This window comes from Pinus tabuliformis, chromosome 4_2 (assembly GCF_031772625.1).
Source record: "Pinus tabuliformis cultivar Carrire ecotype Pingquan chromosome 4_2, CPIR1, whole genome shotgun sequence".
NCBI classification, from domain to species: domain Eukaryota; kingdom Viridiplantae; phylum Streptophyta; class Pinopsida; order Pinales; family Pinaceae; genus Pinus; species Pinus tabuliformis.
In genome coordinates, this window is record NC_142304.1 from 1,063,346,121 (window position 1) to 1,063,634,478 (window position 288,358).

Consider the following 288,358-nt stretch of genomic DNA (forward strand, 5'->3'; position numbering starts at 1 on the left):
GGTCTGCTTTCAAGATGGGCAACTGTTTTTATTAGGAATGAGAAGAAAGGAGTCGATTACACAGTGATTTAGTCAGACTGAACTTACACATAGGCAATTCTGACCTCTGTCATTAGATAGCCCTCTAAACCAACTTTCCAACGCTGCTTACAGTCTCCAAAACCGACCCCGAATGCTCCCTAAACATTGAAAACAAAATCGCCTATGTCCTCCAGAATCTGCATACAAAAGTTGAAAACCACTCTCTTTTTTCTCCATGGACAAAACTGCCTATTATAGGCCTGTGGATACATTGAAACCACCTCAGGCTCAAATAGGCATGAATTTGATGACTTGAAGGTTTGCCATTATGTCATAAAGACACCTAGGCTTTATTGCAAGGTCCTCGCATTAGTTTAGAACAAAAACTAACTACAAAACCCACTTTGCACCATATTTTAGCCTGAAACTGTTAGCGGCTAGCTAACTGGGTGGAGCATGTTGATAGCGCATGTGAACAGATGGATAACCCTGCGGTTATGGCTCCATTGATTCAGGTGACTGCCCCGCTGACTACACAGTCTACTGTCATGTGTTCACACGCCCGCAGTTAGGGCTCTGGCAGTTCCAGTGCTGCGGTTAATGAAACCTCTGACAGCTTGTTCACCGTAGCGGTTCGTCTGCCCATTCACATGGCGTAGTTTTGACTTGCGGTTACGGTTATGTTACACCGCCTGACCGCGATTTTAATACACAGTTAACCTCTGCCTGACCGTTTAACTCTTGTTCACATGTCCTCTCCACTGCGATCTCCAAACACGTGGTTAAGAGTGTTTATTTGAATTTGCAATGTTTTTTTCATTGTAATGAATAGGCCGAGAGCTATTAGGTTAGGGTTTTAGTTTATAAAACTTAGGTTTTAGCTTAGGTAATGTATTTTTTAATACATATTTGTATTATATGATGATAGGTTTAAGGTTATAGCATGGATTTAGCATAAGTTTAGACTTTGCTTAGGGTTAGGTTGATTAGGATTTAGGTTTTAGTCTTTTAGTGTCCAAAATTACACTTTGACATAACCCTTATACATTTTGTCACAAAGAGAAATTAATCACTACATGATATCCATGAACCAAAACATTGAATCGACACTAGTAGACGATCATATCAACTCTTTGCCACGATAACACCCATGTCGACACCAATCCCGCAAAGATGAACAACAAAACACATGTCGTCGACCAAGTCCTGGGGAACTTTCAATGAAATCATGTCGACAAGCAGGTACAACCCATATCAACTGAACGCCATGAACACTATGAACATTACCTGAACAACATGATCCCTAACCAACACTGTCAATCCGTCGAAGCTGAACTGAAGCGACGACGACACTGAACATTGATGACGACACTTAAAACCTATTCAATTGAATCAAAGGAATCCTCCAGGATCACCTGCTCTCCAAGCATGTGTTGGTGGCCGTGCACATCAACTTATCGAGGTATGTGTTCAGCTCCAGTCCGACATTCTTCTCTTCTTTGCCTTGGTGAGTGTGCCGAATGGGTGGGATCGCATGCGTGCGCACAATGACATGCATGTTGTTGCATTCCCTTGCATGCGATCAACAACACTGCTCACCTTGTTTGCTCTGTGCCAGCTATTGGGATGGATCTATAACTTGTATGGGCACAGTTTCATCCATGAGTGCATGTTGCGCCCCTTCCTGTACCTGTTCCTGCTACAACTCATTCTCTTGTCTACGGAGCTTTTGTTCTTCCTTGAGTTGCTGCTTCAGCACATGCAACTCCTTCTCTGTTCCATTCTATCCTTCACGTGATCTTCATGTCACGATGTCACCTCATAGGCTAAGTCTCCAAAGTTTCTTTCATCACAAGTGGATTTGCTTGAGCTTGCAACTTCGTTCCCCCTCTGTGCTGTCAACAAACTTCCTCTTGGCATTTTTGCATCTGGTATGCTGCCTTTAGCTGTTGTTGATGGTGCTTCTTGCTATGAAACTGTTGTTGTCATATCTTGATGTCCTTGTCTACGAACAACTCGATGTCTTCGTGGGTAGGCAAGTTCATAGACACTTGATCGACTGCATCCCCAAGTGTGCTCTGAACGGTGTCTTCAACTCTGCTATCCTGGAAACCATTGTACTTGTGCTACTGAGAGACCGATGAACACCTGTGGTACCTGGAGACATGGTAACACTAATGGTAAGCAATTTGACTGTCGAAAAACAAAACGAACTTGAGAACTGACTTGCAACATACCTGTGTGGCTGATCATGAAGGTTGCACAATTTCCACATCGAGATCGGGAGATTGACTGCAAAAACTGTGCAAGGCACAGTCTAGGCTGTCAGTAAGCTAACTGACTGCTAGAACTACGCAATGCACAGTCTAGACTAGCCTGCTGAGGATTGAAATTGCACAATGCACAATTTCAGTCAGCAATGACATGCAACCAGCAAACTACATTGTGCAGTTTCTGGGGCCAACAGGACACTGCCCCCAAGAATTACGTAATGCATGCCTGGAGGTCAGTGCTTGGATAGACTTGCACAATTTCTGGAGGGACGGCAAAGCCTTCGCTTCCGAAAATGCATAGTGCTAGCCGAGCAAGGCACGGTCCGGGCCAAGGCAGCCTAGTCCGACCAACGGGCGACTGAAAACATGAGAAGTGTGAATGCATGATGAGATTAGTGCAAACAAGAGTGAATGATCATTCATGAAAACAACAAGCACAAGATTCATAAAATAAGAAAGCATGCATGTGTGTGAAGCGAGTCACCGCAACAGCGACTATTTGTGCAAAATAGTGTCATGCATGCAACAACAATGAGATGCGAACGAAAACTGAAACGATGCTTCTACAAGCTAACATGCATCGAAACGACAGCAAGCACTCACTGAAATCAAGAAGACAACAATCACACAAGGCGAAACACAAAAAGCGACAGAAATGCAACACAAGACATGGAAGGCGAGCTTACCCCAAAACAGTTGAGCTGAATGTGCTGACGACTCCTAGATGCAATGTGGGATGTTAGAGTTGCAAGGTCGATGTGAGGAATGAGATATGTAGCATCCAATTCATGAGTTTTGATAAAATCGAAGATGTGACGCACATGCCACAAATCTAGGAAGAGCGACACTTGGTGGGAGGTTCTGAAATGATCCTTTCATGCAACCTCCAATTGCTAAAAGTAGATCCCTGAATCAAGGGATGCCTTTGCATGCTGCCTTGGGAGAAGCCATGCATGCAAATCAGTTTTTCCCAGTCCCGGGGGAACCGGTCAACTCAACTGCACATGCAACAGTTTGCTCAGCTGGGAGGAAACAATGCACATTTCTGGGAGGGAGCTGGGCTGGTTGTCCAGATGGATTGTGCAATTTCTAGGCAGAGCAGTTAATTGTTGCCAAGAATTGCACAATTTCTGGCTGAGTAGTCTTGTTGGGAGGAATTGCGAAATTTTACTGGTGAACAGTGACAAGAAGATTTGCGCAATTCTGGAGCCCAACAGGCTACTAGACATAATTGCACAATTTCTGGAGGGAATTTTGGTTCCCCTCCAGAATTGCGCTATTTATTGAGGGAGTTTCTCAACCTGCAGTTGGACCAAGTCTAGTGAAACAGCCTATGAGGGGGATGCAACAAGTTTTGATGGACAGGCTGTCATTCTGCAAGAAAATAGCTGAAACTTGTGCACTTGACAAGGCAAGACATGCTGCTATGAAAGGTTGGTAGGGAGGCTCCAAAACGAAGCTAAGTAAAAATTTTGGAGGGTGGTTGTAACCACTACAACACTTGGCGACACACTGGTATAACTCCAACTCTCTGAATGGACCTTGTTTGTGAAAAGCAAGTCTAACACCTTCGGAAGTATTGTTTAGTTCTCTGTTAATCTTGGTTTCGACACTTGCTTGATTGTAAGATGTAGAATCTGCCAAGATCTGGACGATTGACACACATTCCAAGCCATATAAACACAATGTTTTCGATTATGGTTGAGGGGTATATTGGTGCACAAGTAGTATAGTCGTCAGAGTCTTAGTTTCATCTTTGGTGTTGCTCCACTACCAACAGGCCTGGACAGTACCCCAGTGGAGTCACGCATGAACACAAGCATTGCTCCGCTGCCAACGAGCCTGGTCAGTACCCTAGTGGAGTTACTTGCATCATATCTCTGCACAAGAAGCCTTTCTCTTCATTTGCCTTATTCATTTTTTTCATTTTTTCATTTTTTCATAATTGTGCATAACACTTATTCATTTCAAAGGCGAAAGAAGGATCCTGACTTATTGAGAGCAGAAGAGGTTGTTCCTTCAGAGAAGTAGTTTATTATATACCTCTGACATGCCTGTTAAGGTTTTCCCCTCACCTTACTCTACTTGACTGAGCTGACAAGGGTTAACCCAAAAACAATCGACTAGAGTAGGTGACACTAGTTAGCGTGCAAGCGTTGTGTTTTCACCAAGGTTCATTTCGAACAATACATATTTTCCATCGATGTATCATGGACTAAAAGTAACAAGTTCTTCATACAGAGGCAAGATGACAGATAACCAAGTAGTGATAGCTGCACAAGGCCTCTTGTACTTTACCCAAATTGTTTCAAGAGTCATGCATGGTTTCATGTGAAACTAACCTATGAACGAAAACAATCAAACAAGCAACAAAGCAAAGCAGAAGTAGAAGTAAATGCACAAGCAAAGTGAGTAAGAAAACAAGCAAGCAAACAAACAAGCAAACAAAGCAAGAAAGCAAACAAGCATGCAAGCAAGAAAACTGAAAGCAAACACTACTCCTACTCCTAAGATAATGGTGCATGGGCTTGATCACGTGAAGTGATATTTCCAATGCAGCCACCAGTGCATTGGTTGACCCATGTTGGTGAAGGCTTGGTCCGCAAGCAACCCAGTTGTGCGAACCAGCAAATGTGAAAGATACAATAGTGAAAACAAACACACTCTGAGCTTATAAGCATCCACAGAACAAAAATGAGTGAAAGCACATGACATGCACTCTGTGGACTTGCCATGGTGCTATGCTACACTGTGTGCAAATGTTGAGTGTATGCATTTCCTTGACCGTGACATGCAAGCAAACGTGAGAAAGGTAGACCACTTACGTTGCACAAGTGTGCTTGCTATGTAAGATTCCTCCAATGCATGAGCGATAGGATCGTGTAGTTTGAGTGGAGGAAGTGAAATCTGAGTGTTGGATTATTCTTCAGTGCATACAGATGAGTGATGAGGAGCCTTACGTGTTTGAACAATTTCTTGATCGGAAGTGATACCAACCTCAAGACAGCGAGGGCCTGACATAACCATCCGATTAGGCTGAAGTGCCTCAACAGTCTGGGGGGTTTCAACTTCATCGATAGATAGATCATCGTAGACCAACGGCTTAGAAGGATTAACAACAAATGAACCAACGTCATGATCAAATGATGAGGTATAGAGATCACGAAAGCCAAGATTAGAATACTCAAGATGTAGGTCGACATCCTTATGATTTGATGAATCACACAGAGGGGTAGATGAGAAGAAAGGATGTTCACCCTCTGCATTTTTTGGAAAAAGCAGATGAAAGATCAAGTGGATTTTCAATGAATGATTTGTCCTCTCTGTTGTCGGATGATAGTTTGACATCTAGTGTGTACTGCGAATGATCAACAATGGGTACATCTGTGGGTGGAGATGCGCATGAAAAATCAGAGATGGTAGGATCATCAAGGGTGTCAAGAAGAACTAGAGGAGGTACGAACAAACAGGGATGGTCCCCTCCTACCGGTGGATGTTCAAGATCCCTGTCATGCTCTTCATGAATGTCAACACATGTTGGTTGTGCAAAACCAACTCTGTCAATAGATCGATCCTTGTTCAAAACAAGTTTGGAGTCCGAAATGGAAGAACACAAGACAGTGTCATTCGGAGGATCATCAGAATACGAAGACGGAGGTTGAGGTACAAAATACATGTGACGAGGTATGGGACTCACAACCAAGTATGTGTGAAAATCAGAAGGATCGATGTCGAGAGGACGTGACGGTTCAAAAAATGTGTGTTCATGCTCTCCCACATCACTCTGTGATGGTGGAGCTGTTTGATGAGGGGACAACAGACAATCACTTGTGACAGCGACGGTGTTTGTCTGTGATTGTGCAACTCCATCACTGAAGTATGCTAAGCGGGGTTTGAGCTTGAACTTCTTCTTGGGATGGGTAGATTTCTTAAGACAATACTCAAATCTTCCTAAAGATTGGGAAATTTCATCTGGCTCATCGGAGCTTGAAACTACAGATCACGAATCTCTTGCGTTATAACGCCCTGAATACCTTTGCAAGGTGTTTTACAGTTCAACTAAGAGAAAACAAATATTTTTTTCTTCTCTCAGAAATTGTTGCTAATGTGCTCTCCCTCACTCTTTGTAACCTCACTTTGATACCAATTTGTAGGAAAGACATAGGAGAGGAAATACAAATTGGACACACAAAACAACATGAGATGCTGCTCTTCTTCTATTGATTGCACAAAAACTTGATTAATTACAATGAACCTGGTGAGAGGTATTTATACTTTTTGGACTAGCTACTCGCCCAAAATAATTCAACATGCACGCACACTATAAATTCGATTTTTCCCAAAATAAAACTTAACTCGAACTCACTTGGCTTGACTCAGTTAACCGACTCTCTTAAATTTACCCAACTCTAGAATACGGGGTTAATTACAATATCTAACAACAATAACACGCCTTTCGTCCACAAGCAGTAGAAACAGGGGAAGACAAGGTCGTTGAAAAAATGTTCGAAACAATGTGGTCTTCATCCCTTACATGCTTTGGCTTATCTGTGAAGATCCATCACAATTGTGTCACACTGGTGCAACGACTCAGAGAAGAAGGGTGACAATCGTTTAAGAAACCATTAAACTATTTAAGAAATTGCTCTACTTATGTCCACCCAACACCTGCAACCATGATCAAAGGGTGAATATTGATTTCATCGTCTAATACCAAAATCAATGGGTCAGTAAGCTATATAAGAGTGGTATTGTAGGGGAGTTCTTCCCAGAGGAACGCTTTACTGTGTAAAAATAATAAAATTTAATCCGTTATATTTTAATTTTGTTTTTATTACTAAAATTACGAACAATATTTTAGATAAAAGAAAATCATAATACTATGGGCTAATACCATGGTTTATCAATACCATGGCCATCTAGGCTTTTGATTATTATGTTATGGATCTAAGCTTTTAATTACTCTGTTACAATCCATCGGTAAATACCATACTATGGGCTAATATCACAGCTTATCAATACCTCATGCAAAAAAAACATAATTTATTTCACAATCAAAATATTTTATTATTTTAATTTAATTTAATGACATTTTTTAATTAAATCTGAAAGCAAAAAGGCTATAATTACTTTTGAGATATATATAAACCCTCCATCCCTCCATCCTTACGACTACTAAAAATATTCTCATAGAGATTAAATCGAGGTTTTAATAAAATTAAAAAATATAATACTTTTATATATACATGTGAAATTTATATAATATAAATAATATTATAAAGAACCTGGATAGATGCATCTAAACCAAGGATCTAAGCGAAGAGAGAAAGAAAAGTGACTAATGATAGAGGAAAGATATTCCATGATTCTTTTAATTTTTTTATTATTGTATTTTATTTGTAATGATTAATCCAAAATATAGGTTTAATACTTTACAACCAATTATGTTTTTTTTTTTTTTTAATTTAGATACTTTCTTAAATGCAAGTACAATGATATCATATTTAAGAGAGAGATAAAGAGAGGGGGGGAGTAGAGTGGGGGAGAGAGAGATAGAGGTGGGAAAGAAAGGAAGGAAGAGAGAGAGGAGGAGGGGGCAGAGAGAAGGAAAGAGGGAGGGAAAGAGAGAGATGGATTTGGAGGGGGGAAGAGAGGGAGGGAAGAAAAAAGACGTTGAGAGATAGAGGGAATGACAAGGGAGAGATGAAGACAGAATGAGGGAGAGAGGAGACGAGGGAAGAGAGAGAAAAGGAGACGATAGAGATAGGGAAAGAAGGGGAAGAGAGAGAGAGAGGGTGACATAGATATGGAGGGGCGGAGAGAGAAGGAGAGAGGGAGGGAGATAGTGACATAGTTGGAGGGTGGAGAGAGTGTGTGTGATGGAGGGGGAGAGAGGGAGGTGGGAGAGAAAGGGAGAAGGAGAGAGGGAGGGAGATAGTGACATAGTTGGAGGGTGGAGAGAGTGTGTGTGATGGAGGGGGAGAGAGGGAGGTGGGAGAGAAAGGGAGGGAGAGGGAGGTGGGAGAGAAAGGGAGGGAGAGGGAGAGAGGGGGAGAGAGATATGGATTTGGAGGGGGTGAGAGAGGGAGGGAAGAAGAAAGACATAGAGAGAGAAATGTGGAGAGGGAGAGGGAGTGATAAGGGAGAGATGTAGAGACAGTGAGGGAGAGAGGAGAGTGAGAGGGAAGAGAGAGAGAGAAGGATAAAGAGAAGGAGAGAAGGGGAAGAGAGAAAGAGAAGGGGAAAAGGATGGAAAGAGATATAGATAGATATGGAGAGAGAGTGTGTATGTTTTGGGATAATAAGGAGAGACAAGCGAGATAGAGATATAGATGCGGGGGGGAGAGGGAAGAAGAGAGAGGCAGGGAGAGGGAGGGATGAAAAGAGATATATGTGGAGAGAGAAATGGAAGAGAGAGAGGGGGAAGAGAGAGAGGGATAGGAAGAGGGAGAGATAGATAGATAAATATATAGATAGATAGATACGGAGAGAGAGTGTGTATGTTTGCAGGTTGAAATAGAGAGATAAAGGAGGAGAGATAGAGGGAGGTAGAGATATAGATGGAGGGGACAAGAGGGAAGAAGAGAGAGATAAAGAGAGGGAGAGAGAGAGAGTAATGTGTTTAGGGGGTGAGATAGAGAGATAAACAAGGAGAGATGGAGGGAGGTATATATATAGATCACATGGAAGATGAGAGAGATAGAGAGAGGGAGGGAGAGGTGGATAGAGAGAAATGGGGGAGAGACGAAGGGGGATAGGGTGGGAGATAGACACACATATATGGAAGTTAGAGAGAGAGCGAAGAAGAAAGAGACACATAAAGACAAATACATATATAGAAGTTTGATCTAGAAATTCATGAATATTTGGGTTTTCACTAAAAATAGATGTATTGTTTAGTGCAGTTGTTGATCTCTAATCCTATTTGATTTCTTGCACTATATGCATTGATTTCAATGTAGATGTTGATTTATATTCCTATTTGATAGCTTGCACTAGATGCATTAAGTTTAGTGTAGATTTTGATTTCTACTTCTATTTGATTGATTGCATTGGTTTTAGTGTAGATATTGGTTTCTAATCATGTTTGATTGTTTGCATTAGATGCATTGATTTCAGTATAGATGTTGATTTCTAATCCTATTTTATCATTTGCATTAGATGCATTGGTTTCCGTGTATATGTTGATTTATGATTTGATGCAATTAAATATATGATGTACATTGATTTCAAAGCAATTAGATTACTAAGTGCATTGACTCCTATGTTACATTAATTCAACCATAAATATAATACTTTGATTTTCATCCTAAATAAAATGTTCACTTACATGAAATACTTTCTTCCTGAAACTGTAAACTATTTGTAGTTGGCTTCTTTCTTATTTATTCCCATTTTCTGTTATTTAACATTGTTAATCACTTTGCATTCAAACGGCTTTGGAGAAAGATACTATTAATATTGAAGAGCAAGAGAGACAAGGTATTATGTTTACTATAGTAGATCAAGTTATATGTTTGAATGGTCTATGATTTCAACTGTCCTTTTCATATGATTGATATGCTTAAGATGGAAAAACTAATAGGTGTAACAATAAGAATAGTAGAATAAATAGTTTGAGATTGATCACAATGAGGATTGTTTATAATTGACTACATTCTTATTATTCATATTCTCTATCATTCAAAATTTTACATTGTCACTTTGCATTCAAAAATTTTATTTCATCATTTTTCATTATTCAAGTTACTAAGAGTCTCTCTCATCTCAACAAACAGAGGTAACTAAGAAAATTTAAAATTAAATTGACCAAATTAATCTGAGACATATTTATCATATTTAAAATAATTAGAATAATTAAATGTTCAACAAATATTGTATGACTGCGCATGAATCTATTAAGCGTCGAGAGGGATCAAATCTCTCGAGGTGAAATCCTTTCTTCAAGTTTTGCACTAAAGAAAGAGGTTTGCATCTCGAGAGATTTGATCCCTCTCGGTGCTTGATAGATCTGGGGTTAAGATAGATCTAGGTTGGTTTAGATAAGTGGATCTCAACATTTTAGTTTTGGATTTTTTTTCTTGAATAATTCTTTAATTTTTAAATTAAAGCATATAAATATTGCAAATTACAAAATTTTAATTCAATGTCAATAATAATGATACTAATTTAATTTATTGTAGTATTTTGTATCATTTAATAATTTGGAAGAGAAATATTTAAAATATTTAATAGTTATGAAATAATTTAATAATAAATTATAGAAATGTATTATACATATTTTAAAAAATAATATATTATTTATATAAGTTAAATATTTCTTTAGCCCTAAGGGATAGCTCAATTAGTCGACACCTCATTGCTAAGTACGTTGCCTATTGGGAGGTCACGAGGTCAAATCTCCTTGATGTCTTTGGGTTTAGGCCCGATATGTTTTGATGGATTGGTGTGGATAACTGTTACTGCCCATGTATTAGGCTGCTTTTGACAGTGTGGATTACTATTATTGCGCGTAGACGTATTAGGTTGCCTTTGCTGGATCAATGTGGATTACTATTACTGCATTGGTGTGGATTACTGTTACTGCCCGTGGACGTATTAGGTTGCCTTTGATGGATCGGTGTGGATACTGTCTTTGATGGACTAGTGTGGATTACTGCCTTTGATGGATTGGTGTGGATTATGTTACTGCCCGTGGATGTATTAGGTTGCCTTTCATGGATCGTGTGGATTACTGCCTTTGATGGATTGGTGTGGATTACTGCCCTTGGACGTAGCGGTGTGGATCACTCTTACTACCCATGGATATATTAGGATGCCTTTGATGGATCAGTGTGGATTACTGCCTTTGATGGATCGGTGTGGATCACTGCCTTTGATGGATTGGTGTGGATTACTGTTACTACTCGTGGATGTAGCAGTGTGGATTACTGTTACTACTCGTGGATGTAGCGGTGTGGATTACTGTTACTACCCGTGGACAGATTAGGCTGCCTTTGATGGATCAGTGTGGATTATTGCCTTTGATGGATTGGTGTGGATCACTGCCTTTGATGGATTGGTGTGGATTATTGCCCGTGGACATAGCGGTGTGGATTACTATTACTGCTCGTGGATGTATTAGGTTGCCTTTGATGGATCAGTGTGGATTACTGCCTTTGATGGATTGGTGTGGATTACTGCCCATGGACGTAGCGATGTGGATTACTGTTACTGCCCGTGGACGTAGTGGTGTGGATCACTGCTATTGCTTGTGGACGTATTACGCTGCCTTTGATGGATTGGTGTGGATCACTGCCCATGGACGTAGCGGTCATTCAGTGACAAGGTATTTATTAAAGATTTAAATATTTTCCTATATATAGTATTGTAGGCAACTATTCTGGTTTGAAAATTCATATGTATAAAATGTGGGCGAATATTAACATCATCCAATTAACCATATATATGTAAAAAATGGGTGATTTTTTAACCAAGATTTGGCCATTACAAAAAAGTTAAATATTTATTTTTTAAAATTCGCTTTATTAAATTTATCTTTATTAAAATAATTTATAATAAAATATTAACTAATATAACTATATAAATTAATTTGTTGATAAATGTCTATAGACATCAATACATAATAAATATTAAAACACTTACTTCATAATACATCTCACATTGTCAAAAATTAAATATATATATATATATATATATAAATTAACTAAATTATAATTTTATTTTCAACAAAAATTCACTTTAATAAAACTGTAAAATAAATCTTGAAAATACATACCAATACAAATTTATAACTTATAATTATACAATAGCTCCAAATTACTACTAAAACACATGGTATCAAACTGTAATATAACAACAATTTGGAATAATTGCAGTGAATATAACTTAAGTTCAAAGATGCCGCATAAATATATAAAGTGAAACATAATTTTGAACTTCAAAAATATGATTTTAAAGATTATTGATTAAAAGTAACAAGCGAGACGTATTTTGAAGTGTAAGATACGTCTCTTGAAGTGTAAGAAGTCCTATTAATATGAAAGCACGATACTTTTCTTATTTTTAATTTTTTTATCCAAGTGCGGTGGGCTGTCACAAAAATTAGCGTCATGGAGGACTTCAACATTTTACAATATTTCTTCCCTGTGTTACGCTCAATTTTCTATCCGAGGATTTTAGTATTTTAATATATTTTAGTCATGAGGCCCTGTGACTACTAATTTCCACATGTAAAGTCGTATTTAAAAATTAGCCCACCCAAATTTTAACACAATATTTCTCCATATCTGAACTCTAGGATTTGAGTATTTTACAATATTTTAAAGTCGTATTTAAAAATTAGCCTACAGAAAAATTTGCATAATCTTTCTCCATCTCCCTCTGTAAACTGTAAAGTTGAGAAGTACGTTTAAACCGGCCTTATGACTATTAAGTTCATAGGTATTATTATTATTATGACTTTTATCGCTGTGCTATTTTCTAATGAGCTTCTAAGTGTTCTATCACGAAATTAGCGCTTCTCATGTGTGACGCTTGAATTTCTATCATTATCCGCACCTCAGGGAGGCTACCGTTAATTTCATTGAATAAAAGTAAAAGACGAGAGAGTGGTTTTCGAGTAATTTATCGAAGTGCGATATTTTATTAATATACCAATGTGCATTTCTTCAGTTGTGGAAAATTAGCGTCTCGCAGGACTTTAGGGTTTTTAATATTTGTTCCGTTTGAATTTCTATATTTATCAGCGCGCAATGCATTTAGAGTTCAAAGATTAATTAATTAATTCCTATAAATAGACGAAGAAACTGAAAACATTCCCATTCCTTTGAGAGCAGTAGAAGATGCAGATCTGTAACGTTCCCATTCCCATTCTTTTCCTCTTTTCTTTTTTCATTCTCTTTCTCTGTCCACCCACCCTTCAATTGTCAGACCACCGGCATGCTCATCACGGCAATGCTTCCGATGAAGAGGCTCTCCTTGCATTTCTCTCTGCAATCACCTACGATCCATGGCAATCGTTAGCCGCTACGTGGAAACGCAATGTTTCCTTCTGCGAGTGGACAGGTGTCATATGCAGTCGCCACAGACAGAGAGTGGTTTCACTCAATGTTTCATCTATGGAATTGCAAGGTACAATCTCTCCTCTTCTCGGCAATCTTTCCTTTCTTAGGATTCTCGACCTTAGCAATAACACTTTTCATGGTCACATTCCCTATCAATTGGGAAATTTGTTTCGCTTAAAGAACCTTTACCTGTTTCTGAATCAACTCCAAGGTTCTATTCCGCCCACTCTTGGTCGCTGTCATGGTTTACGGGCCATCTCTATGGGCGGGAACAATCTCATAGGGAACATTCCCTCCGAACTAGTATGCGGTCTTCCCAAGTTACGATTCTTAAACTTACGAGAAAGCAATCTGACGGGTAGAATCCCCACCTGCTCGGGAAACATATCAACAGCCTTCACGGAAGTGTACTCTCCCGGGAGCGTACCTTCCGAATTGGTTATAGTTCTGTATGGGAACCACCTCTCAGGACAAATCCCTTCTTCCTTTTCTAACTTCACCAATCTTGGAATATTGGATATCGGTACTAACCAGTTGACTGGTCACATTCCCGTGGAGTTGTGTCGCAAGAGCATGCGGTTGCAGGAACTCTATCTGGGAATTAATCAGTTGAGTGGTACCATTCCTGCATCCCTCTCCAATTGTACTAACCTTGAGGAGCTCGACTTAAATAGTAATCAGCTCGGCGGAATGGTGCCAATCGAGTTGGGTAAGTTGACGCAGCTCCAAGCACTCCTCTTAGGTGGCAATCAACTGGTGAGCAGCAGCACTACAGACTTGCCCATTCTTACTGCGCTTACCAACTGTTCTACCCTACAGCTCCTAGATTTAGGCCATAATTATCTCACGGGACGTTTGCCCTTTTCAATAGGCTACCTCTCTAGAGAAATGCACATCCTAGCCTTGGGACATAACGGATTAATGGCGGAAATACCTCCACAGATTGGTAACCTAACTAATTTAACATATCTGTCTTTACAGGGTAATTCTTTCACTGGGGCAATCCCAGATACAATAAAAAACCTTCAAAACTTGGAAAGGTTATTTATGGGAAGCAACCATTTACAAAGAAACATTCCAATAGAAATTGGGCAACTTAAAAAGCTAGGGCTTTTGGATCTCCAAAGCAATAATTTGTTAGGAAGAATTCCTGATTCTATAGCTAACCTTCAGCAACTAAGGTATTTATATCTTAGTATGAATAGGTTATCAGGGAAAATACCAGAAAATCTAGGGAAATGTGTGAACTTATTACTGCTAGACCTTTCATACAACAAGCTTAATGGGGAGATACCTCCATCCGTTGCAAGTCTTGCAAATTTAGCTTTCTATTTCAACCTTTCAAACAATTTATTAGAGGGTCACTTGCCTTTGGAACTAAGTAAGATGACTATGCTTCAAGCTATAGATATTTCTGCAAATCGGCTAACTGGTTATATTCCAAGTGGGCTTGGAAATTGCAAAGAATTACAATACCTAAATCTTTCTTGCAATGCACTTGAAGGTCTAATCCCAATCTCACTCGGTGAACTTCTAAGTCTTCAAAATATAGATTTATCTTCCAACAATTTGTCAGGTGGAATACCCGCATCATTGGCAAATCTCAAAATGCTCAGCCAATTGAATTTCTCTTTCAACAACTTCTCAGGAGAGGTCCCGAAAGGTGGAGTTTTCAAAAATCTTAATGCCACGGCATTTATGGGAAATCCGGGTCTCTGTGGACCTTGGGTAAATTTGTCATTGTGCTCTACTCACAAGCATAAAAGTATTTCTCATCTGAGAAAAGTTGTCATACCTGTTGTTGCAGTTGCAGTTACTATTGTATTGTGTTTAGTTATAGGAATCTTGTGTAGACTAAATCACAAGAAGAATATTCCTATTAATGTTGGGGCATCCTTAAATGTGGGGCATCGAAGAATTTCTTATGGAGAGCTCATCATTGCAACAGATGGATTTAGCGATGCCAACTTGTTAGGAGTGGGTACTTTTGGGAAAGTGTACAAAGGGGTTTTGAATGATGGGACACTGGTTGCCATCAAGCTTCTCAATTTGGAAAGGGAAGGGGCTCACAAGAATTTCAAAAAGGAGTGCAAAGTTTTGAGTAGAGTCAGGCATCGGAATTTGATTAGAGTCATAACCTCATATTCAGACCTCCAAATGAAAGCTTTGATATTTCCATTTATGCCAAATGGAAGCTTAGAAAAGTGGTTATATCCTAATGGTGAAGTAGAAAGTGGTTTGACATTGATTCAAAGGTTGAATATAGCAATAGACATTGCCCAAGGTATGGTATATCTCCATCACCATTGTTTCATGCAAGTGATCCATTGTGATTTGAAACCAAACAATGTGCTTCTTGGTGAAGATTTGACAGCATATGTAATAGACTTCGGGATTGCAACCATATATTTTGCAAATAATGAGGATTCAACTTTCACTTCTACACTTGCACTTAAGGGATCAGTGGGCTACATTCCTCCAGGTATTATTTGAACTAGATGGCATTTTAGACAATATTATGAGTTTCATATTTTTATTAAATATTTTGAACTATAAACCTTATGACGAGAATGTTTGAATGCAGAATATGGATTGGGTGGGCATATCACAACAAAAGGTGATGTTTATAGCTTTGGAATATTGTTATTGGAGATGCTCACTGGAAAGAAGCCTATTGACAACATGTTTGTGCAAGGAATGAACTTACAGAAATGGGTGGGTAACCATTTTCCAAATCAACTAGGGGAAGTGGTGGACAAGACTTTATTGAGAGGGGCTAGTACAAGCAATCAAGCAGATAAAGATCTTAGCTGCCTCAATCAATCCTTAAGCATGGGTTTGCTTTGCACAAGAGATTCTCCTGAAGGACGACCTACTATGATGGAAATTGTGGGCACACTCCAATCCATTAGAGACAATTTTCAAGGCATTGGTGGCATTCCAAAACTGCAATCAGATTTCACATGTTTGTTGGGTGATACAAGTACAACTCACAACAACAATGCTAGTGGAAGCCAAAGCTCTTCTACATTCTAGAGTATTGTAAGAAAGCAGTGACTATGTCGCTAGACTATATAATAATTTGAGTCCATTGTTATTAGCTGCATGTAGTGTGAGTTTTATTTTCCTTTTTATTGTTGCAAAACTAGTCTTATTCCCCTCTCCTTTTCTATGCATGTCTATTGTTGAGCACATGTAAGTGTAAATATAAAATTATGTATGCTATGAAGGACAAACTCTCAAGTTTTTCTTATATCATTATGGAAAATGTCAATTCTGTTCTGAATACTTTAGTCTCACCCAACGGAAAATAGCAAGCATACCCATTGAATGTATCGACATCTCCTTTTAAAAAGGGAGAAAATCTTTGTTTTTAATATCCTCTTAAATTTTGATCCCAAGGAACGATAAAGTTGAAAACAACATCTGCATCTATTTTATTTTTTTAGAAAGTGCTTCCCTTAAATTCAAGAGAAGCATTACAATTTTACAAAAAAAAAATGGCCTTGAGGAGATAATCACTGAACATAAACATTTTCTTGGGTTAAGTTTCCCCAACAGGTTGTACTCCTCCATAAAAATTACCCAGGCTTGCACTTGACCCTAACTGCTTATTCATGACTCCATGGAAATTAAATCCTGGTGTGTGGCCTGAGATTGACATGCCAGTGTCTTCACCACTGAAGCATTATATCTCCACTAGAATATCTGCATCTAATTACTGAATAAAGTTGTAAGGCATGCTTAGTATCATGTAGGCATTCAAACATTTGCATGTCTCTTTATCTATTACCTGGTTCATCCAGGATTTTCGTTACCCCGCAAGGATGCCAGTTTGATCAAAAGTAAAACCAAGACCCACTTTTTATCAGTGATCTAAGCACCCCAAATATATAGCCTTGTTCTGAAATTTCGTAATAGCTGAAATGAAGTATTGAACTTTGAATTTCGTGCGGCTTTTATCTTAGTTTTAAATTTCAGTCTATGATGTGATTCAGCTTTGTTTCAAAAGCTTTCATTATTATTTAAAGACATGTAACCTTTTGCTATTATTAAAAATAAAAACATTAGGATTTTTTCCCTTCTAGTTTTCAGGTCACTGTATTTCCTGTAGTTTTCATACTTTGAGGAAACTTACTAACTTCCTAAAAAGGAGTAGACATGATAATTGTGTAACTTTATCTGCCAAACCTGCATATCATTTATTTTTTGCAACTGGAATATTCGTCCGATTTATGTTTGCATTAAACATCTCGTATACTTCGGTGAATTGGATCATATATTTAGTCTTTACTATTTTATAGCCCCTTTGCGGTTTTACATTGTAGAAGACTAATGGGTTTGCGGTTTTACATTGTAGAAGACTGATGGGTTTGCTGTCATGAGATTTCTTGCCTTACGCTGACGAATTCAACTCTACAATTTTATGGCAAAGCACGGGCACTGAAAACTTATTAGAAGGAAAACAAGTAATACACAGCACCTTCTTGAATGAACAAAAAAAACAAATACTCTAAATACAGTCAAATCAATGCCTAAGATGTTGATTCTTTGCCACAAAAGACCACCCATCTTATTTATAAGCATACAAACTATCACTTTAAACAGCAGCACTAACCTCCCTGGAATAACAAATAAATCGAGCCTGAATTAGAATGAAGTGCGTGCTTGTGAGGTGATGATATGCAATGCCTGTCGATGCAATTCTCAATCTGATTTAGATAGTTCATTCATCCTTTAGTGCAGCTGGGTTGAGACTGTTTTCGCGGGATTTAGACTTACAAATTTTAACATGCACCATTCAACAACTGTTGATAACTCTGGAAATCTGCGAGTATGATTGTAGATCTGAACATGTACAAAGTATTTCTATATGAGTGCTCGACTTAGGTGATCTTTATCTATATAATTGAGTCTAACTAATGCAGGGAATTTAAGATATTTTTTTCCCTTCGAAAAATTTCAATAATATCCCAAACAAAACTGAAGATTAAGTATGCCTAATGCCTAATATACTCTCAAGGCAATGCATGTTTAAAGACAAATTTTGTGGAATAGGTGACACAACTAAGCCTTTAAATCAGCTCCCAAAAACGAGATACAAACACAAACTTTATCCACAATTAAGCAACCTCAGAAATACTGATTTCTGAAAATAAATACTGGAAATAAATGTTGCTTTGGCCATCTTTGCCTTCCGCGAAATGCCCTATTTGACCAAGTTAAAAGTGGATTCATTTCAATGGAAGAATATATTCTTCAACCTGATTTGAACTTGCATATTGGTGGCCTCTCGGAATAACAATCACCTTGCCTAAGAATGGAATCTTAGGCTAATAGTAATGCCTAGAAGTGGACATTATTAGAAATAATAAGTGAATAAATGGCTAGATTTACACAATGGTGAGAGCTACTAAAAATAGCAATCCCTCTAAATAGTCGTGTATGTCAGAAATAGGAATGCGTGTCGCTTGAGTATTTGGCACTTACATGCTGAAAACACTTCATGCACACACCAAAATCTCTTCCTTTTGTATGTTGAATAATCACTTGCATAGGAACTTGCATGCTGAAAACACTTCATCAAAAATGTTGAATAATCACATGTACTCAAATTGAACTGGAACCGGTTGTTAGAAAAATTTAGGAAATTTAATTTTTGCGGAGGGGCAGAAAGCTATGATTCTCGCGAATCTACTTTTGCGCAGCTACTTTTGCATACGGCAAAGCTATTTTACAGATTTGGATTTCGCCCATCACGAAGATATTTCACAGACTTTATGAATAATATTCACTCAGAGAAAAAATAACAAAGTAGGTTTGGAGCAACACACTAAAACTTAGTATTTAGCTCTTAAACATGAAAATATATTTACATGAGACTGATGCTCATTCACCAAGTAAAAACTATTGATTTACATTCACGCGGAATAACACACAGTAAAACACAGTAATTGTTGTTTTCACGCGCCCACCAAAATTTGCTCCATCATTGGGCTCTTTTTCTCTCTTACCCTCTTCCTCTCTTACTGTCTAACCTATCAAAATGAATTTTACATTCATATTTAACTTAACATACAATTTTACATTTAATTCATCACAGAGAAAAAATAATTAATATGATATTGTTGTTGAGTGTGATCAAAATCGCCCAGGTATTTCTGGAGTGTGGGCAATAGTCGCTGAATGAATGCTTGCCCATATCTATCTACCAAAGTACATTAACTGCGTTAAATTCCTTTGCTAAGTTTCGGAATGGTTTAACTGCGTTAAATTCCTTTGCTAAGTTTCGGAATGGTTCACGCCTGACTTCAGTCCTTCCATCTTCAAACAGAGACACAACCTGCAAAAATACTTCTAACAGGTATCGCTGCTGTCAGGCTATTTATTGTGGTGGTTGGGATTATTATTTCCAACACTCCCCCTTAATCACAATTGTCGTCGTTGACAATTCCCAAACAGTTTCTGAGATAAACAAAACTTTCACCTGCCAATGCCTTTGTGAAAATATCAGCGAATTATTCTTGTGACCTGCAGTGCTACAGAATTTCATCATTGTTAATCAACTCTCTAATAAAATGATATTTAGCATCAATATGCTCGGTCCTTTTGTGGAAGACAAAATTCTTTGACAATGCAATCGCTGAGGTGTTGTCACAGAAAATAGTAGTAGCTCCATCTTGGTCATGACGAAGATCCCTCACCATCTTTCTCATCCAAACATACCTGTCATTAATAATTAGTAATTATCCAGTGCAATACATGGGCATTCAATCTAAATCGTTACTTATGAATAACCGGTTAGGTGATCTAACTATTCAGAATTGTTTCAATCTGTTGGATGAGAAGACTCATGTAAATTTATGTTTTGCATTGGTTCAAGTTAACATCGCTGAAAAACATCTAAGATGAAAGGGAAAAAATATTTCATCTTTCCACCTAGTTACAAGCTTCAATATCCAGTGGCTATATGTGATCCTTACTGCACGATTATACTAATTATAATCTGGTCCCAATTTAAACATCAGAAAATTCCAGGCACCATAAAGAGCCAAATATTGGTCCCAAGGCTTTTCCCTTGTTCCTTACTGCAACAGAGAAAAGTGGATCTTGGTTTCTTGTTGGGTCACTTGTTTGTAAGATTTGTTTCATTTAACATAAAAATGTTAAGCAATTTGAGAGCATTAGGCTTAACCGAAGCAAGAACTGGAAGGACAAATTGAGGCAATTTTGTTGCTGGCCTCATGTACCAGTGCATGTTAAAATTGGAAACATTTATTGTATCAATCGTCGTTTCTTTCATACTAAAGGTCTTACACCATTCAAGGATTTCTTTTCTATTTTTTATTTTGGCTTTCTCAACTTGTGTAGCTCTCATACCTTTGTAGTTCCTCTTATTAATTTTGGAGTTGCAATAGGCATTCTCAATTTTGTCCTCTACTACAGTCCTGTTGACTGCATTTTAGGTCATTAGCGGACGTAAGGGAAGTTTCGTATTCAAATTAGAAACAGTTATTCTATCATTTGTTGCTTCTTTCGTGTGGACAGATTTAGAGTTTGACAGCTTATAGCATTGATAGGAGAAGTTTTTACTTTGTTCAAGTCATGCTTTTGTACCATTTGCATGTTGTAGGTATCACAAGTATATCAAACAATGAAAATCACAACCATTTTAAGGATGATATCATTTTCTGATTTTTCTATTGTAGAGAGGTTTAGTGTGGATGTTATGAAGTACAATTTCTTACAGCTGAAGATTGACCATTGTATAGTTTGGTAGTCAGGTGAAGAATTTTGTTTTCTGGTTTTCATTGTTTTCAATACAAAATTAAGTGTTAGGCCCCTATACTACTAGTGTAACCCCTTATTGTTACTATCGTCCCCCATAGAAGCCCACTATTGTTATTATTGTGCCCTTACATTATTATTGTTATGTCGGCTCTGATTATATTATTACCCCTTAGACTCCTATATATGGAAAGGAGGTCTTGTCATTTGTATCATCCAAGAATTGTTCATTTGTGTAATGTAAAGGAAGTTGCCCCCTCGAAGAGGCTGAATTCTAAGGCGTTCAAATATCTTTTCTATGTTTTTGTGAGCTGGTTTCATAACATTTGGTATCAAAGCTTTGAATTCTAGGGTTTCGCTGCTCCAAATAGGTCATCGTGGCATTTGCACTATAACTTTTTTTCTGCGACGTTTAAGAGGCTAAAAAAAAACCCATTTGGGCCGAATGCGTTATGAACCTCGGGTCCGAATTTCAGAACTTTTTGCGTTATATTTACGGAGATATGATCTAAGGAAGTTGGCTTTTTTGCAGACTCCCGAATTTCATTCCAAACAGGTGACCTGGGGAAAATTGTCATAACTTTTGTTTTGAACATCAGATTGAAATTTCGTAAGAAGTTACAGAAAGAGGACGGACTGTAGTTTCCTGTGTATACTTTTCAGATACTAAGGGCAAAACAGTGACATGTGGCACTTCATACAAGTTCGCTCTTCTGGAAAGGTCTATAATCAGGTCATCTTGGGAGATTGTGCATAACTCTGTCTTGGAGAATCTAAATTCGATCAGACTGGTGGCATTGGAAAGAGGACATAGAGGGACACTGCAAGTCGTGATTTCAGAACTGGAAGATATGAAATTACAGAGTTACAGTCGTTTCAAGATCGAGCTCCTAAAATCAAGAAAAAGCGAGATGAGGAAGTTTGATGGTAAGGATCCGGTAAATTGGATACTACAGATGGAGAAATATTTTGATCTACATGGTGTACCACTGTTACAAAAGGTATGTATTGCATCTAATTATTTAGAACCAAATCAATTTTTATGGTATAAAGGGCTTTGTTCTCGTAAACCACTTGTCACGTGGTCAATTTTCACGGAGGAAATGATAGCACATTATGAGGATACAAAGAGAAACACCTTCTTTAGCCAATTGATAAATCTCAAACAAAAGTGTTCAATGGAAGAGCACATTAAGGACTTTCAAAAATTGAATATAAGGAAAAATGATATTCCAGAAAAGCAAAGGATTGATGTCTCCATAGGGACTTTAAAGGATAACATTCAACATGAGGTTTGTCTTTGGGATCCTGATTCATTGGAGAAGGCATTCAGGTTGGCCAAAAAAGTGGAAAGAAAAATTATGGAAACAATGAATTCTAAACCTCACAACTATAAACATGGAAGTGGTGTTTCTCCTAAGTTTCCACAACCTACAAGGGTGATACCACAACAATTGGAAGAAAAAAGAGAAAAAGGGATTTGTTACAATTGTGATAGAAAATGCACTAAAGGTCATAAGTGTGCTGAGAAGAAATTATTTTACATAGATTATGAAGAGGAGGAAGAAAATGATCAAGAAACATCAAAAGAAGAGGATATACACCAGGAGCCAACCCCAGAGAAAGAAGAAATGAATCCGACCATATCTTGTAAAGCATTGGAAAGAATTACCACTCTTCAAACTCTCAAGATAGAAGGACATATCAAGAAGAAAAAGGTTCAAGAAGTGAAAGATCACATCGAGAAAAAAGAAATGAATCCAACCATATCTTGTAATGCATTGGCCGGAATTACGACTCTTCAAACTATCAAGAAGAAAAATGTTCAAGAAGTGAAAGATCACATCGAGCATCAAGAAATGAATCCGACCATATCTTGTAAAGCATTGGAAGAAATTACCATTCCTAAAACTCTAAAGATAGAAGGACATATCAAGAAGAAAAAGGTTCAAGCAGTGAAATATTACATCGAGCATCAACAACAAGTTCTCCAACTTTTAAAGGATAACGCCACTTTGGTGCAAAATCGAATGAAACAATAGGGAGATCAACATCGCAATGAAAAATGTTTTGATGTAGGCAATTGGGTATTTTTACGGCTATATCTCAAGCAAGCTATTTATGAGAAGGAAATGTCGGCAATACTACATGCACTTAAGAAATGGCGACCTTACCCAATGGGAAGATATTTCAAGGTAAAAATGGATCATGATAGTCTTAAATACTTTTTAGAACAAATATTATCTTTAGAAGAACATAAAAAATGGGTCACAAATATGTTTGGTTATGACTTTGACATCATCTATAGAAAAGGGAAGCAAAATTTTGTTGCAGATGCACTCTCAAGAAAGGATGAGGATGTGGAAGCATTGTTTTGTGCTATTTCTATTATCCAACCAAATTGGATAAACGAAGTAAGGGATGAATAGAAGAAGGACGAAGAAGTGTGGCCACTCATTCAAAAGTTGCAGAAGATCCCAGTTCAAACAATATTGTCAGAACTTGAAGAGGAAGGAAAAATCATATTGGAACCTAGAGTAGTCACAGAAACAAGAACCTGACGGCTACAAAATCGATCAATTTTAGAGTATCTCATCAAGTGGAAGAACTTACCTGCTGAAGATTCCACATGGGAGGACAAGAATTTTATACAGAAGCATCAAGAACTACTCAAGCGTTGAGGACAACACTTTTTGAAGGAGAGCGGCATGTTAGGCCCCTATACTACTAGTGTAACCCCTTATTGCTACTATTGTGCCCCATAGAAGCCCACTATTGTTATTATTGTGCCTTTACATTATTATTGTTATGTCGGCTTTGATTATATTATTACCCCTTAGACTTTTATATATGGAAAGGAGGTATTTTCATTTGTATCATCCAAGAATTGTTCATTTGTGTAATGTAAAGGAGGTTGCCCCCTCGAAGAGGCTGAATTCTAAGGCGTTCAAATATCTTTTCTATCTTTTTGTGAGCTGGTTTCATAACATTAAGCCTTGGCTAATTTTGAGGATGTTACTACTATGCATGGAGTAGTATTTTTGAGTGCGAGGATGTTATAAGCTATATGGGGATTTATTTGTGCAGCACGTTGAATCAGACGAGATTCAGAATCATTTAGCCATTCTTATGAAGTGTGCTTAAACAAGGCTAGAAGATAAACTTGAAGATGCCTCAAGTTTAACATACAAAAAAGGGCATATCGATGAAGGAGATGGAGGCGGATTTGCTCCAAACATTCAGGTTCTTCTTCATTGATGTTAAGCATGAAATGTATGGTATTTTCCTTATATAATAGTAATTGTATTAAATAAAGTTTTATTGCAATACAGGTGAATAAAGGCCTAACATTATTGAAGATTGCAATTACTGGCAAGGTCAACATCTTTTTACATTTTCATCTTTTCCCCTATGGACCTTTTATTAGTGACAATGCTGAGATTAGTTACCTATAAAATGTCAAAACTCATAAAATGTTATATGAATTGCCATGTTGTTATTGGCATAGATGTTGCAGCTAGGTAGCACAAGTACTGCGTGTAACAACAGTCGTAAGGTCAAAGTTCTTTTACATTGTAGTCTGTTGTAAGGGGTACAGTGGTAAGGTTAAAGTTCTTCTACATTGTAGTCTGTTGTAAGGGGAAGTGGTTGTATAACTGAGCCTTCAAATAATTTGAGTTCATTGTCATTAGTTTCATGTAATTTCAGCCTCATTTCCTTCTCTTTCTCTAAATGACCTATTTATTTGAGGCTTATTCCCTTCTTCCCTGCACATCTCCATTGTTAGGTGCGAGTGTAAAAAAATAAAGTTACATGTGCTACGAAAAATGTCTTGGAAATGTTTCTTCAATTATATCCCCTATCAGGAAAACTCCAGAAATATAAATCTTATAATGTTTACCAATTAAATGCACTATAATTCGGTTTTATTTTTGTCATTTAGGCTATATAAATAATATTAAAAGATTTGCATTTGTTTTACAAGATTAAAGAACAAGTCAATGATTTTTGTTTCTATTGTTATTCATGTAGTTATAAGTTCAAATAAAGAAAAAAAACATGTAGACAAAGATGATTGTTTCCCAACTTTATATGCTACAAGATCAATTAATATATGACACAACTACCTTATTAAAAAATTCATTCCCTTCTTCCCTGCAACATTTCCATTGTTGGGTGCGAGTGTAAAAAAATAAAGTTACATGAGCTATGAAGAATTTCTGGGAAATGTTTCTTCAATTATAAAATCCCCTATCATTACATGAGGAAAACTTCATATAAATAAATCTTATAATGTCTACCACTTAAATGCACTATAATTTGGTTTTATTTGTGTCATTTAGGCTATATAAATATATTAAAAGTATTGTATTTGTTTTACAAGATTAAAGAACAAGTCAACGATTTTTGTTTCTGTAGCTATTTATGTAGTTATAAGTTCAAATAAAGAGAAAGAACATGTAGACAAAGATGATTGTTTCTATACTTTATATGCTACAAGATCAATTAGTATATGACACAACTACTTTATTCAAAAATTCATTAAGAATTACACTAAACATCTAACTTTCATAGATCTATAAAGAATTGGGTTTGACACCTTACTTTCTTATAGAGTTACTAGGTAAAATTGAGTAGCACAATTATAATAATGTGTTGAAGAAAATTGAGTAGCACAATTATAATAATTTGTTGAATATTTAAACTGACTATATCTTAATATTTTTTTTAACAAAAAATGCACTTTCTATTCCACTGTAAAATGGAAAGCGCATTCTTTACGTGCTCAAAATATGATATAAAGTTAAGGTAGGTGTAGGTGGAGACTCTTCTTGCAAGAGAAAACTTACAAATTAATGTACACATAATTTTTGGCCCCTTAAAAATTAATTCTCAATCCAACTCTTTTTGTCCTCCTTTTAACCTCTTGCCACCTCTTGAAGAAGAGACCACCATAACTAACTATAAGTCAAGATATGATTGGTAAAGATGACTAAAGGGAACTAATTCGTTATTTAAGAGAAGTATATCAATTTTGTGAGTTCTCTTTGGTCCACCTTAAGGGGCTTCAAGTACAGTTACCTCCTATGAGGAGCTAAGCCTAGCATCCATGTTTTATGTTCTACCCCTAGAGGGAGGACTAGGTTCCCTAATCAATACTTGTGGCTATTTATTTTCCTCATTCTAATCATCATCATTACCAAACATTGTTTGCTCTTGAAAATCTAGATTTTTTGGTTTTGATTTAGTGCCTTTTTACCTAGAAGGATGATCTTGTGTATGAGGGCAAGGATCATGTAAATGTCATATCAATTGAGATATCTAACACTAAAATGTTATGTTTTCATAATCCAATACTTGAGTCCATTTAATTTTGAGAATCATTTTTCTTGGAAGACCCTTACTAAGGTGAGGTCTATCTCAACACATATGTGAGAGCATGTGCACAATCCTGCTATAGCTATGTCAAGATTTGATTCTATGTAGGTGTCCAAAGTATTCCCAATTATCAAAAACTTATAAATATTGTAAATGTAATGGAAAATTGAGATGGCAAACCCAAACTGATATTTTGAGTAACTTAAATAGAGTCTAAGTCATAGGGTTCGCCAAACTTGAACCTTCAACTTTGGAATTTGCAAACCTTTTTTTTTAAGTTTGTTGAGCTTCGACAAACCTCAAAGTTGAACCTACGTTAAACTAATTTGAACTAGAACATGTTGTTGAACTTGAACCGGAAGATGAATTTAATGATAAAAAAATAAGATTTGACTTGAGGTTTGAATTAGGGTTTTTACTTTCCCCCAAAAAAATAAAAGATGGTGGACTTATCGGGCATGCAAATTGGTTACAATTCTAGTTTGACTACCCTCCATTCCATTTCTGTTAAATTTATCCTTGAACCTAGCACTAAAAAATTTATTAACCTAACAGATTGCAGATCTACTGAATCAATCAATGAATAAGTTTTTAACACAAGGAGTGGAAACAAAAATTACACAACCAATCTCAATCACAAGTGACACAAATTTTTCCCAATACATAGTTCTTCATTAAATATGAACTTCGATTCTCATCATGAGATAATGGGCCAACTAAGAAAATTACATATACAAAATGTGTTGGATATGATCTCACAGATCAAACCCTATATTTGTCCTTGATCTCCTTGGACGATTTGGATCTCCAATGCTACACTTATGCCTCCGTCAGACCCAAACACTAGAATGGAAGTCTTTATCCACTCCCCACTGAGATGCCTCTCTTAATGTCTTGTGATGTTTTATGGTGAATCTTTCTCTTCTCCTTAGCCTTGTTTTTGTAACTTTACATTGAGCTAAATCTCTAACCCTAATCTCTAAAGTGATTAACAATCTAGATTATATTTCACCTCACTTGACATCAATGGTTGAGATTAAAACATAAACACTAAAGTAATCTACTTTACTTTTCCTAAGTCTCTTTAGCTTAATTATCCAACACAATAATTATGTGCTTTTTCTAATTATCTAACATTTGAGTGTCTTATGGTGATGGGTGAATTTTTCATGTCTACACACTCAGGCTTGTGCAGAAGTACTTTCCCGAGCTACAACATTAAAAATTTCTCCATCATAACTACTGTGCTTCCCTCCCTTTGTAACCTGTGAGTTTGACCTTTGTAACCTCTAACCTCAGGTAATTGTGTGTACCCTTAACACTATATAGTGTAAACTAAACCCTCTGCGCATCCACCATTTAGACTTTGGTGTCACCCTCGCTCAACCCTAGTCTCACTACACCTTCTCACTCATATTTCGATTCCCTTTCCATGACACAACTTTGGTTCAATGGGGATGTGTGGCGTAGGATTATAGCCTAGAGCCTTGCTCAAACCCACTCAACCCTCACTATTGTAGCCTAGAGACTTGCATGTAGAATGTAAGTGGAGCAAATTCAATTTTAATACTATAGTTGAGAGTTATATATATATAATTAATGATGATTAGAATGGTGGGAGGGCCATGGCTTAAAAACAATCTTGGTGACTTTAAATGAGGGGGCATGATCTTTTGATCGTGCCCATTCCACATTACTACATATTAATTTTATACTTAACATTATCTTCCTCTTGAAAAAAATGCTTTGTCCTCAAAGCATAGGTAATGAAAGGAGTTGTTGACGGAAAGATTTGGTCTTCCAAGAGGCTTCTTCTTCTGGTAGCTTCTTCCACTTGATCAGGGATTCTTTTCCCTGGTGGTGATGATTCATTTTGGTTCTAAAATGATCTTCCCTTCATCATCTAATGTCAAAAGTGTTGTCTGTGTTGCTTGGTGTTTTCCAAGTGCCTTTTTAAAGTAAGATATATGGAAGACATTGTAAACATGACTTTTATCAGGAAGGCTTAAGTTGTTGCTACTTGGCTGATCTTTTTGTTAATCTGGTACTATCCATAGAAATTTGGTGCCAACTTGTCTTTTCCCTTTTGTTTTAAGGACAATTTCTTATAGGGGTGAACTTTAACAAGTACCCATTCTCCAAACTCAAATTCTCTATATGTTCTATTTCAGACAACCTACTACTTCATACAATTTCTTGCAATATTTAGATTTCCCTTTCTTGCTTGGAAGACTTTTTAGGTTTCTTCTAACTGATCTTTAACTGCTGGAAATTTTGTTTCGATAATGGAAAATTCCTTCCATTTAGGAAGCTCATAATCATACAGATCTTGAAATGGGGTTATTTTCGCTGAAGTGTGATAAGTGGAATTATATCATGGTGGGGTGTAACCATTGAGCCCGCTTATTTTGTTTGTTTGTTGCATAACAACGAAAGTAAGTTTCTAAACATTTATTGGCAAATTCTATTTGATCATTTGTTTGACGATGATATGTTGAACTCATGTTGAGGTATGTTTTGATATGTTTGACAAATTTCTTCCATAAGTTCCCCTTAAATTTGGCATCTCTATCACTAATAATGACCTTGGGAAACCCATGTAGTTTATATGCATTCTTGCAAAATATCTTAACGATTTGTTTTGCTAATTCTAATCTATTCATTCCTATGAAGTGTGCATACGTGGTGATTCTATTGACTACTATGAGGATTTTGTCTCATCCATCCGACATGGGTAACCCTTCGATAAAGTCCATCAATATTTCTTCCCACTTTTCGTTCGGAATATTTAAGGGATGGAGCAGTCCAGGGGTCATTGATCTGATACCTTTACTTCTTTGATGTATTCTATATTTCCTGTAAAAGAGCATTAAAAACCACATATGCATACACTTTAAAGAAGAGGAAAAATAAAGGCAACCATCAAGATAAAGAACACAAAGAGCCTGATAACAGATTTCGTCCAGTGTGGACTACGTCTCTGGGCCTTGCTTCAATAGTGAGGAGGTCTCTTCATTAATCTGAGCTAAAATCAAATGATTATATGGAAAAATACATTTTATACCTCCATATTTGGGGATGGCCTGAAAATGGGTTGTTCAGATCATAAAATAGACCGCACCATCATATTCTTGGTGAAAAATTGTGAAATTTGAGTATAAACACAACTCCTTTTTTACACTCACACTTTTGGACCTCTTGGGAATCTTTTAGATTCCTATGAGCATCAAAGAATATTTCCTATGTTAGGGTTTCACCCGTGGAACCTGTGTCGCAGGGTTCTGCCATCGTGGTTCCATTATGCTTGGTTCCTCTACATGTTGTTCTGTTCTACGAGTTCCACCTCCTGCCCATTGTTCTGCTCGTCTTTCCCTCTTGACATCATGCAAATGTCATGGTTATATAATATTTGGGTGGCAAAGGTTTTAAAGCTCGCACCTTGGGCGGTTTGGTTGACAGATCTGTGTTGGGCAATTGGTAATGGGTGGTTCCAGGTTCGAAACCCGTCGCTCCATTTTTATGTGGCAGTTTGTAACCAACCATAGGGTTAGTTGGGGTTGGTAGCTTTCCACCCTTATATATAATGTTGAGTTAATGGTTAATTAAGGGAATTGTTAACTTAACTAATTTAACACAGTTCTCTTTAGCTGCTAATTCTTTCACCGGGGCAATCCTAGTTACACTAAGAAATCTTCAAAACTTGGAAACGTTATTTATGGGAGAAAACAATTTACAAGGAAATATTCCAATGGAAATTGGGCAACTTAAAAATTTAGGGCTTTTGGACCTCCAAAGCAATAATCTGTTAGGAAGAATTCCTGATTCTATAGCTAACCTTCAGCAACTAAGGTATTTATATCTTGGTAGGAATAGGTTAACAGGTAAAATACCAGAAAATTTAGGAAAATGTGTGAACTTGTTAAAGCTAGACCTTTCATACAATAGGCTTAGTGGGGAGATACCTCCAACAGTTGCAAGTCTTGCTAATTTAGCTTTCTATTTCAACCTTTCAAACAATTTATTAGAGGGTCACTTGCCTTTGGAACTAAGCAAGATGACTATGCTTCAAGCTATAGATATTTCTACAAATTGGCTAACTGGTTATATTCCAAGTGGGCTTGGAAGTTGCAAAGAATTACAATACCTAAATCTTTCTTGCAATGCACTTGAAGGTCTAATCCCAATCTCACTCGATGAACTTCTAAGTCTTCAAGGCATAGATTTATCCTCCAACAATTTGTCAGGTGGAATACCCGCATCATTGGTAAATCTCAAAATGCTCAGCCAATTGAATTTCTCTTTTAACAACTTGTCAGGAGAGGTCCCAAAAGGTGGAGTTTTCAAAAATCTTAATGCCATAGCATTTATGGGAAACCCCAGTCTCTGTGGACCTTGGGTAAATTTGTCATTGTGCTCTACTCATAAGCACAAAAGTTTTTCTCATATGAGAAAAGTTGGCATATCTATTGTTGCAATTGTAGTCACTATTGTATTGTGTTTAGTTATAGAAATCTTGTGTAGACCATATCACAAGAGGAATATTCCTATAGAGGTTGGGGCATCCTTAAATGTGGGGCACCCAAGAATTTCCTATGGAGAGCTCATCACTGCAACAGATGGATTTAGCAATGCCAACTTGTTAGGAGTGGGTACTTTTGGGAAAGTGTACAAAGGGGTTTTGAATGATGGGACACTCGTTGCCATCAAGCTTCTCAATTTGGAAAGGGAAGGGGCTCACAAAAGTTTCAAAAAGGAGTGCAAAGTTTTGAGTAGAGTCAGGCATCGGAATTTGATTAGAGTCATAACCTCATATTCAGACCTCCAAATGAAAGCTTTGATATTTCCATTTATGTCAAATGGAAGCTTAGAAAAGTGGTTATATCCTAATGGTGAAGTAGAAAGTGGTTTGACATTGATTCAAAGGTTGAATATAGCAATAGACATTGCCCAAGGCATGGTGTATCTCCATCACCATTGTTTCATGCAAGTGATCCATTGTGATTTGAAACCAAACAATGTGCTTCTTGGTGAAGATTTGACAGCATATGTAATAGACTTTGGGATTGCAACCATATATTTTGCAAATAATGAGGATTCAACTTTCACTTCTACACTTGCACTTAAGGGATCAGTGGGCTACATTCCTCCAGGTATTATTTGAACTAGATGGCATTTTAGACAATATTATGAGTTTCATATTTTTATTAAATATATTGAACTATAAACCTTATGACGAGAATGTTTGAATGCAGAATATGGATTGGGTGGGCATATCACAACAAAAGGTGATGTTTATAGCTTTGGAATATTGTTATTGGATATGTTCACTAGAAAGAAGCCTATTGACAACATGTTTGTGCAAGGAATGAACTTACAGAAATGGGTGGGTAACCATTTTCCAAATCAACTAGGGGAAGTGGTGGACAAGAGTTTATTGAGAGGGGCTAGTACAAGCACTCAAGCAGATAAAGATCTTAGCTGCCTCAATCAATCCTTAAGCATTGGTTTGCTTTGCACAAGAGATTCCCCTGAAGGACGACCTACTATGATGGACATTGTGGGAACACTTGAATCCATTAGAGACACTTTTCAAAGCATTGGTGGCATTCCAAAACTGCAATCAGATTTCACATGTTTGTTGGGTGATGCAAGTACAACTCACAACAACAATGCTAGCGGAGGCCAAAGCTCTTCTACATTCTAGAGTGTTGTAAGAGAGCAGTGACTCTAGACTATATAATAATTTGAGTCCATTGTCATTCGCTGCATGTAGTGTGAGTTTTATTTTCCTCTTTATTGTTGCAAAACTAGTTTTATTCCCCTGGGCACATGTGGGTGTAAATTTATAGTTACATTATCCATCCCTTGTTAACTTGTCTCTGCTTGCCTTTGGGCACATGTGGGTGTGAATATATAGTTACATTATCCATCCCTTGTTAACTTGTCTCTGCTTGCCTTTGGCTGAGGCATGAAACATTGGGAATTGACATCCTGAGTGAAGAAGGTCTTGTCTTGGAATCTAATGACCAATCTTCTTCTTTTCAAGGAAAAACTATTAAAGTATCAAAAGTATTTTATCATGCCAATTATTTGACTAAGAACCATACTAACGTGTATGTTTCCTATGTGGGTGATACAACTATGTGTATATTGCCTTTGTATCCTACTTAAAATTGTTGATTTCTCTAATTTAAAATTTTTGAATTTTCTTATCATACCGACCTGATAAAAGAGTCAATATCCTTGTCTCATTTGAGCCAGACAATTTACAACTTAAAAGAAATACACAACTTCTTCCATGTCAACACATTTGTTCTTCCATGTCTTTACATTCACCAGTAGACTCTGGTCATGTCATATTTTGTTCTTTAGTATAAAGCTATTACATAATATCTTAGTTAAATTACCAAGACAATTTATTTTGTTCTTTAGTTTAAAATATTAAATAATATCTTAGTTAAATTAAGAAGGCAATTTCTGTTTCCTTCTACCCAGTGCCTATTGATGTACTTTAGTCCTCTGTAATTTTTAAGACCTATTTGATTACTCTCTTAGCACTACAGCACTACTAATTTCAAAAGCACCACTAATTCTATTGATGTACTCTAGTATTCTGTAATTTTTAAGACCTATTTGATCACTCTCTTTCCGCTAAAGTACTATTTTCAAAAGCACTAATTAAAATGTTTTATAATTATATAAATTCAACGTCAGACCGTTTACAGCAAAGACAATTATCCAGTTTTCTGCATGAATGAGGATGCCCTTCCTTCTGTTGTTCTAAGTTACAGTACATTATTTAAGAAGAACGTTCACCATCTCAAGCTGGAATAAATTTCTCCACGAATGAAGAACGTTCACCATCTCAAGCTGGAATAAGTTTCTCCACGAATTCTGTAGCTCAGTTTAAAAAAATTACTAGGCTGTTTCTTTTGTAGGTTCTAAATTAAATTGAAAATTCTTTGCATCTCTTTATTTATTAACTGGTTCATCCAAGATTTTCGCTACCCCAAAAGATACCAGTTTCATCAACAGTTAAACCATGACTTCACTTTATATCAGTAGTCTAAGCACTCCAAATATATAGACTTGTTCCGAAATTTCATGATCGCTGAAATGATGCACTGAACTCTGAATTTTGTGTGGCTTTTATCTTAATTTGTATTGAAATGGATGTGATTTGGCTTTGTTTCAAAAGCTCTATTATTTCAGAGCATGTAACGTTTCGGTACTGTTTAAGTATCACTGTATTTCCTGTAGCTTCCATACTTTGAGGAAACTTACCAACTTCCTAAAAAGGAGTAGACATGGTAGTTTTGTAATTTTATCTCCCAAACCTGTTGGCAGTGGGAGCATATCATTTATTTTTTGCCACTGGAACATCCCTCTGATTTATGTTTGCATATACATCACATATACTATTAGTAATGAATTGGATTGATATATAGCCTTCACTATTGGTTTTAGATGGTAGAAAACTGACAGGTTTGCTGTCCTGAGATTTATTGTTGTTTAGTGAAAAATTCAACTCTGCAATTTTCTGGCAATGGCATGGGGGCATGGATCTTTTTGGAAGGAAAACACGCATCACACATAAGATGCCGATTCTTTCCCATTCACCATTCTAATGTATAACCATTCTTTCCCATTCACCATTCTAATGTATAACCATACAACCTATCACTTTAAACAGAAACACCGATCTCCGCGGAATAACAAATGAATCAAATGTTGGACGTTGGTAACTAATTATATAAACATGTGTAAAAATTGTTTTAGTTATTTTCATACTTAAACAACAGTGATAAATACCAGAAGTATTGTAATTATAGAAAATCATTCTTGATCAAATAAATAATCTAATCCCTTAGCCTCAAGGTTTTACCCATAGTTACCGAATTCGGATTCAGATTCGAATACGATACGATAAAAATTTGTTGGGAATTTTCTGCTAAATTCCAAAACAAAATAATGAATAGAGAACAATGCTCTCTTTTGCACAGGGAAGCTAAAAATTTGTTTAGAGACAGAGTTTTCACACACCAAAAAAAAACTTTTCATTCATATATCAGCCTGACTGTTACAAAAGATTCTTCTTCTTAACAGAGAGATTACACCAGACACTGCTTCAGATGCAGTGCCAAAACTTTCACTATCTCTCATAAAAAAAATTACTTTCACTATCTCTCATAAAAAAAATTACTCTGTCACTTTAGAAAATTTTACACTGTTGTGTGTAAAATTTCTTTACATTCACTGCTGTAAAAACAATCTTCAACTACAGAAAATTACATTTACTGCTGTGTAAAAAAAAACTTTTCACTTCTTACCTTTTGCACTACTGTGAGTATTACATTTCATCACTTCAACAAAAAAATGAGCCAAGATATCTTCTACAAAAAAAACACATTCACGTTGCTGCGCTTCTGAGTATTTCATTTCACATACATCACCACCAGAAAATTACATTCGATATTCTCAAATCAACCTGCTATAAAATTCCTCTTTTCAATCGCTGCTGCGAGTTTTACATAACATTTCATACTGCTGTATGTATTTTTTTTATATATGCCGCGAACAACAACACATAACAAAAAATACTATATCCTATGCCATACTCCCGTGAATTAAACAAATAATAAAATTAAAAACATTTACCTACAATCTACGAACATGAGTAAATACCATTAATTACTTCACTGAAACAAATGACGGTCAAACCCAAAACTTCACGCAAGGTTCATTTGCTGCAGGCCTGTACGCAGTTTTGGTCTCAATCAATGGTGGACAACCTTCCTTTCAATGGGACGGTTATCGCTTGATCAAACCACATGACCTTTACGCTCCGATCAAAAAAATGGTTTTCAAAAAATGTTGTGGATACGCGTCAGCACAGGGTTTTATCGCGTCCCCTGCAGAGAATACCACCGCTTGCTGAAAAGTGGTGCGATGGAGTTTGGTGGTTTTCAGCTGCATGACAGTTGAAATTAGATTTCAACACTCCCCTTTAATTTCAACTGCTGGGTTATCAGTCATACCCAAACACTTCCTCAAAAATTCAAAACTTTTCTGCCCCAAAGGCTTGGTCAAAATGTCAGCAACCTGCTCCTAAGTTCTACAATGTTCTAAGACAATTTCTCCACTGTTTACAAATTCCCTGATGTAGTGAAACTTTGTGTCAATGTGTTTCGTTCTCTTGTGAAACACCGAATTCTTGGATAATGCAATAGCTGGGCTATTGTCACAAAAAATCACTGTTCCTTTTGTTTTCTCTTGGCATAAGCTCCTCAACATCCTTCTCATCCAAACTGCTTGACATGCTGCTGTTGTAGCTGCCACATATTCTATCTCTGTTGTAGACAACGCTACAATAGGCTGTTTTTTAGAAGCCCATGAAATGGCTCCTGAACCCATGTGAAAAACATAACCGGATGTGCTTTTCCGATCATCTACACTTCCAGCCTAATTACCATCAGTGTATCCAATTAAATCTGAACATTTTGAAGTAATATATAAAATACCAAACCTTTTAGTACCTTTAACATACCTCAGAATTCTTTTTGCTGCCTGCCAATGTGCTTCTTTTGGCCTCTCCATGAATCTGGAAATTAAACTAACAACAAACATTATATCCGGCCTAGTTGCAGTCAAATACATGAGGCTGCCAACTATGCTCTTGTACAAGCTAGAATCAAAATCCTTGTTGTTGTCCTCTTTGCTGAGTTTTAATCCCATCACTGTGGGAGTGATTGCTGTCTTGCTCTCCTGCATATTGAATCTTTCCAACACTTCATTAACATATTTTGCTTGTGAGATAAAAATCCCATTTCCACTTTGTTCTACTTCTATTCCTAAAAAGTATCTCAGCAAACTCATGTCAGTCATTTCAAATTCTTCTTTCATGACTGTTTTGATATTTTCAATAAGATAATCATCATTATTTGTAAAAATAACATCATCAACATATAACACAACAATTAGTAATTTACCATCCTTTTCTTTGATGTAGAGGATGGGTTCTCCCTCACACTTTTGAAGTCCATTTTCCAGTAAATAGGAATCTATCCTACTGTACCATGCTCTTGGTGCTTGCTTCAGCCCATAAAGAGCTTTCTTCAATCTGCACACTTTGTGTTCTTGCCCTTTCTTTTCATAGCCTAGAGGTTCTTCAATGTAGACCTCTTCCTTTAACACTCCATTCAGGAATGCTGACTTCACATCCATTTGGCAAACTTTCCACTTGTTTTGTGTTGTTATGAACAACACTGGTCTCACGGTTTTCATTCTTGCAACCAGTGCAAAAGTTTCTTCATAGTCTCTCCCATACTGCTGCTTATATCCTTTCACAACCAGTCTTGCCTTGTGTCTTTCTATTTTGCCTTCAGCATTACTCTTGGTCTTGTAAACCCATTTAACTCCAATGACTTCCTTTCCTTTTGGTAGTTCAACTAAATCCCATGTCTTGTTTCTTTCTATGGCATTAATCTCCTCATCTATAGCTTCTATCCATTTCTTATCCTTAATTGCTTCTTCGAAATGAATAGGGTCATCAACATGACAATATAATGCAAACAAAGAATTCATACCTTCATTTGTTGCCTCTTGTTCATAAATATCACTTAAATTTCTGAACTTCTTACCTCTTTCATTTGGTGTACAAGTGCTTGAATAAGCATTTGAATTTCCTCCTTGTGGTGTGTTTGTAGAAGCACTTTCATTTCTCCTCAAGGGTGTCCCTTGCTGTCCTTGTGTTGGTGCTGCTGGTTGGGGATGTATTTCAGCCATCTCCTCATCATTTTCATCATGTGACAAAGAGGTTTTAACAATCACTGTTTTCTCTATGCTTCCATCCCAAGCTTCCTCCTCAATGAACTGAACATCTCTACTCACAATGAGCTTCTTGGTGGATGGGTTATACAACCTGTAAGATTTGGATTCCTCACTGTATCCAATGAATATACATTTCTCCCCTTTGTTGTCCAATTTCTTCCTTAGCTGATCTGGATTGTGTGCATAAGCCATGCATCCAAAACTTTCATGTGGGTGACTCCTTGCTTTCTCCCACTACATGCTTCTTCTGGCACTCTGTTCATCAACGATTTTGTAGGGCATCTATTCAAAATATACGTTGCACAATGTACAGCTTCAGCCCAATAATCATTTGGCAAATGCTTTGCCTTTAACATACTCCTCGCCATATCCATGATTGTCCTATTCTTCCTTTCGGCAACTCCATTTTGCTGCGGGGTGTACCTAGCTGTAAACTGCTTATGAATTCCATTTTCTCTACAAAAACGTAGAAATTCCTTGGAGATATACTCACCTCCTCTATCAGTTCTCAGAACTTTGATATGCAGCCCGCTTTGGTTTTCCACAAGTGCCTTGAAATTGCAAAATCTTTCAAACACTTCACTTTTGTTCTTCAAGAAATAAACCCAAGTTTTTCTAGTAAAATCATCAATGAATGTTAGTATATAGTGGCTTCCTGCAAGTGATGGTGTTTGCATCGGTCCACATAAATCTGAGTGGAAAATTTCTAAGGGTGCTTTTGCCCTTATGCTTTTCCCTGATGGAAAACTTTCTCTGTGTTGTTTCCCCAAGATGCAACCTTCACAAAGGCTGTCTGGTTTCTCTATCAATGGCAATCCTCTTACCATTCCTTTTCTACTCAACAAATTAAGACCTCCAAAGTTCAGATGTCCAAATCTCAAGTGCCACAACCAATTTTCATCCTTTGGTTCACTTTGGAAAGCCTCTTGAGTCACTGATGCTATTACTTCTTTATTTTTCAAATATGCCTTCATCTTGAGAGGGAACATCCTGTTCCTTGTCATCTTTACTTCAGCAATACATTGTTTGTTGGGTGCTCTATCCATGATGGTGCATACATCATTCACAAAGAAAACATTATAACCCTTTTGAACAAGCTGTCCAATACTTAAGAGATTACATTTCATTCCAGGAACATAATAAACATCTGCTATGGTTTTCTTTTCACCTTTCTTTGTTAAGACATTTACCTCTCCTTTTCCCATAACAGAAACTTTACTATCAGTCCCAAGTGTGACTTGTGACTTCACACTCTGATCTAACTTAGAAAACAGGGCTATGTTCCCTGTCATATGGTTACTGCAACCGGAGTCTAGAAACCACATATCATCACTCTTTGTTTCAGCCATATTACAAGCTAACAACAAATTATCTTGGCTGATATTTTCTTTAGTGAAATTTGCACTAGATCTATTATTCATATCATGCTGCTTCTTCCTACATTCATTTGCATAATGCCCATATTTTTTACAATAATAACATTGGATATTGGATTTTTCATACCTTTGTCCTTGAGCATGATGTTGTCCACTTTGTTGACTGCTGCCTTGGCCTTGGTTCTGATTTGGATTGCTGCCTCTTCCTTGAGCATTCGCTGGACTGTTTCTTCCACCTCTGTTTTGGCTTCTGCCTCTTCCTCTCTTGTTTCCTCTGCCTTGACCTCTTCCTCTTCCAAAGGACATCTGGGTCTTGAAGGCATGCTCTAGAGATGAGTTTTCATTCCTACTCAATCTCTGCTCATGTGTTATCAGTGATGCATGTAGTTCATCAACTGTGAAGCTTGTGAGATCCTTTGTCTCTTCTATGGTGGTGACAATCACATTGAACTTTGAGGTTAGGACCCTCAACAGTTTCTCCACAATCCTCCTTTCTTGAAGAATTTCTCCATGAGACCTCATTTGTGTGACTAGACCAATCACTTGTGTGAAGAATGAGTCAATATTGTCTGACTCCTTCATGCAAAGATTCTCAAAATCTCTCCTCAGCAACTGTAGTTTTGTTGTCTTCACTTTCACCATGCCTTGATAGGTTGTCTTGAGGGTTTGCCATGCTTCTTTGGATGTCTTGGTTGCTGCTATCCTTGGAAACACACTCTCATGCACTGCTTGATACAAAAATACGAGGGCTTTTGAGTCCTTCTTCTTATAGCTCTTCAACAGATCCTTCTCTGTCTGAGTTAATCTATTAAACTCATTTTCATCTGCTGGTTCTTCAAATCCATCTTCAACAAATTCCCATAAGTCTTGGGAAGCAAACAAAGCTTTCATAGTTACTGCCCAATAGTCATAGTTTTTTCCATTAAACTTGGGAGCTGAGTATTAAAGATACCCATGCTAGTGCTGGTGCTAGAGCTAGCCATTCTTGCACTCTTCAAAATACTTGACTGTGTATTTTAAAAATCACTGACTGTTCTCAACAGCAACACACAAAGAAAAACTTGAGAAATACCTTTGAATCTTTCTTGACTGAGTCTTCACTCTGCTGGAGAAGTTGTTGCAGCTAGAAACCTTCATTCAGCTTCTTTGACACCTTCAAAGAGCTTGGACAAGCTCTGATACCAAAGTTGGGAATTTTCTGCTAAATTCCAAAACAAAATAATGAACAGAGAATAATGCTCTGTTTTTCACAGGGAAGCTAAAAATTTGTTTCCAAATAACAGAGTTTTCACACACCAAAAAAAAAACTTTTCATTCATATATCAGTCTGATTGTTACAAAAGATTCTTCCTCTTAACAGAGAGATTACACCAGATGCTGTTTCAGATGCAGTTCCAAAACTTTCACTGTCTCTCATAAAAAAAAATTACTCTGTCACTTTAGAAAATTTTACACTGCTGTGTGTAAAATTTCTTTACATTCACTGCTGTAAAAACAATCTTCAACTACAGAAAATTACATTCACTGCTGTGTAAAAAAAAAAATTTCACTTCTTACCTTTTGCACTGCTGTGCGTATTACATTTTATCACTTCAACAAAAAAATGAGCCAAGATATCTTCTACAAAAAAAAACACATTCACGCTCCTGCGCTTCTGAGTATTTCATTTCACATACATCACCACCAGAAAACTACATTCGATATTCTCAAATCAACCTGCTGTAAAATTCCTCTTTTCATTCGCTACTGCGAGTTTTACATAACATTTCATACTGCTGTATGTACTTTTTTTATATATGCCGCGAACAACAGCACATAACAAAAAATACTATATCCTATGCCATACTCCCGTGACTTAAACAAATAATAAAATTAAAAACATTTACCTAAAATCTACGAACAGGAGTAAATACCATTAATTACTTCACTGAAACAAACGGCGGTCAAACCCAAAACTTCACGCAAGGTTCATTTGCTGTAGGCCTGTACGCAGTTTTGGTCTCAATCAACGATGGACAACCTTCCTTTCAATCGGACGGTTATCGCTTGATCAAACCACACGACCTTTACGCTCTGATGAAAAAATGGTTTTCAAAAAAAGTTGTGGACACGCGTCAGCACAGGGTTTTATCGGGTCCCCTCTGGAGAATACCACCGCTTGCTGAAAAGCGGTGCGATGGAGTCTGATGGTTTTCGGCGGCAAGACAGTTGAAACTAGATTTCAACAAAATTCGGATGAGAAATTTTCAATTCGGAAAAAAATTCGAAAGTATATATCTTAAACATTTGAAATTTAAATAATTTTTAATAATTTTAATCAATATAAACAATTTTAAAATTACTGTTTACTTAACAAAATGACAACCACACTTGTCTTATTTCCAAAATCTCTCTTTTCAAAATTCAAAATTCCCTCTTACTTTCAAATCTGATCTAAAATCTTTTTATAATTAATATTTATTTAAAAATTAAATATTCAAAACTCAAAACTATCTCTTTAATTTCAAATTTCATCTAAAATCTTTTATAATTAATACATATTTATAAATAAAATATTCAAAACTTACTTTTATAATATTTAAAAAATCAATTAATTATTATAAAATTACTCTTCAATTAATTATTTCTTTCCTAGTTCTGTTTTCTATTATTTCTTTACTTGTTATCTCAGTGTTTTAAACTCTGTCAGACAACACTGAAACTTAAAACTAAGAAATTTTCTCACTCTGGTGACTTTTCCATTTCTTACATGTAACCCTACCATTATATTTTCAAGATTTAACTCAAATTATTTATTTCCTTGTTTTCTCAGCTTTTTAATCTCTTTGAAACCACACTAAATTTTAAAACTCAGCTTTTTAATCTCTTTCAAACCACACTAAATTTTAAAACTCAGAATTTTTCTCAATTCGGCAACCTTTCCATTTCTTACTTGCGATTTAGCAACTATCTATTTTGTGCTCAGGGATCGTTGCACTTACTATTCTCAAACATAAATTAATAAATCCCTGCAATAAACTACATGAACCAAATATAAGCGAAGCTACATGAACCGAATCGAATTTTGACCGAGTTATTCAATGTACGAATCAAATTCCCGAATTTCCGTATTTTTTTCTTTGATACGGACGAACTTGGTAGCTATGGTTTTACCACGTAAAATCTTGTATTTTACTTATGTGTTTGCATTCATTTTCATTTGCGTGTTTTTTAATTAACTACTCAATCCAACATTTGGAATCAGAGCAATCTATTGAGTGAGCAGGATCTGGGCTGCCTTAAGAAATGAAGTCGTCGAAGAGCAGCATAGTCAGCGAGAGCTGCTATTGAAAACTGCCGCGGAAAGGTTGACGAGGTGAGAGTTTTTTAGAGGAGCCGGATAATTTTTTTTTTAAAGAGGAGCCGCTGAGTTTTTTTAAAGAGGAGTCCGCTAAGTTTTTTAAAGAGATAGCCTTTGTGGAGAGGAGTAATTGACGCCGAGAGAGGAGCCGTTGACTGAGCGCTGACTGAGTTTTTTTAAAGAGATAGTAGCTGTCAAGAGGAGTAACTGCTGCTGTCGAGAGGAGCTGCTGAGCAGAGGTTTTTTTAAGAGGAAGCCGCCTTATTTTCTTGAAGATAGCTGTTGTCGAGCGTTTCAGCCACTGGTCCTGCCTGACAGAGCAGATATTTTGAGCCCGCGAAGCCGTACGTTGTCCTTGCACGTTGGAGGAACACTGTCTAGGGCTTCAACGGCTATTGGTCCTGTCCAGAACTGGTGAAGAGGCCACTGCTGCTGCGTGAAGAGGTTTTCTGAAGAAAAAAAATCACTGAAAAGGAATCTGGGTATTGTGCAAAAAAAAATAAAAAATTCTAGAAATTATTTGGTGCGAGTTCAGAAAATTAGTGAAAATTTCTCCAGAAAACTGTAGTGTTTTTCTTCTTTTGAATAAAATAATTGTCTAGATTCTCATTATATTAAAATATATATATATTGGGAAATCTTTTCTTTGGGAAAAGGGACATAATTTTTTTCTTTTAAGTAACAAAATTCAATTTTTTAAGGAAAGAAAAAGGGAAACAGAAGTAACTAGGAAACTCTACTTGCAAAACCAAAACCCTAGGAGGAAAGGAATAACAAAAATGACCAATGCAAAGTTCGAGGTGGAGAAATTCCCCTACAAGAACAATTTTTCCTTATGGAAACTGAAAGTTAGGGATTCACTGGTGCACAAGGGTTGCACAAAGCTTTGGACAGGGAAAATAAGAAACCTGTTAGCATGACATATTTAGACTACGAGGACTTCGATGCTCAAGCTCTTAATACCATCAAGTTATTCCTGGCGGATGAAGTTCTCTTCAACATTGTTGAAAAGAGTACAATTGCATGTTTATGGGAAAAAATGGAAAAGCTATAGATGAAAAAATCGTTAACCAATAGAATTTATTTGAAAGAACAATTGTACAGTCTTCGGATGAAGGAGGGTACAAAAGTTGCAAAAAATTTAAATGTTTTTAATACATTTATATGGCAATTATCAAATATGGAAGTTAAAATTCAGGAAAAAGACAAGGCTATAACCTTCTTGTGTTCTTTTCCCGAGTCGTGGGACCACTTCGTAACTTCAATCAATTTGAGCACTGTTGATTCTTTCAAATTTGAATCAGTTGTGGGAGCTCTCCTATCTAAAGAAGTACGGAGGAAATCTAGTACTGAAACAGCTGCACTAGAAGCCAATGATAGCCAGAGGACGGTCAAAGGAAGGAGGAGAAAAAACAAGGGGATCTTACAGATCAAAGTCAAAGAGAAAGAAGTGTAAGGCGAAATGTTGGTACTGCAATAAAATTGGACATCTCAAGAAACACTGTTGGAAACGGAGAGAGTCTGATGACCCAAAGAAGGAAGCAAATCAGGTTGATTTAGGTATGATAGAGGAAGTTTTATCTACTGAAGAATTATGTATGATAGATGAAACTTTACCTGTATGTAATGTTTCTCATGATTTTGAAAGTACGCTGTTAGACTCTGGTGCTTCTCATCACATGTGTCCACACAGAAATTGGTTTACTTCATATGAAGTTGTAAATGGTAGTTCTGTGTTTATGGGTAATAATGTATCATGTCAGAGTGTTGGGATGGTAAATATCAGGATTAAAATGTATGATAACACAGTTAGAACATTAACTAGTGTTGGACATGTACCTGAATTGAAGAAAAAATTAATTTCTTTGGGAGTGTTGGATTCAGATGGTTATAAGTTTACAGGTTAGAATGGAGTGTTGAAAGTCTCAAAAGGCGCCCTAGTTGTTATGAAAGCAGAAAAGGTCGGAAATCTTTATAGACTCAAAGGAAGTACTCAAGTCAGTGAAACATCGATTCTGTCAGAGAAAGAAGAAGAAGGTACTCGCTTATGGCATCAACGATTGGGTCACATGAGCGAGAAAGGTCTTCAGGTACTGATGAATCATAAATTACTTCTTGATTTGAAATCCTTGAAGTTGGATTTCTGTAAACATTGTGTGTATGGAAAACAGTGTAAACAGAGGTTTAAAGCTAGAAGTCATAATAGTAAAGAAATTTTGGACTATATTCATTATGATCTGTGGGGACCATCTCCTGTTCTATCATATGGAGGTGTTGTATATTTTTTAACGTTTATTGATGATTTCTCCTGTAAAGTTTGGGTCTTTATGTTGAAAAAGAACGCTGATGTTTTCAATATCTTTAAATAATTTAAATCAATGGTAGAAAAAAGATCAAGGAAATCAATTAAATGTCTAAGAACTCACAATGGTGGTGAATTTACTTCTCTAGAATTTGAACAATACTGTAAGGATGAAGGAATTGTTAGACACAAAACTGTTGTTTATACTCCTCGGAAAAATGGTGTTGCTGAACGTATGAATCAGACTCTTATGGAAAGAGCCCGAAGCATGATTAACGACGCTAACCTACAAAAGGAGTTGTTGGCAGAAGTAGTATCCACTGCTTGTTATTTGGTTAACAGATCACCTTCAGTAACAAATAATTGTAAAATCCCGGAAGAAGTTTGGTTAGGTCATTCTTGTGATTATTCACATTTAAGGATATTTGGTTGTGATGCCTATGCTCTTATTCCTAAAAATCAACGATCAAAATTATATCCAAAATCGAAATGTTAAGTTTTTGTTGGGTATGGCTATGCGATGAAAGGATACAGGTTGTGGGATCCTACATCGCGGAAGATAGTCATTAGTAGAGATGTAACATTTGATGAATCTTCTCTTTTAAAATCAAATGTTGAAAGAACTGAACAGGAACAGGTATCGCCAAATCAACAAATTCAATTGGAGTCTAGACCTTTTTTGAAAGTCGAAGGGAAGGAGAGACTTATTGAGGAAAAGGTGTTGAAGATACAAAGGAAACTGTTGAAGTTTTTGAACCAGTTCAGCGACCAGTCACTCTAAGAAGGTCTATAAGGGAAATAAAAAATCCCAAAAGGTATGAAGATTATGCTTCTTCTTTTGCTTTGATTACTGAAGATGGGGAACCTTCTTGTTATCAGGAAGCAGTAGATGATATGGAGAGTGAAAAAATGGAAAACAACAATACTTGGGATCTTGTAGAACTTCCTAAAGGGAGAAGTGTTCTTGGATGCAAATGGGTTTTCAAATTGAAACGAAAAGTTGATGGAAGTATCGAAAGGTATAAGGCGAGGCTGGTAACAAAAGGGTATTCTCAGGTTGAAGGTATTGAATTTCTTGAGATTTTTTTCACCAGTTGTAAAACTTGTTTCTATTCGTACTATGTTGGCACTAATTGCATTACTTAACCTTGATTTAGAATAGTTAGATGTTAAAACAAATTTTCTACATGGTGATTTGGATGAAGAGATATATATGGAACAGCCATAAGGTTTTGTACAAGATCGCAACAGAAGATTAGTTTACAAGCTCAGAAAATCATTGTATGGCCCGAGGCAGTCTCGCAGGCAATGGTACAAGAAGTTTGACTCCTTCATGGTGAGCCAAAACTTTATTAGAAATGAGTATGATCATTGTATATACTTCAAAAGTTTCACTGGTATATTCATTATCTTAGTTTTGTATGTTGACGATATGCTTATTGCAAGCAAAAGCATGGATGAGATCAACAGGTTAAAGGCTCAACTCCCAAGGACGTTTGGTATGAAGGATCTTGGAGCAGCAAAACATATCTTGGGCATGGAGATACATAGAGACAGGAAAAATGGTAAGTTTTGGTTATCACAACAGAAGTATGTGGAAAGAGTATTTGAAAAGTTCGGTATGATCAATGTGAAACCTATTAATGTTCCATTAGCTTCTCACTTTAAGTTTTCTTCGGTTTTGAGTCCTAGAACTAATGAAGAAAAGAAATGTATGTCTCGCATACCGTATGAAAATGCTATAGGAAAATTAATGTATGCGATGGTATCTACAAGACTTGACATTTCATATGCAGTTGGAGTTGTTAGTAGGTTCATGGAAAATCTAGGTGAAGAACATTGGCGAGTAGTGAAATGGGTGCTTCGGTATTTAAGAGGCACAAGTGATCATTGCATCATCTTTAATGGTAGTGAAGGATCAGTCTGTAGATATGTGGATGATGATTATGCAGGTGATTTGGACAAAAGGAGATCTACTACAGGTTATGTCTTTACTCTTGCAGGTGGAGCAATTAGTTGGATGTCAAATCTTCAAGAAACAGTTGCATTTTCCACTATCGAAACAGAATATATAGTTGCTTTAGATGCCAGTAAAGAAGCAATCTGGTTAAAGGGTCTACTTGATGATATTGGAAGAACGCAGGAGAGAGTGAATGTACTCTGTGACAGTTAGTGTGTTATTCACTTGGCTACGAATCCAACTTATCACAGCAAGACCAAGCACATTGATGTAAGGTATCATTTTCTGAGACATGTGATCAATGGCGGAAAAGTAGCTCTCAAGAAGGTCCATACACGGGAGAATTGTACAGGCATATTCACGAAGCCAATTACAATAGAGAAGATGCAATTGTGTTTAGCTTCTCTTGGCTCGCAGAAGAGATGATGAATGGGCATGGGCAAGGGATTAAGAAAATTGTTGTCAAGGTGGAGTTTGTTGGAAGTTGAGAACTAATTATGTAAATATGTGTAAAAATTGTATTAGTTATTGCCAAGTTAGTTTTATACCGAAACAACAGTTATGTAACAGAGGAGGCTTTTACAAAACTGATGAATGCTTGAACTATTATAATCATGGAGAATCATTCTTGATAAAATAAAGAATCCAATCCCGTGCCCCATGGATGTTTCCTTGACACACTGTCAAGGTTTTACCACGTAAAATATTGTGTTTTACTTTTGTGTTTGTTTTCAGTTTCATTTCTGCCTTGTTTAATTAACTACTCAATCCAACATCAACCCTGATATTATCTAATTATAATTATCCAAATGAAGTGTGTGCTTTTTGGGTGATGATATTCAACTCCTATCCATGCAAGCTCATTTATCCTTCATCCAAACTCAATCTGATTTAGATACTTCATTCATCTTTTGATGCAGCACATGCACATGAGTTGAGACTGTTTTCATTGAATTTAGCCTTCTAAAACTGCAACATGCAGCATTTAACCACTCTTGATAACTCTGGAAATCGCCAAGTATGATAGTAAACCTAAACACACACGTACATAGTATTTTTCTAGTGAATGCCCAATTTAGTGACCCTTATCTATTAAAAAATCCATAAAAATTGAGTCTAATTAATGTAGGGAAATTAAGAAAAAAATTTCCTCTAAAAATTTCAATAATATCCAAAATAAAACAGATGATTAAGCATGCCTAAAATAGTCTCAAAGCAATGCATGTTTAAAGACAAAATTGGATGAGAAGACTCATATAAATTTATGTTTTGCAGTGGTTCAAGTTAACATAGCTGAAAAACATCTAAGATGACTATAGGAAAACAATATTTCATCTTTCCACCTTGTGACAAGAATCAATATCCAATGGTTGTATGTGATCCATACAGCACAATTATGCTACTTATAATATGGACATAGAGGCTACCTATTACCTTCAGATTTTTGGGTTTGGGTTGAAGAAACATCAGAAAATTTCAGGCACCATAAATAACTAAATATTGGTCTCAAGGCTTTTCCCTAGTTCCTAATTGAAATGGAGGAAAGTGGATCTTGTGTTCTTGTTTGGTCACTTGTTTGTAAGATTTGTTTCATTTAACAGAAAAATGCTTAAGCAATTTGAAAATATTAGGCTCGATAGAAGCAAGAAATAGAAGGCAGAATAGAGGCAATTGAGTTGTTGCCATTTTGTGCCAGTTCATGTTAAAATTGGAAACATTTATTGTATCAATTGCTTTCTATTTCATAGTAAAGGTCTTACACCATTCAAGGATTTCATTTTTATTTTTTTTATGGCTTTCTAAAGCTATGTAGCTCTCATACTTTTGTAGTTCCTTTTATTAATTTTGGAGTCCTCCATGCCCTATAAGTTCATTGTTGGAAGAAGACATTCGACAGTGATAGTGGGAATCCATCCGACCCTAAGTGTGTCTTCACCAAGCAACACATGAAGACATTAGTGGGAAGAAAGTCCCAAAAGAGTTGAGGAGCAGTGGTGCGTAGTTGAGATATGTTCACAAACATAGTTGTGAACAACTCGACAAGGGTCTCGATCTGTTGAAGGACTAACGATCAATGAGAGCGCAGGTGGAGCAAAGTTTAATGGCCTAATGGAGTTGGTTCATTGATAGAGGCCGATTGGAGTTGTCGTAGATCGAGAGCTGAAGGAATGGGCATGTGTGTTCAGGCTATGACCGAGAGGAGCGGAGAGAGTGCGCTACATCAACCAGATGGTCAAAGTATCGTGTTCAGGGTAGATTAGTGGTTGTCACTACATACACCAAACCCTATTTGCTTGTATATTGTATCGATGGATGTATAAGAGACATTATCCTTGGTATAAGAGCCCTAGACTGTTGTATTATCAATTTGATTAATATAACAAAGTTGGGTTATTGTAAAAATTTGTCTTTATTTTGTGCACTAGTAGATTTATTGTTGTATATTATTCTGTTGTGCAAAGTAGTCTTGTTGTGATACTTGGATTGGTAGCATCAATGATTGTAAGATTCTAACCTAGATGCCAATATCATGGAAAAACAACATGGTATTAGAGCTACTTTGAAGGTTTAGTGAATCAGAGTTTGCACAACAAAGTAGCTCAGAGGAAGTTAAGATTGTCTAGATCATGGAGCAAAGGGTTCAATTGAAGACATATAGATGTGGTATTAACTGGCTTGGAAGTGAGATTGTTTGGGAGTTCTGGTGCATTGGTGGTGACCCTGGTGAAAAACAATTTGTTGTTGGAAAGATTGCTCATCATGGACTCCCTATGACTTTTCATGGATGGTTGGGACAACTCAAGGATTTCTTTGGCATGGATAAGATCAATGTGTTCGAATTTCTTCATGTGATGGACTAGATGTTGGCAGGGTAGTTTCTTCATAAAATTGTGTTGTTGCATATCCAAAAAGGGAGGGATGTGCACAAGTTGTATTTGATGCAGGAGGATGAGTGCTTGTAGGATTGGCTTGCGGTGATGATGGCCTATGTTTGACCGCAACGTAGACTAACCTTGTAGGACATGAGATCAATGACAGGTTGAGCTAGTGTCCCAGTAGAGATTATGTAGATTAAGAGGGATTCTAACTTTAGAGGGAGTAGCCCTATGGAAGTCTTGAGGTCGTCAGGTTCAGATGAGATAAGGCAGAGCCACTACCAAGTTTACAGGGTTCATTCTAGAGAGTATGTTGCAGTGATGGGCACAAAATGGGCTAGTGTTATCGGTGATGATGTTGATGGAGACTTCCTAGTGTTGGAAGTACCCCCCTCGCTAAGAGGGAGTGTTGAGATTTGTAGCTTGGGAGGTACTCCAAACCCTAGGCTAGTGGGTTTTAGAGGAATTGGCACACAAAAGTGACTTGTGGGCCAAGAACCCAAGCTTGTGGACTTTGCACCCAAGCATGTAGGTGTGAAACCATGATCAAGATTGATGGTTTGACCGATGGAGATTATAGAGGACCTATAAAGGAACTAGGGGCACGAAAATCATCCAAATCAAAGGTCTAAAAGCCGAGTTATGAATTTTTGAAGATTATGTGTTGGCTTGTGGAAAACGTTTAAGGTTGGTTGGACTTTAGGAAATCCCTAAAAGAGGCTAGACATTGCCACATGAGAAGATATAAAAAGGGATTAGGAGGAGCCTCATTCGGTCATCCAATAAGGGCATCTTTCCCTAATGTGAAGACTTAAATAATAACGTTGAGTTCCTTGAGGTATCTGTAGCTTAGGAGAGGAGAAATTTTAGTTTGGGATGTGTTTGGGTCTATTTTGGGGTTGTGGTTTTCAGGTGAAGGTAGTGAAGAAGAGGAGACTAGGTCGAGTTGGTGGAGGGTTGTTCTAGGCACAAACATCAACAGTAATTTTCTTGATTGTAAGCCACATACTTCTGTGTGAACATAGGTGGGAAGAAGGCCTATTTAGGGAGGTTGAGTACCCTTCTAAGCTCCCAAAACAGGGCCACAATTGTCTCCAGCTAGAGCATAGGAAGGAGGAGGCTTGTAGGTGGGAGGAAGTATGGTTTTATGTAGGGATAGATGCCCTAACCAAGGTCGAGTTCCTTCCTTAGTGAGTTCAACACATATTCCAAGAGGTTTTGAAGGGAAAATTTGCTCATATTCAAGGGAATCAAAAGAGTAGATTTTAGATGTCTTCAAGGAGGAAAGGTGTAGGTTGGAGGTCCTAGAAGAGGACAATTTTTGGACACTGTTAGTAGCCAAGAGGAAGGATAATCATAGTGCTTACATGCCTTATCTAGTGAGTAGATGCTACAATAGAGAGTTATGTATTGTTGATGTTTGGTTTGTTTTGAACTAGAGACTTGTGGTCTGATAGAGGGTAGCATGAAAGTGGCAAAAAATGAGCCCTTAGTGCAGTCACCTAAGAAGGACTTTAGGCCTGCTAGAAGTGGTAGAATTGGAGTAGACTAAAGAATAACTTGTGGAGATAAATTGTAGAGTATTGTAGAGGCTTTATTCAAGCCCCAAAGGAATAAGTATTTTGAAGGACTAAGGGGTTGTTAGAAGTGACAGAAGAAGAGTTCAAATATTTGATCAACCAGGAGTAGTTTGTAGCCCTAGACTTTCCTTGTGGAGAAGGACATCTACAATTGAAGTTGGGTAGTTTTCCATGTCCTAAGTTCATTGTATGAGAAGTACATTCGAAAGTGATAGTGGGAAGCCCTCTTACCCTAATTGTATATTCATTAAGCAACACAACAAGGCACTAGTGGGAAGAAAGTCCCGAAATAATTGAGTAGCAGTAGTGGGTAGTTGAGAGATGTTCATAAACATAATTGTGAACAACTCGATAGGAGTATTTATGTGTTGATGCGTTGAAGTAATAACAGTCGATGAGAGAGCAGGTGTAGCTAAGTTCAGTGGCCTAATGTAGTTGGTTCATTGATAGAGACATATTGGAGTTGCATATTGGGCACCGAAGGACTAGGGAAGTGTGTTCAGGGTACAATCGAGAGGAGTTGAGAGAGTGTGCTACATCAACTAGATGGTCAGAGTATCTTGTTCAGGGTAGACAGACACCAAACCCTAGTTATTTGTATCTTGTATTAGTTGATGTATGAGGGCCATTATCCTTTGTATGGGATCCCTAGACTATTGTATTATCAATTTGATTAATACAACAAAGTTGGGCAATTGTAAATATTTGTAAAAAGTTGTCTATATTTTGTGCACTAGTAAATTTATTGTTGTATAATATTCTATTGTGCAAAGTAGTCATGTTGTGATACTTGGATTGGTAGCATCGGTGATTGTAAGATTCTAACCTAGACTCCAGTATTGTGGAAAAACAACAGTCCCCCTTCCTGTACATTATTATAGTCGATTCTTTAAGCAAGACACTTGCTTATGAGCACATCATTGAGTGTATTCTTGGTCAAAGTTTCACTCCTTCAATCAAAATCTCAAATCATGCTCAATTCACAGAGGAAACCATCTTGCTTTGCAATGCCTTAGTGACTATAACAAGGTGATTTAAAGAAGTTTTGGATAATTTTCTTCCCACCTTTGTGTGAAAATTCCTAAACTAAAACCCCTATTGCAGCAAACTGATGTTACTTCTCCTACCCTACTGGGTGGGGAATTTGCATTATAGTCTTGACCCTATCTAGGTCTACCTTGATTCCACTTTTAGCAATGATGTGTCCTAGGATGTTACCTTCTAACACTGCAAAGACAATATTCTTGGGATTCAAGAATATCCCGTATTTACAACATTTCTCAAAAATATTCCCCAGATGGCGCAGGTGGTCTAACCTCCGTTTGGAAAATATTGTTACATCATCAAGGTAGACCACTATGTTCTGTCCAATAAGTTCGTGAAAGGTGATGTCCATCGCATGTTGAAATGTTCCACTGACATTAACTAGCCCAAATGACATTCCTTGAAATGCGAACGTGCCCCACTTCGTCCGGAATGTAGTTTTTAGTTTGTCAAGCCTTGCTACCAAAACCTGATTGTATCCCGAGAATCCATCGAGCAAAGAAAAAAATTCGGCCCCTGATATTATTTGCAGTATTTTCTCCATGGACGGCATGGGGTCATTACCCTTGTCTGAGGCCCCATTGAGATTACGGAAATGTGCACAGGAGGATCTCCCTGAAATTCTGTCTCACAGGGACCAAGTTTGATACACACATTGAATGTCTCACCTTGTAGATGATCCAAGCATCTAGCAGTTTCCTCAACTCCTTCGGTATGAGGGGCTTAAGCATTGGGTGAAATTTCCTCTGTTTTTTCTGAAATGGCTTGGCCCCTTCCTTGTTTGGTATCACATGCTAGATGATTTGCTTGTCATAAGTCTTGAGTTCATCGTATGTCCACGTGAAGACATCATGGTACTGCTTAAATAAGTGGATGAAGGCTTGCCACTCTTTTGGTGTGCAGCAAGTACCAGGATTGACATATTTCGGATATTTCTTAATTCCCAAGTTGATTTTCTCATGCGACAATGGGGTCTTGGCATTAATAGGTCCGTTGAAGTGGTTCTACATATCATACAACTTTTCAAGTGATACCATACCCTTAGGGATGAGGTTGCCTTTACTTGCATTGGATGCATCCTGTAGTGTTTTTTCGTGCTTGTCCTTGTCGATCACTACATCTTTGAATACGTTAGAGTTCACCATAAAGTACAGTGTATATTGGTAATCATAAAAAATGTGTAAGTTAGTTATATTATTTGGGACAGATGGTTTATAAAAAATTTCATTAGAAAATTCATCCCTTAAAGGTAACATCCTAGCAGTAGTGTTTTCCAAGGCATCTGCAGGTGCATTACTTGTTCTTGGTACAAAAATAATATTGAAATCTTGGAAGTGAGATATGAGTCGCCATACCTCTTGTTGATAACTCTTAATATGAGGTGACACACAATGTATATCATTACATACCTAACGCACTGCGATTTTGGAGTCATCTACCACTTTTAGAACAAGAATGTTGTGGTTAATGGCTTTCTGTAAGCCCAAGATGAGTGCTTGATACTCTACAGTGTTATTTGTGCACTCGAATTACAAGCGACTAGAGATCAAGTGTTTTCTTTGCAGCGGGTCTATTAAAACGCAACAAGCTCCAGAGCCCTCCTGTGTCTTGGATCCATCAAAGTACATTGTCCACATATCATATGTATAGGGATTGCTCACTACACTAGTACTACTTCTACTGCTACTAACTGTACAAAGTTCATTATCTCTAGTTGGACATGGAGGGATATCCAACTGTGTTTCTGGTGGAACTGGAGATGGCTCTATAAGATAGCACGCCAACTGTGTTTCTAGAAAATAATTTCCAAATAGAAGTTCTGCGAAAGCCATTGGCTCGTTATGCCCATTCAAGGGAGTCAATGTGTGCTTCATGTATCTCTCTGACTGTACCCAGATCTGATTGTTCCTGCCTTTGTATGGAAGCCATAAGTGTGACTAGTTGGTGGCAAAGTATCCTTGAAGCTTCCTTGACCAGTCTCTGCTCAATAACACTCCATATGCTTCTCGAATGTCCACAATCATTATGTTGATACATTGGTGAACTCGTTTGTCAAATGATAACTGGATGATGACATCCATGAGCTCTGTCCAGTTGGATAAAATATGAATCTGTCATGTCCCATTTAGCATTGATCTTCTTGGCCACAGATAGTGGCATGACATTCACCGATGCACCGGAATCAACTAAGCGATTGTGTACACTGAAGTTGAATATTTCGATTGTTAACAAGAACGGTGGTCATAGTGTGTTTGCATCCATCGTGAGTTCATTAAGTACAGATGCGAGAGGTTCATGAGACTTACCAGATCCCTTGTCCGAAGAGGTAGCATTGCCGGTATAGGTTTGTCCAAGTGCTCGTAGAAGGATGTCTCGTTGGCCTGTGATCTTTGTAAGTTCAAACAGGGAGATGTTTGTACGAACCTTCTTCACATCCTCTACAATGTTATAATCTACAACAGGAAGACTGATCGAGGTATCCGGGGATAAAAATAGGTTTTTGGTCTCCGAAGATATGGTTTTGTCCTTACTTCTGTGGGAAACACTTTTCGTTGGACTTGCTTTGAGTGTTCTGCGTTGAGATAGCCGGAGGGTTGATTTTTCTTAGCAATGTTTCTTTGAATTTCTGTTTTGACACCTCAATCATAGTGGTCAACTGTTGACTTCTAAAGTTGTATCGGTTTCTCTGTTTTTGGGATGGACCATCACTCGGAGGCTGCTTATCGACAGTGCTTTGTTGGGCTACAAGAACGCAATGATACATATTCATTGCATGCCCAATTCTTGGAGCTTCATCAGCTACAACTTCTTCCTTCTCTTCATTGGGCTCAGCTTGTTCCTAAACCATGACCGAGTCAACAAATTGCGCAACCATTCTGCTCATGAGTTGGTTCCACTGTGGGCATGTCTTCTCCGAATGATGCTAATTATGAAATGTGCAATACGAATCCTTGCCAATCTTCTCAATATTCAGAACCACATTGGAACTCTATGCATATTTTGTCAGCTGATTGTTGCTACTGCAGGAAGCTAAATTCCTTTTGGAGAGAAACTTGGGAGGCTTGTCGGTCATGGTAGACTTGCTTTTCCTTTGTTTGATTCCAGCGATTTCAGTGATCAGGGACTTCACGAGACGAATCAGGCTTTCAAGGTCATTCAGTTCTTTTTCCTTAGCCTTTCTCATGGAGGCATGAGACCTCTTAGTCTTTTCCTTGGAGCCTTTTTTGGTTCATCATCTATGATGACTCCAATAACATGAAAATCCTTCTCAAAGGAAATAATCTCTTTGTATGTTTTTGTCAATCTATGTTTCACAATTCGTTTTACAAACTGTGCAATACTTGTTGGCAAGGAAGAGGTGTAGTAGTCTATGGTGATGGAGTCATGAGGTTTCGTGTCATCTGAAAATTTGTTTAAGATGCGATTAAACCTATGTTTGAAATTTTTAACATTTTCCTTCTGCTCCATCTTAAGACTACCCAAATCCTTTAATAACATGGCAGGGGTCTTGTCTTCAACAAATTTTCAAGAAATATCCTTTTTGAATGCCGTCCAATTCTTGATGGAGTTTGGAGGAAGGTTGTGATACCATACAACTGCTCTACCATCCAAGGTTCATGGGAAAAGTTTGCATGCAACGTCATCGTAACGTACCTCAAGTGTTTATAGATGTAGGTAAAATTTGTCCAAGTGATCTTTAGCCTTCACTGTCTTTTCAGGGTCATATTTTGTCAAGAGCTTCTTCGCGTGCCTCAACATCTTGTGCATGACACCTAGAAGTTCCATTGGGCCCTCACTCATCCAATCCAGATTTTTCTTTGCCATGTCTTCTTCTTCATTGTCCTCCTCTTCCTCTTCGAATATGATGGTTCCTCCTGCTCTTCTTCCTTTTCTTCTTCTCCCCCTGTCCCGCCAAAAGTTGAACCCGAGAGTAAGGAGTTACCTCCTTCTCCGACTTGAAAGAGTGGAGGCTCTTCTTCCCTTTCCACAACATCTGCTAGTTCTTCAAGAGTGGCGAGGACCGCTTCTTCGATATACGAGACCACTACTCCTGTGGAGGTGGTGTTGTTATTCTTTTGAGAATATGGAACACTGATTACTCCTGGAATCAATCCAAAAACTTTTTTAAACTGACGGGTGATGGGGTGGACAACCCGAAGCTAATGATATGGAATTTCACATTCAGGCCTGGGCGGTAAAGAGTTGCCAACTTCAGAATAATGAGTAGGGGAGACAGAGTGAGCGTTACTTCCTTGACTAGAAGATAGATGAGTGGGTTCGGTGGGACAATCAGCCATAAAATGCCGACTTTCCTCCTTCTAGCACCATAAATGTTGACGGTATTGGACCTGCCAACGTTCAGTGGATCTCCCCAATATGAAGTCCCAATTAGACCTCACACCGTTTGATGTAGGAGTCTCATCTGGTATAAAGGCCTAGTTGCCAAATCCTTAAATATTTTCCTTGGCTCTAGCTACCAACACAAGAGAGTGATGCAATGGTATCTTCGAAAAGCAAGGTGAGTGTGCAACACAAATGTGTCTAGGTTCTTTTAGCACAAAAGGGGGGGGGGGGGGGGGGGGGGGGGGGGAGAAAAGTGGGCCTCTAAGTAAGAGGTAATAGTACCACCTAGAAAGAGACACACATGAACCAAAAGGACCTTCGAACATCTAGCAGAATAGTCCACAGCGGATGCGACATTCGTCACAACCAACAAATAAGGGACGATCCATCTAACATCCAATGGAATAATCCACAACGGATGTGATGGTCATTACAACTGATAAGCAATGAAAGATCTATTTAGTATAATATGGAATAGTCCTCATGGATGGGACAACAATAGCATCCATTACATCACATTCTCAACAAGATAAGCACTAAGATAACCGAAATATTTCAACTATCTTAGTACATGTGAAAGAAAACATGAAATACAAACATCCACAAAATACTCTTATAAACATTAATAAGTAATGCATGAAGAATGTGTTGGCCTTAAAAGGCTTCTATTATTAAGAAAAATTTCCAAGACACATATTTACATTGTACATCACTGGCCTTCGTAATGAGACATTGGAGCCACGCCTTGCTCCTCAAAGAACTAGTTGGTCTCTCTAATGCCTTACGAGAGGAGCCAAGGTGAAAAATCCATTTTTCATACAATGAGGGGTATATATAACCAAAGGGGTGATGCTTTCCCTTTGTGACTCTTTGACTACCCTCATAATTGTTCAACTTCCTATAAATTTTCAAGTTACATGACTCTTCATACTCATGTGTGTCCTTTCGAATTCCACTTTACAATACATTTGATTTACAATATACATGGCCCACAATAATGATGTGGCATTTGAAAATTCATGAAATGACTTGACATGACACTGTTGACGTGGAATGACTTGATGATGTGGCAATGTTATTATTGAGTGTTAAATGCTAAATGTGTTCTTGGATATGCTTTTTGTTCTCTTCCGCATTTCTTAGTGATGTGGGGTCTCCAATGATCTTTGGTCTTGAAATATGGTTGCAAACTTGTGTCCCTTTCATTACTCTTGGTAGGTCCACTTGCCCGTTCATCTACAAGTGAGTCTTAAGGCATGCTTCCCTCCTTCTTTTCCTTCCTCATCATCTCGCCATGACTTGATAGTGTACTTGTTCATGCAATTAACTCATGACAAGACAACGTCAATCCAAAAACTCCCTAGTCTAATATGATGCATTATTATCCATGAAATGAGCTCGGGACAAGTGACAGGCTGGGAGAGAGGGCCCAATAACTGCGCATTGCGCAGTTCCATGTGACAGGGAGAGAGATTGATCACTGAGACTGCATTAAGCACAACTCGGGCTTGACTGAGGAAATTTTCACCACAATCCCCACTGGGGAAAAAAATACGTAGTGGCCACTAAGGGTCAGGATTGTGCAGTTCAAGCAAGAATTGGTTGACGTAGGATGAGGCCCTGAGAGGTTAGTTCTGCACAGTTTTGAGAGACAAGGGGGACTGGGCAGTAGAGAGGCCTGGAGGACAAATCTGTGTAGTTCTCGAGGGCAGTGCGATTTCGCTGAAGGAAGGGAATTAGAGGACACATCTGTGCAGTTCTGGAGGCCAAGGCAAGTTGGGATCTCTGCACATTGTAGGGTTCTAATAGGCAAGGGAAAATCTTGAAGATTGAAAGTGTGAAGTGTGCAATTCAAGGCAGACTGGGAGGCACAATTGCGCAATTCTGGGGGTCAAGGAAGGTTTTTGGGCTCTAGGATTGCATAGTAAAACAGTCATAGAAGACAATGATTCTGCACTGCGCAATTCCAAGTAGCAAGGTCACATCAATGAAGGTTAAGACTGCGTAGTGCGCAGCTTAGTCGGGGCCCGATGAAGCTGAGTTTCCCAGTCGGGAATATTTTCCGAAAATGGCTAAGTGTGGGAGGAAGATAGACTAATGATAAACTTGAACTGTGGTCACACACTTAGCATACTTCGACAACACAACAACATAGACCACCAGAGCAACAAACAAAGAAACCTTTGTGTGACTATCTCATGAAAAGAAGCGACAAGTGCAACACTTGAGAGAGACTTTAGGATGACCGTGACGACACTTATGCAAAAGTGCTCAAGGCTTTGTGTATGAATGCAACATGTGTTTACATCACTACGAAAACTCATATATACAAATACCAACCTTCGAACCACCAGAAAAGGTTCTCAAACATCACATAACTATACAACATGCCAAAATATGATAATTAATCCAACAAGCAAAAAGGCTCAAAGAACTTGGGTAAAGCTCGTGAAATGAGCTTAGGTGTTTGAAAAAATCTAGGGAAAGACCAAGGAAGGCTCCGAAATTTGAGTGCAAGCCAAAATTTTGGAGGGTATTGCAATAGCTACAACAGTTTCTATGGAGGGGAAGGATAAGCGAAAAGGGGGAAAAGATAAAAATATGGCAGCCACAACACACCATTGCAAATATCCTAGTAGCCACTACAACATTGATGGCCATACAAAGGAGAAGTGATGGAAGTTGCATCTAGAGCTAAACCCGTAGAACAAGAAGAAAGATAATAAGAAGAAGAATCTTGTGGCCAAATATTTGAGAAACCAAGTTGAAAGCGACTTAGACATAGATGAGAAGATCGTTTGTATGTCAGTACAGAAGGAGGTGAATCTAAGTAGCCTTCAGCAACAGGAAGAGAAATAAATGACCAAACTCTTCCATATAAAGATACAGGTCAAGAAAACAAAGGTTAATTCTCTGTTTGACTTAGGATCGTAGGAAAATCTCATTACAACAGAGTTGGTCAAGAAGTTGGGGTTGGAAGTTCATGATCATCCAAACCCATATCCACTGGGATGGGTAAATAAGGATGTAGAGCTAAATGTAACAAAACAATGTAAAATTAAATTTGCTAGCAGTGTTGATTTTATTGATGAAGTAGATCTAGATGTGGTTCCACTTGATATATGTGGAGTCATGTTTGGAAGTCCATACATGTACATTCATGATGAAATGTTCACGAGGAGAGCCAACTAGTACCGACTCGTTAAGGATGGAAAATCATTCATCATCAACGCACATAAAGGAAAGTTGAAAATTTCATTAGTAATTCCCAACTAAGCAAAGAAATTGATTAGCTCCAGCAAGAAGTTTGTTTTATTATTTTTAAGAGAAATTTAGTCTGTAGAGGAGCCAATAAGAGGCAAGGCATCCCTGAAGGGTTGTAGGAAGAAACAAAAAAATAATTGAAGGAGTTGTTAAAGGCATATAGGGATGTGTTCTGAGATCCTAATTGGTTACCACCTAAGAGAGAAGTGGAGCAGGAAATCCAGATATTGTCAGATTCCCCATTGCCAAATATTGGGTTGTACAGATAGTTTGTTATAGAAGCAAGTAAGGTGAAGAAACAGTTGCAACAATTCCTGGAACGGGGTGTCATTTGACCAAGTACATCACCATGCAGGTCACCCATCATCATTGTGCTAAAAAAATATGGGACTTGGAGGATGTGTAGATTAAAGGGTGTTGAAAAAAATCACGCTCAAGAATAGATACCCCCTACCTAGGATAGATGATCTATTTAATCAGCTGTAGCAAGAAAAATACTTCACCAAGTTGAACTTGAAGTCTGGATATCACCAAGTTTCAGTTAAAGAAGAATATACCTAGAAGGTTGCATTCAAAACCAAGAAAGGTTTGTATGAGTGGTTGATTTTTCCATTTGGCCTATGTAATGAACCAGATACATTTATGAATTAATGAATGATGTATAATGTACTGCTAGCAAATCTCAAGAAGTGTGAGTTTGCACAAATGTCTTTACTTTATTTGGGGTATGTGATCGGTGGAGGAGAACTAAATATAGATCCTTCCAAGATGGAGGCCATCATGAAATGGTCGGTACCTACTAATTTTTTTCAGGTCAGGAGTTTCATTGGGGAAGAAAAGTACCTGAGGAAATTCATAGCCTCATTTTCAGCGGTAGTAGCACCGCTCCATGTCATAAAAAGTGGCAAGAGTTTCCAGTGGGGAAAAGGTCAAGAAAAGGATTTCGAGGGGCAAAGAATAAGACCAATCAAGCACCAATTCTGGCATTACAAAACTTGCAGCAACCCTTTGAAGTGGAGACATATGCGAGTGGGTATGCTATGGGAGCTGTCTTGATGCAGGGAGGAAGGCTTGTATGCTACCTTTATGAAGTATATCATGGGGAAGTTCTTAACTACCCTACCTACGACAAGGAGCTCTATGCCATGGTGCAAGCTGTGAAGAAGTGGAAGCACTATCTGATGGGAAAGGAGATTGTAATCCACATATGTCACCAGTAGTTAGAGTACTTGGAGGACCAGAGTAAGCTACTGTTAGAAACCTTTGAGCACTATTGGGAAGGAGGATAAATCAGTAGTGTGACTTGTACACAATTTTTACTGATTTAAACTTCAATAGCTGAATCACACATATGTTAGTATCAACTCGTTAAACATGTGCATCGCATAAGCATAACTAAAAACCATAAGCATCAATATCAATAATAAATAATACACACAGTCACATCATCACACATAAGACACAAGATTTCTAGTGGAAACCCTTCTGGGAGGAAAACCACCCTTGTTGTTGTTGCTCCACTCTGAATTTGTATTATGTCAAGTAATGGTATTTTACACAGCTAGTTGATTCCCATCAACATGGAGATTTGACCTCATATACAAAATTCCAACATCAATTGGCTAGGAGACTCGATTTTATTGATCATCATGGAAGACTATGTTCTCACATAGATCTATGGACTACTATCTGCTAAAAGACACCACAATCAATCGATCATCAACCAACTATGAGTGGACTATCCAACTACCATTGGATTGAAAAATTGTTCCTTTTTTTGAAGCTTTGATATCCCTCCTTCTCCCTCATGAAGTCATTACTCCTCTACACTATGCAAACCTCCTTTCATCTATTTTCAAACTCAATCCAAGACTCACTGCTCAATAATAATTCAACTCTGAAAACATGCTCTCAGCAATAATCTATCATCATCAAATCAAATATAAATACCACAAGAAGTATGCTCTCCAACCTAGCAAAATAGTGGCCATAATAAAACTAATACAACCATATATCAAACCCTCACATTAGATTATAACTGCTACATACTACAATTAGCAACATACAACACAATGGCTATGCACCAAATGTAATAAAATCTCCTGCAAAAACAAGTGTGAGAGTCACCAACAAAAGATATCCCAGCAACATGTAAATACTCTCCAAACGATGTCTACTACAATAGCTTTAAATTTGATCTGAATAGTGATGCACCACTTCATATATATACTCCATAAAATGCCACTATTCTCACTCACTGAAGCATCTATTATCTCAAATAGTTATGAAGCATACGCATGTTGGGTTGTTTTATATTCTTTCCACAACTAGCCTATGTAGTTAACCGGGGGGTTAGAGGGGGAGCGAAGCCCCCCTTCGTTGTGTCGATTGTGCAGGGGGGGAGCGATGAGGGAAGCCCCCCTTGTCCAGGGGGTTTGAGGGCAGCGGGTAGCCCCCCTCTACGAGGTCCGGGGCAGTGCATCGGGGAATTTTTTTTGGACCCTATATTAGGTTGGGCGAACCTACCTATGGTTTTGTGCATGGTTTTCGCACATGGTTTTGGATGCGATGGTTTTCAGTCCATGGTTTTGGATGCAATGGTTTTTGGCCCATGGTATTGGATGCTTCAGCATATATAAATATGCATTGTAACATTGAAAGCAACATAATGAAAAATCAAGCTGGTAGTCCCGTTTTGGGAGCTAGGGGAAAACCTCTGTGTATATGTGTTTTATGTGTTATGCTTTTGCATTGTTTATTTTCTGTGTTTTAGAATTCGTATGCAGGTAATTTATGTACGAGGTTAAAACCTACATTTGGTATCAGAGCTATTTTGGCTTCAATGGGATGCCTTTGTTGCTGAGGGGTTTCACTCGCGCCTGTGGTAGACCCTGTTTAGTGGGATATCTACGGGATCGATTTTGGTGGTGAAAGAAGATGGGGAGCAGTGGAAAGATAGAGATCGAGAAATTTAATAGTCAAAGTTTTGAGTTGTGGAAACTCAAGATGGAGGATCTGTTGGTGGATAAATATCAGTGGATCGCCGTAGATCTGGGTACTAAACCAATGGGAGTGTCCTATGAAGAATGGAAGAAGTTGGATTGGAAGGAAAAGAGCACAATACTATTGTGTGTCTCAGATTCAGTATTGCTGAATGTATTAGGGGAAGCTACGACTAAGGCTTTGTGGGATAAGTTAGGGATTTTGTAACAATCTAAGTCTCTAGTGAATAAACCGTTCCTATGGAAAAAGTTGTACAACCTGAGGATGAAAGATGGAGACTCGGTGACAGAGAATCTGAACGCATTTAATACTCTGGTAAATCAGTTATTATCTATTGATATTAAAATTTCAGATGAAGATAAGTGCATCAATTTGTTGTGTTCTCTACGAGATTGGTGGGATAGTCTGGTTATTGCAATAGGTAGCAATGCAACTGCCTTGTAGTTTGATGAAATAGTCTCATCCTTACTGACGGAGGAGATGAGACGGAAAAATATGGAGAGCCAGAATGGTGATGCCTTGTCTATACGAGAACGGTCCTAGAACATAAACAAAAATAAGTCATCGAGTGGGAGATCTAAATCTAGAGGGAGATCTAAATCTCCAAGAAAACCTGTAAAGGTGGTGTGCTAGAAATGCGGAAAGGAAGGGCACTACAAAAGGGACTGTAAATCTAAAGCTCCTGACAAAGGAAATGGATTTGATGATGCTCCTTCTTCAAAGGCGAAAACCACCTCAGATGAAGGTGGGGATGTGTACTTGTCTTCTTCAAGTACACATGTAGATCATGAGGCATGGTTGATTGACTCAGTTGCATCCTTTCACTTCACTCCCCATAGAGAGTGGTTCTGCGAGTATGAGAAATATGATGGTGGTGATGTATTCTTAGGGAATGATAGGAAGGCTAGAATCATTGGACGTGTAAAAGTAAAGTTGAAGTTCCAAGGTGGAAGGGTTAGAACACTTCTGGGTGTTCTGCATATTCTTGCATTGGCCAGAAATCCTATTTTTGTAAGCAAGTTGGATGATGCAGGTGTAAAAACAGTGTTCGAGAAAGATACCTGCAAGATGGTTCGGGGAGCACTGGTATTGATGTGGGGAGTTTGGATTGGAACTTTGTACAAGTTGCAAGGTAGCACTATTGTTGATGGGTGCAACAACTCTGTGGTTCCTAAAATTGGAGCAGAAAATCTAGTGGTCTCTGGAGAAAATACCATGCTATGGCATCAAAGGCTTGGACATATTGGAGAGAAGGGCTTTCAAATACTTCATGGTAAACTTATGGTAGAAGGTATGACTAATAGCTCTCTGGATTTTGATTTCTGTGAAAATTGTGTATATGAGAAGCATAATCGGGTGAGTTTCCCTTCTGGTTGTAAGATGGCAAAACAAATATTAGAGCTTATGCACAGTGATGTGTTTGGACTTGTGAAGGTTCCATCACTGGGTAAGTCTGTGTACTATGTATCATTTATAGATGACTTTTCAAAGTATACATGGATATATTTCCTCAAGAAGAAACCTTAGTCTTTGAAAGGTATAAAGAATTTAAGGCTCTGGTGGAAAATCAGACAAAGAAGAAGATAAAGGTGTTGAGGACAGATAACAGTGGAGAGTTTTACAGCAAGGAATTTGAAGAATTCTGTAAGAAGTGTGGTATAGCACGACAGAAGACTACTCCATACACACTTGAGCAAAATGGAGTTGCAAAAGGAATGAACAAGACGTCGATGGAAAGGGAAAGAAGCATGCTCAATGGTGCTAGGTTAGGACATGAATTTTGGGCAGAGGCGGTGGAAACAACATGTTACCTGGTCAATAGATCACCTTCATCAGTGTGTTAGAGTCAGTCTTTGCAGCCTTCCACCAACGATCAAATATGCTCTTACAAAGTGGTCTTGGGGTGTCAAAGTCAAATTTTGTCATTTCAATAACTCTTCAAGTAAAATTTGGCCACTAGGTACTAGGTCTAGGATTGTTTTCACTCCTTCCAAAGTTTTTTAAGTGTCAATCCATGTCACCATTCGACTAAGTGTATCATCATTCAAAGAGTTTTCATCATTATTTCAAGTTCCAATGGGTCATTTTACACCTTGTTTGTGCTTCAGTGGTGCTTAGGTAAGGCTCATTTCCCTCTCCTAGGGTTTTGAAGGTAATTTTTCTTGGATGGTCAAATAATCAACAAAAATTGTATCCTGATGCTCATACACTTTCTCCTATCCTTAATATACCTTCTTAAACACTTCCCATCACTGATATCCCTCAAATTCATCATTTTCCCACAAACCCTAGCCTATTGCTACAATTTGACACTTTTCTAGGTTAGGCCTATGTTTTTCCCTTTTGGAACCCTTCCCCTCACTCAATCCTTGAAATTCCACTTTCCCCTACTTCCTAACATCCCTCCCTACTTCCCAAAATTTTCTCAAGGATTTAGAAGCCCCTCATCCCCTTCATTTCCCTTCATTTCTACAAATCCCATGTTCCACATATTGGGATATTCAAATGATGTTTATGAGAAATAGAAGATAAATTGACCAAAGTGAGAGAGGTTTTTGTCCATCATTGACCCAAGACGAAAAACCTCCTTCAGTTTTTACACAAGTCTCATTGTTTGGGAGAAATGTTCAAACATCATTTGCCTTAGGAGAATTAATGCACTTCTGGAGAGACCTTGGGAAAATCAATATTTGTCCTAGCTGGGATGACCAAATGACTTGCTTGATGAGTCAAATGATAACTAGACATAGAGAGATTTCCAATGAGCTATCATGAGCTCAATTTGGAGTTGAGGAAGACCTCCTAAAGTTGACTGAAACAACGCTCTGCATTTTGGCAACCTCATTCTTCACATTTTGACTAGTCTTGGGAGATTGAGCTTTTGATAGGAAAAATGAGCTTCAAATTGAAAAATTAAAGATGTTCTGGAAATGATACTCAATAAGATTTCCAACACGTTATCCCACACCCAATTTGGACACCGGGAAGGCCTCCAAAAGTGGCCTGCAAAAAGGCACTGCGCTTGTGGGTGAAGGCGCTACGCATAGGGCAGTGAGCTTCAAAATCGCCTCAGACACCAAAATTTCACAATTTTTTTTGCAATTTCCTCTTCTACATGTAATTTTCCCTACTCCACTTGATGTTTAGCTTGCACAATGATTGTTTTAGACATTTCCTTCACACTTAGTATGAAACCCTAGTTTTCCCTTATAAAACCCAAACTGGTTTGTTTTCCCCGTGACCTATCACTAGAACTAAAATCATTTTTATATACTCTCTCTCCCCTCATTTATATTCCCTCGTATATCCCTCATTTTATAAATCCTCTCCCTCACTCTCATGATTCATGCTTTACCCATAAGTGTATAAATCCACCGAAAACTCATCCCTACAAACCCTACAAACCCTAAAGCATCCCATTCATTCTCATCTTCATTGTTTGAGATTGTGAAACTAAAAAGCTGGTTAACATGGATAGAGGAGATTATGATTATTATGAGGAGAATACAACAAGTGACAATTCAACAGAGAGAAACAGGCAGCATAGAAAACCTCATAAGGGAGGCAAGATCACAAGAGAAGATCTAACTAACCTAAGAGAACTACAAGCCTCTCCATTGACAGTTTCATGTTTTAGACACCTTGAATGTTATGAATTTTGTGAACTAGTGGAGAGAGTCCAATTTCACCATGAACTGGCTAGACTTTTTGTAGCCCACCTGCACAACAATGAAGTGACTCTTGTTGGGGTGACTTTCACAGTGTCACCATCAATCATTTTAGAGGCCACCAGGATTCCTAATGTTGGTGAGAAATGGTATAAGGCTCAGGACCTTGATGAGCATTATTATGAGCCTTACATTAAACCTCAGCACAGAAGTCAGGTGAAGAGGCTTTTCCCTTTCAAATTTCTGGAGAACAGGTATGTCCCCTTGATGAGGGTCATCATCAAATATTTCACTTGTGAGGGAAGATTTTCCAGGTTGTACACTTACCATATCAGGCTCCTCATGCACTTTACAAGGGTAAAAATGTTGAACCTCCCATACTTTTTGTTTAGAAACATTGATAAGATGGCTTACCTTGTGCAGAAGAAGCCATACCCTCAGTAGATGAACAACATCTATCACTACTCCTTGATCAAGATTATTGTTCTTCACCATCTCAGTCTCCTCAACATCCCTTGGGAGAATTTTATTGCTCATGACATGTTTAGGGGACCCCAAATTCCTCCATCCATGGTTCAAGAAATAGGTGGGCCTTCTAGTCATGTGGAAACAGGAGAAGAAACCAAGGAGACAAAAATTGTTGAGGTGCCAGTATACTTGACATATCAAAGAGGTACAAGGAAATTGTTTGCAGCTGCTAGGCAAGTGTTTGCTTCACAGGATGTGGAAGGGACCTTGCCTTCTTCATCAGCCCATAGGCAAATGCTATCTCCACAGGATGTGGAAGGGGCTTTTCCTTCTTCATCAACACAACAGGTACAGGTACAACAACTAAACAAAGGGAAGGAAAAGGTGCAGGAAGAAGACTTGGATGATGAGCAAGAAAGAGAGTTTGAGTTGGAAGAACATGATGAGCTTGAACAAGTTGACACTGAGATTATTGATTTAGAAGCTCAGGAGAGGGAAACTATCAAAGACATCATCATTCAGGAGAAGGAAGCTCAAATACAAGCCTTGATAGACAACCTAGAGAGAGCCAAGTTTGTCATCACATGCTTAGAGCAGGAGAACAAACAATTGAGTGACAAACAAGTCCTCATGGAGCTAGAAGTACTAAAAGCAAAGAGACAAAGTGACAAAGAGGCTCATGTCACTTTGACTCCTATCGAGCAAGAAATTGAAAAGGATAGGGAGACTTGGCTTGAAAGAGTCAATCTACATCTTGAGGAGCTGATTAAGAAGGCCAACAGGGATAACAAAATGCTTAGACACATGGCATATCACTACATGACCCATAATAAGATTTGCAATATGAGAATAAAAAAGATGAAGGCTAGGTTAAGGAGGGCTTTAGAAGGAAAAAAGGAGGAGGATAGACTTAAGATGTTGGCTGAAGCCTCCTTAGCTAATAAAAACACTTGATGGTGGTGCTTCATACCAATTTTGGGCACTTTTTAAGAAAAATTTTTCATTTTTGAATTTTTGAAATTCAATACACAGAAAAATTGCCCAGAAGTGCAGCGCCACTACCGGTGCGCTTTTTCTAGGGGCACCCAATGGACAAATGGCTTGCATTTTTAGATTTAGGGCATTGAGGACATGCACCCTAGCAATTTTCAGAATTTTTGGAGCAAAACTAGTCCACTAGAAGGTCCAAAAACACTCCAAAATTGACCTTTCTGCCAGTTTTTGGACACACAAAAGTAGCCTTGGGAGAATCAACTTTTGAGGGGTCAAATGAGCTCCAAACGCAAAAATTCTAGGTGTTTTGGAAAGTAGACTTGAATACCTTTCCAATGAGCTATCCTAGGCTCAATTGTGATGATGGAAAGACCTCAAAAAGTGGCACTACGCGTAGGACCAGTGGCATTGCGCATAGGGCAATTTGGCTCAGGATGCTTATTTTGCCAATTTTCAAATATTTTCATGATTTCTCTCTCATGGTGGATGATTCACTGATGTAATTAATGTCATGGCTTGTAAATATGATGGTAAAACACTTGTAGATGGTAGATTCATTAGATTAAAAGGGGTTTTGAGGGTAATGAATCAGTTTCCCCTCTTTTAGAGGCAAGAGGTTTGATTGCCTAGATTCCAGTTCCTTGATTAGAAATGGTTGAAACAACTCATTTTCTCATGCTTTCGACCCCTGATGGATAAGATGAATGATTTGGATGTCTTTATCATGTATTTTCTTGGTCATTTGTAAGGGTTGGATTCAGCTGGATGCTCATGTACTGAATATACATCATCTTGTAGCAGTTTGGCAGGAAACTAAATAAAGTTGCAGCTATTTCTATGGGATCCATGTGGTATGGCCTTTAGCATGAGTTTATTCTTCTATTATTATGTTTTCGTGTTTTTCATGTATGTCTCTCTCATGTAGTTGCTTCTAATTGTATGTTTTCAAGTCAGATAGGTGGAATCCATTAAGTTTTGATGTTCTGCCTTGGGAAAACACCAATATTTTATGTATTTTCTGTTGTTTAAGAAGGATTCATGACCTTCTCATGCCCTTCTTAGCTCCTCACCAGTCTAGCACTTCACCTCATCAAGCCTAAGGTGTTAAAGCTTATGCCTACCTTGCCCCATAGAACACCCTACAATTCTGAGTTAGTTTCCCAGACTTAAATTTCCCAGCTCCTCCTGATCTGGAAAAACACCAACAAAACCTATCAAAACCTTTGAGCTATTATACCTAGCATGAAATATTGTTCCTGATCTATTCATCTTGACTGAGATCCTTACGGAGAGAGCCCTCTCCCGGTCTGGTAGGGCTAGCTACCAGGCTAAGCTTGGTTTGTGGTTACCCTGGAATTGCTTCCCTTCAGCCTGAGGTCAATCCAAGTGATAACACATCGTTGGAGGATAAGACTCCACAAGAGGTATGGACTGGTAAGAAAACCTCTCTTTCATATCTGAGGGTATTTGGATGTGATGCATATGTACATGTTCCAAAGGAGAAAAGAACCAAGTTGGATAGTAAATCTAAAAAGTGTATCTTTATTGGGTATAAGGATGGTTTAAAGGGTTATAAGCTTTGGAACTTAGTAACAAGAAAGGTTTTGTACAACCGAGATGTGGTGTTCAGAGAGGTGAAAGATGTTATTAAACACGAAATCCCATCAAAAGAACCCGAGAAGATAGAGTTTGAGCTAAAGCAGGAAGAATCAGATTCTACAACATAAGAGGAATCAGAAGATGAAGAGCCACAAACTCCGATTGTGAGAAGATTAGTTCGAGAAAGAAGGCAGCCAGAAAGGTATAGTCCATCTACTTTCTGTTCAAATTTTTCTTTATCTATTACTGATAATGATCCCAGAATTGTGAAGGAAGTAGTAGATTTAGAGGATGAAAAGCTCTAGAAAGAGGCCATGGTTGATGAAATGGCATCTTTGCACAAAAATGAGGCTTGGGATTTGGTGGAGTTGTCGGCTGGAAGGAAACCCATTGGCAGCAAATGGGTGTTCAAGAAGAAGACAAATGCAGAAGGAAAGGTGGAGAAATACAAAGTTCGGTTAGTAGCAAAAGGTTATTCCCAGGTGCTGGGAATTGATTTTGGTGATATTTTTTCTCCTGTTGCCAAGGTAGCTTCTATTATATTACTTTTATTTGTTGTTGCTGCTTTTGATTTTGAGGTAGAACAGATGGATGTGAAGACATCATTTCTTCACGGGAATCTGGAAGAGGAGATCTACATGAAACAACCTGAAGGTTTTGTGGTGAAGGGTAAGAAAGAACTAGTATGCAAGTTAAAGAAGTATCTGTATGGGTTAAAACAGTCACCAAGGATGTGGTATCAGAAATTTGATACATTTATACGGGGACTTGGATTCACCAAAAGCAACACAGATCACTGTGTGTATTTTAAATTAATTGGTGACCATGTTATTTATCTGGTCTTTTATGTGGATGATATGTTGTTGGTTGGAAATGACAAAGAAATTAGTGTTTATCCTCCAAGAATTTGATTTAGTGTTTATTACTGTCAAATCTAAGAAATCGTTGGTCTTTGCTAAGTTGATTTTCTCCCTTCCCTCCGCTTCTCTCCCTGATGGTGCCTATGAGCAGCTCCAAGATGAGACTCTTTTCTTAAGTGGAACTCTCGACCCCTGGTATGGTGATATCATTGTATATCTCTAGACATCCACATTCCGGTATTTGTTGACCAAGGATGATGGTCGACGCATTCGACATCAATCTCAACCTTACCGTATCATTGGAGATACTTTATACCACATCGGTGTCGATTCCATTCTTCGCCGATGTCTCACTCTCGAGGAGGCTGAGAGAGTCTTGAATGATTGTCATTCTGGTGCATGTGGCGGTCACCTGTCTGGATATGCTACTGCTCAAAAAATCCTTCATGCTAGTCATTTTTGGCTCTCTATCTTCAAGGATTGCATCCTTGTCATTCGCAAGTGCCATGAGTGCCAAATTTATCAGTGTAAGATGTGAACCCCACCCATTTACCTCCACCCCATTGTTACTGTCGATCCTTTTTCCAAATGGGGCATCGACTATATGACTTGTAACCCTCGTTTGGTTGGGGGGAATGGGTATATTATCATTGATGTGGACTATTTCACCAAATGGGCCTAAGTCATGCCTACATACTCTGCAGACGGTAAAATGACGGCTCAATTTCTATTCAATCACGTTATTTCCAGGTTTGGAGTGCCTCGGGCCATTGTCACCGACCATGGCTCCCATTTCCTAGATTACATGATGGCTAGGATGACTCCTATGTTGGGCTTGCACCACGATGGCTCAACCCCATACTACCCTCAGGCCAATGGCTAAGTTGAAGTTTTGAACAAAGTTTTGGTCACAATGCTTAAGTGCACCATTGGGATGCACAAGTCAAATTGGCATCTCATGCTCTTTTTAGCTCTATGGGCTTACCAAACGTCGACCATGGACACAACTGGATTCACACCATTCCACCTAGTCTACGGTCTGGAAGCAACTTTACCGACTTAGTGTGAAATTCCACCCCTCAAGCTGGTTGTCGAACTTCTCCCCAAGACCTCACCTCAGGAAGAGCGTCTCTTGTACATAGAATGACTTGATTAGACTCGTCGTCTTGCTGCTTTGGTCATCGAAGCAGAAAAATAGGTCAAATCACATTTTGATCAATCTGTCTCTCCTCGACATTTTTCTAAGGGCGATTTGTTTCTTCTATATGATCAGGATAATGATAAGCTAGGGGAAGGAAAGTTTGAACCCATGTGGCATGGGCCCTACATTATTAAATGTGTGTTACAGAAAGGGGCCTATGAGCTCATTGACTATGAGGGAAATCCCTTAGAAAAGCCCTAAAATGGGCTTTATCTCAAAATGTACTATGCTTAGGTCATCTTGCATGGTTAATTTTGTACAATAGTGTGCTATTGATTTTTGTATGGTGTGGTTTGGTGTGTTATTTCGCAAGAAGCTTTCCTACTTATTATGTTTTTCCTACTTTGTAGATGTCATTGTCTCCTCACATTGGTTTCACCGATGGTGCTTGCCATAGTACGCGAAATCTATCATCCATAGCATGGGCCATTTATGACCCCCATGGTGAGTTGATTCATCTTCAAGGTATTTTTTTAGGTCAAACAAATAATAACATCACTGAGTATAGTGAAATTATCGAATTATTGTCAGAAGCTATCACTCTTGGCATCTGGCAATTGGTTGTCAACCTTGATTCACAGCTTGTCGTCCTTTAACTCAACGAGCAATATTCTGTCAGAAAACCTCAGATATTGAGAATGTATCTATGTATATATAGACACATGAATACACTAACAGATGCATTAACTAATTATGTGCTGGATAGACATTTGTGAAACATGTAGAAACTCAAAAAACAAAAACATTTGTACCATAGTAAGAAAGGAAGTACAACATATATATATATGTGTGTGTGTGTCAGTAATGTTTGTCATACAAAAAAACCCCAAAAAATAATATGTGTGTTAAAAATACATCGGTGGTTTGTGGGCCTCAAAAATGTGGAATGATAGACCTATGCACTAAACAACATGATGGTCATGATAGCATGTCACTACTTGAGCCAGCAGTCTGCGAATATGATCTAGCACTCCCACCATATGCCTCTGGTACTGGTGTGGGACATCACCCTTCCGGGCATACTCTAGGATCCCATGGGTCAAACCCTTGAGATTCCACGCAATCTCCTCCTCGTTTTCACTTCCCTCCTGATAAGGAGCGACATCGAACTACCGAGCAACGCACCTGGAAATTGGGGAAATCCCGGCAAGGCATTCTGGTCCAACATCTGCATTCATAAAATCAAACTGTCACGAACACATATATCTCAAAAACAATAAAAAAACATAAAAAAAAATAAAAATTGTTTGTTTTTTACCACCATCATCAAAATCCTCCCCCTCTGGGAGCGACATATCTGGATCTCTGCATATTTTGGTACCATTGTAAGGCCAATCCTCGACTACGATCAGTTGTCGTTGTAGCCACAAGAAAAAGGCAGGCTTATAGGACATCTGTTGGCCCCGGTAACCTTGGGCATCAAATCACTCCAACGGACCATCCATGGGTCTCGTGGCATCGGCATTTCCACCTCAGTCAACTGGTATTGGAACAATGGAATCCGCTCGAGGAAGAAGGTCACTATCACAAACCCAAAGCAAAAATGCTTCAGGTTTCCCGCCTTAGCTTTCGATAGTTGGCGGTTCATGTTGACTTTCATAGCTTCCACCCAGTTAAAGATAGTGGGCGTCGTGCAATTGATAGCATAATGAAACTTTGAATTTTTGGTCTCATGCGGTGCTTGGGACCCAGCCACTCTATTGATGGTCAACAGTAACACTCTCAACACAAGATCCAAAACAATCATAATCTCGATCTTGCCAATTTTTTATTTGAGAGCTTCTCAGAAATGTTTGGTAAGTAGCATGGTCACACTTTCCCCAATCGGCCTCGCCCCATATAGATTTACCAGTTCCCCTCTCTAGGAGATACCTATTATGAAATAAATGTCTGAAGTTTCCAACTCCAACTCTTGGTCATCAATGATGAAAATTTCTTGATTCATGTCCCAGAGACTGATGAGGTACTGTAGCAACTTGGGTTGAGCCCGTAGACCTGGTGTAAGAAATAATTTGACAAGCCCACAGTTCCTCAAAGAATCCAAGTGATTTGGGTCAACTATTGCTTTACTGTCAATATCCTCATGCTCGCATTCCTTCCAATCCACTATTTTTCACAATTTGTTTTTCCCGCAAAAACCATATAATCAAGTCAATGATCATCTTTAGCCAGAAAAATTTGGATTCAAACGGTTGAATTGAGAAAAAAATATGAAAATTATTTTCTCACGGCGCCGACATGACTGTTTTAAAAACAGTGGCGCCGATGGCAGGGATGGTAGTCTTAGCAACCCCTGATCGGCACGATTTCGTGCCTAGAAATCGCACCAACTGAGGGAGAAAAAGTTTTGCCAAAACCTCCTCATGAAATCCAAAAACTAGATAAAAGTAGGTAAAATAAGTATTAAAATGGAGCTTAAGATCTTGGCTCTTACCTGCAACTAGTGGCTCGGCGAATGACGTCCCGGATCTCTCGCAATCTACTCCGAAGAAATTAGGGCACAAGTGGGTCAAAAGCTCTTCACACAAAGGTAAAATGGTGAATGGTAAAAAATAATTACTTTTTCCTCATTTTATTCATTTTTTTCATGAAAAATTAGGGTTTTTGAGTATTCTTGATCTATTTTTCCTTATAACTGGATGATGCATTTACCTTTTTTGTGCATTGACAGGTGACGGGTTACCAATGATGGTACTAGTGTTGTGTTTCAGATCTTTTCTCGACTCGTAAAACTCAAACGAAAAGAGTACTGACTATTTTTCCCTTTTTTACCCGTAAAAGAGAATAAAACTGGGGGTCTAATTTCAAGCTCTTTTCCTACTCTTTATACACGAAAATATTGTCGAGCTTGGGTTGGGATGCACTATTTACAAAAAAGATACTCCTTGACTAAAATGGTCAAGTGGTTCTCTCAAGTATCGTTTTCTAACTTTTCGGGCTCGAGAGACACAAATGTACGAAAAGGGACCATGTGGAGTTTTCTTTTCCGTGTCTTTTTCAAACTCTCTAAACATGAAAAATATACCGAGTGACCCCTCTGTCAGACTTGTTAAAACATTAAATGACATTGGATTCATCGCCATGACGAATGTGAGCTTCTCCTTCCTAGGGCTCATTAAACTTACTAGGTCAGATTCGTCTGAAGGATGAACTTACAGTGCAAGCATATGATATCCCCTTTAAGCTTGCGATAAAAGGTAATTGGGATACCTGCCAGAAATGGTGGGGGAAGATTTAGGAATTTTATCAGTCATGTCGGAAACTCACTCTTGAACTTGACACTTTCTGCTTCGTCTTGGGTTGGGATATCCTTTTTTTCATTTGACCTTCCTAGGGTTGGGTTGCTCATTTTTGCTTTCCATTTGATCTCTACCCTGTCATCATGACCATCGATCCTATGGATCCAACAGCTACCAAACTCCAGAATCATGTTGCTGATATGTTCAAGAGTCAACCCTTCTACAGTTACACTTACTCCTGATTCTTTGTATCATCTGAAATCATTTGCATCCCTTTGTATCGTGTCGATGATGCAGGATACATCATGGCCCTCCTTCATCATGGTCGCTTCCTGTAGACTTTAGCTCATTATCCAGGAAGCTGGCTGAGAGAGTCCCTTCCAGTACCTTTGAGATTACATGCCCTAATGGAAAGTTCTTCGCACTCAATGACAAGTTCACATCATCAAATTTTGATAGGGTGATTTCATGGGTGTTCGACATCAGTTCCTTTATTCACATTCCGTGAACTGTGCTGCCAGTACCTTGAGAGCCATTTTTATTATTGGTGTTTTTTCTCGCGCTTATTAATGATTCACAACATTGATGGTAATCAAGTGACTTCCTAGCATGTTTGACTTCAACACATTCATTCACATGTTAGGATTTTTACTTTGATCGGGTCATTTGGAGCGTAAGACCCTTAGCTAAGATTAGACAAGTCCATGTTGTGAGGTGATGTGACATGGTCATGTTTATATACATGTCTCTTTCAGATGGATGGTTGCGACCATACCATGACTTGTTATATCTGATCCTTCTAATTATTGGATGGCTGCAACCATACCTTGGTTTCGTTATGATCCTTTCTACTGGATGGTTGCACCCATGCCTTGGCTCCATTCACATGATCATTCTCTAGATGGCTGCATCCATACCATGATTCATGTATCATTATTTAGAATTTTCAGTGATGTATATGTATCTATGCTTTCTTGCAATTTTATTGATGATGGACTCCAGTTCCCTGCTTCCACTTGTAAAGCATTTCACCCCTCACTCTAGTTCGGCCTTCATGCTTTAGGGGTGATCCGAATCAGATCCTTAAACACTCTTACAAGTTTTCTGAACTCTGTAAAGCTCATGACAAAGTTTCAAAAGCCTTATGAATGTCGAGCTTATCAGAAATAACCTCTAAACAATGGCAATTTGTGATCAACACGGAGCAACAAGGACCCTCGGTCAAAATGCATAGATTGTTGGCCCATGGTAACCGCGCGCTGGCGCAAATTGACAAATGGGATGTCAAATCCAAAAACAGAGGCAGTTTCTGATACGCGATTAGTGCTAATTGCGTATTGCAGGGCATCCCCCTCAGTGAAGGAAAGCCCCTAAATGCTCGGTCTAGAGGAAAGCGTAAAACCGTACGGAATTTGTCGATTCCGTCAGAGGAGGACCCCGCACTAACACCCGTAGGATATCGGAAGGGCCTCAAGTGGCAAGCGAGTTTGACTGAGTCCTGCCTGATGCCATACAACGGGTGACACACGTCCGGCGTATGAGAGAGAAAATCGCTCACATCGGACGGGTAAAAGGCATGCTACTAACCCGCCCGAGATGGACGAAGACCGTATGATCTGGAGGCTCCAGATCAACGATAGAGAAACAATTCGATGGATGACTGGATTCGACAGGGAAATAGGCTGAGGCAGATAAGATTTGAGTTCCAGCATGACCGATGAGTTGGCAGAGGAATCAGTTTCACGGGAAATGTTGGAGCAACGGAAATAATGACCGTTCAAAGAGAACTGACACTCAGTTCATGGGGAAACAGGTGGCCACGTCTTTGTGAAGCTTTATGCAGTGATGATGACGCAGAGTAGGGGAATTCCAATGGACAGAGGCAGGAGATCTAGATAGCCGGGAAGCGGAAACAAATAGTCAGAGAGTGGATTGGCTTTAAGCCACGAACTGAGAGAGAGTAAGACAAGCAGAGGGAAGAGAGGAAGCAGAAAGTCGAGAGGCCAAGAGAGAAGTGAATTGCAGAGAATAGAGAAAATCTGAGCTGACCTGCAGAGCGAAGGAAACATCGAGCCAGACAGAGACAGAGAGAGTTCGAGAGTCTGTGAACTCCAGAGAAGGCTTGAGAGGTTCAAGAAACTCTTCTATATACCTGTTAGGTATTGAGTAGTAGATCAGACTCATACCACTGAGACCAGTGAGGTTGAGCATCAGTAAGCAGAGTCTGTGTACTCTAGAGACTTGGGGAATCCGAGTACAATCCTACTGATCATCATCTGTTGAGTGAGACTCAAATTTAGCTCACTGTTGTAAAAACTCTGCTTTCTTTTAAGACACAATAGAAAGGCCACCACTAAAGGCTGGACCAGGAGACGTAGCCCAGGAGGATTGGGTGAACTCCTTATTAAACTTGTTGTGTTTATGTGTTTGCTTATTGTGTTTCTCTTACTGCTTTAGTTTCTGTGTATTTCATAATCTTATCGATCCATTACATAAGATAACATAGGCACACCCCAACACATGAGTCTGTAATACCTTCATTAATTAACTGAGATCATTCACGGGTGATTTCAGATCAAGTGGTATCAGAGCTATAGGTTGTTGAGGTTAGACAAGCTTGTGCTGGAATTTTATTGTTGAATGCTAACTAGGTGAAAGCTTAAATTAGGAGAAGAAGAGTTGGTTGAAGCTAACCCTGAAATTGGAAGAGTCTATCCTAAGAAGAAAATGTCAGAAGAAAGTCCCTTGGGATCAGACCCCCAGTTCATAGATAGTTTCCTGGCCATGAGGTCCATGGTAGAGGAAATGTATAGGGAGTTTAAGAAAGGTAGAGATGTAGATTCATCACACTCCAAAGATAAAGGGGAAGAAGAATCTCTCCTCCATGACAACTCTAAAGGAAAAGGGAAAGAGGAAAACTTTCTCACACCTCCTAATAGCCTGAAAACAAGAAGAGGACATCTTTGATTAAATTAGATGTTAAATTTGATTTGCCTATCTATGATGGAGAGTTAAATGCAGAGGAGCTGGACAATTGGATTATACAAATTGATATGTATTGCAGGGTGCATAATATTGACTTGGACAAAAGTAAGATTCAGCTGGCCAGGCTACGCCTTGGAGGAACTACCTTGGTATGGTGGGAAGGTCGAACACAAGCTGACATGAAGAAACATGGTAAAATTGTATATGTCTGGAGTGAATTTGTTTCCGCAATTAAAAAGCAATTCTATCCACTAGCTTATATGCAACAAGCCATGATGAGCTGGCAAACTCTTCGACAATTGAAAGGGAAAAGTGTACAAGGGTATAATAAAGAATTTATGAAAAGAGCATTGATTCTAGGCATTTATCTAGACTCACCTGAAACTCTGCTGAAGTATATAGGTGGTCTACACAGTTATTTAAGACATACCATTCTCATGTTTAACCCTACTAGCATAGATGAGATCTCTGTTTAAGCTACCCATTTAGAGGCTAGAGGTAAGAATGTGGTCCCAGAAGTTGGGGGATCATCCAAACCCACGACAAGCAAGAACAAGGAGAAAAGAAAACAGAAATGGAAAGAGAGGAAGACTAATGTTGTACAAAAGACAAAGTCTTCATGCACTCACTGTAAAAAGGATGGGCATGATGATGAACACTGCTGGATTTTGCATCCGGAGTTGAGACCTAAGAAGTTCCAGGGCAAGAAGAAGAAGACTGCTACAATTATTCAAAGAGATTTTGGGTCAGAATCAGGAGATGAAACAACCATTGTAGCCACTGGTATAAAAGGTAAAAATTCTTAAGCATCTACTAGTAATTCTGCACAATCTACTAATAATGAAGAAAATGAGAGGAAAAGACATGAGATTTTTCATATTCGAGTTATTTCCAAGCATCAAAAGATTGATACTTTGTTTGATAGTGGCTCACAAGTAAATTTAATTTCTGAAGCAATTGTAAAGAAGTTGGGATTACTAACTACACCTCATAAGAAGCCATATCCATTAGGTTGGTTATGTGATAAAGCACAACTACAAGTGACTAGACAATGCAAACTTAATTCTTCGTTTGGGTCAACATTTGTAGATGAGGTTGAGTTAGATATAGTTCCTTTGGATATATGTGGAATTGTTTTAGGAAGTCCTTACTTGTATGATAGGAAAGAAATTTTCTATAGAGCAGAAAACAAGTATCAACTCATTAAAGATGGAATCGAATATATTGTAAGAGCTCACAAACTCAAAAATAATTATACAGTCATAAACTCAAGGTAGATGAAAAGAATTGAAAATTCATGCAAGAGATTTTTACTGATGGTTGTAAAGGAAAAGAAACCTGATAAAACCAAAATATTTGAGGGCTATAATGCTAAACAGCAGGCTGATTTAGAAAAAGTTGTTTCAAAATATGATATACTATTCCAAGAACCTAAAAGTCTGCCACCCCAAAAGGAAATAGTACATTGCATTAATTTGCAGCAAGACGCTCCATTGCTTAACATCAGAATGTATAGGTTGTCCGCTTTAGAGAATGCAGAAATCAAGAAGCAAGTACAGGAGCTACTCAAGAAAGGGTTTATAAGACCTAGCACATCACCATGTGGGTCTCCAATTGTCTTGGTGAGAAAGAAAGATGGCTCATGGAGAATGTGCGTTGATTACCGAGCATTGAATAAGATAACAATAAAAAATCATTATCCCCTTCCTCGAATAGATGATCTACTGGATTAGTTGAAAGAAGCTGTTTATTTTTCTAAGTTGGACTTGCATAGTGGCTATCATCAAGTTAGAGTTGTAGAGAAATATGCATGGAAGATTGCTTTCAAAACAAAGCAGCGATTGTATGAGTGGCTGGTTAAGCCTTTTGGCTTAACTAATGCTCCTGCTACTTTCATGAGAGTAATGAATGATGTACTCAGACTATTCATCGATGATTTTGTAATTGTATATTTGGATGACATTCTTATATTTAGTAAAACATGGGAGGAACATTTAAAGCATGTCAAGCAGACTCTAGATGTTTTAAAAAGAGAAAAACTTTAAACAATGTAAACTTTGAAACAGGAACTATAAACTCAAAACAGGAACTCTGGCCAAAAAACCCCGAAAGAACATAAAAAACAGTGCTAAAAACAAAAAGTGTCTATATTGGAACGATGTTTTTTTTTTAGGCTCAATTCTGAACATGTTTTAAAAATGGCAGTGAAAACGAAATTTTCGTGCAAAATATAGCTTGGAAACGAAAAAGTGATGATACTGGAATGATGATTTTTTTTAGGGTCAATCTTCAAAATTTTAAAAAAATGCTACTAAAACCAAATTTTTATGTGCCAAACAAAGTTGTTTATGAGGAAACAAAACACACTAATTTTTTTGGTAGAATATCATTTTTCTTTCCTAAGTATAAATTCAACATGTTCTCAACCATAACATGCTAGATACAAAAGAAATTGAAATTTTTTCAACTATAAAATTTGAAAAACATGACATTATGAACAAATTACATCACTAAATGAATTCAAAAGTCATTATTTGTATATTGAATAAAACATACATTATATCTCTAATTTAATGTTGCATTGTAGATATTTTAAACAATAAAAATTATCATAATTAAGACATATAATCCAACAACATAAAAATGCCTCATAACTTCTCATTTAACACCATATGGAAATCAAAAATTTTATTTCAAGATATGATGCATACATCAATTATATAAACTGTCTTAAACAATTATTCAAAATCACTCATATTTTCTTGCACACCATCAGAATTCACATCTTCAGATGAGTGATTGGATGCTGACGAAGATGTTCCATATTCTTCTCTTTCATCAACTAGTGCCCCATCTGATTCCACATGCATGCCCACCATTTTAGGTTTCAAAATTCTTCTAGATCTATGACTGGTTTCATCAGACTCCCATCTCAACACTGTTCCTTCTGGTCACAACCTTTTCAGAATCTCTATCATATTGAAGCAAAGAGTTCCTCTCTTCGTTAAATTGAAGTCATAAAAAAGTATGTCAACATCCTCCAATTTTAATATGTCTGTGCGGTGGCGATTTATATTTGTACCCTTTCTTTTTCTCTTTCCGCCATTATTTTTGTCAACTACCATCTCCAGCTTATACACACGATTGAATGGGTGTGTATTTGTGGCATACCAATGTACTTCAACACTTGTAACATCCTCATTTTCTGTAAAGACTTTTATAACTTTAGCAACTCAGAATGGATAGCCATTTGGATCTCCATCTGCTAGCACTACGATCATGCAACCCTCCTTAATATCCTATACTGAACCCCTGTAAAGGTCTTCCATGGCTTCACGTTGTGCACGAGATCATCTGGAACCAATATACATCTCTCTTTCCTCTTCCTGTGAAGAATTAATAATACCTTGAGATTGTTGCTGTTCAACAATGTTTATTTCCTCATGTTCATTCAACACATTTTGTGGCCAAATAAATGGATTTTTCAAAGGTATATCTTCATTTGTTGTTGTTGAAATGATATCACTTTGATTATTAAAAAATGACTCCCAACAAACTGAATCAACAATGTCAAAGTACTCATATGTATATCTGATACAATTTTTAATTTCTTCTAGGCAATCAAAATAATTTATATCTCTATTTTTTCTGCGTGCATTATGAACTTCACCAACTGATTGTAATAACAATATTTTTGATGCAAATATTGGATGATCTAGAATGAACTTCAAAAATTGCAAACCTGATGATGGTGGCCATTCTGCAGTAGTTCAATACTTCTTGCCCCATATTAGTGTTTTCCCATCAATCTTTTTGATACGAAATTGATGTTGGAAGCTAATGTCATTAAGTTGTTCAATGTATGTCCCCTCACCATATGATCCTAGAATAAACCTTCACATGTCAACAATTTCTTCCAACACATCAAAAGTAGGCTCTGGCATGTATGATTTCTTAATACATTCAATTAATGATGGCAAGCTCCCAACTTCCTTCCTCCTCAACGTGACTGAAAAACGACTGAACATCTTATCAATATGGTCATGAGTGTGCCCAACAAGAAGGAAACCAACCTTTACCTTTTGAAAAATTCTCAATTCAACAAGTATGTTTAGATATCCAAAAACAACCTAATTTTTGTTTTCATGGCAAGTGTTGTCCAATTGTAGATACAAAACTTCAGGAAGATTACTAGACCAATGAGAAAGCACATCATCAATTATGGTTATGGTCAGATTTGAATCATTATGAATATTTGGAGCTGTGAAGTACACCCTTGGCAACATTTTCCCATTGAAGACCATACAACCGACCAAGTGATACTGAATAAAATTTTCCTCCTATAAATTTTTGGGTGTGCGAACAAAATGTGGTAAAAGTGTTTTCTTCTGGTCCATACCATCAATTATCAAACCAAATATTTATTCGGATCATCATAACACTTCTTTCAATGCTTTTACAACTTTTTCCTTTCATTTGTTTGTTGTTCGGGATGCTCCTAAAGTTCTTTGACAATTGAATCTACACAACATAAAAGAAAGACATTAAGAAATATGTTTTCATAGTTGATGACTATACAATTTTAAAATTTAAAGTTATGAATGCTTACCTCTTTCTGACCCTTCACATTTTTCCCTTTTTGATTTAAGAGAAGCACATGTACTGCAAATCCCCATCCTTGTCTTCCTAGGAATATGGACATTGTTGAATTCTTTCATCCATACCTTCACAAAATATTGATATGTAATAAACCGGCCATGTCCCTTAGCACCTTCTACATATTCTTTGTATAAGTTGTAGATTTCTCATCTTGAAAAATTATCTAGAATATGTATTGTCTCTCTATTTGGCATACACTCTCCATGCTTTGAAAAGAAATCTTTCATCCATGACATTGCAGTATTTGATAATGGCCCAAACTGTGTTTTATGATGTACTTCTGAATAAAATGTGGGATCCTTTTCCAAATTTTCTTGAATTCTCGAGAGGTGAAAATTCCCAATCGAACGAAACATTTTGAAAGCTTTTCTACAGATAAACAAAGTCCTAATATGATAATCATAACCTGACAATGTAGATTGCATGCACCCAACTAAATATGAATTTTGCATGCTTTTATTCATTGAAAAATATCTCTTCCTCCTCTCTAATGAAAATTTGAAATCCATATGTTTCAAGCAATATTTTTGGTAACATTCACTTGAAATGAGAGCGTTGTTAGAACTTCTTCTCGTCAGATATTCTACTCTACCCCTTGTATAACTAGAACATCTTGCATTGATATGAAAAGGTCTGCTCCTACTCCTCGATACAATATTCCTTGGCAACATCTCCATCATTGGATCATCATTTGTATAAGGATTTTCATCATCATTAAGAGGAATGATATCCACACTATGATCAACTGTACTTTTCAAATACTGACTTGGAGGATATTCTTCATCTTCCCCTTCTTCAGTGCTACAGTCATAGTCCTTAGAATTCAGATTGAATGGAAAATTTGACTCGATGTTTAATGGGTATTCTTCCTCATGTGCATTGTCAGTGCTACTCTCATGGTCCATAGAATTAGGACTACGTCAAAAATTTGACTGTTTACTTATTGAAGATGCTACATCATGTCCTTTGTCACTGCTACCTTTATACTCATTAGAATTAGGACTAATTGCATCATCCTGTACTTCATCACCGCTGATCTCATAGTCCTTAGAATTAGGACTAAGAGGACACTATGACACTCCATTCTTTTGAAATTCATCATCACGCTCTTCATCACTGTTGTTCTCACAGTACTTAGAATTAGGACTAAGTGGACACTGTGACACTCCAATCTTTTGAAATTCATCATCCCGCTCTTCATCACTGCTACTCTCATAGTCCTTAGAATTAGGACTAACTAGACACCGTGACACTCCATACTTTTGAAATTCATCATCATGCTCTTCATCACTACTGCTCTCATAGTCCTTAGAATTAGGACTAAGTGGACACTTTGACACTCCATTCTTTTGAAATTCGTTATCACACACTTCATCACTGCTGCTCTCATAGTCCTTAGAATTAGGACTAAGTGGACACCGTGACACTTCATTCTTTTGAAATTCGCCATCATGCTCTTCAACACTGCTGCTCTCATAGTCCTCAGAATTAGGACTAAGTGGACACCGTGACACTCCATTCTTTTGAACTTCACCATCATGCTCTTCATCACCATTGCTCTTATAGTCCTTAGAATTAGGACTAAGTGGACACCGTGACACTCCATTCTTTTGAAATTTGTCATCAAGCTCATCATCACTGCTACTTTCATAGTCCTTAGAATTAGGACTAAGTGGAATCTGTGACTCTTTATTTATTTGAAATTCTTCGTCCCCTCTTTCATCAGTACTGCTCTCATAGTCCTTAGGATCCAGCCTAAGTGGAAGAATTGACTTTCTATTCATAGTGGAAGAATTCCTGCTATATTCATCAATATGAATAGAGTTGTTATGCGATGAAGATGTTGATGCTGTATAAATCGAAACTTCACTATCAGGACAATCCATCCCTTTCAAATAGAAGATGTTGAATGATACAAATGGAGAGTCTCCTAAAGATATTATATAGCTTAGAGAATGAAATTTTCCCTCCAAAAACTTTCGCGAAAATATTTCCCTCCAAAAAGTTTGTTAGATTTATTTCCCTTCATTATTTTATCCTACAATTTATTGAAAAATGTAAACTAAATTTTTTTATGAAATAAATCATTAAAGTTAAAATTGTATACTACAACTTCTACATTAATTATTTTAAAGTCTATAATATTTACTAAAAATTTGAATGTTTTTTTTTTAATTTTTATAATACATTCTAAAACAAATTAATCCCACATTCACTCCACTTTAAAACAATTCCATAATATTCACTTTATCATATTTTTCTTCGTCGCCATAAAAAGATTAACATGTTAAACATTTTTTAAAACAAATTATCCTACATTAACCGTACGGTAAAACATCTCCGTAATTTCACCTATATACTAAATTCCATTATCACTATTACTCACATCACATCAAGGTTTTCTGAAGTTTGTTGAAAGGCTTGCAAATTTGTGGAGCAGCTACATTGCTATTAACAACATATTCAACAAAGAATTCTCGCAATTGAAAGGTTAGTTAAATCTTTTTCCTTGAAAATTTTCATATTAAATTAGTTTAATGAAGTAGATTTTTTTTTTTAAATTGATATTTTTTGTGAGCCAAATTAACCAATACGTCCGTTGTGAGCATGGTGGGCCCGAAAAAACTCACGATGGCAGCCCACCTCACGGCACCACAGTGGCCCGCCCGCCCGCCTGGTGGGCTGTTTGGCGATTCTGGGAATCACCCAACTGCCACCCCAGGCGGGCAGATGGTTGGGCGGGCGGGTGCGTAGGAGGGCGGGCAGGTGCATGGGTGGGTGAGGGCGAGCGAGCAGGAGGGTGTGCGGGAGGAGGACGGCTGAGGGCGGGTTAGGGAGGGGCGGGAGGGCGGGCAGGTGAGGGCGGGGTGGGCAGGCGGGGTGGGAGGACGGGCGTGGGAGGGTGGGCGGGTGAGAGTGAGGTGGGTGGGGCGGACGGGTGAGGGTGGGTGAGGGTGGGTAGGGTGGGCGGGTGAGGGTGGGCGGGCTAGGTGGAAAGGCAGGATGGCGGGCGAGGGCGGGAGGGCGGGCGGGTGGGGCTACGGCGCCCATCTCGCACTACCCTAGCAGCCTGCCTGCCCGGCCGCGGGTGTTGGGCGATTCATGGAATTTGCCAACCCCTACGGCCAGGCGGGCGGGCTGCCAGGCTGGCACGGGGTGGGGTGAGAGCAGCTCCACACTGCACCACCACGGCGCCCCCCCCACGCCCCCACCCGCCCGGAATTCCAACCCCTGCGGCTGGGTGGATGGGCCACCGGCGTGGCACGGGGTGGGTTGAGAGCAGCTCCACACTGCACCACCTTAACAGCCTGCCCGCCCGCCCACCCACCTGCTCTCCCACCCGCCTGCGCCTACCCGCAGTCGCTTGCCCGCCCGCCCTCGCCAGCCCTCACCTGCCCGCCCGCCCTCCTGCCCATCCACCCTCCCGATTGCCCTCACCCGCTCGACCACCCTCCCGCCTGCCCTCACCCACCCGACCGCCCTCACCCTCCTGCCCTCCCGGCCGCCCTCACCCGGCCGCCCTCACTTGCCCAGCCCGCCCTCCTGCCCGCCCTCAACCGCCCGCCCTCCCACTCGCCCTCACCCGCCCTCCCACCTGCCTGCACCCGCCCACCCACCTAGCCTGCCCTTAGCTACCCGCCAACCCCGTCCTCACCTGCCTACTTTCCCACCCGCCCTCACCCACCCTACCCTCACCCACCCACCCACCCTACCCTCACCCGCCCACACTCACCCGCCCTCACCCGCCCGCCCACCCCGCCCTCACCCACCCGGCGGCCTGCCCTCACCCACCTTCCTGCTTGTCTGCCCTCACCCGCTCGCCCACCTCGCCCTCATCTGCCCTCCTGCCCACCCTCACCTGCCCTCACCGACCCTTCCGCCCGCCCTCACCAACTCGCCCACCCCACCCTCACTCGCTCGCCCTCACCCGCCCGCCCGCTCTCACCCGCCCTCTTGCCCACCCGCCCTCACACGTTTGCCCACCCCGCCCTCCCACCTGCCCTCACCCGCTTGCCCGCACAACCCTCGCGGCGGGGCGGGAGGGCCGCAGGGGTGGCACGGGGTGGGGCCCACCCCGCGCCACCCCGGCAGCCCGCGTGCTCGCCTCGGGGGTTGGGTGATTCCGGGAATCGCCCAAACCCCACGGCGGGCGGGCGGGCCGACGGGGTGGCATGGGGTGGGCGCCGCAACCCCACCCGACCACCCACCCACCCACCCATCCTTTCACCCACCCTTGCCCTCTCGCCGATCCTCGCCCTCCCTCACCCTCCTACACTCCCACCCTCACCTGCTCCCACCTTCCCGCCTGCCCTCACCCACACTTGCCCACCCTCACCTGCCCGCCCACCAGCCGCGCTCCTACCCACCCTCCCCCACCCTCCCGCCTTCCTACCCGCCCTCATTTGCCCCACCCACCCACCTGGCCGCCCTCACCCACCCGCCTGCCCTCACCCGCCCTCCCACCCACCCTCACCCGCCCTCGCCCTCCCACCCGCCCTCACACACTCCCCCTCACTCGCCCGCCCTCACTTGCCCTCACCCACCCGACCGCCCTCACCCGCCCTCACCTGCCTGCCTACCCGCCCGCCTACCCTCCCACACCCACCCCCTCTCACCCGCCCTCACCCGCCTGCCTGCCCTCCTGCCGCCCTCACCCACCTGCCCATCCGCACGCCCTCACCCGCCCACCCTCCCACCTTCCCGCCCGCCCTCCCGCTTACCTGCGCTCGCCCGTCTGCGCACGCCCGCCCGCACCCACCCACCCGCACCCGCACGCCTGCCCTCCCACCTGCTCACTTGCCCTCACCCGCTGCCTGCCTGCCCGCCCTCACCCGCCCGCACCCTCCTGTCCTCGTCGGCCCTCCCGCCCACACCCGGCCCCACCTGCCCACACTCGCCCACCCTCACTCGTCCGCCTGCCCTCACCTGTCCTCCCACCCGCACCCATCCTCCCACCCACCGTCTGTCACCCGCTCTCCCTCCGACATGCCCGCCCTCCCCCACTATCCTGTCTGCCTACCCTCGCCCGCCCTACCGCCTTCACCCACCCACCTAGCCGCCGTCCCTCCTACCCGCCCTCTCGGCCGCCATCACCCGCCTGCCCACCCTCATGCCCGCCCTCTCGCCCGCCCTCACCCGCCCACTTGCCCGCTCGCCCGCCTGGTGCCCACCCGGCCACTCGCCCTCCCGACGCCCACGCCCGCACACCCGCCCAGTGCCCATCCGCGCGGTGTGGAGCTGCCACAACCCCACCCTGCCACTCCAAAGTTGGACGAGGTGGTGTCAGTGGGCTTCTACCATTTCTCCTGATATTGATCTCCTTCTTTGTCTTCAATCTACCACTGAAGGGGGACGCTGAGGGGTAGATTGAAGACGAAGAAGGAGATCAATATCAGGAGAAATGGTAGAAGTTGTTGCTGCAACCCCCCACATGCCACCCCACCCGGCAGGCCACCTGGGTGGCGCAAGGGGAAGGCTATGGCAACCCCCCGTACCACCTTGGCTACCTCCACGTGGGCGGGGTGGCGCAGGGGGAGGTTGTGGCAACAACTCCTACCATTTCTCGCCCCATTGATCTCCTTCTTCATCTTCAAGCTACCCCTCAGTCTCCCCCTTGAGGGGTAGAGTGAAGATGAAGAAGGAGATCAATGCATGGAGAAATGGTAGAAGTTGTTGCCACAACCTCCCCCTGCATCACCCCGGTAGTCTGCCTGCTAATGGGGTGGCAAGAGATGTTCATAGTGTTAATATTTTTTTAATTTCAATTATCTGATTATACAAATAAAAAATTTATGATATATTTTCATTGTTAATTTAAGTTAATATGTTTTCATTATTTACTGATTTATGTGTTTCTATTTTTCAGGAAAATGGCATCAAAGAAGATGTCTGTGAATCTTTCTGGACCAAAGACTCTTAAAGGTGCATCTTCAAAAAACATTGGTGAACGAACTCCACCTGAGCTCATGGCTACAAATCTTTTAAGTGCCTCAAATGATAAGAAGATGATTTCATACTGGAAGAATTCAAAAGGGGTGAAATTTCCATCAAGAATCTGGTATGTGAAATAAAGAGAAAGCCAAAATGTGAATATATATCTATATATTGATATACCGAATGATAATGGAATTTATGAGGTGATGGGAAGAGTCATAGATATGTGTTCGGTACCGGACACTGAAGTTTTTACATACTTACAAATGCTCCCAAGTCACATGAAAGGATTAAATACTGACTATCATATTCATTGTATGACACAAGAGAGGTATCTACAAAGTTGTGTAAATAAATCGTAAATGAGATGAAACAAAACATCGTAAGTATTGTTATTTATATTTGTATTTTTCGTTCTTGAAAGTGTCTCACTATATTTTTTTAACTTTGTTTTTATTGATATATGATATTTTGTTTGGAAGAATTTTGTTGAAAGTTGTTCAATTAGGTTGGGAGGCATTCATTTCATAGAGCATGATATCATGAAAGTTGTCAGCAGTTTTTACTCAGTGTCAGAAGAAGATAAGGAAAACAAGCAAAATGTTGTAATTGATGATGCTACAAAACTACATCCAAAGGATCAGAAACAAAGGCCTCTAGTGGATAAATTTGGCAAGGGTAGACAATTTACTTTTGAGGACGATGAAGTTGAAACTGATAGTGAAGCATATGTTGATGTTACTGAAGATGACATTGGAACTGAGAAGAGCCATAAAAGACCAAAAGTAACAATGCCCATAAATAAATCTGCTGAGAATGTTATGACGAAGAAAAGTAAAGTTGAAGATTTTGAAGTGGTCATTACCAGCAGTCAAGAACCTAGTGAAACTTCAAAAGAAAGCAAAGAAATAATTACACCAGGAGCTGATTTAGAGGATGGCATTATCAAAACAAAACAAAATGTCATTCGACCGAATTTGACAAAGAGAAACTTAATTGATGGTGGTCGTACATTTCAGCTTAATGTCATACAAACCAATAAGGCAAATGAAGGACAATGTCAATATCAAATCAGAAAGCCACATCATCTTCATGTTCAAAACTTGAAAACATTGATGAGGTACAATTCATATGCTCATGTGGTTAGTTATGTGCTTCTTGTTGCTCCACTTCAAGTTCCCAACAAAGAAGCATTTGATAAGTCAAAATGTTTTGAATACAATTATTATGTGCTTGGGGGGAACCATTTTGTAGAAGCTCAAAGACAATTAATGGAGGAATATCCTAATAATCCACGCTTTGAAACAATGAAATGTATCATTTATGTTGGTTTATCAAATACATAAGCAAAGTTAGTGGCATGGGATCATAATTCAGATAATGAATATAGGATGTCTATGAATTTCATCCAAATGGTTAGATTTATTCATAGTGAATTTCAAGAAAATGTGGTGGGGATAGAATAAATGTTACTGCAGATTTCCAATAGGAATGTTGTATGGAAATAGGCTATCAAATTGAAAAGAAAACCAATTCAAAAGGTGGAAAAGGCAGCAAAATTAGTGATTTATTCAGAGATGTTGATAACATTTTCCAATTGGCATTTAGAACTGGAGATGTTTGGAAGTTGATTGATGATATTTTTAGCATGTGGGAAAACATTGGCATTAAAAACCAGAAGGTCAAAAAGTCTAAGCCATTGATATGTAGCAGCAGTAAATCAGCTCCTAAAATGAAGCAGCTTCTAGAAGATATGGCTATCACACCTTGGAGAGCAATGCAAGGAGTGAAAGATGAAAAAATTGTCAAAACAATATTATCTCGTGTGAGGTCAGGGGAATTATCATTGGAGAAAATGTCTGAAGAATTTCAAAAGTAAGTTTGTTGAATTATTTTTATTTATTTCTAGATTATATTTTTTTTTTAAATAAAACATGTTGTTCTTAGTAGTATTTGTTATACATATCATTATATTAACTTTTTGTTATTTTATCTATGCAATCACAAAGTTTACATGAAAATTCAAGAACAAATGGTTAAATTGTTGAATGAAGACAGTTGGGATGATGTTGTACACAACTATCCAGATTCAAGTTCTACATCAACATTAAAAGCTTTTTATCTCGCATTTAAAAGGGTATCTTGATTTATACATTCATTTTTATTCATATGTGTACTATTTTTAATTTATAACTTACACATATATTTGTTTATTTTATAAAAGATGAAGAAGGATGATAATGGAGTACCAGATAGTTTCAAAACCTTTATTGAAAAAATAAAGATCGAAAGACTGAGGAAGCAACATATTAAGAATGTTGAACTTGATCCAACTCTTACTCATTTCATTTGGAATGGGCTAGACACTATTCAATATCAAGTAATACAAGGTGATTGTGAAGGCATTGCTAAACTCATACCTAAGAGGGATTATGCCCTAGTTATTGCAGATATTCCCCATGGTTTCAATATTCCAAACATTGACTATGATAGTGACCCTTATACTTATCAAGCTCTTAGTAAAGTGGTTGCGGGATTTGTAGAAGTCACGTCATCACCATTATGAAGATTTGTGACATTTCATTTAGACACACAATTCACAATGATATTGTCAAGCTTCAAGGGGAAAACAAATTCAAGGATGCAGCTTACATGGTAAGACGTTTAAAATGTATATTTGATTAATGTTGAAAAATTCATTTATGTACAAGTTAATTGAACTTTTACTATTTCATGTTACAGGAAAAAGTCAAATCTTCTTAACCGTGAAGATCAACAATTTATAAATGATATTGAGTTCATTCATATTGATAGTTGTGCAAAAGATGATAGCTATATGTCTATGATTTTTAATTGGGTAGACGGAAAGAGTCATAGCCAAATACCGACTTATGATGCTGTTGTGAGAAAACTAACATACGAAGACAAAGAAGCAGAAAGAGAGATAGTTAACATTTATCAAAAACCACAATTATTTATTAACTATCTTATAGACATATGTTCAAATGAAGGAGATTGGGTTCTGGATTTATTTTCTAGCTCATGTAAGTTTTATTATATGGAATTGAATTTCAATATGTTATTTTTTAATTAATATGTCATTGTATTAATTTACTTCATTATTTCTTTTGTGCTTGATAATTAGGTACAACACTAGCATGTTGCCTTCAAAAAGGAAGAAAATGCATTGCAATTGAAAAGGATCCAATACAGTGCAATTTCATTAAGCAAAGAATTAATGCTCTTCAATTTCTTCCAGATGCAATGCAAGAAATTGGGTTGAAGAAAGGGGACTTTAGTGAATCACGTGTGGCAAAAAAGGCAAAGGAACCCCGACCACCATTACATGGAATGTTTGGAAAGACATACATTGGGAGATTTGCAGACATCAAAGATCCATTAGAAGAGGAAAATGAGCAAAAGGAAGCAAAAAATATTGTGGAAGAAGACAATAATGAAACTCTAGAGGATAAAGAGTTTGGATTATGTGACATTGTTGATTAAATTTAAGTTATGCTTGGAAATCAAGCTCATTTTTTGTAACTATTAAGTAGTTATACTTGTAATGTTTTGACTTTGACATTTTATGAGAAGAATAAACACTCAATTAAGGTTGTTATGCGTTCAATATTTGTAATATGTGATTTTTGCATTAATTTTTAAGTTAATCTTTATTTTGGAAAAAAATAAGTGTTTATTATTATTTTTTTGACATGAAATTCATAAAAAAAAACTATTATTTAACCATTTTTAGTTAAATTGTTTGTATAAGAATTGTGATTTTGACATGTCAATTCTAGCAAAAAATTATCAAAACATGTAGTTTTTTAGCTATATTTATGTTAAAAATGGTTATTTTTATGTCCATTGTTAAAAAATATATTTTTTTTAGAAACAATTTTTTCATGTGGATTGAAAAATTAATTAACGATGTATAAATATGTAGAATATCGAAAATTCAAAATATCGACCTTCTAATTTAAAAATGCAAAACAATAAAAAACTCACTACAAAAAAAATAAAATTAAAATAAAAACAAGAAAATATGAAGAAAATGACTACTTAAAAAATGACTAAATTTACAAAATAATTATTTACATTTCATACATTCGAAAATAAAAAAAATAAAAGAAAATAAAAGAAAAGCCTTTTAAAAAAAGGGCCTAGTGTAGAATTACCACTTTTTAAAATCAGCATAAAAAACACTACCATTCTAAAATGCAATGTACATAAAAAAAATTTATAGTGCCAAAAATTATGCTCTAAAAAATACGTGTGTTCTGCATCACCACTTTTCCAAATTGGGTCAATTTTTTGCTATCTCTACAAAACGGGTAACAGTGTGAGTTCCCGTTTCAAAGTTTACATTTTTTTTATGTTAAACTCTCAAAATGTGAATTTGGTAAAACATCTTTGAATTATTTGGGTCATATAGTAGGAGGTGGTGAATTGAAGATAGATCCCTCTAAGGTTGCAGCCATTGTAAACTAGCCTAAACCAAAATCTGCTACTGAAGTTAGAAGCTTCCTAGGGGCAGCACAATATTGGAGAAAGTTTATTGCTAACTTTTCCTTAATTGCAGCACCTTTACATGCTTTGACAAGATTGAAAAAGGTGTTTCAATGGGGAGGCAAACAGCAGAATGCCTTCGACACCTTGAAAGAAAAGATTAGTACAACACCAGTACTAGCACTGTCTGATCTTCAAAGACCATTTGAGATTGAAATAGATGCCAGTGACTATGCCATGGGAGCAGTGTTGATACAGCACGGTAAACCCATATGTTATCATTCTGAGACATTTAAGTCTGCAATAGTTAATTATCCCACATATGATAAAGAATTGTATGCATTAATACAGAGTGTGAAAAAGTGGAAACATTATTTAATGGGAAAAGAGACAGTTATACATACTGATCATCAACCACTTCAATATTTACACTCCCAAACTAAGTTGCAGCAATCAATACACTATAGGTGGATGGGCTTCCTACATCAATTTCATTTAGTCATCAAAAAGGGCATACACAATAAAGTTGCAGACATGTTGTCCAGACCAATCATCAATGCATATACTTTACTTAAGCATAATTCAGTATTGCATGAAAGCTACATTGAACAGTATGCTCAAGATAAAGATTTTAAAGATGTATATGCAACTTTAAGTCATGGCAAACAAGTAGAAGAATTGGACTATCAAGTTAAGGACTGACTCTTGTATCATTTGGGAAATTTATGCATTCCACAAACTGAAAGAGTAAAGATAATTCGAGAAGCACACACTTCTCTAATATCAGGTCACTTTGGTGTAAGTAAAATAGTTGCACAGTTACAAAGATTTTGTTATTGGCCTAAAATGAATGAGACAGTTTTTAGATATGTAAGAGGGTGTGCCATGTGTGCTAAAAGCAACCTCAACAACAGAAAACTAGGCTTGTACACTCCCCTACTAGTACCTTCTCATCCTTGGGAAAGTGTTTCCATGAACTTGTTGGAGGACTACCTAAATCCAGAAAAGGTCATGACTATTTATATGTTGTTGTGGATAGGTTCAGTAAAATGTGTATTCTAATACCATGTAACAAACAGATTACAGTTTAACAAACTGCAAAGTTGTTCTTCCAGCATGTATGGATTCATTTTGGATTACCCACTTCCATTGTATCTGATTGAGATTCCCGATTTATTGGGAAGTTTTGGTCGAGTCTGTGGGAATTGATCGACACCAAACTGAAGAAGAGCACAGCCTTTCATCCACAAATACATGGCCAAACAAAAGTGGTCAATAGGATAGTGATCTAGTTGCTCAGAGGCTATTGCAGCAAGCATCCCAAACTTTGGGATGAACATTTATGTTATGTGCAGCATGCCTACAACCGTGCTAAACATTCTTCTACACAAATATCTCCTTCTGAGACCTGTTTTGGTTTCACACCAAGGTCTCCCTTGGATTTTGTCTTTGGTAAAGACATAGCGGTTGATGGACATAGCGATGTGGACAAGGCAACCAGGTTCATTGAACAAATCCAAGAGATCCACCAGGCAGTACAGGAACAATTGGAAAAGAGCCAAGCCAAGTACAAGGCAAGGCATGACAACCATCGGATGGAGCACAGTTTCCAAGTTGGTGATCAAGTCTAGCTGTATATCAGCAAAGACAGAATGCAAGGTGAAGGTAAGAAGCTGAAGCCAATAAGGTATGGACCTTTCAAGATACTTGAGAAAATTGGTGAGAATGCTTTTCGCCTTGATTTACCAGCTTACATGCACATCTACTCAGTCATTAATGTAGACAGTTTGAGACTATTTGAACCTTCATTAATTGAAGATCCCGAAGAGCAAAGTCAATTGCCTTCTATTGATGATGTGTTACCTAAATATCTTAATGAATTGCAGGAAGACATAGTTCTCGACAGGAAGGTGAGGATGACGCACAGAGGAGATGTTGAGTACCTTAGGATTGGACTCAAGGGTTCAAGGCCAGGCAGTGCAAAATGGATAGGGATTGGACAAGTGAGATAGTTATACTCTCACTTAGTCGATGCTTGAAAACCAACTTTTGGTGGTCCAAAAGCTTTTTCAGTGGGAAATTCGTGATTCGAATTGGATCCTTAAACAATCTTAAAAGTTTTCTGAACTCTGTCAAACTCATGCCGAAGTTTCAAAATCCTTATCAATGTCGAGCTTATCAGAAATAACCTCTAAATAATGGCAATTTGTGATCAACACGGAGCAACAAGGACCCTCGGTCAAAGTGCACACACCGTTGGCCCATGGTAACTGCGCCCTGGTGCAAATTGACAAACGGGAGGTAAAATCCAAAAATAGAGGCAATTTCTGATATGAGATTATTGCTAATCGCGTATCACAGGGCGTCCCCCTCAGTGAAGGAAAGCCCCTAAGCGCTCGGTCCCGAGGAAAGCATAAAACCATATGGAATTCGCTGATTCCATCAGAGGCAAGCCCCACACTAAAACCGGCAGGATATCAGAAGGGCCTCAAGTGATAAGCGGGTTCGACCGAGTCCTGCTCGATGCCATACAATGGGTGACACATGTCCGGTGGATGAGAGAGAAAACTGTTCACATCGGATGGGTAAAAGGCATGCTACTGACTCACCCGATATGGATGGAGACCGTAGGATCTGGAGGCTCCAGATCAACGATGGAGAAACAATCCGGTAGATGACCGAATTCAATGAGGAAATAGGCTAATGCATATAAGATTTGAGTTCTAGCATGACCGATGAGTTGGCAGAGGAATTAGTTTCGTGGGCAATATTGGAGCAATGGAAATAACGACCTTTCAAAGAGAACAAACACTCAGTTTGTGGGGAAATAGGTGGCCACCTCTCTGTGAAGCACTATGTAGTGATGATGATGCAGAGCGGGGGAATTCCAATAGACAAAGACAGGTGATCGAGATAGTCGGGAAGTGAAAACAAATAGTCAGAGAGTGTATTGGCTTTAAGCCACAAACTGATAGAGAGTGAGACAAGCAGAGGGAAGAGAGGAAGTAGAAAGCCGAGAGGCCAAGAGAGAAGTGAATTGCGGAGAACAGAGAAAAGCTGAGCTGACCTATAGAGTGAAGGCAGCATCGAGCCAGACAGAGACAGAGAGAGTCTGCGAGTCTGTGAACTCCAGAGAAGGCTTGAGAGGTTCAAGCCACTCTTCTGTATACTTGTCAGGTATTGAGTACCAGATCGAACTCATACCACTGAGACCAATGAGGTCAAGAATCAGTAAGGAGAGTCTGTGTACTCTAGAGACTTGGGGAATCCAAGTACAATCCTACTGATCATCATCTATTGAGTGAGACTCAAATTGAGCTCACTGTTGTAAAAACTCTATTTTTTTTAAGATACAATAGAAAGGCCAACACTGAAGGCTTCACCAGGAGACGTAGTCTAGGAGGATTAGGTGAACTCCTTATTAAACTTGTTGTGTTTATGTGTTTCTCTTACTACTTCAGTTTCTATGTATTTCGCAATCTTATCAATCCATTGCATAATATAACATAGGCACACCCCAACACATGAGTTTGTAATACCTTCATTAATTAACTGAGATCATTCACGGGTGATTTCAGATCAAGGGGTCATCTGTTACATAGTATTTTGTCACTGTCCTTGTACTCCCCATCTATGATCCTGGAGGACCTCTACAGTGTACCTGACATGCTTTCCCATCATGAAGAAACTCCCAGTATGTCCCTCTTTATGAACAAAATAATTCCCCTTTACACCATTTCCCAAGAATCTTCCTTCTATCACAGTTTACAAGACCTACGCTACTATCCAATTTTCTCCACGCGAAAATTTACAGAGGTTAAAGCAAGTCCTCACACTGATCAGAGCGACTGAGCCCTTTTCTATTCACATCGATCCTCTTTTGGAAGGTTTTTTAAATAAGGAGCCGAAGCTTCCATGTCTAGAAGCTTCGTAACGGAAGTCTACTAGATGGTTGGGCCAGGTAGATCCGAGGAATTCAGTTTGGGCTCCTTTCCCCTATTAGGATGGAACAAACTCAAGAGATAAGACCTTCTCCCGTGATGAGAGGAACCATCTCCCATCCATCCAAGCTATATAAACCTCTCTTTTTCCCAATCAAAATGGAAAATATCCTTAAGCTAGAATCAATTAAGAGGGCCTACCTCTTAGAAGGCTATTCTGCTTGGTGATGATCCTGCTTCCTCACTCCAACTATCTTCCGTTTCCTTCCTTCGAATACCTGAAACAAGCAAAAAACAACAACAAAAAATGTGATAGCATTCAATATTGTATTCAACCTACTTAATAGGTCAAGGAACATTAAGTCATAAAGATGCAAAATGACACTTCACGTAGGAAATCAATTGACAGTTGCATTAATATAAATTAGAAATAGATTACAACTGGTGCCTTGAAGTTGTTGGTCTCCTCCAATGTATCCAGGTTCCCACACTTCTTCTAGCACTTCATGGATAGCCCCAACAATGGAATTTTTAAGGCCTCTTTCCATCGAGTCTCAAACCAAACCAAAATCACACTATTCTTCCTCAAACACACACTAGAAAGCTACAAGCTATAAATTACTTGCTGGTTATTCAAACTTTCTCCAAAACTCCAAGTAGCTTTTGATTGGGAAAAAGAGAGGTTTATATAGCTTGGATGGATGGGAGATGGTTCCTCTCATCATGGGAGAAGGTCTTATCTCTTGAGTTTGTTCCATCCTAATAGGGGAAAGGAGCCCAAACTGAATTCCTCGGATCTATCTGGCCCAACCATCTAGCAGACTTCCATTACGAAGCTTCTAGACATGGAAGCTTCGGCTCCCTATTTAAAAAAACTTCCAAAAGAGGATCGACATGACTAGAAAATGGCTCACTCAATATGATCTGCGAAAGGGATAGTTTTAACATCTATAAATCGCCTTGAGGAGAAAACTGGTCAATAGCGTCAGTCTTGTAAACTAGGATAGAAGGAAGATTCTTGGGAAATGATGTTAAGGGGAATTACTTTGCTCATGAAGAGGGAAATACTGGGATTTTATTCATGATGGGAAAGCATGTCAGGTACACTGTATAGGTCCTCCCGGATCATAGATGGGGAGTACAGGGACAGTGACAAAATGTTGTGTAACAGATGCCTCGAAAGCGTGAAGGCCGAACTAGAGTGAAGGGTGAAATGCTTTACAAGTGGAAGCGGGGAACCAAAGTCCGTCATCGGAAAACCTTCAAGAAAGCATGGATACATTTACATCACTGAAAACTTTGAATAATGATACATGAATCATGTTATGGATGCAACCATCCAGAGAATGATCATGTAAATGGATCCAAGGTATGGGCACAACCATCCATCAGAAAGGATCAAAACGAAACCAAGGTATGGTTATAGCCATCCAATAATGAGAAGGATCACATATAACAACTCATGGTATGGTCGCATCCATCCATCTGAAAGAGACATGCATATCAACATGACGATGTCACATCGCCTCACAAACTAGACTTGTTGTAATCTTAGCCCAGAGTCTTGCGCTCTAAACGACCCGTTCAAATTACAAATCCTAACATGTGAATGAATGCATTGAAGTCGAACATGTTAGGAAGTCACTTGATTACCAGTCAATGATGTGAACCATTAACAATTGCGAGAGAAGCCACAAATAATGACAATGGCTCTCAAGGTACTGGCAGCAGAGTTCACAGAATGCGAATAAAAGAAATAATGTTGAACACTCGTGAAATCACTCGATCGAAAGCCAATGATGTGAACTTGTCGTCGAGTGCGAAGAAATTGCCATTAGGGCATGCAAGCTCTAAGGTACTGGAAGGGAGTCTCTCTGCTAGCTTCCTGGATGATGAGCTGAAGTCGATAGGAAGCGATCGTGTCAAGGGAGGGACATGATGTATCCCACATCATCGACATGAGACAAAGCGATGCAAATGATTTCAGATGATACAGAGAATCAAGAGTAAGTGTAACTACAAAAGGATTGACTCATGAACATATCGGCGACATGATTCCGGAGTTTGGTAGCTGTTGGATCCATAGGATCGATGGTCATGATGACGTGGCAGAGATCAAATGGGAGGAAAAAGGGAGTGACGCAACCTAGGAAGGTCAAATGAAAAGTAGGATATCCCAACCCCACACGACTGATAGAATTTCCAAATTCCCCCCACCATTTTTGGCAAGTACCCCAATTATTTTTTATCGCAACCTTCAAGGGGATAGGTTATGTTTGCATTGTAAGTTCATCCTTCGAACGAATCCAACCTAGTAAGTTTAATGAGCCCTAGGAAGGAGAAGCTCACGTTCGTCATGGCGACAAATCCAATGTCATTTAATGTTTTAACGAGTCTGACAAAGGGGTAACTCAGTATCTTTTTCATGTTTAGAGAATTTGAAAAAGACACAAAAAATAAAACTCCACATAGTCCCTTTTCATAAATTTGTGCCTCTCGAGTCTGAAAAGGTAGAAAACAATACTTAAGAGAACCCCTTGACCATTTCATTCAAGGAATATATTTTTTCATAAATAGTGCATCCAAGCCTGAAAAGGGGTAAACGTATATTGGGTGCATGATGTTTCGCAGCCTTTTACGAGTTCACAATGACAAGAGCTCGGAAACCTTTTCGTGTTTAAAGAGTCAGAAAAGAGCTTGAAAGCAGACCCCCCATTTTATTCTCTTTTACGAGTCAAAAAGGGAAAAATACTTGATGATATTTTCATTTGAGTTTTACGAGTCGAGAAAAGAGCTGAAATGGCACACAAGTACCATCATCGACAATCCATCATTTGTTATTGCACAAGAGAGGTAAATGTATTATCCAATGGTAAGGAAAAATAGGTCAAAAAATACTCAAAAACCCTAATATTTCATGAAAAAATGAATAAAATGGGGCAAAAGTAATTATTTTTTACTATGTACCATTTTACCTTTGTGTGAAGAGCTTTTTACCCACTTGTGCCCTAATTTTTCTAGAGCATATTGCGGGAGATTCGGGAGGTCATTCATCGAGTTGTCAATTGCAGGTAAGAGCCAAGTCCTTAAGCTCCATTTTCATATTGATTTTACCTATTTTTATCCATTTTTTTGGGTTTCATGGGGAGCTTTTGGAAAAAAAAAATTTCCTTGGGTCGGCGCGATTTTTGGGCACGAAATCGCACCAATCAGGGGTTGCTAAGACTGCCAACCTCATTGTCGGCGCCATTGTTTTTTAAAATAGTCACGCCGACACCGTGAGCAAATAATTTTCATGATTTTTGCTCAAATTGGCCGTTTGAACCCAAAATGTTCCGACCAAAGATGATCATTGACTTGATTATATGGTTTTTGCAGGAAGAAATCGTGAAAAATGGTGGATTGGAAAGAGCGCGAGCATGAGGATATTGACACTCAAGCAATAGCTGACCCAAATTGCTTGGAGGCTTTGAGGAACTGTGGGATCCTCAAATTATTTCCTACACTAGGTCTACGGGCTCAACCCAATCAGGAAATTTTCATCATTGGTGACCAAGATCTGGAGTTGGAAACGTTAGACATTTATTTCATCATAGGACTGTACTAGAGAGGGGAACCAGTCAATATATATGGGTCAAGGCTGATTGGGGCAAGTGTGACCATGCTTCTTTCCGAACATTGCCCAGAAACTCTCAAATCCAAAACTCGTAAGATCGAGATTATCACTGTTCGTGATCTTGTGTTGAGAGTGTTACTGTAGACCATCAATAGATTGGCTAGGTCCCAAGTGCCGCATGAGACCAACAAGTCAAAGTTTTAGTATGTTATTAACTACTCGGTGCCCACTATCTTTAACTAGGCGGAAGCTATGAAAATCAACATGAAGCGCAAGTTATCAAAATCAAAGGTGGGAAAACTGAAGCAGTTTTGCTTCGGGTCTTTGCTAGTGACCTTCTTCCTGGAGCGAGTTCGCTGTTCCAATACCAGCTGACTGAGGTGGATTTGTCGATGTCATGAGACCCACAGATGGTCCGTTGGTGTGAGTTGGTGCCCAGGGTTATAGGGGGGCAACATATGTCTTATAAGCCTGCCTTTTTCTGGTGCCTATGATGACAGCTGATCGTAGTGGAGGATTGGCCTTACAGTGATACCAACTTTTGTGGAGATTCAGATATGCCACTCCCAGAGAGGGAGGATTTTGATGATGGAGGTAAAAAACAAACAACTTTTAATTTTGTGATGTTTTTTATTGTTTTTTTCAGGTATATGTGTTCATGACAGTTTGATTTTATGAATATAGATGTTGCACTAGAATGCCCTGTCGGGGTGTCCCCTATCGCTAGGCGCGTCACACGATAGTTTGATGTCACTCCTTATCAGGAGAGAAGTGACAGCGAGGAGGTGATTGCATGGAATCTCGAGGGTTTGACCCATGGGATCCCAGAGTATGCCTGGATGGGTGATGTCCCATGCTAGTACCAGAGGCATACAGTGGGGGTGTTAGATCGGATCCACCGATTGTTGACTCACGTAGTCTGAGCAGTTACATGCTATCATGAGCATCATGTTGTTTTGTGCATAGGTCTAGCATTCCACATTTTTGAGGCCTGTGAGCCACGGATGTATAAGGCCCGCGAGCCTTCAATGTATTTTGAACAGATATATTAATTTTTTAGGTTTTGATGTATGAAAAACATTACCAGCACACACACACACACACACACATATATATATATATATATGTTGTACTTCCTTGCTTACTGTGGTAAAAATGTTTTTGCTTTTGAATTTTTACATGTTTTGCAAATGTCTATCCAGCACATAATTACCTAATGCATATGTTAATGTATTCATGTGTCTAAGAATATGATGATATGTAATGTAATCAAAATTCCTCTCTAGTAGACAAATACGTAGATACATTCTGAATATCTGAGGGTTTCTCATGAAATATTTCCCGTTAAGTTGAAGAACAACAAGTTGTGAATCAAGGTTGATGACCAATTCCCGAATGCCAAGAGTGCTATCTTTTGACAATAATTCGATAATCGCGCTATACACAACAATGTTAATAGTTGTTTGACCTAAACATACACCTTGAAGATCAATCAACTCACCATGGGGGTCATAAATGGCCCATGCCACAGATGATAGATTCTAGGTACTACGATAAGCACCATCAGCGAAACCGATGTGAGGAGACACCGACATCTACAAAACAGGAAAAAACATAATAAGCAAGAAATTTGCTTGCAAGATAATACACCAAACCACACTGTACAAAAATGAATAACACACTATTGTACAAACGTATCCATGCAAGATGAACTAAGCATAGTACTTTTCGAGATAAATCCCATTCCGGGGCTTGTCTAAGGGATTTCCCTCATAGTCAATGAGCTCATAGGCCCCTTTCTATAACATAAGTTTAATAATGTAGGGCCGATGCCACATGGGTTTGAAATTTCCCGCCCCCAACTTATCATTAGCCAAATCGTACAGAAGAACCAAATCGCCCTCGAAAAAAGCTCAAGGGACAGACTGATCAAAATTGGACTTGACCTCCTTTTTCTATGCTTCGATGACCAAAGCAGCAAGACGGTGAGTCTCATGAAGTCGTTCTAGGTACAAGAGACACTCTTCCTAGGGTGAGGTCTCAGGGAGAAGTTCGACAGCCAACTTGAGGGATGGAATTTTGCACTCAATTGGTAAAGTTGCTTCCAGACCGTAGACTAGTTGGAATGGTGTGAATCTAATGGCGTCTTTGGTCGAGGTTCGGTAAGCCCACAGAGTTGAAAAGAGCATGAGATACCAATTTGACTTGTGCATCCCAATGGTGCACTAAAGCATCGTGACCAAAAATTTGTTCACAACTTCAAATTAGACATTGGCTTGAGTGTAGTATGGGGTTGAGCCATCGTGGTGCAAGCCCAACGTATAAGTCAACTCAGCCATCATGTAATCTCGAAAATGGGAGCCATGGTTGGTGACAATGGCTTGAGGCACTCCAAACCTGGAAATATCGTGATTGAATAGAAATTGAGTCGTTGTTTTACCATCCGCAGAGTATGGAGGCATCGCTTCAGCCCATTTGGTGAAATAGTCCACACCAAAGATAATATACCCATGCCCCCCAGCTGAACGATGGTTACAAGTCATATAGTCGATGCCCCATTTGGCAAAAGGACTGACGGTAAGGGGTGTAGGTGAGCTGGTGGGGCGCACATATTACGATGGTAAATTGGCACTCATGGCACTTGAGAATGACAAGGATGAAATCCTTGAAGATACAGGGCCAAAAATAACCATCACGAAGGATTTTTTGAGTAGTAGCATATCCAGGCAAGTGACTGCCACAAGCGTTAGAATGACAGTCATTCAAGACTCTCTCAGCCTCCTAGAGAGTGAGACATCGGTGAAGAATGGAATCGACACCAATTTGGTATAAAGTATCTCCAATGATATGGTAAGGTTGAGATTGATTCCGAATGCATCGACGATCATCCTTAATCAATGTAGACCGAAAGGTGGATGTCTGGAGATATACGATGATATCACCATACTAGGGGTTGAGAGTGTTTGTAGTATACCTAGGGGGATAATATGGGGTACAAAGAGAGGTACCCAAGGGAATAATGTAATAATGGGATGGGCCATAGTAATAAATAAGGCAATCAACCCGTATCATGTAAGGGACCACAAGTAGTTAGTAAGAATGTAATGGGCCCATGGTATTAGATAGATGGTATTGAGGGAACCATGGTAATGACCCATGGTATTGTATGTATGAGGCCTATATAGAGGCTAGAGACTCCCCATTGAGATATGTCAAGGAATTATTGTATGAATAGGCATATGGCTTGTGGAGTGCTCTCCTTCCTTAAGGAGCGAATGTATGGTGTTGCCCTACCTTAAGAGTTTGATTAATAAAGTGAATCATTTCTATCTATTTCGATCTTATTATTCTTGGGTTTATTTCAATTATCTTATATTTCCGGGTCAGATCTATAACAGTGCTAATTAAGAGAATATTCTCGTCCAGGAGCTGCTCATCGGCACCAGCAGGGAGAGAAGAGGAGGGAAGGGAGAAAATCAACTCAGTAAAGACCAGTGATTTCTTAGATTTGGTAGTAGTAAACACCAAATCAAATTCTTGTTGGATAACAATCCAATTTGAATACTTTTCCGCCAACAATTGATGAGTTAGGATGTAGGTCATGGGGTTTCATTCTGAGATCACAGTGGTAGTGTAGAGTAGAATGTAATGTCGAAAGCGCTGAAAAGCATGTACGACAGCCAAAGCCAACTTCTCGACATGAGCGTAATGCACTTTGGTGGCGAGGAGATTGCGACTAAGGTAGTAAATAACATGTTCATTGCCTTCTTCATCGTCCTATACCAGCACCATAGCAATGGTAGTAGAGGTTGTAGCTAGGTAAAGGAAGTAATCACGATGATAGTTGAGGGGATGCCGCAAAGGAGCATTGATGAGGAGAGTCTTTAGGTCATTGAAAGACTTTTGAGAAACCTCATCCCAAACAAATGGGGTTCCTTGCTTGAGCAACTGGGTGAACCTTGAAGCTAGCTCAACATAGTTCGGTATGAAACGACGGAGGAAATTTGATTTTCCCTCCAGACTTTGCAGTTGATGCAATGAAGATGGAGGGGGTAAATTAACTATGGCCTCGAATTTAAGAGGATCAAAGCGAATTCCTTCTTTCGAAATGATAAAGCCAAGGAGTTGTTTGGATTCGACGCAGAAGACACATTTATGCAGATTGAGATGGATGTTGTAGTGTCTATAGTGAAGAAATTTTTTTCGAAGATGATCAGGGTGATCATGGCGTTTACGAGAATGAGCAGGGAGATCATCCAAGTAAGGTTGAACGATGTTTTGAATTTCGTGGAATGCATAAGACATCGCTCTTTGAAATGTGGCTTCCAAAATTTTTAAGACCAAAATGGAGCTTTTTGTATGCAAAGGTCCCCCACAGATAGACAAAGGCTATCTTATCTTGATCAGTAGGCACAATGTTTATTTGGTTGTAGCCAGAAAAACCGTTCATAAAGGAAAACCATTCGCTCCCAACACATTCATCAATGATCTGGTCAATGAAGGGAGTGGGGTAATTATCTTAGGACAGGCATGATTGAGATCATGGTAATCGAAAAAAACGTGAATAGTGCCTTGTTTATTTTCCACCAGTATAATATTCGACAACTAATCTGTAAGACGGGTGGGATAAATAAATCTAGCTTTCATTTCAACTTCACTCGTAATGGAGGCCGCTTTTCTAGGGTGCACTGGATGAAGCCGTTGGGGAATGGGCTTCACATGAGGATAAGTTGGAATCTCATGCACGAATATACTTGGGTCAATGCTAGAAATTTCTTCATATGACCACGCAAAAACATCCCAAAATTCTTGGAATAGATGTGTATAGATCGTGATTTCTTCTAGAGAACAAGCTACCCCAATATGGACATTTTCAATGACACTAGGTTTGACAAAAATATAAACTGGCATCGTTTAGGTAATGCTACCCATGTTCCCTTCCGACCAAACTTCATGAGTCATGATTGGTGTCTGAAGTGGTGGGGATGGGTACTGAGAAGAGAACTCCTCGAGACAAGTAGAGGAACAATGATGAGTGTCATTCCAAGGTACTTTCTCCAAAGACATTACTTCCATGATACTCTTGTCAGAAAGAAAAGTCTCGGCTAAAGAATCAGGAGATTCTGAAGAACCAAGCTGTTGGCTCACTAAGATGTCTTTCTATAGGCAATCTTAATCCCTACATTAGTTATCAACATGAGGTAAGTATTTCTATTTCAAGAGTGTCAACACAGTATGTGCAGTGAACTTAGAGGTTATCTAATGATGAATCGTTGCAATCATTGAAGTCCAATTCTTCAATCCAATTCACACAAATCTGCAAAGAAACTATCTATGAAAGGAATGCTCACAAAACCCTATGTAATTCTATACAACTTGTTCCGAAACCAATTGGAACTTTAATGCAAATAAGAATTACATGGAGTATTACTCAAATAAGCTTGAGACTAATCACACTTTAACCAAGTAAAGAAACTATGATTATCAAATGACACTAACAACTCAAATCAATCTATATTAATAAATAACAATAACAATTGGCAATTGAACAACAGTTAGTAAGTGAACAACAACAGCTATAAAAGATTCCTAAATGATAAACATTCCATCTTGCAATCTGTAGAAGTTACTCAGTCTTGTCTCTCAAGATCTATGATAACATTTATTCAATCTGAACAAAAGTCAACCATACATTTACTCATTCTAATCAAGGAATTACTTAAGTATATCTTGTAGTTCAGTATAAAGCTAAGTGAAAGGCAGTATAAATCAATATCACCAATCTTCAAGATAAACAAAAGAACTAAACATTAAATCAAATACAAATACTGAATTTAAACTATAATACAAAGGAGCAGTGGAACTTCTTGTGACTGGGCCCAGAGTCGCCAAAAGCATGTACTTAATAAAAACTTAGAATACGGAGATGTATCAAGCGCAACCTTCTTTCATTCACTTCAAAGTAACAGCTAACAGAGTCACTGAATTAACAACGTTTTTACTCCAAAGAGAATAATTACATACTAAAAGTCTGAACACTCATCTAGTTGCCTTTTGGCCTTATATAACATAAAAGGTTAAGTAGGATAACAATGAATCCTCAGGATCAGGAGATCCTGAGGATTTCGCAATATAAAATCTGATCATATGATAAAATAGGATTTCTCAAATTGATCTTTTGCTTCCTTGTCTGCCCCAGACACCGTGGCTTTTCCCCTTTATGGCCTCATGTTGTCCTGCCAACTAAACAAATTTTGGCCAATCGCATCTCTTCATACAAAGATAGAAAAGAATCAGTTTTTCGTTCTAAATTTGCCTATTCTATCACCAACTAGTTTCTTCCAAATTTGACTGATATTTTCCTCATTTTATTCTATAAACAAAGATAATACTGTAAGCATGAACGATAAATGAAGAATTAAGTGAAGAGAAATCATACCTTTTTCTCGTCCCAACATAGTCCCCAACTTACCTTGTTGCACGTCCTCATGCAAGAGTATAGTTCAGATGCAACTCAGTGAGGAAATAGGTAGGGTATACTTCTTCCCTGTAATTCCTAAAACCATTCTTTTGCTTGAGGCAGCGAAAGCCTGGGTTACCTTATGATCTTTTAAGTTATAATCACTACGGTATTGAGCAGGGGGATACCGTATGATTGGGGTTCTATAGCAGCATCCTATCCAGTCTGGTCCCAATGTTAAAATCATATTGCTATATTTGAAAAAAATGGAAGAGGTAGCTTGGAAGTTATAGTATCCGAACAGCTCCCGGCCCCTCACAGTGTTATTGGAAATTTCCCATCTTTGCTTGGATGTAGCCAAGGCTTCTACTTTAATATCCTGGAAGTATTCCTTTCTGGCCTGAATGATATCAGTATGGATTGGCCCAATTTGCCTACGACACCGTTTTTCTTCATAAATTTCTTATTTCGGACAGATAGGAGCAGTGGCTATGTAGGTTCTCCTCTGACCCATAGGTCAATGCCATATTCACGCCTTTTGAATGTGTTGTAAGCCTTGGCCCATTTTAGCTGATTAGCAGCAAAGGAAAGGAATGCCTGAAATTGAATGTCTCCTACGAAAGGGGTAGGGTGGCTATCCCTGTCATCCTCTAGAACAAAATTATGCATATAGAGCTCATAAAGGAGGTGCTAAATCTTCTCATTATGTTCTTTGAAACACTTAATAAAATCAGGAGTGGTTTTAATTTCTGCTTTTAATTTCCTCGCCCTGGTTGCTTCTTTTAACTAGTATTTCAACTTCCTGATTACCTGCTTCTGTTTTCTGTATTTTCTGAGCACCTTTTTAAGTTTAAATTCGTAGGGCTCTTCTTTTCTAGGGCTCCCATGTGGGGTTGCATTACCTTCTGCCACTTGCATAGGATGCATTATGTTAACATCAAGAATGTTTCCAATTGGAGCTGTGTTTGCTGGCGGGATTTCTCCTTCCAACTCATAATTATTATTCATTTTGTGTTCAGGATATCCCGATGTAATGGTATCTCTTGAACAATCATCATTCTCATGGTCTTCTTCTTGGTAGGCCTTGTCCACAGGGGACTTTGAAAAGGGAATATCGCTTAGTTGATTGGCATCCTCCAAGTTTTCACCTTTAGGGTTTCTTTCTGCTGGGGTTTCTTCGTGCTCCTCATCTTCGAGGTGTGTTTCCATATTAGTAATTAACTATCTCTACTCCTCCATGGGATCAGTGCATGGATGGGTTTGTTCATGACCAGAATTGTCAGCAGGGACTGACCAATCAGGAGTACAGTTCTATCTTTCAGTGTTCCTTGGTTGTTCCCTCCCCTCAGTAAACATTTCCATGCTTCCCAAAACCCTTGCCACTTCCTCCTCATAGTCTTCCAAAGGAGTGCCTTGAGGACTAAGATGAGGTGTGTGGGATGGTCCAACTTCCTCTAATTGGATTGGAATGCATCGTTGGGCTTTTACTCTCACTGAGTGTCTATGCTTAACTGATTCTAGGGTTGCAATGGGGCTCTTTCATTTTAATATTTCTTTGGGCCTAGGGTTCTTGGCCCTTGCTGCTTTGTTTCCTCATTTTCCGGGGGTGGAGCCAAGGTAGGATTTATGATACTGTCCAATGTTAATTGTTTCTATGCCAATCTATTTGTGATGATTAACTTAATTAACCCATGATGGCTGACTACACTATGTGGGTCCTTGATTGTCCTTACCCGTTGGGTAACATCGTGTAACATGGAATTTAAATAAAATGGTAAATTAATTGAAATTCTTTGATTTAAAATGGCTAGGAGTTTCATTTGTCGAGGCTTTGCCATGTCATGCTAGTCGTTGAAAGTGATATATCTTTGGATGATGACCGCCAACTCTTGCCATGGTTGCTGCAACGTCGAAGGATGAATTCCTTTCCCCATTTGTACCAGCCGCTCGCTTGGGTCTTGGAAGGCTTCAATTGCGTTGTATAAAAGATCGCATTTTTCTCCCCATTTCACCCCTTCCACCGGAATTTGAGTGACTTCGGCCAAGACTTCTTCTAAAACTATCATGCTGATGCCTTTGACCACTATACTACTGTTCTGCAGATTTTGCAGAAACTCCAGCATTAGCTCTTCATGGAATCTTTGCAATCTGTTTAAGTACTGTAACTAGCCAGTGCATTCAAGGATTTCATGGGCTTGATCTGACACCATCAGTACTGGAGGCTCACTCCAAATTGATCTTCTACCCATAGTTGCTGCAATTGGGTCTGGTTATTTTGAAGATAATTGTGTTTTACCCTTGTAATGCAACACAACAACGATGTATATCACAACAATTATAAAGGAAATGACTCTACTTGGATAAGAATTATCATTTTTAGTTAAGTTGTCCATCCTTTCAGCCATATTTAATGCAAAATCACATGTTCGAATGCCTGCCATAATGGTTTCCATTCTTCGACCAATCAGAATTTTCTACTAATTATTACATATCCCTGGACATCATGCAAATCGTACTCCGGGGGTAATCCGAATGATTATCACACATTTATTTATAAATGGAACACATGTTATCCATACGTAGGCCATCGCCCCCTCTGATGAGAGAAGGGCATCCACGTCCTTTTAGCACATGGAAAACAAACAAATAACCAACGCAAAATAAATGACGGCAACCAATCTAAAAAGCACAGCACACAAATCAATAAAGCATTTAAGCGACATGTGCCGTCAGATCTGAATTGGCCAAAAATAAAAATAGCAATATCAAGTCATTATGTCAAATATTTTACCGTAAGTGGTATTAATCATATCAGCATAATTGACGGTTTATATTTAATGGCTATCATTTAAGATGCGGACATATGGAATATGATAAATAAAAATCACCATGCTATGCAGCTTGTAAAAATGCTACCAAATAGAGTTTTTTGTTTAGAGATAGGGTCATATGTGATAAGAGGTAGATGTCATATGGCAATATAAGATAATACTTCAATACCACAGCAGAGCCACTGGTGCGAGCAAGCATTCATAGCCTCGGTAAGGTTGCTTTTTAACCCTCCCAAATGAGCCAGAGTCCTTTTTACATTTTGATTTTTTTTCTTTTTTTCACAAAGAGACCATTATGCTGGCTTGGTGACTAGATAACCATAGTTCCACTCACCAGGGTGAAACGGAGATGATCAGGCTGGCTTGTGATGAGACCCCTTGTTCTTCTGACAATTTATTTATCAAGAAGATCATTACCTTGGTGTGGTAGCCAAATTGGAATGTCACCTGTTACATTCTTATGATCATGGTAGGCTAGCTCATGATGAGACCCCCTATCCTCTTTGGACAATGTTGCAAGCATTTTGCTATTTTTATTTTACTTTTGAAATTTTTCTTGTAAAAAGGGAGGCTCATTTGCTCCTTAAGAGTTAGGGATGTTGTAAGAAGTAAGAAGATGCCAATGGGAGTATTATAGTCTTATCCCTTAACATTATATCGATGAGTTTTATCCATTTGGAATTACAAACATAAGAAAGCATGGATTAAAGGTAATAAATCATTTCTTGATGGGTCCCAAAAGAAAATATGTTCAGACAACCATTATAAAGATACGCCATATTATCTTGATGAATAAAGATAACCAACAAAAGGATTTTAGAATTTATAATGACATTGTTATTACCATATATTTTTAGAAGAGGCACAAATGCACATGGCGCTTATTTGCAATACAAACGAAGAAGATCATGGTATAATGATTAAGAAAAAAATGAGAAAAAATCAACATTTAGCTTGCAACAAGGTGCGGTTCACTCTACAAAATAAAAAAAATCAAACAAAATGAAAATAAATAAGGAGAAATGTGTTGTTCAATTAATTGAATGACAGTCGTTCAGTAGTTTTAACAACAAAAACAACTAAGAAGAACAATGATGTTTAATCAAGTGAACGAAAATCGTTCAATAACTGAACACCGAAAACTAATGAACGGAAAATGTGTCATTCAATCAATTGAACGACAGTCGTTAGAATACAAAGAAAAACATGATGTTCAATCAATTGAATGGCAGTCGTCCAATTGTTTGAATAGCAAAAACAAAATAAGAAAAGCAATTTTGTTCAACCAAGTGAACAACAAGCGTCTGCTTGTTTGAACAACAAAAACAACAAAATGTGGTGTTCAATCAATTGAACGACAAACTTTCTCTTGTTTGAACAATGAAAAACAAAAAAACAAAAAAGTGTTTTTCAATCAATTGAATGGCAAATGTTCGCTTGTTTGAACAGTGAAAATAAAAAAAAAAACAAAAAAATGTGATGTTCAATCAATTGAACGACAAGCGTTCGCTTGTTTGAACAACAAAAATCGAAAAAATTGTGTTGTTCAATCAATTGAACGGAAAATGTCCAATTGTTTGAATAACGAAAACAAACAAAAATGTGTTGTTCAATCAATTGAACGGAAAACGTTTGCTTGTTTGAATAGAGAAAAAAGAAAAAAAGAAAAAATGTGTTGTTCAATCAATTGAACGGCAAACATTCGCTTGTTTAAACAACAAAAATAAAAATAAAAATAAAAAAACAAAAAAAATGTGTTTTTCAATCAATTGAATGATAAGTGTTCGCTTGTTTGAACAACAAAAAATTGAAAGAAATGTGTTGTTCAATCAATTGAACGGCAAATGTCCAATTGTTTGAATAACAAAAACAAATAAAAATGTGTTTTTCAATCAATTGAACGACAAATGTCCAATTGTTTTAACAATGAAAACAAACAAAAATGTGATGTTCAATCAATTGAACGACAAACATCCAACTGTTTGAACAACAAAATAAGTCAAAGAAAAACTGGTCTGTTCCATAAATTGAATGACGAGTTACATACAAAATGAATATGTTGTTTAATCAATTGACCGAGAGGTGTTCAATTGTTTGAATAGAAAAAACAAAAAATTCCATATTTACTTGGTAATGCCTACAAAGGTATGTACATTATTTACAATTTTTCAAGCAATTTTAATTTTTTAAAGAAAATTTTGATGGGTTACGATTCCCTGCAGCTAAAATTTGCATGGAGGGGTCCTTGTGTACCTGCTTGTACAAATATTCTTTGGTAAGCGGTTGATGATAGAGGCACAATCGATGTTGGTTTACCTTAAAGGAATGGCCGGATCCGTCTATGGTAGTCAAGGTAAGAGTAACATTATTATGCGCTTCTTGAATATCATGAGGGTCGAGCCATCTTGTTTGCAACTTGCATGCGAAGTCATGGAACCTAGAATCGTACAAAAGTGCCCAATCCCCTTTTGGAAACATTTTCTTCTTGATAAGGTTGTCATGCCATTTTTCCCTTTGCTACTATATTATTGTAGTTTGTTGCAAAGCAAGCAATCGAGCTTCATCTAGTTCGTTAATCTGTTGAAGACTCTTGGTTTGAGCTTCTGTTAAATCCAGACCGAGTTCCTAGGCTGTCCTTAGAGTCTTTTTTTCGAATTCAATTAGAAAAATTGGTTCTCTACCGAACACAAGCTGGTAGGGAGAATATCCAGTAGTATTCATCCAAGTCGTACGATAGGCCCATAAGGCCTCTGGCAGTCTAGCAGTCCAATCTCGTTGGTGCGTTGAGACTATTTTGGTTAAAATTTCTTCTATAACCTTGTTGGTGCTTTCTACCTGCCCGTTCACCTATGGGTGATACAAAGAAGTGATCCTGTGTGTGATATGATGGTTTCTGAGGGTGGGAGTAATCTTGTTACCTGTGAACTTCTTTCCCCCATCTGTGACCACTTCTTGTTGTAATCCATACTGCACAAATAGCCCAAAAAGGAAGTTAATCATTGCTTCCTCTGTGGCTCTTGGTAAATCTATTGCTTCCACCGATTTTGTCACATAATCTGTGGCTACCAGTATGTAAGCCTTCTGATTGGAAGGTGGATGGAATGGACCCATGAAGTGTAATGCCCAATGCTCGAAGGGTTCTATGAAAAATTCTGGCTGTAGAGGCATTTCATCAGATTGACCAAGCCGGCCCATCCTTTGGCAACTGTCGCAGGCCTGGGCATATTTTTAGCATCCTTAAAAATAGTGGGCTAGTAATAGCCCATTTGTAATACCTTATGTCCTGTCCTTTGGTTTGCGAAATGTCCCCCATAGGGTTCGTCATGGCAAGCCTTCAGGATGTCATGGATCTCATCCTGGTGGATACATTTGTGTATACACATGTTGAGCCCTGTATGAAAAAGATATCCACCTATCCAAGAGAACCGGATGCTACGCTAAACAATCAATTTTCTTTCGCTTGTTGTGAAATGTTTAGGTAGCTTCCCTACTACCAGATAATTTGCCACATCTGTGTACCATGGCATCTTAACTGTCACAACAAATAGGTTCTCATCTAGAAATTGGTCATCTACCGCCAGTGGATCATAAACCTTCAGAATTAGAGATAGAAAATCAGCAACGGGATTCTCCTTTCCTAGATGATCTTTAATGGTAATGTCGAACTCCTGCAAAAGAAATAACCATCATGTTACTCGACCAATTGTGATAGGTTTATTAGCTAGATATCTAATGGCAGAGTGATCAGTGTACACAAAGACTTGGTAGCCAATTATATAGTGTCTATATTTGTTTATTGCATAAATAACTGCTAAGAATTCTTTTTCTGTCACTCTGTAATTGAGTTCTACAGGGGTGAGATTTTTGCTAATGTAATATATAGCATAAGGTTTCTTGTCCTCCTCCTGGCTAAGGACAACACCTATGGATACATCTAATGCATCAGTGGAAATATGAAAAGGCAGCTCCCAGTTTGGTCCACGCAATACTAGTGTTCTTGAGGCTAGTTTCTTTAATCCTGCAAAAGTTGTGTCACACTTGTCAGGCCAAATGAAATCAATGTTTCCAGTTAGAGTGTATAAGGGTGTCGCAATCTATGAAAAATTCTTGATAAATCTTCGATAATAACCTACATATCCTAGGAAACTACGTACCTCTATTTGGGTGCAGGGGGTATGTAGTAAAAAAAATGCCTGTATTTTTGCTGGGTCTACCTGTATTCCTACTGCAGAGATGTAATACCCCAAGATCATGCCCTCGATCATCACAATGTGACACTTGACATTGCTTAAGCATAAACTGGTAGCAATGCATCATTATAAGACTTTTTCTAGTGTTCGTAATGCTTGATCAAAATCATCCCCATATGGAGTAAAATCATCCATATATACCTCTAGTCCTTCATTTATTAGATCAACAAAGATGCTTAGTATAGCTCTCTGAAACATGGTCGGGGCGTTGCACAAGCCAAATGGTAATACTCTATATGCGAATATGCCCCAGGGATAGGTGAAGGTCATTTTTTCCTGGTCTTCAGGGGCAATCTAAATTTGATTGTACCCACTGAAGCCATCTAGAAAGGAGAAGAACTTCTTCCCTGCCAATGTATCAAGGACCTGATCAATGAATGGGAGGGAAAAACGGTCTTTTTGTGTTTCCTTATTTAGCTCTCGATAGTCTACACAAATACGCCATTTCCTGTTTTTCTTGGGGACGACCACCAAAGGGGAGACCCATTTACTATTTGAGATAGGATAAATAAAGTTTACATCCAGTAGCTTTTGTAATTCCTCTTTCACGATATCCTCGAGGTGAGGGTTCAACCTCCGTTGAGGCTGCCAGATGGGTTGTGCATCCTTCTCTGTATAAATGTGGTGCGTACATAACTACGGATCTATCCCTTTCATATCAGGATAATCCCAGGAAAAAGCCCCTTTATTTTTTGCAATACCTAGATAAGATTTTTCTGTTGTTAACTGTCCAGATTAGCATTGATATTTAGAACTTTGCTTGGTTTGATCTGAACTAGTTTGCTATTCTGAATAGAATTTGTTTGAATATGCTGGTCATTTGTATCCTTCAGGGGATATTCCATGGCTTCGTTATCAAGAATTACTTTCAGCATCTGAAAATCCACGTTGGTTGGCTGATTTATAAAATTGTTGATAACGTCATCTTCAGTTTGATTTATAAATTCTAGCACTTCCACTACTGTGAGTGGTGAACGGATGCTCTCTTCCAGATAAGTTGGTGGCTGCTTGCATAATTTTACAATGGGCAAACTTGGCCTGGCAGGAGGGTATAACACTAGATATTTTACAGCGTCTCCCTTTGTGATAGTCATGCTGCCTTCTCGGCAGCCAATATATGCATCAGTTGTTGCTAGCCAAGGTCGTCCCAGAATCAAAGGATGCCCATCCAAGCTACTCCTTGGGTTTATAACCAGGAAGTCTACTGGATATTCCCATGAGTCAACAGAAACTGTAATATCTTGTAAATTCCCTTCTAGTCTTACCACCGACTGATCAGCAAGCTCTAATAAAGTGGTGGTTGGTTCTAAGGTTGTAATACCAAGTGCTTGAAAAGTTTCTATTTTTAATATGTTAATGGCAGCTCCTAGATCAACTAGCGTATTTGGAAAAGAGATGCCATATATCTGAACTGTTACTATGGGATTTCCAGGGTCTTCGTACTTTATTGGAGTTTCCTCTCGCAAGAGTAAATTGGATAAGGTTCCTATGACATGGATAGTGGGTGAGGTTTTTACCTTCCTCACAGACCTTTTTACACATAATTCTTTGATGGTTTTGGCATAGATGGGAATGTCTTGAATAGCCTGGAGGAGGGGAATCTTAATATACAAATTTTTTAGTTCCCCTACACAATCAAAATCAAGATAAGTGATCGGTTTAGGTATCACTAGCCTTTTGGGGAATGGAGGAGAAGTGACCATACATTTTTTAGGGTCATCATGTTGATCTGTTTCTTCCTCTTGCTTTGATTCAGTATTATTTACAAGTGGTGGAACATGTACAGATGATGGAATATGTATAGGTGGAGTTACAATTTCAATTGAAGGTTGGTCCCTATTTTCCTTAGGGGTTATGACCCGACCTGACCTCAATATGAGCTCATTACATTCTTTCTGCTCAATCTCATATTCTAGATTTTCAATAACCTATACCAACTGGACTAGCCTATTATTAGGATTCAGGTTTGGATGAGCTAGTAACTGTGGCTATAGAAGACGTTGCGAATTCTGTTGTAATGTATAAGGAGCTGACAATGTGGTCTGAGGCTGGGGGCCTATTCTTGTAGGTATATTGGATATCCCTAGAGGTTGCTACCAGTTTGTAGACCAATTCAGGTTTTGAGAGGTGGAGGCAGGCCACTGGGATTGATAGGGATTGCCTTGCCAGACAGGAGTAAAAGAAGAATTCGGCCTACCATTTCCTAGAAAAGATTGTGCTGGCCAAGATTTCATAGGGAATGGTGGACTTTTCCAGTTTGTGAAGGGTGATTGCCAGGCTACCCCAAGGTTCTATTGTTGATTAAACTGCGATGAAGGAAAAAATTTGGATGTGTCTTGCGACATACTTGTAGGTTTGGCTTGCCATTTTCAACGCTGGTTCATCAAATATACCAGTTTTGTTTCCTCATCTGCTTCTTTGAATACTACTTTCAACCCGGGTAATGATGGACACTATTCAATATCATGATCTTTTGTACAAATGGCGCATGTGTGAACCATGTATAGCAAGCATTCCCATTGGCTGTGATTCTTTCGACAACGTGGGCAGAAGATGGCCAAATTTTGTTCTGCTAAAGCTTGTTTTTGTTTGGCTTGTAGAATGTCCAGATGTGTTGTAAGAGTGCCCAGGATATCCATCTTAAAATCTTCCAAGAGGTTGCCAATCTCCATCCGTGTTATACCTCCACTATGTGGTTTGCTTCCTCTGGTCATTGGATCTCGGCTAGCCACTCTTGTACGTGCACTTCCTCACGAACACCAGATACACAAACGAATGATTTCATCATACTCTTCCTAAGAAATATCCCCTTTTCCCATTAAGTTTAGAGTTTCTATCCATTCTTCCTTCTTTCCTTTAATCAATATAGCTCTTAGGAATTCCTTTGGTAGGCTAGTGTGTAGAGATCTCTACAAATTATAATTAAATCATTCTACATATTCTTCTAGTGTTTCATTATCTTTCGCAGTCATCTTGAAAATCTCATCTTTCAGTTCCCTAGTTTTACAAAAGTTTTGATATCTTTTAAGGAAGGAGGTTTTCATCTCGTCCCAAGAATTGATGGTTCGCCCACCTAGACCCATAAACCATCTTAAAGCTGCCCCTTTCAAAGTGGAAGGGAATAATTTTAGTTTTTGGGGATCAGTGGTATAGTCGTACCCTCTACAGAGGACATCAAACTCACACACGAAAGCATCAGGATCCTCTGTGATCATCCAATGAAAGTTTGGGATGTTCTACAGAGGAATAGCCTTCATAGGGGCATTGGCCACCTGGTCAACTATGGGGTATTCTAATGTCAAGGTTTGAACTTGGGTGGCTTTTCTACCATTTGATCAAAGGTATGCCAATAGTCTTTAGGGATTTCAAGGGGTGCTTCCGTAATAAACAGAGAGTTAGCAACCTGAGCTAGCTTTATAACACTCCCTAGGTCTGGAATCTTAGGAGATCCTTGTTCAGACAACTATGGTTCTATTTTAGCAGCCCCACTAGTTTCTCCTTTTCCTTCTTGTAGGTTACAGGATTTTCCCTCTTGTAGAGGATCAGAGGGTAGGCTTATTGTAGCTTGAAAATTTTGTTTTGAACCTCCTACTTGGCTTTGAGTCTCAGCATGATCTACAGATGGTGGGCCTACTGCTTGAGGGATAACAGTAGAACATTTTCCAGGTATAACTTGGAATCCTACTGATGGTTGAGACTCTTCTCTTATTATGATTTCGTCTATAAAGGTAATTCTCCCAAGGTTCACCGATCCTTTGGGTTTTGTGGGTTTTGGTAGAGGATTCTGTTCTTTCTCTATCTTTTTATTTCTAGTCATTCATAAAACAAATTCCTATTTAACCTCTAAAATTTTGCTGTAAAGCGAACAGGTAAGCAAGCACTTTACTTGCTAGGTACGCAGGTTCTTACCTTCCATTTTTAAAACCCAGTTCTCTTACAGCAGAGGAATAGAATTAATCACCTAAACACTCTCCCCGGCAACGACGCCAAAATGTTGGCTCACTAAGATGTCTTTTTATAGGAAATCTTTATCCCTACATTAGTTATCAACTCGAGGTAAGTCTTTCTATTTCAAGAGTGTCAACATAGTATGTGCAGTGAAGTTAGAGGTTATCTAATGATGAATCATTGCAATCACTAAAGTCTAATTCTTCAATCCAATTCACACAACTCTGCAAAGAAACTATCTGTGAAAGGAATGCTCACAACACCCTATGTAATTCTATACGAATTGTTCCGAAACCAATTGGAGCTTGAATGTAAATCAGAATTACACGGAGAATTACTCAAATAAGCTTGAGACTAATCACACTTTAACCAAGTAAAGAAACTATGATTATCGAATGACACCAACAACTCAAATCAATCTGCATTATTAAATAGTAATAACAATTGGCATTTGAATAGTAGTCAATAAGTGAACGGTAATAGCTATAGAAGATTCCTATATGATAAACATTATATCTTGCAATCCATAGAAGTTACTCAGTCTTGTCTCTCAAGATCTATGATAACACTTATTCAATCTGAATAGTAATCAACCATACATTCACTCATTCTAATCAAGGTGTTACTTAAGTCTATCTCGCAGTTTCAGTATAAAGCTAAGTGAACGATGGTATAAATCAATATCACCAATCTTCAAGATAAACAAAAGAAATAAACATTAAATCAAATACAAAGACTGAATGTAAACTATAACACAAAGGAGCAGTGGAACTTCTTATGACTGGGCCCAGAGTTGCTAGAAGCCTTTGCTTAATAAAAACTCAGAATACAAAGATGTATCAAGTGCAACCTTCTTTCATTAACTTCAAAGTAACAACTGACAGGATCACTGAATTAACAATGTTTTTACTCCAAAGAGAATAATTACATATTAAAAGTCTGAACTCTCATCTAGTTGCCTTTTGGCCTTATATAACATAAAAGGGAAGAAACTAGTTGGTGTCAGATCCTAAGGATTTCACAATATAAAATCTGATTATATGATAAAACAGGAGCACTCAAACAAATATTCCGCTTCCTTCTCTGCCCCAGACACCATGAATTTTCCCCTTTATGGGCTCGTGATGTCCTGCAAACTGAAAAACTTTTTCGCAATCGTATCTCTACATACAAAGATAATAAAGAATCAGTTTTTCGTACTAAATTTCCTATTCTGACACCAACTAGTTTCTTCCAACTTTGACTGATATTTTCCTCATTTTATTCTATAAACAGAGATAATATTATAAGGATGAATGATAAATGAAGCATTAAGTGAAGATAAATCATACCTTTTCCTCATCCCAACACAAGCCATGGAGATTGAGAATACACATCAAGAGATGTTCTCGAAATAGAAACAATTTCCATGTAATCAATTTTGGCTGGACTTAACGGCATAACCTTGCCACATGTATCAACAATATCTAGCGAAGGAACAACCCAAGGATCATATTTGACCAAAATCATATTGACAGAGGAAACATGAGGATGTGGGAGCAAAAATATGCCCATCAAGGCAGGATCTTTGAAAAGTCCTGCATCCACACTCTCATAAGGAGCACTGGTGTGCTTGACATACGGAACATTGCCGTCTGAAGAGGAAGTGGCAAAGAAGGACAGTTGGTCGACTGTGAATATCTTCCCTTGATGAGGAAAACGAATCACACGGAAGAGGGAGGAGGCTACGGCATGCATGGCATGGGTCCAACTCCATCCGAGTAGTGTTGGGTTGTGTTATATTCTTTCCATGACTAGCCCACATAGTTAACTAGGGGGTTAGGAGGGTGGAGCTCCCCCTTCATTGCGCCAATTGCATAGTGGGGGGAGTCACATGGAGTTTTATGGGTGTAGGTAACCCCACTCTATGGGGACCTACCTATGGGTTTGTGCATGATTTTTCGCACTTGGTTTTGGACGCGATGGTTTATAGTCCATAGTTTTGGACACGATGGTTTTTCGGTCCATGGTATTGGATGCTTAGTCATGTATAAATATGTATTGTAACATTGAAAGGAACATAATGAAAAATCGTGTTGGTAGTCCCGATTTTGGGATCCAAGGGAAAATCTCTATGTATATGTGTTTTATGTGTTATGCTCTCACATTGTTTATTTTTCTGTGTTTTAGAATTCATATGCAGGTAATTTTTGTACGAGGTTAAAACCTACATTTGGTATCAAAGTTGTTTTGGCTTCAAGGGGATGCCTTTGTTGTTGAGGGGTTTCACTCAAGCCTGTGGTAAACCTTGTTCAGTGGGAGATCTGCGAGATCGATTCTAGTGGTGAAAGAATATGGCAAGCAATGGAAAGATAGAGATCGAGAAATTTAATGGTCAAAGTTTTGAGTTGTGGAAACTCAAAATGGAGGATCTGATGGTGGATAAAGATCAGTGGATCATGGTAGATCCAAGTACTAAACCAATGAGAGTGTCTGATGAAGAATGGAAGAAGTTAGATTGGAAGGAAAAGAGCGCAATACGATTGTGTGTCTTAGATTCAGTATTGTTGAATTTATCAGGGGAAGCTACGACTAAGGCTTTGTGGGATGATTTAGGGAATTTGTTACCAATCTAAGTCTCTGGTGGATAAACTGTTCCTACGGAAAAAACTGTATAACCTGAGGATGAAAGATGGAGACTCGGTGACAAAGCACTTGAATGCATTTAATACTGTGGTAAGTCAGTTATTATCTATTGATATTACAATTCCAGATGAAGATAAGTGCATCATTTTGTGTTCTCTACCAGATTTGTGGGATAGTCTGGTTATTGCAATAGGTAGCAATACAACTGCCTTGCAGTTTGATGAAATAGACCCATCCTTGCTGACGGAGGAGATGTGACGAAAAATATGGAGAGCCAGAATGGTGATGCCTTGTCTGTATTAGGACGGTCCCAGAACAGAAACAAAAATAAGTGATTGAGTGGGAGATCTATATCTAGAGGGAGATTTAAATCTCTAGGAAAACCTGTAAAGGTGGTGTGATAGAAATGCAGAAAGGAAGGGCACTACAAAAGGGACTATAAATCTAAAGCTCCTGATAAAGGAAATGGATTTGATGATGCTCCTTTTGCAGAGACGAAAACCACCTCAGATGAAGGTGGGGATGTGTACTTGGATTCTTTAAGTACACCTGTAGATCATGATGCATGGTTGATTGACTCAGGTGCATCCTTTCACTTCACTCCCCATAGAGAGTGGTTCTGCAAGTATGTGAAATATGATGGTGGTGATGTCTTCTTGGGGGATGACAGGAAGGCTAGAATCGTTGGTCGTGGAAAAGTAAAGTTGAAGTTGCAAGGTGGAAGGGTTAGAACACTTCCAGGTGTTCTACATATTCCTTCATTAGCCAGAAATATGATTTCTTTAAGCAAGCTGGATGATGCAGGTGTAAAAATAGTGTTCGAGAAGGATACCTGTAAGATGGTTCGGGGGCACTGGTATTGATGCAAGGAGTTTATATTAGAACTCTATACAAGTTGCAAGGTAGAATTGTTGTTGATGGTGCAATAGTTCCGTGGTTCCTGAAAGTGGAGCAAAAAATCTAGTGGTCTCTGGAGAGAAGACCATGTTGTGGCATCAAAGGCTAGGACATATTGGAGAGAAGGGCCTTCGAATATTTCATGGTAAAGGTATGGTAGAAGGTATGAGTAATAGCTCTCTGGATTTTGATTTCTATGAAAATTGTGTATATGGGAAGCATAATCGGGTGAGTTTCCCCTCTGGTGGTAAGAGTGCGAAATAGATATTAGAGCTTGTGCACAGTGATATGTTTAGACCTGTGAAGGTTCCATCACTGGGTAAGTTTGTGTACTATGTATCATTTATAGATGACTTCTCAAGGAATACATGGATATATTTCCTTAAGAAGAAATCTGAAGTCTTTGACAGGTTTAAAAAATTTAAGGCTCTAGTGGAAAACCAGACAGAGAAGAAGATAAAGGTGCTGAGGACAGATAATGTTGGAGAGTTTTGCAGTAAGGAATTTGAAGAATTATGTAAGAAGTGTGGTATAGTATGGAATAAGACTGCTCCATATACGCCTCAGAAAAATGGAGTTGGAAAAGGAATGAACAAGATGTTGATGGAAAGGGCAAGAATCATGCTCAATGTTCCCGGTTAGGACAGGAATTCTGGGCAGAGGCGGTGGAGACAACATGTTACCTAGTCAATAGATCACCTTCATCAGCGTTGGAGGATAAGACTCCACAAGAGGTATGTACTGGTAAGAAACCATCTCTTTCACATCTGAGGGTATTTGGATGTCATGCATATATACATGTTCCAAAGGAGAAACAAACCATGTTGGATAGTAAATCTGAAAAGTGCATATTTATTGGGTATAAGGATGTTTTAAAGGGTTATAATCTTTGGAACCTAGTAACAAGGAAGGTTGTGTACAACTGATATGTGGTGTTCAGAGAGGTAATAGATGTTAATAAACATGAAGTCCAACCAAAGGAACCTGAGAAGATAGAGTTTGAGCTAAAGGAGGAAGAATCAATCTCTACAACAGAGGAGGAATCAGAAGATGAAGAGCCACAAACTCTAGGTGTGAGAAGATTAGTTCAAGAAAGAAGGAAGCCAGAAAGGAATAGTCCACCTGCTTTTTGCTCAAATTTTTCTTTATCTATTACTGATGATGATCCTAGAACTATGAAGGAAGCAGTAGATTCAGAGGATGGAAAACTCTGGAAAGAGCCCAAGGTTGATGAAATGGCATCTTTGCACAAAAATGAGGCTTGGGATCTGGTGGATTTGCCAGCTGGAAGGAACCCCATTGGCAGCAAATGGGTGTTCAAGAAGAAGACAAATGTAGAAGGACAGGTGGAGAAATACAAAGCTCGGTTGGTAGCAAAAGGTTATTCCCAGGTGTCAGGAATTGATTTTGGTGATAATTTTTCTCTTGTTGCCAAGGTAACTTCTATTAGATTACTTTTTTCTGTTGCTGTTGCTTTTGATTTTGAGGTAGAACAGATGGATGTGAAGATAGCATTTCTTCATGAGGATCTGGAAGAGGAGATCTACATGAAGCAACTTGGAGGCTTTGTGGTGAAGGGTAAGAAAGAACTGGTATGCAAGTTAAAGAAATCTCTGTATGGGTTAAAACAGTCACCAAGGATGTGGTATCATAAATTTGATACATTTATACGGGGACTTGGCTTCACCAAAAGCAAAGCAGATCACTGTGTGTATTTTAAATTGATTGGTGATCATGTTATTTATCTAGTCTTGTATGTGGATGATATGTTGCTGGTTGGAAATGGCAAAGAAATAATCCAGGATTTAAAGAACCATTTGTCCTCCAAATTCAACACGAAAGATTTTGGTGCTGCAAACTATATTTTGGGCATGGAAATTAAAAGAGATTGGACAAAGAGGAAGCTCTGGTTAAACCAGAGGAAGTATGTCGAGACAATATTGTAGAGGTTTAATATACAGGATAGTAAACCGGTGAAGGTTCCTATTCATGTAGGTGTAAAGTTATCTGCTGAATAGTGTCCCAAGACACAAGAAGAGGAAGAGGACATGTCCCGTGTTCCATATGCAAGTGCAGTCGGTAGCCTGATGTATGCAATGGTCTGTACTAGACCAGATATTCAACATGCAATGGGAGTTTTAAGCAGGTTTATGTCAAAACCAGGGAAGGAGCACTGGATAACAGTGAAGTGGGTTTTCAGGTATTTGCGTGGCACTAGTGATTATGGTTTTTTCTACCAAGGAAGACTAGGATTGGACAGAGTGTTGGATATTCATGGCTTTGTTGATGCAAACTGGGCTAGAGATCTGAACAGAGAAGATCTACAAGTGGGTATGTGTTTAACCTATTTGGAGGTGCAGTTAGTTGGATGAGTAAGAAATAATCTATAATGGCACTATCAACTATAGAGGCAAAATACATGGCAGCCACTCATGCAAGCAAGGAAGCAGTTTGGTTGCAGATATTGTGTTCAAGTATGGGGTTATTACAGGGAGCTATAAGGATAAACTGTGACAACCAAAGTGCAATTTTCTTGGCGAAGAACCCTGCATATCATTCAAAGACAAAGCACATTGATGTTTAGTATCACTTTGTGATGTATATGCTAGAAGAAAAAAAGGTGTTGCTAGTAAAGGTGGACACTTTGAAGAATACTGTAGATGCTATAATAAAATCTGTGAGCTCTGAAAAGTTCTCTTGGTGTAGAGAAACAATGGGTGTTGCAGGGCTAGATAAATGACTAAGCTCTCTTGTGGCCCCCTCTGGAAAGAAAACAACAAGTGAGAGAATGTTGGGTTGTGTTATATTATTTCCACGACTAGCCCACGTAGTTAACCAGGGGGTTAGAAGGGGGGCGGAGCCCCCCCTTCGTTGCGCCGATTGCATAGTGGGGGGAGTCACAGGGGGTTTGAGGGGTGCAGGAAACCCCACTCTGTGGGATCCGGGGCAATGCCTCAGAAAATTTTGTTTTTGGACCCTATATTAGGTTGGGAGGACCTACCTATGGTTTTGTGCATGATTTTTCGCACATGGTTTTGGACAAAATGGTTTTTGGTCCATAGTTTTGGACACGATGGTTTTTCAGTCCATGGTATTGGATGATTCTGCATGTATAAATATGTATTGTAACATTGAAAGGAACATAATGAAAAATCAAGCCAATAGTCCCGATTTTGGGATCCAGGGGAAATCTCTATGTATATGTGTTTTATGTGTTATGCTCTTGCATTGTTTATTTTTTTGTGTTTTAGAATTCGTATGCAGGTAATTTCTATACGGCCTTCAAACCTACAAGTATAAGATTGTAGTTAAGATTAGTGTCAATGACCTCTACTTCAACATGTACCATCTTGCCCTCCAATGTAATGGCAAGGTTGGGAAGGACACTGAATGGTCGCGAATCGCGCCCGTCAAAAGCTTCAAGAGTGTTAGGGGACTGGTTTAGTGTAGGAGAACCAATTTCCTTCCAACAAGCAAAAAACATGATGTAGGTAGAAGCACCTTCATTGATGACAGTCTTATGAATGGTTTTCTCATTTATGATTACCTGAATGAGAAAGGAAATTTGATGAGGTAAACAGTGAACGTGGTTTTCCAGGTCAAAACATATGAGATTAGAGTTAGCTAGATCAATACCCCTAATAGCCGACAGTAACGATTTCCTTTGAGAAGGACAGCTTTGAAGGACTTTGAGAGCAGACATAGTTGATGGTGCTTGAGCCAAATCTTCAACAATGTTATAATGTTGAGCGGTTTGAGCATTGGGATTGTATGAGGACTTTCGAAGCACACCTCAAGAAGGTGGTCAAATGGTAGAATCAGGATTAGGTCGCTCTATAGGGAGAGGACCAGAACTAGATGGGGTGGAAGAAGAAGGGGTACCTTCTTTATCTTTCCCTACCGACGGGGTAGGAGTTTGATAATATTTTGACCTGGTAGCCACGTTGATTGGGCTACTCATCATGAACACTTGTGAATCGAAGGAAGTGGATGAATGAGGTTGGTCTACCATTTGAGTCTACTGGGATGGAAAGGGATTTTTTAGGATAGTTGGGTCCCTTTGAGCAAACGACTAACTTCAAACCCTCTGGGACAATCCTTAGTATAGTGATCCTCCTCAGAGATGAGGCATGGATACTTAGGTTTCTGTTGGGAAGCATAACCAGTATATGACTTAGGAGGACCCTGTTTTGGGGCCTTTCCTTTACCTTTCTTCTTACCTTTAGAGGATTTATCTATTGTAGTAAATTGGACAGCGTGAACCTCCAAGGTTTTACTAGGGCGGGATGCATTGCGAGAGGAATCATTGGGAGCAGTGTTGGAGAACAACTTCTGTTTGGAAGAAGATTTTACAGGGGTATGAGTCACTAAACCAATTACTCCATCAACAGGAGGGGTAGCCGGAGGCTTAGATGTCGTTAGTTCAGATGATGGTCTGGGCGCATCAGGTAACACATCATATAATGTACCAGGCTATGAATAGACAAGGTCTAGATACTGGGCACGCGCGATGGCTTGTTCCTTAGTGACACATCCACCAATAGCAATGTCCTTAGAAATTTCGTTGACAAATGATTTGGTAAGCCACTCGGTCAACAACTGATCAACAATTTGAAACTTAATCAGACAGCACTGACATCTCCATTCATGGATGTGATCAGAGATGTGAGTCGCAGTGTCTTGCTTGAGCGACGTTAATAGATGGGTGCCAGTTTCATAGCGAACAGACAACTAGAAATGTGTGAGAAATACCATGGCAAGAGTGCTAAAGTCATGATAGGTATTCCAAGGGAGCTCGATATATCATTTGGCTATAGCCCCTCTAAGGGTTCATTGGAAAAGACGAAGGCAAATGGAATCATCAATGTAGGAATTCAAGGAGCACCAGAGGTGATATGTCATCATGTGGGCTTGAGGGTCCTCTTTCAGTTTTCCTTCAAACTTTGGACAATCACTTAGAATCTTGGACGGAACTAGAGGCCAGTATGGCAAATGAAGAATCAGGTCATTTGTGAGTCTAGACACATATGGAAATTCCAACGTAGCTAAGAACGGAAATTGGGTATTGAAAGGAATTTGAGGTCGATAAGGGGGCCCATCCCTACTGGTAAGGATTTTGTCCCCAAAGTGGAGGTGTTTGTCCATAAGGAATTTGATTTTTCCCCCACTGTAGGTTACCTTTCCTGTAGGGAGGATTCTGACCCTGAAAGCCTTGAAACTATCTAGCCAGAGGCTGTTGATAAGCAACATACTCGTTAAAAGGATGTTGAGCCTACTAGCCTTGGACATATGGATTTTGCACCTAATATCCCTGCGCATAATGGTTTTGGACCTGCTGCCTTTGGACAAATGGGTTTTGAACATGTTGCCCTTGGACGTAAGGATTTTTCACTTGCTATCCTTAGACATAAGAATTTTGGAATTACTATCCTTGGACAAAATGAGGTTGAACCTACTACCCTTGGACATAAGAATTATGCGCCTATTGCTACAGGACTTGACCCTTGCCCTACCCTTGCAAGGGTTGACCGTGTTGATATGAGTATAAGGCTTGCTGCTGCCCAGGTTGAACTTATGGCTGCAAGGGTTGACCTTGCAGCTGTAAAGGTTGTCCCTGCGGCTGCATAGGTTGACCTTGCGAAGGAATAGGCTAGGAGGATTGTAGTGCATACTGCATTTGCGGATGCATGGTTTGCTTCAAATGTTGTGAGGGTTTCCCCTTTGGTTGTTGCAGTTTTCCTTGTTGCGGCATGATCTAGCCTTGTTGTTGCATGGATGGCCCCTGCTGCAATGAAGGTTGCCCTTATTACTGCATGGATGGCCCTTGCTGCAACAAAGGTTGCCCTTGCTACTGCAGGAGTTGTCCTTGGTGTTACAAAGGTACTTGAATAGTTCCCGGAATGACAGATTGAAAGTTCCTAAACTGTATCTGGCCATACCCACCAGGCGCAGTGGATGGACCAGGCTGGAAATAAGGTCCAGGCTGAGGGATGTATGACAGATTAGCCATCTCTTGTGAACAATATGGAACATAAGGAGGTTGGTACTGACCTTGAGCCATATTGGGCTGCTGATACTAGACGTGACTTGACCTAGAAAGACCAACATTGGGCTGTTGGTACTGGACATGAATTGACCCAGACAGACCAACATTGGGCTATTAGTACTGGACATGATTTAGCCTAGACGAACCAACATTGGGCTGTTGGTACTGGATATTACTTGATCTAGTAGGACCAACAGGATTTGAAATGGCACCCGAAGAGGGTTGGTTCATCCCAAACATGTGAGGTTGTAAGCCACTCACATTGGTTATTCCAAACATCATAGAAACATTCGGACTCTGCCCCCCACGCGGTGGAACAACCTGTCCACTTACTTAGCAGATCGAACAAATAACAACAACATGACTCGAGATCGCCAGTTGAACCAGACAGGTAACTTGGACCGACGAAACAAGAGGATTAGGAATGGTGGGTTGCAATGGGACTAAATTAACTTCAGAAATCACTGTTTACTGGGAGGTCAGGTTCTGAATGAACGGACCTGTCGTAGGCATAACACCAGATGCCCAAATAGGGTTGCGATACAATGATGAGGCAGTAGGCATGCCTGAAACCAACTAAGCTAAAGTCACGTAATTACGCGGTAACTCAGGATGAACACTAGTCAGAATGCTTCCCATGTAAGGGAAACCCTTAGGAGGGAAAGGATATTCCTGGTTCTCGACTGTGCATGGAGTGGAAACCTCCGAGTGACCCAGAGTGGAGACTAGGATTTCGCCTTTTGATTCCATGTGTGAAAACAGAAGACAACAGACTGTCGAAGATGTTCGAGGGGATAATTCCAAAGGAATACCCAGTTGATCATATGGACTATATAGACGATGCAATGATATCACAACAGGATCAAACAAAGAATTTGGAGGATAAACAACTAATCCAAGTTGACCTTGACAAGTCGGGAGACTCTTGGGTGTTTGGATAGGGTTATCCAAAGATTCGGGGCCAATGTCAGAAAGTGGCCTAGTATTTGAAGGGGGAGGACGAGATCACAAAGGTTGAATACTCAGAAAAATTCCAAGCTCAACACCATGGTACTCAAGTGGATGTGGAAATTCAGGAAAAGTCTCCTTAGACAATCTTTCAGATAGAGGAGAGGAAGAGGAACTAGGTGAACAAGTTGGTTTAGCCACGATGATCTTGTCTCAAATAACCAAAAGAGAGATTGATTTCAAGGGCTTTAAAATGTATTTAAAGGTATACTCATGACATGGTCTAAAAAAGACTAACAGGGGCATTATAAGATCGCGGGGAACAATTTATTAAGGCGCAAAAACAAACTGGTGCTCTTTCATGTTTTAAGAGTTGAGAAAGAAGCAAAGATGACTCTATCACTTTTGGTTTGAAACAAGCTCGAAAGGACAAGTGCTCGGGTGATCTTTTATATTTAGGGAGTCAAAAAGAACAAAATGACTACTCAGGATGATATAGGTAAAAAGGATCACCAAGTAACTGTGAATTGCAAAATGCCTCCCGGTGAACCGAGAAGTACGGGCAAACAATCTCCCCGAATGCTGTGTTCGATGTATCATGTTTACAAGGTGGCAGAATCAGCTTCCTATCGATGAAGGATTGCAACCTAGTGGGGTATCCCTTTATATACTTGATGATATTTGGAGCACAAGTCCGTATTAGCGTTGTCTAGTGCCGAGGCGAATGATAGCTGCCAGGCTTTAAGATGCTGGAACACGTCTCTAGCGTAGACTTTCTAAGATGCGATCGTTAGATTTCAAATGCGCCTTAGGTTAATTGAATACATTTTAGAGTTTATCTGTAAATTATGTCTCAGTTTTCAGGCCTTATCGATGTGACTCAAAAACACCTATATGTAGCTAAATCAGATAGGACCCTTTCAATTCAATGAATTGTCTACACTAATGAGAGTAAAAAACACACTCAAATGCAACAAAACAAGCAATTGAAAACAAAATGATTTTTTCACTATTTCGCCGTTTGAATACAAAAATGGTGAAAAACTCTTTCCAATTCCTAATTTTCATATCAAATGCGCTTCAAGCAGCCCTTTAACTAGTAAAGAGAATTCATTTCTTTTCCAATGCAAAGTGACGATGCAAATCTAGCCTTCAATGATGCTACCTAATGTAGCATATTGATTCAGCAAACTAGAATTATGTATTTTTCAATGAAATGACAGAATGAATCTTTGACAAACACTTCAATTAAATATTCCCAATACAATCAATCACAAGCAAACATAAAGCACAAAAGATAATTCCTCTCAAAACTAATGAAGCAAAGATTGAACCAAAAACAAGATGGGCAATGTGATTTATGCCCGAAAAGAGATACTCAAACACTTAAACGAAACTTTTCAAACTTGTTAAATGGAAATCAAAGCAACAAAAGGGCTAATCAAATGAAATGCAAGGAGAAAATTTGACTATCGAAATGACTTTCTGAGTAGGAAAACAAGTGAATGGGTGACGGCCTAGATTCCTTAGGGTTATACACCATCTAGGAACTCAAGAAACCAAGCCAAGGAAATGCAGATCAACGAATCATACAAACCAACCTAAAAGAGATTTCCAACCAGGGATAACACAATCAAAACAAGATGAGAGACAAAAACCAGAAGGGTAAGACACACTGGCTATGATCTAGGGTGAACCCTGATCTTCACCTACAGGAATTGGCGCAACTGCCTAACTAACAACACGTGCCAAAAGGGGGGCGACACGATTGTTTTTTAGAAACTCGCACTGATATGCGCAAATGTTAGAAAAATAAACGCGCTGACTGAGGATTCAAGGAAGGAAATAAAAAATTTCAAAGGCTAAGACCAGACTTGCCACTGTAAATTTTGGGCTCAAAGTAGTAAACCAGGCAAAGCAGAGAACACTAAATGGAAATGGTGATACTAGAAAAGTTCACACAAAACCATAAAATGACAATCAATCAAACAGAAGGATTGGTTCCCTAGTATGGTCGCCAATTTGTGGTGTAGGTAAATTCTCAGTGCAGACACAAATAATTCCTCTAGCCCGAGAGAGCAGGTCTAGCCACAAACAAACAATCTATGGAAAACATCCTTAATCTAGAATCAATTAAGAGGGACTACCTCTTAGAATACTATTCCGCTTGGTGATGATCCTGCTTCCTCACTCCAGTTATCTTTCGTTTAATTCCTTCAAATACCTGAAACAAGAAAACAACAACAACAACAAATATGATAGTATGCAATATTGTATTCAATGTACTTAATAGGTCAAGGAAAATTAAGCCATACAGATGTAAAATGACACTTCATGTAGGAAATCAATCAATAGTTGCATTAATATAAATCAGAAAGAGATTACAACCTGTGCCTTGACATTGCTGGTCTCCTCCAACATATTCCAGGTTCCCACACATATACTAGCACTTCATGGATAGACCCAACAAAGGAAGTTTTAAGGCCTCTTTCCCTCTAGTCTCAAACCAAACCAAAATCACACTATTCTCCCTCAAACACACACTAGAAAGCTACAATGTATAGATGACTTGCTGGTTATTCAAACTTGCTCCAAAAATCCAACTAGCTTTTTCTTGGGAAAAAGAGAGGTTTATATAGCTTGCATGGATGGGAGATGGTTCCTCTCATCATGGGAGAAGGTCTTATCTCTTAAGGTTGTTCCATCCTAATAGGGAAAACGAGCCCAAATTGATTTCCTCGGCTCTATCTGTCCCAACCATCTACCAGACTTCTGTTACGAAGCTTCTAGACATGGAAGCTTCGGCTCCTTATTTAAAAAACATTCTAAATGAGGATCAACGTGACTGGAAAAGGGCTCAGTTGATCTGATCTTTGCAAGGGCTATTTTTAACCTTTGTAAATCAGCACGAGGAGAAAACTGGGATAGAAGGAAGATTCTTGGGAAATGATGCAAAGGGGAATTATTCTGCTCATGAAGAAGGACATACTGTGAGTTTCTTCATGATGGGAAAGCATGTTGGGTACACCGTAGAGGTCCTCGAGGATCATAGATGGGGATTACAGGGACAGTGACAAAATGTTGTGTAACAGCCCTGCATTTGCTAAGTTATTGGAGTTGAATAAGAAATTAATCTTGGAAAATATGTTAGGACCAAGCCCCGTGAAGACTATGAGTACTGGGGGCGATGGGAGTGGTTCTAGAAGTTGTGAGCATGGAGGCTCCACCTGCCATGCCTACGACATCAAGGTCACCTAGGCCAAAGCCTACGGTAGTGCACAAAACCCTCAAGCCAAAGAAATGAAAGAAAAAGAAGTCGTGCACAAGTCGCCAGGGAAGCACTCTGCTACCCAGGCCTAGAGGAAAGATACACCGTCAATGAAGGATAAGGGGAATGTTGAACTGAAAATTGTCACCTTGACATTCTGCTATCTGTGTGAGTTCATTACCACTCATACTTTCCTCCTCTGCAAGTATAAAACATCAGTTCCTCATATCAAGTCTTGAAAATAAGAGAAAAGCTCTCAAAAGTTTTTAAAACTCTGGTTCCGCACTTTCTCTGTGTCTTACCTGTGGTCCCACACCTAATGGTCATGTCTCCAGCGCACCTGACCGCACTGTCTCTGTCTTAAAGGTGCGGACCCTGTAAAAGTTAAAAAGGCGCAAGTATATTCTAAAGAACTCACTTTTAGTTATTTCTAGAAGCTTCTGGAAGGAATCTTGAGGTGGCAAGTTCGCTCTTTCAAGGTTCATGTACCCCATACCTTAAGGAGCTAACCCCTTGATGTGAGGAGCTTCTTCCTTTGAAGGAGGATTCTATCCCTTCATAGGTGGACTTGTAACGTCCTCCTCTACACTATAAAAAGATGCATTGAGCTGGTTAACTGGTTAGAGTGAGGAGCTTACTATTTTTTGAGGGAAAATGTTGTTGGAACTTAGTCTTCTTTAGTTGAGTTTTTATGAGGAGAGATTACATACCTCTATGAATCTCATTTGGAAGAGTGCAAGACTTGTCAAAGTAAAGGAAATTCCTGTTTCGGACCCCAGGAAGAACTTGTTCAACATCAAGGCTGAAAAGGTTGTAAATTTCTTCTACTATTCAAAGTTAATACAAATATATTTGTTTTTCTCAATAAGCTGTTAATTCATGGTTTATTTTATGGATTCCTTGATCACCATAATAGGCATGATTTATAATATTTGCTATGTAGGTGCTATTTTAATGTTTGCTTGTTTGTGATTGTAGGCCTTCAAAGATAACTCTTTCGAATGACTGGAGGATGACTACAACGAACAAGCACTAGATCTAAGGTAGGATCTTAACACCTTCGTAGTATTTATTTATAAATCGCATATGTCTAGAGAAAGATAGGTTTGTTTGTCTGTTTGTTGCTAGACTATCTTTTGATACTAGGGAGATCGGTCTTGTCCACAAGATCGATTTATCCGGCCAAAAAATTGGCGACTCCACTGGGGAAGGTATTTAATTTTTGGTTTTCTTTTGTTTCGACTTGAGAAAATTGTTTTTCTAGTTTTTGATTGATATATACTGGCCTGGGTAGTTTTCAAAAATCTCGAAGTATTTTTGTTTTTTTTGAAGTTTTCTAGGGACCACACTTTGTCTTCACAGACAGAGCGGACATATCCGCATTTTCCTTGAGTAAACAGTGCGGGACCGCACCTGTTGCTTATGGAGCCTGCGGACCCTGTAAATGTTTTTGAAAAACTTAAGATATCTCTTCCAGTTAATTTTAGGTTTGATTTAGGATTCTTAGTGTCTACCCAGATCTGTATTTTTCCTGTCAAAAATCTCTTGTGAGTGAGTTCTGATAGTATTTTTGTTTTGAATGATTTTCTAGAAGTTTTACATGCTTGAAGTGGTTTTCACTTTGTCTCTGTAGTGACTCAAAGACCAGAAGCTTGAGAAACCTTAGATCACCCTGGTGTCTTTTCATCTTCTTGATGAGTCTGACTTGGTTGTGAAACCTATCCTTTGTGAGAAATAGATTTAGTTTTCTTGTTGCAAATCTTTGAACAAACTTTGTTATAAGTTCTGAATTTCATTTTTACAAAAGAAAACATATCTGGATGTTTTTTGATTGGTTTGTTATTCTATGTAAATGAATCCTTAGTTTACTGAACAACTAAGTAAAACTTCCTCAAAAAAGAATTGAAGCTTTTATTCAATTATATTTTTAAAGTTTTTAGATCTCAAAATTAGTTTTGTGGTTTTGAGTGTTTTTCTAGAACTTGTAGATCTCTTTTGAAGCAAATTGTTTTTTTTTTTTCTACTTTCAAGTTTTGAAAAGTGAAAGGGATTTATTGTGAGCATTAATTATTTGTCTCATTTTGATTTCTTATTAAAAAAAAAAATATTTTCTTTCCATTTCCATGTTGAAAGAAAGAATTGTTTCTTAAAGAATTGCATTCTCGAACTCTTTCTTTTAGCTAGAATTTCATTGAAAGAAAAAAGAATTGCTTATCATTTTAGGTGCATTTTTTAGTGTGTTTGGAGTCGAGTCTTCACACCATCAAAGTTTCGTTTCCATACCTATTGACTTAAAGAACAACTCATAAAAGCAACACTTAATTAAAATTGATCTAGTAATATTTTCTATTTCTAGGGCTCTTATCACCAATATAGCTTAGGCTAGTATCTTAGAGTAGGGAGTAATTAACTCTCCAAGATAGTTAAAAAAACAAGTAGATACATCTTGCGGTAGGAAATAAATCCAATTGTAATTGATACATTCTGGGAAGCTTCTCTTAAAGGAGTCAATCACGAGATCATGTCTGAACCTTTGAGACAATCAATTCTGTTTCATTGGGAAAGATAGAAGATCTGCGCGTATTATAAATGATAAACCTTGGATTAACCATTGTTGAGGAGCCTGGGGTCACTTGTTGATAAAATTCGGATTGACCATGTCAAGGAGCCTTCAAGGGGATTGAGCTTTGATACTATGCCCTTGCGTGTAGAATCGGATCGTAGACTGTTCCCCTGGTTGTATTTTTTGCTGTTGGTAACCTTAGTGTCCATAAACTTAAGATTATTTCCTAAGGTAACGGTGAAGGAAAGATCTCATTGTACCCAGAGCAGACGTTGACTAGACTCACATGGACTCTTTGGGGGGTTTTCTTCACTCGAGATGGTTTTGTGAAGAAATTTGTGCCAGTGTATTTCATTAAGCAGGTTGTCGGGGTAACTGTTCCAACCACCCTTTCTGTATTAAACTTCTACTAAGTTGGATTTCATCACCAAATAGTGTTTTTAGTACGGGAAGTTACTGTTTGTGTGTGGTTTGAACTCTTAGATTTTTTAGGTTTGTGATTCAGCTGTTTGTTTCTTTAGAGACTTTAGGTGTTTTTCTTTAAAAATTCCTTTGTTTGCGTGTGATTAATTAATATTTAATCGTGGCCGAATTACCGAGACAATCTTGTAGACTTCAGTGGAAACCTCCTGAGTATACACCAAGCCAACTTGAAGGGTTGCGAGCTCTCGTATCACCTAGTGACAGTAGAGTTGGATCACCAGAAGCCGAAGAGTCATCTCTAATTTTTCATCCTGATTATCAAATAAAAACAACAGAGCATATTCAAGAGCCAATTTCATTTTCAAAGTTACTGGTAGTATTTCTCTTTCTAATGAGTTAGTTGAAGAACCTGAAATTTCTGAGCCTGACACTGAACTTGTTGTTTTAGAACCATCTTCAGGATTTGTTACTCCAACTTCTAGTGATCCTGGTTCACCTAGGTTAGGAAATATAATTACTCAAAATCTTCCTTTTGGCCTCATTTCTATTCAAGAACTTGTCAGTCCAGACGAAGACGTAACTCTTCCCGAAAACCATCAAACTTTAAATCTTAGGGAGTGTGAATCAATATTTTACAATCCTTTTTGGAGTGACGCTTGGTATTTATCATTGATAAATTTTTTAGAAAACTCATGTCTTAGTTTTTCACCACCTCGAATTCCTTTTCATCCTACACCAAGAGGTTATTATCCTTCATCGATCATGTCAAGACGGTCATCTATGTTTTCCCAATCACCAGAAACATTTTTATATGGCGGTCCTTCTGTTTCTTCGGGGTACCAGTCACTCACTAGTACTTTTTCAGAAGCAACTCCTCGACCGACTAAACATGAGTTATCATCTGGTAGTAATGGAACTCAAACGTTGAACGCAAAACAAATCCTTATGATGTCTGGTAGTATTCCAAATCCTCAACCTGAAGGTAGTCAGTTACCGCCTGGGGGGAAATCCCAAGGTGACTCAGTTACCACCTGGGGGGCAACCTCAAGGTAGTCAGTTACCGCCTGGGGAGCAACCTCAAGGTAGTCAGTTACCGCCTAGGGGGCAACCTCAAGGTAGTCAGTTACTACCTGGGGGGCAACCTCAAGGTAGTCAGTTACCGCCTGGGGGGCAACCCCAAGGTAGTCAGTTTCTACCTCGAGGGCTACCTCAAGATTTTCAACCTTCAGGACAGTACATACCCCAAGGTCAACCCCAGACTCAGTATATTCCTCAAGATGCTTATCAACCCCAATTCAGTATGTGCCTCAGGGTTATCAACCTCAAGGTCAGTACCCAACTCAAGGTTTCCAACCGCCTTCTGGTCAATCATTTTTACAAGGTGCTAGAAATGTACCACTTAATTATCAGCCCCACACTCAACCAGGTTATGGTCCTCCATATGCATAACCTTTTATGGGCCCATACCCCGGAATGAACATGGTGTGGAGTCCGTCTCAAACTCAATAGACTATGCAACCTAATGTGTAGTTATCTAATCAACCTGGACAACCTTTCATTTTTGGTCCAACCCAGCAACCTGTCCAACCTACTGTTCAAACCCCTACACCTGGTTTAGTTCAATAGCTTGGGCCTAGCACACCTCAGACTCTGCCTCAAACTGCTGCAACTACTGCAACTTTTGTTCAACCTACCACACCTATTTCTGGAGTATTTGTAGCTCCGGTTTCTACTATCCCTGCATCAGTGAAAGTTCCTCAAGCCTCTGTGCCACAGTCAGGACCTACAGCTCAGACTTCGGTCCAGATGCTTGCAGGACAAGCTGGTACAAGTACGATTGCCACAAGTCAACCGCAATTCACCTGTCAACCGTACCAGGGACAGTATCAATTCGGTCCTACTGTACAAAACCCAGTTTATCAGTATCAACCGTGACCTGGCTATACTTATCAACAACCTCAACAACCTCAGTTTGGTCTTGTTAATCCTGGTTTCCCAGGAGGTTATAACATCCCTATTGCAGTCCAATTGCAGGTTATCCTGGATATCCTCCTCCTGGAACTGGTCTCATTACTCAAGGTTTTCGCGACCCTAATCGTCAGTTACCATTTATTGCAACTTTGGATTTACCTGATTTGTCACGCCTTACGAACAATCCGATTTACTATCTTCCGTATTGGCTGCCAACGCCTAGTAAGTTGCCTAGTGATATCCCGAAATTTGAGGGTAAGTCAGGAGAGGATCCGTCAAATCACGTTATGACTTATCACCTATGGTGTGCATCTAATTTAATCATTGATGATTCAATTCAATTGCGTATTTTTCGACGAACTCTTATTGAACTTGCCGCCAAATGGTACATTGAGTTACCACGAGGCTCTTTTTATAATTTCAATAAGTTAGCCACTGCTTTCTTAACTCATTTTCAGTTGCCTGTCAGATACGACAATGGCACGGAACTGTTAACTTCACTAAAACAATCCATGTCCACATATATTTCTAATCATATTCATGAATGGCGACGTAGAAGGCGTTTAGTGAAAGTTTTCATTCTGGATCAAATTTTAGCGGAATGGTTCATTAAATTATTGTTACCCAAAATCACTGAAGATGTAGCTAAGTGAGGAGTTGTCACTGGAGCAAGTCATTCCTCAGGCTCAATACCTTGACCTCGTCTATGCGCAGTTAGGTACTTTACATGAAAAAATCCCTGATCTTCTAAAACACGGTCAAATAACTGTAGCTCCTTCAGGGTCTCATGTCGTTGATGGTATGATTGGTTCAGTTAGTACTAAAAGTAAGAAGAAATCTTCAAATAATTCTTCTCCTATAATAACTTTACCTGATTCCCCGAAAGGAGATTCTTCCGTTGAATTTTCTACCGACATCCATGTCATAGAATCATCTACGGCCAAATCAAAATCCGGTAGTAAAAAGAAGGGGAAGAAGAAAAACAAACAAAATTCAAAAGATAAAACAGATAAAAATGAATCTACTGACGAAAAACGGAAACCTCACTATCCTTGTTTCATTTGCGATGAGGATCATTTTACCAAAGAATGCCCACATCGAGCAGAGGTTTCGATATTCGTTAAAGGTTCTCAAACGCCTGCTGTCTTGAAGGATCTTTTTCCTACTCAAGATAGTAAGATGATTGGTTCTTCCTCGAATGCCTCAGAAGAACCCATTATGATGATGTCTCATGTCAGGATTGCAACGCGATCTCAAGATTATGGTAGTAAAAATCCTGTTGGTGGTAAAGAAGCAAAATCTTCTAATTCAAACACATCAACTACACCTCCTCTTGGTTTTGATCCGCTACATATCGAGAAACCCAACCCTGACTTAGTAATCAAACCGCCTGCTGAAGGTGTACTTCGTAAATCAGCTTTCAATCCACATGCGAGAGCTGCTCAGAATTATAACATTGTTGAAGACTTAGCTATTTCCCCTTTAGCAATGTTGGCTTTGGAAGTGCTGCAATCATGCCTAGCACAATGTAAATTACTATTGTTTGCTATAGGAGCTATCGATATTCAGGATTCGAACCTAATAATCTTCGATTTAGAGAATAGTACACCCCACCTACCTCATCAAATGGCTTTCCAAATTCCAGTTTTAGTAAAAAACAGACCTTGTTTTTGGACTGTGATTGATGAAGGGGCTTCTACGTGTATTATGTCGATCTAGTGTTGGAGATCGCTTGGTTCTCCCACACTCAATCAGTCTCTGCAATTCTTAAGGCTTTTGATGGCTGAGGGTTCCATCCTTTTGGTATTTTGCAAGATTTACCTATAGGGGTTAAAGGAAAAACTGTAAATCTAGATGTGGAAGTGGTTGATGCCCCTCTAGATTACAACCTTCTCCTGGGTCGGAGTTGCTCTTATGATATGACTGCTATTGTTTCATCGGTCCTTTGGCTTATCAAGTTTCCTCATAATGGAAAAATCGTTACGATAGACTAGCTGACTTATTTCTCATCCAACCCAGCCTCTACAGATAGTATTCAGCACATCGGTAAAACAACTATCCCTTACAAGGATGTTGGCGTAGGTTTGATTAAAGATTTTGGATTACTGGGAACTTTTTCCTTCCCTCCTCCTAACGTATTGCCTTCTATTGCAAATATTCATATGATTTCATCGAATACTATTACTTTTGATGATCCTTGGATCGTACCTTCCGATTCTGAGGTGGATTCATTTGATGGCGCAATGCCTTTGAGTCCCTTTGAAATTTCATATCAGGTTGTACAGTCGTTATCTGATTCTTCTTCAACTGAAACTGATCCAATGAATGTGGTCCATGGGGAATCACATTATTGGTATGGAGATATTATTATTTATCTCCAAACCCAATCTTTTCAGCTTGAAATCTCATGATCTCAGTGACGGAAAATATGTTTCCAATCCCAACAATACAATATTATTGGTGATACACTTTATCGTCATGGAGCGGATTCTATTTTCCGACGTTGTCTAACACATGAAGAAGCTGAAAAGGTTCTGAATGACTGTCATTCTAGAGCATGTGGCGGTCATATGTTTGGGTATGCCACAGCCCAAAAGATATTGCGCGCTGGTTATTTTTGGCCATCTTTATTCAAAGATTGTATCTATGCAATCCGGAAATGCCACAATTATTAAATATTTGATCGCAAAATGCGTGCTCCCCCTGCTCCTCTTCACCCTATAATTGTTGTCGGTCCTTTTGCAAAGTGGGGTATTGACTTTATTACATGTAACCCTCACTTGACTGGGGGCATGCATATATTATCCTAGCGATAGATTATTTTACTAAGTGAGCCAAGGTGATGCCTACATTTTTGGCAAATGGCAAGACTGCTGCAACTTTCGTATTCAATCATATAATTTCTAGATTCGGTGTTCCTCAAACTATTATTACTGATCATGGAAGTCACTTTCGAAATATCATGATGATTGAACTGACAGATCAACTTTGCCTACGCCACGATAGTTCTACTCCATATTACCTGCAGGCTAATGGTCTGGTTGAAGCTATCAATAAATTTTTAGTTACTATGATCCAACGAATCATTGGTATTCATAAGTCAAATTGGCATACCATGCTATTTTCAACACTTTGGGCATATCAGACCTCAGTGAAAACATCGACTAGTTTCACTCCTTTTCAACTAGTCTACGGTTTGGAAGCAGTGTTACCTATTGAATGCGAAATTTCGTCATTAAAATTAGCCATAGAATTACTCCCAGCTACTTCTGAAGAAGAGAAATGTTTTTTGTACTTAGCTCAGCTAGATGAGAATCAATGCACTACTGCAATAGAAAATGAGACTCATGCGAAACGAATGAAAGCTCAGTACGATAGAAGTGTTACACCTCGTAATTTTTCAAAAGGAGACCTAGTTTTACTATATGATCAAGCAAACGATAAGCTAGGGGCTGGAAAATTTGTACCTATGTGGCATGGTCCTTACATTGTTAAGTGAAAGCTGACAAAAGGGGCCTATGAATTGATAGATTTTCACAGTGTCTCTTTGGGTAAACCCAGAAATGGACTTTATCTGAAGAGATATTATGCTTAAATTTTGTGTGGAGATTTTTTTTTAGATTAGTTTCTTTACAGCTGGTGTGTTTTAGATTAGAAAAGTGTTCCTAGTTTAGAGAGTGCTCTTATCACTATTCTTGCTTATCTTGATTTTAGTCTTGATATTGCAGATATCAACGTCTCTTAAAACATACATTGGTTTTGCTAATGGTGCTTGTCATAGTACACAGAACATTTCTTCCGCAGCTTGGGTTATCTATTCACCCTCTGATGAGTTAGTGCTTATGCATGGGCTAAGCCTCGGTCAAACAACAAATAACATTGCAGAGTATAGTGCAGTGATTGAGTTATTATCTGAATCCATCTCATTTGGGATTCGGAGTTTGATTGTTAGGTTGGATTCCAAACTCGCTGTATTACAGCTTAACAGGGTTTATGCCATTAGAAATCCAGTGTTATTAAGGTTATTTTTTAGAGTTCGTCTCTTGGAATGTGAATTTGATTACATTGAATATCAGAATATTCCAAGACATTTAAATACATTAGCAGATGCAGTTGCTTCTTGTATGATAAATAGACATTTGCAATAATCAAAATAGTAAGTTTAATAACATTCCATAACATGTTACATGAGATAGCCAGTAATAATGATATATCATAGCATAGAAGTGTGTTTCAAAATATACATCGTCTTCGATCATAGGTTGAAAAACACCTTATGATCGGCAAAAAATGATAATACAAAAAGACAAAAATGTCGCGAGTTTACAAAATTGATCATCCTATCCCTGGTGATGATCACGATAAGAAACTACTACTCGGGCCACCCTACATAGGAACCTCCTAAAAGGTCCTGGGAGCCCAATCACATATCTCTTTAACCTAAGTGGAATATCATCTATATCGGTCTCTGGAATATCTAGTGTCAAGCTCTCTAGATGATGCTCCAAGTCGGTTAGGATCTCTGCTGATTGGTCCTGTGGGGCTGGTGCTGCTACAGCTGGGTGTCTCCTCTCGTAAGGCTGGAGAGCGGCTGGTCGTCGTGGACCCACATCTGCATTTAAACTTTTGATTGTCAGTTTTGGATGATTTAAAATAAAAATAAAAATAAAACTTAGAAAGTGTTGAAAATGGTTTTTACCTGAATCATCCCATTGCTCTCCTGGTGGAAGAATCATGTTTCGATCGTCGTAGTAAGCCATCCTAGCATATGGAAAGACCTGAATCACAAAAAGTTGGTTGTTCAACCAACGAAAATATTTAGGTAGAAATCGAACAACCTCTATGCCCTCAGCATGACGGGCCATCAAAGCAACCCAATGAACCATTCTAGGCTCTCGAGGAAGACCAGTATCAATAAGAATATGCTGCGGGGCTAACATGGGGATCCTCTCTAGAGCAAAGGTGAATATGATAAATCCATATCCAAAGTTTTTCAGCTGTCCATTCTTTGCTCTGGTTAGTTGGCCTTTCACATTTGCCAACACATCCTCGCACCAGTTGTATATGGTGCCTCGAAAGTAGTCTACAGCCATCTGCATCTGGGATCTAGTAGCCACATGCAATGTTGCACTCCCACATAGTCTAGTAACAGTGAATGCAATAACTTTAAGCTCAGGATGGCTGATAGTTTTAATATCAATCCGTTTATCCTTGGGGTCTGCTTGATCATCGCAAAACTCCAATCAGAGACTAGTGATAGACTGGCCACCTGGCCTAGTCCCGAAAAGAGATAATTGTTCACCCCTCTTGGACAAACCAGTCAAAAAGTATATGTCCTTCAGCTCGATTTTGAGCCGGTGGCCACCAATCACGAAGCACTGGTCCTGTGTGTTCCATCCATCTACTAGCCATGTCAAGAGGTCTACTTGGGCCCTCATGCCCGGTACGGCCCAGAACTTATACAGTCTGCATGCTCTCAATGCCTGCAATGTGGGCATATGATTTATTGCGACATTATCTACATCCTCATGCTCGCGTTCTCACCAAATAATCATTTTGAATGTCCTACAATGCATAGAAAGACATATTAGAACAAGCTTGTTCGAAAATTTTTGGGCAAAAATGGAGAAATTTAAGTTTTAAAATTCATTGCGCAGGGTCCGCACCCGCTGCTTACAAACAATGTGTAGGTCCGCACGGGTTGTGAGCAATAGGTGCAGACCCATGACGTTTTTCTTTATAAAAAAATTCCGGGTCCACAGGGCCCGCATGTTGCACCTGCGGACCCCCGAGAGCGATTTTTTAAACCTATTTTTCCTTTAAAAAACAAATTTAAAGCCTAAAAACAAAATGCAAATGGATGAAATGCAAGTTAAGGAGGACGTGGATTACCTGGAGCTGACGATTTTTGAATCCGACGGAGGGATTTTCCAGAATCTTCACATGAACTTTTTTACCCAAAGGCTCTCACTTTTCACTATGAACTCAAATGGTAAAAATGAAGTTAGAAAAGCCCTTTTTATAAGTTTTTTCGAATAAATGATTTTTAATTTATTTATTTTTCAATTTAAAAAGGTAAATTTTTAAAAACATTTTTATTTATCTTAAACAAGTATGTGTAATGTTTCGAGTTTTTGTGCAGAATATTGGATTTTTCAGGAAAATTGATCATTTGTCAACAAAGAGCATACTTTTATCACTTTTTCGAACTCTTTCAAAAATTTACAAAAAAGCGAAACATTGGAGTCCTCTTTAAGCCCTTTTCAGACTCTCAAAAATTGAAAATATTGCCGAGCACTTGATTGTTCGAACTCGTTAAAATAAATGAATAATCGTCCCTTTAGTATAAGTTTACCCTTTTTATGGACTAAAATGGACTATTTACAAAAAAGGTATATGTTGACTAATTAAGGTCAATAGAGTTCTCTCCCGCATTATTTTATCCTTTTTCGGGCTCGAGGTACTAAATTTACGAAAAAGTACCCCCATGGAGTTTTCTTAAGTTTTTCTTCTAACTCCCTAAAATTGAAAAACACAGAGTTTTTCCTATACTGGACTCGTTAAAATTTAACAGTGAAGGTCCTGTTCAATTTTAAACAGGAACAAACCACTCCTTCTTAGGGTTTGAATTTTAAACTAAGTTGGACTCATCCGAAGGATGATCTTATAAACAAGCAAATGTTATCCTCCTCAAGCTTGTCAAAAATAAAGAGGTACTTGCCAGAAATGGTGGGGGAAAAGAGAGAAAAATGAATCTGTTTGTTACACTTTGTTTTTTAGAAAAGCCGTTAACCACTCTTGAACACGACACTTTCTGTTCACCTGGGTTGGGAAAACCCTTTCCCTAACAGTTAATCAAACCACATTGAAAGTCTTCAGCTGGTTTCTGGGTATTAGCTTTAGGTCAATTGTCACCAAGCCATCTGCAGTGTCGTTATGTGTTAAAGAGAACAGTTCAAACAAACCATTCATCTCCAAGATATCTGTCATCCATTTTGACCATCCCTGAGTCAGTCCTTGCCAATATATTTCTTCAAAACTTGATCTATGATTTTGTGTTGTGGGCTTGCCTATGATAGATCACTTTCTATCGACTTCATCTCATTATCTAGGAAGTTGATCTAGAAATCATCAGTACCTTGAAATCTACATGCCCTAATGGCAGGTTTCTCGCCTTCGATGATAGGTTGCATCATTGACCTTTGATTGAATGATTCTATGACATGTTCGACTTCAGCTCATTTATTCAAATTTCATGGATTGTACTGAGTACTTTGAGAGCCATTGACATTACTGGTGGTTTCTCTCACACTTGTTAACAGTCCACATCATTGACTAGTAATCAAGTGGTTTATACCATGTTCAACTTCTACACATTCATTCACATGGATAGAATCATACTAGTTCGGGAAGCGGAAATCAAGACCCTGGATCTAGTTTCTACCATCCAGGCTGCAATTTTGTTATTCATTATACAGTGGACTATTCATAAACAGATGGTCGCGTTCATACTGTGTCTACACATGTCTATACTCCTGATGTATTACAAAATCATTCATGTATCAGAACAGTTTAGTCAGTTTTCTAGTCAGTTTTGATCTGAGTATGGGAATGCCTACCTCAACGATGATATGTATATATATGTATATATATATATATATATATATATATATATATATATATATATTGCATTGAATGTTTTTACAGGTTCCGATTGGGGTGTCCACAAGATGATCCTTGAAATGGTAAAGTACTTCACTCTTCATACATGATAGACTCTATCTTCATCTATTACAGACTTTGCACTTTAGGGGGCAATCTGTTGCACTGAAAATTGTCACCTTGACATTCTGCTATCTGTGTGAGTTCATTACCACTCATACTTTCCTCCTCTGCAAGTCTAAAACATTAGTTCCTCATATCAAGTATTGAAAATAAGAGAAAAGCTCTCAAAAGTTTTTAAAACTCTGGTTCCGCACATTCTCTGTGTCTTACCTGCAGTCCCGCACCTAATGGTCATGTCTCCAGCGCACCTAGCCGCACTGTCTTTGTGTTAAAGGTGCGGACCCCTGTAAAAGTTAAAAAGGCGCAAGTATATTCTGAAAAACTCACTTTCAGTTATTTCTAGAAGCTTCTGGAAGGAATCTTGAGGTGGCAAGTTCACTCTTTCAAGGTTAATGTACCCCATACCTTAAGGAGCTAACCCCTTGATGTTAGGATCTTATTCCTTTGAAGGAGGATTCTATCCCTTCATAGGTGGACCTGTAACATCCTCTTCTGCACTATAAAAAGATGCATTGAGCTGGTTAACTGATTAGAGTGAGAAGCTTACTATTTTTTGAGGGAAAATGTTGTTGGAGCTTAGTCTTCTTTAGTTAAGTTTTTATGAGGAGAGATTACATACCTCTATGAATCTCATTTGGAAGAGTGCAAGACTTGTCAAAGTAAAGGAAATTCCTATTTCGGACCCCAGGAAGAACTTGTTCAACATTAAGGCTGAAAAGGTTGTAAAGTTCTTCTACTATTCAATGTTAATAAAAATATATTTGTTTTTCTCAATAAGTTGTTAATTCATGGTTTATTTTATGGATTCCTTGATCACCATAATAGGCATGATTTATAATATTTGCCATGAAGGTGCTATTTAATTTTTTCTTGTTTGTGATTGCAGGTCTTCAAAGATAACTCTTTCGAATGACTGGAGGATGACTACAACGAACAAGCACTGGATCTAAGGTAGGATCTTAACACCTTCGTAGTATTTATTTATAAATCGCATATGTCTAGAGAAAGATAGGTTTGTTTGTCTGTTTGTTGCTAGACTATCTTTTGATACTAGGGAGATTGGTCTTGTCCGCAAGATCGATTTATCTGGCCAACAGAGAAGGTTGTAGATTTAGAGGCTAAAGAGGGTGCAGAGGGCATAGATGCCAAGGGTGTGGAGCCCATCTCCAAATTTCCAGATTATATTCCTCCGCGTAAGGGAAAGGTAAAGATCACTAAGGATCTAGACGGAGAGAAATTCCTTATTCATACTCCCCTGCTATGCAAGAGTATCACCTTCGAAGGACCGCGCCTGGTGCAGGTTCCCCATTTAAACTTGGAAGACTACAACTTGGTGTACCATGAGAGGTTCCACCACCTCGCGACAAAAAACTACATGAAGCGGGTGTATTATAAAGAATCTGGAATCACTGCATTGGAGCGCGTGGAATGGATTCACGGAGTAAATCAGTCGGGGTTGTTGAACCTGCTATGGGTGCCCCACTATCACTGCTCCAACATCCATCTATATCAAGCAACTACTGACTCTAGTACATGATGGATGTCTGTGGTTGAGCATGTCGATCCCAATCACATATATGCTAATCCATCAGATCACACTTTTACTGCATTCAGGCTTGAATCTGACCAAGGAGTTTGGCAAAAAGACCAATGAGCATGACCTAGCAGAAAGGATGAAGAAGAAGTATTACCTAGTCAAGAAGCCACGTAGGTACTCCATCTCATCCATCATCGACCCTGTGGTGAAAGTTTCCACACAGATATTAACTGGTAAGGTCATGCGGAAATTCCACACGGACGAGGTTCCAGCACCAGTAATTGCGTGCGTTGCACAGTGCGCGAAGGGCGTTTAGTTTAATTGGTCACGCTACCTTTGGAGCGAGTTCCTTGCAAATTGTTGAAAGGCACAGGACAATATCAATACCTTCCACTACGCTTGGTTGGTGCTCTCCATTGTGTTATTTTATTGGGAGCTTCTGGAGGACAGTCAATTTCCTCCCATGGAGAAAGGATTGTTGGAGGCTGCACAATTTGCCTCCTTTTGGACTACAAAGGATGCCGCGCGGGTCATGGAGACCAAAGTTTTCTAGGTTTTGATGGAGATGATCCTTCACATGTCCATCAACTAGAAGCCACAGTTGTCCCCGACTGTGTATGAACAACTATCAGAGTACGCAGAGTTTAAGGCAGACTTCCACCGCATGTACAAGCACGGAAGTATTCGTAGCTGAAGTGGTTTGATCTGCCCTATCTAGCCACAGATGATACCATTCAGGAAGTTATCAAGTGTTGTCCTATAGATTGTCACACTCCATTTGATCTGGCCAAAGGTACAAGCAAAGGCGCGGGGAGTTCCGCAGAAAAAGAAAAGAAGGATGCCAGAAAGTAAGTAATGCAGAAGTTGGTCGCGCAACGTAGAAAGGAGGCCGAGGAGAAGGCCTGGTTAGAAAATGAGTGCACTGTGAAGTAGCATGCCGAACAAGAAGAGCATGACTTTGAGTGAAGTGGCAAGTCCCCTTCGCTCCAGACCGAGGAAGAAGAGAAGTCAACGCAGGGCGGCGAAAGAAGTGAGGGGGAAATCCTTCCATTCCAGGTAAAAAGGTATAGGGAATAGCACTAGGAAGGATCCTAGAAGAATACCAAGGCAACCAAGCCACCACTAGATCCCATTACACTAATGGAGGGTGATCTTGATGAGATCAGAGACAAAGTGCATGAAACTACCTCCAAAATGTTGCAACGATTTGAGCAGTAGTATATACAGTCATTGGGACTTGTTCAGAAGTATTTGCGTGAACTGCAGATCCAGACCCGTAGGATTGAGGTGGGCGTATGGTAGGTGAGTGCAGCATATGCGAGCCTGGCACCATGAACCAGTCAGGCTACAAAGGTGGTTCGATCTGTGGATCTCTGAGCAGTGGCGCTACTCGAAGAGTATTTGACCGCGGAAGGAGCCGATGACAAGGTCATCATGAGTACTCTGAGGAACATCACCCTCAACCTTGCAACACTCCCTAATGGGTATCTTCACACATTGTATACATGTGTGACAGTGGAGTTAAGAGCACGGGAGTAGTGTGATCTCATCCTCATAAGCGAATATCGGGTGAACAACGAGCAGATGTTCGCTAAAAAGATAGAGGCCCTGAAATAAAAATAGATGATCCAGGCACAAAGCGCCCACCTAGTAGCCATGGTGGCAGAAGCATGCAAGATAATGCCAGAGTTTCACATCCCTGAGGAGGCACCACTGGAGGCCAAGATCAAGAAAGTTGCAGTGGGTGTGCGTGATGATAAGGCAGAGGTGGCCAGAGTTTAGTTTGAATTTAATATGAAGATCACAAAACTGGAGCTCAAGTCACATCTGTCGACCCTGCCCAAAGTTAGGGAACAACACGAAGCCTCTATTAAGGATGGAGTAGCTACTGTCGATGCCGCGGTTGTGGACTACATACTGTTGTTTGAGTAGGGCATGGAAGTAGTAATGACCCTGCATGAAGATCCCAACCTGCAAATACTTAAAACAGAGGTCCGCAAACTTCAGCAGTAGTATGATGAAGTAAGGGCGATGGCACGCAGAGTAGCTACAGTGCAACACCTTGCCAAGTTGCAAGAGGGGAAGCAACTCCTTCAGCAACTGGAAGCGATGTAAAAAAAAGAGGTAGTCCTTAAGGTGCGGTTGGTTCCTTGGTTGGAATAATCCTACCAAGTCTCCACCAACATACAGGAAAATCTAGCAAACTTACAGCTTACACAGTAGAATATCAAGCGATTGAGCGAAGGACCAACCACAGAACAACTGGTCGAATAGGCGAAGCAGGCAGCTATGTAGAGTGCGATTCAAGTAGTAGTGGCGCAGGTGGAGCTGGGAACTCTTTGCAGCAAGACTTCTGCACCAGTTGAGTGACTTGAGGGCAAGTCACACTCTTTGTGTTGGGGGCATGTTGGGATGGGGTCCCCTAGGTCAATTTTGGGGCAAAAGCCCTTTTTTCGATGTAAAGTCTCCGCTAATTATGGTCACGGAGCGCGTAGTTAGTAAAGAGTCAAAAAGGGTTTTACCCTCCTTTTATATAAGTTTGAGTTGACTTTTTGAAGATCTACCCATGGTCTGCGGACCATGGGATTGTATAAATAGATGTGCCTTAGAGAGTCTAAGGTAATGAAAAATGTAAGAAGTGTCTATGGGTACGACAAAGGAAGTTTAGCACAGAGATAGAAGTCTTAGAGAGGAAGAGGCTCTGCAGTTGAGTGTGCAGAGGCCTAGAGTAGAAGTCCGTAGCTGAGTGCGCGGACTCCTGCAACTAAGTTCACAGGGAATTCTTGAGTCTGTAAGCTTATTCTGAATATCAATTAAGAAGAACATTGCAGAAAATCTTGTGTTCCATCTCTTTACTTCTATTATGTATGAATGCGCTTTATGATGTGATGAATAATGGTTTTGTAAAATAAAGATGTATTGATGCGTGACTTTACTTAATCTGTATTTTTATCTAAACACAATTAATGTTAAGAGGTTACGCGAAGATTATAACACTTCCTGTCAAAGTTATTAAACACTTAAGTAGATCCGAGTGAACACTAGTCTAAGGGTAATCTCGCATGCGTGTAAGTAGTTAATTCGCCTATTCAGGGTTCACAAAAGCCAGTCATAGACCTTCACGGAGGTCTAAAGGATGATTGAGAGAAGTTGTAGTGATAAGCCATCAAGGCTTATCGATCTGCATGAAGGCATATCTAGGTCACAAGAAGACATCACATTGATCTCTGGGTGCTGAAACTTGGTTCCAATATCCCCCCATACTGCTTTAGGTGAGACTTTAGTCCGCACTCCACAGATTGATGCCGAAAGGGCTAGTAGTGTATGGATTTGTTTGGAACAACTAACTCTAAACTTGGGTCAGGACCCCCTAAGCCAACAGATGCCCTAACCAAACATCGAAAAGCCAGCAACGATAACCCTTCAATATTTCTTCAGAACTCCTTGGTTCATGAGGTACAAACCTATTCAAATGCTCTTCAATGGGTTTGAATTATTTGATTTATCTCCAATGATTTACTTGGTATAATTGAGGGAGGATTCATCCAATTTATAGTGTGATCTTGACCCTTCAACTAAGGGTCAACTTGACATTGGCTAAGCTAGCCTGAGTTTTGGTAAGGAAATTAATATATGCATTTCAAAAATTCATATCTCGTCAACCATGAGTTAGGTGGTGTGTCACCTACTATTGGAAAGGTCATGTTGATGGCTAAACCATGGTGTAATCCATTCTTTTGGTTTCATTGATTTTTTCCACAAAATTCTTAATTTACATCAGGGGTTGCTTCTAGTTTAAGGGCCATGTTTAACCATTTCTTTGACATCAATGGCAATACCTCAACAACATGGATATGCTAGTCTTATGTTCATAAATGAAATATTATGGAAAATTATCATCTTGTCATCTACATCAGTAGATGAAATTTCAAATATTAACTAACTTGCAATTCTAAATCTATGTTTACATTTTCAAATTTATCTAGTACAATTATGAAATTACCATGCAAATGATTAAATAACTAATGACATCATGTGAATACATATTTATCTTTTCACATTTACCTAATACAATTAAAATGAACAATTGTGCTAGTTATTAAATACGATGACACATAAACTAAAAAGAATCATTAAAATTATCTTTATTGTTCCAATATTATATTTTTGCTTTGTTTTATTTTAATATAATGACAAAAAAAGAAAATACAAATTGATATATATCTTTTTCATAAATATATATATTTCTTAGAATCTCGACTATATGTAACATCCCCCCGGTAACCTTGCATGAAAATGCATGGAGTTAGAAATGTTTTACACAATTCACCCACAAGTAACTATCCAAAAATTTCTATTCCAGATTCCTCATTAACCATTAGATAGAATCGTCATCATTACATAGAGTAACTTTAGTAAAGGAATAGCAAGTTACATAAATATTAACAACCACTATTGTAGCATCTTAACATAAAATTTCTAATGTAACCTTGCATTATTTTCATGATCCCTTTAACTGAATTAGTTAATCACATGATATTATAAACATCAACTCATGTAAGGAATGCACATCATAAAAGTAGCACAACAGGAAACCACATCATTAGACACAAATATACCCTGGAAACCCCATAGGGTGAAAACCAACAAACGTTTAATTTTATTATTAAATGCTCATGAGGGTGTTAACCCCTCACTCAATGGTTATAAGGGAGTCCATACCATGACCATTATCATAAAATATTATAAAGAATATCATCTCAAAAACAACATAACTAGCTATAGGATATTACGATCATCATGACATCATTTACACACAAGGCCTTTAACATCGAGTTTTTGTGACCCAGTTCTTCCTATTTGTGGATCATCCTGCATCTAACATTTCACTACAATAAAACCCTATGATTAGCATCCGTTTTTGCTTCCTTTTTTGCGTATAGAGCCCATTTTTTGTGATATTTGTGTCCATTTATCAAATATGGTGCAAAATGTGATGCAAAATTTGCACTGATTTTTTCACCAAGTCTTACACCAAGTTTAGCACCAGGTTTTGCACCAGGTTTTACACTAGGTTTTATGCCAGGTTTTATGCCAATTTTTGTGCCATCCTTTGCACCATGTTTTGCATCAAGTTTGGCACCTAATTTTGTTTCACCTACTTTTGCATCCTCGGTTCCATCCACTTTTTGTGCCTACACTTGCATAAACTTTTTCATCATCCTTTACATCCTTTTTTAAATCACTTTTTGCATCCATTTTGCATCATTTTTGCATCCCCATTGCGCTAAGTTTTGCATTGAGGTTTATGTCTAGTTTTGCATCTACTTTTGTATCTACATATGTTGCATCCAATTTTTCATCCATATTTAAATCCTCTTTCGCATCTATTATTGTGTCCACTATTGCATCCAATTTTCTTGTGCCATAGTTTGCACCTAGTTTGGCACCTCCCTTTGCACCCATTTTTTCTTCTAATTTTGCATCCATACTTGCATCCACATATACATGTAGGTTTTCATCGAAATTTACGTATATTTTTTCATCCCTTTTTGTATCCACTTTTGCGTGAATATTTGCATCAGGTTTTGTGTCTCATTTTTCATATACTTTTGCATCAAATTTCGTTGCATCAACTTCTGCATCCTATTTTGCATCCATTGTTGCACCCATGTTTACATCCACCTTTTCATCCCTTTTGCATCTTCATTTGTTTTCATCTATCATTACATCCACTTTTGTTGTGCCACAATTTTTGCCATGTTTTGCACTTGTTGTTGTACCCATGTTTACTTCCTATTTTGCATCCATGTTCGCATCCTCTTTTGCGTCCAATATTTGCATCAAATATTGTATCTCTTTTTTCATTCACTTTTATGTTGGGTTTATGTGTTGGGTTTTGCATCTCATTTTGTATCTTCTTTTGCATCTACTTCCAATGCATCCATATTTTTCATCCAATTTTGTTTCTCCTGTTGCATCCATGTTTGCATCCACTTTTACATCCCTTATTTAATCTTGTCATGCATCTAAGTTTGCATCCTTTTTGTGTCTTTTATTACATCCACTTTTGCATCCACTTTTCTTGTGCCACAATTTGTGCCATATCTTGTACCTACCATTGCAACCCACATTTTCTTCCACTTTTTCGTCCAAATTTGCATCCTATTTTGGGTCCAAGTTTGCATCAAATATTGTTTATGTTTTTCGCATGTAATTTTACATCCACTTCTGATGCGTCCACTTTTTCATATAATTTTGTGTCCATCGTCGCACCCATGTTGAACCGATGTTTGGTCCATGTTGACATCCCTTTTTGCATATAAGTTTACCTCATTTTTTCATCCAAGTTTGTGCCATTTTTTGTGTTCGTTGTTTTATCCACATTTGTTTCACCGTAATTAATGCTAAGTTTTATGCCTACTATTGCACCCATGTTTTCTTCCACATTTGCATCCGCGTTGCCAACCCATTTTTTGTCCATATTTGCACCAACTATTCCATCTACTTTTCCATCCGCTTTTGTGTCAAAGTTTCTACCTTGTTTTGCATCTACTTATCTTGCACCCACTTTTCATCCAATTCTATGTCTATTGTTGCCCCCATTTTTTTGTTCACTTTTGCATCCCTTTTCCAACATTCATCATATTTTCCACATTGATGATATTTCTTATGACATTGACAATTATGAACACCTGATGGCAATGCTAATAATTATGATGATGATGATAATGAAGATGATGATGACAACTTGAATTGTGATTATGATGACAAATATGATGGTGGTTACAATGACAATGATGATGATGATGAAAATGATCATGATGATGACGATGCTAATGACCTGGCCAATATTCTGAATTTTTAAATGTTTTCATGGTCATAATCATAATCATTATCTTTGGCGTTGTCTTCCAATTCATCATCATCTAATAATAATTATCATTATTTTCATCTAGGTCATCATCATGTGTCCTAACAACCCCTTTCTAACACTCATAACATTTCTTGGGTTGATGATATTTTGTATCACACCTATAATTATGAATAAATGATTATAATGTCCATAATGATGATGATGATGATGACGAATATGATGACGATGACATGAATGGTGATTATGATGATAATTCAATGACGAAAATAATGATGACGATGATGGTGGTGATGATGATGACAATCATTATGATGATGCCAATGACCTTACAGTCATGGATTTATGAACTTACTAGTTTCAAGATTGTCTTGCGCATACGTATTACTATCAAATTTTGTACATTTTCTCTCTCTCTTGGGATATTTTCCTCTTCTCAATAATATCTATTAGATTTTCCATATACATGAGATTGAATTAGTGGGTCACCTCATCTGTAGATTCGACATTTATTATGAGATTCAAGGGATGTTTTATTTTCCTTATCAAGATTTGGATGGATCATTTTTTACTCTCTTTCAATACATGTCTAACTCCTTAGATTTATATCTTTATATAAGCCCTTATGTGGCCTTCCCATTTTTAACTCTTCCAAGGGGATCACCTCCTTCCATGTCTTCTTTCCTACATAGGGCCAAAATTGACAAACCAAGATTCAAACTTCATCAACTATAAAATTGGTGATGCCTCATACCTCTTCTTGACCCCCTCAATGGGATATCTTTCTTCAGAGATACTATTGAGGATTTCCCATTATAGATCACAGGAGGGATGTCATAGGACCTATTACCCTACTTCATGTTGAGAAACCAAGTGTCAGAAGAAAATGATTGATTTATCTTAACTTGATGATTACTTGTGAACTCTTTTTGGCTTCTTATTACTTAGATTGTCTTCTTCATCAAGTAACAAAAATGAAAAACATAAATATCAAAAGGAAACAAAGAACACCAAGAATTATGCTCCAAGCCAGGGAAAAACCCCATAAGAGGGAAAACCCAAAAATCCTTCTCTTATAAAATTAGATCAAAATGAGATATACAAGACCCAAGATGAAGACTAGGACCAAGATTGCCATAAATATCCACATCAACCCTCCTCCAAGTCTCATCCAACCAAGTCAAAGTCAACAAAAGTTAGTGTTAATCAAACACTCTAAAATATGGTCAAATCACAGAATTTTTGGACCTATAGTGAAGGATGAAGTTCAGACCTGTACTTTTCATAGAAAAACCACAAAACCTTCGCATGTGTTCACATAAATAGGATGAAAAAATCATAGTTTATCTCTCCTTTAATTTCAGTTGTATTTTATTTTTGTTTGGCGCAAGAAACAATGTTTTGTGATGATAAGTGATTTTTCTTCCAAGTGATTTTACTTACATGTCAATTTGTCTCCATGAAATTTGATCAGTTTATGGATATTTTTACCATTCGTGACCATGTTTGAACTAGCTCCCTCGGAAGTTCAACAACCCAAAATATGTTGAAGTACATGAGAAATTTGAGAAAAATAGCTGTCACACCTTGTTAAGTTTCAACTGCACTGTTTTCTCTAGAGTTTCTTGTGCATGCGCTAAAATTGACTCTGTGAATAGCACAGAGCTACACTCTTTTTGCCACTATAAACCCGTGCAGGTTAATTCTAGAAAGTAAAAATAAAATGTACATTCTAGAAACATAGTTGGTTGAATATTTCCCAACTGAAAGCTTGCAGGTGATGACTATTTGAACTATAACCCTCAGAATATGCATCTCCATCCCTTTTCTCATGGTAACCTAATCCCTTAATAAAAGAGTCTCATCCTTCTCTTTTGGATCTTAAACTTCCTCCTCTTGTTCTATAAAATTACTAGAGGGTAGAGGGATTGAGGAGTTCAGAATTGAGAGAAAAAAAACTAGTTATGATGTTGGTTTGAGATTGGAAAGCTTGTCATCTAAGGAGGATATTGAAGGCATTTGGGAAGGTCCTCATGACATCAAGGCGAATGTTATAAGGTTCCTCTTATTTTCTAATTAATACAAATGAACACTTTCTCCCATTAATTTTGGCTTATGTGAATGATGAATGGTTTACAATTATTTATAATGTTTATTAAGGCAAGTTCAATCCATAATTTCCTTGATCATTAGGCTAAATAGTTTGGATTACTATATCACATGTTCTTTTGATTATTTTATGGTCTACGTTTCCAGGTCTTGTCAAGCATTGAAGAATTGTATCAAGTCACAACAAGGGATCTTCATCAGGAATTTCGTGAAATAGGTAAGAGGCTCATCCATTAGCTATACTGCTTATAATTTGAACAAGTTCAACTTAGGGAAAGAGTCAGTTCAATTGTCATGATTGTTTCTAGTTTCCATTTAAGATCTAGGTAGATCTCTCTTGTCCGCAAGAGGGATTGTCTGGTGTAACAAAATGGCAACCATACTAGGGAACATCTCTATTCTTTCCTTTTTCCTTAGTCTCTCTTTCGAATTTTTCCGATTTATCGAGACCTGAGTCTTCATAAATTAGTGGCCTTTTAGATATGAGTGGTTGATTCTTTGAATTTTTATTTTTCTCTTAGGTTTTCCTCCTTGTTGTGTTTGTTTGTTAACAAAGTGCATCTCTGTGCCCTTTTTGTCATAGCAACAAAGCGCATGCGCTCTGTTTTGTACTAAAGACCCACACAGGACTTGAAAATTTTTTAAAATTTTGTTTTGGCTTGAACCCAAACTTGCTTTTGTTTTCCTGAAAGAGTCATTATCCTTGTTTGGACTGTGTTGTGTCTCTTCTAAACTTATTTTATTGTTTTGTTGATGATTTTTGAAAATTAGATCTTTTTGAAAGAATTCCTTAGGGTTTTTTCCTGGTTGATTTGTTGATTGATCAAAACAAGATAGAGTGTCCTTCTGATTATGATATTCTTAATTTTTTTTCTTTCAAATACACTAGTTAAGCCTTAATTGTTGCTTATTTGTGGTCAAAATCATTTGGAATTGCAAATTAGGGTTTCTTAAGACCTTACGATTTTGTGAAAGAACTATAGTTATTTTTGCTTGATAAAAGAAATTGTTGCTTTCATCTTGATTTTTTTTTGGCGATTTCACTGTTATTATCATTAAATCAAAGAATTCATAGGAGAATATGTCTTTTCTCTAGCTCTCTTGATTGATTTTTGTGTGCTTGAAAGTTTTGAGTGATTAGGGAAAAAGAGTATTTTGGCTTATTTGATGATTAGGGAAATCTAGAAATTAGTTTGTTGACTGCAATTTCATTACAAAATAGTGAAATTGGTCGCTTTAAGAAAATTGGAAAATTTGTGAGTTTTCGCATTTCATTTCTCAAAAAATCAAAGAAACTCTTTCTTTTATCTAAATAGAATTTCATCGAATTTGAAAGATGTTATTGCATTTTAGAGTTCATTAATATTTTGGGTCGTGTCATAACATCATAAGTTTCACCTTCATCACCAATTGAGTAAAGAACAACTTAATAATACAATGTTAATTAAAATTCACTTAGAGTTTTATATATTTTTAGGGCTCTTGTCACCTACAATAGCTTAAGTGTAGGGCTTTGGAATAAGGAGGTGTTGTGCTATACAACAACCCTTCCCATTTCAAAATTTTTATCTAAAACTTTAACAAGAAATGGGTCCCCTTTTTAGAACTTAGATAAAATCAATAGTTGTTGTTAGGATATTCCGACACATAGGAAATAGTTAAGTATAACTTGGTCTAGTATAGAGTTAGGTAAAGTGTGTTTCTTTACTATGTACATTTTGTAACTTACAATCTGATGGTCACGATATGTAGTGATTCGACGGTTCATTCTCTCCTCGGTATTACCTACACTTGATCCGTGGCTTAACACCTGATTGGTCCATGATCTCTATTTAAAGAGCATGGAGGGTCATTTGTAGGGTAACCGTCCATGAGAGAAGCTTATGTAAATTTTCATTCTTTTATTAATAAATTGCCTGAAGTGGCCACGTTGGCTCAGGCCGTGGACTGTTTCCCTCTTTGAGGGTTTTAACCACGTCAAAATATTGGTGTATTGATCTCTTATCTGTTTGTGAGCGGTGTCCTTTGGTGTTCTGTCTGAGGAACTTACTCTGTAAATTCCTACATGGTATCAGAGCTATTTGAGGGCCGCGTCCGTTGGTGATCCAAATCTGAAGCTGGTAGAACTACATCCGACTGTCGTTTCCTAGATCTACTATTTTTGACTAGTTTCGGGCCGAGAGGACTGCTCTATTGTGTTGGGAGCATCTGTTCCAGTGAGGAACCCCTTTCGTTTCACGCGAAAAGGTTTCCGATAGCCCTAGCTACGTCATTTTTAAGATCTAGAGGTATACAATGTTTATTTGCAGTTTACAGTTATTCTCTCTCTGTTTATTTCGGTTTCGGTTTATTTAGCTTTTTGTTTTTTTTAATACCGGATCTATACCTTTCATTTCTGCGTATGCTCTTTTCCCCATGACTCTGTGCGATCTGGGAAAATCAAAAATAGAAAGGAAGGATTTTTCTCATGCGTATGCTCTTTTCCGCTGCGCCTTAGTGTGATCTCAGAAAATCAGAAACATTGAGGAAAATATTTAGTTTCCGGCTAAAGCTAACTTCGAGCCTTAAGGTTCGTTTTTTTTTGTATGTCCGTGTTGGGTTTTGTGTTTTTTTTTTGGTAGGGAAAAAGAGCTTTCTCAAAGTAAGCACACAGCACAAAGCTTCAGCGACTAAAAAAAAGAAAAAACAAACCCCCCTTCCTCTTTTCCAAAAATTACTAAACTTTTATTTTAGCTCACTTGGTCCAAAGCTACTTTATGAGAGTAGAGGTCTTGAGTTCAAGTCTTCTTTTTTTTGAGCTAATTAGATTAAGTTTGGAAAGGGGTTTTTTTTTTTTAACATTATCATTCATTTCCGTACATTCCCGCACTTCGTCGGCATCTTCATCAAATTTTCTTCAAAAAGCCATAACTTCTTCATCCGGAAGCTGTTTTTTTTGAACCAGCCTAATTTTTCGAGATCTTTCCATTGGAACACTTAGTATCAGCATCTATAGCTTCAGTTTTTTTTCAAATGGAAAGTCCATGCCAAGTTATTCTTGACAGCACCAACTACTTCCAATGGTAGTCCTACATTGTGGATTTACTTAGAAGTAAAGGTCTCTACAGAATAGCCTCAGGCCAAGAAACCAAACCGAAAGATGAAGATAAGGCAGCTAAATGGGAAAATAGGCAAGATCAAGCACGAGGGTTGATAGGGATGTCTATTTCTCCAGATCTTAGATTCCATATTGCGGAACTTGATACTCCTGAGGAAGCAATGAAACAGATCACTAAAGTTTTTGGAATTCAAAATGAACTTAAAGCCCATCAACTCGAAAATGAGTTGCTTACATTGGACCCCAATAATTTTTCTTGCATTGAAGATTTTTTGTCCAAGTTCAAGACCCTTAGACTTCTCTTGGAAGGTGTTAAGGTTAAGAAAGAAGATAGTAACCTTATCTATTCCATTCTTACTAAGTTGGGACCAACCTATTCTGTGTTTGTTTCCTGTCAGAAAAATCACCACACCTCTATAGAATCCATAATTTCCACCCTGGAGATCCTAGTTACTGGTTTGTAACGTTTACCAACACCTACGGGTTTTGGTGTAACGGCAAACCTCCACATGGTATCAGAGCTTAGACCTAGCTTCGATTCCCCCTAGTTGTGTTTGAGGGGGGGTGTCGGAAAAATCACCACACCTCTATAGAATCCATAATTTCCACCCTGGAGATCCTAGTTACTAGTTTGTAACATTTACCAACACCTGCGGGTTTTGTTGTAACAAAAAACCTCCACATTTCCACCTTCCATTCTATAAGAGAAGCCTTCATTTCTCAAGGAAAAGCCTACAAGTCCCCTTCCTTTGATTCCTTTTGTGATTCTTTAACAAGAGAACAAGAAAAACTCTTACACCTTGGTCTTCTTCATCTTGGAAACTCTTCTAAGAAAGCGTTAGCCGCCCAACAACAACCAAATTCAAAGAATCCTAAGAAGTTGTATCCTAAAAGGAATGGTCCTAAACCAAACAAGGGTCCTAAGCAATTTCAGCCTCAAAATGAAAAATCATTTCAACAAAATGATAAGACAAATAAAAAGAAAGGGAAGAATACTGATAGACATTGCACCTTTTGTAATCGAGATGGCCACTTAGAATCCAAATGCTTTAAGAAGATGGAAGCCTTGGAAGCAGCAATGAAGAAGCATAACATCCATTTGGAGCACTCTTCAACTTCAACTTCATCTTCAGGAATAGCACTTCCTGCATGTGGTTGTCAAGCATCTCGGTCTGGCTATGCACTAAATGTATCTTCTTCTTCTCATTCTCATGAGTGGCTTATTGATTCTGGAGCTTCTTATCACATGGCCAAAAACAAAGCCATGTTTTCTTCTTTAAATGATTGTAACACCAAAAATATATATGTTGGTGATGATAGATCTCTTAGTGTTGTAGGGACTGGAACTGTTCATATAGACAATGGTCAATTTAATGATGTATTATGTGTTCCAACCTTATCCTGCAACCTTCTATCTGTATATCAGATAACTCATTCAGGTAAAGGTAAAATCATTGAATTTTCACCTCACGATGTTGTAATTAAGGACCTAAGAGACCCTAGACAGATTTTAGCTACTGGCATTGCTAATGATTCTACAAGGTTGTATAAGTTTCACAACTTTGGGTCATCAAATCTTCCCTCGGTATGTGTTTCTCATAACGATGAAGTGAGTAAACTTTGGCATGGGCGATTTGGTCACTTAAACTATCGCTCCCTTCAGAATCCATGTAAAGAAAATATGGTGACAGGTCTTCCAATGGTATCTTGCAGAGATGGTGTTTGTTCCGGATGTGTACTCGGAAAACATCATTGGGATAGTTTTGAAAAATGTGCCTCTTGGCACGCCTCATCCCCTTTACAGCTTGTGCATAGTGATTTATGTGGTCCACTTCCAGTTGTTTCATTCTCTGGCTACAAGTATTTCTTAACTTTCATTGATGATTTCTCCAGACGCACTTGGGTATACTTCTTAAAACTCAAGAGTGAAGTATTTAACATGTTCTTGGCCTTTAAGGCCTTTGTTGAAAAACAATCTAGACATCAAATTCTTAAGCTAAGATCTGATAATGGCAGAGAATATGTCAACAACAAATTCATCAAATTTTGCACTGAGAATGGAATTCAAATGCAACATACTGTTCCATATACTCCACAACAAAATGGTGTAGCTGAAAGGAAGAATCGCACCTTAAAGGAAATGGCTAATTGTATGCTTCAATCTAAAGGAATTGGTCTTAATTTTTGGGCAGAAGCAATTAACTGTGCAAATTACATAATAAATTGCACTCCTACTAAGGTTTTAAAGAATATCACTCCAGAAGAAGCATGGAGCTCAATTAAACTAGATGTAAGTCACTTTCGTGTTTTTGGAAGTGAAGCATGGGCCCATATTCCAGATGAGAAACATAAAGCTTTAGAACCTAAGAGTGAAAAATGTATTTTTGTTGGATATTCTGAAGATGTCAAAGGATATAGACTTATTCCACTTAAGTCCAAAAATGTTATCAGTAGAAGAGATGTAAAGTTTGCTGAAAATATATCAGCCTACGAGCCTAGTTCGGCGGATGTGCCACCTCTCCCTATCTCTTCTACTTTTGAAAATATTTCTTCTTCAGATGATGAAAGTGAGGATGAAAATCCTCCCCCACCTTCTCAAGATCCTCCTTCAGCTCCTCAGCTTCCAAAATGGGTCCGTGCTACTCGGGATGCAACAGGTGATCTTGTTGGTGATCCTACAGATCAGCGACGTACACGTTCTCAGTTTGATAGAGCCTCTTCTTTACTGGCTCAAGCTTCAGTGAATTATGATCCTGACACCTTTGCAGAAGCTTCAGGCCATCCAGATTTGGAAGCAGCTATGAATGAAGAATATCATTCATTATTGGCAAATGATACATGGGATCTTGTTCCTCTACCAAAGGAATGAAAACTTGATAGATGCAAATGGGTTTACAGAACCAAGTATGGACCAGATGGGAAAGTTGATAAACATAAAGCTCGTCTTGTTGCTAAGGGTTTTTCACAAGTTGAAGGCATTGACTACACTAAAACCTTCTCCCCTGTTGCCAAAATGAACTCTATCTGCCTTGTTCTTTCCCTTGCTGCTTCTTTCAAATGGGAAGTCCATCAGATGGATGTTAAATCTGCCTTCTTGCATGGGGACTTGCATGAAGAAATCTATATGGAACAACCTATTAGCTTTATACAAATAGACTCCAGCCTTGTATGTTGGCTTAAGAAATCCCTTTATGGTCTCAAGCAGGCTCCTCGAGCTTGGTATGCCAAAATGGATAAATTTCTTTTAGAAAATGGATTTTCTAGGTGTCATTCTGACAATACTGTCTACACCAAGAAAGTGGGCGAGTCTCTTATCATTCTTGTTCTTTATGTTGATGATCTTATCCTGACTGGTAGTGATCCCAACCTTATAAACCATGTGAAGTCTAGCCTTAAAAGGAAGTTTGAAATGACAGACTTAGGACACTTACATTATTTTCTTGGTCTTCAAGTCTTGCAATCCAAGGAAGGTATTTCCCTTTCCCAGTCCAGGTATGCCTGTGATATTCTACACCATTTTCACATGGAAGACTGTAAGCCAGCCCCTTCTCCCTTTCAGTCTGGAGTCAAACTTTCAGTCACTTGTACTTCTCCTGAAGTTGATGCTACCTTATACTGTCAACTTGTAGGAAAACTTTTGTATCTAACCCATACTCGTCCTGACCTTTCCTTTGCTGTTGGCCTTGTTGCTCGGTTTATGCAAAACCCACATGAAAGTCATTGGAAAGCAGCTAAAAGAATACTTCATTATGTTCGAGGTATAGTTCAGTTTGGGATTCATTACAGTGCCGAAGCATCTCCTCTATTGGTTGGTTTCACTGATTCCGATTGGGCTAGTGACCCTGATGATCAGAAGTCTACTACAGGTTATGTGTTCACTCTTGGTTCAGGACCTATTACATGGGCTTGCAAGAAACAAGGTTCCATTTCTCTTTCTTCAGTAGAAGCAGAGTATCGTGGTGCTGTAGAAGCTAGTATGGAAGCCTTGTGGCTTCGTCAGATCCTGTCAGAGTTTGGCTTTCAGCAGCAACATTCGACTATACTTTGGTGTGATAATCAAAGTGCCATTCAACTATGCAAAGATCCAGTCCAACATCAGCGCAGCAAACACATTGAACTGCACATGCACTTCATCAGAAAGCTCATTCACGACCATGTTCTTGAAGTGCAATATTGTTCAACAGATGATCAAGTTGCAGACATCTTTACAAAGGCTCTCACAGAGGCGAAGTTTACTAAACTTCAATTTATGGTTGGAGTTTAGGAAGTTGTCACTAAGGGGGGATAGGCTCTAGTGCCTCCTTCCTTCTCCTATTGTGTCATATTTGTAAATCCTTCAATCCTATCCCAAGTTGTTCTTAAGGGGGGATGTTAGGATATTCCGACACATAGGAAATAGTTAAGTATAACTTGGTCTAGTATAGAGTTAGGTAAAGTGTGTTTCTTTACTATGTACATTTTGTAACTTACAATCCGACGGTCACGATATGTAGTGATCCGATGGTTCATTCTCTCCTCGGTATTACCGACACTTGATCCGTGGCTTAACACCCAATTGGTCCATGATCTCTATTTAAAGAGCATGGAGGGTCATTTGTAGGGTAACCGTCCATGAGAGAAACTTATGTAAATTTTCATTCTTTTATTAATAAATTTCCTGAAGTGGCCGCGTTGGCTCAGGCCGTGGACTGTTTCCCTCTTTGAGGGTTTTAACCACATCAAAATACTAGTGTATTGATCTGTGATCTGTTTGTGAGCGGTGTTCTTTGGTGTTCTGTCTGAGGAACTTACCCTGTAAATTCCTACAGTTGTGATAAGTCTTTTGCTTTTAGGTTAAATTCAATAATAATCGCAACTTTGCAAAATCTATACAACACATGAAAATACTTATGAAAAGGTCTGATCAGATTTAAATATTAAACAAGACCTTGTCATAAAACAAATATAAATGGATGTGTCGCATCCTTTGTTTAAAAGATGGACTTAAGGTTTCCATTGGTAATTGATGATGCGATAACACCATCTGAAAGCGCAGATCACAACCTATCAAGGAATCATTCCAAGGGGTCATATAAATCTTTCGATGTGATAATCCGATCGCAATCGGCCATCGTTGAAAGCACAAAATGCATAACAAATGCCCATTTGGAATCCATCGATGCGACTTATCGCAATCAAAACTTTACAAAGGAAACAATTAAGAATAACGGTTATACCACCCGATCTGTGATATGTGATTAATCGCTTATCGTTGATCGGGAAGTTACGATATTTATTTTTAAAGAACCATTATCAAGATTCGTGATGCGACATATCTTTATGGCTTTTAATTGTCACGTTGAAAGTTACAGAAATCATTAATTAAGCAGACTCTCTAGAAACAACAGGAGTTGTCTCAAGAACTAAGCATGCTTTAGATGACAATTGAGCAGGAAAAGAAGGCCAAGGAAGATCAAATTGCACAAATGCAATTACAGATAGAAAAGTACAGGGGTTATCCATAGGTTAGTGAATTCAGAAAAGAAGCCTTGGAGATAACCAAATCCTTGTCCCGACAGTTGAACATCCTTTGCCATAACATATCATTGGCCGACCCATTGTGCGATATCTCTGCATTGCTAATTGAGAAGGCAGTTGACGCCAGACTGGAATTGGAAAAAGCAGATGAAAGGATAACAAATTTTCTTTCTTGGCAAGATTCCGTAGAAGGAAGGGCTACCAATTTGCCAAAGATACAAGAATCGCACAAGGAAATCCTGTTTTCGGAATGGGAGTCCCAGCTAATGAAAGCTGAAAGAGCAACTTCTAGATCTAGAGCTGCAATGAACGGTGTAATTGAATTAGTAAATAACAGTTTTCATATGTCTAATTTGATCTCCAATTTCTCTCTAGGTAAACTCCCAAAAGCAAAGGCACTGGAACATCATTGGAGATAGGAGCTGGCAAGTAGAGAAAAATATATCGGAGAAGTGCAAAACTTGACATGGGATACATTCTGGTTTTTTCTAGTCAAGCCACATAGCCAGCAGATGTCCATGAAATGCCTTTCCGACGCAGTCAACTGCATGATTCTCGAACTCTCTGATGCCACCTACATAGCCTAGCTACATTCCAGGATGAGTCAACCTCCATAAATCCAGCAAATGCTCGCAATCTATTAGCTACAAGCACAAGAAAGGAAGTTGATTCAATGAATTAGTTCAATCGCTATTGCACTAATATTTTTATAGCAAATCCCAGATTTTCATGTCTACAGTTTGAATAGCTCATAATTTTTTTTTTGATAGTTAGTTTTTATTTTTATTATTTAAGACCCTTTCATGTATTTATAAAGGGTCCTCAATTTGTATAAGATTTGACTTAAGAAGTTGCACTTCTGTACTTATAATTTATTTTATCAAAAGTGGATCAAGATTCTGCATTTTGTGAAAGAAGATGTTTTCAAGACTTGCACTTTTGCATCTTCTAGAGGTTTTCTCAATTAGGAAAGTGGAATCAGAGTGTTGTTTACATCGGAATCATTCAAATCCATGTGGTACTTCTATCACTGTTTTTGTCCTCTTTCTTTATGTGAATGAACATTTCTTAAAAGTTGCTATTGTTGATATATGTATGATTTTTCAAATGATTCTTTATTATATCATTTCTGAAGATTGATATTTGTTTATTTCAAAGGATATATGTTAGTGATATATATTACAATGAATGCAATATGCTTATATTATTACTTCGTTTAACTTTTTAAACGAAGTAATCATCATATGAATACATCTTTCTATTTATGAATAAGCCATCTTTATGATTATTTGTCTGTTAGAAATAATTAGAAATCGCATTGTTAAAAGGATGCCCGGGTTATATAGTTATATTTGTATACTTTTGAATTGTAGGATAAAACACTTATCACCTTCGTTAGACATTATAAAACAATCACCCATCAACTCATACATCACTGGGAAACTAGTCCTATTATATCTAGTCGGAGCCACCATACCAAATGGAAAAGGAGCTGCACTAAGGTCCAGACGAGTGGTTTTCCCCGATGTTGATGCAGCGATTTTAGAGGCATCAACATTTTTGGTGCTAGAAGGAGGGCATGAACTGTGAATGGTGAGAAAATCCAAATCCATAGCCCATTCTGAGAGTAAATCTCCCTCACCATCTCCTCAAACTTCTCCCTTGCATTCTAAATCTCCCATTTTCAAGCGAGAAGTTGAAAAGACAACACCCACTGCTGAAAACTTGAACATATCGGACAAGTATTCCCTTGAACCCCCTGAAGTCTAGTCTTTAATTCATAAACTTCAAGGGTTTTAAATATCCCATGAACAGTCTGAGTTATCCCAAGGCAGTGTGACTTTGGAATACATTCCTTCTCAGCCTCTTACAAGATTACAGAGTGAAAAGCTTGGTATCCCACCAACAAAATTTCCTCTGCCTAGTCAGAAAAGAGCTAGGAAGACACCTTTAGAGTTCGACAGTGAGACTCTTTCATCATCATCATCCACCTCGTCCAAATCATTGCAAATTCAACCATCCATTCCCCAACTACACATCATAGTCCAAAACGGTACAAGTACTTCGATATCCTCTACCCAACCAATTTTAACTACATCCTGACTTTCTTCTGCTGTTAGTACAAAAATGGCACAAAATCAACCATGACCAAGGCCATGGAAAAATCTAGGGGCAGTCGCAATAACTGCACCCTTGAGTCAATTACCGGCCCATCTTGAAAAGTGGTTACCAAAGTTTAATCTTGATATCGGCATGCTAGCAGAAGAACATATAAACAACTTTATGTTGTCAATAAACTTAAATGGGGTGACAAAAGAAGATGTTGTTTTGAGGCTTTTCCCACACACCTTACAAGGAGCAGCTGGATCATGGTATTTTTCATTACCACCAGGATCTATTAATAGTTGGAATTCTTTCCAAGAGTAGTTTTTAACTAAGTTCGGAGATGATAGGTCCATAGCGACATTAATCAATGATCTCTCCAATCTTAAAACTGAGTCAAAAGAACCCATTAAAGATTTCAACTTGCGATTTAATAAGCTCTTGAATAAAATTCCTTCTACGTCTAAGCCCAGTGAAGAAGTCTGAAGCGAATGGTACATTTCTGCTTTACCTTTGAATATAGCCATCTTCATTGATAGGGCTACAAAGCCCACCTTAGCAGAGAATATGAATGAAGCGATTGCCGTTGAAGAACGTATTATTGCTTTAGAAAAGGAAACCACTCTTGAAGAAAGAAAGTCCAAAAAATTTACTTTGAAAGATTATTCGAAAAAGAAAGCAGCTAAAGATCCATATGATATGGAGGGTTTGCAAAAAATTTTGAAGACTATGTCCAACGAAATGGTAAAAATAAAGAAACAGGTAGCTGAAACCTCCATCGAAAAACCATTTAGGAACTTCAAAAGAGCTGATTCAAAACCATCTAATGCCATATCTAATGCATAATCAGATCCAGATGATGAGGAGGATGAAGACATAGTTTTGTCATTAGAGGAAGCAAAATAAGATGAGATAGTTGAATGTCACGGTATGTGGGACTTCATTTTACCTAACTCTGATACTGAAAGTGAACAGGAAGCTCTCCTAGTAAATACCAGAAGTAAAGTCACTGCAGAGCCTATTCAGACAACTCAAAAGAAGAAAAATACAAGTCCTACTACCAAACATAAGGCTCCCATGAAGAAAACTCCAGTTTTGCCTACCCAAAATCAGACATCATCATCCAATCCACCCTCATAATCTAAGACATTGGTAGTCTCTGACTCTATGGATTACAACATTATTGAAGACATGAAGAATACTAGAGCGAATATTTCTTTATTTGAGCTTATCAAGCTCAAACATCAACAGAAATTGTTGCTTAAAGAGTTAAATGCAATACCTTCTTCTCCTCCTCCAAATGTTGTATCATCCAAAGAGGCTAAAGGATTAGGTAATCCACCTTCGGATAAAGTAGATGCTACTGATGCTATTTTGATCGGAGATAGATCTAATTCTTATACTTCTCCTTTTCTCTTGACCTATGAGATCTACAATAGAAATCTACACAATTGCTTAATAGATTCAAGGGCTTCATCAAACATAATACCTACCTTGGTTTGCTCAAAATTAAACATTGAGCCCCAAAAATATGCAATACATATTGTTTAGTTAGATTGAACTAAGGTTCATGTCTTAGGAGAGATTAATTCAGTCACCATTAGCTAATTAGTTGATCCAAGAGTAGTTCAGAGAATTGATATATTGATTGCTGACATCCCTGAGTTTTATGGTTTAATTTTAAGTAGGGATTGGTCTGAGAAACTCCATGGTTACATTTCTACTGATTGGTCCCATATGTGGCTTCCCTATAAAGGGAAACCAAATCAAATCAAAATCGATCGGGAAAAACACATGACCCATACTGTAACAGAGTTTGAGCAGGAAAACCAACCTATAGCTTTCAATAACAACATTCTCGGAAATTACTCAGCCGAATCATTCTTTGGTAATTTTAATGCTCAATCATCTCATTTTGCTATTAATAGTTTCACATCATAGATAGAAAATTTCTCTCATATGGATACCTCAAGGTGTGTTACTATTGCTGAAGAAATTGTAAATAAACCTGTAGATAAGCCTGTATTTTGGTCTTTATATTTTGATGGATCAAAATCTAATGATGGTGTAGGAGCAAGATGTATTTTAGTTAGTCCTGAAGGGGAAAAAACTATGCTATCATGCAGACTAGAATTTGAGTGTACAAATAATATTGTGGAATATGAGGCATTAATTCAAGGGCTCTTTAAAGCAATAGCCCTGAAGATTCAATATCTAAAGGTATTTGGTGATTCTGAGATTGTCATCAAACAGGGAAGGAATACTATCCATTGCCTTTCAGGACATCTCAAGCATTATCAATCCTTGGTTCAAGACCTCATATCTCATTTTATAGCATTTAATATTTCTCCTATCCCTAGATCTCAGAATGCAACAACTGATTTATTAGCTAATGTTGCTTCTAAGCTCCTACCATCCGAGGATTACAGTCCTGATAGGTTTGCAGTTGAATTATTTTTTAGACCATCTGTTCTAGATAATGTCACCAATTGACGGGTATTTAATCATTATGAATACATTTTAAATTTCTTAACTTCTGAAAAATCTTATGATGACCAGAGTATTGATGAAAATGATCATGATCTTCAAATAAAACAAATACCGAATGAGAATTCTATACCTAAGTCTGTGGTCAAGCTTGAATATCTCTATGATATCAAAGATAGGTTCAAAAAAGTCACTAATTCAAAACTTCAAAGTTCCACTTTAAGGTTTGAATTACTAAATCTTGGCACTGAGGCCAAACCACAAAACATTAATCTGGGACTAGGGCTCACTTCATAAGAAAGATTTTCTTTTATCAGATTGTTGAACAAATATAAAAATGTTTTTGCTTGGAATTATGACGATCTGAGAACGTATGATACTTCTATCATACAACACACAATTCTAATGATTTCTAAGGAGAAACCTGTACAACAAAAATTGAGGAAAATTCACCAGAATCTGGAGAGTTAGATCAAAGCAGAGTTGAATAAACTTTTGAAAGCTAAGATAATTTTCCCAGTCAGACACTCTAAATGGGTTTCTAACTTGGTACTTGTTAGGAAGAAGAATGGTGATATTAGGACTTGCATTGATTTCAGGAATCTCAATAAGGCATGCCAAAAATATAATTTCCCATTGCCAACAATGGAGTAGACACTTAATTCAGTACTTGGTTCAGAGTTGATGTCTTTTCTGGATATAATCAAATACTGGTACATCCAGATGACAGACTAAAAACTACATTTAGAACCAAATGGGGAACATATGCCTATCAGAAAATGCCTTTCAGTTTGATTAATGTTGGGGCTACTTTCCAAAGAGAAATGGATATATCATTCAAGGGTTTGATTAACAGGTTAGTTTTTGTCTACCTAGATGACATGACTATCTTTTCCAAGAAAGAGCAAATCATTTACATGATTTGAAACAAATATTTGAATGATGTAAAAGGTTTGGGATTTCTTTAAATCCCAAGAAATAATTCTTCGCTCTTGATGAAGGTAAACTCTTAGGATTTATTGTATCTAAAAATGGCATTTACATTGATCTAGATAGGATCAAAGAGATTTATGATATTCCTCTGCCACACAATAAAAAATCAATGCAATCATTTTTAGGACAGATAAATTTTGTAAAAAGATTCGTTCCTGATTTTTCTCAGATTGTTTTACCTTTACAGACCATGATTAAGAAAAATTCAGTTTTCAAATGGGGACATAACGAAAAAGAAGCCTTTGATTCAATCAAATAGGCAATCATTAATGCTCCTGCATTGAATACTCCCAATTTTTCTAATCATTTTATTTTGTACACTTTAGCTACCGAAACATCTTATGCAGTTGTGTTAACACAAATCAATGATCAGCAAATTGAAGCACCCATCTCCTTCTTCAGTTCTAATTTACAAGGTGCTGAACTTAACTATTCCGAAGTAGAAAAACAAGCTTTCGCCTTGTTTAAATCTATCACACACTTTAGGCCATTCCTCCTAAAAACACATACAAAAGTAATAGTCTGATTCTCTGCAGTGAGACAATTGTTGGTCCAAAGGGAAGTAGGAGAGAAGAGAGCCAACTTGGTTACAACATTACAAGAGTATGATATAGATATTAAACCAGCGAAAATTGTAAGAGGACAAGGTTTTTGTAGGTTATTAGCGGGAGCTTCTAATATTCCAAACATGAAGATTCAGATAATGCTCTTCAAGTAAATGAGATAAGTATCATGAATTCTGAATCTCAGTATGCAGATCTGGTCTTTTATTTGAAAAATGGATATGCTCCTCCTAGTTTCAATTACAAAAACAAACGCGCCTTAAGATTAAATGAAAAAAACTCTTAAATCATTGATGATGTATTATTTAGAAGGAATTATGATTCAATTTTGTTGAGATTCCTTGAAAAAACTAAAGCACGGATGGTTTTGTAGGAATTACATGATGGTCTAGCAGGTGGACATTTTGGAGGTGATACAACAGCTCACAAGATAATACATGCTGGATATTATTGGCCCACTTTGTTTAAAGATGCCCATGACTATGTAAGCAAATGTAAAATATGCCAAACTGCTAGTGGGAGACAAAAGAAACCAGCCTTTCCTTTACAACCAGTGAACATTGAACAACCATTGGAACAATGGGGGCTGGATATCATAGGAAAGATTGTTCCACATTCTTCCAAGCAGCACAGATACATCCTTACAGCCACGGATTACTTCACGAAGTGGATAGAATCAATTCCTTTGAAGGTAGCCAATTCTAATGCAATCATTGAGTTCATTGATCAATTCATCATTACCAGGTTTGGTGTACCTAATGCCCTAATTTTTTAAAATGCATCTTATTTTTCTGAAAATACCATACTTGAATTCTCTCGTAAGAGAGGATTTAAATTAAAGTATTCTACAAACAACTACCCTTAATGTAATGGTTTGGCAGAATCAACTAATAAGAATCTCATTAAGATTATTAAAATAATTGTTGGTCAAAATCAAAAGAATTGGCATAAGTCTTTGATATTTGCATTACGGGCAGACCGCATAACTCAGAAGGCCTCAATAGGTACTTCTCCTTTCAACTTAGTGTATGGGAAAGAAGCTATAATACCAACAAACTTAGCACTCCCATCTCTGGCCCTAGTACACTTTATTGAAGAAAATCCTCCGTCCTCTATTCATTTAAGATATGATCAAATCCTTAAATTAGAGGAGGAAAGGGAAAAATCCAAAATCACACATGAAAAACATCAACAAGTCATTAAATCTTCTTTTGATGAAAATTCTACTGGCTGAAATTTTTTACAAATCAGTGATCTTGTTTTGAAATGGGACAAAGTGCACGAAGACAAAGGAAAAGATACCAAATTTCAAAAGATGTGGCTTGGACTATTTCAAATCATTGAGAAGATAGGCTCATCAACGTTCATACTGCAAGACCTATCAGGAAAGGTAGATTCTCTTCCTGTCAATGGGCTTATCTTGAAGAAATTATTTACTTAATGAGGTAACCCCTTCTTACCTGTAAATATTCATTATCCAAGTTTTTTTATTTTAAATTTTTATTTGTAGATAATAATGTTGTAAATAGTCCTTCATTGACCTTTTACTATTGCAAATTTCTTTAAGAAAATATTGTAAATAATCACTTTCAATAGATGGAAACCTTTAAGGAAAAGATTACACTCTTAGAAAGATAGATAAAATATAAAACTCTGAGAACCTCTTTTAGATTTGTAAAATCTTCACTAGCCTTGAAAATAATGTAAATCATTCCAAGTTTTGAAGAGCCGAGAGAGGTTATTTGTAAGAAGTAAAGACTTTTCTAGACTTAGTATCTACAACTCTAAAATTGTCATCCATAAACTCTTAAGGAGAAATTCATTCACCCCATCCACTAAGTTTATGATTTTTCAGAGTGTAATTCTAAAATATGTCTGATATAAAAGATAAGGGGTCTCATCATGAGCCTGCTTACCATGATCATAGGGAACTAATTAAACTGACATTACCAATATTGCATATCAAAACAGGGTAATGGCTTATAATCATAAGACAAGGGGTCTCATCACGAGCCAGCTTGTTCAGTTCAATTACAACCAGTGAATGGCATTGTCAACAACTGGCCACCAAACCAGGACAATGGCTTTTTATCTTTTAAAAAATTGAAAGAATAAAAAAAAAAAAGAAAAAAATATGTGTAAACATATCTTTTTGAATTTATCTTTCAAAAGTTATACTCTTAGATGGATGGGACAATGAATGATTAAGTGGTTAAAAGGTAACCCTGTCGAGAGTATAAATGTTTGCTGGAACCAGAGGCACTGTTGGAGAGGTAAATCCCCTCTACGGATAGAGGCGATCCCTACTAGCCCAGCAGGGGTCTAGCAACAATCACACAATGTTGCTACGCATGTTCCTAATTACAATTAAACAAGAGGTAAAGAGAACCTACTTGGATTCCCGCGCTGTCGTTTGACGAAGAGATGTTGCCTTCGCACCTTCGCTTCGGCTGGTCACAATCCTCCGCGATCTCCGCGAATAGATACCTGCACACACGAAGAGAAAGCAAACGCAAGCGTGAAATCTAGTAAAAGCAACCATACATCAGTCAGAAAAGATGTAATTCACATTTAACCATTGCATAGACAAATGAGAATGGAACAATAATAGCAGTCATCTATTATTAATCAGAATAGAGAAGAGTACAACCAAATGTTCTGATGTCGGTAACCTTCTCAGGAGGGGCCAGTCAGCATGTATCTCAAGCATTCACCTTTGAGGATGATTCTCCCAAGACAAAAAACTCTCTCTCTCACACACAAATGGCACAAAACAACCTTCCCTAAGCAATCAATCACTTCCACACCTAGCACACCAAACCTATAGCAGCAATCTGAGCACTACAAGCTCTGTACAATCCAAGCTATTCCAAGCTATGTCTAACTAGCTGCTCATGGTAATGGTGAGAGTTTATATAGGAGAAGGAGTCTCCTAAAAAGGTGGAAGGATGAGCTTATCTTCAAGGGGAGTTGTTGGAAAGGGTCGAACAGACATGCCATAGAAGGAAGTCGACATTCACAAAGCTAACAACCAAGCCTGGAGTGATCTGGAAGGCTGGTTGTTTGAACAAATTCGCCCAAACTGGATCAGCGCGGATTATAAGGAAACTGTCGCGCTGTCGCCGCGTCTCAATAACTGGGACAGTCATGTCAGCGCGGAAGCACACGGGAAAGGCGCGCTGTGCGCCATCGCGGAAAAGTGATGTTCTTCCGCGCTGGCAGCGCACAGAATACACTACAGGGCGCCTGTCATCGCGGTTATTTTAGGAACAGACGCGCTGATGAATAAAACTTTGGAAAAATGGGTTTTTAACCAGTTCAGGGAGCAGGAACTTAGTGATTGTGAAATCTGGGCACAGCAGGGTGACTGACAGGAAGGCAGTGACAAATTACTGTGTAACAGATGCCCCCTAAAGCATGAAGACCGAGAGAGTGGGAGGGGTGAAATGCTTTACAACACACGCCGAACTGGAACGCCACCAGGAAGGACCGAAAATCTCTGACAATCAAGTACATGCAGTCTAGGCATGGGCACAGCCATCCAAAAGACATGCGAAAACTGGTCTGTGGAATGGACGCAGCCACCCAGCTAAGGAGACCAAAAGACTGATAAGGTATGGTCGCAGCCATCCATGAAGACTCAGGTATGGGCGCAGCCATCCATCAATGAGTCATGTAATGATCATCTACAACTCGCAGCCTGGACCATAACAGACAAGGATCCAGGGTCTTGCGCTCCATCTCGACCCGAACAAAGTACAAGTTCAAACATGTGAATACATGAGTCGAAGTCGAACATGCATGAACATCGTCTGATTACCAGTCCATGATGAAAACTGTTAACAGACGCGAGAGGTACCACCAATAATGACAATGGTCCTCAAGGTACTATAGGTACAATCCATGGCGTGTGAATCAATGAGCTGGTGTCGAACACCCACGGAATCATTCGATCGAAGGCCAATGATGCAAGCCTTGCGTCGAACACGAAGAACCTGCCATTGAGGCATGCAGGCTCCAAGGCACCTGAAAGGAGTCTCTAAGTCACTTTCCCGGATAATGAGTTGGAGTCGACGAGAAAGGACCTTGATCGAAGGTGGGCCATAATGTTTCCCACATCATCGACACGAGACGGAGGTACAATAGTTTGTGTGAGATAGCGAACGAGGTTGTATTGTGGCAGAGGACAACTTCTCTTGAACATATGGCGGCACTATAACGGGTTTGGCAGTACTTGACATCAAATGAGCAGAGGATAGGTGATGATGGCAATGAGCAAATGAGAGGCCAAATAGGATATCCCAAACCCATGGAGGCTAGTGAAAACAAGATGAGATGACCCCACCCAGACACGAAGCAGCGGAGTGCCATGTTCAAGAGCGACGTACTGCCGACACGACTGTAATCATAGTTCCATTTTCCCCACCATTTCTGGCAGGTACCCCGATTATTTTTGGATGACAAGCTTGACGGGGATAGCATATGCTTGATGTGCGTCATTTCGACAATACCCGATGTCATTGAGTGTTTAACGAGCCTGACAAAGGAAAAACTCGGCCTCTTTTCTTGTTTCGAGAGTCTGAAAAGAATGCGGAAAAGGAGACTCCAGGGGGGTCCTTTTTCGTACAGTTGTGTCTCTCGAGCCCGAAAAAGTATAAAACTATGCTCGAAAGAACCGCCCGGCCATTACGACTGAGGAGTACTTTTCGTGAATAGTGCCTTCGACCCGAAAAAGTAAAAAAGCGGTCGAAAACACGTCGCTTTAGAGCCGATATCGAGTGCGAAACGACAAACACCCGGCAATCTTTTTAGTTCAACGGTCGAAAAAAGAGCTTAAAACGACCGCCTTCCGTTCCTTTTAACGAGCTGAAAGGAGGCTCGGCTATCTTCTCTTGTTTAATGTCGGAAAAGAGCTTAGAGACGACATATTTGGGGATCATATGAACGGAGGACCGTCATGACCAAGTCGCTTTATCTGAACCTGCACAAGAGCACTACCCGCATAAATCCATTCGATATGTGTAAAAAACATATTAAAACATGCATTTAACAAATTCAGGGCTAAAGTCATGGTTAAAAATGGCAAAAACCCAAAAAATATGGCAATTCATGAGTTTTTACTATAAATAGGGGGAAGTAAGAAGTCATTTTTACCATTTTACTATTTTGGGACGTGAAGAACGTGGAGAAGCCAGAAAGTTGACGGAGTGATTTCCAGCCCGTACGGACACCATTTCTCGAACCGCTTCTTCCAGGTAGGTTCTCGTTCCCTTGCCCTGCATTTTGGTTGTATTTGGTAGGATTTTAACGGTTAAATTTGCCCAATTGGGTGAATTTTTGGTGCATGGATGCGCCCTCGGTCAGCGCGGATATCCCACGCGGGTCCGCGCTGACCGAATTAGAACAAAACGTGGCCAACTTCGGGTCAGCGCGGAAAACCCGTGTTCTTCCGCGCTGACCTCGAAAATTAACGAAGGGCTGCCATGGCCAGCGCGGCTGTTTTTGAAACAGCCGCGCTGGCGCGGAAAAATTATTTTGTTTTAAAATGAACGTAAAATTTCCAATGTTAGCGCTTCTAATTGGTTTTTATGGCTTGTGCAGGACACCATGGCTTTCCAATGGCAGGAAAGAGTGCACGATGTGGAAGATATAGCTGCTTGGGGGGATGTGAATTGCTGCAATGCCATGCGGGCTTGCGGTTTCATGAAATTCTTCCTCACGCCGCGTCTAAGAGCTCAGCATGACCTCCTTGAGCTAGTGATCAGGGCATGGAACCCGGTGGATGGGAAATTCACCATCCGTGGTCATGATATCGAATTCGACCACATGGATATCTTCTTTTTGACTGGGCTGTCACGCCGAGGTGCGAGGCCCATCATAGAGGGACAGCGACCTAGCGGTGGTACTCTGGATGCTCTCATGGCTCGGGTATGTCCGGAGGCTGAGAAAGCGCGAAGTGGGAAAGTTTCGATCCCCACGGTGGGAAACATAGTGCTCCGCACCATTCTGTTCATGGTGACCCGGGCGGCAGGTAGTATGGCCAACCACGAGGCTTCAAAGACTCATCTCCTGTTAGCTCTCGATTGCCTTGAGCCTACAGTGTTTGATTGGTGCACAGCAGTGACCAATAACATGAAGAGGCAGCTGAGCAACTGCCGTCGCGGGGAGACGAAGCAGTTTGGCTACGGGTCAATCCTGATCCCGCTCATTCTAGAGCGAGTGCCTGCTATGCGGTTACAGGTGATGGCCGTGGATGCTCCCAGGGATCCTCGGGAGACGAGGGCCTCACGATGGGCTCGTATCATGCCACGCGGAGGTGGCGGCCGGCCACATAGCTGGGGAGCGTTTTTCCGAGACTGGCTGGATCAGCAGGAGATCTTTGTGGAGGATTGGCCATATGCGGGCATGGATTTCCGCAATGACCCTGATCTGGTACTGCCCCCAGGTGAACAGTGGGATGATGCAGGTATAACACTTTGATTTTTGAATTTTTTAATGTTTTTGAATTTTTTATGTACATGTCTTAACAAATGTCATGGTATGCAGATGTGGGGCCTACTAGACCGATTGGCCTGACTGCCACGGCACGGAGAGAAGGACAGGGAGCTGGGGTTTTAGCCTTAGCCCCTCCAGGGGTTGACACGTCAGAGACTGTGGCTCGCAACCTTGAGGGGTTGCTGGAGGGAGTGCCCGACTACCAGGGGGTCGAGGAGGTCCCCATAGAGCATCAGATCCATACAGTGGGGGTGCAACCCAGGGTGCACCGCCTTCTGAGGCGGGTGGCACGAGCAGCTGTGTATTACAGAGAGCATCATCCGGCTCCTTAGTTGTCTAGGTTTTATTTCCACTGTTATTTTGAGACACGTGACTCAGATGTACTGAGATTTTGGACATGCACATCTATTTTTGAGCGCCTTAGTGCGCCACACGATATATATATACATACCGGCTTTTTGGATGGGTCATTGTTACATGTGATGATGTGTTGTTTATGTTATGCATTTATTCAATACAATTGTGATCTTATGTATGAATTTGCATGACACATGACCCATGGATTTTATATTTTTAATGCAAGCTTAAAAGCACACACATGCAAACTATGCTTGAAATGATTTATTTACATATGCTTATGGTCTTACTATGCTATCTATGCTTTCCTGTATAATGTTTATCTGCTACGCAAATGTCTATCTAACACATGATTTGCCAATGCATCAGTCAACGTATTTAATCGTCTCGGAATGTGTTGATAAGTAATGTAATCAAAATTCCGTTCCAACAATCTTACACGTAGGTACAACCTTAATATGCGCTGGTCTCTGACGGAATATCGCCCGTTGAGTTGATGGACAACCAGCTGGGAGTCCAGGTTCACCACTAGTTCTCGGATGCCGAGATCAACTGCTTCGGCAAGTAATTCAATTACAGCGCTGTACTCGGCAACGTTGTTAGTGGTACGACCTAGGCAGACACCCTGAAGGTCTAGCAACTCTCCGTGAGGATCGTAGATCACCCACGCCGCCGAAGACAAATTACAAGTGCTACGGCAGGCACCATCAGCGAAACCAACATAAGGTGCACTAGACATCTGCACAGGAAAAAGAAAGCATAATAAGAGGCAAACACGCCTTTATACCAAAGCAAAAGCGAAACTCATGCATGAAAAACACAAAACACACGTATATACAAAGTGAATGTGCGAAGCTATGCATAGTATTTCTTCAGATATAGCCCGTTGCGGGGCTTGTCAAGAGGATTTCCTTCATAGTCAATCAACTCATATGCGCCCTTTTGTAAAACTCTTTTCACGATGTAGGGACCTAACCACATGGATTCGAGTTTTCCTGCCCCCAGCTTATCCTTAGCTTGATCGTAGAGCAGTACTAAGTCTCCCTCAACAAAGGAACGAGGATGAATATTCTGGTCGAAGTGAGCCTTGACTCTCTTCTTCTGTGCTTCGATAGCCAGAGAAGCTAAACGACGAGTCTCGTCTAACCGTTCTAGGTAAAGAAGCCGTTCCTCCACCGGAGTGGTGTTGGGAAGTAACTCGACAGCTAATTTTAATGAAGGAATCTCGCATTCGACGGGAAGGGTAGCCTCCAGTCCATAGACCAGTTGAAACGGGGTGAAACCGGTGGCATCCTTCACAGAAGTTCGGTAGGCCCACAAGGCTGGGAAAAGCATAAGATTCCAGTTCGACTTGTGTGTATTGACGGTGCGTTGAAGCATGGTGATCAAAACTTTGTTCACGGCTTCGACTTGACCGTTAGATTGAGGATAGTACGGTGACGAACTATCTTGGCGCAAGCCTAGCTGGGTCGTTAATTCCGTCATCATATGATTTCGGAAATGCTTTCCGTGATCTGTAACAATAGCCTGAGGGACTCCGAAACGAGTGATAATATGATTGAATACAAACTGCGCCGCTGTGTGACCGTCTTCGTTTAATGTAGGCATCGCTTCGGCCCACTTGGTGAAATAATCCACAGCAACGATAATGTACCCATGCCCCCCGGCCGAACGAGGGTTACAGGACGTATAATCGATGCCCCATTTTGCAAATGGACCTACGGTTACGACAGGGTGCAGTGGTGCAACAGGTGCACGCATCTTCCGGTGGTAAACCTGGCACTCGTGACATGCACGTACAGCAAGGATGCAATCCTTGAAGATAGAAGGCCAGAAATAACCAGCCCGGAGGATCTTCTGAGCGGTAGCATATCCGGACATATGGCCGCCACAAGCGCCGGAGTGGCAGTCATTCAAGACTCGCTCAGCCTCCTCAAGGGTTAGGCATCGGCGAAGAACAGAATCGACGCCGAGGCGGTACAGGGTATCGCCCAGAATGCGGTATGGTTGAGCTTGGTGACGAATTCGTCGTCGAGCATCTTTCGATGTGTTGGGACGAAACGAAGACGTTTGTAAATATACGATAATGTCCCCGTACCACGGGTCGAGAGTGCTGATGAGAAATAGCGTTTCATCCGGAATATGCTCCTCTGAACGAGATGGTGCAGACTGAGATGGTAAGGAGCAGAGCAGTTCGGCGAAGACCAGCGATTTCTTAGACTTGGCTGCAGTGAATTCCAAGTCGAACTCTTGGAGGATTACGATCCACTTCGAGTATTTGCCCCCCAGCAACTGACGTGACAAAATGTAGGTCATGGGGTTGCAATCAGAGATCACGGTCGTCGTACGCAACAAGATGTAATGACGGAAACGTTGGACGGCACAGACAGCTGCCAATGCCAACTTCTCGACATATGCATAGCGAGTTTCCGTATCCAGAAGGTTGCGGCTAAGATAATATAAAACATGCTCGGTGCCATCATCGTCGTCTTGCACTAAAACCATGCCGATGGTGGTATCGGCGGCGGCCAAATAAAGGGTGTAGTCACGGTGGTAATTTGGAGGTCTTAGGAGCGGAGCTGAGACCAGAAGGTCTTTAAGACGCTCAAAAGATTGTTGGGCGATAGCGTCCCAACGAAAGGGCGTGTCTCGCTTTAATAATCGCGTGAAACCCTTAGCCACCTCGGCATAATTTGGGATGAATCGTCTAAGAAAATTGGCTTTCCCCTGCAAGCTCTGTAACTGCTGTAGAGAGGCAGGGGGAGGAAGATTCAAAATGGCCTCGACCTTAAGGGGATCCAGACGGATACCCTCCCAGGAGACGATGAACCCGAGCAGTCGGCCAGATTCTACGCAGAAGACACACTTATGCGGATTGATTCGAATACGGTAGTGTCGACAGCGGAGAAAGATTTCGCGTAAATGAGATGGATGGTCTTGACGTTTAGCTGAATGAGCTGGTAGGTCATCCAGGTAGGGCTGTACGATGTGTCGGATATCATGAAAAGCATACGACATCGCACGTTGGAAAGTGGCACCGGCATTTTTAAGACCGAAAGGTAGCTTCTTGTAAGCGAAGGTGCCCCAAGGACAAATGAAAGCAGTCTTGTTCTGGTCTGCGGGGGCTATGTTGATCTGGTTGTAACCAGAGAAGCCGTCCATAAATGAATAAATTTCGCTTCCTGCGCAATCGTCGATAAGCTGATCAATAAAAGGCGTAGGAAAGTTATCTTTTGGACAAGCGCGATTGATGTCGCGATAGTCAACACAAACCCGAATAGTACCCTGTTTTTTATTCACAGGGACTATATTAGATACCCACTCCGTGAGAGGAATGGCATAGATGAAACCAGCTCGAAGGAGTTTTTCAACTTTGGCCTTGATGGCTGCAGCCTTTCGAGGGTGCACTGGGCGTAAACGCTGACGGACAGGCTTGGCGCCAGGATAAGTAGGGATTTCGTGCTCCACGATGCTGGGGTCAATGCCGAGCATTTCCTCGTAAGACCATGCGAAAACGTCACGGAATTCACGAAATAAATCGGTATAAAGTTGAATTTCCTCAGGAGTGCATGTGACTCCAATGTAAATATTCTCGACAACCCCTGTTTTGACAGAGATGTCGATAGCCAGAGTTTGCGTAATGTTACCCATGTTTCCTTCCGAAGACACTTGATACAACTGAACAGGCGTTTGGAGAGGGATATATGGGACACATGAAGCAAACCGCTCGAGACACGTGGCCATTTCCGAATGAGGAGGGAGAAACGAAGAGCGATGGTGGTAATCTGACCAAGGGAGCTCCTCGGGAGACATAGTCTCGATGATAGCCTCGTCGGAGGGGAATGATTCCTTCAAGGGATCCGAAGTGGCCTCTTCTCCCAACCAAGGGAAGCGGTCATATGAGTCGGGAACACTGCTTGGAAAAGCAGGTTCAGGAGGTGGAGCCGATGCAGCAACTATCTCGATGTAATTGAGCTCGGCGGGACTCAACGGCATCATCTCGCCCCAAGAGTCTTCCTGATCCAAGGGAGGAAGAACCCATGGATCAAAACGTACTGTGATCATGTTAACGGAGGCGAGATTCGGAGGTGGGAGGGGAAAGACTCCCATCAAGGAGGGATCTTTAAATAATCCAGCACCCACACTCACTAGCGATTTGGAGGTATGCTCTACGAATGGCACATTCCCTTCAGAAGAGGAAGCAAAAAAGGACAGCTGGTCCACCGTGACGATTTTCCCTTGATGGGGGAAACGAACGACACGGAACAAAGAGGAAGCCACGGCTTGCATGGCATATGTCCAGCTTCGTCCAAGGAGGAGGTTGTAAGTGAGATTAGCGTCAACGACTTCAACCTCGACTTCTACCGTTTTCCCTTCTAAAGAGATAGGCAATCGCGGGAGGATACCATATGGACGAGATTCTCTTCCATCGAAAGCCTCTACGGTGGTAGGAGACTGGCTCAGAGCAGGGGAACCAATAGCTTTCCAACAAGCAACCGACATGATGCAGGTTGAGGCACCTTCATCAATGACCGTACGATGAATCGTTTTGCCATTGATGAGGACCTGTATAAGGAAGGCCACCTGGTGAGGCAATCTCTGCGTGAAACCCTCGATATCAAAAGAGATTAAATCCGAATCTGCCGGGTCTATGCCACCAATCGTTGATAGCAGGGACTTCCTCTGGGAGGGGCAGCTCTGGAGGACTTCTAATGCGGACATAGCAGACGGAGCCTGAGCTAAGTCCTCGACAATGCTATAATGCTGTGCAGCACGAGCATTGGGGTTATAAGATGACTTCCTGAGTACACCTTTGGGAGGGGGTCGGGGGATCGTCTCGGTGCTGGGCCGTTCGATGTGAAGGGGACCAGAACTGGACGGAGGAGCGCTGGAGGGAACCTCCGGCTCTTTCCCGGCTGAAGATGGATAATCTTTCGCTCGAGTTGTAACATGGATGGGGATGGTTCCAGCCATGAACACCTGAGAACCGAACGAGGAAGAGGATTGAGAAGGATCTGCCACCTGATGCGTCTGCTGGGACGGGAAAGGCTCTTTAAGCACGGCAGGGGACCCTGGAGCACCTTTCAAAAGCCGACTAACCTCGGACCGCCTGGGGCAATCCTTGGTGTAGTGATCCTCCTCGCAAATGAGACAAGGATACTTAGGCTTCCGTTTGGCTCCTTCCTCGGAGGGAGGTTTAGGAGGGTTCTGCTTAGGCTGTCCAGATTTATCTTTGGCCTTTCCTTTCTTTTTGCCTTTCGAGGATTTGTCTGCCGCGGTGGACTGAACGGCATTTACCTCGGAGGTATTCCCAGGAATAGATTGGCTCTGAGAAGCATTCTCGTTAGAGGCGTTTTGTTTCTGCTTCCCAGGGTTCGCAGCCGATTTCTTAGATGATGAATTTACGGAACCAATGACTCCATCAACAGAAGGCTTTGGTGGAGCTTTGGGTTGTCCGGGCCTCGGGGCATCTGGCAAATACTCATACAAAGTACCCGACTGAGAATACACTAAGTCCAGGTATTGAGCTCGCGCGATTGCTTGCTCCTCAGTTACACACGCCCCCATTGCGATATCTTTGGCAATTTTAGGGACAAAGGACGTGGTAAACCAATCGGTCAGGAGTTGATCAGGGATCCAAAATTTAATCAGGCGACGGCGCCTTCTCCATTCATGTATATGATCGGAGATGTGCGTCGCCGTATCCTGTTTTAGAGACGTGAGCAGATGGGTCCCAGTCTCGTACCGAATGGGTAACTGAAAGTGAGTTAAAAAGGCCATAGCCAACGAGTTAAAATCTGAAAACATGCCGCGATTGAGTTCGATGTACCATTTAGCAGCTGAACCAGTGAGAGTCCTCTGGAAGAGGCGAAGTCGGATAGAATCATCAAGCCATGAGTTAGATGAGCACCAAAGGTGATAAGTCATTACATGGGCCTGGGGATCCTCTCCGGCTTTGCCGTCGAACTTTGGACAGTCACCTGGTATTTTGGTTGGAACGGGTGGCCAATATGGATTATGCAAGATAGGGTCATTTGTTAACTTGGACACATCAGGTAGTTCCAACGTTGCCAAAAATGGTAGCTGCGGGTTGAAGGACATCTGTGGCTGCGGATTCGAGGCGATATTAGGGTTCCACCCAGATTGGGGTTGCCCCCACGAACTTTGTCCGGACGGGCCCGGCCCAAAAGGACCCGGCGCGTAGGAATTTTGTCCGTAGGAGTTTTGTCCGTATGGATTTTGGCCATATACGGACGGCTGTCCCTGTATCTGCCCCCCAGATCCCCATGTATTAGCAGTTTGCCCGACAGGTTGACCATATTGATAATTTTGATAAGGAGTGACCTGTGGTTGCTGATAATTTTGATAAGGAGCATACTGATTTTTCCCCTGGGGCTGCTGGTAGCCAGATGACTGCTGGGTCCCATACGGAGCCTGGTAGGCAGGTTCCGTTTGGTACGAGGGTTGATAACCTGTTTGAGTTTGAGGCCCAGAGTAATGTCCTTGAACCGGCTGGGGTTGAACCATATGTCCCGAAGGTTGACTTGGTCGGATTCGAGATGGACCTGGTTGGCCAGCAGGGTAGCCTTGCTGGGCACCAGGTTGTCCATGTGCCACCAAGGGTTGTCTTTGCGGAACGGATGGTCGAATTGGCTGGATAGCTGGTTGACGCCGAGGTTGGCCAGCTTGTCCAGGTTGACGATAAGGGTGGACAACGGGTTGATTTGGCTGTATAGACGGTTGGCCCGTTTGTCCTCCAGCGTGAACAGATTGAGAAGAGGGCTGGGCTTGCTGTATGGCAGGCTGCCCTCCTTGGTGTATGGGTTGAGCAGAGGGTTGGCCTTGCTGTACAGCAGGTTGCCCCCCTTGCCCAGAAGGATTCGTGATTTGAGGGGTAGGTTGGCCCTGTTGAACATAGGGTTGTCCACCCTGCCCAGGGAATTGACCAGACTGGGTGGTAGGTTGGCCCTGTTGTACATAGGGTTGTCCACCCTGCCCAAGAGGATACCCTTGCTGGACCACTGGTTGATTTTGAGGATTGTAAACTGAGCCAGTTTGTCCGGAGGGGTACCCTTGCTGGAAACCGAGTTGGCCTTGTTGAAAAGACGGTTGCTCTGGTTGTCCAGTAGGTTGATTTTGATATGGATATGGCGGACCTCCAATGCCCATGGGTTGTTCCTGGTAAGGTTGACCTTGTGAGCCCCCAGATTGTCCTGGGTCAGGCGGGCCATAAAGTGGTTGCCCTGAGGGGTTTGCACGTAGAGTGGCTGGCCTTGATTGGGTGGTCCTATGGGCTGCCTGGGAGGATCCCGGTTCCCTTTGAACATATGAGTAGCGTGATCGTACGTGAAATTCAAGGGTTCCTCGTTTTCTTCGAAAGGGCGATGAGGAAGACCTGAGATGCTCTCAAGGAACTCACCGTTTTCATCATAGAAAAAGAAGGGACCTTCGTAATCCGGGTCCGTTATGGGTTCCCCAAAAGCATCATACGGTCCTGATCCTGGAATTCCACCAATAAAGGAACCAGCTTGAGGGTTTTCAGACGAGGAAACTGGTACCGCACTGACGAGCGGAGTCGAACGTGCTACACAGACAGTAGGTTGAGTGGGAACTGAGGTGACAGGCGTATTAAGCCCTGTCGTAAGGGGTGTACTAAGGGGCTACGAAACAAAAGGCCCGGTGGAGGCAACAAGACTAGGATCCCATATCGTTGTAGAAGTTGTTCTAGCGGCATACCTATCCCTCACTGATTGATATCGTGGAGGGAGGGGAGAGGAAGCCGGGATCGGAGTCTCGATGTCTGTGACCACGGGTGTCTCACCGGTACTAGAAGCTGTCTCATCCATGTGGGAAGAAGACATTGGAGATGACATATCGAGAGGGGTACGGGGGGTATAATCGGGCTCCCAGATGGGATTCCAATCCTCTATGTAATCTTCGTCGCCTGGGGCACGTACGTTGATAGGCTGGATACTTGGAACAATGGGAAGAGTACCGCTTACAACTGGTACCTCTGGGGCAACAGAGGATGGAGAACCTTGATCACTTAGGCCGGGAGTTGATGGGTCAGCCAGGATGACCAGACCCCTTAGAAAAACCTAAAGGAAACTAACGATAAAACCCTACTCAAAACTATCGCACACAAGACCTAAAATGGGTGATGTTATCGTAGCCAAATTAATTTTAAGACATAAGAACCAAACTTGACCTTTTCATGTTTCAGGAGTCGAGAAAAGGACGAAAAGATGACTCCAGTCTCCTTCGAATGTTTAATGAGCACGAAGTGACAAGACGCTCACAGGCACCTTTTCGTTTAGGGAGTCCGAAAAGGATCAAAAGTGACTGCTCTGGAATTCTAGGTAGAGGGTGTGCCAAACTTTTCGCAAAACCACAGAATACTTTTTAGGGTACGGGTGGTCGATCTTCGTGAATGCTGTGTTCACTGCATTGCGAATCGTAGGGCGGCCGACTCGGCTTCCTATGGATAAAGGATAAAAGCCTAGTGGGGTCTCCCTATATACGCGACGGTACGTGGGAGCGCAGTCCGTGTTAGACCACTATCGAGTCACAGAAGGAGGAATCACCCAACCTAATGTGAAACAACAGTGACTATGTTTAAAGACGCCGGAACACGTCTCTAACCTAGACCTCTAGATATTTGCGCTTAGTTCCAATGCGTTTTTAGATTCATTTGGTTCATTTTACAGTTGATCTTGAGATTAAGTTTCGATTTCAAGCTCTATCGTATGTTCGCTCACAATTACCTAGATGCAATCTATATGCCAAAGAATTTCGTTTTGTTCGATGAATTCTAGCTACGAGAGGGCAAGGAATTTTCAATCAAACAAAGCAAGTACAAGCAAACAAGCAACTTAATGCAACTAAAGCGAGGAAAGGAAACTTTTTCTTTGAAGACGCAAATCAACGAAATGTTCTTTTCCTTTTCAATTTTTTAAAGCAAAGCTACTAGTTTGATTTCCTTTCAATGACACAAAGCATCTAAATGAATTTGGAGGAACCGGAACACCAAGTAAACTACTTAATGAAAGCACACAAAGTTCCCGAAACACTCAACCAAAGCTTCCAAATAAAAGGAAAACAAAATCTGCACGAGCTATGTGATCTAAGCTCTTGCAAGACAAGCGAGGATTGCAAGCAAGGAAGAAGCGAAAAAACACTCGGAAACACAATCCAAACACTCCAACAATCACTGAACAAGTGCGTAAACAAATCTGAAATCGGCTGGTCGAACAAGCAAACAAAATCCCTACGGTAGGCTTGACACACACACGGCCCCTAGATGTCCTAGGGCTAGAGTGCGAAATCAATAGAGAAAAGCGAACACCCGAAGGACGAGAGTCACAACCAGTCAACTAGAGACCCAACACAATCCAGCAATTGCAAAAGTAACGATGGAAACACGAACCAAGCAGCGAAAGCAAAAAGGGAAGGTATTTGCAAACTTAAGAACTGAGCAAAAACGGAAACCCTATGGAACCAAGCTTTGCAATCAAGCAGTTCGGAGTTCAGACAATGAAAAACAAGTCATCAGACAGGTGGAGAGAAGAAGGGAAAGTCACAGCAAGAGGTTCAGGAGGCCAATTTGGTCAAAAATGAATTTTACAGGATCAGCGCGGGTAGCCTTCAGCAACTCGGCGCTGACAGGGGGAGGCCTGTAGCAACTTTTCGACGTCAGCGCGGAAAGAAAGCACACAGGCGCGATGACAAAAACCACAAAGAAGCGGGGCCGCGATGCCAGCGCGGAAGGACACGAATAAAGCGCGTTGTCTCTGAAAACGAGGTCAGCGCGACCGTTAGACGTACAGGAGCGATGGGGAGAAAACCAAAGAACAGGGTCGCGATGTCAGCGCGACTGTTCGGAATTAAAACACGCTGAGAGCAAAAACAAGCAAGGCCAAAATAAAAACTCCCCAAACCAGAGGCAAGAGCCTTTTAACAATAAAAAATCTTCCCAGAAATACCCAGAAAGTTCATAAGCAAAGAGACAATCCCAAAAACTCGAAAAGAGATCAATCAAAGTCAAACACAAAAGTGGACTCAAGAGACAAAAAGGCTGATCCCCAGTGGAGTCGCCAAATTGTTGGAGAGGTAAATCCCCTCTACGGATAGAGGCGATCCCTACTAGCCCAGCAGGGGTCTAGCAACAATCACACAATGCTGCTACGCATGTTCCTAATTACAATTAAACAAGAGGTAAAGAGCACCTACTTGGATTCCCGCGCTGTCGTTTGACGAAGAGATGTTGCCTTCGCACCTTCGCTTTGGCTGGTCACAATCCTCCGCGATCTCCGCGAATAGATACCTGCACACACGAAGAGAAAGCAAACGCAAGCGTGAAATCTAGTAAAAGCAACCATACATCAGTCAGAAAAGATGTAATTCACATTTAACCATTGCATAGACAAATGAGAATGGAACAATAATAGCAGTCATCTATTATTAATCAGAATAGAGAAGAGTACAACCAAATGTTCTGACGTCGGTAACCTTCTCAGGAGGGGCCAGTCAGCATGTATCTCAAGCATTCACCTTTGAGGATGATTCTCCCAAGACAAACAACTCTCTCTCTCTCACACAAATGGCACAAAACAACCTTCCCTAAGCAATCAATCACTTCCACACCTAGCACACCAAACGTATAGCAGCAATCTGAGCACTACAAGCTCTGTACAATCCAAGCTATTCCAAGCTATGTCTAACTAGCTGCTCATGGTAATGGTGAGAGTTTATATAGGAGAAGGAGTCTCCTAAAAAGCTGGAAGGATGAGCTTATCTTCAAGGGGAGTTGTTGGAAAGGGTCGAACAGACATGCCATAGAAGGAAGTCGACATTCACAAAGCTAACAACCAAGCCTGGAGTGATCTGGAAGGTTGGTTGTTTGAACAAATTCGCCAAAACTGGATCAGCACAGATTATAAGGAAACTGCCGCGCTGTCGCCGCGTCTCAATAACTAGAACAGTCATGTCAGCGCGGAAGCACACGGGAAAGGCGCGCTGTGTGCCATCGCGGAAAAGTGATGTTCTTCCGCGCTGGCAGCGCACAGAATATACTACAGGGCGCCTGTCATCGCGGTTATTTTAGGAACAGACGCGCTGATGAATAAAACTTTGGAAAAATGGGTTTTTAACCAGTTCAGGGAGCAGGAACTTAGTGATTGTGAAATCTGGGCACAGCAGGGTGACTGACAGGAAGGCAGTGACAAATTACTGTGTAACAGGCACTACCTGTGAAAACAGAGTAGACTTAAAAGCTAAGTTGGAGAAGCCCTCTGCTTTATCTATATCAATCAATCAAAGCTTGAAGAATCCTAGAATGTTTTTATTTTTAAGACTGGAAAAGAAATTACAAAAAATTGTCATTATATTTAGAGTTAATTTTTATTTAACTATTCTTAGATGGTTTTCTTTATCCTCAATGTTTTCCAAATCAAGAAAGTTATAGATATTGCATTGTTTTCTCAGAGATAACTGTTTCTTCCATTGAATCGCCAATTGTTGTGCTATACAACAACCCTCCCCATTTCAAATTTTTTATCTAAAACTTTAACAAGAAATGGGTCCCCTTTTTAGAACTTAGATCAAATCAATAGTTGTGATAAGTATTTTGCTTTTAGGTTAAATTCAATAATAATCGCAACTTTGCAAAATCTATACAACACATGAAAAGCCTTATGAAAAGGTCCAATCAGATTTAAATATTAAACAAGACCTTGTCATAAAAAAAATATAAATGAATGTGTTGCATCCTTTGTTTAAAAGATGGACTTAAGGTTTCCATTGGCAATTGCTGATGCAATAACGCCATCCGAAAGCGCAGATTGCAACCTATCAAGGAATCATTCCAAGGGGTCATATAAATCTTTCGATGTGATAAGCCCATCACAATCGACCATCGCTGAAAGCACGAAACGCATAACAAATGCCCAGTTGGAATCCGCCGATGCGATTTATTGTAATTAGAACTTTACAGAGGAAACAATTAAGCATAACGATTATACCTCTCGATCTGCGATATGTGATTAATCGCTTATCGTTGATCAGGAAGTTACGATATTTATTTTTAAAGGACCGTTATCAGGATTTGTGATGCGACATATCTTTATGGCATTTAAGTGTCACATTGGCAGTTACGGAAATCATTAATTAAGTAGACTCTCCAGAAACAACAGGAGTTGTCTCAAGAGCTAAGCAGGCTTGAGATGACAATTGAGCAGGAAAAGAAGGCCAAGGAAGATCAAATTGCACAAATACAATTACAGATAGAAAAGTGCAGGGGTTATCCAGAAGTTAGTGAATTCAGAAAAGAAGCCTTGGAGATAACCAAAGCATTGTCCCGGCAGTTGAACTTACCATAACATATCATTGGTCGACCCATTGTGCGATATCTCTGAATTGCTAATTGAGAAGGCAGTTGATGCCAGACTGGAATTGGAAAAAGTAGATGAAAGGATAACAAATTTTCTTTCTTGGCAAGATTACATAGAAGGAACGACTGCAAATTTGCCAAAGATACAAGAATCGCACAAGGAAATCCTGTTTTCAGAATGGGAGTCCCAGCTAATGAAAGAAGAAAGAGCAACTTCTAGATCCAGAGCTGCAATGAACGGTGTAATCGAATTAGTAAATAACAGTTTTTATATGTCTAATTTGATCTCTGATTTCTCTCCAGGTAAACTCCCGAAAGAAAAGGCACTGGAACATGATTGGAGATAGGAGCTGGTAAGTAGAGAAAAACAAATCAGATGAGTGAAAAACTTGACATGGGATACATTCTGGCTTTTTCTAGTCAAGCCACATAGCCAGTAGATGGCCATGAAATGCCTTTTTGGCGCAGTCAATTGCATGATTCCCGAACTCTCCGATGCCACCTACACAGCCCAGCTACATTCCAGGATGAGTCAACCTCCAGAAATCTAGCCAATGCTCGCAATCTGTCAGCTATAAGAAGAAGAAAGGAAGATGATTCAATGAATTAGTTCAATCGTTATTGCACTACTATTTTTATAGCAAATCCCAAATTTTCATGTCTACAGTTTGAACAGCTCATAGAAATTTTTGTTGGTAGTTAGTTTTTATTTTTATTATTTAAGACAATTTCATGTATTTATAAAGGGTCCTCAATTTGTATAAGGTTTGACTTAAGAAGTTGCACTTCTGTACTTCTAATTTTTTTTTTTAATCAAAAGTGGATCAAGATTCTGCATTTTTGTGAAAGAAGTTTTTTTCAAGACTTGCACTTTTGCATCTTCTGGAGGTATTCTCAAATACGAAAGTGGAATCAGAGTGTTGTTTACATCGGAATCATTCAAATGCATGCAGTACTTCTATCACTGTTTTTGTCTTATTTCTTTATGTGAATGAACATTTCTTAAAAGTTGATATTGTTGATATATGTATGCTTTTTCAAATGATTCTTTTTTATATCGTTTCTGAAGATTGAGAGTTGTTTATTTCAAATTATATATGTTAGCGATATATATTACAATGAATGTGATATGCTTATATTATTACTTCGGTTAACTTTTTAAATGAAGTAATCATCATATGAATACATTTTCTATTTATGAATAAGCCATCTTTATGATTATTTGTCTGCTAGAAATAATCAGAAATCGCATTGTTAAAAGGATACACGGGTTATATAGATTTGTATATTTTTGAATTGTAGGATAAAACACTTATCACCTTCGTTACACATTATACAACAATCACTCATCAACTCATACATCACTCGGAAACTGGTCCCATTATATCTAGTCAGAGCCACCACACCAAATGGAAAAGGAGCTGCACTAAGGTTCGGACCGGGTGGTTTTCCCCGATGTTGATGTAGCGATTTTAGAGGCATCAACAGGAAGGAAATAAACTTTCCAAAGCTACAAATGAAAAATAGAATCTTAATTTAGGGAGAGAAAATCCAATTATTTCGGTTTTTCTCTGGGAAGCTCTTCTTATACATGAGTTAAGGACGCGTTCGTGTCAACTTTGGTCAAGTGATCATACCCACTTCATTGGCCTAGATATAGTGATTTGCACATATTACAATGGTGCCAAAAGGTGCTTGGTGTCACTTGAAATTAAACCTCCAATTGATCATGTGGAAGAGCCTTCAAGGGGATTGAGCTTGTTACTCTGCTCTTGCGTGTATGTCCGATCTATGAATGTCCCCCCAGGTAAAATTGTTGTATTTGTTAAACTTAGTGACTATAATATTAGGGCTCTACCTAAGCTGACGACAAAGGGAAGTTCCTGTTGTACCTGGAACAGACACTGGCTAGACTCACTTGGACTTTTTGGATGGTAATCTTTGCGAGAGATGGTTTATAGCAAAGTTAATTGCACCAAACTATTTCATTAAGCAGGTTGTCGGGGTAATTGGTTCCAAATACTCATTTCTATAAAACTTTTCACCTGATCTCTGAAATTTTGGATTTCATCACCAAATAGTAATTATTTATCTTTGTGAATGGTAAGTTTGTATGGTTTTAACTCCTAGATTTTTAGTGCATGTTACTTTCTGTGTTGTTTTTTACTTTTTAGAGACTTTAGGTGTAATTTAGATATTGTGTAAATTGATCAATTGAAATTTTTTCATTGTGGCAGAACTACCAAGACAATCATGTAGGATTCTCAGGGATCCCCCTGAGTATACATTGAGTCAGTTAGAAAATATTAAAGTAGAAAAATATAAATCATCTGAAACTGGAACTACAGTAGAAACTAAAAGTTCTACTATTATAGATTCTGATGTAAGAGGAATTGAAGTTAATCAACCAATAACATATACTATTTTAGGCCTTTAAGTAACAAAAACGGAATTTAATCAAACTTAGAATTTAACATCACACTCAACAACAACTGATTTACAAATTACTAAACTCATTCAAACTGAAACAGATACTAGAGAGTTTTGAGATACAAACCCCATTTCTGAACCCGATATTGATGAACCTAAGTCTGATATTTTCGAGCCTGAAATTCATACATCTGCCACAACACATACTCCGGATCCTCCACTTTCACCGCATGTGAAACTCATTAGTACTAATAGTGTCCCTCCTGGTCTCATTGCCATTGAAGAACTTGTTTTGGACGAAGGGGAAGAACCTATAGTTTCTACCAGTGAACCTATAGGTATCTCAGAATGTTTGTTTCGATCTTTTCTCCCTAACCCTTAGTATTTCACACCCTTGAACTTTTTAGGACAAGGGATTCCATGATAGATGACTCCTTATTCTACCGTACCATGTTTTGACTAGTCCACAATGACTACTAGAAGTACCACATCAAATACATCCATGTTTTCTACTTCTCCGGAGTCAAGATTGTATGGTGGTTTTTTACCACCTGGATATCACTCTGTCGCAGGAGCTTCTTCCTGGAACTCATCTTCAAACATATCAACTGGTGTAATTAACCCTACCAATGAAGGTTTGACATATGAACAATATATTAATATGATTTTCGGCAATGTTGGTAACCAAAAAGTTAACCCAACAAGTGGTTATTATCTTCCTGGGGGAAACCATCATATCCTTCGCACAAAGAACAACCTTTTGGTTGACCTTACCTTGCAACTGGGGGGCAATCCCCCACCGGAAATTACTTTAATTATGCTCAAATGCCACAAACCTATTTTCGTCAATCTGTTATGCCTCAACCCATTTTTGGAATGCCTTACCCTGGATTTAATACAATCTAGAACCCTTCTTAACAGTCGATTCCTGTTGATTCTCAAGTGATTTTGTATTAGCCTGGCCAACCTCTTGGACAACCTATACAGAAAATGCCTTTTCAAGGTATGCCTTTTTGAGTCCAACCAACTATCTAGGCTAATTTTTGGCTTGTGGGGGCTTAACCCAGGTTTAGTGTTAATTAGCCAAAAAAATCCCTACACTATTGGCCCTTTCGGCATCAACGCATAAAGCGCAGATAGAAGTCTCACCTGAAGCAGTATGGGGGGATGCTGGAACCAATTTTCTGCACCCTGAGATGGTTGTGATGTTGGTTAATTCCCTCTATCCCTGCCTTCGTTGAGGTCACTTAGCTCTAGGGCTCGCCAGACTCGCCCTCTACTCTGTCCCTTAGTACCTCTGCAAAAGGGTACGATTGACCTTTGCACAGCCCTAACCTACGGCTCAGGTACTTTTGCGTTGTTATGGCAGCGTGTCATGCAGATTCCCAAATTATTCTAAGTGTCTTACTTATATTATTAGATAATCATAGTTAGTACTGCGTAGTAAGATATTCTTAATTGCATTCAGTTATCCAATGTAATTGCATTCATTCGCCATCATATAAGCATTAAAAGGGAAATTCATACATAAAATGACAAGGCATAAATTGGGAAAAAGACTTAGAAATTGCAGAATACTTCTCTTTATTAATATCCGTAAGAGATTATAGACTCTATCCACCCTGCACACACAGCTAAAAGGGTCTGCACACTTAGCTACGGACTTCCACCCTAGGCCTCTGTGCACTCAGCTGTAGAGCCTCTACCTATGCTACAACATGAAACTTATACTTCTTACTTCAAATCTACGACAATATTACATGATTGATCACTCTAACTACTTAGAGCTTAGATATTTTTATACAATTTCATGGTCCGCAGATGATGGGTAGATCTCTTACAGCCAACTTTACTTTACAAAACTAAGGGTGCACAACCCTTTATGACTTATGACATCTTCACGCTCCGTGACCACAAAATGTGGTGTCTTTACAAGTTTATTACAAAATTTAACCAAAACATGGGATTTTAGCCCCAAAATTGTCCTTGGGGGATCTCGCTTCCAACAGGCCCCCAACACAAACATCGTGACTCGCCCTTGAGTCACTCGGTAGGCACGGAGTGCTATGGGGTAAAATGCACGTGATGAAAACTACCCTCGAAAGTCTTCCCGGGACCTTTGACAGACCGTAAGGTTATCTTCAAAAGCTACCTGTTACACACATGTTCATCCATCATGCATATATTTAAAGAGTATGGAAAGAGGATCACCTTTGGTTCTTTCTAGATTCGCTTGGGGATCTCCGTGCGGTAAGAAGATCTCCTCCTAACCGGCTCCAAGATGATTCCTACACAAAAGAACAAAGAAAACTAATCACAGCATACACTTCTAACAATTAATGCAAGAATTCGTAACAAACATGTATAAATGTATAACTTATCTACTCAACACAACAAGCATCAGAATGAGCAAATTAATGCGCAATATCACCACACTTTGGAATAGGGAACAAAACCGTAGTCCTATATTCAAAATGAAAGAGTGATTACAACAGCCCTATTGCATCAACCTTCCTTATCCCTTCTTCCTCTCTCTCTCCTTCTTTCAGCTAGCTCCTTCAAGAATATGACAGTTTCACAACAGCACTATGGGCTATCCTTCTAAATGCTCTGACCCTTTTGCAATGGCCCTCTCGTTGCTTATATAACAATTGAATTAGGGCTGCCAATCTCCACCTGTAGTTCATTTGGGCAGAAAACATGAACCTGCCTTGTTTACAAGCTTTTTCCCATTTGCCTTCATTCTCGAAATAGAATTTCTCCAAATATCTTGATTTTTGGAGTTTCCTTGCTTTTCTAGCACAAATTTAGGGATTTAATATCTAGATATTTATGATCAGATTCATTGGCATAACCTCTTGAACATCACTTAAGTTCACTAACGCTCCCCCTGGTCTAAAAAGCAGAGCTAGCAGGTTGACTAATGCTCATTTATGCTTGGTAACAAGCTTTACAAAGCAGGTTGTCAGTGTATAGGGAGCGTTAGTGTGGATTCTGGGCCTGCAATTGTGGTCATGGATCTAGTCATCTTGTCTTTCACCTCTGAGTTGATTAGAAGGTCAATTTGTCCTATAACAGATGCCCCCTAAAGTATGAGATCAGAGGCAGAGACGATGGCCGAAATACTTTATGACAAAATACTATAATTCGCTGTCAAAATCTTTGTAGAGAGAGAGAGAAGTTTCAGGCGATAAGGAAAACCTGATACAACAAAAGTACATATATATAAACTTCTAAATTCATGTCCTGATTCAAGCATTCCCATGCTCAGTAGCTATGTCAAAGTAACTTTCTCCTCAGAGATATAACAATGTTGGCCGCCAATATGGCACAGGGCGGATCCAGTGTCATAATAAATTATCCTGAAATAACTGTCTCCAAAGAACAATATCACAGCTTGGGAGAGGAAACAAGGCTGAATGATGCAAGCCTCTACCCAAGGTCTTGATTCCCGCTTCACCAAACAACATAGATCGATACATGTGATAAAATGAGTTGACATTGAACATGCATGAAATCATCTGATTACCAGCCAATAATGGAGACTGTTAACAGATGCGAGGAAGGCTACTGACAATGGTGATGGTCTCCAAGATGCACAATGCAAACTAGCGAGTGTGAAAGTTTTTTTGTCGTCGAACACTTGTAGAATTGCTTAACTAGGAGCCCATAATGAAAACTTGTGATCAAGCACAAGGTAACCTGCCACTAATGTCTGCAAGAACCAAGGTATTGAATGTGTTTCTGGGTTACTTTCCTAGATAGAGTGTTGAAGTCAATAGGAAGGAACCTGTCTAAGGGTAGGCAATGACGTGTCCTACATCAGTCGACACGAAACCGGACAAGGATGATTTTGTTTTTTGAAGAATCTTTTGAGCTTTTCGGTCTAAACAATGGAGGGTGTGATGAAAGGATATGTATGGTCAGTTGATAGAGGAAATAAATAGGGACCCTTGAACAATAGAAGGCACGACAATGGTTTTAACCAGACAACACTAGACTCATGAACACTACAGAGTGTTTAAGATACAAAGATGCAATTACATCAGGGTATATAGGCTAAAAACTCATAGGTTGGTAGGGTTCATACTGAGAGGCTATCAAAATGAAGGTTTATCTGAGGGAGTGCCATGTTCAAGGGAACGAATGCTGCCTAATCATGCTTTCGAATACAGGATACAGTTGTATTGTCCACTTTCCCTGTCTAATTTTTTAATGAGTCCAGACGGGTAAACTCATCAATCTTTTTCTTGTTTAAAGAGTCTAAAAATGATTGCAAAAAAGAACGAATCTTTTCCCTATCTGATTAGTTTAATGAGTCCAGACAGGCAAACTCGTCGACTTTTTCATCTTTTAAGAGTCTGAAAAGTATCATAAAAAGAACGACTCTATGTCTTGTTTGTGTTTTGAAAGAGTCCAGACTAGACAAATCGATGATATTTTCATCTTTAGAGAGTCTGAAAAGATCATAAAGAGAGACTCCATGGTGGTCCCTTTGTTATAGTTGTTAATGAGGTGCGAAAAAAGGTTAATAGTATACCCGGATCAGTTACTTTTCTGTATTTAATCTATTGAACCCGGATAAAGATAAACCTTTTTCCAATAGATGTCGACCTCATTTTGTTACGAGTACGAGGCGATGGACTAAACTCGTGTTTTTTCATGACGCTTTAACGAGCTCAGTAACAAAAACTCAAGATTTTTCATTTTTTAGCGAGAAAGAAAAAGTACCTAAAAGAATGCTCGGGTCATCTTTAGCATGTTTAATGAGCAACAAGACACAACTCAGGATTTTTTCAGTTTAAAGAGCGAGAAAAAAGTGCCTAAAAAGGATGCTCCGTTTGGTCTTTTTCAGTTTATGCGCTGGAACTAGATCAAAAAATAGGTGCTCAGAGCATCGTTTGCATATATTTAACGAGTGAAAAGGATGAAAAACTCGGGGATGTTTATATTGTTTAAAGAGCGATAAAATATCCCTGAAAGTGCTTTACGGATTTTTGGTATATATGTTTAACGAGCCCTACTACAAAAACTCTGAGGTGTTTATATTGTTTAAAGAGCAATAAAATGTCTCTAAAAGTGCTCTATCTATCGTTGCATAGATTTAACGAGTGCAACGACAAAAAATCGGTGAAGTTTGTATTTTTTAAAGAGTAATAAAATATCCCTAACAATGCTCTATCTATCGTCGCATAGATTTAACGAGTGCAACGACAAAAACTCGGGGATGTTTATATTTTTCAAGAGCAATCAAATATCCATAACAGTGCTCTATCCATCTTTGTAGTAGTTTAACGAGCCTAAAGAAGAAGACTCGAGGTTTTTTGGATTAACGAGCAAGAAAAATACCATAAAAAGAATGCTCGATTTTTCTCGATGTCATGCTTGACATTAGAAGGTTCTATGCCATGCATTTCCTCAAAACACCAAGGAAAAACATCACAGAAGTCCCTAAAGGGGTAGGTGAAGCTCACAATTTCCTCAGGATTGTGATGGGATCCACTTTGTATGTTTTCCACGATGCCTTTCATGACAGAAATATCGGGGAGGAATGTTTGTGAAATATTGCCCCTGTTTCCTTCCAAGTCCAAAAGTTGGATAGTCGTATACGATGAGGAAATGATTTCATATGCGTCAAATGACAGAATTTGAAGAGGCATCATGTCCAAATCAGATATTGAAACATGATGGTGAGAATCCTCCCAAGGTCGATCTTCTAACCTCGTGATCTCTCTAATAGCTTCTTCCATCGGTAGGGCTTGATTGAGTGGATCAAAAGAAAGAGCAGTTATGGGAGGGGCAGTGGTACCGTTGGTCGAAACCAAAGTGACCAGAGATTTAGATGCAGATTGAATGGCTTCGTAGGCCGATTCAGCTGGTGACAACGTCATTTTCTCTCCGTATGTGTCAATGTCTGAAGGAGCCAGTAGGATCCATGGATCGGTCTGTTCATGAGGAATAGATGAAAGCATATTGACAATCTGTGGAACCTTGGGCAACTGAAGAGGGAAACAACCCATGAGGGAAGAAGCCTTCAATAGACCAGTACCGATACTGACGTAAGAGTCAGTTCCACCTCCTACTAGGGGTACGAAGCCACTTGGTAATGGTGAATAATCAAGGGTGCAGAAAGACAAATGATCTACGGTCGTCATGGCATATGTTCAACTGCGACCCAACAAGAGATTATAGTTGAGTTTCTCGTTCACTACTTCTACATCCATCGTTACTGTTTTCCCAGCCAAAGTGATGGGAAAACTGGTTCAGTATCCTTTTGGGACAAAGGTGTGGCCGTCGAAAGCTTTGATGGAGCTCGACGGTATGGAAAGGGTTGGGGAACCCAAGGCGAGCCAGCATGAAGCTGACATGACGCAAGTTGAAGCACCTTCATCGATGACAGTTCGGTGTATACCTTTACCTGTTGAAGTGATATGCACCTGAAATGCAAGCTGGTGGGAAAGGGGAGGTTTACACTTGTCCATGTTGAAAATGGAAAGCATGGAATCCATAGGGTCAATACCCCCGATAGCCGAAATCAAAGCTTTTCTTGGCTGGGGCATGTTTGTAATACTTCGAGTGCCGACATGGCCGATGGCGCTTGTGCCAAATCCTCTACGATGTTATAGTGTTGGGTAGCATGTGTAGATGTGTTGTGCATTGTGCGTTGAAGTGCCCCTTTGGGGGGTCGGATTACAAAGTCCTCAATCGGCCTTTTGATTCACAAATCATTGGGTGGCGATGGGTTTTAACCTGCGGATGATTCTACTGCCAGAGCGATAGGAGCTTCATAAGATTTGGCTCTGGTTGCTAGTTCTGCCGTTTCAAATGTGTAAACAATAGAACTTCCTTCACCAGCTAAAGGGTGTTGCGAACCGTCGCTGCCCCCTGATGTGGGTGGCGATTGGTTGGCAATGAGATGTTGCTGCTGTTGATTAGGAAAAGGATTTCTAAGGACAGTAGGTGCCTTACGAGAATCTTTCTTGGTAAGGTAATCCATGCATTCTTGAAGACATGGACAACGCCAAGTTACGTGATCTTCAAGACAGATTTTGTACGAATAGTTGGTGCCTTTATCCTTTTCCGTATCAGTAGGCACAGTGGCCTTCTATTTTGGGTTGGGTTGCTTAGATGACTGCTCCTCAGAAGGAGCGGTCATGTTCTTATTCTTCTTGTTCTTGTTACTGGATTTCTATGTAGACTGCACAAAGTTAATTGCAGTGGCAGGAAGAGCAGACACTTTGGTAGAGGGGTCCACTAAGTTTTTTTACAGTGACCCCAGAGGTTACACCGACGATCCCATCGGCATGCGCTCCAGGGTGCTGAGTGGTGGGAGGATTGGGGTTGCTGGGAGCATAGGGGATAATGTCATAGAGTGTGCCAGACTGTGAATAAATCAAATCTAAGTGTTGGGCATGACGTATGGATTGATCCTCTGTGACCGCACCACCTAGAGCGACATCTCTAGCGATTTGTGGGAGAAATGACTTACAAAACCATTCTATTAAGAGAAAGTTAGGGATGGAAGCTTTGACTAACCTCCACCTACATCTCCATTCATGGATATGATCGGAGATGTGGGTGGTGGTATCCTCACGAAACGAAGTAAGGAGCTATGTCCCTTTCTCATAACAGATAGGTAACTGAAAGTGCTTTAGGAACTCCATCACTAAAGCATCAAAGGTATTCACTGATGTGCATGGTAACTCAATATACCACTTTGCAGCATTGCTAGTGAGGGTGCGGGGAAAAAGACATAACCAGACACTATCATCCACCATAGAGTTAGAAACACACCACAGATGGCAGGTGGTGATGTGCGTGCCTAGATCCTCCCCTTGTTTTCCATCGAACTTAAGAATGTCCGTTGGTATTTTATGCGGGATTAGCAGCCATTGTAAGTTTTGGTAGATGGGGTCATTTTTCAACTTGTATAAGTCAAGGATATCCAATGTTGCCAAAAAAGGCAAATTGTTGGGTGCCCCCGACTCGGAACATGGTGATGATGGATGACCTGAGGAGCTCTGTGCTCCTCTCATCATTTGGTTCCCCATGGTGTACATGGGTTGCGTGGTGTAACAGTTGCCTTGCGGTACCGTGTTGTAGATGAGATTGCCATGAGGATTTTGATATTGGGGTATGAAGTTTCCCCCAGTATAAGCAGTGCCCCCTCGACTTGTCTGAGCTTGTGAGTAGGGTGCCCCCATGGTTTGGGTGGGAATCCCTTGTGGATTCCCAACCAACATAGAACTAACCGTATGGCTTTGATTGAGAGAGGGAACACTCATGTCAATCAACAATTGTCCATGCATGCCTAAGAACGGTGGGGGAACTGTGACATTCCCTGCCATCATGTTCATATTGGGAATCGCCCCAGATGTTTGAATCTGGGGGTTGTAACTATACATTGGTGGTCGTCCTTGGTTTTGGTAAACTGGGACCGCGCCCATAGTGCCACATTGAGTGTTGTATGGAGCACTATATGTGGCACTAGTCGAAGGTATGCTTTGTGGCACCATAGGAGTGGAACCTGGCATCTGCTGGGTTCCACTTATAGAGGGTGTTATGTGAGTTGCAGTTTCTAGGACGAACGAGATTGCAGGATTCCATAGTACCGGTGTTGTGATGACCGTTGACTGGGGAGGTGGTAGAAGACTCACAGTGTCTCTATAATTCCACAACCCTTGAGGTGTTGACTGAATAGATGGGAGAGTTCCTCCAATGGAAGAAGGAAGTACTGGTACTGCGGGAGTAACTATAGGGTCCGATGGATCTGTAAGCAGAGTGTTAAAATGAGGAAGAAATCCTTCCATAAAGAAATCCTTTGGCAAATCAGAATCGTTGGTTGTCCACATAGACCCTGTGTGCGATTTAGGAGACTGATTCCTCGAAGATGAGGAATATGAGTCAGTGGAACTCAGTAGATCCTCCGCAATGAGTGGAGGAAGTCCTAACAATCGTCTGGAATGACGACGAGGGCCGGATGTAGCCACAATGACTGTTAAGTTTTATCAGATAATTTTTAATGTGATATTCTTTAAGTCTCAAAAACGATAGCACTCAGGTACCTAAAAAGAAAAAATACACTAAATATTTCAACCAGCAAACAAAGGGAAATTACTTCATCTGATAAACACTGATTACTGGAGATGAAACCCATTCTCTCAATGAGTAACAGAGAAGGATGGCCAAATGTACGATTACAGTTACTTTTGAGCTTCACCCAAACCTCAAATTGAGGGGCCAAGTACTCTCGTGAAGACAAGCACCCTCTCAAAAACTGAAGACAAGGTAGATCCGTCCATTTGAGGTACCAGGACAGCTCGTCCCAATCACCTTAGGTAAGTACCTAAAAGTTTTGGCCACTAGAGATACCTCAAATAACAGACATTACCAAGGGGGACATAGTCATAGATAGCACGTTGTGTGGGTAGGATACTTGAGTCCCTGACTCAGTTTCTAAATCCCCGAAGGGACCCCCAATACACAGAATGCCCAAAGGAGTAGTAAAAGAAGGTGGGCTACCTTCGATTACAGTCCGATGTTGTCTCATATTTCGCTCCGTTGTTCGTGGAGTGGTCCTGGTAATATGAGTGCAGAAGGATTTTTCACTCGTTAACAACACTAGTTTGATTTGCAACCTTGGGCAGTTGACTCACACTCTTATCCCAAGGTCCTAATCTATCTAATGTTGGTTTGCTCAAAAAGATTTAACTGGTTGATTTTAGTGTAAATTTTAGTGTACTTGCATATTTGTCTTCGGTGGGGGTGTTGACGTATGAATATGATGACACTATCGACTCAATAAACCATGCAGAACAATGTTTTGAAAAAAAAAATCAATTTCTTATGCGAACAAGTCTTATTCTACACATGTATCATTTCACATATTCATGTATTCATCAGTGCATCTAAATTCATTCAATACTTTGCATAATCGAAAATTTCTTTTCTCAATATTCCCTAACAACTATTGAACCAAAGCAAAGCAGCCTACAACTATTTCGATAGAAGGAGACATACAGTTTATCAGCTTTTCTTTCAACAAAAATGACTTTTATGAGAGAAAAACTAAAACATTTTCTTAAAGAATAAATTTTAAGACACCAAATTTGTTAGCATGATACTATTGCAAATCATACTTTAGCCCTTGAGACAAGTTTCCCCCCCTTTTGGTCCACAAAATCTCTTGAAAAACATGGAAATGGGTCACTAACGCTCTGTCTGTGTGTAAACAGAGCTTTAGTTTGGTCACTAACGCTCCCTATGCACAGTCAAAGAGCTTTATAAAGCTCTATGTAGACCAGCAACCTGCGTTAGTGAGGGAAATAGCTCAAAAAGTCGGTTTTTGGGATTGGTTTCTGAGGAGAAAGAAACTTTGCAAGATGCAACAAGGTAGATGGTGGATCAGAAAAGGATATGAAGAAGCGGGAAGCTCATAGAAGAAAGAGAAGATGTGAGAGGAGTCCAGGCAACCAGGAACTAGATGTATAGTCCGTTGCGGAGTCACCAATTCTGCTATGGGGTAAAATGCATGGGATGAAAACTACCCTCGAAAGTATTCCCGGGACCTTCAACGGACCGTAAGGTTATCTGCAAAAGCTACCTGTTACACACATGTTCATCTATCATGCATATATTGATAGAGTATGGAAAGAGGATCACCTTTGGTTCTTTCCAGATTCACTTGGGGATCTCTGTGTGGTAAGAAGAACTCCTCCTAACTGGCTCCAAGATGATTCTTGCAAAAAAGAACAAAGCAAACCAATCACAACATACACTTCTGATAATTAATGCAAGAATCCATAACAAACATGTATAAATGTATAACTTATCTACTCAACACAACAACCATCAGAATGAACAAATGAATGCACAATATCACCGACACTTTGGAGTAGGGAACACAACCAAAGTCCTATATTTAGAATGAAAGAGTGATTACAAAACCCTGTTGCATCAGCCTTCCTTATCCCTTCTTCCTCTCTCTCTCTCCTTCTTTCAGCTATCTCCTTCAAGAATATGATAGTCTCACAATAGCACTATGGGCTATCCTTCTAAATGCTCTGCCCCTTTTGCAATGGCCCTCTTGTTTCTTATATAACAATTGAATTAGGGCTGCCAAGCTCCACCTATAGTTCATTTGGGAAAAAACCATGAACCTGCCTTGTTTACAAGCTTTTTCCCATTTGCCTTCATTCTCGGAATATAATTTCTCCAAATATCTTGATTTTTGGAGTTTCCTTGCTTTTCTAGCACAAATTTAGGGATTTAATATCTAGATATTTATGAGAAGATTCGTTGGCATATCCTATTGAACATCACCTAAGTTCACTAACGCTCCCCCTGGTCTAACAAGCAGAGTTAGCAGGTTGACTAACGCTCCTTTATGCTTGGTAACAAGCTTTATAAAGCAGGTTGTCAGTGTATAGGGAGCGTTAGTGTGGATTCTGGGCCTGCAATTGTGGTCATGGATCCAGTCATCTTGTCTTTCTCCTCTGAGTTTATTAGGAGGTCAATTTGTCCTATAACACGGATATCTTTGCATGAATCCCTTCCAGCTCGACCCATATGACCGCAACCTCGACCGTGCACTAAGCTGCAGCCTACTTTGCGTCTTCCATTATTTGCTCGGTCACTACTCCTATGTTGTCGGCCTGAAATCTTTGTTCTGTCACTTGCAGCATCACAAGCTTGCGTTCAATAGATCCTATCACTATGTAGGCCTCATTCAGCTAGGGCTTTAGTCTTGCCTTCAACACTACTTCTTTGTGCAGTGCTGCATCCCCCTGTTCCTTCATCTGCTTAGCCTCCTACAGCTTGGCTAGTCTTTGTGTCAGTGCAACGGTTTGCGTTGTGCCCTTAACCTCAGCATAGTGTTGTTGTAGCTCGCGCGCTTCTGTCTCTAGACTTTGTACATTGGGGTCCTCCTACAAGCTTGTCAGGACCTCAAATGACTGCTCAAACAACTGCGTGCAGTCTGCTAGTGCACTATCCACTGCCGCTATTGCTTCTATGACAATGGTCGCCCGTTGTTCCTTCACTTCTGGAAGATTTGAAGGCTGGGCCCTTAACTGTAACTCTGTGATTTGTAGGTTTAACTCCAACTGAACCTATGCCATCTCAATTCGAGTGTCGCGCACCTGTGGCCAGCTCACGGATGCGTACCTCAACTAGCTCCTCCTCTAGAATGGCGAACTCTAGGACCATTTGGCATGCCTCCTCAATGACCTGCATAATCCTCTTTCTCTGATTGGTCACCTTGGTCTCAACGGCGATGGTATCATTTCTCTGCATGACCATCTTCTCATTGTTGATCCATTGTTCATTGATCACCTAGAGGGCGCAGTGCTCATGGGCCCTCAGCTCTGGAATCATTCCATCCTGCAAGAGGTGGAGCACTTCACTCGGAGCGCTACCAGATTCAACCCTACTCTCTTTAGGGCACTGATAGTGGGCCTGTTAGCCTCAGTCTCTGTGGTCAGTGCTCCATCAGGCAACACTATCGCACTGGAAGCCTTCACGCGCAGCATATCGGCAGCCTCTAAAGTGCCGATAGCCAGGCTGGTAGACACGGTGCTAGCCTATGATGCGTGGGTCTGCAGCTCCTGCAACCCTGCCTGGATAGCCCCTAGGATGATCTACTACTGCTGTTCAAATTGTTCCAGGGCCTCCGCGGTGACATCCCTCACTGTGTCACTGATATCGTGCAAGTCACCCTCTGTTAATGTGATGGGGTCTAGTGAGGCCTTGGTCACCTTTGACTTCTTCCTAGGCCCTCCCTTCTCCAGCTCCCTTGGGTAGTTGATGCCGGCAGACATCTCCTGAGGGTCTACATCGTGTACATCGTGTTGTTTTGTCTCCTCCTCTATCTCAGGTGAAGACGACCTCGTGCATTTTTCAAAGCCCTACTCTGTCCCACTTGTCTTCTTCTTTGTCTGCTGCGCGACCTCACGCTCCTCCTGGACCTTATTAATAGCCTTTGTTTTCCTCTTTTCGGCCAGCTATGCCATCTTAAGCTTGGCCTCCTCCTTTTTCTTCTACGTGGTGGACTTGCTCCTGCCCACCGCCAAGTCTATGGTAGTGCACCACTCTGCCAGCCATTGATCTAGCACCGCATCGATGGCATCATTCATTGCCAGATAAGGCAAGTTGTACCATTTCTATGAAGGGTCCTTCCTCACCCTGATGGATGCTCGATGGAAGTAAGCTTTGAATTCGGTGTAGCCCTGCAAGTTGGCGTACACCATATGCGACAATCACATTTTGCAATTCATGGCCATCTAGATGTTCATCTCCATTAAGATCCAAAAGATCTTGTTGTCCCAAACTTGCTATGTGTCCTTGGTCACCCATAGCAAAGCGTACTTTGCTGCTTCAGGGAGGTCTAGCGCGACCGAAGGGAACTGGCTGTCCTCTGGCAGCTCCCACGCTACCAGCACAATCAACAGCAAAAGCCATGCATAGTGGAATGTCTTGCTAAGCTCTTATGCTTCATGGTAGTTTTCCAGGAACTCTCCGTGAAGGTAATTTGACCAGTTGAACTAGACTCCTTCAGTTCACTATGTTGTTAGCGCGATCACAAGCGCTGACACCTCATTGGTACGACACTTTCTCATCACTTTCCCTATGAGGATCTATGTGGCTACCTTCACAGTAGGGTCGCAAATGCTGGATATAGCGTATCCGCGTGACTTCTTCAGCAGTTTAAATTTTTCTTTCATTGATTCTGTGAGAGCCTGCTCACCACCCTTTTCGCCAAAGATCATGGCCAAATTCTCTCGTGTATATGGCAGTCACGTTATTCAGTGAATCAACCTATTCATGATGGGCATCGGCTCCTCCAACCACAGACACCCATCATGCACTAAGCACAGTATCTGCTTGATGACTGAAACTGTCACTGGGGTGCGGTTATAGTGCAGCACCCAGCTCAAGTTGAGCAACCCTGCCTTTTCTACTCCCTTGAGCTACCTTCGTGGCTCCAATGTGATCATTTAGTTATTGGTATCAATGATGTGGTGCACCAGCTGCTTGGTCGCCAGGTGTGGGAACTTCTCGTGATCGGCTAAGTCCCAGTCTTCAAGTTTCAACAGCGGCACTCGTGCCAAGTGTCATCCGTCAAAAATAATTTCGTCCGGCAGCAGAGGGGTTTGCAGGGGATTCTTGATCTCATCGATGTCCTTTGGTACCTTGGCCTTAGGCTTGCACGGAGGGACATACTCTGACAGCCGAGTAATAGGGTTCGCACCCTGGGCTTCAACCTCCTCCACTTCAACTTCCACATCCTCATTGTCCATCGAGATGTCTTCAATGTCTTCCTCCTCCATCTCCAAATTTATGGCCTTGCCTTTCTCCTGTGCGGTGGGTTTTGGTGGGTTTCTCCTTGGCGATGTGTTCATCGGTAGGGAAACTTGCTTGCCCTTTTTATCCTTCGCAGTCTCCTTGGTGAGGTTCGGCTTCGATCTCAGCATTCTTGGTGATTTAGGGACTTTAGCGAGCACCTCGATGACTTCTGGAGCAGCTACTTCTCCCTCCATCTCAACTTCTGACACTAATTCTTTGGTATCTCTAACTTCTGGGGGTGCCAACATGATTTTATGTAAGAACTCTTATGTTTCCTTCGGAAATGTCTCAAATACTTTAGTAGCTATCAGAAGTTCAATGTGCTCATGATTCATGTGCGCCTGATAGCTCAACAACTCAATTCTAAAAATGCCAAGTGTTTTTCATTGGACATCCACTTGTAATTTATGGGGCATTTTGAATTCAAATCTGATTGTTCCACCCAAATTCAGTTCATTAATGTCGGATTGGCAACAAATTTTCAAGGATCTGAGCCATAAATTTCGTCTTAAATGCTTGTCGCCTGCTTCATTTAGCCAGACTTCTACCATCAAATCATGAACAATGACTTTAACGGTCACTTTCTAGCTGACCCGCGTGATTTTTCCCTGGGTAGCGCAACTCCCTTCACGCTGTCGCGAACCCTGTGACACTTCCTTGCATCCCACCATCCTCCAATCATGAAGATCCCCAACCTAGGCAGTGTATTTTATAGTCCCACACCTCCTTTTAGCTACCTGGAGTGCTAAGACTATGTTACCTTCATCTAGTCACATGAACAGACTGCTGGTATATGGCTTCAAGTGACTGCCATTCACCTTTCCTAGGAAGGGTTCTCCATTTAATTTGACCAGCTATACCACTCCTCCGTCGGTAATTTCTTTAATGAAATAGGGCCCTAACCAGTGCATTCTGAGTTTCCCTAGAAATTTATCAAACTTACTGTCATATAACAAAACCAGGTCATTTACCTTAAAGGTGCGCAACTTAATGTGTCGATCATGCCATGCCTTTTCACGCTGTTTTTGGACATGTTGGTGAAATCTAGCTAAAAATATCTCTTCCTCAAGCTCATCCAACTATGCGAGCCTTTCCTCTAGGGCTCTGTGATCTGTCATACCCATGAGCACCACTATGCGTAGACTAGGCACAATATACTCCATAAGCATTACTGCTTCAACCCCATAGACAAGCCTAAAGGGGGTTTGTCCAGTTAACTTCTTGCATGTTGTTCGTTAAGCCCAGAGTACTTCAAGTATGTGTAGGTCCCAATCACTTTGTTGAGCATTGAAAATCTTACTTAGCATGTTCTCCAGCACTTTATTGAATGCTTCCACCGTCCCATTAGCCTGCGGGTGATAAGGCATGCTTTCTAGTGATATACCTACAATTCCTCCATCAATGCGTTGATCGTCTCATTTAGAAAGTGCATACCATGATCACTCATCAAGATATTTGGACATCCAAATCGTGTCAATATGTACTCAAAGATGAACTTTGTAGCAGTCGTGCCTATGCAGTCCTTCACAGGTTGTGCCTCTGCGCAATGAGTCAAATACTCCATCGCGGTGATAATGTACCTTGCTCCCATTTTTCCTTGGGGCGGAATGGGTCCCACAAAATCTATCGCCCATTTCTCAAAAGGTTGCAACGTCATCTATGAATTCAAAGGCATCTCATCCCTACACGATGGCCTACCATTCCTTTGACACACATCACACGCCTTGCAATATGCTTTTGAGTCCCGATGGAGGGTTCGCCACCACAACCCTACGTGTAGAATCGTCTGCGCAGTTGCTCTTCCTGCAAAATTTCCTCCTATGGCACCCCCATGAGTGTCCATGAGGATGCTACTTCTTTCAAACTTAGGTACATACCATCATAATATCTCATCAGAGCCCATTTTGTATAGATGCCCAGCGATGACAGAAAAATATGCCACATGCACCACTAATTCCTTCTTCTGTTGGACAGTGTATCCTTCCGGGTCAGTTCCTGTCGTTAAGAAGTGTATTATATCCTCAAAATGACCATATGCAATGCACACTACGAATAACTATGCATCAGGCAATCCTTCCTCCAAATTAGTGGGTTCTTCCCCTATTTCGATGTGCGACAAATGGTCTAGTCCTACGTTCAGTCATCCAGGCTTCACAATAACTTCAAAATCATACTTCTGGAACAATAAGAGCCACCTGCAAATTCTCCTCCCCAACATAGGCTTATTGACTAGGTACTTCAGCACATAGTGATCTGTACACATCTTAAAATGGCCTCCCAGCAAGTAGTGCCTAAACGTTTGGAGTGCATAAACCATGGCTAACCCTTCGCGCTTGGTGGTGGAATAGTTTTTCTCCGCTTTGGATAGTTTTCATCTTGCGAACGCAATAGGATGGTCCAAGTCTCCTCTGCCAGCCTGTGTCAGCACTACCCCCAACGCTATCCATGATTTTTCGACATGTACATGAAACTCCTTCCAACAATATGAGAAGACTAGAATCGGCGCGGTGACCATCTTTTCCTTCAATACATCCAAGCTCTTCTTACAATCCTCATTCCAGTAGAATGTGACATCCTTTTTCAACAATTTCTCCATAGGTGTGGTGATCTGGGCATAGCCTTTGATAAACTTTCTGTAATATCTCGTGTGTCCTAAGGTAGCGTGCAACTGCTTCACACTCCTCAGGGCTTCCAAGTTTAGTATCACCATGATCTTCGCGGGATCTACCATTAGTCCCTGTCGGCAAACCACATGACCCAATAGGGTCCCAAAAGGAACACAGAACAGACACTTCTTTATATTGAGCATGATTTGGTATCTTTGAGAGGTATCCAACATCAGGCGCAAGCTTGCTACATGGTGTTTTACTAGCCCAAACATAGTCCAGTCATCAAAGCATACCTCCAAGAAATTATGAATAAATTCCTTGAACGCAACAACGACTACACGCGAGAATATCGTAGGTGCATTCTTCAATCCAAATGGCATTACAATGTACTAAAAACAACCCCACTCAGTCATGAAGTTTGTCTTGCTCTTATCCTCCGGTGCGATTTTGATCTGGTGGTACCCCAAGAACCCATTAGTAAAGGAATATGCTTCCTGGCCACCTACATTGTCCAACACTTCATCAGTGAATGGAGTCAGGAAATGATCATGTATGCAAGCATCATTCAGCTTTCTGAGATCCACGCATATCCTTATTTCATCCTTCTACTTCTTCTCCTATACCACCATTGGGCTTACCCAGTCAGATTCTTCCACAGGTTCAATGATGCCTGCCATGAGCATCTTATCTAGCTCTAAGTGGACCTTCTCCTTATACTTCAGATTGAGATCCCCGATTATCCCCTTCACCTAGGTCCCCGATTATCCCCTTCAGATCCGTAAACTTGGTAGGGAATAAATCCTGGTATTCGCAGAGCAATTTAGTGACGTTATCCACCATCGCATCGTCCCGGTAGTCTCCAATCTTCGTGAATTTGGGTTCTCTCTCAATACCAATGTTTACTTTTTTCATCTTCAATGACACAGTTATATCAGGGTTCTCAATCTATGGTCCTTCAACCTCGCGATGACCTTCTATTTTAGGAATATTAATCTTTCGCGGATCCTCATCCTCTTCTTCAATGATTACATTATAGCATTCCATCGCGTGACATAGCTGAGTCACCCACTCAGGCTGAATCAGGTCCAAAGGATCCCACAGTATCCTAAAGATTGTTTCTTTCACCTCTTGTAGAGCCTCATCAATACAGTCAAACCCATCTTCAAAACTAAATGTCATTATGAATCCTTCACACAGAATATACCATTCACCTGTACCATGGTGAAGCTCTATTTCTACGTACCAGTTCATGGGGACGACGTCCAAGGTGTGATAGAACAAGTGAACCCATTTAGGTTGGGGCTTCTCTCCATAAGCCTAGGCCCATTTGGCCATATCCGCGTGGATCATCGTGCCCATCATACTTGTCTGTCATTCACATCTTAGGCTTCCCAAATCGTGTTCTCATCATCCTCCTACATTCGCACCAATCATCAAAGCTTCCCTTGTGTGTACCCCACCATCTTGTGGGCATAGCACATAATGCCCATTCCAATGCCTGGAAGCGCTGCTTTTCTGGTACCTCCCTTTCAAATGCATCCAAAAAGATATCTACATCATTTAGGCCATCATAAGTAGGCAAATTTCTTGCCCCTGAGGACACACAATGCAACAAACAAGTCATCATGTTGTAGTTAAGTGTAGTCACTTCATGTAACCAATTCTGCCAACATTCTAACTCTTCATCGGAGTCCAAAGTGCAAGAGCTCTCGCGATCCCATGTAATTCATCAATCTGCGGTGGGGTTCACCCAATCTTGGTCTCGAGCTATTATCTTATAGATATAGTCCAAATCGTCATCACTCTTATAATTGCGGACTGGTTTAGTATAGTGCGATCCTTCAGTGGGATCTAGGGATACTATTACACGTAGCAATTTCTTCTCAAATATCATCTTTCACTTCTTTATATTGATTACCCCATTCATATCATTAGCCCAATCAATTCCCAAGAGCACAGGATAGGGGTTGTTGTCATCCAAAATTTCTATTACTTCAAAGTTAGCCAGTGCGCTCGCACCTTCAATATCGACAGTCACCCCCTGCAGTCGTCCCATGGGGATGATCTTCTGCTGATTCGCCATCCTTAGCTAAATCAGAGGCCATTGCAGCATGGGTCTTCCCATCCGTTCCAAAGTCTGCTTCAGTAGGATGTTCGCTGTGGAGTCCTAAAAAGGTATGTTTTTAATGATCATTTCAATGGCTTTTCAGTGGGACTTGTGAATCTTTTACATCATGAATGTGGAAAACAATAAAGAATTATGATAAAATATATGTGGAATTAGTATGCAAGACTTAACCGCTGATAGTTGTCATTCTCCTGTGCAGGAAAGGGTAAAAATGAGGAGCTGCTGTTCCAAAGAAAAAGACAAGAACAGGGTAACTGTTGTCCCTTTGACGAAGGACCAAGTGCAAATGAGGCTAAGCAGGTTGAAGCAAACCGGTCCGGAAAAGGAGGAGAAGGCACCAGCTCGGCGGAGGAGAAAAGAAGTGATTAAGGATTAACAGTTTGGCGAATCCCTCAGGATTGGATCGCTGCTTTATGTATCTTATTGCCTAGACATCTCCGCCGCCACCCTTATATAAAGGGATGGCACTGTTAGCTTTGGGGATCATGCTTTTATGTAACTTTCTGTTAAAGATTGAACTTTGATCATCGAGTCTCATTGAACTTGGCTCATTGTACTTTCTGTTTCATGCATTAATATAAACTTGGTGATTATCTTATCTCTGCGTCTGGATTAACTTAAAGCGGTGTACCCTTGAGGCTAAGGGCCCAGCCCCGGAGGACACTTGCTTCTGTATCACTACGATTTGATTTCTGCATGGTTTGCTTATCGTCATTAGTTGGTAATCTGATATGCTTTATAAGTTACATCATATGCTCTGTTAAGATTCGTTCATTAAGGTTCTTTATATTGACTCTGCATTATATCACCAATACTTTCAGAGTTGATTGAATATTATTAGACTTAATTGAACATTGTTATTATTTTGTTACGGAGCTTTTATGCTGTGTATTTGTGTTGAGGAAATTATCTGAAAGATGTGTTCTTTATGATTCAGGATTAATGCTGTTCCATTTTGAAACACAGTTGTAATTCCTGTTGATAAATCAGATTACTTTTCAAGGGTGTTGTGTGCATATGATTTCCAAATGTTGTTCCATAATTAGTAATTAGTGTTGTTCCATTAGCGCGTGTTGTGTGATTTACTTGGAGAATGAAATATTGGAGTTTTGATTACAATGAGTGCATTTGAGTTGATAGGATAAAGCTTGATTACTGCTCGGGAGGTTTAGTTATTCGATTGTTGTTCCATTCTAGATTTGCTGTTCAATTTCTTAATTGCTGTTCCATTTTTATTAGTTGTTTCATTTACTCGCATTTGGTGTGAGAGACGATCTGTGGCTGTAGTGAGCCTCAGCATTTACTGCCTCGCTCCCAGACCCGTGGTCCATGCTCTAATTTCCTTTCCATCAGTTTCCAAAGGGATGGGCTATTGCTATCGAACCCTTGACTGATAAAGTTGCCTAGCTTTAAGAGTGTGTGCTTTAGCCATTTGAAGTAACGTAGTCATAGACAAGCATCCGTTTACTCTTGTATTTTTGCAGAATGTTGTACTACTAGCATTACTCTGACAAATAGCCTTAGATTGAGTCACTCTTTGAAATAACCAAACGCTCCCGGATTGACATATTAATGTGAGGTAATTAGAGGTGAAAGAGACCCTTTTTATAGCTCTACATTTTGGCGCCGCTGCTGGGGAAAGAGTGTAGCCATTTGTCTTTTTCAGAGTAGTGTACGAACCTGCTAGGGAAGAGTTGGATCTTAAAAACGAAAGGTAAGAACCTACGTGCGGAGCATGTAAAAGCCCTGCTCCACTGTCCGCTTTCCTAACATATTTGTTGTTGCTTTGTTTGAATAGGATTTAGTAGTTCATTTGAGTGCATGACTAAGCAGAAAAAACCAGAAAAGAATATTAAGCTTCCATCCAAACCCGAAAAAAGCTAAGGGGCTGGTGACCCTTGGCCGAACAACTTTCATAGACGAAATCTATAAGAAAACAGAATCTCAGCCATTAGTAGGTCCCAGGAAAATCATTTCTAAACAACCTACTAGTTCCCTTCAGGCCACAGGATCACCATCTGTAGCCTTTGCTGAGGTGCATAGTCAAACTGAAGAGCACGACTTTCAGGAAATTGAAAATTCTACTCCAGAACTATTGCAGGAAGGGAATTTCAGTAACTTTTGTGAAGGAGAAGGAGAAACAGGGGAAACCGAGGAACCAAAATCTCCCTTTGGAACAGATCAGCCATTAAATAGCCCAGATAAGGGGAGCGCTGTGAAAATCATTGTTGAAGGAGTCCAATCTCCTCAGACATCAGGTATTCCTCTTATCCCAGATAAAGGAAGTGCCATTAAAACTATCCCTGCTAAAATCATTCCCTCTCAACCTAGGAATACCCTCCTAGATATCCCAGAATGTTATTGGCATATATTCGACCCTATGGCTCAGAACTAGCCAAATACTCAAACCTCTACATTACAATATCCTATAGTGGATTCTGCAGCAAATGCGCCCATGAAAGCTATCCCTCTTCAACATATCCCTACATTTCACGGTCTCACATCAGAAGATCCGGATGCATTTTTATTTGAATTTGATGTGTTGTGCAGGGGATATGATTACACCACCGATCCCCAGAAATTAAAATTATTCCCCTCTACATTAAAGGGGGCTGCTTTAAGATGGTTTATGGGACTAGGTGGTGGGGTCATCAACAATTGGGATCAAATGAAAGAATCCTTCTTAAAAAATATCAGGATTATTGTAGGTCTAGAGAATTGAAAGACGAAATATTCCAAATGACAGCCAAACCAAACGAAACATTAGAAGAATATGTGGAACGTTTTCAATACAATTTACAAAGATCTCCTTATGCATCACTACCTTTACCTGATAATGTGTTAAAAACTGCATTGATAAGGGGCATGAAGTAACAGTGGATTGAAACATTAAACATCATGGGAAAAGGGGATATTTATCAAGAGAATTTTGCTGACATTATTGATTTATGTATCAGGATTTCGAGTGGAAGCACAAGAATAAAACCGGCAGAATATGATCGGTTTGCAAGAGACAATAAAATATCAACTGAAGGAGTAACGCGTGTGGAGATTGGAAATTTATTAGAAAATTTTAAAATTGATATTCTAGGGACACTAACTACACAACTTGATATTATGCAGGCCAAACAGAAGCAGATGGAGGCAGAACAGAATTTGGCAATCTTCTGCCCCCGATGCAGAAAAAAACATAGTCACAAGGAGTGTCCACTGGATACAGTCCAAACATGTGCCATCTGTACAAGCGATCATCTTACAGAAAGCTGCCCCTCACTTCCTGGATTAAAAGCAGTATACAAGGAAGCAGAGGAAGAACCAGAATCGGTGTATTTGATCAACCAGCGCTGCCAGTGGTAGCCAAGAAAATATGGTATTCTTTCAGACCCAACCTCTTCTTTTCAGCCTCCACAATATAATGCTCAACAATATAATATGTGGCAAAATCAGCCCCAACCCCCATTTTCAAACTGGTCACCACCATCGTTTCCTTCTTCAAACCCATGGCTGAATCAGCCAAGCCAATCTGGTTGGCCGAATTTCCCTTATACTCCACCATATTGGCAAAATAGCCCATACCCTCCGCAATGGACTCCCCCTACTTCACAAGGTTCACCCTGGCAGACAAACTGGCAAAGACCGATGCAATAGCCAGTAGGAACTATTCCGCTCCCTCAACCTACTCTGCCAGCTTTAAAACAAAATCCCCAATCTAATCTGAGACTGCAACTCCCAGCCCAACCCAACCCCAATCCAAATAACAGACCGGTCCAATCTCTTCAAATCATAGAATCACCAGAAATAGGACCTGACCTACGGGAGTGTAACGATCTTCAATTATGATCTGGACATATCATTGAAAATGAGAGAGATAAAACAGTTCATATTGAAGGTCAGTTATCAAGAGAACATCAGTTGCAACAAGAGGATGTAAATAAGCAGCAGACTCATAATCAAGCAACCACATCCTCTCCTCTGTTCCCAGAACGATTAGTCATACCTCGACCTTTACAGTATCCTGACTTTGACATTCTGGGAGAATTACAAAATCTGTATATAAAAATCCCGTTCCTCCAAGCCATTCAAGATATTCCTATATACGCAAAAACTATTAAAGAATTGTGCATAAAGAAACCAAGGAGGAATATAACAACTAATCCAAGAGTCCAAGTAGTCGGTACTTTATCTAATCTATTATCTGGGAAAGAAACACCCATTAAATATGAAGACCCAGGAAATCCAATTGTAACTGTTCAAATTTACGGTCAGACCCTGTCTAATGCCTTAGTTGATCTAGGAGCTGCAATCAATATTTTAACAACCACTACCTGTCAAAATCTCGGCATTACATCTGTAGAACCTACCTCTACTTTGTTAGAATTGGCCGACCGATCTGTGGTTAGACCAGAAGGTACTCTTCACGATGTCATGGTCTCTGTAGATTCCTGGGAATATCCAACCGATTTCCTGAGTATTAATCCAAAAATCCGACTTGATGGACACCCGCTAATCCTAGGTAGGCCTTGGCTTGCCACCGCCGATGCTTACATTGGTTTCCGGCAAGGAAATATGACCATAACCAAAGGGCCTGATATCAAGAATTTGGTTCTATACCCTCCAGCGCAGCCAAGTCTCACAATAATTAAAACTAACAAGTATCCTGTATCATACCTTACTGATAACATTAGATCTCCATTGACTATACAAGAGGCACTTGATTTTAAAGATCAAACAGAAGATGATGCCATTAACAACTTCATTAGTCAAACTGAATCCGGATCCTACACACAATGTCACATGATAGAAGCAGCATTTGATAATGAATTAGAAGAAGATCCTCTGAAAGACACACATGATCAAACAATACCTGTTACTTCTGTCGCAAATAGTAAAATTGTGGAAATTGAATCGAGAAAAACTTTAAATATCAATGCCAACCTCACATCTGAACAAGAAACTAAGCTCATCCATCTGTTAAGAAAATATCAACAGGCATTTGCATGGGATTACCCTGATATGAAAGGAATCGACCCACACTTGTGTACACACCACATCTATATAGAAAAAGATGCTAGACATGTCTGTCAACCGCAAAGAAGACTTAATCCTCATCTAAAGGATGTGGTAAAAGCGGAACTTCAGAAACTTTTAGATGTCAATTTTATTTATCCTATTTCTGACAGTAAATGGGTCTCTCCGCTTGTGGTGGTACCAAAAAAGAATGGGAAATGGAGAATTTGTGTGGACTACAGGGAACTCAATAAAGCAACACAAAAAGACCACTTTCCTCTCCCATTCATAGACCAAGTGCTAGATACTTTGGTAGGAAAAAAATTCTTTTCCTTCCTGGATGGCTTCAGTGGATACAATCAGATTCAGATTGCCCCTGAAGACCAGGACAAAACTACTTTCACTTGTCCTTGGGGAACATTTTCCTACCGAGTTCTACCTTTTGGCCTATGTAATGCTCCCGCCACATTCCAAAGGGCTATCCTTAGCATTTTTGCAGATTTAATAAATGAAGGACTTGAAGTATATATGGATGACTTTACACCCTATGGAGATGATTTTGATCCAGCACTAAATACGCTAGAAAAAGTCCTACAACGTTGTATAGCTACCAGACTTTGCTTAAGCCATGAAAAATGTTACATGATGATGACTGAAGGACTTATTCTAGGACACTATGTTTCAGCAGCCAGCATTCAGGTAGACCCGACCAAAATCCAAATACTTTTGCTTATTCCCACTCCTACTACTCAAACAGAGGTACACAACTTTCTTGGGTTTTCTGGATATTATAGACGATTTATAGAACATTATTCACACATTGTTGCACCTTTATATGCACTAACTGGTAACGTTGATTTTCTTTGGACAGAAAAATGTGAACGTGCTTTCAAGGATTTAAAGAAGCTCGTATCCACAACCCCAGTCCTTCGAGGACCAAACTGGGATTTTCCATTTCAGATATCAGCTGATGCCTCAGATACAGCCATTGGCGCAGTCCTTGGGCAGGCAGAGGATAAAAAACCATACGCTATCTATTACATCAGCAAAAATTTATCCCCTGTTGAATTAAATTACACTGTTACTGAAAAATAATTCCTAGCTGTAATACATGCTGTCAATAAATTTAGACATTATATCACAGGCTATCATGTTATCTTGTATACGGATCATTCCGCCATAAAATATTTAGCAAATAAGCCTGTCACAAATGCCAGAATAACTAGATGGTTGATCTTATTGCAGGAATTCGATATCACAATCAAGGACCGGCCCGACAAAGAGAATCCTGTAGCCGATTTTCTCTCAAGAATGCCAAAGCCAATTGATGCAGCAGCAGTTGAGGATCAATTTCTAGACCAACATCTGTTTGTTGTTGCCGTTCGAACACCCTGGTATGCTGATGTTGCCAATTACCTTGCAGTAGGTAAACTACCAAAACACTTAACCCCTAATGAACGAAAACAGATTTTTCAGAAGAGTACTCGATTCTCCTGGATTGGGGGCTATTTGTTTCACACAGGGGCAGACATGCATATCAGGAGATGTGTTTGAGAAGATGAAATATTTGACATCCTAAAAGCCTATCATGACAGACCATGTGGGGGACACTTCGCTGAGCGTAGAACTGGACATAAAGTATTACAGACAGGATATTATTGGCCCACGATTTTCAGAGATGCAAAGAAATTTGTCCAAGCCTGTGATAGCTGCCAGCGAGCAGGACGTCCTGGTCAAGCTGACGAGATGCCTCTCAAACCAAAGTTAGTCATCGAACCATTCGAGCGACGGGCTCTTGATTTCGTTGGACCCATCAACCCCTCATCAAATCAGAGAACATATATCTTGGTGGCAACAGAATATGTCACCAAATGGGTTGAAGCAGAAGCATTGCCATGAGCCACAAAGGACTCTGTCATATAGTTCCCGTTCCATCTATTTGTACGTTATGACCTTCCAAGGGAAATAATTACAGACGGAGGACCACAATTTGCTGGTAATAGATTAGCTGCAACACTTAATAATTATCATGTCCAGCACAAAATCACTACCCCATATCACCCACAGGCGAATGGACAAGTAGAAAGCAGCAATAAGGTAATAGAATCAATCCTAACGAAGACCATTGCGTCACATAGGCATGATTGGGCTGCCCGACTACTTGAAGCACTCTGGGCCTATAGAACAACATGGAGAAGCACCACTGGTTACTCACCTTATCAATTAGTGTTTGGAAAACAACCCATTTTTCCTATAGAATTTGAAATCCAAACATTACGAACAACACAGGAAGTTGGCTTAGATCTAACCGAGGCACAGATTAATCGATTACAACAGATCAATGAATTGGACGAAATTAGGCTCTCTGCACTACAAAATACAGCATTGATTCAACAGCAGTGAGCTAAATGGCATGACGCTCTCATCAAAAACAAAGTCTTCCACGAGGGAGACTGGGCTCTGTTATATGACTCTCGGTTTCAGGACTTCCCTGGGAAACTCCAGACTCGTTGGTTGGGACCATATGAAATCCAGAAGGTACATGACAATGGGACCATCACTTTAATCACCATTGACGGTTCTGGATATGCCTTCAAAGTGAATGGCCACCGAGTTCGTCTCTATCGTAAACCTCTCACTCGGGAATCCTTCTACCAACAGCTACGCAAAGACACTGATATGGAGATTTTAGGAGAGGAAGAGAAGTCTTCCTCACCTGTAATTCATTAAGGAATTCATTTCTTTTTATAATTTGTACATAATTTCTTTTCTTCAAACTCCTTCGTGTACATATGTTTGAACCAAATGTGTTCTTTTGCACAAAGATTTTGATCTTTGTCGTTCCTGAAACGAATGGCATTTGCATGTTTTTGCTGTTCCTTTTCAAAAGGAACAACACTTTTGATTTTTCTGCTGTTCCTTTTCAAAAGGAACAGCACTTTTGATTTTTCTGTTGTTCCTTTTCAAAAGGAACAACACTTTTGATTTTTCTGTTGTTCCTTTTCAAAATGAATAGCACTTTTGATTTTTCTACTCTTGATTTTTCTGTTGTTCCTTTTCAAAAGGAACAACACTCTTGATTTTTGCTTTTGAGTGTGTTGTTGTATTGTTTTTCAAGAGAGATAGCATTTTTTTATTTTCTGTTGTTCCTTTTTCAAAAGGAATGACATTGGTATTTTCTGTTGTTCCTTTTTCAAAAGGAATGGCATTGGTGTGTTCTGATGTTCCTTTTTCAAAAGGAACGACATTGGTGTGTTCTGCTATTCCTTTTTTAAAAGGAACGACATTTGCACTTTTGAGACCTATGCTCCTTTGTTGTTCTTTTCTCAAAAAGGAACACTTCTAGCATACTTTTTCTCTCCTTGTGAAACAAGCTTATCCCTTTTGCTGATCCAAATTTGAGGATGCTTCTTGCTCCTGTTCTTTCAAAGTCTTTTACAGACAGCTATGCACTTATGCAACGAATACAAAATCACAACATACTGAAATCAGGAAATTATAAATCGCTATCTTTATAAGGCTCTGTATTGGTAAGAGGACAGAAGGAAGGACATACTTATCTTTTGTTGTCATTGTCTTACTAATTTTGCCCTGATTGGTTATCTTTATCATGCCATTCTTTTTAATCCCCTTTGATTTTTGTTTAGGAATAAGAGCAAAGGATTTATATCCTCCTATTGAGATGATAAGACTTCTTCCACCATTCCTACTCTTAAGGAGTGTTGAACCACCCTTTGTGTATATATAAGGAAAAGTGCTTTATGAAAAAAAAAAGTAAAAAAAAAACAAATGAATTATAAATTGTCAAATGCAGGATAGGGGGTCTCATCAAGAGCCAGCCTACCATGATCATGAGGATGGAAGTGAAGTGGCATTCCCACTATGGCCACCACACCAGGGATATGGTCCAAAAGGTATATCAAATAAAAAACCTTGGAACAGGAGGTCTCATCACGAGCCGGCCTTCCCACTCTTCGCCCCCTCCTCGTGAATGGCATTATGGCTAACTGGTTACCAAGCCAGCATAATGGCCTACACTTTGACATTACATTCCTTAATATTCACATAAAGGATCATGGTTCCAGGGGTGAAATAAACAACTCTGCCAAGGTTATCGACACCTGTCGGCAGCAGAGCTCTGTTAATGGTATCGAAGTTACATTGATTACACCAATAGGTAGGATACTAATACTCTTTTGTTTCTTATATCCTAGGCACTAATCATACATTATTTCCCGACTTATATATCGCATGAACATTTATTACACCAATCATTGCAAAGGAGGTGACAATGACCACTTGAGATTTGGCAAGTACGACAGACGTCCTATCCCCCGGCCTCGCATCATATGACAACAGCCTCTTACGTAATACGCGATCCAACTTTACGCCTCGATTTCGGTAATCCGTTGTTTTTCTAAACAAGGCATATTTTCATACGCTGTTCCTCTATGACTTGGTTACAGATCGGGTGCCGCTCCTTTCTTTGACGGATGGGACAGCCTATCGCATTGTGGGGGGGAGGTTAACCTCATTATTCCCCGGGTTATGTGTCAGCTCACTATTCGGGAAAGATAGTGTACCAGGAAATGGCACGGTTTAACGGCATGATATTTCTATTTTTTTTACACAAGTTGTCTGTTCATAAGCCATTTCTGTTGCATACTCTGTGTTTTGTTTTTTTCTAAATCCGACGATTATTACCCTCTCTGTGTTTCAAACAGCACAAGCAGTTGCTGTTCCATTGAGAATCCACAGTGAAACCATGGGAGGCAGGGCAATTTGAAGCGAACCACAGGAGTTGACAGTATCTGCTGCTGCTCGGGAGATCCTGGAAAGAGCAGGATGGCTGACTTATCTCAGTCGCCTGCAGGAGTCCAATGAAACAGTGTCGATGGAATTTCTGCAGAACCTACAGGAGGATCACTCCACAGTGAGGGGGAAACGGATAGCGGTCACCGACAATATAATCACAGAAGTCATGGGACTACCAGCCACCGGACCTGTATGGACACTAAAGAAGGAAAGACTATAGAAGATCATGGAAATTTTCCAGGACGAAGGCTAGAGCTTGACAATTAAAGGGAAGGGAGTTCTACCGGCAACGCTAGGAGAACCTTGGGCAGAATTAGCAAGAACAGTGCAAAGCTACATCACCTGCGAGGGGAGAAAAGACGTGGTAAGGCCACAACATCTTAAACTCTTAGCTGTTCTAAAGCAGAAATGCTCTGTAAATCTTCCTGCACTTTTGAATTCATTACTTCATGACGTCGCACGAAGCCTAAAAAAGGCACAGCATGTAGAGTCAATTGTCAGCCACCATGGATTAATCCGACTAATAGTTAGTCATAGCCTCACCCAGCAGCAAAGCAGCTGGGAAGAACTAATTACAATAATTGAGGGGAGAGCGACAGCACCTTCCCCAAAACATAAACATACTACAAGCACACCAGAACGTCCGGAAAAACGCAGAGAATTAGGAAAACAAAAACATGTTGCGAGCACATCTGAACGACCAGAAACACGCCAGGAATCAGCAAAGCGTAAGCATGACACTGATACACCGGAACAACCAGAGAAACGTAGAAAATCAGTCCGGTTAGCCCGAATAAGAGGAAGGCTGGAAAAACTCCAGGAGAGCACCAGCCAGCCAGTGGTAATTGAGGACGAGCAACCCTCACGGCCAGAAGTAGAAGAAGAACAAGTTGAAGGAGAAAAGGAAGGAGAGGCCAAGGAGGCTGAGCAATCCGAAGAGGAAAATGAAGAAGTAGCTGAGCATTCGGAAACAGAAGCTAAGCTTCCCGAGACAGAAGCTGAGCCTCCTGAAACAGAAGATGAGCATCCTGAAACGGAAGCTGAGCATTCTAAGGCAGAAGCTGGACAATCCAGGCAGGAGGAGGAAATGGGACAGCAGGTAGGTAGCCCACCACAGGACCCAGTGGGAGAAGATGAATTGGCCGCAATCTTGGCCAATATGGGTGAGTATGGCCAACCTTCCACTCCATCATACCTCCGCGACAAACCCCAGGAAGAAGATACATCCGAAAAACCACATGCAGAAGAGGCAGAAGAAGGAAATCTGCCTGTTCATGATGAAAAGGAGATAGGAGACACTGAACGGGAACAATCTGTTCCCAAGGCACCAGAGGAAATTCCGGAGGAAGTAGGGATAGAAAAAGAAGTCACGGAACCAGTTAGGGTTCCTACCCCAGAACAACCAGCACAAAACAGTGAAGAAGCACCCCAGGAGAAAGATCCAGGGACTAGTCACGGCCCACAACGCAGCAGAAAGCCTGTTGTTCCTTCTAATAAAACATTAGAAATTAGAGAATTACGAAAGGAACAGTGGAGGTTATTGAGCATAATATCCCAGCTCCACCAGCAGATCAGGATCCTGAAAGCGAGGCAGAGGGTAAGGAAGACCGCCGGGAAGAAAAAGATGACCACTGCAGTAAAAATCCACAGGATAAAAAGGCGGAGGACCAAAAATCGCCCTGCTGATCAAAACCCTGCTGAAGATCCAGCTGCTGTTCCAAATGAGGCTGAAGGTCCAGCTGCTGTTCCAAATGATGCTGAGGGACAAACTGTTGTTCCATTTGAAAAGGAACAGCAGCAAGCTGGTATTCGTGTTAAAAAAGAAATGGACAACAAGAAAATTCAAACGGAGGCACCACCCTCAGGGGTGATAAGGGTTCTGAACTCGAAACAACGCAATAAGAAAGTTCAGGTAAAACTCCCGGCCTCCACTGATGCATGGAAAAGAGATCCAAAGACGAGGACCTTGCACAAGGGATTGAAATAGGCTCAGCAAGAAATGGAGAGGCTTAGAGAGCAAACGGTCCCTCGCAAGAAGTATGAAGAACTACAACAGCAACTAAGGAACATCAACCAATCCGAAAGCCAGGCCTTTGAAGGGTGGCGAAAGGAACAAGAGAAAGTTGTAAAGGTAACCAGTAGGCTAGATACTGTTATCAAACAGATGGATGCCTTGTGTTCTTTATACAATGACGTTTTAGCATGTAGGGCCCCTGCCAAAAACTATGCTCTGTTTTTATTGGAACGGTACTTACAATTAAAAATAAAAGCTATTAAAGCAGGCGCCCCGATACAAATTAACACTGTCAATGACTTTATAGATTGTTGTAAACATTATGGGGTGAAGGTCCAGAGATTGCTATGTGAATTTTATCTGCATAACCTCGTGCTAGATCAGGAGACTGAGTTGAACCCTGGCCCTTTTGTTGGGGACATTCAATTGCAAGCATTCATCTCATTCGGGGTTAATCAGATCAAATGGCTCAAAGCCTATAACACTTTCCAGAGGCAGGAAAATGGCCTAGACTTGTGGGTAAGGGCTGAGCCTAGGGACCCAGTACGGTTGTGGAAAGCACATAGAAACCTCATGAGAACTCCGGGTGTCATCGAAACATTAGGACCCATGCACGAGGCACTCATTTGACAAAGTTTAGAATATTTTCTTTCTATCAAAGACCTCGCTATTGATGCAGCCAAATTCCGGTACCGAATCTCTAATCCAAACATCCAGCTCAGGGAGCCATTTAAGTATGAGAATTTTCAATTAGCTGCCAACCGTTTGAACCTCTATGGCGAAAGCATTTTGAGGGCAGGGCCATCCTGGTTAGGATATAGATTCCGCAGTCCAATTATCTGGCACCCTGCACCCGGATATCAAGCCCTATATGAGATGCCTGAGGGTCAAACAGGCCAGTTCTTTGACTACCTAGTCACTCACCATGGCTGTAGGCCTCCGCATGAGATTCCTTCTCCAGCCTATTCTCTCACTGCTTTACATGTCAACTACAACGTTTTCATGAGGGCATGAAACAGGGTAAGCAGGGGGGTGTGTGGAGTCCTAAAAAGGTATGTTTTTAATGATCATTTCAATGGCTTTTCAGTGGGACTTGTGAATCTTTTACATCATGAATGTGGAAAACAATAAAGAATTATGATAAAATATGTGGAATTAGTATGCAAGACTTAACCGCTGATAGTTGTCATTCTCCTGTGCAGGAAAGGGTAAAAACGAGGAGTTGTTGTTCCAAAGAAAAAGACAAGAATAGGGTAACTGTTGTCCCTTTGACGAAGGACCGAGTGCAAACGAGGCTAAGCAGGTTGAAGCAAACCGGTCCGGAAAAGGAGGAGAAGGCACCAGCTCGGCGGAGGAGAAAAGAAGTGATTAAGGATTAACAGTTTGGCGAATCCCTTAGGATCTTCGATCCTGAGGGATCGCTTCTTTATTTATCTTATTGCCTAGACATCTTCGCCGTCACCCTTATATAAAGGGACGACACTGTTAGCTTTGGGGATCATGCTTTTATGTAACTTTCTATTAAAGATTGAACTTTGATCATCGAGTCTCGTTGAACTTGGCTCATTGTACTTTCTGTTTCATGCATTAATATAAACTTGGTGATTATCTTATCTCTGCGTCTGGATTAACTTAAAGCGGTGTACCCTTGAGGCTAAGGGCCTGGCCCCGGAGGACACTTGCTTCTGTATCACTACGATTTGATTTCTGCGTGGTTTGCTTATCGTCATTAGTTGGTAATCTGATATGCTTTATAAGTTACATCATATGCTCTGTTAAGATTCGTTCATTAAGGTTCTTTATATTGACTCTGCATTATATCACCAATACTTTCAGAGTTGATTGAATATTATTAGACTTAATTGAACATTGTTATTATTTTGTTACGGAGCTTTTATGTTGTGTATTTGTGTTGAGGAAATTATCTGAAAGATGTGTTCTTTATGATTCAGGATTAATGCTATTCCATTTTGAAACACAATTGTAATTCCTGTTGATAAATCAGATTACTTTTCAAGGGTGTTGTGTGCGTATGATTTCCAAATGCTGTTCCATAATTAGTAATTAGTGTTGTTCCATTAGCGCGTGTTGCGTGATTTGCTTGGAGAATGAAAGATTGGAGTTTTGATTACAATGAGTGCATTTGAGTTGATAGGATAAAGCTTGATTACTGCTCGCGAGGTTTAGTTATTCGATTGTTGTTCCATTTTAAGCATTGTTGTTCCATTCTAGATTTGCTGTTCAATTTATTAATTGTCGTTCCATTTTTATCTGCTGTTTCATTTACTCGCATTTGGTGTGAGAGACGATCTGTGGCTGTAGTGAGCCTCGGCATTTACTGCCTCGCTCCCAGACCCATGGTCCATGCTCTAATTTCCTTTCCATCAGTTTCCAAAGGGATGGGCTATTGCTGTCGAACCCTTGACTGATAAAGTTGCCTAGCTTTAAGAGTGTGTGCTTTAGTCATTTGAAGTAACGTAGTCATAGACAAGCATCCGTTTACTCTTGTATTTTTGCAGAATGCTGTACTACTAGCATTACTCTGACAAATAGCCTCAAATTGAGTCACTCTTTGAAATAACCAAATGCTCCCGGATTGACATATTAATGTGAGGTAATTAGAGGTGAAATAGACCCTTTTTATAGCTCTACATTCGCATCTAACCCCAGGTCCAAAATAACCTGATCCATTTCATACTCTCCTATCTACGCAGTCTGTCTCATCTCCTGTCCCATTCTTGTTTTGTGCTTGCCGATCTTTTGTACTACGCACAGCTCACCCGGAGCGGTTCCAATGCATCTATTTAGAAGCTCTTGTAACCCCTTCACAACCTTACTATCACGCAGTAACTTCATGCGGGTCTCCAGGAAGGTTGTGAGCAGAGAAGGGTCTATCTCCTGATCAGGCTTATCCTTGCTTCCTGAGTTGGAGGCCTCAGCGAAGCTCTTCTTTGCCTCCATGAATGTTTCTCATGCACGCTCCAAATTGAATTCAACCTCCTTCATAGGAGCCTTGCAAACCCTTGCACTATCTTCGAGTTGTTTCCCCTTGTCATCTCCTGTTGTGATTCCACTTTGAAGCACTATATTCACGTTTGGATCCTCTTCGCGCAGCTTAGACCTCATCATCGACAGGTTCTGAGTCTGTGGAGGTGGTAGTGCCCCTTTGTCACGTATCCGTGATATTAGCATAGGGAAGTCTTTTGTTTCATGATCAAACAAAGTGCAGTACTTGCACGACGAAAATGTTGGGTTAGTGCAATCGCGGTCATAGTGTCTTGGTCCTCTGCAATTGTAGCAGATCAACTGTCCCCAACCTCTGCCAAGTCCTCCTCCACCTTTGCCTCATCTGCACCATCCATGCGCTTTGGTCAAGGGGCAGTGTCTCTTCCTGAACCCTATAGGCAGAAGTTCTATCCATCATCAATTCATAACTCTTGCAATTATGCTCATCATGCCCTATCGACCTACAAAAGTTGCAGAACAATTGTTGTGGTGTCTGTACAAACTTCTACAGCAAATGACAGTTATTCGTGCCATGTTTTCCTGCTACCTAATATATAGCGGACCACAATGCAGGCCCCATGCTCGGTCCTACTTGAGCTTCGGGCCTCAAAGGCATCGGTCCTCCACCTACAATATAGTTCGCAAAGACTGGGAAATGGTCCTTGTCATGCCCCTGACTCTTGCATTTCAAGCACCATACCTCTTCACACACCTCTAGGCGAACCATTCTATCATGCTTCAGACTTTGAATCTCAAGGCACAGATTCTTCAACTGCGCATGGATCTGCTGAACCCCCAGATTTGGATCTTGCATCAGTGTTTCATGTAGTCTCATTGTAATGTCCAAGGCCTCCACCTGAGTTGTTATCTTCTGTTGTGATAGTGCAACCCTTAAGTGTGGCAATAGCAAGGCCACAAACCACTCACGATGTTGTCCTTCTGTTAAGTTCATGTTAGCTTCGCGGGTTTTACATTTCAACTTCTGATCTAATTCCCAAGGTGTCTTGCCTGGTTGCATCACGATTTATTTGAATCCCACAATTGACTGTGCCTCAAATTTAGGCCTACTGAATTCTCTATTTAGTGTTGTCTAGATGTTTTCCACTCCAGCATTCGGGTTATCATTCGAGTACTTGATATATCAAGTTACCGTGCGATCTTGTAGAGCACTAACCAATGTCGCCTTCTTTATGTGATCATCTGTAATGCCCTGAGCTTCCCATACGGCTTTCACGACGAACCAAAATTTGTCTGGGTCCTCATTCCCCAAGCCTTTGAACAAAGGAAGATTCATTGAATTTGCCATACTTAACTACGGTCAAGGTGGAGGTGGTACGGGCGAAGTCGCAAGTGATGGTGGTGAAGTTGGAGGTGGTGTGGGCGGAGGTGGTATTCATGGGAATCCTTGTCTTATTAACTGAATAGCACTTCACAGAGAAACCTGCGCTATCCCTTCTTAGTCACCTCGCAGGGGTAAAATCAATGGACTATATTCAGGACCCTTTTTTCCTTCATTCCTGTAAGTTTTTCCGCTTTGCATAGCTCCGAAGCTCAAGGTAGATGCATAACCCATTTTTCGCACAATAACATTTTAATACAAGCATTCAAAGATTTCACGTACTTACCTCGTCGTCCTTTGAGAAAGTGCTGCTCTGCCTCGCTGTAGCTGGCTGAGGTGTCAACCGCGAATTTAGTCACAAATCCTCCTATAACACGATCAAGCCAATGATCGACAATGCTGGTGATCTTGTCCTCAGATGCTTCCAATTTCGGTACTAGCTCCGGGGTCCAAACAATAGGGCCGTCAGTTTTCCACCTTCCTTGGCTATCTGCTAGCTTTACGATCCACTGATATAGCTCAACCAGAAAGGAGCAGAAAAAGATTTCATGGATTTCTATATATAGGTATCTATCTGACCATTGTTCCTTTGCCAGTTGTGAGTTTTTGTTCTCATATGTCGCGAATTCATGGATCTTCCTATCCAACCAGTGTCCGATCTCTTTCTTCATTGGATTCCAGTGATACAACATCACACATATCTTATGCAGATTTTGGTCCCAGCAATGGAAACATTTGTTGGCTAGTGGGGGCCTGACCTAGGTTTAGCGTTAATTAGCCAAACAAATCCCTGCACTACTGGCCCTTTCGGCATCAACCCACAGAACGCGGACCGAAGTCTCACCCGAAGCAGTATGGGGGGATGTTGGAACCAAGTTTTTGCACCCTGAGATGGTTTTGATGTCGATTAACTCCCTCTATCCCTGCCTTCGTGTAGGTCACTTATCTCTAGGGCTTGCCAAACCCTCCCTCTACTCTGTCCCTTAGTACCTCCACGAAAGGGTATGGTTGACCTTCACGCAGCCCTAACCTGCAGCTCAGGTACTTTCATGCTACAATGGTAGCGTGCCGTGCAGATTCCCAAATTAGTCTAAGTGTCTTACTTATCTTATTAGATAATCATAGTTAGTACCAAGTAATCAGATATCCTTAATTTCATTCAGTTATCCAATGTAATTGCATTCATTTGCACATCATAGAAGCATTAAAAGGGAAATTCATACCTAAAATGACAAGATGCATTACTCAGGACAAAGACTCAGAAATTGCAAAATACTTCTCTTTATTTATATCCTTAAGTGATTACAGACTCTATCCACCCTACGCACATAGCTATAGGGGTCCACGCACTTAGCTGCGGACTTCCACCCTATGCCTCTACGCACTCAGGTACACAGCCTCTACCTATGCTACGATCTGAAACTTAGACTTTTTACTCCAAACCTATGACTCTCTTACATGATTGACCACTCTAACTACTTAGAGCTTAGCTCTTTTTATACAATCCCATGGTCCGTGGACCATGGGTAGATCTCTTACAGCCAACTTTACTTTACAAAACTAAGTGCAGACAACCCTTTATCACTTATGGCACCTTCATGCTCCACAACCACAAAATGCGGAGTATTTACAAGTTTATTACAAAATTTAACTAAAACATGGGCTTTTAGCCCTAAAACTATCCTTGGGGGATCCCGCTCCCAACACTAATCCATCAACACCTGCCGAGCAATCGCTTCAATAGCCTATCCCGAGTACTCATCAAACCTTGGTGCAGTCTGCCATGCCAACAACTCTTCAGAACCAAGGTTTGGGTTTGCCTCAAACTCCCATTCTAGGAGTATCACAAGTAACTGTCCCACTTACATCATAGGTTACTATGCAACCCCTTATTGATTAATTACCTTAGGCATCTAGTGTTCAATATATTCCTATGATTCTGTCAGCACCTCAAATACGTGTTGTACAACCTAGCATCCCATATATGCAAGTACCATTTCAAGGGCTAAATTTCCAAGGTTTGCCCGAGAGTTAGTTTGTTCAGGGTGCAGCTTTTCAAACTCAATTTCTCTAAGGTCAACCCTTGCAAATTCAACCCTTTCAAGGACAGTTCATTCAAGGTCAAATGGGTTAGAGTCTCCTCCTTCAGAATTAACGATACCTAGGTCATACGTTTCAACAACCTATTCAACCGCAATACGGTATGGCTCATCTTGGGTACCCGTGAGGTATGCAGATTATAACTGCTCAGGCTATCCGAGGATATCCTGGATATCCTCCTCTTGATACGGGATTCGTCCCTCAGGGTTATCAATATCCATTGCAGGACCCTAATCACCAGTTTCCCTTCATTGCAACTTTGGATTTTCCTGACCTTTCTCCGTTAACTAATGATCCAATTCTTTATTTACCCTTTTGGTCCTCTATTCCTACTAAGTTTCCCAATGATATTCCTAAGTTCGAAGGTAAGTCAGGTGAATATCCATCCAACCATGTTATGACCTATCATATTTGGTGCACGTCCAACCCATTAAATGATGATTCTATTAGATTACGACTTTTTCAACAAACCTTAATTAGTTCGGAAGCCAAATGGTATGTAGAATTTCCGCACGCTTCCTTCAACACGTTTAATGCCCTTGTTATAACCTTTTTGACCTATTTTTATTTTCCCATCAATATGATAATGGAACTGAACTTTTAACTTCTTTGAAGCAGTCAACATTAACCTATATCTTAGATCACATTCATGAATGGAGTCGAAGATGTCGCTTAGTTAAAGTTTACATTCTAGACTAGATTTTGGTCGAATGGTTCATAAAATCTCTTTTACCAGTAATAACTGAAGATGTGACCAAAGTGGTTGTTGTAACTGAAGCCCAGGTAATTGATCATGCTCAATACCTTGATCTTGTTTATACTCAGTCTGGTACTTTGTATGAAAATATCCCATATTTTCCCTGATCTACCCCAAATAATCCACCTCTTCCAAGATCACATGCTGCAGATGGCATGATTAGTTATGTAAGGCAGAAATCTAAGAACAAAAAGAATTTTTTTAAGAAAGTTTAGGTTTTGGCTCTATCTGATTCACCTGACGAAGATCCTTCTCCCAAAATTACTTCGGAAATTAATTCCGTAGAGTTATCTACTAGAAAGGGTAAGAAATATGGAAATAAGAAAAAGGGAAAAGGAAAAACTAAACAAGACAACCATTCTAAGGTGAAATAAAAAAATAATGAAGCGTATGATGAAAAGAGGAAACCTCACTATCCTTGCTTAATTTGCGAGGAAGATCATTACCTCGCTATCCAAAATTTTCAAAATTTCACCCACACCCATTGTTTATCATGACCAATCCTCCTCATCTGCGTTGGTAGATATCATGATGATGTCTTCCAGAGTTATGGTAGCAATGAGATCCAAATAGTATACATAAAAAATTCTTGTTGAAGATGGAGATGGCTCCAGATCACCTGGTCAAACTTCCGTGTCTACCCCTCCTTCTTTTGAACCATTACATATTGAAAAACCAAACCCTGATATGATAATTTTCCCACCTCCTAAGAATATGCCTTGTAATTCGGCCTTTAATCCTCATGCAAGGGCTGCCCAAAATTACAACATCATCAACGATTTGGCTATGTCACCTTCGGCCATGTCTTTCCTTAAAGTGATGCAAACTTGTCCAACAAAAAGGAAATTATTATTATCAACCATAGGAGCTATATATCCTCAATACTCCCATTTGATTGTTTTCCATCTCGAAAATCATGTCTCATGTCTCCCGCACCAATTGGCTTTCCAGATACCAGTTCATGTTAAAACTCTGAGTTTTTCGAACAGTGATTGAGGAAGGAGCATCGACATGTATTATGTCCATTTCTTGTTCGAAATCCTTGGGTTCTCCAACAATCAATTAATCTCCCGTGACTTTGAAAGCCTTCGATGGAAGATTTTTCATCCATATGGACTTTTCAATGATTTTCCAACTGGATTAGAGGGAAAAACAATTGCAATAGACGTTGAGGTTGTCGATGCTCAACTTGACTATAACCTTTTGTTTGGTTGGAGCTAGATTTATTCCATGGTGGTAGTAGTCTCGTCATATTTTAGGATGATTATGTTTCTTCACAAAGGAAGAATTGTGAAAGTAGACCAATTTTCATACTATACCTCAGACCCTAATTCCATTGTAGTATACCATTTGTTGGAAAATCAACCACTCCAATGAGGAAGTTGGTGTTGGCCTGCTCAAAGAATCATCCTTGATGGGAACTTTCACAGTCCCTCCACCCAATTTCCCTCATAATGATGCCCAGATTAACATGATTACATCAAGTACTTTTGAATTAGGCGATCCGTGAAAAGTACCTTCAGAATCAGAAATGATCTTATATGGCGATGAAATGCCTCGTAGCCCTTTTGAGTTAGCCTATGAGGCATTTTAGTCTTTTTCCAACCCATCAACATCTAATAATGATCAAATGAATATGATTATTGACGAATATTCTCATTTGTCATGCTTGGAACCAACCTATATGCCTGATCCTTTTAACACAGATTTTTTAACTAATGAAGGCATTATGGAAGTCATGACTTTGGAAGAAATGTCATGGAATGATACTCATCATCGTTCAACTTTTTTGCCATCCTTTGAAAAATTTGAGAATAATTTATCGTCTATGTTTTCATCTAAGACCCTTAGTGACCCTCAATGTCTAATATCTACCCTTTCTTCCAGTTCTGAACATAATTTAGGGAACATATCGGCAACGATACCTATAGATATCTCAGTGAAACCCCTGATAACTAAAAATATTCATATAGGAGCTTCTTGTTCTTTAGAAGAGATCCAAACTTACAAAGTCCCATTTCAGGAATTCCGTGACAATTTTACCTAGTCCTATGAAGAGATGCTAGGAATCGACCCTAGCATTATTGTACATGAAATAAAAAATTATCCAGATGCTAAGCTAGTTAGATAATGATTATGTCCTATACATTCATGAAAGGCTGCCGCTATCAAAACTGAGGTTGAAAAATTGATGAAATCAGGTTTCATTTACCCCATTCCTTTAACCAATTGGGTGTCAAATATTGTGTTCATTAATAAAAAACAACGAACTATTTGAGTGTGTGTTGATTATCGAGATATTAATAAAGCTTGTCCCAAGGACAATTATCCAACTTCGTATATTGACCAAATTGTCGATGATTGTGTTGGGAATGCAAACTTTTTCTTTATGGATGGATTTTCTGGCTACAATTAAATAAACATACTCCCTGTCGATCAATATAAAACTGGATTTATATGCCCATGGGGAACTTTTTCTTATCACAAGCTCCCATTTGGCCTAAAAAATGTTGGCGCAACTTTTCAACGAGCAATGTCTTATGCATTCCACGATATCAAGCATATTGTTCATCCTTATTTAAATGACCTATCATCTCATTCTATGAAATGACAGGATCATCCATTTCACTTAAAAGAATTTTTCATTAGATGCGGGCATTACAATACTCGCTTGACTCTACAAAAAGTTTTTTTTGTGTACAGTTAGGTCGACTTCTAGGTTTCATCATTTCAAAGGAAGGAATTCATGTCGATCCCCTCAAGGTGGAGGCAATTTTGAATTTTCTTGCTCCTTCTAGCCTTACTCAACTCTAAAGTTTGCAAGGGAAGGCAAACATTTTGCATAGATTCATCCACAATTATGCTAAACTAACCCAGGGTATTACTCCACTGTTGAAAAAAGGTATTCCATTTTTCTGGGATAATATTTCTAATAAATATTTTGATGCATTAAAGCATGTACTGACTAATGTGCCATTATTGTATCCACCAGATTATCATCGAGACTACTTTATGTACTTAGCTACATCCGATGCCACCATTGGCATGGTGTTAGTCCTAGAGGATGATTCCAGCATCGAACATGTGATTTACTAGTTGAGTAGGAGTCTCACTAAAACTGAGATTAAATACAGACATGTGGAGAAGCTACCCTTGGCAGCTGTTCAAGTTGTTCAATGATTCCATCACTATATACTTCTATGAAAAACAACTATCATTTTATATTACAACCCCATGATGTACATTCTCATGAAATAATTGCTAGGGTGCAAATACTTGAAGTGGCTAGTTAATTTAGAAGAGTTTGATTTGGAATTTGAAAAATACAAATCAAAGAAATCATTGATTTTCGTCGAACTATTATGTGAGTTTCCCCATATTGATATAGAAACTGTAGGAGAAGATTATTTTGATGATGAATCTCTCTTTCTTATTATTACGTTAGATCCGTGGTATGGAGATATCATTTTATAACTCCAAACACAAAATTTTAGGCTCGGGTTATCCAAAACTGATCGTTGGTGAATTCGATACCAGTCCCAACAGTACAATATGGTTGGCGACACTCTTTACTGTCATGGTGCCAATTATATATTCTGATTTTGTTTAAATTTTCAAGAAGCCGAAAAAACTTTAAATGACTACCACTCTGGAGCATGTGGCGGTCAAATGTCTGGGTATGCTACTACCCAAAAGATATTATGTTCTGGTAATTTTTGGTTGTCAATGTTTAAAGACTGCATCCCTACAGTCCACAAATTCCATAATTGCCAAATCTATGATCGCGAAATGCAAGCACTTCCATCTATTCTTCACCCTATCATTGTTGTCGGTCCTTTTTCCAAATGGGGCATCGACTTCATCACATGTAAGCCTCACTCGGTCAGGGGGCATCCATTCATTATCCTTGCAGTAGATTACTTTACAAAATGGGTTGAGGTGATGCCTACATATAGAGACGAAGATGAAACTGCATCCATTTTAATTTTCAATCATGTGATTGCTTGGCTTGGTGTCCCACAAGCTATTGTTACAGACCATGGTAGTCATTTTCGTAACTTTATGATGGTCGAACTATCTGCACAACTCAGCCTTCACCCTGATATCTCTACACCATATTATCCACAAGCTAATGGTCAAGTTGAAGCTTTCAATAAAGTTTTAACCAATATGATTAAACAGATAGTGGGTACGCATAAAGGAAACTGGCATTCTATGCTCTTTTCAGCACTATGGGCTTACCGTACTACTGTAAAAACATTGACTATTTTTACTCCTTTCCAACTTGTTTATGGTTTGGAAGCAGTATTACATATTGAATGTGAAATTCCGTCCCTTAACCTAGCAAATTATTACCTGCTACCTCTACGTATGAAGAACACTTTGTACATTTAGCTCATTTAGATGAAAATCGCCATAATGTCATATTGGCTAGCGAAGCTCACCAAAAACATGTCAAAGCCCAATATGATCAAAATGTTAATCCTCGTACATATTCAGAAGGTAACCTAGTCTTGGTTTATGATCAATCTCATGACAAGTTAGGTGCAGGAAAATTCGAGCCCATGTGGCATGGCCCTTACATCATAAAATGCGTATTAGCTAAAGGTGCCTATGAGCTGGTTGATTATGATGGTGTTCCTTTGGGAAAGACCAAAAATGGTCTTTACCAAAATAAATATTTTACATCAAATTTTGGTGAAGATTTGTACATTATTTACCAATTTTTAGGGATGTGTGATAATTAGTATTTTCACATCTTCTACTACTTCTCCTGCTTATCTCATTTTTACACTTGATTTGCAAATGTCAACATTCTCTCAGACTTACATTGGCTTTGCTGATGGCACTATTCATAGTACTCAGAATTTATCTTTCGCAACCTGGGTTATCTATTCACCCAATTATGAGATAGTCTCTATTCATGGAATATGCCTCGGTCAAACAACGAACAACATAGAGGAATATAACGTAGTCATTGAGCTATTAGTTGATTCCATCACATTTGGTATCCGACGTTTGATCATTAGGTTAGATTCGCAGCTCGTGGTATTAAATTTTAATGGTGTCTATATAGTAAGGAGTCCAACCATGTTAAGAGTATTTTTACGAGTCCATCTCTTGGAAAGGCAATTTGATTACATTGAATATCAACACATTAATAGATCCATTGGTGAATCATTTGTCAAATAGTCATTTGCAACATATGTAAATTAAAAATAGTATTCATTTATACATTGATCGAGATAAACATAGGTAAAAAGTAGTAGATTTTTCATTAAAATAGAGTTTGGGTGTGTCTACAAAATATGTCATCCAAGGACACAAGGCCCCATCACCTTTTATTTTCCGAATATGCTGACACCAAAAAGTCAAAAATGGTCCTAGAAACTAGAACATCTAGGCATGATGATACTCATGACAACAAACGATAGCACGAGAAACTCGACACAACAAATGTCTGAGAGGCCCTGGAACCCCAACTACATGTCTCTGATAGGCGTGTTGAATGTCATTGGTCCTAGTCTCTGGGATGTTGGAAGTCAACCTCTCAAGGTTATGCTCCAACTCTGTCAGGATTTCCTCCACCTTTGGGTTCACTACCGCAGCTACTATATGCTTCTCACCTCGTCTAACGTATCGTCTCAACCCTGTTGGTCGGGTTGGACCCATATCTGCACATGCATTTCAGATAAAGCCTTTGAAGACAAAAAACACTTAAAATTTTGAAAATTTGAAAATATGTCAAAATGAAAAATTCTTGCCTAGATCACCCCACTGAGTTCTGGCTGGAAGTGGGATATCAAGATCACCTCTGCAATCCATCCTAGCATATGGAAAGTCCTCGATCAGAATAATCTGCTGGCCCAACCAGTCAAACATTTTTCCATATACCTAACTACGGGACCATCACCTCCATGGTGTGCCATCAGTGGAACCCACCTCATCATGCGAGGATCCCTCGAACCCCCCTCATCTGCCAAAATCTGTTGTGGTCGGAGAATAAGAACCTTCTCTAGGGAAAAAGCAACAAGAATCGCACCATAACCGAAATTCTTCAGCTTTCCATTCTTACACCTAGTCAATTGGCCCTTCATGTTCACCACCACTACCTCACACCAGTTGTATACCATGGATTCCTAGCATCCCAAAACCATCAGCATTTGTGCCCATGTGGCTAAATGAATGGAAACACTGCCACATAGTTTGCAAATAGTAAAAGAAATGGTCCTCAAGGGTAAAATTTTGATAGACTGGATCTCAATTTGTCCATCCTTGGGTGGTGCACCCCTGCAAAAGCACCATAGGTATCCATCAGTAGTATCTGCCCCAGTCCTTGATCCAAATAGTGAAATATTGGCTCCCTGATGAGACAACCCAGTCAGGAAATAGTTATCATTAGCGTCAATGGTAAGATGATGATCAACGATCACAAAACATTGTTCCTAGACATTCTAGGTCCTTACCAACCACGTCATCAGATCTATCTGAGCTTTCATCCCAGGGATAACTAGTATTTCAGGAGGCCACAAGTCTTGAGAGCCTGCATGGTTTTTGAATCTGCCAAAGCTACCAAATCATTGGCTTCATGCTCTCTTTCCCTCCACTCCATTTTCGAGCAATCAAATGACCTTAAATGAACATTTTAAAGCAATTATAACATTTTTAAAAACTCATTTCACATTTTTTATGGCTAAAACCTTGTTTAGAAATTAGCCATATGGAAATTAGAGCAGTTATGGATAGGGCACAGCTACACGGATTTTTCCCGCAGAATTTCGCCCAGGTCGAGATTTTTCGTGTGGAAATTTGATCGACCTACATGGGCCCGATTGAAAGAAACATCCACAGGGCCAAGAGTGCATTTTTGAACTAGGTTTTGTCCCCAAAAATAAAATGAAAGCTTAAAATGGAAAACTAAATGGATAAATAGTTAATTTATGGAGAGAGCTTCAACCTCGAAGAAACGATGCACGATTTTGTCCACGGGTTGGCTTGAAATCAGTCATGGAAGTTTGATGTAAAAAACCCCTCTCTCTGCTCTGAACTGGTGAAAATGAAAATGGTAAAAATAAAATACTTTTTCCTACTTTTATAAGTTTTTGAAGATTAAAAAATATTATTTTTTATGTTTTGAACCTTTTGGGAGGGAAATTGCCCCTTTCAAGTAGTTATGATGTGTTATTGAGTTTAAATGTGTAGGATTGTTTATGGAGTCAATATGAATCATTTTAGAAAAATTTTAACGCTTTTCATGCTCTTAAAAAAATTACGAAAAATGAAAACCATGAAGTCTTCTTTTAAGCCCTTTTCAAACTCTTTCAAAACAAAAATATCGTCGAGTACTTGCTTGTTTGAACTCGTAAAAGTAAATGAACAACCATCCATGCATTATAAGTTTACCCCTTTTACGGATTTGTTACACAAAATATTGTCACCATCACATTTTGCAATCAGTGTGAGTCTATCACCACTCATACTTTCCTCCTTTGCAAGTCTTAAACCTCAGCTCTTCATGTCAAGCCTTGAAAAATGAGAGAAAGTCCTTAAAAATCTCTAAAACTCTGGTTCTGTACTTTCTCTTAGCATTACCTGCGGTCCCACACCCACTGGTCATGTCCCCTGTGGACCTACCCGCTCTGTTTCTGTGTAATGGGTGCGGACCCCTGTAAAAGTCAAAAAGGCGCAAGTACATTTTCAAAAGCTCACTTTGGGTTATTTCTGCAAGCTTCTATAGGGAATCTTGAGGTGGAAAGTTCGCTCCTTGGTGGTTCATGCATCCCATAACTAAAGGAGATAACCCCTTGATGTGAGGAGCTTATCCCTTTGAAGGAGGACTCTATCCCTTCATAGGTGGACCTGTAACTTCCTTCCTCTGCACTATAAAATGAGGCATTGGGCTGGTTACTGTGGAGGTTGAAAGCTGAATACTTTTTAGGGTAAATGTTGTTGGAATTTAGACTTCCTAATTGAGCTTGAGAGGAGAGATTACATACCTTTTTATCTTATTGGGAAGAGTGTGAGGCTTGTCAAAGTAGAGGAGATTCTTGCTTGGACCCTGGGAGGAGCTTGTACAACATCAAGGCACCAAGGTTGTAAAGTTCTTCTTTGTTCAAAGTTAATACAATCAAGTTTATTTTTCTCAATAAGTTATCTTTTATGGTTTATTTCATGGATTCCTTGATCACCATGATGAATATGATTTATTATATTGGCTATGCAGGTGTTATTTGATGTGTGCTTGTTTGTGTTTGCGGGTTCTTAAAAGGAAGCTCATTCGGATGGTCAAAGCGTGGCTGCCACAAGCTAGCGTTGGACTTAAGGTAGGGTCTAAAACACCTCTTGGTTTTTATTTATAAATCGCAATATTTAGAGAAAGGTAAATTTGCTTGTTCTGCTTGTCGCTAGATATCAATTGATACTAGGGAGATCGGTCTTGTCCGCAAGAACGATTTATCCGGCCGACAAAATGGCGACTCCGCTGGGGACTTGAATTTTGGTTTTTTGCCTTTACTTTTACTTTGACTTGAGAAGCTTTTTCTCTGTTTCTAGTTTTTGCTTGATGTGTGTGGGATTGGGTAGTTTTTTAGATTATGAATTGTTTTTTGTTTTTTCACGTTTTTGAAAGAGGACCGCACGTTCTGTTTGTAACACAGTGCGGACATCCCCGCACTGTTGCTTTATTACACAGAGCGGTACCGCATCTGGTTATACCGGAGGCCTGCGGACCCTATCAAATTTTTGAAAAAACCTAAAATCTTTTCATTCAGTTAAGCTTAGGATTTGTTCACGTTTTTTAGCCTCTGCCCAGATCTGCATGTGTCCTATTAGAAACTTCTTGTAAGTGAATTCCATTGGCATTTTGGTTTTAGGTCATTTTTTAGAAGTTTTGCATGCCTGGTTTGATTTTCGCTTGGTCTTTGTAGTAACTCAGAGATTAGAAGCCTAAGAAACCTCAGATTACCCTGGTCTTTTTGGTCTTCTTGATGAGTTTGAATGATTTGTGAAATCTGCCTTTGGTGAGGAATAGATCTCGTTTTCTCTTTGCAAAACTTTGAACGAATTCGTTGGAATGTTTTGGATTTCATTTTTTTTTTTTAAAGAAAACATAGCTGGCTGTTTTTTGATTAATTTGTTATTCTGAACGAATTAGTCCTTAGTTTGCTGAATAACTAAGTAAAACATCCTCAAAAAGAATTTTATTTTTTTTAAGCTTTTACTTCAATTAGGTTTTTAGAAATTTTTAGATCTCAAGCATAGTTTTTTCATAATTTTGAGTGTTTTCTAGAAATTTTAGAATCTCTTTTGAAAGAAGTTGTTTTCTGTAGTTTTTGATTGTTGAAAAATAAAAGGGATATTTTTCGTGAGCATAATTAGTAGTCTCGTTTTTGAGTTTATTGAAAAAGACAAAAAAGATTTTCTTTTCATTTATATGTTAAGGAAAGATTTGTTTTTCAAGCAATTGCATTCTCAACTCTTTCTTTAGCTAGAAATTCATTGAAGAAAAAGAATTGTTTATCATCTTAGGTGCATTTTTAGTGTTTTGGAGTCGAGTCTTCACACCATAAAGTTTCATCTCCATACCTTTTGACTTAAGAAACAACCATAAAAATAACGCTTAAAGTAAAATTTGATCTAGCAATCATTTTATTTCTAGGGCTCTTTATCACCAACATAGCTTAGGCTGGTATCTTGGAGTAGGGAGTAATTAACTCTCCAAGATAGTTAAAACAAAAAAGTAGCTATATCTTGCGGTAGGAAGTAAATTCCAATTGTTACATCTATGCTTTGGGAAGCTCCTCTTAAAGGAGTCAAGTACGAGATCATATCTGAACCAGTGGGGTAATCAATCCTTCCTCATTGGGAACGATAGAAGATATACACATATTAAAAATGGTAAACCTCGGATTGACCATTGTCGAGGAGCCTAGGGTCACTTGTTGGTAAACCTTGGATTATGTCAAGGAGCCTTCAAGGGGATTGAGCTTTGTTACTCTGCCCTTGCGTGTGTATCGGATCGTAAACTGTTCCCCCAGGTATATTTGTTTCTGTTGGTACCCATAGTGACCATAATCTATAGGATTCTTTCCTAAGGTGACGATGGAGGGAAGATCCCACTGTACCTGGAGCAGACATCGACTAGACTCACTTGGACTCTCTGGGGGGTTCTCTTCACTCGAGATGATTTAGTGAAGAAACTTGTGCCAGTCTGTTTCATTAAGCAGGCTGTCGAGGTAACTGTTCCAACCGCCCTTTCTGTATTGAATTCTGCGACGTTGGATTTCATCACCAACTAGTGTTTTTGGTACGGAAAGTTACTGTTTGTGTGTGGTTTGAACTCCTAGATTTTTTAGGCGTGTGATTCAAATTGTTTGATTCTTTAGAGACTTTAGGTGGTTTTATTGAGATTTTCTTTGTTTGTGTGTGAAGTAATTAAAATATTTAATCATGGCTGAATTACCGAGACAATCCCGTAGACTTCGGGGGCAACCTCCCGAGTATTCACCAAGCTAGCTTGAAGGGCTACGAGCTCTTGCAACTCCTAGTGACAGTAGAGTTGGGTCACCAGAAGAAAGAGAATATTCTTTAGTTGTTCATCCTGATTATCAAGTTCAAGCAACAGAGTATTTTTCTGAACCAATTTCATTTTCCGAAGTTACTGGTAGTGTTTCTCCTACTAGTGAATTAGCCGAAGAACCTGAAATTATTGAGCCTGAAACTGAACCTGCTTCTACTCCATCCTCAGGATTTTCTTCTCCAACTTCCAGTGGTCCTGGTTCACCCAGGGTAGGAAGGATCATTACCCAAAATCTTCCTTCGGGACTTATTTCTATTGAAGAACTTATTAGTTCGGAAGAAGGTATAACTATCCCTGAAAATCAACCAGCTTTAGAACTTAGGGACCATGAATCAATTTTCTACAGTCCACCTAGGAGGGACGCTTGGTATATTTCATTGACCAACTTTTTAGAAAATCCAGGTCTTAGTTTTTCACCACCTCGTATTCCTTTTCATCCAACACCTAGAGGTTATTATCCTCCTTTGAATATGTCGAGTCAGTCATCCATGTTTTCCCAATCACCAGAAACATTTTTATATGGCGGTCCTTCTGTTCCTTCTAGGTATCAGTCGCTTACTGGTAATTTTTCAGGAGCATCTCCTCAACCCATTGAACATGGGCTATCACCTGGTCATAACTGCACTAAACCGTTGAGTGTAGAAGAAATTCTTATGATGTCTGGTACTATTCCAAATCCGCAACCTCAAGGTAGTCAGTTACCACCTAGGGGGCAACCTCAAGGACAGTACATACCTTCGGGACAGTACATTCCTCAAGGTCAACCCCAGACTCAATATATACCTCAAGGTCAACCCCAGTATCAATATATGCCTCAAGGTCAACCTCAGTTTCAGTACGTGCCTCAAGGTTATCAACTTCCAGGTCAGTACCCAACCCAAGGTTTCCAACAACCTTCTGGTCAATCATTTGTACAAGGAGCTGGAAATGTACCTTTGAATTATCAGCCCTATGCTCAACTCGGTTATGGTCCTCAATATACTCAACCTTCTATGGGTCCATACCCCGGAATGAACATGGTGTGGGATCCATCTCAATCTCAACAGATTTTGCAACCTAATGTACAGTTGTCATCTCAATCTGGACAACCTTTGGTTTCTGGTTCAACCCAGCAACCTATCCAGCCTACTATTCAAACCTCTGCACCTGGTGTAGCTCATCAGTTTGAGCCTAGTTCACCTCGAACTCCGCCTCAAACGACTACTGCAACTACTGCAGCTTCTGTTCAATCGACCCCACCTACTTCTAGAGTATCGGCAGCTCCGGTTTCTACTGTTCCTGCATCAACTCCTCAAGCATCTTTACCTCAGTCCGGACCTACAATTCAGACTCCGGTTCAGATGCCTGTAGGACAACCTGGTCCAAGTACGGTTGTCACAAGTCAATCACAGTTCACTTATCAACCGTACCAGGGACAGTACCAATTTGGTCCTGCTGTGCAAAACCCATTTTACCAGTATCAACCGTACCCTGGATATACTTATCAACAACCTCAACAACCCTAGTACGATCCGGTTAATCCTGGTTTTTCGGGAGGATATAATATCCCAAATGCAATTCCAATTCCAAGTTATCCTGGATATCCTCCTCCTGGGGCTGGTCTTATGACCCAGGGTTCTCGAGACCCTAATCGTCAGTTACCGTTTATAGCAACTTTGGACATGCCTGATTTGTCGCACCTTAAGAACGATCCAATTAATTATCTTCTGTTTTGGCCGCCAATGCCGAATAAGTTGCCCAGTGATATCCCAAAGTTTGAAGGTAAATCAGGAGAGGATCCGTCAAACCATGTGATGACATATCACCTATGGTGTGCATCTAACTCCATTATAGATGATTCAATTCGCTTACGTCTTTTTCAACGCACTCCGATTGGTCTTGCGGCCAAGTGGTACATTGAGTTACCACGAGCCTCTTTTTATAATTTTAGTCAGTTAGCCACTTCGTTCTTAACTCATTTTCAGTTTCCTATCAGATATGACAATGGCACGAAATTATTAACTTCATTAAAATAGTCAACGTCCACATATATTTCAGATCACATTCATGAATGGCGACGTCAACGTCGTTTAGTGAAAGTTTATATTCCGGATCAAATTTTAGCAGAATGGTTTGTTAAATCATTATTACCTAAAATCATTGAGGATGTGGCTAAGGCAGGAGTTGTTACTGAAGAGCAAGTAATTTCTCAAGCTCAGTACCTTGACCTCGTTTATATGCAGTCGGGTACTTTACACGAGAAAATCCCCGACCTTCTGAAGCAAAATCAAATAACTGTAGCTCCTTCAGGGTCTCATGCCGCTGACAGTATGATTGGTTCAGTTAACACCAAAAGTAAGAATAAATCTTCAAAGAATTCTTCTCCTATTATAACTTTACTAGATTCCCTGACAGGAGACTCTTCCGCTGAAATTCCTGCCGATATTCATGTCGTAGAATCATCTACGGCCAAATCAAAATCCGGCGGTAAAAAGAAGCGGAAGAAGAAAAATAAGCAAAATTCGAAAGAGAAATCAGATAAAATGGAATCTACTGATGAGAAACGTAAACCTCGCTATCCTTGTCTCATTTTTTATGAAGAGCATTTTACAAGAGACTGCCCTCATCGCGCTGAGGTTGCGAAAATCGTCAAAGGTTCTCAAATGCCTACTGTCTTGAAGGATCCTTTTCCTAGTCAAGATAGTAAGATGATCGATTCTTCCTCAAATGCCTCAGAAGAACCCATAATGATGATGTCTCATGTTAGGATTGCGACGCGATCGTAAGATTATGGCAATAAAAGTCCTGTTGGTGGTAAGGAAGCAGAATCTTCTAATTCAAACCCATCAACTTCAACTCCTGGTTCGGATCCGCTACAGATCGAGAAACCTAATCCAGACTTAGTAATAAAACTGCCTGCTAAAGGTATACTTCGGAAGTCAGCTTTCAATCCGCATGCGAGAGCTGCTCAGAACTATAACATTGTTGAAGATTTAGCTATTTCCCCTTCAGCAATGTCGGCTTTGGATGTGATGCAATCATGCCCAGCACAGCGTAAATTGCTATTGTCGGCTATAGGAGCGGTTGATATTCAGGACTCAAACCTTATAATCTTTGATTTAGAAAATAGTACACCTCGCTTACCTCATCAAATGGCTTTCCAGATTCTAGTGTTAGTAAAAAACAGACCTTGCTTTAGGACTGTAATTGATGAGGGAGCTTCTACGTGTATTCTGTTGATCCAGTGTTGGAGATCGCTTGGTTCTCCTACACTCAATCAATCCCCGATGATTCTAAAGGCCTTTGATGGCCGTGGGTTCCATCCTTGTGGCATTCTACAGGATTTACCTATAGGGGTTGAAGGCAAAACTGTTAATCTAGATGTGGAAGTGGTTGATGCCCCTCTAGATTACAACCTTCTCTTGGGTCGTAGTTGGTCTTACACTATGACTACTGTTGTTTCATTGGTCTTTTGGCTTATAAAGTTTCCTCATAATGGAAAGATTGTAACCATAGACCAGCTAACTTACTTTTCATCCGACCCAGCCTCTTCTGAAAGTATCCAACATGTCGGTAAAACAACTATCCCTTATAAGGATGTTGGGGTAGGATTGGTTAAAGATTGTGGTTTACTAGGAACTTTTTCTTTTCCTCCCACTAACGTATCGCCCTCTACTGCAACCATTCATATGATTTCATCAAACACTATTGTTTTGGATGATCCTTGGATCGTACCTTCCGAGTCTGAGATGGATTCATTTGGTGATGCGATGCCTTTGAGTCCCTATGAAATTGCATATCAGGTTGTACAGTCGTTTTCCGACCCTTCTTCAACCGAAATTGATCTAATGAATGTGGTCCATCGAGAATCACTTTCAATATCAAACTCAGATTCAACAACTTTTTCCGAGCTTGTTCATACTGATGAGCAGATTCGTGAAATTTTGTCTGTTGATGATTTACCATGGGAAGATCTCCATCATCGATCTTCGTTTTTACCTGAGATTGGTCATTTTGAAAATGATTTTTCATCTATTTTTACTACTGATTACGTCAAAGAACCTCAGAATCCATTGCAACATCCTGATTCTGAATTAAATTTGGGAAATATTTCTCGAACGATTCCTATTGATATTTCAGTTAAACCTGGAATTGTTGAGAACATTCATATAGGTGCCTCTTGTATGGAAAATGAACTCCAAACATATAAGGCCCTATTTCAAGAATTCTATGATGTGTTTACCTGGTCATATGAAGAAATGCCAGGAATCGATCTAGCGATTTTTGTTCATGAAATCAAAACCTACCTGGATGCTAAACCCGTCTAGCAACGTTTGTGTCAGATACATCTGCGAAAAGTTGCTGCTTTAAAGCAGAAGTTGAGAAATTACTTAAAGCAGGTTTCATTTATCCAATTCCCTTAACGGATTGGGTGTCGAATATTGTTCCTGTTAACAAAAAGCAAGGAACGATAAGAATATGTATTGATTATAGGGATATTAATCGAGCGTGTCCCAAAGACAATTATCCAACCCCCTATATTGATCAAATCATTGATGATTGTGCCGGCAGTGAAATTTTCTCCTTTATGGATGGTTTTTCCGGTTACAATCAAATTAACATTCTACCTAATGTTCAACCAAAAATGGCTTTCATTTTCCCATGGGGGACATTTGCTTATTGCAAATTACCTTTTGGATTAAAGAACGTCGGAGCAACTTTTCAAAGAGCTATGTCTTACGCGTTTCATGACATCAAGCACATTGTGCAACCTTATCTCGATGATTTACCTACCCATTCATTACATAGAGCTGATCATCTCACTCATTTACAAGCAATCTTTATGAGATGTAGGCATTATCGAATTAGGTTGAATCCACACAAATGTGTTTTCTGTATAGAAACGGGTTGTTTACTAGGATTCTTTGTGTCAAAATCCGGCATTCGTGTCGATCCCTTGAAGGTTGAAGCTATTGTCAAAATGCCTCCTCCTTCGACTCTTTGCCAACTCCAAAGTTTGCAAGGGAAAGCAAATTTTTTACGTCGATTCATTCCTAACTACGCCGAGATAACAAAGGGTTTTACCATGTTGTTGAAATAGAATACTCCATTCTTTTGGGATGAGATAGCTGACAAATCTTTTGATGCACTTAAACACGCGTTGACCCATGCACTGTTATTGCATCCTCCCAACTATAGCCAGGATTACTTCTTGTACCTCGTCGCTTCTCATTCCACCATCGAAATGGTTTTAGTTCAGGAAGATGAACTCAGTAGTGAACATGTGATTTATTATCTTAGTCGCACTTTGAATCTGACTGAGTTAAAATATTCACATGTGGAGAAATTGGCCTTGGCAGTTGTTCAAGTTGTCCAAAGATTTCGTCATTACATATTATTACGCAAAACTATAGTAATTTCTGATTGTAACCCTATGATCTATATTTTGACCAAAAAATTGCTAGGGGGCAAGTATTCCAAATGGATTTTATCCTGCAGGAATTTGACTTGGAATTTGAAAAATCCAAGTCAAAGAAATCTTTGGTATTTGCGGAACTGATGTGTGACTTCCCGCGTGCTGATACTGAAACTGTGGCGGAAGAGCCCATTACTGACGAATCCTTGTTTCTTATCAGTACTCTTGATCCATGGTATGGAGATGTCATTGTTTATCTCCAAACCCAATCTTTTCAGCCTGAAATTTCACAATCTCAGCGATGGAAAATATGTTTCCAATCCTAGCAATATAAAATTATTGGAGATACACTCTATCGTCGTGGGGTGGATTCTGTTTTCCGACGTTGCTTAACTCATGAGGAAGCTGAAAAGGTTCTAAATGACTGTCACTCTGGAGCATGTGGCGTCATATGTCTGGGTATGCCACAGCCCAAAAGATATTGCGTGCTGGCTATTTCTGGCCGTCTTTATTTAAAGATTGTATCTATGCGGTCCGAAAGTGCCACAATTGTCAAATTTTTTATCGAAAGATGTGTGCTCCACCTGCTCCTCTCCACCCTATAATTGTTGTCGGTCCCTTTGCAAAATGGGGTATCGATTTTATTACATGTAACCCTCACTCGGCCGAGGGGCATGCGTATATCATCCTTGCGGTAGATTATTTTACTAAGTGGGCCGAGGCGATGCCTACATTTTCGGCAGATGGCAAAAATGCTGCAATTTTCATTTTCAATCATATAATTACTAGGTTCAGTGTTCCTCAAGCGATTATTACCAATCATGGGAGTCATTTTCGAAACATCATGATGACTAAACTAACAGATCAACTTGGCCTACGTCACGATAGTTCTACTCCATATTACCCACAGGCTAATGGTCTGGTTGAAGCCATCAACAAAGTTCTAGTCATTATGATCCGACAAATCATTGGTATTCATAGGTCGAATTGGCATAACATGTTATTTTCAGAGCTTTGGGCGTATCGAACCTTAGTAAAAACATCAACTGGTTTCACTCCCTTTCAACTGGTTTACGGTTTGGAAGTTGTGTTACCCATTGAATGCGAAATTCCGTTATTGCAAATAGCCATAGAGTTACTCCCAACCACTTCCGAAGAGGAGAAACGTTTGTTGTACTTAGCTCAGCTAGATGAGAATCGACGTGATGCTGCATTAGCAATCGAAACTCATGTCAAACGAATTAAAGCTCAGTACAATCGAAATGTTACACCTTGTAATTTTTTGGAAGGAGACCTAGTCTTACTATACGATCAAGCAAACGATAAGCTAGGGGCTGGAAAATTTGTACCTATGTGGCATGGTCCTTATGTTGTTAAGAGAAAGCTGGCAAAAGGGGCCTATGAATTGGTAGATTTTGACGGGGTCTCTTTAGGTAAGCCCAGAAATGGTCTTTATCTAAAGAGATATTATGCTTAAATCTAGGTGTGGAGATTTTAGTTAGATTAGTTTTCTGTCTAGCTGGTGTGTTTTAGATTAGAAAAGTGTGCTTAGTTTAGAGAGTGTTTTTATCATTATTCCTGCTTATCTTGATTTTACTCTTGACATTGCAGATGTTGACATCTCTTCAAACATACATTGGTTTCACTGATGGTGCTTGTCGTAATACACGGAACATTTCTTCCGCAGCTTGGGTCATCTATTCACCCTCTGATGAGTTGGTATCTATGCATGGGGTAAGCCTCGGTCAAACAACAAACAACATTGTAGAGTATAGTGCAGTGATTGAGTTATTAGCTGAATCCATCTCATTTGGGATTCAGAGTTTGATTGTGAGGTTAGATTCTGAACTCGTTGTATTGTAGCTTAATAGAGTTTATGCCATTAGAAATCCAGTGTTATTAAGATTATTTTTGAGAGTTTGTCTCTTCGAATGTGAATTTGACTACATTGAATATCAACATATTCCAAGATATTTAAATACATTAGCATATGCAATTGCTTCTCGAATGTTAAATAGACATTTGCAATAATCAAACAGTAAATTTAAAAACATTCCATAACATGTTTTACAAGATAGCCAGTAATATTGATATAGCATAGCATAGAAGTGTGTCAAATATACATCGTCTTCGATCATAGGTTGAAAAACACCTTATGATCGGAAAAAATGATAGTACAAAAAGAAAAAATGTCGTATCAAGTCTACAAGAGGCGATCATCCTATCACTGGTGATGATCATGATAAGAAACCACTGCTCGGGCCACCCTAAAAAGGAACCTCCTGAAAGGTCCTGGGACCCCAATCACATAGCGCTGTAACCTAAGAGGAATGTCATCTATGCTAGTCTCTAGAATATCTGCTGTCAAACGCTCTAGATGATTTTCAAATTCAGTCAGGGTCTCTGTAGATTCGTCCCGTGGGGCCAGTACTATTGCAGCTGGGTGTCTCCTCTCATAGGGCTGGAGAATGGCTGGTCACTGTGGACCCACATCTACATTTGAAACTTTTACTATCAGTTTTGAATGATTTAAAAACAAAAAAAATAAAACTTAGAAAATGTTGAGAATGATTTTACCTGAGTCATCCCACTGCTCTCCTGGTGGAAGAGTCATGTCTCGGTCACCACGATAATCCATCCCAGCATAAGGAAAATCCTGAATCACGAAAAGTTGGTTCTCCAACCAACGAAAATACTCAGGAGGAAATCGAACAACCTCTAAACCCTCCTCAGGATGACGGGCCATAACTGCAACCCAACGCATCAGCTTGGGCTCTTGGGGAAGTCCAACTCCAACGGAAAGATGCTGTGGGACCAACATCGAGACCCTCTCTAGACCAAAGCTCACAACTAAGAAACCATATCCAAAGTTTTTTAGTTGTCCGTTCTTTGCTCTAGTCAGTTGGCCTTTTACATTCGCCAACACAGCTTCACACCAGTTGAAGATGGTGACTCAATAACAGTCTACTGCCATTCACATTTGGAATTCAGTAGCTACATGCAGTGTTGTGCTTCCGCAGAGTCTGGTGACAGTAAATGCAATCACTTTAAGTTCAGGACGGGAGATGGTTTTGATACCAATCCCTTTGTCCTTTGTTTGGTCATTACAAAACTCTAGCCAGAGACTATCGACAGACTAGCCACTTGGCCTAGTCCCGAATAGAGTCAATCATTCACCTCTCTTGGGCAAACCAGTCAAGAAGTAAATGTCCTCTAGCTCCATATCGAGCCGATGGCCACCAATAATGAAACACTGGTCCTGTATATTCCATCTGTCCACCAGCCACTGCAAAAAGTCTACTTGGGCCCTCATGCGAGGTATGGCCCAGAATTTAAATAGCTCGCATGCCCTCAATGCATCTATTGAGGGTTGATGATTAATTGCAGCAAGGTCCACATCTTCGTGCTCTCGTTCCTGCCAAATGAGCATTGTGTATATCCTACATTGTAAAAAGGCGGATTAGAACATCTTAATTCAAAAAAAATTGGGCGGAAATGAAAAAATTGAAGTTTTAAAAACGTATGTCGCGGGGTCCGCACTCTCCAGTTAGGGACAGTGCATAGGTCCGCACTCTGCCCAAGCAGCAGGTGCGGGCCCCTGGCTCTTTTCTTTGTAGGAAAAAGTCGGGGTCCGCAGGTTTCGCATGTTGCACCCGCGGACCCCTACGAGCGGTCTTTTCAACTAACTTCTCTCTAAAAAATCAAAATGAAAGCCTAAAAACAAAATTCAAATGGTTGAAATGCAAAATTAAAGTGATGTGGATTACCTGGAGGTGACGGTTTTCGATTCCAACGGACGGATTTTCCGCAATCTTCATAGGAAGTTTCTTACCCAAAAGCTCTCTTTTCTCACTCTGAAGTCAAAAGGTAAAAATGAATTTACAAAAGCCCTTTTTATAAGATTTTTTGAATAAATGAATTTTTAATTTGTTTATTTTTCACTTTAAAAAGGTAACTTTTTGATGCATTTTTATTTATTTTAAACAGGTATGAGTAATGTTTGAGTTTTTGTGTAGAATATTGGATTTTTCAGGAAAAATTGATCATTTTCAACAAAAAACAGTGGAGTCCTCTTTAAGCTCTTTTCTGACTCGTAAAATATGAAAAGATTGCCGAGTTTTTCTTTTTAAGCTCGTTAAAACAGAATTAAAAGGACGGTCCACTTACAGCTCTTTTTTGATCGTATAAACATGAAACGATTGCCGGGCTTTTGTCGTTTCAAGTTCGATATTGGTTATAAAACAACGTGTCATTGATCGCTTTTTTACTTTTTCAGATCAAAGACACTAATTATGAAAAGTAATCCTTGATCGTAATGGTCAAGCGGTTCTCTCAAGTATTATTTTATACTTTTTCGGGCTTGGGAGACACAAATTTATGAAAAAGGACAACCATGGAGTTTTCTTAAGATTTTCTTCTGACTCCCTAAAATTGAAAAACACCGAGTTTCTCCTATACTGGACTCGTTAAAATTTAACAGTAAAGGACCTGTTTAATTACAAACAGGAATGGACCACTCCTTCTTAGGGTTCGAATTTTAAACTAAGTTGGACTCATCCGAAGGATGAGCTTATAACCAAGCAAATGTTATCCTCCTCAAGCTTGTCAAAAATAAAGAGGTACTTGCCAGAAATGGTGGGGGAAAAGAGAGAAAAATGAACCTGTTTGTTATACTTTGTGTCCTAGAAAAGCATTCAACCACTCTTGAACACGACACTTTTTGTTCACCTGGGTTGGGAAATCCTTTTCCTAACAGTTAATCAAACCATATTGAAAGTCTTTAGCCGGTTTCTGGGTATTAGCTTTGGGTCAATTGTCACCAAATCATCTGCAGTGTCGTTATGTGTTCAAGAGGTCAGTCCAAATAAACCATTCATCTGCAAAATATCTGTCATCCATCTTGACCATCCCTGAGTTAGTCCTTGCAAATATATTTCTTCAAACTTGATCTATGATTTCATGTTGTAGGCTTGCCTGTGACAGATCCCTTTCTATCGACTTCAGCTCATTATCTAGAAAGATGATCTAGAAATCGTCAGTACCTTGGAATCTGCATGCCTCAATGGCAGGTTTCTCGCCTTCGACGACAGGTTGCATCATTGACCTTCGATCAAAGGATTCGTGACATGTTAGACATCAACTCATCTATTCACATTTCATGGATTGTACTGAGTACTTTGAGAACCATTGACATTACTGGTGGTTTCTCTCACAATTGTTAACAGTTTACATCATTGACTAGTAATCAAGTGGTTTCTACCATGTTTGACTTCGACACATTCATTCACATGGATAGAATCGTACTAGTTCGGGAAGCAGAAATCAAGACCCTGGATCTAGTTTCCACCATCCAGGTTGCGAGGAATTTTGTTATTCATTATATAGTGGACTATTCATAAACAGATGGCTGCACCCATACTGTGTCTACATATGTCTATACTTGTGATGTATTACAAAATCATTCATATATCAGAGCAGTTTAGTTAGTTTTCTAGTCAGTTTTGATCTGAGTATGGGAATGCCTACCTCAGTGATGATATGTTCACACACACACACACACACACACACACACACACACACACACATATATATATATATTGTATTGAATGTTTTTACAGGTTCTGACCAGGCTCTCCACAGGATGATCCTCGAAATGATAAAATACTTCACTCTTCTTAGATGACAAATACTATCCTCATCTATTACAGACTTCGCACTTTAGGGGGCAATCTGTTACACAAAATATTGTCACCATGACATTCTGCAATCAGTGTGAGTCTATCACCACTCATACTTTCCTCCTTTGCAAGTCTTAAACCTCAACTCTTCATGTCAAGCCTTGAAAAATGAGAGAAAGTCCTTAAAAATCTCTAAAACTCTGGTTCCGCACTTTCTCTTAGCATTACCTGCGGTCCCACACCCACTGGTCATGTCCCCTGCGGACCTACCCGCTCTGTTTCTATGTAATGAGTGCGGACCCCTGTAAAAGTCAAAAAGGCACAAGTACATTTTTAAAAACTCACTTTGGGTTATTTCTGGAAGCTTCTAGAAGGAATCTTGAGGTGGCAAGTTCACTCCTTGGTGGTTCATGCATCCCATAACTAAAGGAGCTAACCCCTTGATGTGAGGAGCTTATCCCTTTGAAGGAGAACTCTATCCCATCATAGGTGGACCTGTAACTTCCTTCCTCTGCACTATAAAATGAGGCATTGGGCTAGTTACTGTGGAGGTTGAAAGCTAAATATTTTTTAGGGTAAATGATGTTGGAATTTATACTTCCTAATTGTGCTTGAGAGGAGGGATTACATACCTTTTGATATTATTGAGAAGAGTGTGAGGCTTGTCAAAGTAGAGGAGATTCTTGCTTGGACCCTGGGAGGAGCTTGTACAACATCAAGGCACCAAGGTTGTAAAGTTTTTCTTTGTTCAAAGTTAATACAATCAAGTTTATTTTTCTCAATAAGCTATCTTTTAAGGTTTATTTCATGGATTCCTTGATCACCATGATGAATATGATTTATTATATTGCCTATGCAGGTGTTATTTGATGTGTGCTTGTTTGTGTTTGCAAGTTCTTAAAAGGAAGCTCATTCAGATGGTCGATGCGTGGCTGCCACAAACTAGCGTTGGACTTAAGGTAGGGTCTAAAACACCTCTTGGTTTTTATTTATAAATCGCAATATTTAGAGAAAGGTAGATTTGCTTGTTCTGCTTGTCGCTAGATATCAGTTGATACTAGGGAGATAGGTCTTGTCCGCAAGAATGATTTATCCGGCCGACAGGATTGATCTAGGACTGTTTACAAAAATGGTATACGTTGACCAAACATGGTCAATAAATTTCTCTCTTGTATTATTTTATCCTCTTTCAGGCCTGAGAGACTAAACTGATGAAAAATAACCTGGTGGAGTCTACTTATGTTTTTCTTCCGACTCTCTAAAAATGAAAAATGTGTTGGAAATAATACTGAGAGGGGGGGGGGGGGGGGGTGAATCAGTATTAGCAAGTCAATAATATTTCATTTCACAATCAGATTTGTATACACTACTTCAGTAAGTGAAACCTGCGTATATACGCAACTGTAGTTAAGGAAACTAGCGTATACCTTGCAGAGTTGTAATTTAGTTAATTTATCAGATGTTGATCTTTGATCTGTGCATCAGAACAATATAAATAGTAACTAGGTACAGTAACAAATGAGCAGACAATCTTACACAAGAACACAAGATATAAGGTGGAAACCCAATGTGGGTGAAAACCACCTGTTGCAATTCATCTCTATCTTCTTTTAGTAAGAAACTTCCTTTTACAATATTTTTGTATTGGTGCAGTCTTATACCAGTATGCAGGCTTCTACCTGTAGAAGGCTACAACCTTCTCTCATTCTCTAGTTTCTCCTGGAAGGGAGGTTCAACCTCCTTAGCTCTTTTACTAGCTGATGTGTTTACTAGTACGTAGGTGCTGACCTATAGAAGGCTACAACCTTCTTCTTTCTTCCAGGGACCACGTTTCATAAATTTTCAGATTGGATCCATCAATAACATCAATCAAACATCTGAATCAACCAATCTCCTTTGCACTAACCAAAACTGAATCAAACAATCACTTCTCTGAAAGCTGTAACCAGAATACAGTAACAGTAACCCAAGCTAGAACCCAAAACACTGCAGCAGCAATCAGAAGTAGCTAAATCATATTTTATGAGATGTATGATACTTCAATGTGACGAACCTGCGTGCATACACATTCCTCCCAAGGCAAACCTACATATACATTGTTTTTAAATGTCGAACCAGCGTGTATACGCGCCTTTTCTATAATTAACCCGCGTACAGATCTGTAAAAGATTATTTAACCTTTACAATTGTTCAAACATGAGTTATACCTAGATCATTAGATTTATAGATTATGACATGTTCCAATTAATCAGATAAAAGATCAAAACCACACAAAGATACTTCTCTTCAAGTCTTAAGATCTTGACCCATCAATAGAACTTATCCTTCATCAAGCGCTCAAATTCATTCAGCTATGCACCACAACCCAATAATCTGTATATCAAATCTTGCTCTTCATTAGATATGCATTACTTGAGTTCCCTTGACTAATGATCTTCTCCTCCTTTTATAGTCTTAGGCCTTACTCAATACCATGGTCCAAAACCACTTAGAATCAATACCTTGGACCAAATACCTGGGGTCAACACTTCGAACAAGCTACCTTGGACCAATACCATGGGTCAAAATACTATGGAACAAATACCATGGACCAAAACCAAGTTTTCCAAAATGTACGTGCCTTTCCTTTCATGAAAGTGCGTGTATGCATATGTGCCTTTTGATCTGCGAACCCACGTGTATACGTGGCTTGAGTAATGGGGAACCTGCGTATACCTCTTTTTCTTCATTCTGAGAGCCTGAACTGTGATCTGTCATCTGAGTGAGTTGCCATCAAGGACAACACCTGTGACATAGTGCCAAATCTGTGTCATAATGCCAACAAAATGCTAATATTTTCTTTTTCTAGGCTCGTTAAAATTTTATGGTAAAAGAACTGCATGATTTTTCTTTTTGTTCCTTTTTCAAACTCTTAAAAGAAAACAGCATCGAGTTACACCTTTACTGGACTCGTAAAAATTAAATAGTATAGGACTCATTAAGCATGACGAGACCAAACCATTCCTTCTTAGGGTTCGTTAAAATTACTTTGATGGACTCATTCGAAGGATGAGCTTACAGTCCAAGAATATTTTATCCTCCTCAAGCTTGTAAAAAATAAAGAGGTAGTTTCCAGTAATGGTGGGGGGAAATTGGGGAAGGTGTCCATTTTAGATTATCATTTTTAAAAGGTAGCATGTCACTCTTAAACATGACACTCTGTCACATTCATTTCTGGGTTGGGAAATCCATTTGCCTTACAGTTAATAAAACCTCATTGAAAGTCTTCATGGTTTTGGGTATTATCATTAAGTCAAATGATGCCAATTTGTTGTCATGTCGTTATGTGTTCAAGAGAAGTTCAACCTCAATTCAAATCCTTTGCAAATTATATTTCTTCATTTGTGTCGGCCATCCTTGATTTAGTCCTTGAAAAGTATTTTCAAAACTTGATATCATGTTTCGTGTCGTAGGCTTTCCTATGAAAAATCGCTTCCTATCAACTTCAGCTCATTATCTAGGAAGTTGATTTAGAAACCTTTAGTACCTTGAAGCATGCATGCCTTAATGGAAGGTTTCTTGCTTTCGACAACAGGTTCTCATCATTGGCCTTCGATCGAATGATTCTATGAGTGTTTGACTTCAAATCACTTATTCACACTTCATATATTGTACTAGGAGTACCTTGAGAACCATTGTCATTATTGGTGGTGTCTCTTGCACTTGTTAATGGTTCACATCATTGACCGGTAATCAGGTGGGTTTTTTCATGTTCTACTTCGAGACATTCACTCACATGGTTAGAATCGTATTATGGATCGAGAGATGGAGATCAAGACCTTGGATCTAGTTTCATCAATCCAGGTTGTGAGGAAATTTTAATTCATGATTATGTAGATAGATGGCTATGTCCATGCTGTATCTACCATCTATATGATCTTAGTTTTTCCATGATTGTTCATTGAGTTCTCTTTACTCTGAGTATGGGAATGCCTACCTCAAAGATGATTTTTGATATATATTTGCATTGTATTCCATTGAATGTTCCTTGTAGGCTTCTGAACATTGCCTCTAATCCGATCCTTGGAATGATAAAGTGATTCAATATTTTAAATTTTTTTTTACAGACTTCACACTTTAGGGGGAAATCTATTACATGTCAATTTGTCGCAATGACACTTGATCAACTTATGGAGATTTTTACCATCCATGAACATGTTTGAACCAGCTCCCTCAGAAGTCCAATAACCCAAAATATGTTGAAGTACATGAGAAATTTGTGAAAAATAGCTGTCACATCTTGTTAAGTTTAACCTGCGTCGTTTTCTCTAGAATTTCCCATGCATGCACTGAAATTGACACTGAGAATAGTGCAAAGTTGCACTCTATCTACCACTATAAACCTACATAGGTGAATTCTAGAAAGTAAAAATAAAAAGTACATTCTATAACCATAGTTGGTTGAATATTTCCCAACTGAAAGCTTCCAGGTGATGACTATTCGAACTATAACCCTCAAAAGATGCATTGCCATCCATTTTATCATGGTAACCTAATCCCTCAATAAAGGAGTCTCATCCTTCTCTTATGGATCTGAAAATTCCTCCTCTTGTTCTATAAAATGACTAGAGGGTAGAGGGATTGAGGAGGTCAGAATTGACAAAAACCAAACTTATGTTGTTGGTTTGAGATCGGAAATCTTGTCATCTAAGGAGGAGATTGAAGGCATTTGGGAGGGACCTCACAACATCAAGGCAAAGGTTGTAAGGCTCATATTATTTTCTGATTAATACAAATGAACACTTTCTCCCATTGATTTTGGCTTATGTGAATGATGAATGGTTTACAATTGTTTATAATGTTTATTAAGGCAAATTCAATCCCTAATTTCCTTGATAATTAGACTAAGTTGTTTGGATTATTATATCACATGTGCTTTTGATTCTTTTATGGTCTATTTTTGCATGTCTTAGCGAGCATTGAAGAATTTCATCAAGTCACAACAAGGGATCTTCGTTAGGCATTTCGTGAAATAGGTAAGAGGCTTATTCATTAGCTATACTGCTTATAATTTGAACTAGTTCAACTTAGGGAAAGCGTCAGTTCAATTGTCATGATTGTTTCTAGTTTCCATTTAGGATCTAGAGAGATCGCTCTTGTCCACAAGGGTGATTGTCCATTGTAACACTATCCAAGAGGGTCGAATAGCTGCCTCTCAGGCCGACTGGGTCTTGTGTTTATTCTTTGACTCAAAATAAAAATTCCTTTTATTTTCTTTGAAAAGTACAAATGGGACTTGACTCAAATACATTTCTCTTGACTCAAAATAATTTATTTTTGACTCTATAAGCATGAAAAAATTATTTGACCAAAATGAAATAATAATAATGAATATAATAATAAATATCAATGATAAAAATTACATTTTATTGCATTATGAAGGCCAACACTATTTACCTTTTTCAACACTCCCTCTAAACTATGGAGGTATTCATAATGACACAACAAAGTACTCTCAAGTTGAAATATTCATATAAGAAAAGATCTGGATTGATAAGAATAAATGATGATCTATATCATCGTAGATGGTCAAAATAACAAGGCCTTGACTAAAAATTTCCATCTCTCCATTAGATTAGAGCACAATGTTGGGAGGAATAAATTTGGACACCACTACCTCCCTAGGCACTTACCCCACCAAGATGTTCACCAGGTATATCCTCACATGACCATTTCCTAATCCACTGTCATAATACTTGACACTAGGAAATTTAGATCCTCGTGACTTTCTTATCTTGGATTAATGTACTTGACTTATGGTGGTTAGTCCTAACCAAAGTGAAAATTCTCGAAGAATATCAATCCCAGGTGTTTATCCAATCCACCATTCTCCCTACTGGTGTCTTTAATAGGCTTACGATTATTAGTCCTGGCCATAGTACATGACACATGGAGAATATGGTGTCCACCCTCACTCCCTCTCAACTAGGGAGGAGACATCCACAAGCATAAGGGTTTTTCAAGAATACCCATCCTTTTCATAGAGAATAACATCATTAATTTTTTTTTACCACATGACACCTTTACAATTAAGAATTCATAGATTTGTTGAAAAAATATTTCCCCTTTTGTCATTTGTGATGAACAAAAATCAGAAAGTGAAAGTCAAAATCATTAAAGATACACTGGAATAATGTATCTAAGTCTAAAATCTAAGGTTGAAGTGAAAATTCATGTAAATGTTATATCTATGAGTTGTGCCACACTTATGAAAACCTCATTACCTAAGTCATATATATAAGAAAAAACAAAAGAAAGAAAAATAAGGCCCAATGAATGGTAGCTCATGTATTCACTCCCTCGTTGGCAAACATATGAATATATCGGCTCCTAATCACACTTGATCACATGTTTGTGATGGTTAAATCATGAAGTCCTCTTTTCCCCTTGCATTTTAACTTCATCATTTAAGCACCTAATTGAGGATCTAGGGAGTGCTTGTTTCCTAAGGGTTTCATGTCTACTCTTGGTTTACGTATGTCACACAATGGTCAATTTATGTGATGCATTGAAATAATTAAGTTTGTGGAGTTATTAGAACAATGTATTAAGTTAGTAACCACAAATGTCTTACATATCATTGATCCACATGTGTGGTTTGGATACACATTGCTTGAGAACTTTAATGGAGACTACTTTATGGATTTGATGGTATAGCTTACAAAATCTCTTGGTAAACATTGTGATTCATCCTTTCTTTTCCTTGAGAGACTTGATAATATTGAAGTCACTCCCAATAATCCATGGAGATGGGGAGTATAAATTACTTTTGTTGGCAATAGAATTGAGAAATAGAGGTTTTCCATTTGTAATATTGGAGTCATAGACATTGGATACATGGTAGCAGTCCTCGATGTCAATTAACTAAAATTGTATTGTCATAATGTGAAAACAGGTAAACATATTGGTAACCTTGATGTCTTGATCATTCCAAATAATAACCATTGCACCCAAGTATCTCTAAGAATCAATCACTGCTACTTGGAAATTCCTCCCCCATTTGCTAATTATATGAGGAAGAACCTCACTTAATATTTTTGTTTCTTTTATCAACATTATTGATGGGTGCTTTACATACCATCTTTCTTTTAGGAGTCTTTGTTTTCCTTTACTATTGAGGCCCCTCATGTTCCTCGAAACTATTTTCATGGAGAATTTACACACAAAGGAAGTATAATGTGGATAAAAAATAACATGTTTCAAGGCTTAAGTGCTTGGACAATGCCACTTCGTGACTCCTATATTTCCTTAACCCAAGACCAAATGGTGAACTTGATGGCCTTAAGGAAAATTGACCAAATGAAAATCTCAGAATGAGGTGACTTTTGACTTTATCACATACAAGTTGATATACTAAAAAAAATATCCATAAAAATTTCATCAAGCAATGAATCATTACATCATAAAAAACAATTTATAAAACTTTTGGAATTTTTTTCTAAACCATGCTCAAAACCAACATATTTAATATTAGGATTTAACAATAATATGGACAATAACATTTTTTCATAAATTAAATAACATGTTATCAAGCCTAAGAAATGTCACTAAAAGGCAACTAAAAAACATGCAACTAATGGAAGTGAGCACTAAAGGCCACCATAAGACAATTAATCTATTAAGACCAAGATTAATGAGGACAAAGATCTTCAAAGGACAAAGGAAAACCAATTTTAACTTTATTGTTTTATTAGGTGAAAGTTGAACATTTGAAGATATAATGAAGAGTAGAATGAATTTTATTGCATTAAGAAAACCCAAGCACATTCTATAACTTAGCAAGGAAGAGATGTATAATACCCATCTTAGTGACACAACACATAGCATTAAGTTATTTTTATACTTACCGAAGGCATAATGTATTATAATCAGTTTGAGTCAAAATTTATTGACTTTTAATTAATTTGTAAAATTTCAGAAACTATTTCTAAAGTTTATTATAGTTTCAAGAAAATTAAATATTAAACTCATTTTTTTAGAAATTGAAAATTATTTTTTCAATTTTTAAAATTTGAATTTCTAATTTTTGTTTGGTGGATGACTAGTTTTATGTGGTTTAAAATCAAATTCTCATAATCAAAAAAATATCAAAAAAAAAAAGAAAAAAGAAAAAAAACTCTAATCACAACCATAACTTAGTTATCGATTTTTTCTTTTCCTTATTTGTGTATTTTTCCATAATAAATATTTTCTTTTTAGAAAAATAAAAAATAATTGACATTACTTTTTGGGCTTTTACTAACCATGGAAACTGCCTCTTTAAAAAGAAAACACAATTTAGTGATTTTTATTATTTAATGGATTTGGTTTTATTATTATTAGATTTATAAAAAAAATTGAAAAAATTGAGTATTCAATAATTTTTTGTGTAAATATAATTGGGTAGATTTTTAATAAATAATTATCTGTAAATATAATTATTATAAAATCTAAACTTTATAACTGCACCTAGCACAAGTTTCCATTATCTTTGGGCCTTTTTCAAAAACATAAAAATCAACAACGTTTCCTTTGCTACCCATGAGCTCCTATGTTTCAAAATTATACAATTTCTTAGGACTTCAAAGCTATGCAAACCTTTCATTCTCTCATTCTAGTTTGGATTTCACAGCAGGCATTTGCAGCTTTGTCTAGTTTAGATTTCAAATAAATCATTTGCAACTTCACCTCCTTTATGTCACATAGACTCGTAATGTAGTTATCAAAGTGTTAATTACAAGCCCTGGTGTAATTTCCAATGGGAAATAACAATAATTTCCTTATTCTTACTTGTAGCGTTGGCATAACAACCTTCATCTTTCTTGCTTGCACGAATTTCCATTTCCCGATTCCGAAGGTTACCTTTTGGTTTTTTTTTAAGGTGGTTTATTGGAATTTTGAGTGAAAATTGTTGTTTTTCATTATGGTTTTCCCATTTCGGATGCATTAATGGAATTATTTGGATTCCATTGTTGCTAGTTTCATTAGCATGTTCCCATGCATTTCGTATCCAACAATCATTGCACTCCATCAGATGACATTCCTTTTAGGCATTTGGTCAAACTGCTGGCATCCAATCTGCAATTACCAAGACGACACCTAATTCAAATCTAGTTTAGACATTAAAAACGACTGCATAAATGCTCTTCGTTAGTGACTCCATGGTGGATTTTAGCTATTGTTGTGAGTTTTTGTAATGCATTTTATAGAGAAAATAAATCATGTCTTTGTGTATAGTATTTTGACTTGGATTCATTATATTGATTAAATGGCTAACATGATCAATAGCATATAGACAGAACATAGATTCAACTATTTGATTTTTTATTTTTTTTAATTAATTTATCTTAGGATGGAGCCAATATGAAAAATTGATGGGAAGACTGAGAAAGAAACAAGGATATGGTACATATGTCTAATGTCAATATTACTTGAATATTTCCCGACTAAAAGGATCATATGTGAAGTCTCTATGCACTCATAGCAACATGTACGTTTTGTCACATCCAACGAGTGTTCCAAAAAGTTGAACCACACTAAATCTTCAACCATGTTGCTCAAAAGTCGGTACTCTAAATGCAATTCAATTGAACCACACTAAATGCAATTCAAGATTGAGGAAAAACACACGATTGTGTACTCTACAATTTATTTATTTATTTTATTTTTATATTTTTCGACTTGTTATATATGTGATATAAAGATCAGTTTCACATACACTTTATAAAATGGACAACCTTTATGTTCTCTCCCATAGTGCAATGCAAAAAGATGGGCAGTAAAACTTTAAAATTAATCTTTTGCAAACTTGATAATTTCTGTTATTTAGGTTTCCATTGTTAAAACAATTAGATTTGTAAAAGTATGTTTTGCACATATTAAATTACTAAATTATACATGTTATTTACTATTATATTATAGGGATTGCAACAAATTTATTATTTTTCAATTTGTATACATTGTGGATGTTTAATTGAACATTTACATTTAAAATTATTAATTACTTTTTACATAAGAGGTAGGTACTAAGCAACAATGCTGCATATTACACTTGTTTATATATAATTTAAATTTGTATTATAAAATGGCAAACTCGTATGAATGGAATCTTTAAAATATATATATATATATATATATATATAAACTAAATATATTTTTCAGAAAAAAGAAAAAGAAAAAAGAAAAAAAACACTAAAACTTAACATATATTAAAAAAAACTAAAACATAAGAAAATAATTAGTTTTTTAATTAAAATTGTTTTTTTAGAATTTTTTGTAAACACTTACCTCCATTCTAAAAATAAAAAATAATAATAGAAATAATGACAAACCAAAAATCTTCCTTTCCCTAGTAAGTGTTTCCCACCATTCATGCCACTCTCTCGAGTTATTTCATAAAACATAGTTAAAAGTTATTTCACACTCTTTTGGCAAAGCTAACAAACCCAATAGCTCTAGAAATCAATTTTTTTAACATTCTTGTTCATATTACAATTCTAAAAATTCCATCTTACCCAATTTTCAGATAGACCACAATAATCTAAGATATAATATGAGCCCACTCTCTAGAGGTAATGAACTTGAGCATTTTTAATTCTTGTTTGCACCTTCCAAACTCTGTTTCCATGTTTTTCAATCCTAACCACCACTAGCAGACAAGAGATATTTTCCTTCCAAAAAACGTTTTGTAGAATGCCTACCTTACCTTACCTTTCACTCCATCTATCTCTAGACTGGTTGAAAGCCCCCTACTTACATCACTACGTACATTGTATTTAGTGCTAAACTCATAATAATATCAAACTATTTTTAAAAACCTTATGGGTTAGGAAGTTCAAAATCAATTGGATTTAGAACTAAATTGAAATCAATATTTTAATTCTCTTTTACATTATAATTTAGGGAGTTCAAACAAATTTGAATGGAATCATTATCATTACTAGGTAATATGGATTTAGTGTGATAATGGATAAAATGAAGTAATTATTTGTGAGCATTTGTTCTTGAATGAACATTAGGATCCATTATATCATAGAGAAAAATACATGCATTAAAAACAACTCAATATTTCATATGACATTCATATTGTATGTGAATTACAATTGTAATTTGAAGTAAAGCTTCCAGTATTAATTTACCAATCATGCATGGACATCATAAGAAACATTCACAATAGAGTATGAAGAATAAACGGGTACCTACTTCATATGCATTAAAAAATGCTTCTACTAATTAATGTGAATTATAAGTGTAATCTTAGTTGGATCTCCAATATATCTTAAACCATATTTTCATTTTATTTTTTAGTACTATTAAATGTTATTATATCCTACCTCATTTTATGGTTAGCATTGTAACAAAAATATGCATTGTGCTATGGAATTAGTACTAACATGTAATATTGAATTTTTTTCCCTCAACACTACAGGTAATGACCGCGAAGATGATGATATAGGCTATGTTGAGCTTACATCAAATATCAGAGACGATGATGATGAGTATGGAAATGTCATTAGTGATGATCATGTGGATGAGATTATCAACATGGTCACGATGATGATCATGGAAGTGATCATGAGGATGATCTTGACTATGATTTTCGTAGTGCTAGCTAGCCATGCATTATTTTTTATATTTAATTGGGATGTCTTAATATGGTAATCATACATTTGAATTTTAGTTGATTCAAATAATTATGATGATACTATCAGTACTATCTTGTTACCTTATGAATATGTTGAAAATTGTTTACATTTTTTTATGAAGAATTATTGTGTATGATCAGATTCCTTTTTTTTTATGGATGTGGGGAATTTACCTTAGAATAATGATATCTATGAAACATTTTGTTTTGGTAATCATGCATTGAATTTTAGTTGATTTGATTAAATATGATAATGATATTATCATTATTATCTTGTTATTTTAGGTATATATTGAAAATTATCAACATTATTTTGATGGGGAATTATTATGTATGATGATGGATGTTGTGAAATTACCTTAGAATAATGATATTCATGAAAGATTTTGATATGATAATCACACATTTGAATCTTAGTTGATTTGATTAAAGATGATGAGGATATTATTAGTATTATCTTGTTACTTTATATATGTGTTGAAAATTGTCAATGCTTTTTTTTTCAGAATCATTATGTATGATGATATTACTAGTTTTAGATGTAAAGTTCTGAATTTACCTTGGAATAATGATATATGTGATAGGTGTTGATTGAGTAGTCATATATGTATATTGAAAATTTTCAATAATTTTTTGATGGAGAATTGTTATATTTGATGATATTGCTAATTTTCTTTTATTAATGTTGTCAGTTACCCTTAAATTTATTTTTAAACATTAAGTTATCAATTTAAATTGTGATATCTTCTTAAATGATATTTAGAAACTGTAATATATTTCACTATGTGATTGAAATTAGTAAAATGAACCCATAAAGGGGGTCATAAATGGAAACAAAAGTAAACCTCTAATTGAATGATTTCGATTTTCTCTCTTACATTTTGTTGGCACATGGCGTTCAAGGGTTGGTCCTTCTAACCTACTAGCATAGGACACATGGAGGCACATAGAGGGTGACATTTGGCACCTCTTGGATGGTGCCACATGGACTCTTTGGTGATTCCATGTGGCACTATCAATTCCCCTTTTTTTACCCATTTCTATGAAACTTAAAAAGCCATATCTTCGTCATGCAAAATCCTTTTAAGGTGTCATTCACACCATAGGAAATCTCTCGCCAAGCTCTACAACTTGGTGTCATTTTTGCGGATATCTAAGTACTTTGAGTTTTGAGCCTTTTTGGATCCTCTTATACCAATCCTTCCTACTAAAGGAGTTTTGGACCCCAAAAGTTTACATACATATATCAGACATGTATCTTAAATTTACAACATAGCCTATACCCTTTGTTATCCAACAAAAGGCAAAAAATTATCACTATGCTGCATACTTAGTTGATGTTGTGCATTTCATTACTTTAAAAAAAATATTCTCCCATCTGTGGGGGATTAGAAGGAAACGTGTTATTTTTATTGGTGGGCATACTAAAATACTTAAAAAGGCTACCCATATCTTACCTAACCATGTTAATGGGCTCTCTTTCCATAGTTGTATTTCTTCCAATGTGGTTTCTTGAAGGGTTACAATCTACTCCACTTTCTCATCTACTGGTTCTTGCAGAATGGTTGCTTTCTTCATAGGTTCTTTCATAAGCTTTTGGACCTTATTTCAACATAGATATCGATATATCTTCCAACATGTGGCTTTCTGATTTCCACCCTTGTTTTAATGGTTTCAATGATTTTTCTTCATCTAAGATTTCTTTCCCTTTTTTTTCTCCTATTATGGAGAAGGGTCTTCATGTCTTGGATTCTTCCTGGTGGACACAACTTTCCTTAAATGGTTTTCATTGGTTAAACTCTGGTGAGGATAATTTTCCTTAGCTCATCATCTAAAATTCTCACTTCCCTTTGGAGATGACTTCCAATCACAATTATTGGAATGGTGTGATGTGCTCTTAGCCTCCACTAATTCATAATCATTGCTAGAAGACTATCTTTGTTTTATGGCTTTGGAGTCTCTTTCATTAATGGTCTTGAAACGTGCTCCATATTCCTCTTTGATATAACCCAATCCTACTTATCGAGGTAATTCTACCATTTGGATGTGATTCACAATGCCTTGATCATTAACTCTAAGGAATTTTCCTTCATATCCCATTTTCTTGGTTAACATCAAGACAATGTTTGTGGTGTTATTTTTAAAAGTACCAAATTCATCATCATAATGAGGAGGACATAAAATTGAAAAATAATTGACATTGTTTACCTCAGTTGTCAATTTTGGATCAGGTGAGGATGGCTTCGCTAAGCCTTCATTACACTACAACTTTACTAAGGCATATTCTTGGGCTTATAACTAAATTTGTAATCTCTCTCCTCTTCTTCTTCTTCTAGAAATCTCCTCAATTAAACGTTTGTTGCTTGAATGATTTGGTTGATTTCCTCAAGTTCTTGGAGCCATGCATTCCTTGATGATTTTCCCATATTTTATATCCTGGTAGTTGTGATCTTCATCTCATCATCTGAATCAGTATCCAAATCTTGTTACACTATAGCAATAATTTTCTTATTCCTTTTTCTACCAAATCCCTTAGGCTTTAACTCAGGATGCAGTTTCCACTGAGAAATGCTCCTTATCATGCCCATGTTTCTGGAAATGGGTGCAAAAGGGATTTCTTTCCTTTTTCTTTGTTGTCATTGTCTTATTTGTATGGTTGTCTTTTTCATGTTTTACCTTATTTTCAAGATGGATTGCTCTCACACATGCTTCATCTATATTAGTGGGATCAAATAATAACAATGAGTGATGAAGATAACTATGTAAAGCACCAACATATTTCATCAAAGCTTATGGTGAGTCTAAAGGAACATTAAATGTGAATGCCTTCTTCCTAAACTCTTTTGTGAAACTTTTCACACTCTAACCTCTACCCTATCTCAAATGTTTCCATTCCATCATGTATTTTTGTGTGCAACCCAATGGGTAAAATTTTTATCTTAATGACGATGTAAATTCAAATCATAACAAAAGGAGTTTACCATTATGCTTGGTACCTTTTTGAATTTTTCTCTCCCACCATACAAGGGTTATGCCTTCCAGCCAAAGAGATGTTATGGAGATCCTTTTAATCCAATTATTCAACTTTCCTACATTAGCCTCTCCATTAAACATGGGCAAAACAAATTTTACAGCTAACTTTAACAATGCCTTTTTAGAAGCATCTTTCTAATGACTACTAGAATGATGAGAACGAGAGGAAGAAGAAGAGCTTAAACTTGGAGATCAAGATGGAGGTTCAGAAGGGTCCCCTCCATATCCATGGTTCACTGAAGCATTATCCTCTACTTTGGATTTCTTTTTTTCCTTCTTTGCCACTCTTTTCTGATAATTTGCAAATAATGCGTTCACCATGGTTGAAATCAAGTAAAAATCCTTATGGAGTGCCTTTTAATTCTTTGCACAAACATCTTCATTCTCCATTTTCTTTCTTCAAGTTTCACATATGATCTCAGGGATGAAAGTCTTAATTTTTCCTTCACCCTCTTTGAGGTTTTGGAGTGCCTCTTCATTCGCCGCACAAGCATATTCATTCTCTATTTCATTTCTTCAAGTTACACATCTAATCTCAGAGTTGAAAGTATTAATTTTCCCTTCACCCTCTTTGATCTTGGCTTTGTTAAGCATCCACACTCACAATTCAGGTCAAAGAAGACTACTCTAATACCAACATGATCTGGGATATTTACCTCAATGAATTTAAAATCAATTGCATAAATAGCATGAAATAACCATAAGTTCAACGCACATGAGTAAGAAACACATGAAGAAATGAAAATATAGACAAATGCATCAGAAATTGATAACAGAGTTCACCCACAATGTGTGAGCTATATCTTTGGGCTCCACTCAACTGTGTAGTCGCTTCATTTGTTTCTCTTTGATAAGGCTCTTCTTTGTCAATACAAGGACTGAACTCTCACTCATGTAGCAATGTCTCTCCTATAAAGAGACGTTCTCCTCCGACAATACAAAAGTAATTAATTATGACAAATAAGTGGTATAAATAGCTCTCCATTTCTCTGAGAAGTTAAAGGGGCTAAACTCTCACATAAAGTGGAAAAATTCCTCTTTGAATCATATGCTTAGACCCAAGCATATCTGCTCCCTTTTACAAATCTCCAAAGGGGAAAATCAGCAACAAATGAGACTTACATTGGTTTCCATGCCAAAATGCTCAATCAACTACTTAAAACTTAACAAACACAACACTAGCAAGTCCATCTCATCATTTTGCAACTTTTGACTATAAATAAGACCAACTTCTAAAAGTGCATCTTTGTCTCAAAATTCATGCCAAGCATTAATGGAACATGTGATCTTCATCCATGAGCCCTTAGATATACTACTCGAATCTATATTTTGTCTGCACCAGTGTACTCATCTCCAAAAATTGTGAAAAATGACTATAAACTTCATATGGTTTTGTCGCTGTTAGCTCAGGATGCTTTTGAGAATCTCTACCTCATAGATTGTGCCACAACAACTAATAATATTCTTGGAATATTTCCTTAAAATCATGCCCAAAATTGGCGTAGGTCCCCTTATCATATTTCCATGACCAGATATCAGTTCCTTCATTCAATGCTCTCGTGGCTCTGTTCCTCTTCATGATTGGACCATATGTTCTCACCCTTCAATGATCAAATGGAGGATTTATATAACAATACACAATTTTTATAGCAACGAACATGTTGTCATAGTTGGTTGGCAGTCTTATAATAAGACTATTGGTTGGTGGGGGGATCTCGAGGTTAAACCCGCATACACCCCATTCTTGGTGTTATGACATAAACTATTGTTTAAATATTCCATGCCACATTTAACAAACCGAGGCTCCAATTGTAATGGAACAGTGGCCTATCAACCTATTTCCATCGAGTTCAGGGATTCAACCCTCGTATTTAATTGGTAAACTTTCGTGGCCAATCTAGGGCGCCACATGGCAATCAATAGTTGGTCCATCTTACCTGCATGTATAGGCCACATGGAGGCATCCAGAGGTTGACATGTGGCACCTTTCGAATGGTTCCATGTGGCCCCTTTTGGTGATGCCATGTGGCACTGTTAATGCCACTTTTTTTTCCTATTTTTGTGAAACTTTAGAAGGTCATATTTCCTCATACAAAAGAATTTTAAGGTGTCATACCAAGCTCTATGACTTGATTCCATTTTGTCTCAAATTTGAGTACTTTTAATTTTGAGCCATTTTAGATCCTCCTGGATCAAATACATAGACTAATCCTTTTTTATAATCCCAAGAACCAACCAAGTGATATAATGAGGAAATTAAACCTCTTGACTAAGGACAAAATCCAACTTATCAATAAAGTGAGGACACCAATCCTCTTCAGTGATCCGAATTGGATCCTTAAACACTCTCTAAGTTTTCATGAACTCTGTGAGATTCATGCCAAAGTTTCAAAGTCTTATAAATGTTGAGATTATCATAAATAACCTCTAAACAATCGCAATTTGTGATCAGCACAGAGCAACGAGGACCCTCGGTCACGCGCGCAGACCGTTGGCCCATGGTAACGCGTGCTGGCACAAATTGGCAAAACGAGAGGTGATATCAGAAAACGGGGGGAGTTTCTGATATCACCGGCCAAACCCCTCGAAGAAGGAAAAGCCCCTAAGTGATTGGTCCCAAAAAGCATAAAACCGTATGGAAATTGTCGATTCCATAAGAGGCGGGTCCCACACCAAAACCGGCAAGATATCGGAAGGGCTTCGAGCGGGTAGCGATTTCAACCGAGTCCCGCCTGATGCCATACACTAGGTGACACACGTCCGGTGGAAGAGAGAGAAAACCGGTCACATCGGATGGGTAAACATCATGCTACTTATCGACCCGATATGGACTGAGACCATAAGATCTGGAGGATCCAAATCGACAGCAGAAAAGCGGTTCGATGGATGACCAGATTCGACGGGGTAAGACAGGCCGAATGGATAAGATTTGAAGTTTGGCATGAACGATGAGTTGGCAGAGGAATTAGTTTCACGGGCAATCTTGGAGCAAACGGAAATAATGACTATTCAAAGAGAGCTAACACTCAGTTCGTTATGAAATAGGTGGCCACCTCCCTATGAAGCGTTACACAGTGATGATGACGCAAAGTAGGGGAATTCAAACGGATAGAGGCAGGAGATCCAGATAGCCGGGAAGCGGAAAAAAACAGCCAGGAAGCAGATTGGCTTTAAGCCATGAACTGACAGAGCAACCAGGAAGTGGTACAAGCAAGAGAAAACAAGAGCAGAGAATAGAGAAGAAGCTGAGCTGACCTGCAGAGCAAAGGTAGCATCGAGCCAGACAGAGACAGAGAGAGTTAGAGAGTCTATGTACTCCAGAGAAGGCTTGAGAGGTTCAACCAAACTCCTCTGTACATGCCTGTTGGGTAATGAGTTTCAAATTGGACTCATACCACTGTGACCAGTTGAGGTCGAGATTCAGTAAGGAGAGTCCGTGCACTCTAGAGACTTGGGGAATCCAAGTACAGTCCTACTAATTATCATCTATTGAGTGAGACTCAAATTGAGCTCACTGTTGTAAAAATTTTGCTTCTCAGACACAATAGAAAAGCCACCACTGAAGGCTGGAGCAGGAGACATAGCCCAGGAGGATTGGGTGAACTCCTTATTAAACTTGTTGTGTTTATGTGTTTGCTTATTGTGTTTCTCTTACTGCTTCATTGTCTATGTATTTCACAATATATCGATCCGTTGCATGAAATAACATAGGCACACCCCAACACATGAGTCTATAATACCTTTATTAAATAACTGACATCATTCACGAGTGATTTCAGATCAAGTGGTATCAGAGCTCTAGGTTATTAAGGTTAGACAAGCTTGTGCTAGACTTTGTTGTTGAATGCTAACTAGGTCAAAGCTTAAATTAGGAGAAGAAGAATTGGTCGAAGCTAACCCAGAAATTGGAAGAGTCTATCCTAAGAGGAAAATGTCAGAAGAAAGTCCCTTGGGGTCAGACCCTCAGTTCATGGATAGTTTCCTGACCATGAGGTCCATGGTAGAAGAAATGTATAGAGAATTCAAGAAAGGTAGAGATGAAGATTCATCACACTCCAAAGATAAAGGAGCAGAAGAATCTCTCCTCCATGACCACTCTCATGGTAAAGGGAAAGAAGAAAACTTTCTCACACCTCTTAATAGCCCTGAAAATAAGAAGAGAACATCCTTCATTAAATTAGATGTTAAATTTGATTTGCCTATATATGATGGAGAGTTGAATGCAGAGACGCTGGATAATTGGATTACACAGATTGATATGTATTGCAGGGTGCAGAATATCAACTCAGACAGTAGTAAAATTCAGTTGGCCAGCCTACGCCTTGGAGGAACTGCCTTGGTATGGTGGGAAGGTCGAACACAAGCTGACATGAAATAGTATGGTAAAATTCTATCTGTCTGGAGTGAATTTGTGTCTGCAGTTAAAAAACAATTCTATCCATTAGCCTATATGCAGCAAGCCATGATGAGCTGGAAAACTCTTCGCCAATTGAAAGGGAAAAGTGTACAAGGCTACACTCAAGAATTTAGAGAAAGAGCTTTGATTCTAGGCATTTCTTTAGACTCACCTGAAACTCTGATGATGTATATAGGTTGTCTACATAGTTATTTGAGACATACCATTCTCATGTTTAACCCAACTAGCATAGATGAGGTATTTGTTCAAGCTACCCATTTAGAGGCTAGAGGAAAGAATGTGGTCCCAGAAGTTGGGGGATCATCCAAACCCACTGCAAGCAAGAACAAGGAGAAGAGAAAATAGAAATGGAAAGAGAGGAAGGCCAATGCTATACAAAAGACCAAGTCTTCATGCACTCACTATAAAAAGGATGGGCATGATGATGAACACTGCTGGATTTTGCATCCGAAGCTGAGACCTAAGAAGTTCGATGGCAAAAAAGAAGAAGATTGCTACAGCTATTCAAAAGGATTTGGGGTCAGACTCAGGAGATGAAACAACAATTGCAGCCACCGGTATAAAAGGTAAAAATTTTGAAGCATCTACTAGTAATTCTGCAAAATCTACTGATAATGAAGAAAATGAGAGGAAAAGACATGAGCTTTTTCATATTCGAGTTATTTCCAAGCATCAAAAGATTGATACTTTGTTTGATAGTGGCTCGCAAGTAAATTTAATTTCTGAAGCAATTGTAAAGAAGTTGGGATTACCAACTACACCTCACAAGAAGCCATATCCATTAGGTTGGTTATGTGATAAAGCACAGCTACAAGTGACTAGACAATGTAAACTTAGGTTTTCTTTTGGGTCAGCATTTGTAGATGAGTTTGAGTTAAATATAGTTCCTTTGGATATATGTGGAATTGTTTTAGGAAGTCCTTACTTGTATTATAGAAAAGCAATTTTCTATAAAGCAGAAAACAAGTATCAACTCGTTAAAGATGGAATCGAATATATTGTAAGAGCTCACAAACTCAAAAATAATTATACTATCATAAACTCAGAGCAAATGAAAAGAATTGTAAATTCATGTAAGAAATTTTTACTGATGGTTGTAAAGGAAAAGAAACCTGATAAAACCAATATATTTGAGGGTTGTAATGCTAAACAGCAAGCTGATTTAGAAAAAGTTATTTCAGAATATGATATACTATTCCAAGAACCTAAAAGTCTGCCACCCCAAAAGGAAATAGTACATGATATTAATTTGTAGCAAGATGCTCCATTGACTAACATCGAAATGTACAGGTTGTCCACTTTAGAGAATGTAGGAATCAAGAAGCAGGTAGAGGAGCTTCTCGAGAAAGGGTTCATAAGACCTAGTACATCACCATGTGGGTCTCCAATCGTCTTGGTGAGAAAGAATGATGGCTCATGTAGAATGTGCATTGATTACCAAGCACTGAATAAGATAACGATCAAAAATCGTTATCCCCTTCCTCGCATAGATGATCTACTGGATCAGTTGAAAGAAGTTGTTTATTTTTCCAAGTTGGATTTGCATAGTGGTTATCATCAGGTCAAAGATGCAGAGCAAGATGCATGGAAGACTGCTTTCAAAGAAAAGCAGGGATTGTATGAGTGGTTGGTTATGCCTTTTAGCTTAACTAATGCTCCTGCTACTTTCATGAGAGTAATGAATGATGTACTCAAACCGTTTATTGATGATTTTGTAATTGTATATTTGGATGACATTCTTATATTTAGTAAAACATGGGAAGAACATTTAAAGCATGTCAAGCAGACTCTAGATGTTTTGAAAAGAGAAAAAACTTATGTTAAACTCTCAAAATGTGAATTTGGCAAAACATATTTGAATTATTTGGGTCACATAGTAGGGGGTGGTGAATTGAAGATAGATCCCTCTAAGATTGTTGTCACTGTAAACTGGCCTAATCCCAAATCTGCTATTGAAGTTAGAAGCTTCCTAAGGGCAGCAAAATATTGGAGAAAGTTTATTGCTAACTTTTCCTTAATTGAAGCACCTTTACATGCTTTGACAAGATTGAACAAGGTGTTTCAGTGGGGAGGCAAACAATAGAAATCGACAACTTGAAAGAAAAGATTAGTACAACACCAGTACTAGCACTGCTCGATCTTCAAAGACCATTTGAGATTGAAACAAATTCCAGCGACTATGCCATGGGAGCAGTGTTGATGCAATACGATAAAGCCATATGTTATCATTCCGAGACATTTAATTTTGCAGTAGTTAATTATCCCACATATGATAAAGAATTATATGCATTAGTACAAAGTGTGAAAAAGTGGAAACATTATTTAATGGGCAAAGAGATAGTTATACATACTGATCATCAGCCACTTCAATATTTACACTCCCAAACTAAGTTGTAGCAATCAAGACACTATAGGTGGATGGGTTTCCTACAACAGTTTCATTTAGTCATCAGATATAAAAAGGGCATACACAATAAAGTTGCAGATATGTTTTCCAGACCAATCATCAATGCATCTACTATACTTAAGCATAATTCAGTATTGAATGAAAGCTACATTGAACAATATGCGTAGGATATATATTTTGAAGATATATATGCAACTTTAAGTCATGGAAAACAAGTAGAAGAATTGGATTATCATGTTAAGGACTGACTCTTGTGTCATTTGGGAAAGTTATGCATTCCACAAACTGAAAGAGTAAAGATAATTCGAGAAGCACACACTTCTCTAATATCAGGTCACTTTGGTGTAAGGAAAATAGTTTCACAGCTGCAAAGATTTTGTTATTGGCCAAAAATGAATGAGACAGTTTCTAGATATGTAAGAGGGCATACTATGTGTGCTAAATGCAAGCCCAACAATAGAAAACTAGGCTTGTACACTCCACTACCAGTTCCTTCTCATCCTTGGGAAAGTGTTTCCATGGACTTTGTTGGGGGACTGCCTAAATCTAGAAAAGCTCATGACTATTTATATGTTGTTGTGGATAGGTTCATTAAAATGTGTATTTTAATACCTTGTACCAAACATATTACAGCTGAACAAACAGCACAGTTGTTCTTCCAACATGTATGGGTTCATTTTGTATTACCCACTTCCATTGTATTGGATCGAGATTCCCGATTTGTTGGGAAGTTTTCTTCGATTCTGTGGGAACTGATGGACACCAAACTTAAGAAGAGCACAACCTTTCATCCAGAAACAGATGGCCAAATAGAAGTGGTCAACAGGACAGTGATCCAGTTTCTCAGAGGCTACTGCAGCAAGCATCCCAAACTTTGGGATGAACATTTATGTTATGTGCAGCATGCTTACAACCGTGCTAAACATTCTTCTACAAAAATATTTCCTTTTGAGACCTGTTTTGGTTTCACACCAAGTTCTCCATTGGATTTTGTCTTTGGTAAAGACATAGCGGTTGATGGACATAGTGATGTGGACAAGGAAACCAAGTTCATTAAACAAATCCAAGAGATCCACCAGGCAGTACAGGAACAGCGGGAAAAGAGCTAAGCCAAGTACAAGGCAAGGCATGACAAGCATCGGATGGAGCATAGTTTCCAAGTTGGTGATCAAGTCTAGCTGTATATCAGTAAAGACAGAATGCAAGGTGAAGGAAAGAAGCTGAAACAATAAGGTATGGACCTTTCAGGATCCTTGAGAAAATTGGTGAGAATGCTTTTCGCCTTGATCTACCAGCTTACATGCACATCTATTCAATTGTTAATGCCGACAACTTGAGACTATTTGAACCTTCATTAATTGAAGATCCCGAAGAGTAGGGTCAATTGCCTTCTATTGATGATCTGTTACCTGAATATCTCAATGAGTTGTAGGAAGATACAGTTCTGGACAGGAAGGTGAGGACGACGCACAGGGGAGATGTTGAGTACCTCAGGATTGGACTCAACGGTTCAAAACCAAGCAATGCAAAATGGATAGAGATTGGACAAGTGAGATAGTTATATCCTCACTTATTCGATGCTTGAAAACTAACTTTTGGTGGTCCAAAAGAATTTTCAGTGGGAAGGCCATGATCCAAATTGGATCCTTAAACACTCTCTAAGTTTTCATGAACTCTATGAGATTCATGCCAAAGTTTCAAAGTCTTATAAATGTCGAGCTTATCAGAAATAACCTCTAAATAGTGTTGGCATTATGTTTCTCGTATGGCTATATGTTACAGATGTTGTACTTGATGGAAACTCCTGTGGAAAGGCTCTCAATTTATTGAAAATTAAGAAGTACGTAGGAAATCAGTTCATAAAGTGCATACCCACAGGTACACCATGCAGGGACCGCGTCCAGAGACGCAGGCCAGCCGTTCAGGAGGTGCATCCCCCAGTGCACACATTTCAAGGCAGAGAAAATCACACGTGGGGGTTTCTTGTGTTTTTCTCTTGGTATCTAGCCGACGGTATTGTGTTATTATGGTGTCGGCTCGTGGTATTGTTCCATGATTTGAGGAGGAGCTTGCCTATATAAAGCAAAGGAGATCACTTGGCTAAGTATCTTTTGTAATTGAATATCCTTAGATCTGAAATATTAGGTTATGGTCTTAAAAGCTTGATCTATATGAAAAGGAAGTTGAAGGCGAATCTGTGAAGGGTGATCTTTCGAGCGCATGATCAGATCTGAGAATCTGTGCCACTCTAGTGGACTGTCTATTCAGCCCTAATCAAAATGTCGCAGGTGTTTAACAGAAGAGCTGCGTGGGGATGCAGTGCAGTAACAGGAGATCTGCGTGGGGACGCAGGGCAGTAACAGGAGACCTGGGTGGGGGACGCAGTGTAGTAACAGGAGACCTGCGTGGGGACGCAGAGCGACTAAGGTTCAGGTGCGTCCCTGCAGCAAAAGTACGCGGCGTGATAGTATTTCTGGGTGCGTCCCTGCAGCAAAGTACGCGGCGCGATAGTATTTTGGCTGCGTCCCTGCAGTAATAGTACGCAGCACGGTTCAAGGAACAGTGCGTGGGCACGCAGTGCGGAAGAAGGATCTCTGCGGGTGTACGCAGGAAAGCAGAAGGTGAACTGCGTCGCGATGCAGGCCATAGAAGGGAAAATTGCGTCTCTGTCTTAAGATGTTCTGTTGATTGAATTTCTCTGTTGATAAGGTGTTCTGGGTTAGTTCTGTTATTACTGATCTGATAACTGTAGTGGACTGTAACTGTTATGTACTTGATGATAATTTGATGCTTTATGAAAAGAAGTAGGGGGTTGTAGCTCCCTTCCAGGAGAAGACTGGAAAACGAGAGAGAGAGAGTTGTAGCTCTCTGCAGGTTGCAGCCTGCGTACTGGTAAAGGACTGCACCAGTACAAAATCATTGTAAAAGGAGTTTCTAATTTGAAAGAAGATAGAGACATATTGCAGTAGGTGGTTTTCACCCACATTGGGTTTCCACCTTACATCTTGTGTTCTTTGGTGTGACTATCTGTTTTCTTTGTTCATGCTCATTATTTTTATGGTACTGACATGCAAAAATAATTCAAAGATCAAATAAGGAAGGTTTATTAAAAGAATTAGATAATACTGATTCACCGCCCCTGTCAGTATTATTTCCAACAATTGGTATCAGAGCAGGTCCTTCTGAGGAAGCTTGATCGCTTGAAGGAAAAGATCCACCAGAATGGCTAATCCAGAAAGAGAGGCACACATCAGGCCACCAGTCTTTGACGGGAACAATTTTACTCACTGGAAGATAATAACCACTGCATATCTACAATCACTTGGAGCAGAATTTTGGGGAATCGTAGAAGGAGGATACAAATTCCCATCAGCAACTCCTACAGATCCAGCAAAGAAAAAGCAATATGAGCTCAATGCCAAAGCTGTTACTGTCCTATTGAGTAGTTTGACTCAATCGGAATTTATGAAGATCATGCATTTCAAATCAGCTAAGGAAATATGGGACAAAATCGTTACAAGCTACGAAGGAGATGATCAAGTAAAAAGAACAAAGCTTCAAACTCTCAGAATCTGATATGAAACTCTTAAGATGCGTAGTAATGAAAGCATAGCTAATTATTTCCTGCGTATGGATGAGATTGTGAATTGTATGAGGGATCTGGGTGAAGAATTTGAGGAAGTTGTCTTAGTTGAAAAGGTTTTGAGATCTCTGTCTACTAAATTTGATTCTAAAGTATCTGCCATAGAAGAAAAGGAGAATGTGCAGAAAATCACCATGTCACAGCTTCATGGGATCTTAACTGCTTTTGAAATGCGACAAGAGGTACCACCAGAGGCCGCATTTGAAGTGTCAGAGGAAGAAGATGAGGTAAATTTTGTCAAGAATCTTGAACGGGGAACTGGACGGTTCAAAGGTAAGCTACCTTTCAAATGTTTTCTATGTGGTAGAGTTGGTCACTATGCTGCTAGATGTCCTCATAACAAAGGAAAGATATCTGAAGAAGATGGTAGAAGCTATTATACCCATATTAAAAGTTCATTCAATGATAGTGAAGATATTAGAAGTCTCATGGCACATAAGAAGAAGAATGCTTCATCCAATAATAGCTAAGATATTAAAAGTCTCATGGCACATGAAGAAAAGAATGCAGAAACTGAAGAAGTTGCCAAATTAAAAGAACAATTGGAGATAGAAATCAGGGTAAGGGAGCAATTGCAGGATATAGTAAAGGATCAGAGTACAATTATTCAGAGACTTGAATCAAAGATACTCTCTCTAAAAGAAGACCTTAAAAAATCAAGAGAACAGAACAGAGAAGATCTTGAAGATCAAGAACATGAAGTGACCAAACTAAAGCAACAAGTGGCAGAAGGAAGAAAAGTTGAAGAAGACCTAAGGAGTCAATATCTGAAAAAGGAAGAACAACATCAAGTTGAGGTAAATATCTTGAAAGGTAAAATAGAAGAAAAGGATAAGCTTTTACGATTTCAAGATAGTACTAAAGTCTTGGATGATATTCTTAATAGTCAAAGGTCTCCTGCTATCAAGACTGGTCTTGGTTTTCATGAATATGTTGAAGGTGAATCTAGTTCACAAGGTGAGGCAAGAAACTCTAATGAGAAATCTGAAATGCTCAACAAGGAACAACCAAGGAAAGAAATTCCTCAAGGAAGATCCTTTACTCCTAACTATGGACGTGATAGACGATCATTTCCTCCACTGAATAATGTTGAATGTTATGTATGTCATAATCTTGGACGTGTTGCAGCCAGATGTAGAAGTAGAATGGTTCAAGAAAGATCATCGCATCCCAGGTATTTCAGAGGATATTGTTTTGCCTGCAATGCATATGGACACAAAGCAATTGATTGTGATAGAAGGAACATGAAAAATGTAAGATGTTATACATGCAACAACTATGGGCATAAAGCAAGGGAATGCAGGAGCAGATTTCAAAATTCAAAACAAGAGGACCATACATCATCACAGTTGCAGGAATTGAAGAAGACAGAGACAGAAAGGTGTGGCATAATTCAGACAGCTGACATAACAGACACAGGGGAATCTGAAAGTGATGAAATTCAGTATTCCATCCTGCATACGCTGATATAATAAAGACAAGTCGCGTATATACGCGAGTTACAGGCTGCAAAGTCGTGTATATGAAGAAAGGGCAGCAGAATAGACCCAAGTTCAGTCATGGTTGGTTCAGGCTCAAGGGGAGCAGAACAGACTCAGGAAATGGTTCAGTCATGGTTGGCTCACACTCAGGGGGAGCATATACTTCAAATAATTCATTGTTGGCATTATGGTTAGAAGTTGCTGATGAAACTAGATGATACATCTTGCTGTTTGATCAAAGGAATAGTATTGCAGGCTGATGCTTATGGTACAGATCTGAATGGCTGGCCTTAGAACCTGCATCTGCTCAAGGGGAGCGTGGATAGATTGGTACACTTCGGCATAAACAAATCAGAAACTTCAGCTTGTACTTAGGGGGAGTATGGACAGCAGAAGGTATACCAAAGAAGAGAATATCTTGGTCCGCCCTTTGCCCTTGATGTCAAAGGGGGAGAATGACTTGGTGTGGTGGTTGCCATCAAGTCTAAAGGGGGAGATTGTTGGCATTATGTTTCTGGTATGGCTATATGTTACAGATGTTGTACTTGATGGCAACTCCCGTGGCAAGGCTCTCAATTTATTGAAAATTAAGAAGTACGCAGGAAATCAGTTCATAAAGTGCGTACCCGCAGGTACACCATGCAGGGACCGCGTCCAGAGAAGCAGGCCAGCCGTTCAGGAGGTGCGTCCCCCAGTGCACACATTTCAAGGCAGAGAAAAGCACACGTGGGGGTTTCTTATGTTTTACTCTTGGTATCTAGCCGACGGTATTGTGTTATTATGGTGTCGGCTCGTGGTATTGTTCCATGATTTGAGGAGGAGCTTGCCTATATAAAGCAAAGGAGATCACTTGGCTAAGTATCTTTTGTAATTGAATATCCTTAGATCTGAAATATTGGGTTATGGTCTTAAAAGCTTGATCTATATGAAAAGGAAGTTGAAGGCGAATCTGTGAAGGGTGATCTTTCGAGCGCATGATCAGATCTGAGTATCTGTGCCACTCTAGTGGACTGTCTATTCAGCCCTAATCAGAAGGTCGCAGGTGTTTAACAGAAGAGCTGCGTGGGGACGCAGTGCAGTAACAGGAGACCTGCGTGGGGACGCAGGGCAGTAACAGGAGACCTGCGTGGGGGACGCAGTGCGGTAACAGGAGACCTGCGTGGGGACGCAGAGCGACTAAGGTTCAGGTGCATCCCTGCAGCAAAAGTACGCGGCGCGATAGTATTTTTGGGTGCGTCCTTGCAACAAAGTACGCGGCGCGATAGTATTGTTGGCTGCGTCCCTGCAGTAATAGTACGCAGCGCGGTTCAAGGAACAGTGCATGGGCACGCAGTGCGGTAGAAGGATCTCTGCGGGTGTACGCAGGAAAGCAGAAGGTGAACTGCGTCGCGACGCAGGCCACAGAAGGGAAAATTGCGTCTCTGTCTTAAGATGTTTTGTTGATTGAATTTCTCTGTTGATAAGGTGTTCTGGGTTAGTTCTGTTATTGCTGATCTGATAACTGTAGTGGACTGTAACTGTTATGTACTTGATGATCATTTGATGCTTTATGAAAACAAGTAGGGGGTTGTAGCTCCCTTCCAGGAGAAGACTGGAAAACGAGAGAGAGAGAGTTGTAGCTCTCTGCAGGTTGCAGCCTGCGTACTGGTAAAGGACTACACCAGTACAAAATCATTGTAAAAGGAGTTTCTAATTTGAAAGAAGATAGAGACATATTGCAGCAGGTGGTTTTCACCCACATTGGGTTTCCACCTTACATCTTGTGTTCTTTGGTGTGACTATCTGTTTTCTTTGTTCATGCTCATTATTTTTATGGTACTGACATGCAAAAATAATTCAAAGATCAAATAAGGAAGGTTTATTAAAAGAATTAGATAATACTGATTCACCCCCCCTCTCGGTATTATTTCCAACAAATAGTTGCAATTTGTGATCAGCATGGAGCAACGAGGACCCTCGGTCACACGCGCAGACTGTTGGCCCATGGTAACGTGCGCTGGCACAAATTGGAGAAACGGAAGGTCATATCAGAAAACGAGGTGTAGTTTCTAATATGCAATTAGCGACAAGTCACTAATCGCATATCGTCGGGCAAACCCCTCGAAGAAGTAAAAGCCCCTAAGCGCTTGGTCTCGAAAAGCATAGAACCGTACGGAAATCGTCGATTTCATCAAAGGCGGGTCCCACACCAAAATTGGCAGGATATCGGAAGGGCTTCGAGCGGTAAGTGGTTTCAACCGAGTCCTGCCCAATGCCATACACTGGGTGACATGCTTCCCATAGAAGAGAGAGAAAACCACTCACATCGGATGGGTAAATATCATGATACTTACCCACCCGATATGGATGGAGACCATAGAATCTGAAGGATCCAAATCGACGGTAGAAAAGCAATCCGATGGATGACCAAATTCGATGGGTAAGACAGGCCTAATGGATAAGATTTGAAGTCCAACATGAACGATGAGTTGGTAGAGGAATCAGTTTCGCGAGCAATCTTGGAGAAAACGGAAATAACAACCGTTCAAAGAGAGCTGACACTCAGTTCGTTATGAAACAGGTGGCCACCTCCCTGTGAAGCATTACACAGTGATGATGACGCAAAGCAGGGGAATTCAAACAGATAGAGGTAGGAGATCTAGACAGCCAGGAAGCAGAAACAAACAGCAAGGAAGCAGATTGGCTTTAAGCCATGAACTGATAGAGAAACTGGGAAGTGGTGCAAGCAAGAGAAGACAATAGCAGAGAACAGAGAAGAAGTCGAGCTAACTTGCAGAGAAAAGGCAACATCGAGCCAGACAGAGACAGAGAGAGTCAGAGAGTCTGTGTACTCGAGAGAAGGCTTGAGAGGTTCAAGAAAACTCCTCTGTACATGCCTGTCAGGTACTGAGTCTCAGATTGGACTCACACCACTATGACTAGTTGAGGTAGATATTCAGTAAGGAGAGTCTATGCACTCTAGAGACTTGGGGAATCCAAGTACAGTCTTATTGATTATCATCTATTGACTGAGACTCAAATTGAGCTCGTTGTTGTAAAAAATTTGCTTCTCAGACACAATAGAAATGCCACCACTGAGCGTTGGGCTAGGAGACGTAGCACAGAAGGATTGAGTGAACTCCTTATTAAACTTGTTGTGTTTATGTGTTTGCTTATTTTGTTTCTCTTACTGCTTCGATTTCTGTGTATTTCGTGGTCTTATCGGTCCGTTGCATAAAATAACATAGGCACATCCCAGCACATGAGTCCGTAATACCTTTATTAAATAACTGAGATCATTCACGAGTGATTTCAGATCATTCAAGCAACAACCTATCCAAAATTTCTACAAAATAGGCTACAAAAACATTGCTAAACAAGCTCCAAGATAGGCTCTAAAATAGGCCAAGACCGAGTCAACTACAGGGCCAAAATTAGAGGTTGATTATGGCTATAACAGGGCCAAAAAATGAGGCAATCATAGGCTGAAAATAGAGATGCAGTAGGGGTTGAATTTGAGGCTCAAACAAACTGAATTTAGGGTTTCAATATAGGCCAAATCTGAGGCTTACATAGGCTAAAATTAGGATTGCAACAAGGGTTGAATCTGAGGTTTGTAGAGGCCCGAAATTAGGGTTGCAATAAGGGTTGAATTTGATGTTTACATAGGCCCAAAATTAGGGTTGCAACAAGTGTTGAATCTAAGGCCTATGTAAGCCAAAATTAGGGATGCATTAGGGGCCAAATTTGAGGGTTACAAATGCTTAAATTAGGGTTGCAGTAAGGGTTGAATATAAGGCTTTACACAGGCCCGAAATTAGGGTTCTAACTGGGAATTGATCTAAGCCTTACATAGGCTGAAATTATGGCTACAATAGGGGTCGAATTAAAGTGGAACTGAGAGGTATGAATTAAGTCAAATGAGGGTTAAATATTTGTCCCACAACTTCTCTAAAATGTGCTCCCGAGACTGTTTAAAATTGCTTCAAAGATTCCCTAACAAAAAATAGAAAAACATAATAAAATAACCCTTCAATCTTCCTTCACACCTCCTTGGGTCATGAAGCATGAACCTCTTCAAATGCTCCTCAACAGGTCTGAATTATTCTCTTGATATGCACCGAGTTACTTTTCCAAATTGAGGGAGGAGACAAGCTATTTATAGTGATCTTGACCCCTCAAATTAGGGTTGACTTGACACTGGTTGAGCCATCTTGAGTTTTAGCAAGGGAAACAATATATGCATTTCAAAAATTCATGTCCTCAACTATGACGAGTTAGGGGGTGTGTTACATACCATTCGAAAGGTCTCGATGAGACTATGAGATGGTGTATCCATTCTTGTGTTTGCCTTGTTTTTTTCACCAAAATATTGATTTACAATAGGGTTTTCTTCTGACTTCAAGGCCATGCTTAAGCATTGTTTTGACATCAATGACAATACCTCAACAATATGGTTGTACTAGTATTATGTTCATAAATGAAAGATCTTGGCATATTCTTTTTTTTTCATCTACATCAATGAATCAAATTTTAATATTAACTAGGTTGCATCTTTGAAATCTATGTTTATCTTTTGCCATTTACCTAATATAATTATGGAATTACCATCCAAATTATTAAATAACAAATGGCACCATGTGAATACATGTTTACATTTCCACATTTATGTAATACAATTAAAATGAATAATTGTGCTAGTTATTAAATACTAGGACACAAAAACTAAAATGCACCATTAAAATTATGATTATAAATCCAAAATTATATTTATACTTAGTTTTGAAAAAAATGAAAATACAAATTTATATATATACATTTTTTATAAATATATAAATTTCTTAAAAGGCTATATTATCCTTTATATAATAGAAATTTGTGTACACAATTTTGATTATATATTTTCAAGCTTACTTAAATATAAGACTTGCGCATATATTGGCAATGGCATAAATATTATGTGATGAAAGAATGTGATATAATAGATAGTATATTTCATTCCACACCATTTACCAAACTATATGACATGTTTTTATATAGAGGTTTAATTATAAAAATTTATTGTAAATTTAATAAGCAATTGAAATCATTTGAAGCACATAGTGTTGGAGTTTGATAGGAAATTATCTTATACTTTGATCTTTCTAAAGATTGGTAAATGAAATTTATAAATTAGGATAGTCATATAAATTAAATGGTTGATAAATGTAGATAGGCATCAGTGCATAATTCATAATAAATATCAAAACACTTAAGTCATTATATATCTCAACTTGTTAAAAAATAAAAATACAATAAAAACAAACTAGATTATAACTCTATTATTACAAGCCTAGGTCCATCTTTAACTCTAGATATACCCAGCTCTTAGAGGGATCAAAATCAGCAGATTTGTTGCCGAGATCTCTTTTCACTCTAAAAGAGGTTTGCATATCAACATATTTGAACAAGGTAAAATATTTGTCTTCATTTTACTATAGAGATTCTTAATATGAAAATAGGCTTTGTCAAGATACTATGACTTATTAATACGGCATAACAAAAAAAAACCGCAACTCATTTCATATAAAACTTGTTTTAATGCTATTTTTCAATTAATAAATTTAATTAAGAAGGAAAAAAACATAACTATTTTAGAGAGAAATCTCAATATTTGATTTACATACATTATTATAAATATTCTAAAATATTTTATTAAAATTAAATCTCTATGAAATATCCCTAATTTTTAAATTATTTTATTTTAAAAGTCGTATTTTACACTTAAACGCCATTTACTGACTTTAAAGAAGAGTTTTTGATTTTAGTAACGGACAATGAGAGTTCTTTTTCCTAATTTAATTTTATGTACTTTTCGATTTATTTATCAATTTTTTTTAATTTATTTACGTGATATTGACGTCCATGTTTAAAAGAGACTCTCGAGTCAGAGGCCAGCAGATTGCCTTTTGATTAATTTAATGTTAGTGCGGTCTTGTTTCTTTCTTTTAACAATATGAAAATCGACATTGAGCATCATTGTTTATTTGTTTATTCAGTCTTCTCTTTTATTTCTAATAAAATCGACATTAATCATCATTGTTTATTTGCTTATTCAATTTTCTCTTTTATTTCTCAACCGCACATGGAAAGATTTGGAAAAGATTTATGAGTATTTTTTCATTAATGGTGATTATTTTACCCCAATAATTTTATCGAAATGTCGCATTCGTTTCTTATTTCTGTGGAAATGTGCGCTTTTATCATCATTTTATAAATCTGACAACTGTCTCGTCTATTCAAACTTCAAACAAGTGTTTTTGGATTTAATTAATGTGAGTGCGCTCTTCTTTTGTTTTTGGATTTAATTAATGTGAGTGCGCTCTTTTTTTTGGAAAATTAAGCGACCCGAAGATTTGTGGATTCAATTTTAATTTTATGCAAGTGCCATATTTTGCGGCTCAATGGTCATTATTTTAACCAAATAATTTTATCGAAATGTCACACTCTTTTTTATCGAAGTGTTTACCATCATTTTTTAAATCTGATGCCTGTCTCGAAGTGTTTTTGGATTTAATTAATGTGAGTGCGCTTTTCTTTTTGGAAGATACCGGAAGTATTATTCAAACTTCAAACAGGAAAATGGAGATGGTTAATGTGATTTTCTGAGTGCGGTCTAAGTATTGTATTCTTATTCAAACTTGAAGCTTCAAAGAAGAGTTTTTTGATTTAATAAATGTGAGTGTGCTCTTCTTTTTGGAAAATTAAGCGACCCGGAGATCACGGAAAGATTTGATTATCGTCTGTCAATGCAGCTATATAGCTAAACTATCTCATTTATTCAAGTGTTTTTGGAAAATTAATGTGAGTGCGCTCTTCTTTATGGAAAATTAAGCGACCCGAAGATTTCTGAAAATGATTTTTTTTTTATTTTATGCGAGTGCCATATTTTGCGGCCCAATGGTCATTATTTTAACCAAATAATTTGATCGAAATGTCACATTCTTTTTTATCGAAGTGTTTACCATCATTTTTTAAATCTGATAGCTGTCTCGAAGTGTTTTTGGATTTAATTAATGTGAGTGCGCTTTTCTTTTTGGAAAATTAAGCGACCCGAAGATATCGGAAAGATTTGATTATCTCGAAGTGTTTTTGGATTTAATTAATGTGAGTGCGCTCTTCTTTTTGGAAAATTAACCCACCCGAAGATCACGGAAAATTAAGGGACCAGAAGATCTCGAAAAGATGGTTAATGTGATGTTCTTATTTATGTGAGTGTTGCGATATAGGTACGCTTAGAAACTCCATTTTCTTACCTAAGAGATGCAGATCTGAGTGCGGTTTGAGTATTGTTTTCTTCCTTTCACGAGAAATCGGTATTTGCCATCATTGTTTGAGTGTATCAGTCTCGTTCGAAAAAAATTCACAAATATGCATAACAAACAATCCACAAGTCAATAATATTACATCATTTCATACCAAAAACATATAATTCACCGTAACATATCCATGTACATAGTTATTGCTGTGTATACACATTTCATATATTTTATTTTATTTTCAAAATATTATATATATGATTGCTCTAAAATCGTAAGGTATTATAACCAAGGGAATAATATCAAACCCATAGGATTAATATTATGAACTCAAGGTATATAATCCCTTAGATAAATATTATAAACTCTAAAATAAACATGGTCATTTTTTACCATGCTTGATTTTCATATTGAAACAATCTTTGTCACAATGTGACATTGGACCATGGATGGTCATGGTTGTCATAATGTGACATTGGACCAAGAGATAGTCTTCATCACAATATGACCGTGATTATTGACCATGGTTGGTTTTCACATTGAGACAATCTTTGTCGCAATGTGACATTGGACCATGATTGACCATGTTTGACCATGGCCAATGATGGTTAACCATGGCTCATTTTCATATTGAGACAATATTTGTCACAGTGCAACAGTTAACCATGGTTGACCATGATTGAACATGGTTGACTATGGTTGATTTCCATATTGAGACAATATTTGTCACAATGTGACGTTATACCATGGTTGACCACGAATGACCATGGTTGATGATGGTTGAGAATGGTTGAACATGGTTGATTTTCATGTTGAGACAATATTTGTCACAATGTGATGTTGGACCATGGTTATAAACCCAAGGGATTTATATTAAACCCCATGATTAATATTATAAACCCCATGATTAATATTATAAACCCTATGAATAATATTATAACCTAAGAATATGAACTCTTAGATTAATAAACACACAGGATTGATATTATAAACCCAAGGTAATAATAAACATAAGGGATTAATATTAAAAACCTAAGGGAATAATATTAAACCCAAGGGAATAGTATTAAACCCAATGGTTTAATATTATAAACCCAAGGTATATAAACCCTGAGATAAATATTATAAACACTAAAATAAACATGTTTTACCATCGTTGACCATGGTTGATTTTCATATTGACATAATCTTTGTCATAATGCAGCGTTGGACCATGGTTGACCATGCTTGATTTTCATATTGACACAATCTCTATCACAATGAGATGTTGGACCATGATTGATTTTTATCTTGAGACAATCTTTGTCACAATATGATGTTGGACCATGGTTGATTTTCATATTGAGACAATCTTTGTCACAATGCGACGTTGGACCATCGTTGACCATGGTTGACCAAGGTTGATTTTCATATTGACGTAATCTTTTTCTCATTGCGATGTTGGACAATGGTTTACCATGATTGAATTTCATATCGAAACGATCTTTGTCACAATGTGACATTGGGCCATGCTTGACCATGCTTGACCATGTTTGATTTTCATATTGAGACAATCTTTGTCACAATGCGATGTTGGACGATGGTTGACCATGGTTATTATAATGTGACGTTGGAACAAGAGATAATCTTTGTCACAATGTGACCATGATTGACCATGGTTGATTTTCACATTGAGAAAATCTTTGTCACAATGTGGCGTTGGACCATGGTTGACCATGGTCGACGATGGTTGAACATGTTTCGTTTTTATATTGAGACAATCTTTGTTAGAATGTGACGTTGGACCGTGGTTGATCATGATTTACCATGATTGATTTCCATATTGACCATGATTCACCATAGTTGACCATAATTTACCATGAATGACCATGATTGAGTGTACAATTTACAGTATTGGTGAGGTGATCAATCCTTGATAATTGCACAAGGAAATATGAGTGAGTGAAGGTAGCCCGAGTGCAGGTGAGGTGAGTGCGTGTACAAGCAGCACGAGTGAGAGCACACAAGTGTAGGCAGAGTGAGTGTAGGCTCAATATTTTCCATAGCAGTCTAAGGATGCTCGAGGAGGCAGAAATTGGCCAAGTGTTGACCATAGGTCCGTAGTCAGTAGGGAGAAGAGTTTTACCTTTGCAGGTGGTGCTGAGAGCTGGAGCATGAAATTTTAATTATTTCTCAATTCACTTGATTAACGCAAACATGCTTAAGGGGATTTTAGTAGTTTCTTTCCCTAGAAACATCTATGTACCTGTGTATTTGATGATGCATGTTTGTGCGTGTTGTTCTAAATTGTGAATTAAAATTTGCAGAGCATTAGAGTAGAATTGTGTCTCTTGATTTTAGATTAATTTCTTGATCAGTTGCAATTATATCACCATAATTCTACAATAATATTAAAACCAAGGATTAATATTATAAACCTTAGGCATATAAACCCTAAGATAAATACTATAATTTCTGAGTTAGTAACCGGAGAACCCAGAGTAATACCCATATTCCGTCAATACTATAAACCCTACAGTTAGACTATGGTTGACCATGATTGATTTTCGGATGGAGATAATATTTGTCACAATGTGACATTAAACCATGGTTGATTTTCATATTGAGAAAATATTTCACACAATGTAACGTTTGACCATGGTTGATTATGATTAGAAACCCAACGGATTTATATTAAACCCAATGATTAATATTATCAACCCTGTGAATAATATTATACCCTAAGAATATGAACCCATAGATTAAAATATACAAGGGATTGATATTATAAACCCAAGGGATTGAAACTAAAAACGCAAGGGATTATAATTTAACCTAAGGGAATAATTTTCAACCCAAGGGGTTAATATTATAAACCCTATGAATAATATTATGCCCTAGGAATATGAACCCTTAGATTAATAAACCCAAGGGATTGATATTATAAACCTAAGGAAATAATAAACCCCAAGGTATTATAAACCCGAGGGAATAATATTAAACCTAAGGGAATAATATTATACATCCAAGATATATAAACCCTAAGATAAATATTATAAACCCTAAAATCAACATGGTTGAATGTGATTGATCATGGTCGTTTTTCATATTGAGACAATCTTTGTCACAATGCGATGTTGGACCATGGTTGAGCATGATTGACTTTCATATCGAGACAATATTTGTCACACTGTGATGTTGGACCATGGTTGATTTTCATATTGAAAAATCCTTTGTCTCAAAGTGCCGTTAGACCATGGTTCACCATGATTATAAGCCCAAGGGATTTATATTAAACCCAAGGATTTATATTATAAAAATATGAATATTATCACACCCTACGAATATCAACCCTTAGAATAATAAACCCAAAGGATTAATACTAAAATCCCAAGGGATTATAAACCTAGGGGAATAATATTAAACCAAAGGGATTAATATTATAAATCGTAGGCATATAAACCCTAAGATAAATAATATAAACCCTAAAATAAACATGGTTAACCATGATTTACCATGGTTGATTTCATATTCATACAATCTTTGTCACAATACGACGTTCGACCATGGTTGATTTTCATACTGGAAAAAAACCAAATATATTAA

At 39.2% G+C, this 288,358-nt stretch overlaps 2 protein-coding genes across 2 annotated transcripts in view; one reads left to right on the forward strand and one right to left on the reverse strand.

The window, feature by feature from the left end:
* Positions 1-2,188, reverse strand: part of LOC149173286 (large ribosomal subunit protein eL36z-like) — a 25,101-nt gene extending 22,913 nt beyond the window's left edge. The window contains exons 1-3 of the mRNA XM_089426644.1: positions 2,179-2,188; positions 1,309-1,373; positions 582-659 (exon numbers count right to left, since the gene is read on the reverse strand). Of these exons, the coding sequence (XP_089282770.1) occupies positions 582-659; positions 1,309-1,373; positions 2,179-2,188 (153 nt within the window). The remainder of the gene's footprint in view (positions 1-581; positions 660-1,308; positions 1,374-2,178) is intronic.
* A 10,876-nt stretch (positions 2,189-13,064) lies between these two features.
* LOC149173287 (uncharacterized) lies at positions 13,065-16,648 on the forward strand. The gene is made up of 2 exons (XM_089427905.1): positions 13,065-15,842; positions 15,945-16,648. Exons 1-2 carry the CDS (start codon positions 13,139-13,141, stop codon positions 16,394-16,396), a joined length of 3,156 nt encoding a protein of 1,051 aa, XP_089284031.1. The 5' UTR covers positions 13,065-13,138; the 3' UTR covers positions 16,397-16,648.
* The last annotated feature ends 271,710 nt before the right edge of the window (positions 16,649-288,358 follow it).

Coding starts and splice junctions, on each gene's coding strand:
- LOC149173287 (XM_089427905.1), top strand. CDS start 13,139: ATGCAGATCTGTAACGTTCCCATTCCCATTCTTTTCCTCTTTTCTTTT. Junction 15,843..15,944: donor AGTGGGCTACATTCCTCCAG/GTATTATTTGAA, acceptor GTTTGAATGCAG/AATATGGATTGGGTGGGCAT.